General features: G+C 38.4%; 2 protein-coding genes and 1 long non-coding RNA gene across 3 annotated transcripts; 1 reads left to right on the top strand and 2 right to left on the bottom strand.

Annotated features, from left to right (window-relative positions):
* Window positions 1-14,642: 14,642 nt before the first annotated feature.
* LOC110543711 (cytochrome P450 7B1) lies at window positions 14,643-213,249 on the top strand. Its single transcript, XM_060385739.1, has 6 exons — window positions 14,643-14,911; window positions 164,782-164,918; window positions 176,112-176,702; window positions 177,164-177,370; window positions 193,284-193,459; window positions 201,613-213,249. The coding sequence occupies exons 1-6, from the start codon at window positions 14,796-14,798 to the stop codon at window positions 201,907-201,909; spliced, it is 1,524 nt and encodes a 507-aa protein (XP_060241722.1). The 5' UTR covers window positions 14,643-14,795; the 3' UTR covers window positions 201,910-213,249.
* On the bottom strand, window positions 28,348-31,719 carry LOC132654731 (uncharacterized). The gene is made up of 3 exons (XR_009592428.1): window positions 31,289-31,719; window positions 29,688-29,826; window positions 28,348-28,410 (listed from the first exon to the last, which is right to left on the bottom strand). It is a non-coding gene; the product is annotated as an uncharacterized LOC132654731 (long non-coding RNA).
* A 3,027-nt stretch (window positions 213,250-216,276) lies between the features above and the next one.
* Window positions 216,277-219,983, bottom strand: Bhlhe22 (basic helix-loop-helix family member e22). The gene has a single exon (XM_021628397.2). The coding sequence runs from the start codon at window positions 219,027-219,029 to the stop codon at window positions 217,959-217,961; it is 1,071 nt and encodes a 356-aa protein (XP_021484072.1). The 5' UTR covers window positions 219,030-219,983; the 3' UTR covers window positions 216,277-217,958.
* Window positions 219,984-254,506: the final 34,523 nt, after the last annotated feature.

The following is a 254,506-nucleotide window of genomic DNA, read 5'->3' as shown; positions in this document are numbered from 1 at the left end:
GCTCTTGAGGCAGTGGATCCTGGGAGAACAGAGCCAGTAAATGAGGTGGCCTAAAGTCTGATGCAATAGCCAACTTTATTCTGAGAAGCAAACAATTTATACTCTGAGGATGAAGAGCAGTCACCTGAGTAAAGTGTACAATTACAAGGACAAGCCTCAAACTGCAGAAACATGTTCTTCCATAAAGTCAGATGAACAAAACAATATCCAGATGTAAAGAATAGCCTGATGTAAACTCACTCTTATGTGCTGTACCTGGGAGAGGCACAAGAGTGTAATCCAAGAACAATTCCATTCTCTGAAGAAACCGAGTTCACAAGATTCTGGCCTTGGTTTCTTGGAGTTTTCTCACAAGCGCACAGAATTCTCGTATACCTCCACCCCTGAAACATGTTCTAATATTTTCCTTCAGTTACCCAAGCATTTTCTGGGCTGTGTTTCTCTCTTAAGCCACAGTAACTTTCGAGCCTCTTTAGGTCACCGATGCTGAAGTGAGGTTATCATGCTGCTTAAATTCCTTTCAAACAATGAGAGTTAGGGAATTTGTATATGTATCCCTTCCAAAACTTACATGAAGATTTAACTGCCATTAAATCTCCCCTGTAGCAAACCAACTCGTGTCTTTTAAAGGAGGCTTTATCCTTTGTCATACGAGGTGCAGATCCCTCCACTTTGGAGAACACAGCATTTAAGGTGACTTCTAAAGACTAAAGGCTAGCCTCTACCTGGACACCATGACTTCTGCTACTGGCTTTGGAATTTTCCAACTTCCAGAACTGCAAAAAACACATTTCTATTCTTCATAAAGTAGGCAATATTTGTCACTCTATTATAACAACACAGAAAGACTAAGACAGGGAAAGAGTTCGGCTTCCCAGGAAACTATTCACAGTGTACTCCCTCCCCTAGGACCCACAGTGTACTCTGTGTGCTTCTGGTATTCAGAGAACTTAGGCTTGTGATTTATGTGGCATGGTGAGATGTTATTTTCTAGAAAGGTTCGCGTGTTGTTATACCACAGCCCATGAAAACACAATGATGGATTTTTCACCGGTTTTGATGATTTTTTGAATTGTCTGACTTAAATATCAACTACATAATACAAACAATTACACAAATTATAATGAACACATTAAGGAGGCATAATCTTTAATATTTCACATATTTATATGTATAAATTAAATTGTTCAATGGATGAGTAGAGGTTCTTGATGTTCATTGGTTTTTCTGATAATGGTTTATTTCCAAATTGCTTCACCCACAATCATAGAAAACTATACTAAAAAACACAAGTTCAAACACTAAAAACTTCTGTGCTATGGCATAAAAAGCCTAAAAACCAAAAGCGAGGATTCAGAACCCAAAGGTTTCCTCAAAAGCATGACCTCTAGAGTAATGTGGAGACAGGCCTGGTCTGACACTGTGCCTCATGAGAAAGGGTGACACCAAGGACTGGGCATGTTCTCAATCAGCTGGAAGGACCCTGGCCAGATGACAGTGTGACTGCAAATTATGGCAGACAGGCACAGAAGGTAAAGTGTCAACATGAGGTAACTTTGACTATAAATCAGAAATGACATGCCATGCATCATAAAATGCCAAGGAGAGAGGAAAAAAGCATGTTTTCAAAAGTGAGCTTTGAACCTAGGAATGCGATGTCTAAAACTTATTGGTAAACATGAAAAGTACAAAATGAGCATGTAGCTTGCATTTAAAGTCAATTTCTACATTCTCAGAATAACTGACACGGTCACGGAGAGGAGCCCTTGCTTTATTCCACCAAAAATAATAGATAAAACATGAAAACTAAACATCTAACAAAAGATATTAAAATATAAATCACCAAATACCCATAGGGCATGGTAAAAGAATGGTTCTCACCAATTACTTGTACATTGTCCTCCTTTTAAACATCTGCAGTTACTCTAGACCATTTCATTCACCTTAGATACTTTGACACAATGAGAGATGCTACATGTTGCAGGACGTGATAAATAATTGGATGCTTTCCTATGTAATGTACATCACAGTGAGAATATCACATAGATGTGTGCCAGACAGTAAATAATACCTCTTTAGACGTAGATGTGAAAAATAAGATTTTTCAAAGAAAACTGGACAATATGAAAGAGAAACAAAAGGAAAGGGGGAAACTAAAGCAAAGCAACACTGTATGAGTTAAGCCAAAGTTAAGAAATTTAGACTAAGAAAAGCAAAGTCATGTTTTCACAACAAGATGAATCAGACTCAGATGCCAATTCATAGTAGAAGCCTGTCCTTGACATTGTAACCTTCAATGCACTCCACTCTTTCTCAGAGAAGGAGAACCTCTTTTGCTTAATAAACTAACATTATTACTCATGCTTATGTCAGAGAAACTTATAACAGCAACATACAAAATCCCAGAGACAAATGAGCCAAACTTCTTAAATAATAGTATCTACTTTCAAAGTAATTTTGAGCAAAGACTAGATCATCAAGTGGACATGGTGATACAACTATGTGGGTGAATTAAATATACCAATTCCTAAAAATTCATCTTGCCATTTAGTTTTAAAATTTTCCATAATTTTTTTTTTTATTTTTCTGATTGGATCTGAAGGTTGCTTCACAGGAGGGAATCCATACTAAGTAATGTACATCTTGTCAAGAGTTAGTTGTTTGGAAGCCAATAGGCTCTAGAGGGAAAACTGCTACTACTGTTTTATACACGAATATTCTGGCAGAAAGGAGGTGAGAGCAGAGGATGTGGAAGAGTGCAATACTGTATTTTGGACATGATGTGGCTTTTACACCTCATAGGAGATATGGCTACCTGCACAAGATCAAGCCAAGATTTACCAAAAGTCCAGCAGGAAGCAACAATTGGATTCCAACTGAGAAGACATTAAGGTGGGAGGAGACATGCTGAGGAGAAGACTAAGGGGAAGGGAGGAGGGATTTGGGACTGGATATGATCAATTTATAAATGTATAGGATTTGTCCAACAATAAAAGATAAAAAGTAATTTATATCTTTAATCTATGTAAGAAAGATGATTTCATTAATATAGCAAGGATAAAATATTAGATTTCACAAGTAAAACACTAAAACAGAAATTTTAAAAAAATGACATGTATTTTTTTATTTGCTTTTCTTTTTTAATTTACTTTACATCCCAAGGGTGCTCCTTCCCTCCTTTCCTTCCCCTCATCCTACTTTCTCCCTTTCCCTTCTCCCTTTCCCCCCAGAAAAGGGGAGGACCCCTCCCTGTATCCACCTTCTCCAGCACACCAAGTCACATCAGGACTGAGCACATCTACATCTCCTGAGACCAAGAAGACAGCCCTGCAGAGGAAGTGATCAAAAAGCAGGCAGTAAAGTCCATGTTAGAAACAGACCCTCTCTCCTCCAGCACGCACTTCATATGTCCCATATGAAGACCAAGCCTCCTATCAGTTACATTTGTGCAGGGGCCTTGGTCCAGATCATGCATGCTCCTTAGTTGATGTCTCAGTCACTGAAAGCCCCCATGGGACTGGGTTAATTGTCTCTGTTAGTCTTCATGTGAGGTTCCTGCCCTCTCCACGTCCTTCCATCTTTCCCCCAACACTTCACAGGAACCCTGGAGCTCCACCCTGTGTTTGGCTGCAAGTCCAAGCATTTGTCTAGATCCATTGCTAGCTGGAGCCTCCCAGAGGTCAGTCAAGTCAGGCTCCTCTCTGCAACCACAGCAGAGCATCGCTATTAGTGTCAAGGACTGGCTCTCCACCTGGGGGTGGGTATCAGGATGGGCCAGTCATTGTTTGGACTTTCCTCAATATTTGTTTTCTCTTTATCCCTGCACTTCTGTAGGCAGGGTAAATTTTGGATCACAGGTTTTGTCGGTGGGTTGTTTTCCCCTCCTTCGACTAGTCCTGAATGGCTAGGAGGTGGTCACTTCAGTCTTCATATCCCCCCCCACCCCCACGTTAGAGTCTTAACTAGAGTCACACGTATGTCCTTCCAGGAGCCTGCCTTGAATCAGACCTCCAGCTTGACAGAAATGTTCCCCCTCAGTTTCCCTTCTTGTCCTGATCTCAGCGGTTCCTGGGGATTGGTGCAGGTAGGGGAACTGGAGTGTGGGGCATGCAGAGGAAGTGGAGCACAGAGGGCCCTGGGGAGACCGGGCCACTGCCCTGTATTTTCTAATGTATGTTTTTTTTTTCTATCTTACCAATGTAAATCACTCATTTGCATTAATAAAGGAGATTTTAAAATATTTCATCTCTCTCCTTTACCCCTCAATCACTTCCTTTTTGCATAATTTAGTCTGTTTGTAGACACAAAGAAGTAGGAAAACGAGCCTAACAGCAAGAGCAGAAGCACAAACATGGTGAGAAGGCATTTGCATTATTTGCCCTGTACAGAGTGTGAGATTCCACTGACAAGCTGGTTGTAAGACTGGGGTTATGGAGATGCTGAAGAGGGGAAGTTGGGTACATAGAGATGTAACTGATCAAATGAAAATATATTGATGAGAGAATCCATTTCTTCACTGTCCGAGAAGTATGACACACATAAGCACTCATGCATATGTATAAATATTGTTAAAACCTGCATTTATAATTGAACTTAACTCTTGAGGTTTACTTACAAATCTCTAATATACATTTTCATTTCATTGCTCATTTATATATTGATTATAATTATAAAAAAACCTTTAACCAGATAAAATGACAATAAGTCATATGGTAACAGAATATAAAAAATTAATTTTATTATATACAAAATATTATTACAGAAAGATATAAAATGTTATCATTGAAATCTTTGAAGCATAAAACTATATTGTGTTAGAATAAAATGTTGTGGGAGAAATAGAATTGAAATATGAGTTCAAGAAGAAAATGGAGCAATGTAAAATTTCTATTGTTAAGAGATTACTTCTTTATTTTTAAAATTAATGATAGTGGGCATTAATTTTGGGGGAAGCTGTAGGTCAGTTGACCAACAGAAAAGAAAAGCTAGATATGAAAGCTGGTGTGATAGCTAGTTTTATGTCAATGTGATACTATGTTGAGAAAGCCGTAAGGAGTACGTTGTATGAATACATGAAAAAAATAATAATATAATTTTACTATAAACTGTAAATATCTAAAATATCAGTTATCACATCTTTTGAACCTATTTTATAATTATGGATTTCCATCATCAGTTAGAAATAGGTAAGAGTGTAGATTTTTTTTTTTTTTTAAATGAGAGTACGCAAAAAATCCCTAAAGCGTTAGTTTTCTATTGCTGTGATAAACACAATGGCAAAAATCTTCCTTGGAAGAAAGTAAGATTTATACAGTTTGTAGTCTATCATTCAGAAAAGGCAGGATAGGAACTCAAGGCAAGAACCTGTAGGCAGCAATTGGAGCTGAGGCAAAAAAGGAGTGCTGCTTCCTGTCTTGCTCCTTACGGCTTTCTCAACCTGCTCTCTTAAAGTGTCACCCAGGACAACCAGCTCAGGAGAGGCACCACCCACAGAGATCTGGGACCTCCCATATTAATCATCAATCAAGAAAAACACCACTGTCTTGGCCAGAGAACAATCTAGTGGGTGCAATCTCAACTGAATTTTCTTCTCAACAAAATATCAAACTGAGATCACACTAGTCATCACACACCAGTTTTCATGTCTAGCATGTCTTTCTGTTGGTCAGCTGACCTTCAGCGTCCTCAAACTTCCACTTTTTACTTAACCTCAAATGTACAGATTTGGGCCTCATGTAACTCTCCCCAGTTTGCCTCTTCACAGTCCAGCTTAGTGATTGGATATGCCCAGCTTCATGATTTCTCTGTGGGCCACTACAACATGCCTTCCAGCTGTGAAGTGTCAGAGGTCTGTTAACATTTCTTTCTTCACTTTTTCAGATTTCCCTTCCAGTGTTCACTTCCACACTACAATTCCTACAGTAAATCTCTTATTCTGCTTCCTAGTGAATTCAATCACTGTTACCTAAAGCAATTCCATAGTAACATAATCTTAGTTCTGGTGTAGACTGCCTAATGACTTGTGCTGCGAGTAGTAAATGGTGCATGAGTAGTTCATTGCATCTAAGCGAAGGCTAGAGGGCTAGTGTTTTCTGGGACTGTCAGTGAGAAGCTGGACATGGAGCCAATTTCTAGATGTTTCAAAATCAAATAAAATAGTAACAAAGTAGAGAGAAAAACATTTTAAGGTCCCAGATCACTTAGAAGGAGGAAAGAAGACACTCTGATAGGCCTCAGTTGAGAGGCTGGGAAGATAGCCAGCAATAGGAAGGGCACAATCAGGAAAAGACACATCAAGCCCAGAATATAACTCTTGATAACTGCAGGAAGGACAACTGACATCTGTCATCCTTGGATTCTCCTATTAACCAGTCGCTGTGAGGACAGCATCTTTCCATTCTTCTTCATTTTCCTAGAATTTATTTATTATGAAAGGGAAAATGATTGGTGTTGTTCCTCTAAAATAAAAAAAAAAATGTTGCTTATATGATTACAGGTTCTATGATGATATTTTGAAAATATTGCATGACAATTATTCAGAGGAAATTATTGATAACTACTTATCATAAGACATGTCAGTTGCTCGGTAAAAAAAGATATGAGTTGAATTGTTCTTCATTTTAAAACCAAGAGAAATACGATGTTTGAAGAGAAAAAATCCAGAAGAAGAGAACCAGAGAGGCTAAACTGTCCTAGGGACAAACAATCCTAGATTAATATGTTCCAAGGGGAGGACTAAGTGTATAAAATGTTGAGGATTCTTTGAGTAGTATCTGTGAAAATTGTCAGAATTAAGATGAGGCCATTTTTTGCTAAATCCTAAATAAAATTATGCATATGGTGTGCTTGCTACATTTATGTCAACTTGACAGAAGCTAGACTCATTTTGGAAGAGGGGATTTAATTGAAAAAGATCACCCCAATATGTGGGACAAGCATGTGGGCAAGCCTATGGTGCTTTTTCATGATTGATGATTAATATGGGAGGGACCAAGTCACTGTGGGCAGTGCCACTCCTGAGGTGCTGGTCCTGAGTACTATAAGAAAGCAGGCTGAGAAAGCCATGTAGAGCAAGCCAGTAAGAAGCCTTCTCTATATCCTCTGCAACAGCTCCTGCCTCCGGGTTCATGCCCTACCTTGAGTTCTGCACTGATTTCCCTCAGTGATGGACTGAAACATGGAAGTAGAAGTAAAATCACACCCCCTCCCAACTTGTTTTTTGTCCTGGTGTTTTATCTCAAGAATAGAAATCCAAACTAAAATACAAACTTAGGGAATTCTACAGAATTCTAACATACACACCAGTAGTTGTGTGAGCTTTATGAAGTTCTTTGGAGCATGGTTGCTTCATAACCAGAACATCTCACAAAAATCTCTAACTCTCAGAAACACGCACACACGCACATGCGCATGCACACACACACTCAATGAGAAAATGGCTACACAATTGTGCAATCTTGACAAGACATCTCCTTTGTTATCAATCATTGCAGCTTAAGATTATTGTTTACAGCACTTTTAAAAATTCTGACCGGTGGACTCATCTTGAAATGCTCTGATACTCTCCAATAAACTTAATTACCTTTACAGAGCCTTTGTACATTACTCAAGTTAATTAACATTTTTCAGAGAATTAGCTCAGTCCAGTCAAAAAAATATATATATTTGCAACCTACCAAATGTTCCATTAGTGAATAGAGGTATCCAGGGAGCAGGATGAACAGGAGTGGTTCTCATTGAAAGAAGTGTGTCCTAAGACCCTCACACCTTTTCTTCTCAGAAATCCAAGTTCAGAGACTAATTGGGACACGAAATGTTGCAAAAGCCAGTGTAAGCCAGGGACAAAGAACATGAATCTCAGGACTTAGCATGGCAAGTTCGGTCACGTCATGAGAATGAACTGGACTTCTGGGATTATGAAATTATAAATTCAAACCTCAAGTGTGTACAGCCAATGCCAAACTATTAAACAAGAAACAAAAGCTCTCCAACCCTTCCCTTCCTTTGGAGATAATCAGAACCATCTGTTCCATTTTAAAAGCTGTTTCAAAATAATATATTCAGCTCTTACCTAAAATTGTATTTATTTTGAAAAAAAAAGGACTTTAAATTGAACCACACTCTCTATTGTTGTGTCACTTGGTTTATCCATCAGTCTTTTACTTGTTGTGTCATTAACTTATGTAAAGACAAGAATTCAATTTGTCCCCCAGGCTTGTCTTGAACTCCCCATCCTTCAGTGTCTGCCTCCCAAGGCCTAGTATATATGCCACAGCCAGCCAACACTGTATTTAATGAAGGTTCTGGCATGTTCAGAGTACATGTGCACTGCACTAAGCTGAATATTCAGTTTATAAAGTCTTGCTTTATTGGAAAAAAGGAAACAAAACAAAAAGAAATAAAAAATATTACCTCAGTTATAAGTGACAGAATAAACAGCGGCACTGTAATTTAAGATATTTTAGTCAAGTTTGGTTTATGTATTCACAATGTCTCACCATTTGCTATGCAATACATTCAGGCTTAGTAGCTGTGGTATGCATGTTTGTGTCTATCTCTGCTGCGATTAGGACCTGAATAGCCACCTTCAGGAAAGAAGAAAGCAACAGAATTTACATTTCGTGGGACTAAAGTAATAAGTCAGAATACCAACACTTCTGCTGGGTTGGATACATCTGAAGAATTCGTTTCTACCCTTGACCAGTGTGACAGAATGTGCTTGACATTGAAAACAGGAGGCTTCCAGCATTTCCAGGGTTACAGATTAATTTTCATATACCTACAGGAAGGGTAGCTTCACAACATTTGTTTTGTTTTGTTTTTAGAATGCAAAGAGTAAAGACTAGCCTCACAGCTTCCTAAAGACCAAGGAAGGCCACCAGGAAAGCAGAAGCTCAGATTCCCCGCAGGCAGTGTTAGTTATTGGCAACACAGGTAAAAACTAGACCCATAACACACAGAGGTAAGAATGGTTAATTTAGTGAAATGTGTGAGGGAAGGTTGGGATAGCCAACGACAGGCAGCTGCACATTCAGAAACTCCAGGCGAATATGCATGGGTATCCTGAAACTTTCAGAGCCTTCATTTTCTTTTGTGTAAAGAGAATTTACTTTAGTTATCTCTAATATGAAATTTTGAAAACTGTAAATTTTGAACACTCATGGATGCACAATGTAAAATTTTACTCTTGTACTCATGTAAGAAGTCACAACGAAAATGTAGGTTCTTTGGAGATCAAGTATTAACACCAGGCTCAAAAACAAAACAAAGTAAACTATTATATAATACAATATAAAATTAATAAAGAAAGAAGTAAAGGTAAATGTGCTAAAAATAGTGTAATGTCTTGTCAAGTTACCCTTTGGATATGAATATATATGTATATCTATGTGTATATGTATACATATATGTTTGTGTGTGTGTGAACCCTAAAGTAACCCCACAAGATGGCTTACTACGTAATGTAAATATTACAAAATAACAACAGAACACATCTTGTCTCAACCAATCACTTCAGATAAGAAATATCAGTCTGTAATAATAACAATTAAATCAGACATTTGTTTGAGAAGTACGTGAAACAGTGTATGTGAAGTAAGCGACTCTTCTTTTCTTCTTTTTCCCTTTTTCACAACTTGTCCAGTGATGATATTGAGTCTATCAAAAAACAGGAAATTAAAGTTATTGTAGGAAGAAGAAAAAAGAAGAGGAGGATGCTCACAGACAGTCATACTCCAGAGGAATAGGATATTGAGGTTTGATAGAATGTATAACTCAGTCCATACTTTATGTCAAAACTTGACAGACTTTTTCAAGTTTGAGTGTTCAAACTTCATTTTTAGATGCTTTATTATATTAGGAAAAGAATGGGTTGAATTCCACTTTGACCTTTCCCACAGTGGTGCCTTTAAGTCTTCCTTTCTTCCTTCCTTCCTTCCCTCCTTTCTTTCCTTTTTTCTTTTTCCTTCATTCATTCATTTTCTTTCCTTCTTTCTTTCTTTCTTTCTTTCTTTCTTTCTTTCTTTCTTTCTTTCTTTCTTTCCCTCTTAGAGTCTTTTTCTTTTTTCTTATCCCATGTATGACATCTGGCTTGCAGTTTCTCCTCCACTCCTCCCAGTTGCTCTTCTCTCCCTACTCCCCCAGATCTGCTCTTTCTTCATTTATTTTTTTCAGAAAAGAGCAGACCTTCCAGGGTGATGGATCAAACAAGTTAGAATAAGAACTACACTCAAACCCTCATATAAAGGCTAGACAAGGCAACCCAGTAAGAGGAAAAGGGTATCAAGAGCAGGCAAGGTAACAGACATTCCCCACTCTCACTGTTAGAAGTCCTAACAAGAGCATCAAGCTTACTATCATATCATATCATATCATATCATATCATATCATATCATATCATATCATATCTATCTATAAATCTATCTATCTATCCATCTATCTCTATCTAGACATCTATATCTATCTATTGAGACACACACACACACACACAGAGAGAGAGAGAGAGAGAGAGAGAGAGAGAGAGAGAGAGAGAGAGAGAGAGAATCTAGCTCAGACCCATATAGGCTGAGTGGTTGCTGCTTCAGTCTCTATAAGCCTTGCTTTCTTGATTCTGCAGGCCATGTTCTCCTCGTATTCTTTTTTTTTTAATTCTTTATTAATTACAGTTTATTCACTTTGTATCCCCCCGTGGTACCCTCTTTCCTCCCCCAACAATCCCTCCCTTCCTCCACCCTCTGCATCATGCAGGCCCCTCCCCAAGTCCACTGATAGGAGAGGTCTTTGTTTCTTTCCTTCTGATCCTAGTCAATTAGGTCTCCTCAGGTGTGGCTGCATTGTCTCCTTCTGTGGCCTGGTAATGCTGCTTCCCCCTCAGGGGGAGGTAATTAAAGAGCAGGCCAATCAGTTCATGTCAGAGACAGTCCCGTTCCTATTACAATGGAACCCACTTGGATACTGAACTGCCATGGGCTACATCTGTGCAGGGGTCTTAAGCTATCTCCATGCGTAGTCCTTGGTTGGAGTATCAGTCTCAGGAAAAACCCCTGTGCTCAGATTTTTTGGTTCTGTTGCTCTCCTTGTGGAGTTCTTGTCCTCTCCAGATCTTACTGTTTCCCACTTCTTTCATAAGATTCCCTGCATTCTGCCCAAAGGTTGGCCATAAGTCTCAGCATTTGCATTGATAGTTTGCAGGGCAGAGCCTTTCAGAGGTTCTTCTGGTATTCTTTACCCCTCTGGCTCCTATAATCTGTCTCCTTTTCTTTTGTGGGGATCCCTGAACTCTCTGCCTAATGTTTGACTGTGGGTCTCTGAATTTGCTCCCATCAGTTGCTGGAGGAAGCCTTTCTGGTGATGATTTGACTAGACACTGATCTGTGGGTATAGCAAATATCATTAGAATTTTTTATTTTATTTTTATATTTTGTCAATAGTGTTTGGCTCTATCCTAGGTCTCTGGGCTACTCAGCTTCTGGTTCCTGGCCATCCAGTCAGTATGGGGCATGGGTTCCCTCTTGTGGTGTGTGCCTCACGTGGGAAGAGTTATTGGTTGGCCACTCCCACAAGTTCTGTGCCACCATTTCCCCATCTTGCAGGCAGTATAGGTTTGTGTAGAAGGATTTGTGGCTGGGTGGCTGTCCTAGTCCCACCACTGGATGCCTTATCTGGTTACAGAAGATGGCTAGTTCAGGTTCCACTACTATGAGTCTTTGCTAGGGTCACCCTCACAGATTCCTGAGAATTTCCACTGCACTAGGTTTCCACACAGACTCTGAAGCTGTCATGTACCAGATTCCTATCATATCACTTGCTTTGGGGAAACTCAAAAGATTGAAACCATATGGGTGCATGCTATTAAATTCTGTCATTGTTGCTCTACAGTCACACATTTACTAGTTTCTTTCTTACTTTTATCTACTAGTAATTTCTTTTAACTTCTCATTTTCTTTGAAAGAAGACATTGCATTTATTTTTTACAGATCCAACAAACCAAATGTAGCTCATGGATCTGGCTTACACTTAAGCAGTTACCTACACAGGTAGACTTAGAATGTCCAGTGTCATAGAATCTCATAGTCTGAACAAGAGAATTAAAAACACCACATTAAAAAGGTAGGAGGAAATATCCATTATTCAGATTTTTGCAGATATCAATCAGGTTCCTGAGAATCAAAAAAGAAGTTCTGAAGAAAAGGAGGGTCAGAATTCCACCAAGGATGGCTTCAGTAATTGGACTCTGGTCCAATTAGAGTGTCAAAATACACAAGATATTAATGCAGAAAATAATTGTGGCTGACTTCTGAAGGGGACTGGTAGACATCCACAAGCACACAGTTCTCATAACCCTTTGCAGTGTAAACCCACATTGGAATTAAGATAAGTTTTCTAAACTTAACAAACACAATACATAGGCTTCCCAGTTAAAATGTGAATTGTGAATAGGCAGCAAATAACATTAGAAGCAATAGTTGTTATGCCTTTAGTTGTGCTCAAGTGACTATTTTGCTTCAGGCATGATATCCACTGATTATAGAAGGAGAAACAGACTTAGAAATAGTAGATGGAATGGAAAATGAATGTGACAAGGTAAAAGTGCAACAGTGTACCAGAAGCTATGGGTAGGAAAGAGTAACAGCAAAAGTAAGTTTGGGATAATTTTATGAGGAGAGAGGAGTTTAAAGAGGCCAGACATGTATAAACCCAGCACTCAGAAAGCAGAGACAGGAGGATCACCACTAGTTTGAGGCTCGCTTGGTCTATGTAGGGCGTTCCAAGCCATCTTGGGTTACATAAGACACAGTCTCAAAAAGTGAAATAAAACCCCCTAAACAGTAGAAATAAAGCAGGACTTTGACAGGTGGGGATAATGTGGGCATTGAGAAGAGACAGTACAGTTTCTTCTCAGGCAGAAAGTATTCCTGACATAGGATTATGTGGGTAGGATGTATAAGATAAAATGGCACAGGAACTGTCATCATTAGGTAACTTGTGTCAAGTAGACAAATTGCGGAAGGCCTCTCATGAACCAGCCTGCTTGAAAGCCATCTTATAGTAAAGACAAACTGGGTTCATTCCTGTTTATGATTTAATCTCTGTTTCTTTTTTTTAAATTTTTTATTTAACTTTTATTAATTACACTTTATTCATTTTGTATCCCCCATAAGCTCCTCCCTCCTCCCCTCCCGGTCCCACCCTCCCCCCTTTCTGCATGCATGCCCCTCCCCAAGTCCACTGATAGGTGAAGTCCTTTCTGTTTCTTAAGGTTTGAATTATACACAACCTTTAACCTTAACTACAAATGGGTCGGTTTCCTTTTCCAGGAAAGGAAAAGCAATCATGCCTTTTTTTCAAAAAGTTATACAGCCACCTGTTGTCATGACTACTGTATGACCACCTTGCAATCATGTCTTTTTTTTTTTTTTTTTAAGTTGCAAAGACTATCTTACAACCCTGTCTTTGTTTCAAAAAGTTGCTCTGACTACCTCCTTAACAGTACCTTGTTATGAGTCCCTATGTTCTGCTTCTCTAACCCTGCCTATTTTAACCACCAAATCCCCCATTTGGAAACCTTTACCCCAGAGCTATAAAAACCTTGTCTTCTCATGTTCAATGCTGAGCTGCTGAACACCACCTTAGGGGGAGGGAGCCTGCAAACAGAAATAGAAAAAGCTTGCTTTAATCAATTGCTTGCTTTAATTAATTTTGCAATGTTAATTTGGGTTGGTGGTATTTTTCTCGAATCTTTGGGATTAATACTTCTCATTTCACATGGAGTATATATCAGTTTCTGAATTTGGGACAGGGTAAAAATGGGTCTGTGTAAAATGGTGAGAGACATGGAGACCGATTTTGAAGCTGTTAGTAGCAATTGCTCAGGGACAGGGTGAGGATGGAAGCTGCCAGTGGAAAAGATAAGGGTGAATACTCATCAACTAAGTCCACAGGACAATTTGAATGTGTTCTATGAAATACTGCTAAAACTTAGTCACAGTTTTGGGAATAACATGTAAAGCATCTGCGGGGTAGTCATGAATTATGGAAAAAGGCGGCGGGGGTGGGGGTTTACTCTCATTGTGAAATTAACAGCACGTCTCCTCTTCAGCCAGTTTCACTTTTTCTATCAAGGCAGGGTTTGACTCCTGTTCTCAGGCTTCAGCATCAAGCCGGTATCTACCTCAGCGTCAAGAAGAGGACACTTTTCAAAGGTCTTGTTCTCTGCCTGTGGAATGTGCTGTACACCACGGCTTGTGGGCTTTCTTATTTTTACCTGTGGCTTCTTTCTGTGTGCACTCCAGCGTCCTCTGAACGATGGCCTGCCTCCTTACCCCTTTTCTGGTGTGAACCTTTGCACATATTCAATAGATGCTGGTGATGAAGGGGGAAGCTGGCCTTGGTACATCCTGCACGGTATCTGCCAGCAGTTTTGGATGACCTATGCTAAAACAGGGTGGGGAGAGGCGTCAGGCAGGGTCCCTCTTGTGGTCTCACTGCTCACCCAGAAACAACACCCCCTCTCCCCTAAGCTTCCTGTCTTCACCTGGGAAAATCCTAATACTTTCCCTCTTCCTTGGCAAGTTCCTGCCACAGGAGCCGGGGGCGGTGCTAGGCGGTGCACTAGGGTCAGGGGGAGGCGATGGGGGGCGGGAGAGGAGGAGGGGACTCCACTAACTTTGTAGTTCAGCTTTGGGAACCGCTCTGACATTCTGCTCTGCGCCGCGGGCAGTGCCGAGCCTCTAGTCGAGAAGAAGGGCTCTGTGCTGAAGCAAAAGCGGTCGCCCCAGCAGAGCTGCCTAGTCCAGATGGAGGGAGCCTCGACCCTAGACGCCAGCTTGCCAGGGCCTCTGGCCCTCCCAGGTCTGCTCTTTGCAGCCACCCTGCTCCTCCTGGCCCTGTTCCTCTCCACCAGGCGCACCAGGTAAGCGCCAAGGCTGGCCACGCATGCGTGGGATCGCGGTCACAGAACCTCTTGGGCACCCGCGTTCAGTCGTGATGGCGGGTGCAGACAGATCTTGCTGCTGGCCACTGGCGTCCCGGGAGCCGGTGGGTATCCCGACAAAGGCTTCATCCACCCCCTCCACACACTCACACATAAATTACAGTTGTTAGGCCCAATCCGACTTTTTTGATGCGCCATGCAGGATTCATGGCTTTCCCGGGGGCCTATGTTTTGTGGCTCAGAATTCCCTGCATTTTAGGAAGAAAAAATTCTTGAATTTCATTTAGCTCGAAGAGAAAAGTTTTAAGAAAATGCTGGTCTGCGATTTGAGTGCTGCTCCTGCCTCAGTTTACCTGATTATACCTCACTTGAAAAAAATAGAAGCAACAGTATTTACTTATCATGAGATGCTGAGAAGAGCAAATGTGTTAATAGTAATTACTCCACTCTGTTAGTTTTTTCAGGACAACAACAGCGAAACTCAAGTGTGCAACTATCTTGCTTGAAACAGGAAAGTAAAGCAATGCAAATAAAATGATTTCATTTCTAATTTATTTTCTTTTTCCATTGGTGTCTCATCTTTTCCAGGCAAAATTTTCATGGTTTTTGAAAACCAAGCAGATTTATTTGAGGAGAATAATAATGACTATTTAATTATTTATCAATATGCCAGAATATCAGTGTCTGTGACCTATTTTCTCTGTGGTTTCTGGGACAATGACACAATTGTATTGCATACAAGTAGGTGGACATTTCTGAAATGTCAGTGGAATATTCAGAGGGCTTTCTAGATCTTTCCCTTCCTTCTTACATAGTCTTCAGAGCCGTAGGTGATTGTGTCTTTTACTTCAAGCTCATGTGATTCTGCCCAGGCTCTAACTTTGGGCTAAGTCTGTTAAGTCACACTTGTAAGTTTTGTAGACAGGAAGACTGTTCTAGTCTTCATTTGCATGCAGGACAGGAACCTCAAAGCTAACTAGTTCATTCTAGACCTTTGAGGATAATTAGGTGAGAATGTGGAACTAAGGAGGACCACAGGAAGGTAAAAAGGGAAGACAGGCTTTCCACATGTCATTCTGTGAATAGGGCAGTTCTTCTCTGGTTTGATAAATATCGTTTACTGAAATGTTCATGCCATGATTTGCCAATTCCTTCACACCGGAAGACTTTGATGCAGGTCTGTGGGGAACTGCATTCTAGAGCAGCGCATAGAGTGTAGTCAAGTATGGGAAGATACAAGCATGTTCGAATTCAGAGAGACCCATGTGCCTAATGGCTTCTGCTTTCTGTGTTTGCACAATTTACTCTCTCACTGCAGGAAAGTTCTTCTGATGTGATTTGTAGAAGAGAAAATATGGCTAACATGGCTAGAACAAGACAGTCTCAATCTTTTGTGTGTAATAAAATGTCCAAATGACTATTAATACAAATGCATAAATTAGAGGAAAGCACACTCTATTGCAACTTGCTTTTTCCCACTTTACAGTATGTTTTAGATGCCACTGATGATGAACACAGAGAATAAAACACACACACGTGCACAAACATATGGACACACACACACTTACCACACACACCCGTGGACTATTGTGGATAGTGGGGTTGTAATAGATGGTAAACTTCCCTCAGCCACAATTTTTGTTACTCTTAATGATCTATTAAGTCCCTGTCCTCTTATATGCTGCTGCCATTACTATTACAATGCATTTTGATTGTGGTAGTCTGATAAAATAAAACTTCACATTTTTTAATTCTCCTGCTCTGTCTCCGAGTCTCTGTGAATCCCTGACGCCCCCCCCTTCAATCTTTGTGTGTGTGGGGTGAGAGGGGTTCCTGAGGGTCAAACCCAGGTCTTTACCACTGAACTACCTCCACAACAAAAGCTTCATTTATAAAGCAAAAATTGCAATTTCTATTTACTTTTGATGGCATTAGCTCTGAAAGCTTCTTTAATAACTTGTTTTCTTTTTAGTTATTTCTTTTGATCCCCAAGAGTTGGAATTAACCCCAGTACCCTGTTTGTGCTGGTCAAACACACTACCACTGGGACATACCCTTAGCCCTTTCTTATAACTTTGATAGAACTTCACAGTCTTCCATATCTGCTACAATTACTTTACTAGCTTACTTTGAAATTAATAGTTTCTGGCTAGGTGGTAACTGGCACATGCCTTTAAGAGCATTACTTGGGAGTGAGAGGCAGGCAGATCTCTGAGTTCGAGGTTGGCATGGTCTACAGAGCTAGTTTCAGAACAGTAAAGGCTACACAGAGAAACCCTGTAAAAACCAAAGAGAAACTTTCCGTGCATATCTCCATATGTATAAATAATTTTTACATGGTAGAAATATCCAACAGTGCTGTCCCTCATTACCAATTAATACTTTAAGCAGATGGTGTATACACAGTGGTTACTTTTAGTTTTTATCCTTTGGACAGTTTTGTCTGGAATGCTTGTACAGTGTTTTATAGGAATGCTGTATGTTCCAGAGTCAATTTTTGGTGTTATGTATAAAATTACTAAAATTAGGGGAAAACAAGCCTGTTTATTGCCCTTGCCTGTTTACCAGTGTCTTTCATTTTCCCTCATCCCCTGCCGCACCCCAATAGGTTTACTTCCTTTTCCCTACTGGGAAGATGATTGAGTAAGATTGTCAACCACAGATACTATCATAGTATTCCAGGGGAAAGAGTGTTTAATAGTGGTTTTTACTCAAGGAAGGATGGGAAATGCTTAGAGTCAGCATATGTTTTGGACAATAGTTAACAGGATTTTCTAATGGCAGACGAGGGAGAAAGGAATCAACAATGAAGTCTATATTTTCCCCTTATTTTTTCTCTGTAGTTCAATGTACTTTTTAACCTTTCCAGCACTAATATATTATTCTACTTGTTCAGGAGCATCAGGAAAACATAAGAAAGCCTGTAGAAAATAGCACCTACAGATCAGAAAGCAGAACCCTCACTAGACTCTGAACCTGCCAGTGCCTTGGTCTTGCCAGAAAAATGAGAGAGAAATTTAATTTTCTTATAAGCCACAGGGCCTGTGGTATGCTGTTACAGTAACCCCTATGCACTAAAGTAGATGAGATTCAACCCCAAATGCCCTCTAAATAAGGAGCTGTTGAACTTTGCTCAGCCTGTAACTCCAGCATTTTTGCTGCAGCTGCACACTTAAAGAGTTGGTCAAGAATCCAAGGGCTATTTAGATGTAGATAATTTTAAAGAGGCCCATTTTTCCTTATTTAATTTTTTTTCCTTGATTTTCAGTTACTCCAGTAGCCTCAAACTGGGAACCCAGCTTTTTTGGGTGATGGTGGTGGAAACATTCTATCCTTGGTCTTCTTTTCCCTGGATATGCTCTTTAAAAGTTCTTAGTCTCTCAATCATCTGCTTTGGGGTCCTGTTCTTCAGTAAATGCTTCAGTAAATTTCATACTTAGTCATCCACGGTAAGATCAGTGTCCAAGCGACTTCACATTTCTAGAACCCAAATTCTGTGTATTCAGATATTCAGATAATCAGTTATAGTTTTAACTAGGTGGTATGGAATGTGTGTGCGCCTGTGGGTACATATGTTTTGTTTCTTTCTTATGTACTCGGGTATTTTTATTTCTAAGAATTAATTTTATTTTATGTGTATGAGTGTATTGCCCGCATGTATTTTTTCAGGTTTCAAATCTTAGGTTAAGATTTGATTCACTTGGATTTCATTTTTATCCAGGTAGAAGGAAGGGTTTATTTTTATACATATGGATAGCCAGTTTAAAAATCACTTTTTAAGCTCATGGTTATTGATTAAACTTAAACTCTCTAACCTCTGGATATCTTTGATCTTTTTCTTGTCTTCCTAATTTTGATTTTCCCAGCATCTTTGTGATTGTTTATTTCTTTATCAACCATTAATATTCCTTTATATGAATGTGCACAGCATGTTCTTCTACCTAATAAAGAACATCTTAATGACTTCTAATTTTGAACGTCTGTGAAGAAGGTTGCTAAATATTCATGTGAAGAATTTAGTGTAGGCTGTTTTCAATTTATTTTGGTAAATATCAATAGCATATTCAAATTATATTTAATGTCTTTACCAAAACGCCAACCTGTCTTCCAAAGTGGCTCTGACATTGTTCATCTCTATCAGTCACGAATGAGTGCTCTCAGTCTCTACACCCTTGTCATCACGTGATGTTTTCAGCATTTAGTTCTTAGCACTCTAATAGGTGAGTTATTATTTTTTTATTATTTTGAGTTTTGATTCACTGATGGCTTTTTCATACACTTATTTACTGTCCATATACTTTCATTGGTCAGCTGACCAGGTTTTTTGTTGATTTTCTGAAAAGAAGCAGTTGTTTGTTTGTTTGTTTGTTTGTTTTTTCACAACTGCATGCAGCTAGCATTCCTGAGTTGAATCTAAGTTCCCTCTCTTACCTACTCTGAGATCTTCAATGAATATATTTCATATTGTTGAACAGCAATATATCATATGCCTACCGATGTGCCATGTGTATACTGAGTACTTGTCTTACTGGGAACCTGAGATATTCAGAGAAATTCATGAAAAAAATGCTACCCGGTGGTCACTGGGGCTTTAGTCAACAGTTAATGTAGATACCTAATGGCAAGAAAGTAAACTAAAAATATTTTTTCTTTATTCTTATTTTATGTAAATGTGTGTTTTACCTACATGTATGTCTATACACCATGTGCATGCAACACCTGCAGATGCCAGAGAAGGACATTAGATTTCCCTGGAACAGGAGTCACAGAAGGTTATGAGCTGCCATGTATGTATTGTTAACCTAAGCTGGATCCTCTGGAGGAGAAACTAGTGTTCATAATGGCTGAGCTGTTTCTCCAACCCCTTGAACATATTTTCTGTCAGTGGCCAGCTTCTGGAAGTGCTCTTGTTGGGTACATTACCCGACTGTATACATCAAAGATTTTTAAGGAACTGGTCAATTATTTGTGCCCTTTCAATTTTTGGCTCTACTTGTTTTCTTCTGACTCCTGCTGTGCTACCTGCCTATATTATTATCCATTTGCTTGTCATAATTTAACTGTACTATTAGCTAGTAGTAAATAATTTTTACCAACCAATGCCTTTGAGGTGCATGTGTTCTCCTTGTGAGCAGTTTTCTATTGCACTACTTCTCAGTCAGCTTTAACAAAGAGCTGCTTTTTCATTTATATTTGCATCTGTTAAAAACAGATTACTTGGAAAATTGTCATAGAATAATTTAAATGACATTTAAATCCAAGGTAATGTCTCATTAATATTAGATTCAGTACAGATGAGATGGTTCTTTCAGAGGGGTCTAAACATTATGAGATTCTGACATTCAGAGTTTGTCATTATTTCTTTGCAGATGAGAGCTAAGAAAAATCTGTGGTGACAAACTTCCAAAAATTATAATCTGAGCTATACACACACACAGAGAGAGAGAGAGAGAGAATGAGAGAGAGAGAGAGAGAGAGAGAGAGAGAGAGAGAGAGAGAGGAAGAGGAAGAGAGAAAGAGAGTAACCTTTACAAGAAATGTTTGGCTGATATTACTGTCCCAAACAGGGAAGTTGTTTCTCTTTTTAATGACAGTTGTCCTTTGGTATCTAAAGGGCATTCTTTACAGAGGGTCATTTGAATACCAAAATCTGTTGTGCTCAAGTACTTTCCACAAAATAATGTAAACTTTAACTGTCTCTGGGTTACTTTTACTGTGCTGTAAGGATCATGACAAGAGATAAAGTTCACTCAGTATAGTTTCTGTTCCTTTCTGGATATACTCAATTTGTTGAATATACAGGTAAGAAATCAGACACGATCTGTATTCATCCACTGATACTACTGCCCAGTAAATGAAAAAAACCTATGCTACCATCAACAGCTGCTGTTTCTCTTTAATTTCTCCCACTTTTCACAAAAATAGGAAAAGGATGTGGGTCATTGAGAGAAAAGTCATGTTCCACCAGAGAGTGCACCAAGGCTCACAGGCAGAATGTTATGTTTCATGATATGTGAGAGGAGTCAGGGAGCTCTCTAGACATGTCAGAGGCTCTTGCTTAAACAGCTGAGCAGTAAGTATGTTGTGCTGTAGTTCCTCTTAAGCCCAGACTTTGGATGACACTCACTACAGTTCAAAACAAATTTGGGGTTAGGAAGATGGCTATTGGGTAAAGTACTTTTAGTAGCAGCTTGAGGACTGAAGTTTGAATGTAAAAGTTTTACCCATGTAAAAGTCAGACAAGCCTGGTGGTCTGCCTGTAATTTCAGCCTTGGTAGGAAGAGGTGAGAAATTCCTGGTACAAGCTGGTGAGCTAGACCAAGAGCCCGGAGTTTAGTTAGAGAGCCTGTCTAAGTATAATAAAATGGACAGTATGGTGATTTGAATGAGAATGGCCCCCAGAGGCTCATATGTATCAATGGTTGATCGCCATTTAGAGGAACTGTTTAAGAAAGTTTGGCCTTGTTGGAAGAGGTGGGCTTTCCTGTTTCAAAAGACCACACCAGGCCCAATCTCCCTCTCTCTCTCTTTCTCTTTCTTTCTCTCCTTCCTCCCCCCCCCACCTGCAACTTGCAGATTAGATGGGAGCTCTCAGATATTGCTTTTCTACTATGTCTGCTTGCCTGCCAACATGCTCCCCACCATGATAATCAAGACTACCCTATGAGAAAGACCGCGAATAAATGCTTTTCTCTTTAAGTTGCCTTGGTCATAGTGTTTTGCTATGACTATAAAACGTTAACTAAGACAAAGAGTGATGGAGAAAGACACCCAATCTCTAGCCTCTGCACTCACACACATACATGAGTATGCCCGCCGGCACATTCGTCCCCAAAGTCCACACGTATGTGACCATATATATGTGGTTATTATGCATGCTTCTATACCATATTCATGTAGGCACATACTGGAGAAGGAAGGCAAAAACAAAAGAGTGGTGAATGGGATGGGTTGTAAGAAGTACAACTTGACTGTTGCTGCCTTGTCTTTATTTGTTTGTTTGTTTGTTTATTATTTTGAGAAGTTAGATATGTTTGAAGTTTGGACCCAGGACCTCTGCTGGCTTTGCAGATGGATGGAGGCAGAAGGAATCCATGATCAGAGAATATAGACAGCCCTCACTAGCTGGAATAGGCAAGGAAACATTTTTCTTGGAGGCTGCTGAAGGTGACTTAGACTTATATGCCCAGTCAACACCACAATGATACCTACTGAGATTCGTACTGGTCTTCTGGACTCAAAATCTGTCAGATAATGAATTTGTAGCAATTTTCTCTAGCATTCATGGGAAAAATAGTTTATTTCCTGTGCTTCCTTCATTGAATCATAATACCTCTTCAAAGAAGGATCTGAAGAAAGAGCAGGTTGGCTTGTGGCTGACTCTGCTGGTTGTCCTTGAGAAGCAGCATTAGATACTAATAAATTGTATTCATTTTTCACAGAGATAACATTGTAGTTTAAAAAGTCTTCATCTTAGGCTTAACAGGTGGTGATGATTGGTCTCTTCTTTATCCAGTGCTTCACAGTAAGTTCTGACTGTTTGTTATGTATCTAGCATCTCAACACATCTTCCAAATACCTGAAAATGGGACACAGGCTATCAGCATTGGGCCTCAGGTGTGATTTAGTCTGGAAGTTTCTAACATGACTGAATGTTGAAGGGATGAGGGACTGGCAATTACATTGCACTGCCTCTCCAAAACCAAGAGTGGAACAGGCTGCAGGATTTGCAGGAAGGATTGAGAGCTTCTTGCAGTTGAGTGGCTCTGTACTTCATCCAAAGAAAATCCCATTGAAACTGTTCCAGGTTACTGTTCTGTGAAAGACAAAGGACAAACTGTGATGCTACCATGCTGAATAAGAGAAGGGGACATCAATTACATCCTGCATTTTTATAGCTGAAGTATTCATTTTACGGCTCGGCTTTTTTTTTTTTTTAAGCACAGAAGTATGCAGAATAGATACTTTTGGCCATAGAAAAGTAGAAAAGATTAATTAATTCTGTAATTGCTGAATATAAAAATTAATAGAATTTTTAACAAAAGTATGACTATAATATGATTTAAATTCATTGTCATTTCTTCTTGTAACTTTATCCTAAATAGTTAATGAAGAAAAATTTACAAGTTTTACTGGATAAAGCACCTAGTTTCATGTGGGGCACTGAGCATCAATAAAGAGTGAGTGGATAAATGAACTGTTTGGCGCAGTCATAGTTATTTTTTTCCTGTATGAATATCTCAACATCAGAATATACAAAATATATACACATTGATACTCAATCCCATGCATGTCATTTCTTATTTAAAAAGTAAAGGTGTCTTAAACAAGCTTCTACCTATCAGGAATATTTGTCAAAGAGAATATATTAGGGCAGTGATTATTCTTCAGCATAAACCTATTTGAAAGTACAGTCATTAGAATGCGACCAACAACTAAAATTTCTGCTTCTTAGAATTTACAGTTTTAAAAATGTCTAGTTCATTGTAAGTTTTAAGTACTAGATTTTCAGATCAATTCCCCTCCCATATAGGTGGGCAAATAATTTATTTAACAAAATAAAACATCTCTGTGAAAAGGTTAAGTCCTTTTTTGGCATCCATACCCAATCATTCATAAAAGTTTAGCTCTAAGTTCATTTAAAAACATAGCAGGATGAATGGTCATAGAATGTTAAAGAGACCCAGTCTTATAATTGAAAATCAAAGTTGTTTAAGTGAGAGCAATACTTTGTATTGACTGTAACTTAGGACTTCAACCATTTTATTCCTAAAAAACAAGTAGTTTATTGTTTGGTAACATTCAAGGACAAAGTGCTGTTGAATTGTATTTTGGTAATACTAGTCTTTGGAGATAAGATATGAAGGAATAAACAAGTAGTTTTTTCAAAAGTAGGATGCTAGACATCACTCTTAGAGTTGCTATATTGTATAACTGTTTCTTAAATAGAATGATGTCAGCAAAAATGTTTTTTTTTCCATCAAATATAAGGTAATATTTTGTATTCCTTATTACATTGCATTTTATGAAATTTTCTAAGAACATTCTTTATCTTATACAGGCATAAAATATGTCTCATTTGAACAGTGCTTCCAACATATAGCTTCATATATTCATAGATATGATGTTAATGTACAAGATTCTACATCACATTGAGTAGCTGGAGAGATAGCTCAGTTAATAAGAAGTCCAAAGCCCCACATGTACCTGAAACTCAGGCACAGCTTTAATCATAGCACTCAGGAGGCAGAGGAAGATTGATCTCTGAGTTTGAGGCCAGCCTCATCTACATAGCGTGTGCCAGGACAGCCAGGGCTACACAAAGAAACTTTGTCTCAACAAGCAAGCAAGCAAACAAACAAACAATCAGGCATAGATAGCATCATGAGCCTGCAACTCCTGCACTCTTAGAATAGGAGGGGTGGGTGAAAAGAGATCCATGAAGCTCAGTGGCCACATACGTAAATTCCACATACATGCATTTAGTACACACCCACACTAACATATACCACATACATGGCACATAACAGCACATAAACATACATACTCACACAAATTATTAATGAAACAAACTATAAAAGACTTAGTGTTTTCATTAAGCTCATCCTTTAATGCCATTATATCCTTTTCATTACTCTTGTGTCTCTGACGTAGGCACTTCCTTTCATTAAAAAATGAACACATTAAGACCCAATACAACTTACAAGCCTTTCTAGTAGAAACTTAACTAACATATGCATGTATGAATTTGAAACTTTAAAACGAAGATTACATTGTTTAAAAAAGAAAGTAGACGCAAGTGGCCTGCCATTGCTCGTTTGCACTAGACTGTGTGGCTAGGAGAGGGGATGGGTAAGATGGGAGATGGGGGTCTCTCCTTCCTGGCTCAGAAGTGTGTTTGGGGTATCCATGTGTCCAGGCTGCTCCATATTCAGATGCAGTGGAGAACAGGACACGTGGCAATAGAATCTATTCCACGGGGTACTATACAAGCTAAGAATCCCGATTTTACCTTCTGAAAACTTGTGGGAATTTGCTTCAAGACCACTGGTTTCCAGTGAAAATGTACCTTGAAGAAACCTGGAACGAAAGGAGAAAGACATTTTCATTCTTTGGAAACTCATCAAAGACATTTGAGTCTTTTCTCTTCTACCCATCCTCTAAAGTGAGCTGCGCAAGCAGCTGTAGGCAACATTGCTTTAATTCTTCTTTTGCTTAAAACTTAGCATTACACACTGAATGAAAAAGTGTTAGAGTGTTCGCATATTACTTGATGTGGCAGAGCATAATAGTTAATGTGCAAGCTATTGAATGCCCTGATGTGAATAGTGGACTTTTAATCTTGTTTCAGATTCTGACATTTTACGCATAGGCAAAGATTCACAGAGCTATATGGTCTAGAAAATTCATAATGTTATTTATGTATCTTTGTATTCATGCATGCTACATCTTTTACCACATATGTAATATATATCCATATGTATGCATGTATGCATTTGTGCACACACACATATGAGTGTATAAATATATGTATGTGTGTGTGTGTATCACACTACTTCTATCCTTTTTGCTTGTCAGTGTGTTGTACCATATGCTGTAGAGCATTGTGCCAAAAGATAAAAATATTCCCAGAATATATGAAATCATCAGAAAGCTGAAGAAGGGTAATGACGTTTCACCAAGGCATTTGTGACTTATATCCACCTAGGTGATAATACATGGCTTTAATACCCATAGTTCTAAAGACATATTATAAACTTAGAATGGCTATTGCTTTCTAAGAGAGAAAATCCAAACATGAGGTCCTTGTATTTTTCTAGAGAAATTGAGTAATGTTGTTATTTTTTTCTGAGTCAAAACCTTCAGTAGACACATGTGGAACTGGCCTCTTTTCTTTTGTTCTCTAGAGATAACTTACACTTCCTTCTGGTTTCAGAAGCAGAGACCTTACAGCTGAAATTCTGAATAGTTAATAACTGCAGATTTTCCAACTTATTCCAGGGTTAAGATGTTTCTGCTAAGAAATAAGAGTTCAAAAGTTCAATGTACAATATGAATGTGCATGGAAATGTTTTTATGTAATGTAATCCCATGTATAATGACTGTACATGATGAAATTTAAGTTACAAAGAGAGAATGGTATAAGTTCCTGGGGCCGTCTGCTGGAGTTCTGTTCACAAATTATTCTGGGCATTTTAGGTAGGGTCCTCTCTCTTGCTTAGTTTCTTTAGATACACAGGTTTTAGTGGGTTTGTCCTATGTTGTATGTCTATATGAGTGAGTATATACCATGTGTGTCTTTTTGCTTCTGGGACAACTCACTCAGGATGATCCTTTCCAGATCCCACCATTTACCTGCAAATTTCATGATTTCCTTATTTTTCATTGTTGAGTAATATTCCATTGTGTAGATGTACCACAATTTCTGCATCCATTCTTCAGTTGAGGGGCATCTGGGTTGTTTCCAGCTTCTGGCTATTACAAATAAAGCTGCTACAAACATGGTTGAGCAAATGTCCTTTTTGTGTACTTGAGCCTCTTTTGGATATATGCCCAGGAGTGGTATGGCTGGATCTTGAGGAAGCGCTATTCCTAATTGTCTGAGAAAGCGCCAGATTAAACCTGTGTATCTAAAGAAACTAAGCAAGAGAGGACCCTAACTAAAATGTCCAATCCCCATCCGGAAAGGCAAAGAGGATGGACATCAGAAGAAGAAGAAAACAGGAAACAACCTAGGAACCTCCCACAGAGGGCCTCTGAAAGCCTCTGCCCTACAGATTATCAATGCAGATGCTGAGCCTGATGGGCAACTGTTGGGCAGAGTGAAGGGAATTTTATGTAAGAACTGGGAAATAGTAAGAGCTGGAGAGGACAGGGTCTCCACAAGGAGAGCAACAGAACCAGAAAATTTGAACACAGGGAACTTCCCAAATACTCATACTCCAACCAAGGACTATTCATAGAGATAACCCAGAACCCCTGCACAGATGTAGCCCAGGGCAGTTCAGAGTCCAATTGGGTTACATAGTAATGTGAAGAGGGACTGCCTCTGACATAATCTGATTGGCCTGCTCTTTGATCACCTCCCCCTGGAGGGGAGCAGCCTTACCAGGCCATAGTAGAGGACAATGCAGCCACTTTTGATGTGAACTGATAGACTAAGATCAGAAAGGAGAGGAGAACCTCCCCTATCAGTGGACTTGGGGAGTGGCATGCATGCAGAGGGAGGAGGGAGGGTGGGATTGGGAGGGGAGGAGGGAGGAGTTTATGGGGGGATGCAGAATGAATAAAGTGTAATTGATGAAAAATAAAAAAAAACAGAGAGAAATAGAAATAAAAATAGGTACAACTTAAAAACAAACAAACAAAACCAAATTATTCTGGGTTTGATCTAAGGTACCGAGCACATCACCTTCATGTCTGTGCTATTTCCAGTGGGGTTTCTGTTACTAAAGACTGAAAGAATTATGCTGATTAGGGAGGATTAAAAAGAAAACTATAGGCTATAAGCAACATGACAAAAGTTTCAGTCTCTAAAGAAAAGACTCTCAGGTCTTGAAATGTTTCAAAGTTATTATTAAAGCATATCTAAACACTACATATATCCAGTATGGAGACTGTCACTCAGTTTGTAGAGAATATTTTTACTTTGAAAACTTCAGTGGAGTTGAGAAGGGCAAAACTCTCAACTAAAATTATTAACCCTTCTCAAACTACTTAGAAGCTCTGACCAGTGAAAATTTAGATTATCACAACATGCTACTGAGGGAAGCAAGAGTTGCTCACCTTTTCCCAGGGTATCTTTGTAGCCTCAGTGCCCATCCTCCACAGACTGTGAAGAGACAGGAATACAAGCTATGGGTTCATTCACTCTGGAAGGTTTTGAACACCAGAGGCATAGCTGCCAGCTTGGAGGGATGTGGGACTTTTATTTGTGTTATTGTTTGTTAATATTTATTGTGGTAGGTATGTTGGTTTTCAGTTTATGGTTCAATAGTTATATTCTTTATAGTAGATGAACATTTTATTGCAAATTAAGGTTTCTACAATAATAAGTGTATAAAGTACGACACTTTTAATAGGGATTTATAGTATGGCAGCAGACTAATAGATAGAGCTTTACTCCATGTTTCAAAGTCATTCGGTCCTTTCTTATATTTCCTAAGTCTGATATTGAAAGTCAGTTCCTCGCTGTCTTTATGCCTTGGCTATCCAGTGAAGAGACTGGAGTGTGTGTGGGGGGGGCGTTGTGGTGGTGGGGGACAGGCTTGTATTGAAGTTCTAAGATCCACTACAATTCTCAAACTCTGTAACTTCAACAGCAGGTTTTTTTTTTTTTCAAAAGTATTTTTCAGAATTGTCAGGTTTAAAAAAAATTATTACACCATTGTTCTTACCTATGGTTTAGGTGTTAGGCCTTGTTATGGAATACTTCATGGTGACAAATGGGAACATTTATAGATTTGATGTTCTTTTAGCTGAAAAGGAGAGAGAGAGGAAGGGGGAGGGAGAGAGAGAGAGGAGAGAGAAAATATGTGTCAAGAATTAATTAATTGAGGATCCTGGAGAAAAATGAGGCAAAAAAGAATGGTGAGAATACTGGCACTTGTCAGCTATACTGCTGGCTGAATTTGCTGGAGAGCTTAAGGGAGGCAGTGTTTCCAGTGTCTTCAGAGTGAGCCTTCTGGGAACGGAGGATGTTCCAGCAAGTTTATGCTTAGCTGGAGGTAGGGAGTGAAGGTGGAAGCAGGCAGAAGTGTGGGAATAGGAAAGTGAAGATTATATTTGAGGAAGAAAAATGTGGAAAAAATTTCATAAGCCAGATATTAGAAATACATCAGAAAACGTTTTTACTAAACAACTGCTCTTTCAAAACATATAATACCTTATTACGTGACCTTCTTTATTTAACTGTTGTGCCTATCTGCCTAACACTAAAGAAATGTCTAAAGAACAAATAGTATTCATCAATAATTATAACAAAAAAAGATGATGTTTGGAGAGCAGAAATATTACAGGATCTTTGGGATAAATTGATGCATAAAACAGTCATCTTAAAGGTGACTGGACAAAGTTGGATGTTCATATATAGAACTATGAGAAATGGTTTCTCTAAAAATATGATAGGAAATACTATAATATCTGCAGCACTGGGCTATAGAAAACCCTGGTGCCTTCATGAGTTAATTAATAAACTGCATGGAAACTTGCTGAAGTGACTTATTTTCTTACCCAGGTATACTTTGTTATCTAAGTAGCAATGATTCACTCTTTGTTTGTTTGTTTGTTTGCATTGTAATTGTTATCAGAAATTCTAGAAATCTAGAATTCTAGAATCAGGGGAGGGATGGCAATTGTTTGCTTATCATAGGTAAAATTGATCACTAAACCGATAACTAGAGAAAAGCCACATCAGAAAAGAAATTCAGTACAGGGTTTCATTATCAGGTAGCCTTATTCTTATGCCACACAAAATTTGTATATAGCCCAATAATAATTTGTATATAGCCCAACTCCCATTTAGAAATAGGAGCTTAGTAAGTTATCTTAGATCAGATAAAATTGCAATTACGATATTGTTGCTGATATGTTAAAATGTCAAGTACAAAACAAACCACAATTGTGTGTTTCAGAGTCCCAATTAGGATAGCTGCCATCCTGGATAACTTTGCATAAGCTAGTTTTAGCAAACTAAAGATGTTTTTCACACTTGAAAACTCGAAGAGCAGCTTAGAATCTCAACTTTGGAACATACCTTTCTTATTTCCTGTTTCTTTTTTTCATATATCCTACATCACCCAGCATAGTGGATGAGCAGTCTGCAGACAGCACTGGATAGTTCACACAAGGTCTTGGTAAGAAAATGGGACTTACACCTTCAACCATATGGAAAGCTGAAATTTGGGGGAACAAACCAAAATGTTAATCTGAAATCTTATTTAGGAAACAAAACTTGCGTTGCTAGAAATAGACCAGGTTCTAAATATATCCAGGTATGTGTGTGCTCTGGTGCATAACAAATGTCACTAAGAAAGGGATCAGCAGAGCATGGAATGTCTTTCCAGAGTATGTGTCCTCCATTCAGGGAAAATATTAGACTTTTTATAGTTTAAAATCTTCAAAAATTGAGTCACAGGTCTATCTATACTTTCAATCCTTTGAGGAAATAAGTGTTAAGCCTAAGATAGTCCTCATTCGTTTATGATATTTTTATTTAGATCTCAAGTATTTTAATAAGCTGAACTTCACTTGCCAGTCATCTTCTAAAATTTCGGTGAAAATTCATTAGAACATAATAAGTTAACATGCTTAATAGAAAGTAATTTTATACTAATATGGAATTTCATGATGACACAGACGGTAAATAATAATGTGATGAGTAGAGTGGCAATAGAGTATTACAGTTGGCATGAAAGGAAACCAGTATCTTTGATATGCAGATTATAATAAAAAACACAATATCACTAACAGATCTAAGATATTAGCATATGCCTGAGTCAACTAATCCAAAAGAGTAGTGGTTTCCATTTTTCTTTTCCTTTTTTTTTTTCTCAGTTTATTTACTTTAAATGTCAAGGGTGCCTCTTTCCTCCTCTCTTCCCAGTCCCCCTTTCTCCTCCTTTCACCTTCCCCTCTTCCTTTTCCCCCAAAAGGAGAACCCTTCCATTCCCTGTTCCCCCGGTATCAACCTTCCCAGCATATCAAGTCATATTAAGATTAAGCTCATACTAAGATTAAGCTCCTCATTCCCTGAGGCCAGGCAAAGCAGTGCTGTCAGGGGGAAGTGATCCAAAAGCAGGCAATACAGTACAAGTTAGAAACAGCCCTCTCACTGGGTGGGGAGGACAGAAGCTCCACAAGGAGACCAACAGAACCAAATATCTGGGCCCAGGGGTCCTGCAGAGACTGATGCTCCAACCAAGGATCATTCATGGAGAGGACCTAGACTCCCTGCTCAGATGCAGACCATAGGCAGCTCAGTCTCCAAGTGGGTTTCTAGTAAGGGGAGAAGTGAATGACATGGAAGCAGTGGCCTTCTCTTTGATCACTTCCAAGGAAGAGGATGCAGCCAGTCCTGATGTGACCTGATAGGCGAGGGTTAGAGAGTAGGGAAGGAAGACCTCCCCTATCAATAGACTAGGGTAGAGGATAGAGGGAGAAGAGGGAGGGAAAGTGGGGCTAGGAGAGGATGAGGAAGGGAGCTACAGCCAGAATACAAAGTGAATAAATTGTAATAAAAAAATAAAATAAAATAAAGGTGTCATTTAAAAGGTTTTTAAAAAAGGAAAAAGAAAGAAACAGCCATCTCCCTCCACTTGCCAGGTGCCCTGTATGAAGACCAAACCATCCACTCACCACATTATGTGTAGGGGGTTAGGTCCAGAGCATGCATGTTTCTTAGTTGATGTCTCAGTCTCTGAAAGCCCCCATGGGATTGGGTTAGTTGTCTCTCTTCGTCTTCTTATGAGGTTCCTGCCCCTCCAGGTCCTTCCATCTTTCCCCCAATACTTCAACAGGGCCTCCGGAGCTCCATCTCATGCTTGGCTACATGTCCCAGCATCTGTCTAGTTCCACTGTTGGCTAGAGCTTCACAGACTATAGTTAAGTTAGGCTCCTGTCTGCAAGCATAGCAGAGCATCATTAATAGTGTCAGGGTCTGGCTCTCTCGTGTGGTGTCTCAGGTTGGACCAGGTACTGGCTGGACATTCCCTCAATCTTTGTTCCCTCTTTATCCCTGCACTTATTATATGCTGGCTAATTTTTGGATCAAAAGTTTTGTTGGTGAGTTGTTATTCCACTCCTTTCACTAGTCTTGCCTGGCTAGGAGGTGGTCACTTCAGTCTTCATGTCCCACCAACCCTGTTGTTAGAGTCACACCCATATCCTCCCAGGAGCCTACCCTGTAGCAGGTCTCCAGCTTGACAAAAAGATGTCCCCCACAGTTTCCCTTCTTGTTCCCAGCCCTCTCACCTCCAGCATCTGTTCTCCCCACATCTGATCCCCACTCTTGTTTCCCTCCCCATTTGTCCATTTCCCTCTCTTCATCCACTTCTGCTGTCTATTCTGTTTCCTCTTCTAAATGACTTTCTGGCTCCCTCTCTTGGGCCCTCCTTGTTTCTTAGCTTCTTTGAGTGTGTGGATTGTAGTATGGTTATCTTGTACTATAGATCTAAATAATATACGCTTATAAGTGAGTATATACCATGTGTGTCTTTCTGGGTCTGGGTTACCTCACTCAGTATGATCTTTTCTAGTTCCAGCCACTTGCCTGCACATTTCATGATTTCCTTGTCTTTAATGGCTGAGTAGTATTCTATTGTGTAATGTACCCCAATTTCTGTATCCATTCTTCAGTTGAGAGACATCTAGGTTATTTCCAGTTTCTGGCTATTACGAACAATGCTGCTATGAATGTGGTTGTGCAAATGTACTATGTTTAAGCATCTTTCAGTGTTAGACATTTATTCTGAGGTAATGTCTATCATTATTGCTGAGGTGTGTTTCCTGTATGCAACAGAATGATAGATTCTGTTTCCACATCCATTCTGTTAGCCTGTGCCTTTTTTTGGCGAATTGAGGCCATTGGTAGTGAGAGATAATAATGACCAGTTGTTATTACTTCCTGTTTCTTTGATGTTGGTGGTGGTAGTATGTGTGTGCAGACTTTCTTTCTTTTGGTTTTGTGGCTGTGTGGTTATTTGTTTCTTGTGCTTTCCTGGGTGTAGTGAGCCTCCTTGGGTTGGAATTTCCTTCTAGTACCTTTTGCAAGGATGAGGTTGTATATATGTACTATTTAAACTTGGTTTTGTCATGGAATATCTTTTTTTCTCCATCTATGGTGCCTGAAAGTTTTTTGGGTGTGGTAGTCTGGGTTGACATCTCTTAGTGTCTGCATGACATCTGACCAGGCCCTTCTGTCTTTCATAATCCTGCTGAGAAGTCATGTGTAATGTTGATAGGTTTGCATTTATGTGTGACTTGGCCCTTTTTCCCTTGTGGCTTTTAATATTCATTCTTTGTTCTGTACATTTTGTGTTTTGATTATTATGTGATGAGAGAATTTTCTTTTCTGATGTAATCTATTTGGTGTTCTGTAGGCTTCAATTTCTTTAGGTTGGGGAAGTTTTCTGCTCTAATACTGTTGAAAATATTTTCTTGGCCTTGGAGTTTGGAGTGGAGTCTTCTTCTTCTATTCCTTTTATTCTTAGGTTTGGTCTTTTCACATTGTTCCAGATTTCTTGGATGTTTTGTGCCAGTACCTTTTTAAACGTAATGTTTTCTTTCACTTATGTATCGATTTCTTCAATCCTGTCTTCTACACCTGAGATTTTCTCTTCCATCTCTGAATTCTGTTATTGATGCTTGTGTCTGTAGTTTCTATTTTCTTACCTTGATTTTCCATCTCCAGGATTGCCTTGGAGTACGTTTTCTTTATTACTTCTATTTCTATTTTTAGGTCCCACACAGTTTTATTCATTTTCTTCACCTGTTTGATTGTATTTTCTTGTATTTCATTAAGGGATTCACTCAATTCCTTCACCTGTTTGGTTGTATTTTCTTGTAGGTCTTTAAGGGATTCATTTATTTTTCTTTTAATGCCTCTATCATTTTCATAACATCAGATTTAAAATCATTTTCGTGTGCTTCCAGTGTGATAGTATCCTAAAGACTTGCTGTGGTAGGATAGCTCGGTTTTGGTGATGTCATATGGCCCTGGGTTTTGTTGCTGGTGTTCTTGAGCTGACTTCTACCTTTTTGGTTGACTCTGTTATTAGCAGGTCTGGTGGTCTCTGATGGTAATAGTTCCCTGGGGTTCTAGGTAGAGTTCATGGCTCCCAATGTCCTCAGTCCTCTTGTTTTTCTGCTGCTCCATGATCCATGCTGGTCTTTGTGGCTGGAGATCCAGGTAGGTCCAGGAAAATGGCCTCATTTATGATTAATAAATAAATCTGGTTGGGCAGTTATAATTGCTTAATGCTCATAGAGAGCACCCGGGTTTTGTTCTAAACATGATCATGCCAGATATTTTTATCCAGTATTTTTGTTTATGTTTCCTTTTATATTTAAAATTCTTAAAAACTTAAATTCTTTTTCTTAAAATTCTTTTTCGAGCTGGAAAGATAGATCATTGATTAATAGTACTTTCTGTTCTTTCAGAAATCACTTTCTGGATTTAGTTCCAAACACTTACGGCAGCCCATAACCTTCTAAAACTTCAGTTCCATGTCATTCTATGTCCTCTTCTGGGCTGTGGAAATGGATATGCCTGTGGTGCACTTGCATTCATGCAGACACTCTTATATATGTAAAATAAAGGTAAACAGATAAATCTATTTATTTGATGTAACGCAATAATGCTCTTTCACATGGTTGGGGAGAGCCAAACTCAGGTCCGGAAGCTTGTGCAAGTCCTTTGCTGAATGAAGAAGAGCCACCTACTCATCTCCATTAAAAGGTTGCATTTGTAAATTATGAAACTATGGGAGTCTAAGTACACTGAACATTAACAGTCCCTTTTTATTAGGTATCAACTATGTGTCAGCCTATGTACCAGGTCACACTATTAACTGCAATCACTCCAAGAAGTTGGTTTCATTTCGTTGTCCTCAATTTAAATGGATGTTGTCTACTGAGCCAGTCTGTGGTGTGTGAGGCCACTCCCACTGAGCAGCTGAGCTGAGATCCAATGTCTGTAACATATTCCCACACCCATATTCTTTTCATTTCTCAGGCTGCTTGACTGGTAAAGACAGGATCACTTGGCTTTTGTTGGGGCAATGCTTCAGTGCTCAGCCTGGAACTCTATAACGTGCTCACTTCTGAGACTCAGATTTGTCAGCATCCGGGAAGTGAATGAGCTGGAGCTCTGGCAGGTCTCCACAGAAAGTTCTGGAAATCCCCATGGCACTTCTGACTCAGCTGCATTTCTGAACCCATGATTTTTTTTCAGGACAACGGCAGCAAAACCGATTCTGAAAGTTCTTAGAAACTGTGCTGTCCTCCATCTCAGGAAGTCCCGGAAAGCCAGGTTTTTTCTAGTGCCCAGAAATAAAGATAAACAGCATCTTCAAAGGAAAAAAAAAAAAGAGTGTCGAAATCTCTGTCTTAGCGTTTATACTTATGAAGTGTGCATGTGAATTTTGTGGTCTTTGCAGCACTTTCCCAGCTGTGTTTTATTATGTAGAGTGGGTTATGAGAAGCCAGTGGTAAGGGTGGACTTTCCACATTTTTGTTTCTGCAGCACTGAGCAGGCTCTGCTTACCACATGACGATGGAAGATAGCAACCACAGCATTTTTCCTGAATTGCTTTCCTCATCTCCTTCATAGATTTTTTTTTTACCTACACCACCACCCAGACATTCTGCTTATAAAACAAATCCCGTTCTTAAACTATGGCTGAATGTTTGTTCTAAGTTTTGGATGAAGGACCCTAGGTCAGAATATTTTTTTTCCTTAGCTATATTTATATGTTGTAATTTCTACCTGATTGTGAAATTTAAAGATGTACCCCACTAATGACAATTTAACAAGTGTTTTGTCACGGTACTTCACTCTATTTGGACACTGTGTTTATTGTATAGATTCTATAATTGGTTCTATATAATCAGGAGAAAGTTCTCAAATGGTTCTAAGGAAGATGAGGATAGATCCAATTATTAGAAAAATATATTGAGAAGTCTGGTATACAATGTTGAGATTATAATATACATAGAATTGGCCATATTTCACACACAAACTCCATCATAACATCATAACTATATGAATGTGAAGAACATCATCAGCTTTATTTTATTTTATTGAGTTACTAGTTGACAATTTAATACAGGTATATAATGAATTCTGATAAGTCTTTGTCCCCACCCTCTCTTATCTCTCTCTTACCTCTACCAACTTCCCCTTCCCTATCAGTCCCTTTCCAAAGCTCATAACTTTGGGGGTTTGTTTTCCCATCCATTTAGTTTAAGCGGGGTTGTCTATTATGACCCTTGGACTTGGAGTATCAGCTAGAACCTGGTGGGGTCACTATTGCCTACACAATTGAAAATGTCCGCACTCTTTAGGAATCCCGGGGCCCTTCTTTCATCACTGTCTGGCTGTTTGTGGACCTGTTTTTCTGGAGACCCAGCAAAATTATTGCCGTGTTCTGCCTTATTTTTAAAGTACATGGAATGTCTCACACTTTAAATTCACTTAGTTGGGACATAATACTGAATTTACCTACACTTAACTAAGAAAGAGAGCTTTCCATTTAGGTTAAAAATTAAATTTGAAAATTTGGACATCTAGAGAAATACAACTCACTAGTGAGATACTATGGAAGCCAGACAGTTTTTCCCACTTGCCTGCTTTGAAGCCACCAGATATCAAATATATAGAGTGACAGGATGGTGTAGTTGTGTAGAAGTGGAGTCATTGTAGGGAAAGAGGGTCATGGGAGCCAGGTTATGTTTAGACACTGATATGCATATCCAAGAGGAGTCAGCTAAAACATGGCTGACAGGACATCTAGGAAACCATGAATCAATTAATGATGACTGATATTAGATATACAGGAAATTCTAAACAGTCATACTATCCATTGTATAACTACTTCTGGGACCTAGTGTGGGTTTTGTATAGCCTTAGCTCACAGATATTTTTCTTTGTCAGTCTGCCTGTTGGCCATTGTGCCAGTATGTGTGTGTGCTTATAATCTGCTTTATGCAGGCTTTTTGTGTCAATATGTTCCTTAGTGCCTACAGGAGACTGCCTGCCTATTAGCCTTTGCCCTGATAATTAAAGTATGTCTTGTCTGCCTATGGCCCCTCAAATATTTTTCAACTTCACAACCTCTCCTGACCTTCTTTGAATGGCTTCAGTGTTTGGACTTCACAGTCAACAGCTCAGCCCATCTTCTGTGCCTCATTTGGTTCAGTGTGCAGTATAGGAATGTTTCCTTTCCCACATGTAAATATTTTCTACTAATTTGATAACTGAGCTCTGTAAACTACCAGTGAAATAATCCACTGAAAGAATTCCATTTTTTCTTAAGGATTTTCTTATTATCTTATGTATATGGGTCTTTTGCCTGATGTATGCATGTGCTCCAACTGTGTGCATGGAATTCATGGAGGGCAGAAGAGGTTGTCATATTCCCTTGACCTGTAGATACAGACATTGCTGAGAACTAAACCTGAGTCCTCTGTAAGAACAGCCAGGACCCTTAACCTTGAAGCCATCTCTCCAGCCCCAGAATGTCATTCTTTTAATCTCATTCATTTCACATGTATTAATTAAGCCTGCATTAGAGAATATAGCATTTTCCTCAATTATTATACTATAAATGTTATCAGTGACAGATATGTGGAGATTCCATTCCTGAATATATATATTTCAACTCACTGTGATCACTTTTGTTTCTTGGCTTACAAACCAAGAAATGTACAGTATCCAAATGTTTGCCAGACCCTATTTAAGAGGAAAGTCTACCAGACAGTAGGAGGAATTATATAAATAGGACAGGGTAAAAGGGAGCTAAGGAAGCATGGTGTGTTCTTACTGGTAAGTGAAAGAAACAGAATGTTCTTTCACTAGCTGTGTGAAAAGAATCCTTCAGAATTAGCCATTTTGCCTGTACTCCAGCAGAGTTGTCATTTCTGTTCAAACAGAGTAAAAAGTTATCACATGTGTTAAAACATGGCAAATACATGCACATAGATAGACAGGCACACAACACAAGCATACATGCTGGCAGCTGGGCTGTTATGATGGAAACATACCTGAGTCCAAATTCTATTTTCTAGACTTGCTGGGGAAATAGCTCATCTAGAAAGCTAGTGAGTTCCATTCCTCAATCTCCTAGGAACTCCACAGCTTCCCATGTGCCTCTCACGGTCCTTCCTAATTTCACCTTTGTTTTAGTATTTTCAGCAGAAAAAAAATAAGCCTTACCAAGGCTCATTTCTTGGCTCTCTTGTTTTCTTTTTTGTTTGTTTTTTCCTTAACTTCCTCTGGAAAATTTACTTCTAGAATCTGTTAGATAACTGTGTACATACTGCATCAATAATGACCACCACTCACTTTTCGTGCCACTTTCTGTCTGTGGTGTCACTGGATTCACATCCTCCAGTTCTTCAGGACTGACCAAACTCCTTACATGTTAGCCAGTTTATCTTAAGCATTTAAACATGCTTGTAGATTTAACTGCTTCTCTTTTTCAACAGTTCACACTACTGTTGGGCAAACAATTCCAGTATTAAAACATTCCCAAACTCTGAGAGCAACTGAGGATATTAAAAACCCAATTTTGATGTAGTTAATCATGTCTGTACAGCTATTACAATTTGAAAAACATAGTCATGACACCCACACTTTTGGACAGGCTATATGTAGGTAATTCAGTATACCACCCCAAACTGTACATGTTCATGGCTTCCTGTTGCTCTTTTTCTTTTTTAATATATTTTTTTAATTTGTTACAATTTATTCCCATTGTATCCCAGCTGTAGCCCTACCCTCTCTCCCTTCTTTTCCTGCCCTCCCTCTCTCCCTCATCCCCTCCTACCTATGAACCTTCCCCTGTCCCATGATACTGAAGGACCTCCTCCCCTTCCATCTGACCTTAGCCTATCAGGTCTCATCAGAACTATATTTCAGAGTCCTCCTCTGTGGCCTAGTCAGGCTGCTCCCCCCTCAGGGGTAAGTGATCAAAGAGCCAGCCACTTTGAGTTAATATCAGCAACAGCCCTTGCTCCCCTTATTAGGGAGCCCATTTGGAGACTGAGCTGCCATGGGTTACCTCTGTGCAGGGGGTCCGGGTTATATCCATGAATGGTCCTTGGTTGGAGTATCAGTCTCAAACTGAATTGGTTCTATTGTTCTCTTTATGGAGCTCCAGACCCTTCAGGTCTTTCTATCTCCCCCTTCTTTCATAAGATGCCCTGCACTCTGCCCAAAGTTTGGCTATGAGTCTCAGCATCAGCTTTAATACCATGCTGGGTAGACTCTTTCAGAGGCCCTCTGTGGTAGGCTCCTGTCTTATTCCTTATTTTCACCTTCTTTCAATGTCTATCCTATTTGCCTTTCTGAATGAAGATTGAGTATCTTACCCAGGGTCCTACTTCTTGCTTAGCTTCCTTAAGTGCACAGATTTTAGTATCATTATCCTATATTATGTCTAATATCCACTTATAAGTGAGTATATACCATGTGTGTCTTTCTGCTACTATGATAGCTCACTTAGGATGATCTTTTTTCTAGTTCCCACCATTTGCTTGAAAATTTCATGATTTCCTTGTTTTTAATTGCTGAGTAATATTCCATTGTGTAAATGTAGCAAAATTTCTGTATCCATTTTTCAAATGAGGGACATCTGTGTTGTTTCCAGATTCTGGCCATTACAAATAAAGCTGCTACGAACATAGTTGATCAAATGTCCTGGTTGTATACTTGAGCATCTTTTGGATATATGACTAGAAATGGTATAACTGGATCTTGAGATAGCACTATTCCTAATTATCTGAGAAAGGACCAAATTGATTTTTGAAGTGGTTTTACAAGTTTACATTCCCACCAGCAATGGAAGAAAGTTCCCCTTTCTCCACATCCTCTCCAGCATGTGTTGTCATTTGAGTTCTTGATCTTACCCAATCTGATTGGAGTAAGTTGAAATCTCGGGGTCGTTTGATTTGCATTTCCCTGATGACTAATTATGTCAAGCTTTTCTTTAAATGTTTCTCTGCCTTTTGATATTCCTCTATAGAGAATTATCTGTTTAGCTTTGTATCCCATTTTTTAATTGGATAACTTGATTTGTTGCTATTTAGATATAGGGTGTTGTCAGATACAGGGTTGGTGAAGATCCTTTCCCAATCTGTAGACTATCATTTTGTTCTGATGATAGTGTCCTTTGCTTTACAGAAAATTTTCAGTATCATGAGTTCCTAATTATTGATTGAAGGAAGTCAAAGTATCACTATTTGCAGATAATATGATAGTATGCATATGAGTGACCCCAAAAATCCTACCAGGGAACTCATACAGCAGAAATTGCAAAATCCTACACACACATGGAAACTGAACAACTCACTACTCAATGATAGCTGTGTCAGGGAAGAAATAAAGAAAGAAATTAAATTCTTCCTAGAATTCAATGAAAATGAAGGCACAACATACCCAAACTTATGTGATACAATGAATGCAGTGCTAAAAGGAAAGTTCATAGCACTAAGTGCCTTCAAGAAGAAATTGGAAACATCTCATTCAAGCAACTTAATAGCTCACCTAAAAGCCCTAGGGGGGAGAAAAAAAGAAGCAGACACACCAATAAGGAGTAGATGTCTGGAAATAATCAAATTCAGGGCTGAAATTATTAATTAGAAACAAATAAAACAATTCCAAAGATCAATGAAACCAACAGCTGGTTCTTTGAGAAGATCAACAAGATAGAAAAACCTTTAGCCAAACCAACTAAAAGGAAGAGAGACACTATCCAAATCAACGAAATCAGAAATGAAAAGGGGGACATAACAGACACTGAGGAAATCCAAACAATCATCAGGTCTTAGTTCAAAAGACCTAATTGCCACAAAATTTAAAAATTTAAATGAAACGAATGATTTTCCTCATCAATTCCACTTGCCAAAGCTAAATCAAGACCAGGTAAGTCAATTAGTCCTATATCCCCTAAGGAAATAGAAGCGGTCATCAAAAGTCTCCCATGCCAAAAAAGCCTGTGCCAGATGGCTTCATCATAGAATTCTACCAGACCTTAAAAGAAGAACTAACACCAATACTCCTCAAACTATTCCACAAAATAGAAACAGAAGGATCACTACCAAACTCATTCTATGAAGTCACTGTCACCTTGGTACCTAAACCTCACGAAGACCCAACAAGGAAAGAGAATTTCAGGCCAATCTCCCTTATGTACATTGATGCAAAAATACTGGCAAACCGAATACAAGGACACATCAAAGAAATCATCCACCATAACCAAGTAGGCTTTATTACAGGCATGCAGGGATGGTTCAACATATGGAAAACCAGCAATGTGATCCACCATATAAACAAACTGAAGGAAAAAAAAAACCACATGATCATCTCCTTAGATGCTGAAAAAGCATTTGACAAAATCCAACATCCATTCATTTTTAAAGTATTGGAGAGATCATGGATACAAGGCACATATGTAAACATAGTAAAGACAATATACAGCAAGCCTATAGCCAACATCAAACTGAACTGAGAGAAACTTAAATCAATCCCACTGAAATCAGGGACAAGGCAAGGCTGCCTGCTCTCTCCATATCTCTTCAACATAGTTTTTGAGGTCCTTGCTAGAGTAATAAGACAAAGGAGATCAAGGGGATACAAACTGGAAAGGAAGAAGTCAAATTATCACTATTTGCAGTTATGATAGTATACATGAGTGACCCCAAAAATTCTACCAGAAAAATTCTATAGATGATAAACACCTTCAGCAAAGTGGCTGGATACAAAATTATCTCAAAAAAAAAAAAAATCAGTAGCCCTTCTGTATACAAAAGAAAAAAGGGCTGAGAAATAAATTTGGGAAACAACACCCTTCACAATAGCCACAAAGGATATAAAGACCTTTGGTTTGACCCTAACCAAGCAAGTCAAAGACTTGTATGAAAAAATTTCCAGTCTCTGAAGAAAGAATTAGAAGAAGATATCAGAAGATGGAAAGATCTCCCATGCTCATGGCTTGGCAGGATTAACATAGTAAAAATGGCCATCTTACCAAAAGCAATCTACAGATTCAATGCAATTCCTATTAAGTTACCAACACAATTCTTTACAGACCTTGAAAGAAAAATTCTCAGCTGTGTATGAAATAAGAAGAAACCCAGAATCGCTAAAATAATCCTCTACAATAAAAGATCTGTGAAGGTATCTCCATCCCTGATCTCAAGCTGTACTATAGAGTAACAGTAATAAAAACTGCATGGTACTGGCATAGAAACAGGCCGGTTGATCAACAGAATCGAATAGAAGACCCAGAAATACATCCACACACTTATGGACACCTGATCTTTGACAAAGATACAAAAATCATGCAATGGAAAAAAGATAGCATCTTCAACAAATGCTGGATGTCTACATGTAGAAAATGCAAATAGATCCATACTTACCATCCTGCACAAAACTAAAGTCCAAGTGGATCAAAGATCTCAACTTAAAACCAGACACACTAAACGTATTAGAAGAATAAGTGGGGAAGAGCCTTGAATTCATTGGTACAGGAGACAACTTCCTGAATAGAACACCAACAGCACAGGCTCTTCCTCTTCCTGTTGCTCTTAGAAGAGAGTCCTCACCCTAGATTTCAACACAGGTGCTTTCAGAAGCCTCAGATCTTCATTTTCCCTGTCCTTGCATAGGACTCTGGCTATGACCTCTTTATTCCCTGGATGTACTTAGTCGATCTTGTGACTCACCTGTGACTCGCTTTTGGTTTCCACTTTCTCAAGAAAAGTTCACACATGGAATCCAGAGAGAAATTTAGTTGTCACCATGATTATTCATTATCTTTTCTCAAATTCTCTCCTCTCTTTGTCTCCAAAATGAACCCATCTCATTTTTCTCTAGAATTTAGCTTTCTGGAATTGTTGTTTTTGTGCTGTCTCTTTTCTACTTATAGTGACTATATAGTAATATTAAAGGCTGGAGTATTAATTTTAATATTTTCATGGCCTAAGACATACAGATATTATTCATTCATTTTGAACAAATGAGCAAATGTTTCCATGAAGGGTCTAATTTATTTTATGCAGGGAAAGCCTCACTTTCCCTCTAAATGAAGATCTTATGCATATGTGGGTTTCAGAGAAATCTCATGTCAGTTTATTTAATAGAGAAGCCATTTTTTTGATTGCAAACGACAGGAGCTGATATGATCTAAGTATTACTCATGTAGTGTTTCAGACTGAAGCAAATAAATACTCTGTGCCATCAATAAATTATAAAATTAACAAATCTCTCAGCGATAATTGAGACATTTTCCTCTTAAATAACTCCTGGCGGAAACTCCTACCCGGCTTTCTAAATTAAGACTAAGTCTTCCTTTTTAAAGGGTGTTAAACATTTTTGACCAATGAACTGCGATATATTTTCAATAAAATTCTTTGTTTAAATTTCGTCCAAATTTTATATTTCTAATGCTTGAAGACCTTACTAATATTTGAACTTCAACTTATGTACTTTCCTTTAAATTGAAGACTGTTAATTGCATGTGTACTTCATTCACTTATTAATTCATTATAGATAGGTTCTCTAGCCTAGTCTTGCCACAGATTCCCTGTGTAGTCAAGGATGACTTGAACTTCTGACCTGATTGTCTTCACTTTTTGATTAATATTACAAGTGTGTGTTACCATTCTAGGTTTATACAATTCTAGGAAGTAAACCTAGGGCTTTCTGAATACTAGCAAAGTACTTTAACAACTGAGCTAGAGTCATTCTTTCATCTATCCCTTCAATTCTCTCTCTTCATTTCTTTCTTTCTCTGTCTCTGTGTCTCTCTCTGTCTCTCTCTCTTTGTGTGTGTAGGCCAGAAATCAATGCCATATATCTTCCTCAACTGTTCACCACATTATTGTTTTTTTTTTTTTTTTTTCAGAAATCATCTTCTCTCATTCTACCTAAACCTAAAGGATCTCACTGGTCAACAGGCTCAGTGATTTTCCTGTCTCCACTTCCCCAGTCTTGGTATTGCAGGCTTGTGTCATTTCACTTAGCTTTTACCCTGGTGTTTGTGTTCAAACTTAGGTCCTTCCGCTTGTATATAATTTGCTAGCTGAGCCATCTTCCCACCCTTACATCTCCTTAATATGTAACATATATACATATATACATAAACTATATACACAATATTGTAAATTATCAAAATTTCTATAAGTCACGAGCAGAAAACCGACATCAAAGTATGGAGTAAAAAGCTATTGCGGAAGACCTCTAACATACAGAAGGTTCCTGACTGCAGTTTAATGTATGTTTCTTTGTGTATTCTAAGAGACATGATTCAAACACACACAAACACACACACAGATATGTGCACATTTTTCCATAAGGTCAATGTTTCAGATATATACATATATTTAAATATATAGAAAAAAAGGTATAAGGTTTTGCAATTTCAAATAATGTAGCATATAAATTCACACAGAGAACATAAGAAAAATAACAATTTCTTGAGTCTCATTCTGCATCTTGTATCACCTACACCATATTCCATGTGTGTTCTTTCATTACAAGCATATCGTAAAGTCATTAGAACTCAGTGGGTGGCAGGGCTACATTGGAGAGCAACTTTAATTAATATAAACCTCTTGGGAAAACTTTAACTTGATTCAGACACACACTTTATTTTAACAGAAATTGGACAAGTCATTTAATTATATGAAAGCATATTCCAAAGTACGCAGCCACAGTGATAATTCCTCTTTGTAACTATTATATAATTTCAAGTGTCTTCTGCTAATGATCCAAATAGTACACTGATTTTTCTCAAAGTATCTGGAAACTTAAGACTTAAGTTCCCTTTTCTTCTGTCTGATATACATCATGGATCAGGTAGTGGCATCTGCTGGCAATGAGTGATATTGCCTTCTTATTCTATAGGCGCCCTGGCTTTTCATCACAATTCACCCTAGGGTAGCAGATTCTTTTCCCCTAAACAAATGTTCACATAAAATAAATAACAATATTGGTGGAAATGATGTATGGTATGCCACATGAGGAAAGGAGAAAATGAAGTTGAAATGGTAAGCATCTGTGTTGCTTTGTTTTTTTGTTTGCTTGTTTGTTTTGTTCTGTTTTTCATATATAATCAGTAGTGAAAACAAATCATGGAGGTTCACACCCATGCAAAGATCCCCTTACCAGTGTAGGTGAGGTTCAGGGTAAATCACAATATTAGAAACTACTCAGGATGACTTTATGTTTGAAACAGAGAAACTATTTACAAAGGAATTTAATGAATACTTTTATATACTGCTACTTATATATACCTTCAATGTTTGTGAAGAATAACTTTTCTATATTCATCAAAAGTCTTAAGAAAGTTGAGTGTGGCTAACAAAGACTAATGATCCTAGAACTCATGAGACTCAGGCTGGAGTATCATGAGGTTAAAACCAGTCTGGGTCATGTGAGGCTGCTTTCAAAGCATCAAGATCAGCAAAAAAAATAAAACAAAATAAAACAAACTCAACTTAAAACATGCATGCTATTTGACTAAGTGGTGGCAATGTTAGTAACTTGTCTTTGGAAAATAATCATGGATACACTTAAAGATGTATTAAACTATAGTAATTTCATCTCTGCATATGTATATGATAACTATTATATTACTTATTAGATAGTGAAAACAAGTTATCACATATAACAATTAATAATGAGAGAAATTATATTTGCCCATTTAAAATTCAGCAACATTTCATAGTAAAGATTATTTTACATTATTAAGGAAAAGATGAATTAACAATACTGTATGATGACTTTGTGGGGTTAACACCAATACACTCATATGTGAATACTCTGGGTTTATGCAGAACATGTGCCTACATGATTATCTCACAGCAATTTTTTCCACATCTCTATTTTTATAAATTTTCTACAGTAAAAACATAGTGCCATTAAATTTTAAACTGATTTATTTATTTTATAGATTTGGATTTTTTATGTATGTGAATGTCTGTGCATTATGTGAATGCCTGAGGCCAGCAGTCAGCACTGAATCCACTGGAACTGAAGTTACAAATGGCTGTGAGCTGACATATGGGTATTGGAAAACTGAACTCAACAAGTGCTATTAATTGTTGAATCATCTTTCTAGCCCCCAAACTAATGTATATTTTAAGGAAAAAAATATAAGATAGTGAAGCAATCACCACCAGAAATTCTAAATAAAAAGAACGTTGCAGAAGAAAATAAAACGAACTGTAGGGAACAACAAGACGTAGCCATTGATATAAGGGACTCATGCTGGCATGCTGCATAGGGATGGTCCAGGCATGTGGATGGACACACTGTGTCAGACATGTCTGAATGAAGGACTCACCCATGCTTTCTAGACAACAGCACCAGGATTTAAATTGCCTTTCCACTCAGGAAGCCGCAAGAGAGCACAGAACAGAAACCTGGAAGAGAGAAGATCAGGTTCCGTCAGTAGTATGTCACGGAGCCTCTGGACTCCCGTGTCCCTTTGATAACATACCAGTGTTCATTCTCTCACCTGCCATTGCACTGAAAAGTTAGAGAACCATTTGTCTAATAATCGAAGCACAGAATCTCTGGTCTATTAAGCTTTGCTTAAGGCTACTCATGTACTTGGAACAAGATCGAGAACAAACAGAAGTAAACCAACAGATGGAGCCAAGATCTTATTTACCTGATTTTCCTTTAGGAAGCAAAAGACTGTTGAGGGGAACAGAAGGCCGTACAGGCCACTTTATGTTTAGACAGTGTGGCACTGATCAGGATCTTCGGTATGAATCAACTAAAACATGGCAGACGCTGGACAGCTGGGGAACCTGGGGCAATCTGTTATATAACTATTTCTGGCAGAATGCTACTTTTTGAGGGTTTTTATTTTTATCAATATGGCCTTTGCCTTTGTCAGCATTCCTATGTGTGTCTATTTGTTGGCCTGGTATGCCTACCTCTGTGTGGCCTTTTTGACTGTCTGTGTCTGTCTCTATGCCTCTCTATGTACTGCAAGTGTGTGCCAATGTGTGCCTCAGTTCCTGGTAGTGTCCTATATCCTAAAGTATTCATTATCTGTGCACAGCTTCAATTAAAGTTTTCATCTGCCAAGCCTGTCAAGACCCTTTTCCTCCCCTAGTTTTAGAGCTTTGGCTTCATTTCTATGGCTTCAAACATCTTAAATGGAGATTATTTGCAACATATAATGTGTTTTTAAACCTTGGGAAAACTTTGAGGTTGTAAAGCTTAACAAGAAAAGACCAGTGGATTAGAGTCAGTCAATTCTCTAACATACTGGTATCTTGGATCTTGGTGTCACTGTCTACAGAGTGAAATAAAGATAGGATATCCTATCAGGCTTGAAATTACATATCTCTCCAGACTTGGAGTTTGCACTTAGTTTAAAGAGTATGTATTTTCTTGTATCTGCCTGCCCATCTCTAAATAAGGAGCTCTGGATGGGAACAGAACATACAAAGGCCTGACTGAGGGATGACCTGGCTCTTTTCTCTTTTCCCTAAGCATGTGCACAGATTGTATGCTTAAAAGCCTAGGGAGAACTTTAACAATTTTTTTAGTTATCCAATTCATTCAAGAACTGTTAAATATGTGGTTTTGTTCTTGACACTTTGTCAAGACTCAGGTAAATAAAATTTAAAATTCCCTTCAGTCAGAAACCTTTTTAGTGTTCGTTATTTTATATTCCTGTAGACTGCATTTATTCATTTGTCTTCTTTCACTTTGCTTTTATAGAAAACTTTGATGGAAATTGGTTATGTATATGCATATATGTATGTATCATATATATGTATGTGCACATGTATATGTGTATTTAGTATATGTATATGATGCGTGTTTATGTATATGCAAATATACATACACATGTATGATATAATGATATATATGATATAAAAATACTGGAAACCACTGAATTGGTGTGAGAGATAGAATTGTGCCTGGGTGGCAGAAACAAACTGTCAATTTCTTTGTATTGCCATTGCCTTCACTTTAATACAGCTTGCCAAAATCATTTACATGGATTACTGTAACACATTTGTTAATTTCCTCCTTGTGGTTTTGGCACCAAAAATATTTAAAATACAAGTTTGAGAATAGCTTTTGTTTACATTTATATACCTAAAGTCTCACAAAATTAGGTTAGATCTGTCTTCTCCATCCTTCCAAATTCATGTAACTCAGTATTGTAATTGTCTGTGTAATCATCCTCCCTTCTGATTTTATTGGAGTCTATATTTTACTCATCAGTAATCAAGTAAGATCAGCAGTAGTGCTTTGGTGAGTGGGTTTTCAACAGCATTTGTTGGAAAGATGAAGGTCATCAGTTTGGAGATCATATCAGCAAAATTTAGACATAGTAGATGCTCTGTGAGTAACTTATTGAGTGAGTGGATAAAAAGCATGTAAGGATAACAGGCATAAACAATACAGCCCCAGTGACAGTTGGCATTTTACTTGTTGATAGGTGAAATAAAGCTGTATGTCTAGGTAGGAAAGCCAGGAGAGAATGTGGGCTAGGAGGTACCTTGAGAAGAGTATCTCAGTGAACTTTTCCTTGGATACCCAGGACCCAGTAACTAGGTGGTAAGAATTGGGGCATGGTTGGCCGTCAGCAGATTCAAATTCTTTAGCAAAGTCAAATATCCAAGGCACCGAAAAGCATTAGTTGGATTCAGCAGGTTAGGCATCCTGGCAATGAACTGAATGTCAGTTTTAGTGGGAAGTTTTGTACAGTAAGGGAAGAGACCAGGAATATAGACACTTCTCAGAAGAAAAATGAAGGAGAAGGATAGACGAGATTGAAATGTAGAGGAAGGCTTGTTTGTATCTGAAGTGAGAGTTATATGAAGATCTATTCAGTCCTGGATGAATACTCTACCTCTTGGTTTACTGCCCATTTGCATTGAAATCCTCAGCAAATGCTTTGGTCCTGGGCAAGATGAATGAATTTGGTAAAGTCCAAGTCCTGTAAAAGCAGTCCTTTGTAGCACAAGGACTTGAGGAGATGGAGAAGAAAACTATGCCAACATTAGCCTCACTAATACAACAGGCATCTCTTCGTCCCCAGAAAAAAAAGAAAAAAACGTTTAGCTGAGAATAGCAGGCATGGATCCCACATGGAAAGCACGTGGTGTAAGGGCTGCTTGCAAAGGCTAGGTCATGACCTCCTCTCATCCTCTAGCAGGATTTTTGCTTAACTCTTTGGGTGGCTTCACATGCCCTTCTGTTCTGTATTTTCTTCATATTTCTCTTGTACTTGATAAAGATAGAGTTATGTTCTTAAGTGACTTTGTAAACAATACCTAGTTCATTTCATAACAACTTAATGAAACAAAATTTGTATTCACATTTTACAGGTCAGACATGTTATTGTGTTATATATACCATAAACAGCATATGCTTGTAATAAATCATATATCACATAATGTAATGTATAAACATTTGTTATATAATTTTTATAGAAATGTTTGTTGTAAATAATATACAGTTGTATTAATACAACAGCACAATAGGATCTTCATGAACTTACTAGAAAATCAAAGATTTTAATATAGATTCATTCATAAGCACAGATTGGGGTTAAAGGCACACCGAAGGAAATAGCTAACATAAGTTTGTAAGCTCGCCCATTTACTCTCCTCTGTGTCCCTAGAGAGTTGCTGCAAACACAAGGAGAATTTAGAGAAATAAATAACATTGGTTATTTGGAGGGTCTATTTTTAAATTCTTATGTTTTAAAATTCTCATTAAATAATATTAATGAAATAAATAATCATAACTTGTTTACTCTCTTGTTCCTAAGAATTTGTTTTTGAAATACAAACATTTCTTCTGGTTCACAAGTAAGAAGTTCTTACTCTTAACACTGACTATGAAAAAATGCAGTTTAAGTGGAATGAAAACTCAGATATAACTTGTTACTGTTTGCTTTAAATTATTAAATACAAATACACTTAGTATCAGCACTTGAGTGTTCACAGTCATTACAAGCAAGTTATTGTAAAACATATTTAATATGTTCTATAAAGGAGTGATGGTATAGTATGAGGAACTGCCAGTGCCCCTTGCCTTATTCGCAGTCCAACTCTCTGGACTGATTTTTCTTGTCACTAAAGAAAACTAGGAGAAAAATGCTCTTCTATTACTCTGGAGACCAACATTCAGAGACCTCAACTATACTGTCAGTTCTGCTTTTGTTTCGCAGGAATGCTGCACGTATCATAAGAGGTCTACACTGGAGATTTAACAGAACCCCTAACTATACATGCTTATTAAAGACATTTTATTCTCACATCCAAATCTAAATACATTTTGACTTTTTAGTGGAGAGAAGTATCCTTTAATATCAAATAGATTAAAAAACACGCATTGAATAGTTGACTCAGGGGCTTTCACTGAACTGGCCATGAATGCTGAAACCATCTGTTTTTCTGGACGTTGTCAGGGTGAGTGTGGCGGAGGCAGCTGTTTGCAAAGGGACGCTTTGGATGATGAACCAGCCCATTGTTTCTCAGCAATTCGCTTGCATTCAGAGACTCTACCCAAGCGTACTAGAGAGCAATCAAAATCAAACTATTGTTTGTACCAATCATATTGATCTGAAAAGAACGTGGTGGGATGACCCCATTGTAGATGCAAATAGTTGTTCTGAGCAGCTGTATGCTAGCCAATATGCACCTCAGTAGGAAACAGGCTTGGAAGCTAGAGGGCTCTCTGCACCCTACTGGGGGAGGAAAAAAGATTAGACCAGATTGAACTGCAGTTTAAGGGGACTGGAGGGAATGAAGTCACAGGTCTGTTGGTATTAGTGGTAATTTTCTTTCACACACAGAAAAAATGTCAATGTTTACTCTATGATGGCAAAGCTTTTTTTTTTAATAGAAAAGCTTTCTGCAAAATATCATTACAGACTTCCTATAAAATTAATGACCTAAAACTGTCACAAAATAGTGATTTGCTTTAGTTTCAAATGTCAAGTCCCGACTAAATTTTCAAGTTAGAAAATGCACAATCTTAGTTTAGCTTAAGTTTTACAATATATGCACAACTCTGAAAACTAGGCACAATCTTGATATTACAATATTTGTGTGCATATTAAAAAAGACATTTTTGCCTATGCAGAGAGCAAATGAAAGCAGACAAAATGAAAATTATACAACTTCCTTTCTTAAATAATCAGAACACAGTGTTCCATCCATTAACATTTCAGACTTTTGGTTGTCCTTGTCACTTCGTTGTGTGCATGCTAATGTCTTCTCATATAAAATTTAATCTGTTGAACTAAATGAAGGACTTAGTATCTGAAAGACATCTTTCATTAAGCAATTAATGAATATCTCCAACAAATCTACAAAAGCATATGTGTTTATGTTTAACAATTACATGTATGATCAACCTGTTATGCATACATTTTGTTTCAATGTATTGCTTACACTGTAGCACACTAATGAAAATGTGTTTAAGACTGTTTCTTTGCTAAAAATGCAGCCATCTATCATTTATAGGATTTCCAAGTCCTCAATGGTTCAGTTTAGAAAATGAAAAATCCCTCAAGTATTTGGCTGTGGTTCAAATTTTGTTTTGCATTACAGTGAAATTCAGATAGCTGAGTGGAGGTGAGAGAATTCATAGGCTTGGGTTGTATCCACAGGAAAAAGCTGATTGCAGACATGAGGAGACCTACTGCTTCTGTCAAGTGTTTAGGGAACATGATAAAATTTTAATTTGTGTGCTTTTAAAGAAGATATCTAGTTTAGCTTATTTCCATGGCTTCAGTAATTATTACTGAGCCACAGTTTAATTAGCCGTCTGCATCTCTTTGTTTGAATACACAGTTTCCTCAGTGCCACTGTGATCACAGTGTGGGGCAGTGCCTGTGGTAGAGAGCATTATAGTTTGGATTGGATTGTAAAAACCTGTATTTAAAAACAGAAAGTAAGGAGAAAAAAGCCAGCTAACAGAGAAAGGCAGCAAATAACTTTGTTAAATGAGGTTAATACTACATATTAATGGCTCAACTTTGATAACTTTTTTCTCCGTTAATTTATTGGGAAAAACCAATTGTGTTGATATTTTAGCATAGTCATTTGTTCATACTTCTCTAAATGTAAATAGAGAGATTTTAAAATTCTAAAAAAAAAAACCACAGACTATTAAATTTATTTAAATTAATGTTTTTATTTTGATAATCTTATGTTTAGTGTACTAAATATATTAATAGGGAAGGCTAACCTATTTGTATAGAAAGAAATGACTTATTACTCTAAATTAATAAAATGAAATATGTATATGTGCTTAAAAGCTATGTTGTTCACTCATACATACATGCATACATAAATACACACACACACACACACATACATATATATATATATATATATATATATATATATATATATATGTTATCATGCTTAGCTGTTAGGAGTCAAAGTTGGAAACAATAACTATGGCATTGGTGATGTCAGGGATTTCATAGAGGAGCAAACCTGTTTCCACTAAGGCACCTCAGTGGCAAAGAAAGGTCTTGGATCTCAATATAACCTTTGCCTCCAAGAAGCCAACTTCCTCTAACTAAGCCCACTTCTCGATGTTTCCATTCTCTCATCAAAGCATACACTAATCTGGGAACTCTATACAAAGAACTATAGGCAACTAAGGAAAGCTGGAACATGAAGAGGTATTCTTCCCCAGATAAGAACACCACAATTGGTTGCCTAGTGCAAAATAATCATCCCTGGAAATATACATACAAATAACATTATATAGACTGAGCAGGCTATATTTAGGAATATATATATATATATGCATGCAATAACAAATGATAAAATAACAAATGATAAAAAACAAATGATAAAAAAGAGGAAATAAATTTGAAGAATAGCAGGGGAGGTTATATGGGAGAGCTTAGAGGGAATAAAGGAGAAAAGGAAAGAGAAAATATAGTATAATCTCAGAAATAAAAAAGTAAAGTACTACAAAATGTGTGAAACACTTTAAATAAAAAATTAAAAATTTATGTCAGCATGAGCATATAGCTATTTTTAAAGACTAGTAAAGTTTGTAAATGACACAATATGCCATTGTACAAGGGCAAATATTTAGTGCCTCAAAATAACAAGTGCACAAATGTTTAGAATTTTAACTTCAAATTGATGGATGTTTTCCTTAATGAGTATGTACTGTTATTCCCCAATTCTGCTCATTAGTTTTGACTTGGATTCTATTTGATCAAATAATAAAATATTTACACATATTTACTTCTTGATTCCATTTTCTTGAAACACCTTTTACCATTCTTTTACATGAAGGTTTTATCTGTCTTTAACAGTGAGATATGTTTCTTGAAGGCAGTAGAAATATGGCTCCTGTTTTCCTCTGCCTTCCTTCCTTCCTTCCTTCCTTCCTTCCTTCCTTCCTTCCTTCCTTTCTTCCTTCTTTCCTTCCTTCTTTTTTTTGAGATGTCTCTCTATTATGCAGCTCTGGCTCTCATGAAGCTCACTATGTAGATCAGCCTTGAATTCTCAGAAACCTACCTGCCTCTGTCTCCAGAGTGTTGGGATTAAAATCATGAGCCACCAAGCCCATCTGGGTCCTGTTTCCTAGTACAGTCTGTTGACCTGTGCCATTTTGTTGGGGAAAGTTATAATTCAATTATTTGAGCACATAATTTTCTATTTTTTATAATCGTAGCTCTTCAGTAATATTAATGGTAATGTATCTGATCAGGAAATTTGTGTAAGATTGGAATGATTATGTCAGGGACTGCCTCTGACATAATCTGATTGGCCTGCTCTTTGATCACCTCCCTCTGGGGGGGAGCAGCCTTACCAGGCCATAGTAGCAGACAATACAGCCACTTTTGATGTGAACTGACAGACTAAGATCAGAAAGGAGAGGAGAACCTCCCCTATTAGTGGACTTGGGGAGTGGCATGCAAGCAGAGGGAGGAGGGAGGGTGGGATTGGGAGGGGAGGAGGGAGGGGCTTATGGGGGGATGCAGAATGAATAAAGTGTAATTGATGAAAAATTTAAAAAAAAAGATTGGAATGATTCTGTTAATTAGGGTCTTTGTTAAAACACTGGGGTTTGGTTAGGGATGTTCGTAGGATTGTGGAGGACTGACCTCTTTTTTAATTTTAATTTTAAATTTTTATATTAATTATAGTTTATTGATTTTGTATCTCAGCTGTAACCCCCTCCCTCATTACCTCCCAATCTCACCCTCCCTCCTTCTCCGTCCATGATGACCCTCTCCAATTGCACTTCCTTCTCCTCCTCCATCTGACCCTAGCCTATCAGGTCTCATCAGGTCTGGCTGCATTTTCTTCCTCTGTGGTCTGGTAAGGCTGCTTCCCACTCAGGGGGAGGTAATCAAAGAGCCAGCCACTGAGTTCATGTTAGAGACAGTCCCTGTTCCCCTTACTAGGGTACCCACATGGAGACTGAGCTTGCCATGGGCTATATCTCTGCAGGGGTTCTAGGTTATCTCCATGCATGGTCCTCAGTTGGAATATCAGTATCAGAAAAGACCCCTGGGTCCAGATTTCTTGGTTCTGTTGCTCTCCTTGTGGAGCTCCTATCCCCTCCAGGTCTTTCTCTTCCCATTCTTTCATAAGATTCCCTGCACTCTGTCCAAAGTTTAGCTATGAGTCTCAGCATCTACTTTGATATCTGCTGGGTAGAGTCTTTTAGAAGCCCTCTGGAGTAGGCTCCTGTCCTGTTTTCTGTTTTCTCCCTCTTCCGATGTCCATCCCATTTGCCTTCCTGAGTGAGGATTGTTCATTTTATCCAGAGTCCTCCTTCTTGCTTCTTTAGGTGTACAGATTTTAGTATGCTTATCCTATATTTATGTCCCCTGAGGGTTGACCTCTTGACATTATTGAGTCTTTCTGCCCATGAACATGAAATATATCTCTTTAGTTATTGCAAATAGGTTCTGTGCATTTTTTTAGGTTTATCAAGTGTCCTGTTTTGTATACCACTTTGTTTTGTGTACCACTTTATTATGATTTTCAATTAAAATTCCGATTTTCATTTGTTTCTTATAATTTAATTGACTTTTACATATTAATACTATAGCCAATAGTTGATTACATGCTTCAGGAGTTTTGTGTTCAATTTTCTAGAATTTCTCTATATCCATAACCTCTTCAAAGTTGCCCATAAGTCTTAATATCCTGAGGTTTAATCATTATGGATATTGGGTTTTGTCAAAATTTTTTTACATGAACTGGTGTTATAATATGATTTGGGGAGTGAACTGTACTTTTTATTAATAAAATTTGTTCATTGACAATTTTTCAAGTACATAAAGCACTCTAATACTCTCATTCCTTTTATCTTTTATCTTCCCCATGTCCCAATGATCTCTCCTCCTAAAAAATCCTTTCCCCACATTCATGTCTTGTTTTATTTTATGAAACACTGAGTTTAACCACAGCCTTCAGTATGACTATGAGTTTAGAAATATCCATTAGAGAGTGTCGGGCTCATCAATGAATTCTAAATGATTCCTGCACTCCCAGATTCTATCAGTAGTCAGTAGTTCAGAAAGGTGTATAGTGTCCCATGCATCCATCCCGAGACATGGTAGTAGTCTTGTGCAGGTTCAGTACAGGCAACTAGAGTTCCTTTGAGCTCATTATTGTAGTAGTTGTGTCACTCTCAGGAGCTTCCTCCCTATTATTCAGCTCACACACTCCTTATATTATATGTTCCACCAAATTCTCCAAACCATAGGGAACATGGTTTAAATTTCCTGTGTAGGGCTGAGCACCCAGCTCTCACTAATTCTCAGCTCGTGCCTTAGCCATGAGTCTCTAAGTTCATTGCTCTTAACTACAGAGAAACACTTCCATGTTAAAGTAGAGAATAGCATTTGTCTATGGGTATAATTATAGATATGTAGAAGACAATTTGCTTCTATGTCAATTTATCTAAACAATAAAACTAAGTTCCCCCACTAAGGCCTTTGATAACCCCAGCCATATTTTTTTTCTTTTTTTAAACTTTTAAAACATATTTTAAAAATTGACCTTTTTTCTCATTTATTTATTTTATTCACTTTATATTCTTGTAGCCTGATTTCGTCCTCCTCTCCCAGTCCCACCCTTTCCTCTTCTACCTCCTCTTCTACCTCTTCTCCCCTCCACTTTTTCTCAGAAAATGTGAGCTCCTTTTTCCATCTAGCCCAGCTCATCAACTTGCATCAGGACTGAGCATGTCCTTTTCCCTTGTGGCCTGTCAAGGCATTCCAGCCAGTGGAAAGTGATCTAAAAGCTAACAAGTGAGTCCGTGTCCAATATAGTCCCTACTTCCCTTATTAGTGTACCCACTTGAAGCCTACTCTGCCCATCTGCTACATCTTTGTAGTGAGCCTAGGTCCAGTTCATCCCTGGATGGTGGTTGATGCTTCAGTCTCAGAAAACATGTCTGAGCCCTGGTTAGTTGGCTCTGTTGTTTTCCTTATAGAGCTCCTGTCACTTCTGGGTCCTATTTTCTTTCCTCCCAATATTCCCAGAGACTCCATAGGCATTGAACAATATTTGACTGTGAGTCTCAGCATCTGTTTTGAGGTGCTGCTGAGTAGAGCCTCTCAGAGGACAACTCTAATAGGCTCCTGTCTGCAAGAGTATCTGGCACAACCTAGATGTGCCTCAATCGAAGAATGTGTAAAGAAACTGTGGCATATTTACACAATGGAATACCACTCAGCTACTAAAAACAAATAAATCTTGAGATTTACAAGAAAATGGATGGAACTAGAAAAGATCATCCTGAGTGAGACCCAGAAAGATGCACATGGTATATACTCACTTATAAGTGGACTTTAGCCATATAATACAAGATAAGTATACTACTAGGCACAGACCCAAAGAAGATGAGTAAAAAGGAGGACCCAAGTGAGGACATATAAATCTAACTTGAAAGGTGAGATAGAATAGACAGAGGTAATAGGGAACAAGGTTGGAGAGAGAGAGCAAACAGTTAAGAAGATGGAGAACAGACCAAAGGAGAACAAGGTGAGAGAACAGAAGGCCTGTAGAGAAAAGAGAAATTGAGGGTGGGGATATCTCTGTGACAAGCCTACGTCAGGATAGGCTTCTGGGAGGATATGAGGTGGATTCAAGCAGAGATTCCTAGTAACAGAGACCATAAAGACTGAAGACTAGACTAGACTGGTCTTTAGTAAAGGATGGGGAACACAAACCTACCCACAAAAACTTCAACCACAAATTTACCTTGCCTATGACATGTGCAGGGATAAAGATAGAGCAGATAGAGAAGAGATTGAGGGAATGTCCAGCAGATTTCTGGCCCAGCCAAAGACCTACCCTATTGGAGAATGCCAACCCCTGACACAATGAACAATACTTTGCCCAAATTTATAGAAGTAGGAATGAATGATTTCCTGTAGAGTAGGCCTTGACTCCAAGTGGTTGAGTGAACCCAAATAGTCACTGCCATTATTGTACAAGTGGGTAAATAGTTTATAGTTCTGAGGCAAGATTGCTAATGCTTTTCCCCCCTTACTGCCTTCACGACATCTTTCATCACTATGGAAAACAGCTAGCTAGTGTATATGCATACATGTATATGGCTGTGCACATCCATCTGAGCACGGAGGCAAGAGCAGAACAATAGTGGTCCTGCTTGCTCTAACACTCTTGGCCTTACTAAACCTGGAGCAAGGCTAACAACCAGGAAGTACCAGTGAACCTCTTGTTTCTACCCACAGCCTCATTGGGCTTACCAGCATGTATGTAGCCACAAACAGGATTTCAGATAGATACTCTGTATTTGAATTCCTCATGCTTTCATAGCAAATATGAAATATGAGATATGTCCCAATCATATTTTTTAAGTTTTTTATTGATCAAATTTCATGTAAATTATCAAATTTGTGGGAATGTGGGTTCCAGCAGAGTGATTTGGTAGGTAAAAATGCATGTTGCTCAACCTGATGACATGAGTTCAATCCCAGTAAAACCTATAAAGGTGGAAGAGGAGAAATAACTCCACAAAGTTGTTCTCTGATCTCCAAATTAGTTCTAGGGTGTGTGAAACAACATAGACACATCATACATATTTATGCACAATAATTGTCAGAACACAGTCCAAAAATGGAGCTGTGCAAGAGGAAATCTGAATGAATTTTGGAGTTAGAAAACTCAAAAAAAAAAAAAAAAAAGAAACAAAATACAAAACCAAAGAAGACATGAGTCTTAGACATGACATCCATTTCTTCAAAAAGATGAAAATATTCTTGGAATGTGCCTTTATGTCCCTACCAGATGTAGTGGATTAGAGTGAGTTTACTTTAGATTATTCAACTGGCTATTGCTATTTGCTTATATTACTTTATGGAAAAACATGTTTTTGTCCATGTGGCTTATCCTTGTAATGGTACACTTTACTCATGTGACACTTCTTGTTTATAATTCACAGTATGAATTGTGTGATGCTCTGAATCAAGCTGGCTATTGCATGAGACTTCAGTCTCCCTCATTTTTAGTCTCCATTCTCTCATATTTCTATAACATTTTTCACAGAATTTGTTGTTCATAGGTGCTATATCAATAAATATATAGATAAATTGCCTAACATAGGAAATATTTAATTCTACCTCATGTTCTTATGTTGGATAAGGGCATATCATTTCATTGGTGTTTCCAACATAACAGCATACCAGCTTTTTTATCTTATTGTTTTTATTGTCATTCAATTTTTATTTTATTTTATCTTTATTTCCTTTATTTATTTTATTATAATTTATTCACTTTGTATCCTAGTTGTAGCCCCCCTCTCATCCCCTCCCAGTCCCATTCTACCTCCCTCTTCTCTTCCTATACCCCTCCCCTAGTCCACTGATAGGGGAGGTCCCCTTCTATCTGACCCTAGTTTATCAGGTCTCATCAGGACTGACTGCATTGTCTTCCTCTGTAGCCTAGAAAGGCAGCACCTTCCCACCCTCCCCCTAGAGGAGGGGTGATCAAAGAGGCAGCCACTGAGTTCATGTCAGAGACAGCCCCTGCTACCTTTATTAGGGAACCCACTTGGAGAATGAGCTGCCATGGGCTACATCCGTGCAGGGTTTCTAGGTTATCTCCATGCACTCTCCTTGATTGGAGTATCAGGCTCTGAAAACCCCCTGGGACCAGATTTCTTGGTTTTCTTGCTCTCCTTATGGAGCTCCTGTCCTCTCCAGGTTTATCTATCTCCTTCTTTCAGAAGATTCCTTGCACTATGCACAAAGTTTGGCTATGAGTCTAAGCATCTGCGAAGATACCCTGCTAGGTGGAGTCTTTCACAGGCCCTCTGTGGTAGGGTCCTGTCCTTTTCCCTGTTTTCTCCCTATTCCAATGTCTATCTTATTTGCCTTTCTGAATGAGGATTGAGCAACTTCCCTAGGGTCCTCCTTCTTGCTTAGCTTCTTTAGATGTACACATTTTAGAATGTTTTTCATAGATTACATGTCTAATATCCACTTATAAGTGAGTATAGACCATTTATGTTTTTCTGCTTCTGAGTTACCTCACTCAGAATGATCTTATGTAGTTCCCACCATTTGCCTGCAAATTTCATGATTTCCTTGATTTTAATTGCTGAGTAGTACTCTATTGTGTAAATGTACCATATTTTCTGTATCCAGTTCTCAGTTGAGGGGCATATGGGTTATTTCCAGATTCGGGCTATTAAAAATAAAGCTGTTACAAACATGATCATGCAAATGTCCTTGTTGTAAACTTGAGCTTATTTTGGATATATGCCTAGGAGTGTTAAAATAACTGGGTCTTGAGGTAGTACTATACCTACTTGTCTGAGAAAGCGCCAGATTGATTTCCAAAGTGGTTGTACAAATTTATATTCCCACCAGCAGTGGAGTAGGGTTCCCCTTTTCCCACATCCTCTCCAGCATGTGTTGTCACTTGAGTTTTTGATCTTAGCCATATTGATGGGTGTAAGGTGAAATCTCAGGGTCATTTTGATTTGCATCTCCCTGATGACTAAGGATGTTGAGCATTTCGGTAGTGTGGTTTTGTGCTTGTTTTCGTTTTCTTTTAGTTTTTTTTTTTTTTTTTTTTTTTTTGTGAAGTCATGTACATCCCGTGTTTTCTTGGGTGTAGTTGATTTTTATTGGATTGGAGTTTTCCTTGGAGTTTCTTCTGTAGGGCTGGGTTGCTGTGTAGATATTGTTTAAGTTTAGTTTTGTCATGGAATATTTCGTTTCCTCCATCTATGTTGACTGAAAGCTTTGCTGAGTATAGTAGTCTTGGTTGGCTTGGTTGCATGACATTTGCCCAGACCCTTCTGACTTTCCTAGTTTCTGTTGAGAAATCTGGTGTGATTATGATCGATCTATCTTTGTATGTTACTTGGCCTTTTTCCCTTGCTGATTTAAATATTTTTTTTCTTTTTTCTGTAGATTTAGTGTTTTAAGTATAATATGATGTGAGGAGTTTCTGTTATGGTCTAGTCTATTTGGTGTTCTGTAAGCCTCTTGTATGTTTTCAGAAATCTCTTTCTTTAAGTTGGGAAATTTTTCTTTTATGATTTTCTTGAAAATATTTTCTCGACCTTGGAGCCTGGGATCTTCTTTTTCATGTATTAGTTTTAGGTATTGTCTTTTCATGGTGTTCTTGAGTTCTTGGATATTTTGTGTCAGGACCTTTTCTGATTTTATGTCTTTTAAGAGATGTATTTATTTCTTCAATTGTGTCTTCAGGTCCTGAGATTCTCTCCTCCATATCTTGAATTCTGTTGGTGATGTTTACCTCTGTGGTTTATGATCTCTTCGCTAGGTTTTCCATTTCTAGGAGTTTCTCTGGGTGTGTTTTCTTTATTGATTCTCTTCTGTTTTCATGTCTTGCACCATTTCCTTCATCTGTTTGTATTTGGATTCCTTTCTGTTCATGATGGCCTCTATTTTTTTGTTCGTTTCCTCTATATGTGCTGTATTTGCTTGCATTTCTTTGAGAGCTTTGTTCTTTACTCTTTTTTTATATTTTACTTTTTAATTGAATTATTTTTTATATTAATTACAGTTTATTCACTTTGTATCCCAGCTGCAGCTCCGTCCCTCCTCCCCTCCTAATCTCACCATCCCTCCCTCATTTCCTCCTATGCCCCTTTCTAAGACCCCTGCTCATTTGTAGCCCATGGGTTCCCTTGTAAGGAGAACAGGAACTGTCTCTGTTCTGAACTCAGTGGCTAGGTCTTTGACCGCCTCCCCTGGATGGGGGAACAGTCTTGCTAAGCCACAGAGGAGGACAATGCAGCCAGTTCAGATGAAACTGGTAAGCTAGGTTTGGTTACTCTTTATGTGCCTCTAATAACTGGATAAGCATAGATCTGAGAATATTCCCTGTTTCCAAAGAACTAACATATCTATTGAGTTTGGAGGTTTCTGGTGAAGCCATGATGTCCTGATTTTTTGTTTACATTTTTGTTGGATGTGTCCTTAAGCTGGCCTCTATCCATCTGATGATCCATAGCTTTGTTGATTGTTCCTGGAGCCTGTGCTGCCGACTGGGTCTGTCTGTCTCTGGAATCTGGAGTATTCTTCAGGAAGATGAGAGAGGTCCACCGGTTTGAGAGCAGGTGCAGAGGCGCATGTACACAAGCAGGAGTGTGCGTGGAAGTGTTCCTTGAAGGACAGGGTGCTAGTGCATGTAGATGCCTGGAATTGTGGACCATAAGAGCAGGTGGAGTGCTGGCAGAGTGGGTGGGTGCAGTGCACATGGGCAGGTGCCCTGAATGGCTCAGTGCCGTACTGTCTTGAAGGGACTGAGATCTGTTCGGGCTGTTTGGCTCCAGGAATCGTTTGCCTGGACTCCACTGGGATACCCACAGAACTGGGGCTTCAATGTTGAGAAAGCTGTCCCAGGGATCCCTGTTGCCCACAGTGGGGTGTGGCTGGCTGCGATCCATTGTCTGGCTGCTAGTATAGAGGAACCCAGGGCTCTATGTGCACTCACGCACAGGCATATGTGGAAGGCATGGGGCAGGGTGGCCCTTGATTCTCTCCTCTCAGATTTGGCCCTGCTGCTGCTGAGGTAAGGGAAAGTGCCGGAGGTTGAAAGTTCGCCACTCTCAGACCCTGGAGACATCCAAGGGTGACCTGGACCAATCTGTCCCAGCTCATGGGTTGTCCCCTCTAACCCAGGAAGCCTCAGTGTCATTGATTTGGCTTCAACCCCCCACCCACACACACTCAGCAGTTTAGGGAGTTTCTGATCCTCTGCCCCTCAGATATGATTCAGGCTGGTCGCTGGTGGTTGCCATCTTGGAGACCCACTGTTATTCCATTTTTAATTTAATTAATTGCTGCTAGAAGTTATTTCTTCTGCTTGTTGTGTATAAACATTCTTTAACTCTTCTAACTCCCTGGCATTTTAAAACTTTTGTTTACAAGTTTTCATTGTGGTATATGCTTTTGTTTGTTTGCTTGATAGTCTTGTTTGCTTTTTAGGGGGTTTTATTTTTGTTATTGTTGTTTTGCGACAAGGGTCTCTTTATATAGCCTTAGCTATCTTAGTACTCTATGTAGACTAAGGAGGCTTTGAACTTGCCTGTACTTCCCAAGTTCTTACATTAAAGGCATGTGCCAGAACACACGGCTTGGGATATATGCTTTTATTGTTACATTTTCCTATTAATTACTTAATTACATTAAAATGCAATTAAATAATTAATTACATTTTCCTATTAATTAATTAATCCCCCAAATTTTGATGCACTATATTCTTATTTCTTTCAGTTTAATATGTTTTTAATATTTAAGGACTTCCTCCTTGGGCAATGTACTATTTAAGACTAATTAATTTTCAAATGATTGTGGAATTTTCTGGCTTTCTTTCTGTTATTCATCTTTGTTAATTGGATTGTATCTTGGTAGTACAGTCTATATGAGTATTTTCTTTAACGTATATTTTATGGGTCAGTGTGTGATACATCTTGGTATGTTTACCTTGTGTCCTAGAAAATAAGTATTTTACCTTTTCTTCTTTAAAACGTTTATTTTTTATTTTTATAGTTAGATTTTATTAACTCTATATCCCAGCTATATCCCACTCCTTCATTCCCTCCCAACCCCACTCTCCCTCCCTCATCTCCTCCCTACCCCTTTCCAAGTCCACTGTTTGGGGAGGACCTCCTCCCCTTTCATCTGACCCTGTTCTATCAGATATTTTTGGGACTGGCTGCAAAGTCCTCCTCTGTGGCCTAGTAGGACTGCTCTCCCCAAGTCAAAGAGCCTCCAATTGAGTTCCTGTCAGAAATAGTCCCTGTTCCTCTTACCATGGGAAACCAATTGGTTACTGAGCTACCACAGACTACATCTGAGCAGGAGTTCTAGGTTATATTCATCACACTAAAGTTTACAAGAAACTGAGAATCTGAGGTTACTACCATTTTATTATGAATAACTTTGTAATTAAGAAGAAGCTCCTTGAAGACTTCTTCTAGACTTATAGTCAACAATTTTGAATGGTATGCGGTCTTTTTGTTTTTGGACACAGTCCAAAGTCCCTTTTGTAGAACACTAGTGAGTTGGGCAATCTCTCATGTCTCCATTTCACATGAGTGTTTTCTGAATGTTAGTTGAAAATTTGGATAAAGAATTATTATCATTCTTCGCAGGAATTCCTTCTGGAGTCAAGAAGTCTATCTGTTTAGAAATTTTGCCCTTTTGGTGGTTAAGTGTGGGAGTAAACTGAGTGCAGTGTAGGCTTTGAATGTTAATAGCTTAAGAGCTCAATTGATTGCAAGGATACAAAACAAAAATGCTCACAGATTGCAGCCTTCACTTGGTTTGTCACAATAGCCATGAATAGCATAAAGTACCTTGGTGTGACTCTACCCAAGCAAGTGAAAAACCTGTTTGAAAAAAACTTCAAGTCTCTGAAGAAAGAAATTGAAGAAGATATCAGAAGATGAAAAGATCTCATGGATCAGTAGGATTAACATAGTGAAAATGGCCATCCTACCAAAACCAATCTCAAGTCAATGGAATTCCCATCAAAATACCAATACAATTCTTTACAGACCTTGAAAAAACAATTCTCAACTTCATATGGAAAAACAAAAAACCCATGATTACCAAAACAATCCTATAAAATAACAGATTGTCTGGAGGTATCTTCATTCCTGATCTCAAGCTATACTACAGAGCAATAGTAATAAAAACTGCATAGTACTGGTATAGAAACAGAATGGTATATCAATGGAATCAAATAGAAGACACAGAAATAAACCCACACACCTATGGATGCTTGATTTTTGATAAAGAAGCCAAAACATGCAATGGAAAAAAAACAGTATCTTCACAAAATGGTGCTGGTCTAACTGGATGTCTACATGTACAAAAATGCAAATAGATCCATAGTTATAACCCTGCATAAAACTAAAGTCCAAGTGAATCAAAGACCTCAACATAAAGCCAGACACACTAAATCTGTTAGAAGAAAAAGTGGGAAAGAGCCTTGAACACATTGGCAAAGGAGAAAATTTCCTGAACAGAACACCAACAGCACAGGCTCTAAGATCAACAATCAATAAATGGGAATTGGTGAAACTGAAAAGCTTCAGTAAAGCAAAGGATACTGTCATCAGAACAAAATGACAGCCTACAGGTTGGAAAGGACCAACCCTATATCTGACAAAGAATTAATATCTGGACTATATAAAGAACTCAAGAAGCAACAAATCATGTAAACCAATTAAAAATGAGGTACAGAGCTAAGCAGAGAATTCTCAGTAGAGGAATATTGAATGCCAGAGAAACACTTAAATGTTCAACGGATAGTCATTGGGGAAATGCAAATCAAAACAATCTTGAGATTTCACCTCATACTCATCAGAATGGCTAAGATCAAAAATTCAAGTGACAACACTTGCTGGAAAGGATGTGGAGAAAGTGAAATTGTTAGTTGGAATGTAAACTTGTATGTACAACTACTTTGGAAATCAATGTGGCAGTTTCTCAGACAATTAGGAATAGTGTTTTCTCAAGATACAGCTATACCTCTCCTGGGCATATATTCAAAATATGCTGAAGTATACAACAAGGATATTTGCTCAACCATGTTCATAGCAGCTTTATTCGTAATAGCCAGAACCTGGAAACAACCGAGATACTCCTCAACTGAGGATTGGATACAGAAATTGTGGTACATTTACACAGTGGAATAGTACTCATTAAAAACAACCATTAAAAATAAGGAAATCATGAAATTTGGAGGCAAATAGTGGGATCTAGAAAAGATCATCCTGGGTGAGGTATTCTAGAAGCAGAAAGACACTCATGGTATATACTCATTTATAAGCGGATATTAGACTTATAATATACTATAATCATACTAAAATCTGTACACTTAAAGAAGCCAAGCAAGAAGGAGGACCCTGGGAAAGATGATCATCCTCACTCAGAAAGGTAAATGGGATGGACACCGGAAGAAAGAGAAAACAGGAAACAAGACAGGACCCTACCACAGAGGGCCTCTGAAAGATACTTCCCAGAAGAGTATCAAAGCAGATGCTAAATCTCATAGGCAAACTTTGGGCAGAGTGCAAGAAATTTTATGAAAGAACGGGGAGATAGAAAGACCTGGAGGGGACTGGAGCTCCACAAAGAGACCAACAGAATAAAAAATTCTGGGCCCAGGCATCTTTTCTGATTCTGATACTCCAAACAAGGACCATGAGGGAGATAACCTAGAACCCCTGCACAGATATAGCCCATAGCAGCTCATTCTCCAAGTGGTTCCCTAGTAAGGGGAACAGGGACTGTCTCTGATATGAACTCAGTGGCTGGCTCTTTGATCACCAACCCCTGAAGGGGGGAGCAAGCTTAGTAGGCCACAGAGGAAGACAATACAGCCAGTTCTGATGAGACCTGATATGCTATGGTCAGATAGAAAGGGAGGAGGACCTCCCCTCTTAGTGGACTTGGAGATGGGCATGGAGGAGGTGAGGGAGGGAGGATAGGATTTGGAGGGAATGAAGGAGGAGGCTAAAGCTGGGATACAAAGTGAATAAACTCTAATTAATGTAAAATAAAAATTAGAATAAAAAAGAATTCATTTCCCACCATTCCTGTCCAGTGCTCATAACTATCTGTAGCTCCTGCTGCAAGGGATCCCACACCATCTTCAGCAACTGTAGGGACTTACAATAGTGTACACATACTCATACACTATCCCACACACATACACATACATAAAAACAAAAATAAATCTTTTGATCATGTGAGAAGAGAAGGTCTGAAACCAGGGTGTGAGCAGTCTGCAGCCCAGCTGGTTGTTGTTTATTTATCTCTACAGTAGAGAGTGAACCATGACCCTTAACATTTATTCATTATATTTCAATTCTGTCTTTGACAGGCATACTGTAGCCTTAAGAGAGGAAAATCATTAGTGATGACTCTGTACATGTACACGTAATTGTATACGTGTTTCTTGCTTTACATGGTTACAAAGCATATAAACTTCAACAACCAGAATTTAGTTAGATAACTTCAGTACAGCACAGTCCAAAAGGTACTTAATAGAGCATGGTATCTGGGTAATTGTATAAAGTTGGTGGTGGATCTCAGCTCACACATTTGGTAAATAACAGATGTTCCTTATATCAGTGACTAGTATTTTGCTTCCAAAGTTTCTGTGATGGGATATTTTGTTTGTGTATAGAAAAAAAAAAAAGCCTCGTTGTGACCCTTCATTTCATAGATTAAAAAAATGTATAGTGTGTTTCTTTCTTATATCCTGGAGGGAAAAAATTATGTGTTATTTTCACCAAAATTAAAGATCAAAAGAGGGAGTTGAATAACAAATTAAAGCCATGGCTGTGGCTCCGTGCTGTGAATTGCCATAGGTTTGATGGCAACACCAAAAGAAGGTTGAGGAGGGGGACAGGGAAGGAGAGGTGAGGTGAGAAAGATGAAGAAGAAGGAGAGGCAGTGAAGAAGGAAAGAGAAGAGGCGGAAGAGAAGCATATCATGTTGCAAATCTGTAGAAAACATAGCTGGTGTTCACTACCACATTCGAATTATTTTAGATTTTCTGCTAAAGGAGCTAGTGAAGGTGAATGTTTTAACAAAACTAGTGAGATATATTTATTTTAAAAGGACCACATTCTCCCTACTACAGTAAGAACACCAACAAAATTTTGGATGAAAGAAACTAAGAGCTATTGACAGCATTGAAAGCACAAAGGACAAAATATTTGAATCTGATTGCAATTTAGAAGATAATGTGGTGGTTCATTGAAACATAGAAATGATGTGTACTTTACACTGGAAGTCCTTTTAAAATTGTGAGTTTTTTTATTTTTTAGAATTTCATATATATATGTAGACAATAAAACATGATCATATTCAGCCCTCATTCCCCCTCAATTTCATGTCTTCTTATCTTGTTTCATTAACCCACTAAGTCTAATTAGTTCTGACCATATAAAAATAGGTGTGGGGCCATCCACAAAGGAGAAATTAATTCAAGTTACCTTTGATTAAATATTTTAAGAAGGGAAAACTTCAGGAAATGTGCTGTGTACCAAGTAAATATTTGCTTTCATTCAATTTTAATTCCCCCCTACACTGATTACTGGAATAAAGGAATTTCAACATTGGTTATATGACTTTTTATTGAAACAATCTTCATACAATATATTTGGATCATGGTTTTCTCTTCTCAAACTTCTCCCAGATCTGTTCCACCTCCTAGCCCACCCACCACCATTTTCTTTCTTTCTCTTTATTTTTAGAAAGCAAACAAATGAGCAAACGTAAATCAAACAAACCAGAATTTTAAAAAAGTAAAAATCACAAGAAACACACACAGGTAATAAACCCGTCACCATAGTTCTCATTATTTGCATGGTTTCAGCTTAAGTCTGAAATGTCTGTGTAAAAGACTGTGGGTGTGTGAACATGAGAGTATGTGGTATGTGTGTGTGCATGTGACAATGAGTGTTTCTATGTGAGTGTTTCTTTGTGTCCTCAAGTCAAGTAGTGATGACGGTAGGTCCTGGATGAATGCTTTGATTGTAACAAGTTACAAGGCTAGCTGAGCGCACATCACATCTGCAGTTCTTTTTCAGCTTCTTTGTCTTTAAATTTTTATTTTGTGTCAAACTTTGGTTTTCTCATCCTCTCACCATTATTGAGCAGCATTTCCTTTTGTGAAATGTCCTCAACAACATAATTACATCACAGAAAATGTAAGAAGTGAGGGATTCCTCAAACATTTTCAAATTCAGTTATAGTTATCTCCCTGAATGTTTTCAGAGAGGTAAGATGATTCTTGGGAGCTTTTCACAAAGGTAATGATAATTACAGCTATCAGAGCAGCTAACATTTACTGCATATTTAGTCCATGCTGACTCCTTCATGGGGCATTCCATTTATACTTTTCTTCTGCTCAACAAATATAATAACTTAAACTTTGAGTTTATCCAGGAAAAACGTTTTGCACATTATTTCGCATAGCTATAATTTATAGATTATTCCAATTGGGGCAAAGGTTAGAGCACAGGGGAGGATCCAGTCATGGCCTATCTCTATTGTTCATTCTCTGCCACCAAGTGAACCCTGACATGTTCTCCATGCAAGCCGAACACTGACATCTCCAAAGGGAACAGCCAGGTGCATTTTTTTCTTATATTTACTAACGATGTACCTGGCAGATTGGTTGTGTGATATAAACTTCAGCATAAAAATGAACCAACCTAGTTCCTGAAGATACCAACAGTGGATGATAATTAAACTCTTCAAACAGTCCCATAGAACACTCAATGGGCTGTGTTTACTTCTTTCTGGCATTATAAAAATTATATATCCTTTTATGTGCAGAATGAGTACTGTGAGGGATTAAGACTTGTGTGTGCTCATTAACAGAGGAATATGTACAGAACAGGTGCTGTATGCTAAACCCAAGAGTTAGCACACTGGAGCAGTATCAAGTACCACTTCTTTGTGCTGAACTATGACAAACTAGGGAGGAGGATGAAATGGGTGGATGAAAATGTTCCTGCTCCAGCTTGTGGCTAAGTATGCATATTGTTTCAAATTAACCATGCTTCCTCATAGACTAGAATCATCGTGTAGGTGAAGCATTATCTTTTCTGCTTAGCTCCTTCCTTTACAGTGGGAGATATCTTTGGAATTCTGCCAGAACTGGATAAACCCATTGCCCTAGCTACAAACTTAAGTACTAGTTTTAAATTTTTGAACCTAACTCTATTATTCTTATTGGTTTTTCGAGTTTGACTTCCAATACGTGTAATCTTTGCTTAAAGATTTCCACCTAGTCATCTGTAAACCTTTTCAGTTTAGAAGAGGTAGATATAGCCACTTGGTAACTAAAATTTCAGTATAATTACTCTTTGCAGAAACTTAGAGTCTCTGTGTTACTACTTTGACAACTGTATATATGAATATCTTATGAGAATTATCAGAAAAAATGTTTTTTGCTATATATAAATGAAAAGATTATTATTATTAATTTTGAGACAGGGTCTCTTTGTGTAGCCTTGGCTGTCCTGTAAGTCACTCTGTAGACCAGGCTGGTCTGTAACTCAGAGACCTGTCTACCTCTGCATCCTAAGTACTGAGGGTAAAGGTGTGTGCCATCACAGCCCTTTTAGATTTAAAGAATGTCACATGAGTAGGAAATAATTAGTTCCAAAGAAATAACAATGAAAGCAATAGATGCTCATAATTATATTGTTTGAAATATAGCAAAAAATTTAGTAAATTATTATATTACACAGAATAGGAGATAAGAAGTATTCGTTGCTGTTCACAAATGATGGCCTCAATAAAGAAAGATATTATTACTATTATCTGCATAACTATAGAGCTCAGGTGCTTTAACTTATTTCTATATAATGATTTCCTAAAATAAAACTGCTTTAAATATTTGTCTTTGTGGCTACAGCAGTAGTGATAACTGCCTGTTGGCCTCACACAGTTCCCACTGTGTTCTTGTATTCATTCTCCCATTTAATCTCCACCATAATATGTGATATGTAATAATCATCCTTAAAGATCAGGGAGCTAGTGTTAAGAATATGACTTGCCTAGAGAGGACAGAAGCTCCACAAGGAGAGCAACAGATCCAAAAAGTCTGGGTACAGAGGTCTTTTCTGAGACTGATACTCCAGCCAAGGACCACTCATGGAGATGGCCTGGAACCCCTGCACAGAGGTAGCATATGGCAGTTCAGTGTCCAAGTGGGTTCCATAGTAATGGGGACAGGGACTGTCTCTGACAGGAACTGATTGGCCTGCTCTTTATCACCTCCCCCTAAGGGGGGATCAGCATTACCAGGCCACAGAGGAAGACAGTGCAGCCACTCCTGATGAGACCTGATATGCTATGGTCAGAGGGAAGGGTAGGAGGACTTCCCTTATCAGTGGATTGGGGAAGGGGTACCGGTGGGGAAGAGAGAAGTAAGGTGGAATTGGGAAGGGAGGAGGGAGGGAAGTACAAGGGGATATAAAGTAAATAAGCTGTAATTAATAAAAATAAAAAATAGTTAATAAAAATTGCATTCTCAGCAAAAAAAAATATATATGACTTGGTAAAAAATATAAAGACCAAAATTCAGAAGTCCTAGACTGGGAGTAAAGCTCAGCAGGAAGAATTTTTACCTCACATACATGAAGCCCTGGGTGTGATTCCCCAGTACCATATAGTTTGATTACATGCCTGTAATCTTGTACTCATGAGGTGGAAGCAGGAGGATCAAAAGTTTAAGGTCATCCTGGAATATATAGAAATTAATACAACTCTTGGGCATATGAAACTTGGTCTTGAAAGAAAATATTCACAGTATGTTTTAGAACTTATATCAGTACCAGTTACGCTTACAGTAAGTTTTGTTTTCTGTGGTTTTGATCAAGTCTGGTCTAAAAAAATAATTGGAAAATTCCAGAAAGAATTTTAAAGTTTAGATTATACTAGTCTGGGTAGTGCCATTCTGGGCTCTCTACTGTCACAGTTAGTGTTAGAATTGTTTTTTTTTTTATTATTAGCAGTTGTCCATCTCCTACTGTTCCTAATTTAAAAACTAAGCCTTCACTTCTGGATATATGCATAGGAAAAGCATCCTTTTGACATGTATATGTGTTTGGTATTCCCTGAAGTCCCAGGTATCCACTGTGGGACTAGCTTTCATACTTTGTAATATGACTTCTAGTATATTAAATTAAGGTGAAGGGCTTTCTGATTCTACGCAAGGTTCATATTTAGACTTGAGTTTCTCAGATACATGTAACTTCGTGACCTGTAGCCTGCAGGTCATTTAAAGTCACCCCTGAAACCACTTTCTCAATACAAAGATGAAATGCTCCATAAAAGGAGCATATTTTCTGTTAGTTTTACCTCAAGAAGACAACACCTTCATTAAACTCCAGTGGTCCAGTTTAATTAAAATGTGTCACTCAAATACCCACAAAGTATCTGTGGGAACCTGATACCAACAAAGCATGCCGTCTGCTTCTTCTCTCATTACTTAGGTGTCTCAGACCCTGCTCATACCAGAGCTGGGTCTAGTGGCTGTAGGCCATGCACATACTCTGAAGGAAGTACCTGCTGAAGGAAACATAGACTTCCTCTGGATTAACAGTGGAGGTGGGATTTTGGGTAGATGATTAGACTCCAGGTTTTGAGTCAGCATAAACTTTCTATTCTAACACTATATTCATCAAAGTACTTCCGTCATTTCTGTTGGTCTCATAACCAAGAAGATGTTGAAGACCTGTTTTATGCTTTCTCCCTTTCACTTCCTTTCCTTTGTTCATGTCCCTCTTTTTCTTTGACTTACCTGAAGTTTTATGTACATCTGAAAACCCTCTGGTAGCTACTTCATGGAGGATGCAAGCAAAGACATGAGACAGGGAGATGGTTAAGAATCTCTTAATGTTTTGAGGGTTCATTTTTCTTACTCTGTCCTCTGGCTCTCTAAATACATGATTTTATTTTATGCCCAGAGGCTAAGCGAAACTCAGATATATCTTGGAGAGCATAAAAGAAACAAAAAGAGAAGCTGAGAATTGACCTGCTAAGCAACACATGGCCAGGAAAGCTTCTGAGCAGACTCACTTTTCAGCTGTTTTGTCTTTTTAAAACTTTATTTATATATTCAGTTTATCTTCCTATCGTAGCCCCCTCCATAATCTTCTTCCTGTCCCTGCTTCTAAGCTCTTCCTTCTTTCTATCTCTCTACCCCTCCTACTCAGAAAAATGGAGCCCCTACCACCAACAACCAACCCCAGCACATCAAGTTGCATCAGGACTGAGCTTATCTGCTACCCCAGGCCTGCCAAAAGGAAGTGATCGAAAGCAGTCAGTAGAGTCTATGTTATAAACAGCACCTGCTCAACTCACTAAGGAACCCACAGGAAGAGTAAACTGCTCATCAGTTTAATCTACATGTGTAGTGGTCCCAGGCCCACTCCTCCATTTCATGGTCTTTAGGTGATGCTTCCATCTCCAGTAGCACCCATGGGTCTAGGTTGGTCTTCTTGTGGCATCCCTGGCCCCTCCAAGTCCTTCCATTATTCCCACCCCCCTACTCTTCCAAAGGACTCCCTGAACTCTACCTAATGCTTGACTGTGAGTGTCAGCATCTGATTATCTGATTTCATCAGCTGCAGGGTAGAGTCTCTCAGAGGATGGTTATGCTTGGCTCCTGTCTGTAAACATAGCAGAATACTCTTTTTTTATGTTATTTTATTCTTATTAATAACAGTTTATTCACTTTGTATCCCAGTTATAGCCCCTCCCTTATTCCCTCCCAATCCCACCCAACCTTCTTCTTCTTCTCCTATGCCCCTCCCTTATTCCAATGATAGGGGAGGTCCTCCTCCCTTTCCATCTGACCCTAGTCTATCAGGTCTCATCAGGACTTGCTTCATTGTCTTCCTCTGTGGACTGGTAAGGCTGCTTCATCCTCAGGTGGAGGTGATCAAAGAGCGAGCCCCTGAGTTCATGTTAGACAGCCCCTGTTCCCATTATTCAGGAACCCTCTTGGACACTGAGCTGCCATGGGTGACATCTCTGAAGGGGTTCTAGGTTATCTCCATGAATGGTTCTTGTTTGGAGTATCAGTCTCAGAAAAGACCCCTGTACCCAGAGTTTTTGGTTCTGTTACTCTCCTTGTGGAGCTCCTGTCCCCTCTTGATCTTAATATCTCCCCATTCTTTCATAAGATTCCCTGCACTCTGCCCAAAGTTTGGCTTTGAGTCTCAGCATATGTTTTGAAGCCCTGCCGGGTAGAGTCTTTCAGAGGCCCTCTGTGGTAGGCTCCTGGGTAAGATGCTTAATCTTCATTCAGAAAGGCAAACAGGACAAACATTGGAAAAGGGAGAAAACAGGGAGCAGAGTATTCTTAATTGTGTCAAGGGAGTGGGGAGGGGAGGTAAGAGGGCTCGGTGAAAAAATGGACACCGAGGGCTGGGGCATCTCTAAGACAAGCTGGAGACCTGCCATAGGGTAGGCTACAGGGAGCATATGGGGATGTCTTTAGCTGAAGCTCCTTGCAGCAGAGGACGTGGAAAGATGGAGGCCACCTTCTAGGCTGGAAGGATTTATAGCAGATGGGAACACCAATCTACCTACAAACCTTCAACCCAAATTTACCCTGCCTGCAATATGTGCAAAGATAAAGATAGAGTAGTGACTTATGGAATGCCCATCCAAAGCCTGGCCCTTCCTAGGACTATCTTGTCCTTCTTATTTATGAAATTAGCTTGACAGTTTTAGACACTTTCTTTGAATATGAAATGTCTTTTGGAAATTAAAAGATAACATAATTATTATTCTTTGATCAAAGGCCTTTGGGTGAGAAAATGTCTTTATTATCAGCCCGTGTTCCTCCCTCACCAACTGCCTCCCTGCCATCTCCCTTCATTGCTCAATATTAACACCTTGTTGTGTGACATTGTACATCCTGAGTACATGATGACAGTAAGCCTGTTGGTCTGCACACATGCATATAAGTGTTTGCTAGTTTTCATTTGTGAAAACTGTCTTGCCTAGCACTTTTCCAAAATTTCCCAGTTAACTGGTATTATGTAAGCTTCCATAATTTTAATGGTCTACATTTTGTTTCCCAGCCTTTTTTTTTCAGAGATTTACTATTATTTTTTATTATTTATACAATATTCTGTCTGCATGTATGCCTACATACACCAGAGAAGGGCACCAGATCTCACTATAGATGGTTGTGAGCAACCGTGTGGTTGCTGGGAATTAAACTCTGGAAGAGCAGACAGTGCTCTTAACCTCTGAGCCATCTCTCCAGCCCCTTTCCCAGGTTTTGTAATTTAAATTTATTTTTTAATGATAGCCCCCTAACTATCTTCTCGAACGAAGTCCAACCCTCTCTCCCTTTTCCCCCTCTCTCCTTCCTTAGTCCTCAGAAAGGGGGAGTTCTACTTCCTAACCAACTGATCACACAGACTATCAAGTCTCTTCAGGACTGCCCGCAACCTCTTCCTCTGTGGCCTGGCAAGGCCTTTTGCCCAAGAAAATTGATCAAGAAGCATGCACCAGAGTTCCTGTCAGAGACAGGCCCTGGTCCTAGTACTAGGGAACCCACATGGTGACTAGGCTGCCTGTTAGCTACATCTGAACCGGGTGTGTGTGTGTGTGTGTGTCCTAGGTTGTCTTTATGCATGGTGTTTGGTTGATGTATCTGTCTCTGTAGCCACACACCACCCCCATGCCCTGGGCCCAGATTTGTTGGCTCTGTTAGTCTTCTTGAGAAATACCCATCCCCTCCAGGTCCTTATATGCCCATACTCTTCTATAATACTTCCTGTGCTCTGCCCAAAGTTTGGCTAGAAGTCCCAGCACCTGCTTTGATCCCCTGCTGGGTGGAGATTTTTCAGAAGACATCTATGGTAGGTTCCCATCCTGTTCCCTCTCTTTAACCACTTCTAGTGTCTATTCTATTTACCTTTCTGGATGAGAATTAGGCATCTTCTCTAGGGTCCTCCTTGTTGCTTAGTTTGCTTGAATCTGTAGGTTGTATTATAATTGTTCTGTATTATATGGTTAATATCCACTTATGAGTAAGATATACCATGCATGTCTTTTTGGGTCTGGGTTACTTGACTCAGGATGATCTTTTCCAGATCTATCCATTTGCCTGCAAATTTCATGATGTCCTTGTTTTTAATAGCCAAGTAGTATTCCATTGTGTAGATGTACCACAGTTTCTTTATCCATTCTTCAGCTGAGGGACATCTGTGTTGTTTCCAGTTTCTGGCTACTATGAATAAAGTTACTATGAACATCAAAAAGAAAATGTCCTTGTGTAGTGGGACAACTTTTCATATATGCCTAGGAGTGGTATAACTGGGTCTTGAGGTAGGCCTGTTCCCAGTTTTATGAGAAAGAAGCAAATTGATTTATACAAGTTTGCAGTCCCATCAGCAATGGAGTATTGTTCTCTGTTTTCCGAATCCTCACCAGCACATACTGTCAATTGAGTTTTTGATCTTAGCCATTCTGACAGGTGTAAAATGGAATCTCAGAGTCATTTTGATTTTTTTTCTCTTATGTTAAGGAAATTGAGCATTTCCTTAAGTGCTCTTTGCCATTCAGTATTCCCCTGTTGAGAATACTCTTTTTAGCTCTGTACGCCATTTTAAATTGGATTATTTGTTTTGTCCGTGTTTAATTTCTTGAGTTCTTTATATATTTCGGATATTAGCTGTCTGTTGGGTGGAGGGCTGGTGAAGATCTTTTCCTAGTCTGTAGTCTGTAGTTTTTTTTTTTTTCTATTGACAGTGTTCTTTGCTTTACAGAAGATTTTCAATTTCAAGAGGTCCCACTTATTAACTGTTGATCTTACAGCCTGAGCTATGAGGAAGTTGTCTTCTGTGCAAATGAGTTCAATGCTCTTCCCCATTTTTCTTCTAACATATTTAGTGTGTCTGTTTTTATGTTGAGGTCTTTGATCCACTTGGACTTTAGTTTAGTACAGGGTGCTAAATATGTATAAGTATTTGCATTTTTCTATAAGTAGACCTCCATTTAGACTAGCACCATCTGTTGAAGATGGTTACTTTTTTTCATTGTATGGTTTTTGTTACTTTGTCTAAAATCAAGTGTCCATAGGTGTTTTTTTTTTTTTTTTTTTTTTCTGGGTCTTCAGTTTAACACTTCAATTTGATTCGAGTCTGTTTCTAAGCCAGTACCATGCAGCAGTTATTATTATTATTATTATTATTATTATTATTATTATTATTATTACTGTTGTTCTATAGGAGTACTTTAGTTCAGGGATGGAGATACCTCCAGAAAACTGTTTACTGTAGAGTATTGTTTTAGCTACCTTGGGATTTTTGTTTTTCATTATGAAATTGATAATTTTTCTTTCAAGTCCTGTAATGAGTTATGTTGGTATTTTGATGGGAATTATATTGAATTTGTAGATTGCTTTTAGTAAGATGTCCATTTTTACTACATTAATCCTACCATTCCATGACCATAGGAGATCATTCCATCTTCTGATATGGTCTTCAATTTCTTTCTTCTGAGACTTGAAGCTTTTTCATACAAGTCTTTCCCTTGTTACACCAAGATACTTTGGTTTTTTGTGGTTATAGTGAAGAATGTTGTTTTCTTAATTTCTTTCTTGCCTATTTATAGCTGGTATACATGAGGAATACTGATATTTTCAGTTAATTTTGTATCCAGCCACTTTGCTGAAAGTGTTTATCAGCTGCAGCAGTACTCTGGTAAAATTTTTGGAGTCACTTATATATACTATCATATCATCCATGAATAATGATACTTTGATGTCTTCCTTTCCAATTTGTATCCCCTTGATATTCTTTAGTTGTCTTGTTCCTCTAGCAAGGACTTTAAGTACTATGTTGAAGAAATACAGAGTGGCCAGCCTTGCTTTGTTCCTTGTTTTTTATCTTCTGTTTTCTCATTTTGTTATGTATTTTTCTTTCACAGATCCATGAAAAAAAATTAATCTTGTCTTTAGTTCTGTATTATTTTATATTGTTGTTTTTCACTGTGAAAGATTAGTGAAATTAGGGGTTAAAGAATGTTCATATTTTTGTTTTAATAAATATTTGTAGATTGCCTAAAGAACGTGTGCAATTTTGCCAATATCAAAAGTTGCTCTTAGTCAATTGTTCTCTCAAGGCTGTGACAAAATGCTTGGGAAATATTTGTTTCGGCTCATGGTTTGTTAGAGTTCACAACCACTTGGCTAGAGCCTGTACTGGAAAGGTACATGGTAGAGGAAAGAAGATTGTTATAGCAGACAAAAGGGAGGGAAGGAAACACAAACATAGACACACACAAGGATCCGAGAACCTAACATCCCATTCAAGGCACATCCCTAGTTACCTAAAATCTATCCAGGAGGCCTCACCTCCTAACAGTTCGACCACCTTCCAATAGCTTCACAAGATGGGGATCAAGCCTTCAGTAAGTAGCCAGCATCAGAGGTCATTAAATATCCAAATTGGCCAGGCTTAGTGATGCCCTTCTAACCTCAGTACTAGAAGACTGCTCACAGAGCACACTTGTCTTCACTTCAAGACCAGCACGGGTTATGAAATGAAAGAAACAAACAACAGCAAAAAGAAAAAACAATCAACTAGCTAACCAGTCACAAATCAAACTGGAGTTGTAAGCATAAAACAAATACACAGAGATGGAAAGACTGGTCCCCCATCAAAATCTAAGCTTTACAAATCTTACTTTTGGTCAAAAACCTTTTCATAGCCATTTAAAACCTGGATAGATACAAACTAAAATGTACAGAATTGGAAAGAAAGTAAATTAGCAAAGATATTATTAGTAGGCTTATTTGTGTATATGCCCACTAAAATTCTGGACTGTTTAAAATTTACTAAAGTTTCTAAACATTTATCCATAAGACATTTGAGGACACTACTTAAATTTTCTAGCATGGTCCTTCCTTTATAGAAAGTGTGATGTGTGTCATTGTTCAAATTAAATTTGATTTCCACTGGCTGATCCTGATTCTCTCCAGATCATGGCTCCTCCCTACACTGTATAGAGAACCATAAATTCTCAAGAATTTCATTGCATCATTATGTTGTTGGGTTGAGTTCCTGAGGTATGCTGTAAAGGTGTTTAGTGTGGCGCTATGTTTCGAAGTCATTTTCACAACATTCATATTTTTAAAAAAGGGAAAATTATTTAAGTTTAAAGATCACTGATTCAGGGTTAATGGTTGTATAGTTTATTAATCAAATGTGTTTAGAAGGGAAAAAAGCCAGCTACAATTCACTTACAATTGAGATTTTACTCCATTTTAACGTTATTTTAATGAGCTACAGATTTGAATGTGGGCTTTGTTCATCTGTTGCTTCCGCTCAATTGCAGTTTCACCCAAAGAAGACACAAGACAGATTGATCAGGCTTCTAGTCATTGTGAGGCTTAAATGAAGTGAACAGGGCCGTATGTTTCTAAATCAAATGAGAGGATTAAGGCAAAAAGGCAAAAAGGCAAAAAAAAAAAAGTCCAAGAAATCACACCCCACAAAAAAACAACCCCAACTATTCTACACTACAAGCTATTTAAGTCTGATGCTGACGCTGATCATTACTATAGGATTCCAGTCTTCCTGGGAGAATAACCTGGGAGACAGTCATGCAAGCCAAAAGCACAGGTTTCTCACAAGTCTGAACATGTCACATCACGGACAGGGAAATGCTCTATTTTATCACATTTTGTGACTATAGTAATTTCAATGCAAAAGTAATAGTATAATTATGTTATTTTTTTATTAGAAGGTACTATTTTACCTAAATATTTTGGAAAATATTTAACACCTAAAGCTTTGTTAAAAAATTAGTACACATTGGATGTTATGGTAAAAACAAAGTTTATTTGAACGACTTTTGTGATTAATATTCACATCTACACTGGTGTCTGGAAAAAGTTCTCCAGTGGGAAACAGAGGCTAGTCAAGTTTTGGCTGTTCTTGTTCCCATCATGAAAATGTGGCTTAGAAAGGCCGTGGCTTCTACCATGCTGTTTTCACTGTAACTATGCACTTACCAGGCTGCTTACCATGAAGAGGGCCTACAGCTGCAGGAACAAAACCAACACTGGTCATCTTACACCAGTGGATTCTATACAGCAACTTTAGTTAACCTTAGTAAGTGATAACTAAATTATGGTTTCTGAATTTCTGTGGCTTAGTCTTGTGACGACAAGAGAATCACTTGTGGCATCATTATGTTGTGTTCTAATGTCCTTAATGGTTTGCAATTAACTTGACATTTCTAAGTTGACATTTTAAAAATGTAAAATCTTCTATGTACAATGATTGTATTTTTATGAATAAATATTCTCAGTGGAATAGGATCTGTGGAGTTGTTTTAATGAAATAGCAATGAAAATATTTGTAGTTGATAGTGCTGACTATGTATGTATATGTATGTGTATATATATACATATATGTACATATAAACATTCACGCCATTTTAAATTATGATATGTATAACATTTCAGATACTTTAATATTTTTTAAATCTGAAAATGAATGTGTTTTCATTTGTATAGAATATTATTTTTATGTTAGATATTACCTGGTACAGTTATAAATAAGTAAACCTTTTAAAAACTGTACATTTCAGTAGGAGAGTGACTCATTGCCTCAGAAGTCCTTTGTTGGTGTTATGGATTAGGATGTTTTGCTGGTGTGTGATTGTTTCTTTGTTTGAATCAGGCTCCCAAACTATAGTGCAGGTGGACCTGGAATTTCTACATGATTCAAGCTGGCATGGCATTCAGGACAGACTTCTGGCTCTTGCTCTTGGGTGCCGAGTTTCCTGGTGTAAGAACAAGCTAGGCACTGTAGCACATATTTTAATCTCTTCATTGTTCCTAACCTACTTTATATGTTGATTTTACTTAAAATGAGATAGAACTATTTTAATTTTTCCTGAAAGGTTCTTAATTTTCCTATTAATATGCTTGGATCTCTTAAGTAATCAGTGTGCCAAGACCAAACCAATAGCAAGAAGATATAGAAATTAAGGCTTAGGGAAAAGAAATGGGAAAGTTCTAAGAGTTCACTGAGCCCTGCCAGTCAGGGAGAGCTGGTTGTGGGCTGTGGTGGGTAACTTGATGAGTGGCAAGATGGTCTTCTTCAAGGATGGTAGATTTTTATTATTACATTGCTTCTGGGTTTGTGTCAACTTCCAAATGTATGTCATATTAAAAATTTGACAAAATCCCCTAAAGAATGAGAGAAAAATAAGGGAGAAAGTTGAGTTTGATTTTATTGATAACAGTTGGGGAAGCATCAAGAGTTCCTATTGCTTGTCGTTTGTAATTATGTTTAATTTTGTAATAATTTTAGATTTTGTCCTTCAGTTTTGTTTTTGAATAATAGATTTTTACTGCAAAAAGACATTATTTATGTATTTAGTTTTTGATAGATTTTTGCATAAAGAAAAATAACCCTAGGAAGCAATCTACAAATAGATTAAATTCAAAACATAATTGAGAAGCTTTTGGTAAATCTGCTGAATTTTTATATGGTGCTTTCATTATAGAGACCATTATGCTACCTATTAATATGATAAAATATAAAATGAATCCGCATACACTTTTATAATTACATATTTTAAAGAAAGATTTTAACATATTTGTATTTATTTCACTAATTTCTTTAAAAATCTACCCATGATTTACATGTACATCTTAGACATACACAAACACACACACACACACACACTTATACATGATGTATCCATCTTAAAGAACTGAACTCCCTTTTGATGGCATGTGTACACAGCCATTACAAGAATGTTTTTGTCTTGCTTTGAATAGTAACATTTTTTCTGAATATTCTATGGTCTAAGTAGCCATAATTGTGGTTCATTTCACTTAATGGTCATTCATATAAAATTAAAGCCTAAGATATTATTATTTGCTTCAGCTAATGCCATTTATTACTCTTTTATAGGTTGGCTGATATTTTCACAGAGCACAGATTTTTCCCAGTCTCCTGACTTTTTTGTTTTAATGAGTTTTTTTCTTCCACTGATATTGTCCTCCCAATAGGTTCAAGGGGAAATTTGGGGGCTCAAAGCTGTAAGTCAATTTTCATGTAAACAACTGGCAATTACCATTTTTTTACATCATTGTTTTCATAGCCAGTCTTGCATTCTCTTATGTAAATGACCATACCTCTGTGTTTTTAAAAATCACTATTTCTAATGGGCACATTAAAAAATCCTTAGCTATTCAGTGGTTTTCCTCAAACAAATGTAAAGTGGGCTAAATCAGTAAAGAAGACAAAAGGGACACCATTGCAAATTAAACCATAAAAGTTTGAAGTATTATTAAGAGGTTCACAGATACTATGTCCCAATCAGGTTCAATAGGGGCTGAATTTCTATTGTGTTTCTAAAGCCCTCGAAAAGACATGGGAAGGCACCAGAGCTAAAGTCCTCAAAGCAAAAGAAGCGAGGCCAAGAGCACATGAATGTATGGCTGGGTAATGGGCCTTTCATGTTTGAAATAAAAACAGTGTGGTTCAATTGGAACTGTAGTTTCCCCTTTGAGAAAGTTTATTTTAATGAGTTTCCATTTTATGCATGGGTTGCTCTTTAATCGAGGCTGTTCCATTGAAGTCTTACCCGACGAAGATGCAAGACAGATTGTCCAAGCTTGCGGCTATTGTCAGGGGTTGATGAAGTGTGTGGGCCCTTATGCTTGATAACAGAAGTAGATGGTCAAAGCCAATAAATAAAACTTTAACTCTGATTGTTGGGTGCTTCATGCTGAAAAGTTTCCATTAGCATGGATCTTTGGTTTTGAAGGACTTGTGAACCCAAAGGCAGCATGTAGCTCTGTCACATAAACTAAGTCACTCAGACAGTTAACAGTCTGTCTCACTGGATAAGTTAAGAGTAGTTTATATAATTCTGGAATTGTATTTTTTAATTAGAAAATTAACACTGTAAATATCTTTACAGGCAATTAATAATATGTGAATCTGCTACACTTTTTATTGATTTAACACAAAAGGTGTCTTCAGGAGGAAGTGATTTGTATTTTGCATTTTGGGGTTCTTTAATGGTACCCATTTTAGAAATAACTGTTTGATGTGTCTTAAGTAGTCAGTATGTGAGTGTGTGGAAAGGAGGAAGAAATTTTATGAACAGTTTAGGCCATAGGACTACCTAAGGTTTTATAAGTGAAGTTTCTATAAACAAGTGAATTTCACATACTTTCTGATAAGCTTTTATTTTTTCATATTTCATTTAACTTAATTTAGGGAGAGTGAATATTGTCACTTGTGTAGTGATACTTATCCTAAAATATATCAGAACTGCTTGTCATAAGCTGAGATTTCTTAAAAATGGATTCCAGTGACATTCTCATTATACTGTAAGAGTTTAAAAGCTGCTATATCACATGACAGTTTAAATCATGGTTGTCCCAGCACACTCTGTCCAACTTTGATAGAAGATTTTGAAGAGGTAAACTTATCCCCATAATCACCTTACCACTGAAACATTCCCTCTACGTCATACTCACTTTTCCAGTTACCCTGCTGAAAATATTCTTTGATCACTGTGGACACAGATGCAAATGCAGCTATTTGCCAGGCGACAATTCCATTTTCTATGGTAATGAGTCTTTCTACCTCCAGTGTTGTAGGAGGTTATTAATATTTACTATTGGTTTATCTTCTAGTAAAACTTGTTGTTAACTTTAAACAGCTGTATAACCAAATCACCACACAGAGACTAGGTTTTTAGTTAACCTAGAACACAATGCTGGGCAATATTTACTTCCTCCTAAACCTCCAAGCCCTCAGTTTCCTAACATTTAGATTTTCCACATTATACTTGCTTTTTGTGAAATCTTAGGTCTGGTTCATGCTCCATGTCTTCCAAGATCTCTTCTCCAGCTCTGCTTTCCTAGCTCTCCCTCCCTCCCCTTCCCTTACTTCTCCTCCCACTCCTCTCCCGCCTTCTGGCTCCTCCCCTCTTTCCTGTCCTCTGGCTCCTCCCTGCTCAACATTGTGTCTAGTTGCTTTATTTTGTCCCTGTTTACACAAGAGTTGAGACAGGATGAATAGAATGAATCACAATGCAATATCCGGATTGAAACCAGAGAGTTGGGGGTGGGGTGGGGGAGAAATCAGTATTTAAATGAACAAGGGTAAGGTGTACACATTAAAAAAATAACATTATACTAACACTCCAGGAAGTTTTGTTTTGTTTTGTTTGTTTCCTGACTTTCATCCTAATAATGACTATTGGGTAGCCTCAGATGTGCAGGGGAACATGACTGATTTCCATGAGTGAACCTTGCAAGCTGAACATAAGAAGACCCGCATTTGTCCCAGAAGTGGGCTCTTTATAGTTGAGGCAGCGAATGCTGATATGTGAACACCTAAGCCTTGAACATTAAGGGGGCCGTGTATCCTCCAGCTCTGAACTTTGTCCTAAGAGTATGTGTAGATTATTACTTAGGACAGAGGCCTATGCATTTAGCCCTTAAGAGAACTCTTGAATAACTCTGAAACATCGTTAACAACCTTACACTTTGACCCATGATGAGTAGTCAGACAGTTAATAACTCTCACTTTGAATTTACAGCAGTGCAAATTAATGTTTCTTATTCTGCTGTGGTGTAAGAGGTTTTTTTTTTGCATATATGAAGCCATGTTTACGTATGGATAAAGCAACATAAAAACTTAGGTCAATGACATACTTTATCTATGCCTTTGAAATTGTATATTCTAAAATACTGACATTTACCATATAAATGGCCAGAGTTATGTCTTTAATGCTCTTACAGAGCCATGGCAGAAAATATGTGAATGTTTTGTCTGTATAGTAATTTACACTAATAGCTATTAATGTTAGTTGTTTCCTACCTCTATAGTACTATTACAATGATTTGATTGGTTTTATGCCATTGTGTAACAGCATTATAGTGATTTGCTGGAACACTCTAAGTTCTTTATTCTAAAGAGTAAGACGCTTCAGAGATGTGAGTCAAGATGGATGCAATAGACTGGTAAGGCACCAATATGTTATTTATAATTGCAGACTTAATAATAGAAGAAATAAATATGAGTTGAGAGGCTATTTAGTTTTGCTCCATTACATAAGTGCATCTTAGGGTTGTTCACAAATAAAGAGGTAGCAAGTTGAGCAGTTTGCACAACATTGTAAACTATTCAGTTAATATAGTTGCAGAATTATACACACTGCTTATAGAGTTCCTCAACATTATGCTCCCTATCCCATTCTGAACAACATAAGAATTTATCCTTTCCTCAGAGAGATTAAAGTTATTTTATCGTCTCTTAATATACGTCAGACAACTTTTAAAATGACCAAATACTGAGGATAGAGCGATGAGTCAGTGTGTAAGAGATGGTTCTGCTCTTTCAGAGAATACAAGTGCAGTTCCCAGAACTCATGTCCAGTTGCTCACAAGCCCCTGTATCTCCAGCTCCACAATATGATGCCTAATGCTTTCTAGGGTAACTGTTCTCATATGCACATATGTACTCACACACGCACACACACACATATACACATACACACTCACCACTTGACATAAATCTTAAAATCTAAATTTTAGAATAGTTAATTGTGTGTGTGTGCCACATGTGTAGAGGCACCCCCAGAATAAGGAAGAAGGTACAGGCCCCATAAAGATGGAGTTGTAGTCACATGTGAGTTACTTTATATAGGGGCAGGGAACAAAACTTGGATCTTCTGGAAGAGCTGCAAACATACTTAACTTCTAAGCCATCTCTCCAGCTTCCAGAATAAAAATTTAAACATAATAGATTAAAAAACGTGACAACAAATGCTGACAAAACTATGGAGAAACGTGACCCTTAATCCACTATTGGTAGGAGTACAAGTCAGTTGAGGTGCTGTAGAAATCAGTGTAGAGACAGCTCAAACAATGAAAAGCAGATCCACCAAAGGATCCAGCAGTACTACTCCTGAACACATGCCCAAAGAATTCTGTGTGCTACTATACATTGCTTGTCTGTGTTCAGTGATGCTCTGTTTTCAATAACAAATAAATGAAATCAACTCAAGTGTGCTGATGATACATATCCACAATGCTGGGATACATATACACAAGGAAATTTTATTCAGTTGTGGGGGAAAATGGAATGATGACTTACGTGAAAATGGGTAAAACTAGATAATACTGTGTTAAGGGAGGTAGCACAGGCCCAGAAAGACAAGTATGCCCGTTCTTTCTCACATTCAAACCCTCACTTCTTTTTTAATTAAATTGTTATTTTTTGTATTAATTATAGTTTATTCACTTTGTATCACAGCTGTAGCCCTCTCCCTCATTCCCTCCCAATCCACCCTCCCTCCCTCATCTCCTCTCATTCCCCTCTCCAAGTCCACTGTTAGGGAAGGTCCTCCTTCTCTTCCATCTGACCCTAGCTTATCAGGTCTCATGAGGACTGGCTAAACTGTCCTCCTCTGAGGCCTGGCAAATGGCAGGCTCTTTGACCTCCCACCCTGAGGGGGAAGCAGCCTTGACGGGCACCAAGGAGGACAATGCAAACCTTCACTTCTAAAGGTGTGAAAACAAGAATGGGAAATTAGTATAAACAAGTATAAAGCTAGGAAATTAGAAAGGGGCTCCCAATATCGAAGAAATGGGGCTTTAAGGAAAGGGCTGGGCAATCGAATGCATGAAATATGAAGAATCACTGGGGAGGGGAGGATACAGCAGTAAAGGGGGAGGGAGCAGTGGTAGAACTGTGTCTGTATTGAATGTTCAAGTTTCTCGTCACTGTTTCCTCAAGCTGGTGTTTATATAGTACTTATATTGTACTAGATATTACAAGTTTTAAAATTACAATTTAAAATAGAGAGTCTAGTAATATAGTTCAGGAATAAAATGCTTACCTGATATTTGCAAAGTCCTGGGTTCAACCTCCAATGTTGAAAAAAAAACGTAATCCATAAAGAAAATAAAAATGAAAATAAATACAAAAATCGCTCATTAGGTCCTCCATGAATTCTGAAGCTATAAGTAGTACTGAGTTTTGTATATACTATGTTTTATCTTCTATATGCAGATTTACAATAAAGTTTAATTCATAAAAATTAAAGTTTAATTCAATAAGAAATTAAAATAACAATAGCAAAATAAGATCACTGGGACAATATATGATTATGAAGGTTATGTAATCGTGGTCTGTCTCTTTCATAAGATATGACTGTAACCCTCACCCTTCTGGAGATGATGAAATGTGGTGATTCATGTAGCCATTGTGTTGTGTTAAGTTACCAAAGAAGGGTCACTTGAGCACAAGCACTCTGCTCTCACAGTTGATCTAAGAACTGAAGCAATTAGTAGGTAGGTGGTAGGGTATTTACAATAAAGTAATGTAAGTGTAACATAAATCATACACAGGACAAAGGGATGATCCCTGAGCCAGGTACAACTACATGCAGGGTGCCATAGTATGAGATTACATTGAGTTTCTCAGAAAAGTATATACTTTAAATTTTGTGAATTATTCCTGTAATTTTCCATTCAACTTTGACCACAGTTGAGGACAGGTGGCTGAAACAATGGAAAGTATGAAGCTGGAGGAGATCTGATGAATGTAAGAAGAAAACCAGTATGTCTTTAGAATGTAACATAAATCATAACTTCTAATATATTTCAAAAATATGCTTCTGGATTTCAGCCTTTAAATCATTGGCTTGAAGTCTTCTGAGCATCAGAGCCTCAGCCATTTAACAAAAATGCCCTCTTTCTCTATTTTGGATTCAGTGGTATAATGGTCAACTAAAAGTGATACAGTTTATTCTTAACATAATGAGATGGGATGCTACATCATAGTGCAGCAACCATTCTCTCTGCAACACTAGTCTAAACAATGGTTTAAAATGGTTAAGCACCGAGTTTATCCTACTGATTTGCTTTTTACATTTAGAAACTGACATCATTATTGTGCAGCCATCCATCCCGAGAGCAGGGTGATAGGGACATCAGTTCTCATACGGTATGTGACACAGAATCAGAAATGGGACACAGTTGTGTCCAGACCAGTCTGTCACTGAGCGATGACCTAAGACTTCCTGATCAATTCTGACAAGTCAATGGCAGTTTGCAGGGAAAGCACATATGTGACAAAGGACAAGCAGGGTTTCATGTGTCAGCAAGAACCCTCCAGTACCAAGTAGGAGTCAGATTGCTGACAGTTTGGGTTTGTGGGTGCACTTGATTTTTATTTGATATAAAACTTCAGAAAAATCCCATGTGTACATTCCTCCACAGATGCAATTTTCCTACTGATTTAGTCAGTCCATGGCTCCATGGCAGATCATGTTGATTTGAATACCAGCATGTTCTTCATCATTCTTGCCAATACAGTTATGAATTTTTCCTACATTTATTCAGATCATCATGGACCCTGAATGATGAGAAATCAGTGATATTATTTATTATGTGTGTAGCTGTATGTGCACATGGATGTTTATGAACATGTGTGCAGTGACCAGAGGTAAACCTTGGTGTCATTCCTCAGAACTGCCCCACCTTGCTTTTAGAAACAGAAGGTCTCTCACTTTTGCTGATCTCACTGGGATCCAGGCTTCCTGATTATGCTAGGATGCCTGGTCTGTGAACTCCAGGGTTCGTTGCTTTCTCAGCTCACATGCTAACATGAGTAGCTTTTTACGCAGAGGCTGTGAATCAAAGCAATGTCCCTAAACTTGTGTGGCAAGCACTGGACTGGCAACAATTGCTCCAACCGCTTAATTAACATTCTTTACATTATCACAATAAATTGCTTTATATTTAAACATCACAGCATAAAAGAGGCATTTCTGGCTCCTATCTGGGTTTTGAGCATTGATACCTAGTGCATTGCATAAATGGTAAAGTGGCTGTGTGGCATGGTTGTTAAAGTGTGAACTCTGAAGCCAGACCATATAGATTTGATTTTGGGAGCTGAGCTGAGCACAGCACCACCTAATGTCTCTGGAAATAAGTGTCCTTATATGTAAAATGTTGTTAAGGAGAGCTCCTATCTCTTTTTGTGCTATGCTTATATGATTAGGATATTAAATGTTGAATCCAGTAGGCATTTCCACAGCAGTTGTGTGGAAGGATGGGAGAACACATTGCAGGCAATGGTTTTCTTCATGCACCTTGTGGGTCTTGGGGAAGCAATGCAGGTCATCAGGCTTGTGGCAGGAGCTTTTACCTGCTGTACCATCCTGCTGGTCCCTGATGTTTTGTACAACTTTCATGGGATAGTATAATGCACAAAAAGAGAATATATGAACTTATAACTCTAATCATGTCTGAAAAACCTTGGGCTATTATTCCCTAAAATGTCCCCTCCACTCTTTTCCTTTAGGTTTTCAGTTATTTGTATTGCTTAGATTGTTCAGTTATTCTAAGTGGATGCTGTGACTCTTATTCTTTTTTAAGTTTTTAAAAATTATTTTCTTCTTTTTGGTAATTTCTATTACTAACTCATCAAGTTCATTCATTTTCTGCAGCATCTGGTCTAATCTGTTCTTAGTCTCTCCAGTACTCATCCTGCAGTTACTTCACCTTTCATTTTTTAAAAATTCTACTTTTTTGTATATACCGTTTTTGGAATAAATGGAAAGCATTTAAACAAATGTTGTATAAACATCTCAATCTACTAATTTTATACTTGTTCATTTGGAATTATGTTTTATTAACTACCTCCTTGAGTGGTTGTTAATTTTTAATTGCATGTTGGATGCTAAGAATATTAGGTTTGGCCATGTTGTAGTTCATCATATACTTCTTAACAGTATTAGACTTTGTTTTAGCAGCCAGTTAAAATTTCTTGGTATTAATGTGGCTCATTTGAATTTTATGTTTAAACTCTGGAAGGCTGAATCTGGCCATGGATAATTTGACAGATATCAAATTCTACCTTGGCAATTTTTCCAGAAGTGCCACTTCTTAACTCAGTACCTATCCACTATTTAATGGGTATGATATTTTACTTCTTGGGTCTGACCAAATGAAAATGAATAAAATCCTCAAGGATGGTGCAGTTTAGAAAGCTCAATGAGCACAATCAGGAGATGTTATCAAGAGTAATATGTAGCAATAGAATAATAGACAAAGTGCTATGGATTGTTAGTATCCTACTTTCCCGTGTATATATGTCAAATAAACTCATCAAATTTTACTTTCTGTTTAATATTCTCCTTTAGGCCTACAGTCTGGAAAAAAAATTTTCATTCATTTTTTAGATTTGTAAGATTATACATAGACACACAGAATGATATATAATATAACTAAACCTGTGTATGTGTAAGAAATTTATGTAGATTAATTATGTATATGGAGAAATTTATGAAGATAAGTATACACATATGTAGCTACATATGAACAAAGGAGAACAGAATATCTACTTTTGTAAGCATTCAAAAACTCATTCAACAAATATATATGATAGGCTGTTATGTGCCCATTCTGGAAGTGAAGCCTCAGTCATGAGCAAAACAAAGGCCTTCCAAGATGAATATTCAAAACTGGAAAATGAAATGGCAATAACATGAAACATTATCAAAGAAGACTCGTTTATCTTCCAGCAAGTGATGTGACGACACTAGATTCGTGCTAATGGTAGAAAACTTGCCCCAAGCAGGGCAGCTTGTTTGTGTTCTGAAATCCAGATTTTAAGTGCTAATATTGCAAGTTCCAAATAAGTGTTTTCTTCTAAAAAGAACTACTGATGTATTGATATTTTTGTCTTTTTGGCACTATTTCCGTAGAAACAAAGTGATGTCCTATTTTTGGAGTTTTAGGGTTTGAATTTGAAGAAGATTCTAAATTGCAAAACAGGATCCAAGTTTGAGTGACTGACACGTCCTGCTACTATCCTCTGATGCCTCTGGTTGCTGCTTCCGGCTATGATTTCTTTAGTTGTCACCACATGCTTGTGCTGTGCTACAGGCTCGGTTTAACTTCTTCATCTCCCTACAGTGATGTGGAAGACAATAACAGTGCAGAAGAGAAAATTAAGGACTGGCCATGAAATAATTTTTTAAGTATTTATGAAAATGAAACATTTTCTGTCTCCAAGACAGAAATAATTCTTTTTTTTTAATTTTTCATCAATTACACTTTATTCATTCTGCATCCCTCCATAAGCCCCTCCCTCCTCCCCTCCCAATCCCACCCTCCCTCTTCCCTCTGCATGCATGCCACTCCCCAAGTCCACTGATAGGGGAGGTTTTCCTCTCCTTTCTGATATTAGTCCATCAGTTCACATCAAAAGTGGCTGCATTGTCCTCTACTATGGCCTGGTAAGGCTGCTCCCCCCAGGGGGAGGTGATCAAAGAGCAGGCCAATCAGATTATGTCAGAGGCAGTCCCTCTTCACATTACTATGTAACCCAATTGGACTCTGAACTGCCCTGTGCAGGGGTTCTGGGTTATCTCTATGAATAGGCCTTGGTTGGAGTATGAGTCTCTGGGAAGTTCCCTGTGTTCAAATTTTCTTGTTCTGTTGCTCTCCTTGTGGAGACCCTGTCCTCTCCAGCTCTTACTATTTCCCAGTTCTTACCTAAAATTCCATTCACTCTGCCCAACAGTTGTCCATCAGGCTCAGCATCTGCTTTGATAGTCTGTAGGGCAGAGGCTTTCAGAGGCCCTCTGTGGTAGGTTCCTAGGTTGTTTCCTGTTTTCTTCTTCTTCTGATGTCCATCCTCTTTGCCTTTCCGGATGGGGATTGGACATTTTAGTTAGGGTCCTCTCTCTTGCTTAGTTTCTTTAGATGCACAGGTTTTCGGCTATATTGAAAGTGTTATAAGGCAATTAGAGCATGCTGCATTGCACATTTTAAATTACAATTAGCATTGTTGATTTGATGACTGTGTAGATGGCCTTCTGAGAAAGTCATGTATTGAAAATTTAGATAAAATTCTACATTGTTTTCTAAAAGAAAAGCATATCATAAGTATATTTAGAACTTAGAAGGATGCTCTCAAGAACATCTCTTCATTCTCTGTCTTATTGTCTTATTGAAACCCAATGAGGAATTCAAGCTGAGATAGGCTAGACCAGAACAAAAGGTGCTGTGAAGAACCTCGGTTTCTGATGAACTTTTTGCAAGGCTGAGTAACCTTCAGAAGTTCAGCACTATCAGAGCGGCAACATTGCAGTTCTAGAGTCCAGTTACAATTTAGCTTGGACTATCTTCAGCCCTGCTAATACACATTTTTTTGTTCATCTTTGCATTGGACCTAACATCTTTTTTATGAACTGGTGTATTCTTCTGGAATACACGAATTTAATAGACCACTAATGTCCACCAACCAAAAATCTTAGAATTTATTCAAATATTATCTTTGGCCTGTAAAAGAGACATTCCCAGTTTGTTGTAAGCCATCTTCCTGATGCCATCTCCAACATATTTGAAAAATGCCTTGATTTGTGACTGTCATTGTTCAGTTACTGCAAAATCTTCATAAAACCATTACCACATTAGAACATGTGATAGTAAGTAATTTGAGTCTGTGTGACTGGGCATGTGACTCATATTGGCTCCTAAGTAAACTGTTTTGTATCTCCTTTGAGTTGAGAGATGTATCTTGCACTGACAGTTCTTTGGTAATTTAAATAATTTTAAATATAAAAGTCAGAGTTCATCACTTCATAGTGGCCTTCATGTATCATATATTAGAAATATAAATTTAATGTACATTTATATAAATTAAAACATTTTGAAAGCTTCACCTACACTTCTTTTTTTAATTTTTATTTTTATTAATTACAATTTATTCACTTTGTATCCCCTCCCAATCCCACCCTTCCTTCCCCTTCTTCACCCATGCCCCTCCCCAAGTCCACTGATAGGGGAGGTCTTTTTACCCTTCCTTCTGATCCTAGTATATTAATCCCTTCAGGAGTGGCTGCATTCTCTTCCTCTATGTCCTGGTAAGGCTGCTCTCCCCTCAGGGAGAGGTGATCAAAGAGCAGGCCAATCAGTTCATGTCAGAGACAGTCCCTGTTCCCATTACTATGGAACTCACTTAGACACTGAACTGCCATGGGCTACAGCTGTGCAGGGGTTCTAGGTTATCTCCATACATGGTCCTTGGTTGGAGTATCAGTCTCAGAAAAGACCCCTGTGTCCAGATTTTTTGGTTCTGTTGCTCTCCTTGTGGAGCTCCTGTCCTCTCCAGGTCTTACTATTTCCCACTTCTTTCATAAGTTTCCCTGCACTCTGCCCAAATGTTGGTCATAAGTCTCAGCATGTGCTTTGATACTTTGCAGGGTAGAGCCTTTCAGAGGCCCTCTGTGGTAGGCTCTTGTCCTGTTCACTGTTTTTTCCTTCTTCTGATGACCATCCTCTTTGCTTTTCCGGATGGGGATTGAGCATTTTAGCCAAAGTCCTCCTTCTTGATTAATTTCTTTAGGTGTACAAATTTTAGTAGGTTTATCCTATATTATATGTCTAATATCCTCTTATGAGTGAGTATATATACTGTGTGTCACCTACATTTCTTAAAATACTTGTCTTACCATGTTAATCTTTTATCCAATATTGTTTTAGGCATTGATAAAACTTACTGAGTTACTGCTGTGGTTATTCACAGTAAGTCCACAGTACTATATGCAGTAGGTTTCTAGAACAAAAGCAGTATTTGTCCTAACAAATATAAATGACTATCAGAATCGAGGAAAAGAAAGATTGCTTCTGGTGTGGGAGAAACTGAGAATGTGAAGAGAGTTTAGGACAGAAAGACAAGCTGAAACCTAGGAACTTCCCTGGCAGTATCTCCTCCATGATTGTGAAATGATGAGATTTTGGCAAGATGAATACGTTGGAAATGACTCCAAACCAAAGGCAACTGAGTGAGCAAAAGTTTAGAGAAGACAAGATGAGAAGAGAGTTTACGGGATTATGAACAGTTAATTGCAATTTGACTTTGAGTATGAGTGTTGGCCTTCCAAAGCTGGAGTTTTGCATTCAAGAATCCAAACTGGAAAATATTTCTAAAGAAAAAAAATCTGTATGAAAATAATAAAATTAAATCTATCTTGGACAACTCACATAGGCTAATTATTTTTAAAGTGCATTTCACTAAATAATATAAAATTTCCTCCTCAGCATTTTCCCAAATATTATAGTATAACCGTTTTTTGCATTGCATTAAGCATTATAACTGATCTAGGGACTTTTTAATTTCCATTAATAGATGGGCCTAGGTTATATGCAAATAGTATGCAATTATACTAGTGATTTGGGTATCCAAGGGTTTGGGTATTTGTGCTGCAGTCTTTAATAAAATGCCAATCCTGAGGTGCAGGATCTCAGGCTCCACTCTAAAGAATTTGAATTTATTTACAGGATGGTTAATCACTAAGAGTTTCTGACTTGGCCAAGGCTTTGCTGACACTGACTTTGCTGGGAGAATTGGTAGAAGGAAATGATGAGATTCCAAAATCACAAGGGCTGATTCTGAAAACAGAGCAATCCAGTAGGTGGAATCCATGTGGGTGTCCCCTGCTCCAGTGTCACACTCAGCAAAATGAACTGGGTGCCTTTGTTGTCTGACAGAACTGAGCTTGATGCTTCCTACAAAAAAATGTCCACTGACTGCTGTGGCATGACACAGCCAGCTATGATTGCAAACACACAAATGGCTCAAATAGTGAAATATGCGATGAAACTGTGCTTGAGAAAAAAAATAAACATAGTGAAAATAACTCAGGAGTGAATTCATGGTTACTACTATTTGATTTTTAACCAATCTCAAGGGCTTCTGGGAGAGAACTAAGTTGGTGTTTGCTTTTTCTGATTCCCTCTTTGAAAGGCTATACATTATTCATAACATGTATGTCTTTTCTTAAGCTTGTTACATGAATTATGGTTGCATCCAGATTAGCTCTAAGGAACCTCACTTTTAATGTTTAAGAGTTGTTTAAATCTTTATATGAGGATAATAATTATAGAAAATAATGTTTTATAAATATACTTATATTAATATAAATAATATTTCACATTAACATATTTAAATATAATATTGTCTATAAAATTATAAAGAATATTCCATATTTTGATTATAAAAATCTTTGACATTCTAGATGTCTAAGTGTCAAATTTTTATCATATATTTATATACAGTCTGAATAAAAATGTAGATCTTACTTGACTGAATATTTGCAACATATTCAATTCTACATTTTTCACACATTTCCATACAATAAGTTTTTTGAGTTTCTTTTCTTCTCTCTCTAATCCACATAATGGAATAACTAATAAATAAAACAAAAAGTAGAAACATGAGAATATAAATATCAAATACAATGTTGCCCGAACTGGTTATGAAAATGAGTCCAGGCATTTTCAGATGAAAGGGCTTATAGAATGTTCATTATTTTGGGCTCTTTCTCACCAGACATGCAAGTGATGACTCACACAAGCCAAATCCTTGAAGCACACAGAAGGAATCCCCACTGCTTTTACTCTCTAGAGATTAGCTTTACCCATTGAAATGACATGTCTCTCAAAGGAGGAATAGATAGAGAAATTGTGGTAGGGTTACACAATGGAATAGTACTCAACAATTAAAAACAAGGAAATCCTGAAATTTGCAGGCAAATAGTGGGATCTAGAAAAGATCATCCTGAGTGAGGTATCCCAGAAGCAGAAAGATACACATGGTATATACTCACTTATAAGTGGATATTAGAGATAAATATAGGATAATCATACTAGAATATGTACACCTAAAGAAACTAATCAAGAAGGAGGACCCTGGGTAAGATGATAAATCCTCACTCAGAAAGGCATCTAGATGGACATCAGAAGAAGAGAAAAACAAGCAACAGGCAGGAGCCTACCACAGAGGGCTCCTGAAACACTCTACCCTGCGGAGTACCAAAGCAGATGCTGAGCCTCATAGCCAAACTTTGGGCAGAGTGCAGGGAATTTTATGAAAGAACAGGGAGGTAGAAAGACCTGGAGGGGAAAGGAACTCCACAAAGAGAGTAACAGAACCAAACAATCTGGATGCAGGGGTCTTTTCTGAGACTGATACTCCAACCAAGGACCATGAATGGAGATAACCTAGAACCTCTGCACAGATGTAGCCCATGGCAGCTCAGTGTCAAGTGGGTGCCCTAGTAATGGGAACACGGATTGTCTCTGACATGAACTCAGTGGCTGGTTCTTTGTTCACCTCCCCCTGAGTAGGGGGAAGCCTTGCCAGGCCACAGGGGAAGACAATGCAGCCAGTCCTGATGAGACCTGATAGGCTAGAGTCAGAGGGAAGTGGAGGAGGATCTCCCCTATCAGTGGATTTGGGGAGGAACATTGGAGGAGATGAGGGAGGGAGAGGGCTACAGCTGGATTCAAAGTAAATAAACTGTAATTAATAAAAAACACAAAAATGAAAAAAGAAATGACATGTTGCATCACTCTGGTTCAGGATTATATGAGCTCCTATTCCTTCTGAGGAGAGAAGCAAGGAAAGTGGTGAGGAGTAGACAGAGGAGAAAGAGACCAATGTCAGATGTATGTCTCCAGGCCTCATTGAAGAATAAAATAATTTTACTATCATTTCAGTGCATACAATTGAGACTATTACTAGCAATGTCTGTGTTTTAACATTGAATATAGTCTAAATGTATGTAGTATGTGAATTTACTGGGGAATCTCTGTTGTAGTCTCATGTGTTTGAACAGGTTCTAGACGGGTCATGACATTTGAGCAGGCTGAGTCTTTAGGAGATGTAATCTTCCTAAAGGATGTGGGGCACTAGAGGAAGGATCTGACAGTTAAGACCATACCCAAATTCTAGTTCACTCTCTCTACTTTGTGTTTAAGAATGTAACCTTTTAGTTTTAACCACCTGCTGTCTTGTTTCCCTTTCCTTGTGGACTCTCTTCTTAAACTGAAAGACAAATAAACTCTTACATAAGTTGTTTTGGTTTGGATCACAATGTCTTATTACAGCAACAGAAAGCAAACTAGGATATTATGTACACATGTACTTTCAATAATAAGAATATTTTAATATTTCAAAAATATTATTAATATCTAATATGATAATAATTCATTAAGTAATGCTTAATTTAAACATCATAATTAAATTTCTTATAGCCACACACAAGAAAGAAAGGATCCTTATTACAAAATTAAATGTGAACTAGTAGGATTGCTTCAGAAACTTTAGCTAAATTTGTAATTATCAGTATAAAGGCATCATTTCAATGGTGTACAATAACCACCAAATAATTTGGCCCTTTTGACTTTGTTTACATATATTTTGTTCTTTTTGTCTTTCATAGGAGCTTTGCAATTGAATCATTATTTTATTATGCTTTAGCTCTCCGGAGACTTACTATAAGGCAATCAGTACACACTTTTGCGTGGTTAGCTGAGAGGACCTTATAGGCCATAAAGTCAGATGACCAGGAATTCTGATACCAACATTTTATTTATTAAATATTTCACTACTATCTTGGTGAATTTCCAACAGAGATTTCTTTCCTTAAGACTTTCACATACAAACAAAAGTGTTTTTGCTTTTATAGAGTAGCAAAAGAAAGTGGTAAGATACTGTCTAGATTTGAGTGTAACAACAGTATTGTGTTGGGTGGTGTTGACCGGTATATACAATGAAAACAAAGGAGGGGGAAGAAATTGATGTAGTTTTCTTCTCTTTAAATTTAATTATCGATTTGAAACTCTAGACCTCCTGTTCAGCTGTAGCCTATAGGCAACACAGTCTCCATGTGGGTTTCCAAGGAAGGGGAGCAGGGGGTGCCTCTGTCATGAACTCTGTTGCCTGCTCTTTGGTCACTTCCCCCTGGTGATGCAGCCTTACCAGGCCACAGAGGAAGAGGATCCAAGCAATTCTGATGAGACTTGATAAGCTAGGGGCAGATGGCAATGGTGGAGAACTCCCCCTTTCAGTGGACTGGTGGAAGGGGATAGGAGGAAAGGGAGAAGGAGGGTAGGGCCAGAAGGAGTTGAAGGAGGGGGCTGCAATTGGTATATAAAATGAGTAAGTTGTAAAAAATAAAAAAAAAAATATTGTTGAAGAAGCAAATTAAAAAAAGAACAAGACGTGGAACATTTTAAATGTGATTTAAAATAAATCCCAACATAATATAATTGTTGAAATAAATGTTTTAGAAATACCACCATTTACAACAAATTATTAAAAATTGAAACAATTCCTTAAAAAGAAAACAGAACAACATTAAACAACTGAGTTAATAAAGTATTGGGTGACTAGCCAATAAAGCTTGCCATGTTTGTCATTTGCGAATATTTGAGCTGACAGCTATTTTCCGTGTGAGCTTTAGATTTTGTTATGTTTGCAGCTGAGTATATTAAGTTTGAGAGTGGCAATAATAAAGTATACAAAATCGTTGTTTACTCAAAAGAAAAGACCATAGGCCAGCTAGCCTGATGACTTGAGTTTGATACTCTGGACATACGTACACACACACACACACACACACACACACACACACATACATACACACTTTAATATTTCAGAAAACGGGAGAGGGTGAAGGAAGAAGAAAGGAGAGAGGAAATACCAGCACTGTTTAATGTCTTCAGTGCACAGTAAGTCTTTTAGGCAAGTTTGGCCTGTGCTTTTAAATGATAAAGAACCTGAAGATGTCCTGTACAATCAGAAAGCTGATTGATTTCTGGCTATCAGACTGTGGACACCAGTCAAGTAAACATACTGGGACAGACACTGGACTCTGGAATATGGGAAATAACTTCGGTTCCCATATTTATTTTGTTTAATTCTCTAGCAACCATCAAAATAAAATGAAAATGAACTTTACTAAGTTCATTTGTGCCCCTTCCAGACTTTTTTCTCTCTGGAGAGTTTGTTAGCTGTAGAGATATGTTGTGCAGTATCTGCACTTTGAATTCTTTAGCTTTAGATATTAAACTCACACTAATGTTGTCTTACCAAAATAACATGATCAGGACAACTCATAAAGAAAGCGTTTAGTTTACTGTTCAAAGTTCTAGAGGGTGAGTCCGTCACCATCCTAGTGAGGAGCATGGTAGCAGACAAGCAGCCATAGCTCTGGAGCAGTAACGAGAGCCCATGTTTTTATCCACAAGAAGGAAGGGGAGACACAGTGGGAATGATGCTGGTCTTTTGAAACCTCAAAGCTCACCCCCAGTGACACACTCCCTCTAAAAAGGCCATGCCTCCCAAATCTTCCCAAACAGTTCCACCAACTGGGGACCAAATATTCAAACATATGCACCTGTAGGGAAATTTTTCATTGAAGGCACCACAAATGTGTTATTGTTTAAAGCTGAGCTATTCAAGTTTTCCATTACAGATTTTAGTTCTGTAAGCTAAGAGAAAGCATCAGTAATTCAATTGCAATCCCAACATCATAGTCCAGTTTCTGCTTTTTAATATCCATCTAAATTTCCTCTGTGTGATTTTTTTTCCCATTAACAGTGATTTTGTTTCCTTTTCTCTATGTGCCAGTAGGAGCAGTTGTTATATTACCTAACAAGTGAAATCCAGAGGAGAGCCATGACCCAGTGTGAAAAGCTTCAGAAACTAGACTGGGGCATTCCTGTTTGTGCTGGCGATGCAGGACAGACTCTTTATTAAAACAACCACTTTGTTGTTACTGTTTTGGTATTCTAATGGTGATGTAATAGACCTTATTAGTTGCAACTGATAGCAATATGAAGACCTTGTTTGTTTCTACAGTCTTGAAGGAGCCACAATTTTGTGCTCCAGCTTTCATATCAGAAACCAGACAAGAATTTTGAAAGTTAATTCTATTCCATTACAACTGGGGATGTGATTTCCAAGGTTCAAAATATGAAAGAGTATATGCTTAAATTTTAAATAACTTCTCAAATACTCTGTAGGGGGAAAAAAAGGGTGCTTTGAAATATAACTTCCAAGATTAGGTATATGGAAAGCTCCTAACCTTTTTTTTTTTTTTTTTCATTATAATTCACAGTCAGCACATTTCATTCAAGGTATTTATTTACTGTTAGCATGAACCTTAACCTCAACCTCACTCCTACACCTCAAAATTTTCCTTAATTAAGCTGAATGTTGCAGCTTAACATGATCTGTTTTTGCTGTCAATAAAGAATATTTTTTTTTTACAGAATCTTTGTTTAGAAAGAACTCTGCCGCCTGAAAATGATCACAGAGGGAGCTTCCAAAGAATATCTATTTGGGGATGGCTGAGTACTGCTGCATGTGCTGGAGACGGTCACATAGGATAGATCACAATAATTCATGGCTACAAAGATCAATCAATAAAAGAGGTGGTGGCTGTTCAGGATTCAGCAAATGGGTGTGGGCCGCTGTTCTTGCTGTAGAACTTAGTGTGAGGCTAGGATGGCCTGTGCACACGTGCTTGTGATTTTGTCAGAGAACACTGTTAGCTCTCAGCATGCAAGCATTCATGGTACAGCATTTCCTTAGTTGCTTTTCAGGGTGTTGCTTGTTTTGTTTGATTGTTGGTTTTGTTTTTTGTTTTGCTTCATTTTGGTTTTTTTTATTTTTGTTTTTTTTTTTTTTTGGTTTGTTTTTTTGGTTAGGGTTGATGTTTAATTCTGGTAAATTTCATAAATGATGTAGATTAAAATTTAATAGTCTTTAATTAGAGGGGTTACTAATGCTATTTTTCACGTTTTTCAGCAAATAATCTAAATAATCTTAGTAAGTGCCTAATAAAAGTGATTCTTAAGTAAATAAAAATGTCAGCTTAGTACAGACCTTCTTGGTTATAGTAAGCTGTTGTTAAATGAGAGAGTTTATCTGCCTACCTCAGTGTTAAGTACTCAAAATATTAAAATGCCATGTTCCTGACTTTGACAGTGCTGGCTGAATTGCTGTATTATCTTGATACTTTCTAGCATTTCCTGTGAAATTATTAAAACAGTTACGACGGCTCTAAAATGATGTAATTGGAATAGAAAGATGGCCTGCACTGGATGAAATTCTTAATTAATCTTTCACTGTTAAATTGTTGCAAATTAATCAAGTATATTGCCTAAACCAAAGGCAACTATGCTTTACATATCTCACTTTTATCTTCACCAAGCCATATATTAAAAGTTAATTTCTAATTTAAAAGTGTATTTAACTGTAAAACTATCAATTCTAAAAAAAGTGTATTAACTCTTTCCCCAAAATATTTTATAAGATTCATGTTAAAGAGAGCCATGTGGGTTTAACCTTTTGAGACTCTTTTTTGCATGGACTTTGAAACATCAAATTAATTTACATAGTATACATACACACACACACACTATAGATAGATAGATAGATAGATAGATAGATATTTCTTTGGAGAATACTATTCTTTTACCTACTGGTTGATTCCATTTCCCATACATATTTATTGAAAAAAAGTGATATTTTAGGTGCTGAAAATGAATTAGAACAAAATCACAGTAGCAATATTCTGGTATGTGAGAAAGTAGTCAAAAAGGTGCATTCTAATCCTATTATATGTACATTTTCTTGTAACATTTGAAAAATCAAAGAAGGTAATAATTTCCCAACTTTTTGAATAGGGAGTTACACTCTCCCCTTCTTCTTACTATCTTTACCACCATCACACACCAAAGCAATGGCACTCAGTCCCCCAACACATTCATCTGTAGTGCTTCTCAGCTGGAGGATGGTCCCTTGATCCTCTGCAGGAGCTTAACATGAGTTAGTGCCTCCATGCTTTCTTTCCAAAATCTAGGTGTGGGCACCAACCCATTTGATATTTAATTACCGATTATGGCCTGGAGATAAATGTTGAAGTTAGTGCAACACAAGGTGCTCAAATGGTCCTAATACAGTCATTAGGGCCTCATGAGCTATACCTGTGTAGCTCATCACACACACACACACACACACACACACACACACACACACACAGTCAACTAATTGTTGATTCAATTGTTTAACTAGAGGTTTTATTGCATACATACATAACCTAGATGTTAACATAAAATGAATATGTTACTTGTTTGGATATTTTGTTAAGATGTAGTCACTATAGTATGGAACACTTGAAGATAAACATGTAACTGATCTTCCTCACACCTACAGGAGTGAAATACTGTATTCTTGAGTGGAAGAGCTGAATAAGATACTTTGATGATACAATGCTGGGATCCTTCTGGTTTTACTACTTGGAATCCTGAGAATATAAAAAGCTTTGTCAAAAAGATTAAGGTGTATAAAATATCCTGGACTTCTTAGAATCGATGAAATAATGTTATGTCTCTCCCTGAAAATTCCCTGTGTTCTGGGAAGTACTGTATTCTTAAATAGTCATGTAAAGATGTAAATTATTCAGACAAATAGTATTATGTGGATCAAATAGAATCCATTGAGATAAGTGAGATGGATTTCTGTAGTTTGTAGATACTATTGCTTTACCAGTTTTAATCAATATGCTGAAATGCTGGCTTTGGTTGAACAATTTACAACTTGGCTAAAATCATTTCCAGAGCAGGCTGGCAATACAATCAAGGTGGCTATGGCACAGTCAAGTAGATATGCTGTTTAACATCATGATGTGACAAACTTAAATATGTTTTATTTCTTAATGTTGAAGGTAACCTCTGGCTTTCTTCCAAATAGAGGTGTGTCTTTGAGATATAACATATCACTGCCTTAAGCAACTTATCGTGGGTTATTTCCTACTTTTTCTTCTGACCAGAAATTTAGAAAGAAAAGACTCTAAAACGCAAAGGAGAACACCACAAAAACATGAGCCCTGTGTTTGGTTTGGCAGATCTCTAGGGACACTTATTGCTTGCAATGTTAACTCAAAAAAACTGCTTTGAGAAATCAGCAAACACAAGACCAAAAAGGTCCTTCTATCATCAAGATCATTTACTTCTGCATTTTTTGACAAGTGATGATGTTCGGTCAATAAAATCTCCTTTTTTTTTTTCTCTCTGAGAAAAGAGACTTTGCAATAATTATTCATGTTTACTTAAAGTTCCCAAAATATGTTATTTTCTATAAAAAGAAGAACTGGTTCAATTGAAGTAATGTCCTGTGCTACTTAGATTTGTTCTCTGAGTATTTCTCAGTCTTCTTCTATGTTTGGATGTAGCTGGTCATCTAGCAGCAGCTGCTGTGTATAGTTTGGAATGCTGTGTTTCTAAGTATTCAGCCTCTACCTGGCAGGCTGAAATATTCATTCTTGAGAGAGGTGCCAGTTGAGATGGCCTCTTGCCTACCTGTGTATTGTGGATTCCTTTTACATGGTCTTAAACATAAGATTTCACAGGAGAATAAAGCAACCAGACACACATGAGCTGGACAGCTTTATCAGAGCAGAGTGGGTGCCTGTACGGATGTCTGTGCTTCTGTGATGCTGTTATGGGACCCAAGTAAATAAAGATATTTTATCTTAGAAACTGGATTGTTTTTCTCATTTTCAATAGAAGCTATTTTGTTCGAAATGAATTCTAACCTTCTGTTTCAAAACAGAATGGGAGTTTTAAAAGATGGATGTTTTGTTTTTGTTGAAAAAATGGGAGGTAAAGCTGCTGACCCTTGCCTAGGCCTCCTCCACCCTATTTCTAGACACAGTGACATTGGCACAGACAGGGTTTGTCACCCAGAAATTTATAGCTTATTCCTGTCTCTTCATAAATTGACTAAAATTTTCGAAAGAAAAAATATATGGATATATAAAATAGCCAGTTACAGGGCGTGTTCTATTTAGCCCTTGATTGAAACGTATTGCTCCTTAGTATCTTTTAGCAATGAAAATTATAATATGGAAGAGAGATTAGAATGAAATTATCATGGCTAGGAGGCATTTACTCAGTGGTGGCAGCCACATAAACCTGGGTCCTGAGAATGATGATAATGCATTAGGTTCTGCATGCCCGATATTATTGCCACACATTATGTATGTTTCATTTATACTATTTCGCACACACCAGCAATGCTGACAGATAGGTAATTACTCTCTGCGCCAATGAGCAGTTATCAGTACCACCGCTGTTTATTGCTGGAATGAAGTGAGCTTGTCAGTCAAGGTCACTTGTTTGTATGTCCTCCTAAATAGTTCCTTCACAGTTGTTGAACTTCACACACGGTTCTTACTGCAGGGCTCCTAGAGGTTACTTTACTGTCTTTCGGCTGTAAGCAGATTCCCTTATGTTTATCACCTTCATTGATAAACAACTAACTTGTAGAAAGCAGAACCACAGATGTGAAAAAAGCATGTTTGGCTAGTCACCTAATCAGTGACCTAAAGGAGATGCCTTCAGGGTCAGCCCTGTTAGGGTGTCACCTGCCAACAGTTTAAGGAAAAATGTCTAGTCATATTTCATTTTATAACATTAACCTTAATTTCAGCCACTGATGGGCACAGATACTATTTCATAACTGTGGCCAAATAAACATTTGTTCCCTTAGAGGTGCTGCTATTTATTCATTCCTTGTGGTTTACACAGGCTATTTTCATTCTTTGTACTTATGCAAGGAACAAAATCCATTTGGCTTGACTTTCAGACACTCATGTTTATTTTTTAGATATGTGCCATTAGCCTTTCCCTTACTATAAAAATACTATTAGTTTAATGCTGGCCCTCCTCTTTGTGTTAAAGCACTAGCCTTCTTCAAAAATGAACATTGCACAGTGCATTTTTGAGACTTGAAATAAATTCAATGTCATTGTGTTGATCCCATGCAGCCTGTAATTTCATCTGTTACAAAAATAAAGAGAATGGTTGGTCTTTTTATTTTTGTTTGTTAGCTACAGCGCTTTATTAGAAACTGGAATAACCTTTTTAGGGTATAATAATTTATCCAGTCAAGATAACTGGAGCTATTTCCTTAAGCCTGTGATCAGCTTGAGTTTGTGTGTTGGGAGATTTATACTGCCGTTGCTTATTACCAAAGAAACAGTTAAAAGGGATTTATGGCCGTGCATGTTATATATGTGTCTGGAATTTTTGTGTGTTTAACTTCTCTCCTTTCCTATCTGTGTTTTTTTCCCTCTCTTAACATTATTGTCAAATAGATACTACCTATACCTACAATTAAATGCAAATTTTATTCAGGCATTTAAATAAAAATCACATTCATTCATTAAACAAAATGATTTCTTTATTTGAAAAAAATGTATCCGCACATGGCAATAGGACACCCCACTTACAAAGGACTCCAGCTCTCTGTCAGTGCAGAAGTTTACTATTTCAATATTAAAAGATTAAACTATTGCAAAAGGTGCCTGGTGACTGTGAATGCTTTAGTTAATTTGATTATGCTCGTTAAAAAAATAATAATTCTATAGCAGCCACCGAATCTTATGCCTGGCCGAGTAGTTGCAATGTATTACAGGTCTGCTCTTGTCCTGGGAGAGACTGGAATTGGCATTTGGGTGAGGCTTGGAGGAAAAGATGAACCATTCAATTCAGCAGTGAACTCAGGTTAACAACATGCCACAACGTTTATAAAAAAAATGCTTCCTTTTCTTAGTTCTTAGTTACCAGAATGTTACAAAGAAAGGGTTTTGATCTCATGTAGATAGCATAGCATTAATTACCCTGACACTAATTAAACTGCATCAAACAAATACCACCGTGTTCCTCAGGGGGACAACAGAAGGCAGTTTAAAATAATTACTGGAGCTCCATGCATGTGTGAAGTTTTCATTACTCTTAGGACAGACGCAAAAGAGATTTGATATCATTAGAATAACCACCCTTTAGTGATTGCAACACAACCAGCAAAAACAGCGACTAAAATTTCCTTGGAGCATATTGATGTCTAAATAGGAGTGGCTTCACTTCTTGTGAGTGGTAACTTTTTCTTAAGGACTGGAAGTCTGTGAAGCAAGAACAGGTGTTGCAGTCACATTCTGGTATGATTATGTATTAGCTTATGCTTGTCAGACCATTTCATTAACCACCCACTGCTATCACATATACATATACTTTGTTCTTTCTGAACCATGAAATGAAATGCGTATATCTTCACTAATGCTGGCTATCAATGTAAATGAGGAAAAAAAGCTTATCACCAATCACTGTGGCCATGAGGCTCACACCTCTGTGCACTTACAGGTAATAAACATCTTTTCATAAGCAGGAAAGAAAATGCATTGAGTTTTCCCTCCAGGAAGGCATGGCGATCCTGCCCTAATTTCATAATCCTAGATGGCACCTCCCCCACACTGTAGATGCGCTGCAGTGGGACCATTGTCAAACAAGTTTCTTCTCTGAAAGCCAGATGTGGTCGTTATCTTTTCAATACTTTGCCCTTCTGGAGGTAAGCAATGTGTTCTGGTCACAGAACATTTTGAGCCAGCTGGCTTCTGTGAGATTGTGACTAAAAGGGCTTATGTCACAATTGTTCAGCCCTGGCTATAGGAAAGGCCAATGGGACATTACAAAGTGACACTGTCACTCTATCAGGGTCAGTTGTATCGATTGCAGAAACTGTCACTGCATGCATACGTGTGTATGCCTGTAGGCGTGCGTGTACACCTGTGTGATATACATATTCTCTTGACGTCCATTCCCTTCTGTGAAGCTAAGTGTAACCCCAGACTTGTCCTCACATGGTCATACGTCCTGTTTATCTATTGACAGGAGTCAGGTTACCCAGGTGTTAGGGATTAGAACCGGATAAAGGTCACTCCCAGACTTCTGTAGTAAGTATTTCATCCAGCAAATGACTTTTCTGAGCATGCTGCCCTGCAGGTTGTAAGCCATTTATTATTTTTTTACTTCCTTCTGAAAGTCATAATTTAAGAAAATGATGCATCATAAGGGATTTTCATTGCTTTTTAAAATTTAAATAATTCCAAATATTTTAGGAAACTAAAACTGAATTTATGTTTTATAGTTGCCACACTAAGCAAATGGGAAAAAAACAAAGCTGCATGTAACAGAATAAGAAGTAATGAATCCAGTTGTAGGATTTGATGTGTGAAAAAAAAAAAAAAAAACTTTTGTTCTGTAATAGCCAGATGGTTTGTCCTATTTTGTGGTTTGTCCTATTTTGGGCAGATAGTATCTTCATAATTATTTCCTGAATGCCAGTGATTTTAACTGACAGAAACTAATGACTATTAGAATTTTCCTTCTTTCTGGATAATCTAAAGTATACTTTTGAACATTTGGATAATCATACTATATAACAAGAGAGATTTGTTCATTACACTTAGCTCATATTCAAAAGTGTTTATATAATTTTTTTAAAAACCTCTAAAAATGAACAGTTCTTTTGACATGATGTTGACAGAAGTCACTTTGATCTCGTTTAGAGTCATGAATTTTCTATCTGTTCTATTTTTCCTGGGGCTCCATCAACTCAGACATCCTGATCTGTCATTTTGAAACTCTCTGTGAAAGCCTTGACAGATAGAGGTTTTGACAGGTGCTGGACATTGGCAGCACTTCCGAATAATCCGTGCATGTTTCTCCAGGTGAAGTGACAAAATGTCTCAAAGCGTCAGAGGAGCTGAGCAGGCTTCGGTCACATCTAATATTCTAAAGCAAGCCTTTGTTTCCGTTCTGTGTTTCAGAATTGTGGGCTGGCTAAGATGGAAAATTCTGTCAGAACTTGATAGGAGAGAGCTTTTGCCTAATTTACGAGTGGCCACAATACTGAGAACATTAGAGATGATGGAAAAGCCCTTTAAATTTTTATCCAACGACTAGTAGCAATGATCATGCAGTACATTATGAGGCCTGAAAATTGTAACATACCATTTTGTGTTCTCTCTTTGAGAAATTCCACTTCGTACAAAACTACTCTCTCATGCTCGCTTTTGAGTCCATGACTCAGAGTTCCTATAAGAGAGACTTTGTTGGTTCTAATTTCACCTGCTGAGAAGCCCTTCATTTTTCAGACAGAACACTGCTTGTTTGCCTTTGTTTAACCTATTAAGGGCCCAGGAACACATATGAACATTGTTTGCATCTAGAATTTGTTCTTCTTTTCATGTAATTATTTGAGGTTTGCATTCACTCAAGAAACAGCTGTTGAAAGTTGAGTGGGATATGAAATGGCACAGTCTGGAGATGCTCCTGTTCACTCAGTCAACTCCCTTCTGATGTGATTCCTGCCGGCAGGGCTGGATGGTGAATTCAGCTTCTTTGGCAGCTATCAGCACTACTGACCAGTGGTTTGGGTTTTTGTGGAGGGAAGGGTGGGAAAGAATTCCATTAGTTCAGGGTTTTTCCCCTGCTGCTGGAGCAAAGCTTCTGCCAACAGCCGTTGAAATCAACACCATGCCCCTGTGCTCTGCTGACCGAGGTCACCCCAACATCTGGCTCCACTATCTGCTACTTTCAGTCTCCTTGCTGGGCAGTGTTTGATGTGAGTTCTTTCTCAACATCTTTTTAATTTGTCTTTGCCTGACGGTAAAAATGAAGGTTCTTTTATTCCATGTGTGTTAGAATTTTTTAAAATATTTTTTCAAAAGAGGACATGAACTAGTAGGGTTTTTTTCCTTCCTTCCTTCCTTCCTTCCTTCCTTCCTTCCTTCCTTCCTTCCTTCCTTCCTTCCTTCCTTCCTTCCTTCCCGATTTCTGTTTTAATATTTTAAGTGGAACATTCTATTATATTTGGAACAGACATATGGGCTGAAGTGGATCCTCTACACACAGAGAGAGATACACAGACATACATACACACACACACACACACACACACATACACACACACCACACCACACCACACCACACCACACCACACCATGGAGTCCATGAATGTAAAAGCATCTAGCCCAGAAGGCCTAGATCTGCCTTTCTTGGCCAAATTTTAAAGAATTAAGAATGAAATGCTAACTGTTCTTGGGTTTTTGCTGCTTTATGTTCACTTGAGAGTCCTTTTTGCCTCTTATTCTGACATACAAGCAATGGCCAGGAATTTCAGCCAGCTTGGAAAATACAGGCAGTTTGGGAATGTTATGTAATTTTAGGATACATGTTGAAGAATATAATAAACCAATTTTACCTAGTTGTAACCCTGAATGCATTCAGGAGTCAGGCAGCCTATCTTCATGAAATGACAAAGTATCTCTAGATATTTTTAGCTCAGATCCTCTGTGGCTTTTCTGCCCTATATTCACCAAGGGGCATTCAGATTCAACAAACAGGAATTCTTCTTCTGCTCCTGGCACCATCCTACAGAATGGGCAGAAATGGACAAGGACTCATCTGAGAGTTCCATATCTGGATTGATAAGAAAAGATTTAAATGCCTGCAATCCCATCATCACTCAGGGAGGCAGAGGCAGGCAGATCTCTGTGAGTTCAAGGCCAGCCTCATCTACCAATGTGAGTCCAGGCTAGCCAAGGCTACACAGAGGAGCTTGAAAAAAATTCAAGTTTTAAAACCTAACCATGTTTGGCATCCTCTAGGTGTTGACAATCCACATATAGAACATATATGTCTATGTACAAATATATATGTATGTACATACATAAGTACTCACATAGAGTAGTTATTTGTGTTGTTAACCTCAGTAACTCATAAGTACTATAACAATATTTTTAACTGTCCTGCAAACCAAATGCCAAGACTTTGGGGGAAGATGTTAGACCACATTCTCCAGCACCTACCTCAGAACCTGCCGTATAGTACCTGTTGCTGCAGGGAAGCTGTGATTGTCTACCTTATCCATTATTCTACAAAGCAATTGGCAATTTCCTCTTATTTCCTTCATTTGCAATGAAATACAACAGTTTATTCAATAATAAATACAATAATTTATCTCTGACTAACTAAAACAGAGATTTATGTTATAGCATTTAACACAATTTTCAAAGCATTTTTTATTCACTTGTTCATTTATAATAAACCTAATAAGTATATAATAAACAGCAATTTGCTGAACTCTCAACTCCACAGTAACTAGGAAAACCTTAGGGCCAGAAATCTGCAGTATTTAGTTAATTGCTAGTTTTAATCTCCCATTTTCATGTTGTAAAACAATTCCCTGGGAGATAGGTCAACTATCTAACAAATGCTTCTCTGCGTGTTTAAATAATCAAAAGAATGCTAAAGGATGTAAATCTGAAAAGAATGAGAAGCTTTGAATTCAGAATCTAGACAGTCACAGATCATGCTTCACAACAATAAATAGGAAGAAGGTGACAAAAGTGAAGTCAATTTCCTGAACAGCTTAAACGAATCAGGGTACTGGATTTTCCTGGTCTTCTTGAAAGCTAATGCTCTTTGTTTGGACCAAGTCATTTGAGTCCTATGGTTCTCGTCATTTTGTTGTTCCACTGAAAAAGATTGAAAATTTAGACGGTAAAAATAATCATTCATATATAGTTGCCACTTCTTTTCTTTGCAGGATACAATTTCACACATTATCACTTTTAACCAGGCTGAATGTTTATTGTGTTGAATACAACTTTCCTTGCAGGCATCAGACTGTAGATACTGTAGAAGGACCCCATACCTACTTTAAAAACCATGGATTTGTATAAACAGCCACTAATCATGACCCTATTAATGAATTAGATACTGTATCTTCTTTTTCTGAATACTTACCATTGTTTTATCATCTCATACTAAGAAAATAACTTCAAGTTTAATAAATAATTAGGATTATATTTATAATTTACTATATAATTTTTCATAAGTTAAGAATATAATCTAAATATTGCATTTTTAACATTTATAATTGTCTTATTTGCACGTGCTTTAAAAATAAGTACTCGAAAAGTCTTTTTTTTTTTTTAACACCGTTTTTTGTTAACGGAGAATTTACATATTATTTCTTTGACCACTAGAGGGAGGCTACATTACCAGGAAAGACAGAAACCCAAGACTTCGGGCTGTTTGAGAGCTTCAGTGATATATCCATTGTCTCTCCACGACAACATGCGCATACAGGGAACCATGGTAATGATACTTAATTTCATTAGGCACATTGTTTTTAAAAATAAATTTAGAGACATGTTTTTGTTGTTGTTCTCTTGGAAAAAAAATGTACACTTTTCAAAGGATGACACAAACTTAAAAAAAACGTTAAAATCAGGACTCCTCAAGAAGACAGGCTGAAAGGGGAAAATTAGCACTACCTGAACTTTCCGTTTTAGGGCTGGCTTGTCATCTGGAAACGGAAATCTCCCCGCACCCTGCGGAGTAGGTAGCAGCTGTGCATCCTGCAGCCTGACCTGCTGTGGCATCACCCGCAACCCTCAGGGACTTCCAGGGTGAGAGGGTAATAGTGTCTCGTGTCTGGTCAGTCCTCAGTCCCTCTTCTGAGACTGCCAAACAAGTGGCTTTGTGTGCATATGATCTCGGAGCCCGTATTTTAAATGAGGAGCCCGACTGAAAACACCTGCTCACCTCTGCTTTAAGGAAGCAGGGAGGGTAGGGGCTGCCATTCCTGCCTCAAGGTGCCTGGCTCCGGCCTGTAGTTAACAGGAACAGCTCACATGTTAGATTTCGGGGTTGCCTGTAACATCTTGTCTTACTAATCATTACATTAGATTTCATCCACTTCTGGACTGTTTTGTATTGACCTTGAGCTTGGAAATCAGCCAGAGCTCCTTGAAATGGTGAGTGATTAAAACTCACATTGGCAAATTACAGATACATTTAGTTTTTACACTTGTGTTTAGATGCTGGTGCCTTTGAAAACACTAGAAGGCTATTCTGTTATTCCAAACAAAACTTCACTCAGTAGGGCCTGCCTTGGTCAGCTAGTACAGTGCTTCCCAAACTGCCCTTGGCAATGAACCATTTTATTTCTTTACCAGTTTATTGTAGATTTAAGTTTCCTTAAATTACAATAAAATCGAATGACTAGAAAAGTGAAATAAAAGCACTTGGAATACTCTCTAATCTATGGGATTAACAGCATAAAACTATTCTTGAGTTGCTGACAGAGCTCCCATGCACATTTGCCCCTCCCTCGTCACCACGGAGCAGCCCATGAGCATGAGCGGCACAGTTACGGTTTTGAACTGTCCTTGTCTGGCAGCAGGCTTTTTCCCCACTACAGTGACACTGAGGTGATGCAGGGTGAGCTTCCACAATCTGAAAATCCACAGGTTTAAGTCCTCTCAGATCTCAGACTTCTCATGTGTTGAAGACACCGCAGGTACAGAGTGCCATAGCTGGCCTCATGTGACTGAAGTGATGGACACGACATTCACTGTTTAAATGTGCTTTAAGACTCTGAATACAAAGTGCACGCAAAACATGAGGGAACCTCGTGTTAGTATCTGAAAGGAATACCAAACCTTTCTGCTTCATACATTTTTGAAAAAGAATCAGTAACTCGTTTTGCTTTTCAAAATAATACAACTTTAACAGAACGCCCTCCATAGAGTTCATGCCAGAGTCCATTTAATGAAAATAAGGTTCCAAGTGTTTGACCCTGAGCACATAATTGTGTTTTTTTTTTTCCTTCTGTAGGTGATATTTTTATCCACCTTAAATTACAAAATAGTAAGTTTTACATTATTTTTGAAATGAATTTGGGGCAGGAATAAAGGAATGAAGGAGGTTCTTCATACACATGAGATATTGAATAGGAAAGACTCGAGAGAGCTTACTAAAATTATATACTGAGCGCGTTGTTTCTTTTTCTTTTCTTTTCTTTTCTTTTCTTTTTTTTCTTTCTCTTTTTCAGTTGTTGCTTTGAAATAGAGCTGATGGTAATTTGGTCTCCCAACACCCCAATTAAACCTTTTGACAGTGGTCTGAAAGCCAGGAAGCCAGGTGATCAGGACGCCTGGCCTACTTATCAGCCGTATGTCTCAGTGAGTCCTACAGACCTCAGTTTGCTTCAGTCAAGGACACATTGATCTCACTGCCTTCACCGAAGGCTTAGCCAATGGTAACATGAAACTACTCAGTAGAGACCACAGGCATGTGATGCTCCCTCACACATATTTGTATGTGTGCGTGGCTCTGTGGACATGTAATGATTCTGTGTTTCTTTAAGAGTCCCATTTATTAAATTCTCTTGAAGTACGTGTTCTAAGCTCATTATTAGCCCATTATGTATACCCATAACATGGACTAGGGGAAAGAGGATGTAAAGGAAAATGGGCTAGCACTCTGTCTACATGTAAAACCAGCTGTCTTTTAGTTCGCCACCGGCTCAGACCAAAGAGAGTCTTGAGAACAACCTTGGGTGATGAACAGAATAGGAGAGAGAATTAGAGCTAGAGTCAGAAAACTCTCATTGCTTCTTTCACAATGTTGAAACCAGATGGAGCTCTTTCCTAACTATATAGAGTGGCATTGACATGATAAACACTAAAAGCTCTTAGTTGTTCACATGGTTTGTACAAAGGAAAACTGAAGTATTTTTTTAACTTTTTTTAAAAAAATATTTATATTTTTATAAATTACAGTTTATTCACTTTGTATCCCAACTGTAGCTCCCTCCCTCACCCCCTCCTAATCCCACTCTCCTTTCCTCATCTCCTCCCATTCCTCTCCCCAAGTCCTCCTCCCCTTTCATCTGAACCTAGTTTATCAAGTCTCATCGAGACTGGCTGCATTGTCTTCTTCTGTGGCCTGGTAAGGCTGCTCCCCCATGAGGGGGAGATGGTCAAAGAGCCAACCATTGAGTTCATGTCAGAGGCAGTCCCTGTTCCCATTACTAGAGAACCCACTTGGAGACTGAGCTTCCATGGGCTACATCTATGCAGGGGTTCTAGGTTATCTCCATGCATGGTCCTTGGTTGGAGTATCAGTCTCAGAAAAGACCCCTATGCCCAGAATTTTTTGATCTGTTGCTCTCTTTGTGGAGCTCCTGCCCCCTCCAAGTCTTTCATCTCCCCCTCCTTTCATAAGATTTCCTGCACTCTGCCCAAAGTTTGGCTATGAGTCTCAGCATCTCCTTCGCTACCTTGCTGGGTAAAGTCTTTCAAAGAAGCCCTCTGTGGTGGGCTTCTTTCTTGTTGCCTGTTTTCTCCCTCTTCTAAAGTCTATCCCCTTTGCCTTTCCACATGAGGATTGATAATCTTATACTCAAGGTCCTTCTCTTTGCTTAGCTTCTTTAGGTGTACAGATTTTAGTATGTTTATCCTATATTATGTGTCTAATATCCATTTATAAATGAGTATAAACTGTGTGTGTCTTTCTGATGGCTCAGCAGTTGAAGTCTAGGCTCACAACCATAAAAATAAGAAAACTTAATTTTTGAGGGTCTCTTATATACCATGTGCTTTGAAATGTTTTGTTGCAAGATTTTAAAATTTTTCAAATGAGTAAAAAATAAAGAATCACCAAGTGTAAACTTTAGTCTTTTAATTGTATAATCTACAATTTAAGCACACACCATTTGATGATAAGTTACTTCTCAAGAAATGTGGCACTAGTGATTGTATCATTGTGCCATTTTTATAGTGTGTACTTACATAACCATGAGGGCTATTTCTTTATTACATGAGACCATTGACATATGTAAAATAGTATTGACTGAAATGTAGCTACACAGCTCATGCCAGCATCATATTCTTTACATTTCTTAAAGGGGAGAGGGTAACCTGACTAACATGAGAGACAGAAAGAACCATTAACAGGTAATGCACCTAAATGGCAGGAGAGGCACAAGTACAGAGTTTGATGCCAGGATCCCCTGTGAAACATAGGAAGGAAAGGATGACTTTTAAAAGCAACTATCCATTCTCACAAGCTTAACACTTAAATATTGCTTTAGAATTTAATTTCAATCTAAAACTCTGGGAAAGTAAAAGCATGCAAGAAGATCACCTGTGCCTTTCCAGTAAGATGTATGCACTTTACCTGATTTATTGTCACCATTTTACCACCTGTTTGTGCTTGTCAAAGGGCACATGTAGTGGTTTCCTGTCAATTTTCAGGCACTTCAGACTTTTTTTTTTATACACACATAAAACCAAACCTGGTACTTTGGGTCAAATGGGTCTGATTGTATATATTCATTTAAGGTAAGACAAAAATCTCAAAGAAATGTGTATGGTAGAGGTCATCATGTTGTGCTCTCGAAAGAAAGCTGGGGACAAGGCTGCTCAGGGATGCAAAGGCAGAAAGAAACTTGCTGGAAAAAGAAGGACTCGTTGGGGAGGAAGACTGGCAGTTAGGTGGGCTGAAAGAGCATAAGCAGCAAGGCAGGGAGGCAAAGGAGGCATGGTCAGGTTGTAACACTCTGGTGTGGGACTCTTGCAGCAGCTCCTAGAAGAGTTCAGGGAAGCAGGTCACAAAAGAGCCTGGGGTGAAAGTTTAGTATTCCTACTAGACTCATTTCAGTGAAAGGTCAAGGTAAAGAGCTGTGTTCCTCACTAAGTAAAAGTTATCAAGTCACCAAGTAAAACATTTTAAAAACTAAATTATAAATTAGAAAGCAAGTGAAGTGTTGGAAAACATGGTAATTTCTAATTTTAAAAGCATACACATATAGTGGTACAGGTCTTTCATCTTCATCAGGGACAAGCTGCTGATACAGGAGGATCAGAGATCAAGTCTATGTAGACCGTGTCTCAAAAACCTAAGCCCAGACAAGTGTGTGGATTCACTGAGGTGGGCTCTTTTCTCTAAAAATGTTGTTTAGCTCAAAGCAATAAAAACTACATCTGGGGCATCAACCCGCATGCAATCAGACATGCTCTTCTCTGGGTCGAAAGCGGCTGACCCTGAGTGCAGTGCTTAGCCTCGCATCCTGAGCGTATCATTTTAGCTTTTTATGGTATCCAACCATGCTTGGGGAGAATGTCCTGCTTCAATGGCTGTAAAGGCCTGAATGATCATGGCTGCATCACACTGTTGTGAGACTCTAATCTTGCATATATACCACAGGCAAACCAAGGAGACCAACACCAGAAGGCCTGCTAACACTCCCATGCCCGCCCATTCCTTCAGATGATTCATGGCTGCAGCAATCCATGTTGATAATCCTGTGGCTAGTCCTGCGTCCACTCCGGTAGAATTTACTGTGACAATGGCCACTCTCAGCTGCTCCATCGTAGTATCGAATTCTCCAGTCCAATTACCTAAAATATAGCTCGACAATTGTTTAGACAGATTTGCAGCACAGGAAAAATTCTAATGTTGTATGCTAGTGACACAAAGTCCAGCATACTTTCATTGACAGCCCCGCCTCTGAGAAAAAGGTATCGGACGGGTCTGATGCTCTTTGGGTGGATGACACCTAAATGAACATCTGTACAAAGTCCCAATTTATTTCTAATATCAGAGATCAGACCTCTACTCTTGCCTGATGCGTCTAAAACAAAAAGGGGGAACTGTAGAGAGCTGCGGAATGCTATGCCTTAAAGATGGAGCTGGTTTCCGCCTTCCACCTTCCCGATGGTGAGTGCTCTCTGTCATGAACAATTCCACATTTGGCTAAGGCTGAGGATCTGGCTTGCTTCCATGTATGTGGACCTATCTGCATTGCCCCCGTGGCACGCCTGGGTTGGCTACCCAGAGGCTATTTAAGCTGTGGGCTGGCTTTCCCCGGGGTCCGAGGATTGTTCAATGTTTCTGAATAAACTGCATTAAAAAAAAAAAAAAAAAACAACAACAACAACAAAAAACAAAACAAAAAAAAAACTACATCTGAAGCAAGATACTGTTTTTGTTTTGTTTGTTTTTTAAGGTTTTCTCCACCTACCTATGTAGTAAAAACCCGAAGCAAGGATTTATGTTCAGCTCACATGGCTTCAGTAACTGCTCAAGTTTAAAATTGGTTAACTTGAGTTTTTGATCTTAGCCATTCTGATGGGTGTAAGGTGAAATCTCACGGTTGTTTTGATTTGCATTTCCCAAAGGACTAAGAATGTTGAACATTTCTTTAAGTGTTTCTCTCCCATTCCAGATTCCTCTGTTGAGAATTCTCTGTTAAGACCTGTACACCATTTTTTAATTGGATTACTTGATTTGTTGGTGTTTAACTTCTTCAGTTCTTTATATATTCTGAATATTAGCCCTCTGTCAGATGTAGGTTTGGTGAAGGTCTTTTCCCAGTCTGTAGGCTGTTGTTTCATTTTGAGGACAGTGTCCTCTGCTTTACAGAAGCTTTATAGTTTCCTGAGGTCCCATTTATTAATTGTAGATCCTAGAGCCTGTACTGTTGGTGTTCTGTTCAGGAAGTTGTCTTCTGTGCCAATGAGTTCAAGTCTCTCCCCCCACTTTTTCTTTTAACAGATTTAGTGTGTCTGGTTTTATGTTGAGGAGGGATGATGCATGCTGAAGAGGATGTGGATAAAAGGGAACCCTCCTCCATTGCTAGTGGGAATGTAACCTTGTACAACCACTTTGAAAATCAATCTGGCGCTTTCTCAGAAAATTAGAAATACTGCTACCTAAAGATCCAGCTATACCACTCCTAGGTATATATTCAGAATAAGCACAACTATCCAACAAGGACGTTTGCTCAACCATCTTCATAGCAGCTTTATTTGTAATAGCCAGAATTTGGAAAACAAAACAAAACAAAACAGATGTCCCAAAACTAATGAATGGACACAGAAATTACAGTATATTTACACAGTGAAATACTACTTAGCTATAAAAAAACACAGAAATCATGAAATTTGCAGACAAATGGTGGGAACTAGAAAAGATCTGAGGTAACCCAGAAGCTGAAAGACATATATGATATATATTCAAATATAACTGGACATTAGCCATATAATATAGTATAAACATACTAAAATCTATAGTCCTAAAGAAGCTAAACAACAAGGAGGACCCTAGGGAAGATGCTTAATTCTTATTGAGAAGGAAAAACAGGGTAGATATCAGAAGTAGAAGAAGACAAGTAACAAGACAGGAGCCTTCCACAGAGGACCTCTGAAAGACTCTACCCATCAGGGTATCAAAGGAGATACTGAGACTCATAGCCAGACTTTGGCCAGAGTGCCAGAATCTTTATGGTAGAAGAGAGATATAGAAAAACCTGGAAGGGACAAGAACTCCACAAGGAAAACAACAGAGGCCATATATCTGGGTGCAGGGGAGCCTGCAGAGACAGATACTCCAACCAAGAACCTTGTATGCAGAAGAACTAGATCCCCTGTTCAAAGGAAGCCCATTGGCTGCTCAGTTTCCAAGTGGGTTCCCTAGTAAGAGGTACAGGAGCTGTCTCTGACATAGACTCAATGGCTGGCTCTTTGATCACCTCCCCCTGAGTGGGGCAGGGAGGCTTAAGAGGCCACAGAGGAAGATGATGCAGCCATCCTTGATGAGACATGATAGGCTAGTGTCAGATAGACCAGGAGAAGGTCCTCTCATATCAAGGGACTAGGGAAAGGGCTTAGAGGGAGAAGAGGAATGGTGGGTGGGACTGGAGGAGATGAGGGAGGGGGCCGCAGCAGGGATACAAAGTGAATAAATTGTAGTAAGTAAATAGAGATAAAATTAAATAAAAAATATAATTGGTTGCTAAATGTTCAACATACTATGCACCCATCATCTTCTTATACAGGCCTCCTTTCTGTGCTATTTATCAGAGCCTGACCCATCTAAGTCTTACTATGGTGTTTTGGAGAGGTGGTTCAGCAGGCCAGTGTGATTCTTACACGGGCACGAGAATATGAATTTGAGTCCACAGCACCTGCAGAAAAGGCTGGATAAGGCCATGCACCTATAGTTCCAGTACTGTTTGGGGTCAAAGATGGGAGGTTCATTCTCTGGCTTCTTTGTCTAAGTACAGGTATGCTCACACATTCACACATATGTATATCTCACACATACACACACACACACACAGAAAGAGAGAGAGAGACACACACACAGTTAATGGAAATTAACTTCTGTAAGTAAGAGGAATGAGTAGAGACTGAGGTCAACTCAATCTCTCAAATTGACTGTTGGATAAATGGGCGAATGAGTGAATAAATGGATGAATGAATGAATATGTGATGTGGAAAATATTGTGACTATTAAACTAGTATGCTGTTTCATTCTCTTAAAAAATTAAATTTCAACAGCAAGACAGTTTTTTATATCAATGAATCACAAAATGTACCTTCCATATTTGCTAGACATTCAGAACATACAAGGAATGGACATGTATATGCAAACATGTATGTGTTTCTTTAGTTTCCTTAAATTCTGTAAGGACTGTTCTTTTGGAATAAGAGAGGCCTGTGCACTCTCCAGTATACTGGATGGCTTTTCTGCGGCATGGCCTGCCTATGCCCACAGATGTGCTTGTCATGTCTACCTGAAACAGGTATTTTCTTATATTTTCCTGTGTATGGATTGAGTTTCTCTAGTAACAGCTTCATGACCATACAGCAAAAATACTTTTGCTCTTTCAAAGTATGCTATCAAAAAGGCTCACCTTCGCTTAGCATGGTCCCTGTGCTCTCCTGGATTCCTGAGCGGATATCAACAGACTAATTTTCTTGCACATGTTTTGAGATGTTGTTTTACCTAGTCTGAAATGTGCTCTTCTGGAGGAAGGTTCATGACGTCTAAGTCTAAGAAACTCACAAGAAACTTATAGGACTCGAGACAGAGTTTGTATAAGAAGTAACTGTAGCCATGGGAGAAGGCAAACTCTTCCATGATCCTTGCAAGTTGTACAAGCATCACAGGGATGCAGCTTTCCTCCAATGATGGGGAGTGCTTGGCAGTGGTGCAGTAGGACCCCAAACATCAACTCATCTGTCTGCTAGTGCGGACTTGGATTGACTTGTTCTTTTGGTGTGCCTTTGTCCTCTCTATCAGGGTGGATTTTAGAACCCCCACCCTCATGAAAAGTACCAAAGGAATGTCATCTCTCAGGATTTAGAAGAGTACTTTTAATAACCCTGAGTTATTAAATGACATCTTGACAGATGAGTCAGCATCCTACTGGTAATTAATAAGTTCATTTTGTTGTCATAGAAGGCAGGTTTTGACCTGTACAGGTGCTTTCTTTTGTTTTCATGACTTTTTGGGTTTTAAGAGCTGGATATGCAGTTCCATGGTATAGTGTTATCTTCACATGCACAAAGCCATGGTTGACGCTTCCTATGGTAAGAAGGAAAACGTTTCAGTGCTAAATTACTTGCCAACCTAGTGACCATGATAACTCCACGTGCCTTTCTAAATAGAAGGTCAATGTCTAACTTTCTCATTGGCTGAGGGCCTGAGTAGACTCGATCTTAAAATATAGGATAATCATACTAAAATCTGTACACCTAAAGAAGCTAAGCAAGAAGGAGGACTGTGGGTAAGATGTTCAATCTTCATTCAGAAAGGCAAATGGGATAGACATCAGAAGAAAGTGAAAATAAGGAACAAGACAGGAGCCTACCACAGAAGGCATCTGAAAGACTCTACCCAGCAGGGTATTAAAGCTGATGATGAGACTCATAACTAAACTTTGGGCAGAGTGCAGGGAATATTATAAAAGAAGAGGGAGATAGAAAGACTTGAAAGGGTCTGGAGTTCCACAAGGAGAAAAACAGAAACAAAATAAATCTGGGCCTAGGGTTCTTTTCTGAGACAAATACTCCAACCAAGGACCATTCATGGAAATTACCTGGATCCCCTGCACAGAGGTAACCTGTGGGAGCTTAATCTTCAAATGGGCTCCCTAATAAGGGGAGCAGTGACTGTCTCTGACATGAACTCAGTGGCTAGCTCTTTGATCACTTCCCCCTGAGGGAAGCAGCCTGACCAGGCCATAGAGGAAGACTATGAAATACAGTCCTGATGAGACCTGATAGGCTAGGATCAGACAGAAGGGGAGGAAGACCTCACCTGTCAGTGAACTGGGGGCGGGGCATGGCAGAAGATGAGGGATATCCAGAGGGAGGGATTGAGAGGGAATGAGGGTGGGGCTACAGCTGGGATACAAAGTGAATAAATTGCAATAAATAAAAAATTATAATAAAAATATTGACACTTAAAAAATATACAGTCAGCCAGCAGGCATGTCAAAGGTAGAGGTTACCCAAACTTTGATTTTCACCAAGTAGAAATGTAAGCACAGCTTCAGTCTACATGGTAAGATTCAATCATATTTTCCGATATTGAGGAAGTACAAACTACAAATGAGATTATTCTTGGCAGAGATAGAATTCAGATCTAAGGTAAGGTCTAGAAATATAAAATTAGAGCAAAATATATCTCCAAACAATGGCAGAAACAAATATTATTAAAATTATGATTATTACAAAGCTGATGGAGATATGGTTCAAGAGTTAAGAGCATTGTCTGTTCTTCCAGGAAACCTAAATTTGGTTTCCTCCAGCTGGCATACAAGAGCTCCCCGCTACACAGTATACTGTTACATATATATGTAAATAATAAAATTATGGCTCAGCTATAGAACCCCTCCTATTATCTTTGGGAAGTGACCATGAAAAACAATGAGATTCTGTCCTTGTAATAATAATAGTAATAATAATAATAATAATAATAATAATAATTACAACTACTAATAGCTTCAAAAGCCAGACAGTGTGCTAACTGCTTTAAAACAGTGATCTCATTTGGAAGACCAGATTATGTATTTGGTTTATATTAGCATGTAGATCGTGAGCTATATATTTACATTAAAAGAAATGAAAGAACAATCCATTCTTCCTTCCTTTCTTCCTTTGCTCAAAAATAACCTTTGGAGGATATTTTTATGAATCTTTAATTTTCTGATATGCAATGATTTTAGATTAGATTTTTTAATATGATGGTGATACAGCTTTTATGACCTGTCTTCCTCGGTTGTTTGAGAATGTTCTGGTGAGTTGAAAGTTAGTATTTAGGTCTAATTGTCATTGGCCTGGGAAATGGCTAATATAATTAACAGAACATCAGTCCCCCCTCTTCTTAATATATTCTATTTACCTCACTGAGTAAAAAAAATTCTAGTTCATATTGAGCTGTTATTCAAATATTATTAGAACGTTAATGACAACTTATACCCTACCACTGCATGGCCCTCAGCTTTTTAAATTTAGGCTTCTCTTTCCCTTAGCAGTTTTGATTGTCTAACAAGTATCTAAGACTACTTTGCTCTGAATATAAAGGGCACTTAGGGTAGGATGTTCTACTCTTTGTTCTACATGCATGTCATGAGGTATATATATATTTTTTCTTGTAACCCGCAATATACATGCCCATTAGGTTAATAACTTGCCTAATTCTAAATATGTGTAAATATATTTTTCTAGTGAGCTTTTCTGGTACTGAGTTTTTTGTTTTAGCATCATAATGTGTTGCTTCTACATTGGAACAAAAGCCCCCACATGTCAGTTCATCAACTGACAATACCAGTTTTGTCTCTTAATTAGAAAAGAGAGTAAAGCTGTTTAGGGGTGTCAATAAAATGACAGATGCATCATTAGCAGGCGGCTATGGTGGATCAGTTCTGTGCAAATACTTGGAATGGAATTAATAGGAATTTAGCTAACACAATTAAATTAGAAGCTTGGGGGAAGAAAGCTTTAATGCAGCGAAATAGTCAGAAGAAACGGCAACAGACGACCATGAACTGAATTAAGACCGCAAGAGAATCAGGCTGAAACAGAATATATATTACTGAGATTTTTATATTCTATTAACATATAACAAATGAGTCATGGGTATTCTATGACTAATCAATTTAATAAATATTTATTGAGGGGCTACTATGTACCAAGTCATAATTAAGAGAATGTTTAAGTCCAGACACAACGTATTTGTCCCATATTTTCAGTAGAATGAAATTTAAATTCATCCATGAGCATTTAAGGATCCTTCAGAAGTTTTGTATTAGGTGGTCTGAAACCCAGGTCATGCAGGGCCATCCAAAGGAGAACCCCACAGAGCTTACATTTTTAGAGTGGTTGCCTAGCTACCAAGTACAGACAGGTATATGCAGGTACCATACACCTGAGTTGCCAAGTCTTGAAACACCAGGAAGTGCTTGCTCAAGAGATTGAAGCTCTTTGTCCACTCCCTGATTATAACCTCAGTCCATAAAACTGTGCCTCTAGACAGAGTCCACAGGAGTTGAAAACAAGTGACAGACTGATAGACCACTTAGAAGAAAGTTACTTGTGGGCACAAATAGACAGCTGAAGTTTCCTCTGAAATCTGATTGTTTATTGGTTCTGTCTCTGTTCTGCGTATTTTAGCTGGAGGGAATATAGAACAGTGAGATGTGACAGCCTGTACTCTCCAAGAGCTTTGAGCTTAGCTCTCCTGAACCTAGTGATTCCAACCAGAGGTCTATGCAGAAAAGTACCCAGCAGCCCCAGTATCTAAGGTTGGCCTTGGCATGTGCACAGAGGACTTTCTTTAAAATCTCTTTCTGCAAAGTATATTATCCTTGCTCAGGACCTGATTGTCTAATGCTGTGTTTAATCCTACGATGATGCCTGGAAAGTGCAAGTGCATGCTATGAGGCATTGCCTGGCTAGCTCTGCTCTTCCCTGACTGTGCCCAGTGTCATTACTCATGAACCTAACAGTAAGAGAGGTTTGTAGTCCTCCTCTGTATGGTAAAATCAGCTGATTGATTGCTATGTAACAATCACTAGTAATGATTTTGTATTTTAGTTTTTAAAATGGACATTTCAGTACTATAGATAATATACATGATTAACTAAATTTGTTATGCACGAACAAAAATCCAGGTTTACCATGCAAAAATAATTTATACTTGAGTTTTCATTGTTTCATCATTTTGAGTTTAAATGTAAACAAAATTTGTAGATTTAATGGGATGGCGGTATAGAAACACAGGGTTTGTTTCCTCACATCGTAGTCCTGCTATAATTAGACTTATCTATCAACTGCTTACACAAGTTCTAGGAAAACTGATGGGTTAGGAAAAATGAATTTCAATCAATATAAGTATACCAAATTGCTTTTTAACTTAACATTTTAAGTTTTCATTTATAGCAATAAGGTTCATTATGGCACTTTATACACGTGTCATTATATCTTGTCCTCATTCATTCCCTTCTGCTATTACCCTCTTTTCCAGTTTACCCTACTCATCTCTCTCTGGTCCTTCTTCTCCCTATTCCTGTACCCTGTTCCTTAAGATCTCCTCTCCTTTAGTGCCTCCCTTCATGTTTCCCTTTCTACTTTCATCATACACACACACACATACACACACACACATACATACACAAACACACACACACACACATACACAGGCACACAACACTATCTCATTTTCAAACAGCTAAAGATTCACCCTTGAACTCTATGAAAACTCCCCCTCACAGCAGCCATGGTGTCCCACTTGTGGGTTTGGGTGGGCTCAGGGGCCAGATTAGCCAGACCATGGGTATTCACAGCAAGCATGGAACAGATGTGTGAGGAGACGTAAGAGAAAGGTGGATGTTGGGGTGTGGCTGAACCAGCCTTCCCATCATCCTCTCTGTCTAGTCAACATTCAGTGGCTTAGAATAAGCTTTCCTTGACTTTTCCAATCTTTCCTCAAGTTCGTATATTTTCACATTTGTGGCAGGAATTATTATTATTATTATTACTATTGTTGTTGTTATTATTATTATATTTTTAAATGAGGCCTCTCAATTTGTAGCCCTGACTGGCCTGGAATTCACTTTGTAGATCCAGCTGACATCAAACTCACAAAGAACTGTCTTCCTCTGCCCCACTGCGTACTATAATTAAAGAAATCGCCCACGGTGACCAGCTTTTAGCTTGTTTTTGAGATAGCAGAATGCCTCCTCTCCCATTCTTATCTTAACCGGGTCCTAGCACTATACTTTATTTTGACTCCTCTTGAACTTTTGTTTATCTCACTGCCCCCTTTTCATCAGTTAAAACATTGTTTACTCTGCAATACATCATTGTCCCAATAAGCTACCTCCATTCCTCTGCAACCAAATCAGAGTTTCCTTACTCCTGTGCTCCACACACTATGGTAAACTTTGTGGGCTTTTTTCCTGAGAGAAGATTTTTCCTGGAATAGGGATGAAGTTGTTCTAAGTGACCCCCAGTGCCAAATTGGGACTGATAATATTGTTTTATCTCCTGTAATAACTGACTATCCATGAAGGTGACTTCTGGTTATTAACAATTATTTTAATAGTTATCACTGTGCAATAAAATCATACCAGTCAAGTCTTTTGATAAAATTTATAAATATTGCTATGCAGCAGAATATTTTGTGAGAGATACAGCTATACAAAGCTGACTCATACAAAATTTGACATTTTTCTATGATCCAAAACAAAGCTATTGCCTTGTTTTGAATTAATAGAACTACTAGTTTCAGGTGGACATGAATTTCAATTAACACTGGGTTTCTCAAAGCCAAGCCCCACTGGAAAATGTGTTTATGGGCTTCAAGATATTGAAAACATCCTCTTGCTTGATTTTTGCAAGGGAGAAAATGTCCTATTCTCTTTGTCTTTTCCTTTAATCCTCCCTTTCTCCCTTCCCTTCCTTCCCCCTTCTTTCCCCTCCTTCTTCCCCCTTTCCTACCCTTTTTTCTCTTTTTCATGAAATAAGTACAAGGAGAGAGGAAAATTAGCTGTAACATCAGAATCATGACCCACCACCATCAGTTATTGCAAAGTACTCCTATTTGCTCTTTCATTCTCTCATTCCTTCAAAAAATATGTATAAAACGTGTGTGTCAGACACCTTCTAGGCCCCAGGCCATCGAAATATAGCAGACACAGCAATCAGCAATCTTCCTGTGAACTGCTGCATGGCCAGCAGCAGGGAAAGGTATGCACACACTCGGCCTTGGGAACGTAGGTGGTCTTGAAAATAGAAACAACAAAGCAACAAAAGCAAAATGGAAATGAACTGAAAATATGTGTCTCCTTGTGCATTGTAGATACAGTCAGTACTCAGCTGTTAAATCCAGCAAAACTTCCATTGCTTTAATTAATTTCTTTGTGCTGATTCTTTCTGGTAAGCCTTAATTTTAACAAAGTTAATTAGGTTGAAGATTAAAAATCCCATTAGTGTCGATCATTCACTTCTTGGCTCTGTCAACAAGGTACGAAACCCTGCTCTGTTCCAGAGGGGCAAGCTGAGGAAAGAAGGAAAAGGAGCAGTCAGTGTGCTGCTTGGCATTCTTCAGAACAAGGGTCTGTCTACTTCAAGGCTTTCAGTTGATATCAGCTATCAGCATCAGTTTAAAACATATTTTGTTCTTTTATAGACATCACTTATCTAGCTCAGACCTGTGGCTGTTTATTTTCTCAGTGGTCTGTGGCAGTGGTTACACTCAGAATCTCTTCCCATCTACTCTGATTATCTAATTTGCAGCTTTGCAGGGCATAGATTTTTAATCAAGGAGCTGTTTCTACCGTCACACCATCCAACTGTTTATTATGCCTAAGGACACAATAGTGGCTAATATCTCACTCAGAACAAGAAAGAATAAACAATTAATAGAATCGTGAATTACTCGCAGGTCATAATTCTGTTTTAAAGTGATGGTGTGTTTGAATTATGCTTTCTGCCTTGGCTCCCACACCAGATTTACAATACAAAAAACTGCTGAAAGTTACAGTCTTGTTAAAGCATTGTCCCAGGCAGTGGCTATGGTCCATGCAGTAGCCATACAGAGAGAGAAGGGAACCATGACTAGAGTAAAGGAACCCAACCGGCATTCTTGACACATTAGCACTTAACACAGAAAGTCCATAATGGGGAAGAAACCAAGAACAAGGGTAGATGATGGGGAGCCATCTGCAGTCAAGTCCAAAGCATGCTACTTTTTGAGTATGGGGCCAGGGGAAATTAGGCCAATGTTTAACATTGGATTAAAAAAAAAGTATGTGTTGTAAGAACATGTGCACCTTAGCAAATTCATCTCATAACAACCCCATAAAACTTGCCCAAGATTCCAGCATTTTCAAATGGTGGAAATTTTCAAGAAACTGGAACTAATGAGGAGGCTAGTCAGGGAAGTTGAACCTTCAAAGGGGGTGTATGTGTTGGGCAGAGAAAAGACACAAAGCTTTATATATAATATTCTGCAGACATTAAGTCATCAAAGAGTTGGCTTTATAAAGGAACCCTCTGATATGTTGTCTAAAGTATATTTTCTTCAACCTCTAAATCCCTACCACAATTCTTAGCATATTTTTATCTGTTTATAAATGTTTTGATTGCTCTTGGTAATGTTATAGTAGTAGGTACAGCCCAAGGCAGTGTGTGATTATTGAGAGCACAGCAGGCTGACAAACACAATGTGAAAAAACAAAACAAAACATGATTCCTGCAGATTTTTACAATAATACTCTAGCATAGGACAAACTCTGAAGAAACAACTTTCTCTTAATAATTTATTGATCAGCCTAAGTAGCTTCTACTTGAGGAATGCCTGCTTCTGGTATAAAAAGGTGAGTATTCTTCAGGGAAAAAAAAATGTCCTTAAGATCATCATTGCAATAATGAAGGAAAGGAAGCAAAATTATCTATGTGGTCCAATTTCATTCAGAAATACACTAAAGTATTTTCTCAGCTGTGCTTAATACATCCTTCCCCCTACCTTTCCATGAAACAAAACAACAACAAAACCCAAGATTATTGCTCAAGAACCCTCTCCAATATATAGCTCTTCTATAATGGAAATTCTGTTGAAGCTTGTTGGGCAAATCGTTCTGTTTCCCCAAGCAAAGGCATTATTTTAGTTTTCAGCATTGCCTCCTAGTTCTCTGAACAATCCCAGTCTGGTCAGCCTCTACTGCCTTTATGATTTTGCCTAGAAAGTCTGCAGACAGCCTCATTAGATTAAAGGTCTCTGTTCCTGCTTCTTGTGTCACAAATAAGGCAAGAAGAGGAGTGTCTCCAAGGCACAGCCTGCCAATGAAGGCCTTGAGGCTTCAACTCTCTCAGCAATGGTTGTCTTTAGACTTGGTATCTTGACTGCAAACGCTTTTAATCTTATGGCATTCCCATCAATGCCAGTGCTCCCACAATAAAATGGTTACACATGTTTCCCAATATAAACAGTGAAAATTTCACATGATGGGAAGCAAGAATGATTCGTCTATAGATGTGACAAGAAGGAACTCTGAGTCTGCCCTTCCTATGTGGACTTCCACAGTCAGTGCAGTTTTACCTCATTTGTTGATTTCCTTTTTCATATTATCGAATGTAAACTTTCTCCTCACACATGGCACAAAACCTAGCTCATAGGAATAAGTAATTTTGTCAGCAAAATTAACTATCTTCTTACTTTTAATTGGTTGAAGGCCTGGAGAAATTAGATGGTTTTTATTTCTTTCTCAGAAATGTGCAATCCAAGAGATCTTTCACCTACAGTTAGCCTTTAGTTATAGATGTACCATATACTCACATACAAAAGTTAGTCTAGAATCAAACTGCAGGTTGGCTTTGTTGGAGAGGTATGTCTCAAGCTTGCAATGCCTTCTGAAATACTTAACCTAGCCCATTGTAAGAACTGCAGCTCTTTTGTAATAGGGTCTTCTCCAAGCCTCTCTTATACAAGTACATGCACACAGACACACATACTAGCAATTGAGTCAGTGGGTTGACTGATCACATAGTAGAAGTTATAAACAAGCATAGGACATGCATAATCAAGTTTTTTCTCCTTGAGTAAGTAACCATCCAGTCTGCTAAGTTTCTGGTGGAAGTTTTGTTCATGCTTTGAAAGAAAAGCAGATAAACAAAAGATAAGATAGGGCCTCAAAGGAGCATTTGTTCTGCTTTGTACATTGTTCATCATGGTGTTTTGGCTTCTCTGTTTTCTAATTAGTACAGGTTAAAGCAATTGCACACTTAAAATGACTTAATCAGTGTCCTTTGTTCATTAATCAAGTTAGAAACAAGATCCTCCAGCTCTGGGTCGGTGTAATTTCAGCTTGGAGGAAAGAGTCTTCTTATTAAGGTACCACAGTTAGCTTATTTCTTAGTTACCTGAAATTGGAATAGCCAGTTTCCCTTAAGATCACATTATTAATATATTCATTATTTATTCCAAATAATTTATTATGCTCATACTATGTAAATTTATTTATAAAAGATCTATGGAAGAAAGAAAACAGTAATGAGAATGTCACTCCTGTTTCTGTTTGAATGTCACTGCTTTGAAGGGGCCTTCCATGACCACCAAGTCTATGTAGCTCACTGACCACAGGCAATCAGACTTGGCACACTGTTTTCTGTACAGCCTGGTCACCATGTTTCTCTGGGGTAGTGATTTACTTAAGAAGTTTTCATTTTTCCCTAAGAGAATATCAGTTTCATGATGCCACAAGCATCCTCTTCTTCTGTTTTATTGATAGGGTTTCATTGGGAATCATAGTTAGGAGATATATACACATGTGTTCTCTGAGTGTGCATATATTTTATATTGTGTAGTTTTGACTTATCATAGGAGTTAGCTTCAGAGACTGCAGCTTGTCAAGTCCAAGTTCCATAGGCTGGCAGACTGAGAGAAGTTGATAGGAAGCCTTGAAGCAGAATTTTACTTTTTCAGGAAAACCCAACTTTGCTCTTTTAATTTTCTTTTTAATTGTCACATTAAAATGATTTTACATTTTCATGTGATGTTTTGATATAATATGTATGTATTGCATAATATTTATATTGAGGTATACCTATAGTTTCAAGTATTTATCACTTCTTTAGGGTGAAAACTTTTAAAAGCTTTTCTTTCTAAACATACAGCATATTACCAACATCTCTCATCACCCCATGACGCACCATAACTTCTTCCTCCTGCTTAGCAGTATGTATATTGTCATCATTCCCCATCACCTACTGCACACTAAAACTTCTCCCTCCTGCATACCTGTATCTTAATATGCATTCAACAATTAGTTTTACTGTGTGTGTGTATTATGTTCATGTGCTGTTTAGATGCATGTATGTATGTGTATGTAAAGGTAAAAAGGGAAAAAAGGAAAACCTATGGTGGCTCTCCAGGTGTCATGGCCAGCCTGCCTGTCTCTACCTCCCCATTGCTAGAATCCAAATATGTGCCACCATGCACAGCATTTTATACATGGGTCCTGGGGATCCACCTCAAGTCATCTTGCTTGTATTTTACCAAATGATCTCTCTTTCAAGCTCAAATACATTTGGTGCTAAGGACTGGTTTATTAGATATGGTACACCCATATCTTCAAGATTGATCTGTTTTACTTAAGTGAACTGACTGTAGCAGTTCACCACAGCTACAAAACACTTTCACAGAAACGTGTATTTGTGTTAGGCTAACTGACTTACACGCTAACTAACATCACACATCTCCCTCTGTTATTTAGAAGAGATTGCATGGTACAACAAGAGTAATGCTGTCAGCTCCCTACTAGACAAGTTACTATGTAGTCAGTACAAATGCCCCACATAGTAAAACTGACATTCTTATGCTTGTGTTCTGGGGGAAGATACATCCTCCACAAGAAATTATTAAGACCCACAACTGAGCAGTTATGATTCAGAGCTGAAATAAGCAGAATAACACTAAGTTTTAAAACAACACGAATTCAGAGAAGGGAAAACTTTTGTGGGTTCAGTGAATAGGGAGAGCCCCTTTGTATGTGTGTCCAGGCATGTCTGTCAATGTATGTTGCATTTCACAGCAGCTCTTTACTGGGTGACAGTCACAACCCGGCAAGGCACCTTCTCTTTGCCTTCTCGGAGTCTATAACTTCTTAGTTCATCAGTGCTGGTGAGACTGGCCACAAACTTCTCCTCGGGGAATGTTTGGTCCCTGCTGCACCCAAGTTCTTGCACATGGTTGGTAAGTGCCTCCATTGAGTCACCATCCTGAGCTACCAATTGGGTAGGGAGATGACTTATTTGAGCTGAATTGTATTCAGGGACCACTGACTGTAATAAGTTTCCGAGAATTTGCTACCTTCTTTGTGTTTTCTGTATTTACTCAGGTCATCAACTATAAAAGTTACCCTTGAGGAACCAGGGGACTTTAAGTGATTGCACACACTCACCCACATGTACACACACTTATGACATTAAATAGAACAACCAAAAATGCAGGAAGAAATAGATAGGAAATATGTTCTCATGGTTTTGTCGTAACTGCTGGCTAGTCTTGGCCTTCAAGGGAAAGGATATGCATGTACAATGAAGGTTTCTGAATTTGGAGGGAGGCAACGTGCTACAGGTTCTTTTCTCTCAGCAAAAGGAATGTTGTCATTACAAGGATAAATTTAAAATTTGAAGTGGAGCTGGACTAGCCTTTAAGCATTTTTGATCCTTAAAACATTGCTCACACAAAATTTTATGTTTAATACTAATGTGTGCCAATAGAGAAGGGTAAAACTAGAAGAAAGCAGAGACTTGTGTGCACATGCACTCCTACAGCTACATGTCTGAAGCTTGTAGCTTGTGTTTCCATTATCCTTCTCCAGGAGGCCTCTGGAAACTCAGATGAGTCTACAGACAATAGTCTCAGGGCAATGGAGTGAGTGATACCTTCAGCTGCCCTCAAATTTATACGAAATTTGAGGTAGTTCATCCACAGGTTTTCATAAGTCTGTGTTTTCTTTCAAATGGTAATTGAAGAAGAAGCATGGGATAAGACGCACTGGATAAGCATGGGATATAGTTTGATGAACCCAAGGATATATGGATTAGAGAGTGCAAGGGCTCTCACTTTCATCAGCTTCCCCCATCCCTCACACCACACAGATGGACTGAAAGAGTTCTTCATTTTTGCTCTGTGTATGTGGAAGATAGAGAGTTTTCCATAAACTAGACCATATTTGAGTGCCATTCTGTAGCCCCTGCTCTCAGTTAACTGTATCTTTCCTTTTTGGTATGAAATTCCTAATCCTTTCAGAGCTGGACAATGTGAATAGTGTATGAGAATTCTTATTGCTAGTGTTTAGTCTTGAAAATGACCAGTCTTTGAGATGCTGCTTATTTGCTTATTGGCAAAGTAAGTAGTAGGTGGTCTATTTGTTCATGTATCAGTTTAGTTGAGTCACTGACATAATGCTTTGTGTGTCTGGTAAGAAATTTTATAATTTATAGAGAACTTTTCTGGTAATCAAATGTATTTTCATGGACTCATATTTATGTGGTCTTGGATAAGAAATATCTTACTTATTAGTGGAAGCTTTTCATTCTCATGATGAAGTGTAAATAGAATTTTATTGCATAAATGCAATAATTATTATTCTCACCTGAATTTAAACTGCCAGGTCCAGAGCTTTAATGCCACAAAATTCTATTTTTAACATCTGCTTTTAATTTACATATTATTTTAGTAGGGATTATTTTCCTATGCAAGTCAAACAAAGCAAAGCTGAGTATCAAGATCTTCCAGCTTCTTCTTTTACACAATGTTTTGTAAAGTAAGTTATCAAACCAATCCATCATAAGGAGGTAAGAAACTCCTAAACAAATGCCAGTAAAAAAGAAATAGACTTAGTAAGATTAATAATCATTTTAATTTATAGTACTCTTCCAGAGACACTTGCGAAGCTTTACAAACATTTGAGCTTAAATGCAGTTTAAACTACTGGGAGACAGATATGTAAAGTTGCCAAAAAAATAAAATATGAGCCTCATATAGTGGCCCTTCATATTCAGAGATGACACATTCATATTATATAGTTATCAGCTCAACAAGTTTTTACTGCGTTTTATTTGTTCTCCCCAAAGCCTTATTTTTGATAGATGTTGCCCAAGATATACAGGGAGCTTCCTTCCAATATCCCGTGAGTGATGAAAGGCAAAACAAAACAATTTATCAAATCACACTGCATACATCCCTATAAATTTGGAGAGTGATGAATCTGTAGGCTCACGAAGTGTGGCATGCCATGTATTCATCAAAGGTAAAGCCCCAAAACATCTCAAATGCTTCAGTTGACAGGAGAGCTGCTCTTGCTTGAAAAAAAAAAAAAAAAAAAAAAAGGAAAGAAAAGGAAAGGAACTACCCTCCAAAGCTGTTCTTAAACTTTGAGAGTTCTGACGAAGATTGACTACTTATCTGAACCCATCAAGCTCAGACAAGTAGAGAATTTGATTGTGACTTGTTTAAGAAAAATCTTATTTAAGAAAGTTAATAAGGTTTTGAAACCATGTACTATATGCTATGCTGCTTAGTGTTTATAGATGATAATGAAGATGCAATAAAAATAATCTTTTAAATTTTAAAAAAAGAGGCAGACATGCATTTCTCCATCACTCTCAACTAACCAAAAGTGAGTGGATCCTTCTATCACTGAGATTTGACAGTATTTGGATAAGAAAAGCGCTTCATATTCATTCTATAGTGATAAGACACCCACTTGATGTACACTTAATGGTGGTCTCTTTTCCTCTGTCACTTGGTTAATAGAATAATACATTAGTGCAGTGTATTGCATAAGTAATCTTTTTAAAAGCTTAAAGGCTGGAATATTTTTAAAGATTGCTTTGTCATCAAGTCCTGGGAGCTGTATAGGATAATAGTATCTTTTTAAGGGTCTTCTGTAATGAAAATAGGAGACATTTCATCTTTTCTTGCTTGTTTGGCTTCTTGCACCAATGTGTAATATATTAGTACATTTTTCTTCTGCTCTAAGGGATTAGCAGGGTAGTTATAAGACACTGTATGATACTGCTCAGTTTCAGATTATATATTAGGAAGGCATTAATAATTTTGAAACTCACCTTTTTGTTATCCAATTCTACAATTCCATTCACACAATTTGGTATATAGTGGTAGAGGTTGTTTTCTGTCTTCCTGTTTGTTTGTTTTTTTTCCCCTCTAGCTATTTATTTAAAAAGGTACTCTTTTAGAATAACTAGCTATCAGTAAGGAAAGAAAATATCTTCCAGATTGTCTTTGGGTTTTCTATTGCTACAGTGAAACACCTGACCAAAAAACAAGTTGGAGAGTAAAGTATTTATTTGTCTTACACTTCCGTGTCGCTGTTCTTCATGGAAGGAAGTCAGAACAGAAACTCAAACAGGGAAGGATCTTGGAGGCAGGAGCTGATGCAGAGGCTGTGGAGGCATGCTTAATGGCTCGCTTCCCCATGTCTTGCTCAGTCTGCTTTCCTGCAGAACTGAGGGCCACTAGACCAGGTGTGGTACCAACCACTATGGATTGGGCCCTCCTCCATCAATCACTACTTTTAAAAATGCCTTAGAGCTGGAATTTTTTTAAAAACTTTTTATTGATTCTTTGTGAAATTTACACTGTACACGCTAATCGCATCTCCCCATCCTTTCATACCTGCTCTCTGCACTTGCAACCTCATCCTCAAAAGAAAATATGAAACACATATAAAAAATAAACAAAACAAAACAAAACATAGAAAACATCCCGTTTTGGAAGTTGTAGTGTTATCACGTGTCCCATGGTATACCCTTCTGACCACAAATCTTCACTTGCAAATGAGACATTGACCTGATTCGAGCTCTCTGGCTTCTGTCACACCATCAATTCTGGATCCTCACCGGAACTCTTCTCTGGTTATCCTGTTGTTCCCCTGTGTCATGGAGATCCTAAAACTTTGGATCTTCAGGACTGGCCTTTTCATACACTCCAGCAGTTCATAAATGAGGTCGATTTTGTGGTAGGCCAACTTAATGCCCTGGATTGAGTCCAGAGTGGTCAGCCACCAGCTCTCCCACACCCTCACCACCAGGGCGAGATCTCCAGCACTGCTCACTCACTAAACATTGCAGTAGGCAAGAGGCAGGGTCAATTCTCCTGCCCTCACACCATGGGGACTGGCTCTCCTATGCCTTTGTCATCAGAGCATGCTCTCTGCAGCCTGTGAAAGGTATGGCTCTCTCACCTTCCCTCTCTCAAGCCTGGGCATGGCTCTCTCAACTACTGTAGTAGTTGAGGGGTAGGAAGGGGGAGGGCATGTGCATCACACCCCACCCTTGCATCCACACCACCTCACAGCAGATGAGATAGTCTTGTTTTATTCTCTGCAAGGGCCAGTCACTTATATCTTTACCACTCCAGTCATCCATGTCTTTACCACCAGGACAAGTTCTACTGTGTTACTCAGGTGAGGGACCTAGCTCATTCTCCCAAGTGCTGCAGCAGATGAGATGTGGGCCCAGCTCTCCAGAGTGCCATAGAAAGTGAAGGGTGGCCAGCTTTTGGATATCTATGTACATGGGAATGCAGCAGCCCAGACCAAGGGCCTCATGGTCTATAGTCGTCATATGAGCCATGGACATCGACACAAACGTTCACTGATGCATGGCCATGTATCCAGACATGGTGCTGAGCAGCAGCATGGTCTGGGACTTCATCATGGCCTCAGGTGGCAGGGCAGGTTACTCATAACAGCCTACTTCTTTTCACCCTCATGGCTCCAGTTCCACCTCCCCACACAATGCTCAAACTGTTTTGCTTCTCTTCCCTCCCATTTGTCCACCACATACTCACACATTGTAGTGGCTGCTTCTGTGAGCAGACCACGTGGCTAATGGGTCTCAGGGTATTCTCCTTGGCCCGTGCTGCCTAAGACACATAACATGGGAACAGGTGAGCCCCTGGGCTCCTTTCCCTGCTCACACTGTATGGCGTGGTGACAGGTGGGGCTTTGGATGTTGTCCTCCAATTATGCTGCATTTTGTTAATAGCCCAATGAAGGCTTTTTCTCAATTGAGATTCCTTCCTTTCAGATAACTCTAGTTTGTGTGTCAAGTTGACATAAGACTAGCCAGCACACACCTCATCTAGAAATTTCACGTTGGTGAGAAACCCGATTACGTTGAAAAGATGACTTCTTTCTAGAAGACGCTGGTAATTTCCAAGCAAAGGAAGAAGCCTATGACAATAAAGGAATTAGAACCCACTCTCTTATAAAGCCTTAAGTTAATAGATGGAATAAATTCACTTGCTAGGATGCATAAATATTATTTAAATTTTCAAGACTAGAATTGAATGCTCCCTCTACACAACATAAGGGGTGTGGGGGAGAGGAGCTAACAACATTCGCTGTTCAGTGCTGTGCTCATCATTTCTATAGCAAACCCAACTAAGCATATTGTGAGTAACAGTGATGCTCAGCACCTTTGAAGGGGAGGATCCAAACACATAACTGAATGTTAAGCTGCTTCGCTTCAGCTTTAAGCTCTGGCAGCTCTATTCATTCACCATCATTACATCAGCTGTATGGTGGTGTCCTCAAAGCATAACCACGCAACAGAATTCAAATTCATCCTCCTGTGGGGTCCCATCTGACCCTTCTGCTGTTTGCATCTCCCCAGACAGACAGAACCCTGGAGTTACATTCTTTCTAAAATGCATTGTCTTAGCATAAAAAAATAGGTTCAAATACAACAGAACCCATCTGTTTATCTTGAGTCAATTAAATTTAGTGTTGCAGTCCTAAAACATTTTTTAATGAGAAAGGAGGTACTTGTGTATGTGTGTTTGGATGTATATTTTATTTAATTTAGTCATATGTTTTTTTATGGAACTCTTATATTTAAAATTATATACACACATAAAAACATATATATATATATATATATATATATATATATATATAAAACCAAATACATGCTACTGTTTTTTTTTAACTCCAAATATATATAAAAGAAAGGGATTTTCAAGTGTTTATTTTAGGCTTGACAGAACATTGTAGCTATTATTATTTGGAATGATGAATAGATAGAAGATAGATAATAGATAGATAGATAGATAGATAGATAGATAGATAGATAGATCATAGATAGAAGGGAGATATATGAGAGATAGGTATATACAGAGGACCACTTAGGGGTGTGAATTCTAGTCTCCAAAATAAGAGTACATTATGAATTCTATTAACTGAATCTTTCCTGTTAGTCATCTCTTTCAGATATCACCCCATTCTTGAAAATAATTCCTAGAAACAGAAACAGTCATCGCTTTTAATCTCAGGGATACTACACAGTAGCTTGTTCTGTACACCCAGTAGTCAGTAACCAGTGAGTGTCTGCTGTAGTAACTTAATAATTATTAATATGTGTCCTATAGCTAGCCATGGATGAGCATCATTTTCGTATGTTAAACAACAAAACATTTCTAGACTCCAATTCATTGTAGCTGAGGTCTGAATGCTTTTGTCGTGAAACTGTTAATGTGAGTAGGAGAGACAAATTCTAGTTGCCATTGGTTTGTATTACCACGGACAAATTAATAATTTCATTGTTCCGTCAATATTTCTGTCAGTCTGTCTCAATGTTTCTCATGCTTCAGTACCCTTACGACAGACAAGAATAATAAACAAAGCCCAGGTACCAATCTCAAGGAATAAGGCTGAGCTCAAAGCCTACCCTGTCATGGGTTTCTCAGAGGTTTATAGGTGCATCCCTAATACTCTGTGCTTATTAATGGAAAGTCAATGACACCTGATCAAAAGGGCGTAACACAAAGTTGTTACTTTGGGTGAGACTTCAGTGCCTGTCAACTGAGCATGCAGACCTGGGAGCCAAACACCACCTTGCTGTGGAAACACAAATTCCAGCTTCCCTGATGCTGAGATGCTCCAGTCTCTCTCTGCCTTTCTAGCTCATCTCTCTCTCTTCTCTCTCTCTCTCTCTCTCTGTGTGTGTGTGTGTGTCTAAAAGAGGATAATGTTAAAATCTGCTAGTGAAGGTGACTATAAAGATTAAATTAGGTAATCCATTCAAAGCACTTAACACAATGTCTGACATAAATGAGTTCTATAAATAATGGCTAGCATTATTAAAACTGATCTAGATATAAGAGCAGCATGTTTGTGTGTGTATGTGAGAGAAAGACAGGGATGAAAGATAATGGATGGAAGGAAGGATGGATGGACAGACAGACAGGCAGACAGAAAAGAGACGGACAGATAATATGTACAGTATGGAATAAAAAAACCAAGCCTATTCAAACTGCAAAAAAATATATTTATCTAATCTTAAATGCTACCTTGGCCTCATAACACACACATGCAGGGGTGTGCACACATATGCCTGAACCCTCAGCTGACCTCAGGCTGTGTGTGTTGTGAGAAACTGCAAGTGCAATTTCTTTCTTTGCCCGAGAAGGATCTGAAATATCCCAGCTTCCATTCTTTTTCCTAGTGCTGCCAAGAGGAATGTGGGGTTCTAAAAAGAGGCACTATTCCTGACAGCATAAGAGTTTGTAATGCATGAGATAGGTAACAGGCATGCGTGGCCAAATGGTGTGCCAGGATCTTAGAGACAAAATGAAGAGAGCAGCCACCTCTCTCTGTCTCTTCTGTGTGGTGTGAGTAGTTTCATTTGGATTGGTACAAGATAATGGGTGTGGGGGGGCGAGTGGAAGAAGGAGAAAAGGAGAAAAGAAAGGAGGGAAAGATATGTAGGGAGTGGGAGGAAGGGAGGAAGGAAAGAGGGAGACAGAGAGAGAAGGAGACAGCGAGAGAGAAAGTGGAGACTGAGGCATAGACATAGAGGAGTGTGAAAACAGGATCTGGAGAGTCCTTTGTTGGAAAACCTAACAAATATCTTTGAATTTTCAACTTGGAAGAGTCAGAGGGCACATTGTTTATTTACTACGCTGTTTGAAGTGTTGTTCAGATCAAATGTGCCCTCCCAATAAATGACAAAAAAAAAATAGTCATGTTTGAATCCATTTCAGGAGCTTCTGATTCAGAAATGACTAGTTTGATCCAGCACTTTCTGTTCCTCAGGGAAGTCTCCAATTGCTTAGTCGTTTATTCACACAGCCAATTTTTGAGCATTTAAGTATGCTGAGAGCTGGACAAATGAGATTAATGTAAGGGCCATCCATATTCATTCAGTGAAGGTTATTGATGAACAAACTGAATCAATTTATTATTGTTTCACTATTATAAATAAACTTTGGTGACAAAGGAATGGCCTCCTTACATGTAATTACAAAAATATCAGAGAAGAGTACAGCATTCTCATCTTCTGACAAGGAACTTAAAGGGAGCAGAAGGAAGAGCCAGGGGGTCATATGCAATCCAGTAGTGCAAACCCATTTTTGCCTGTCAGTAGGAGCTACTGACCTTGACATTCCCTCTGGGATTCCGCTTCCTCATCCACTATAATAAAAAGTAAGTATGTCTTGTAGGGTTATGGTCGGAGTTTGTAGCCAAACCCTGGAGACTCAGAGACTCACTTAAACTAAGTGTTTAACTACAATCATTACCATTTAAGCAATGTGCTAAGAAATTACTGCTGTATGGTGCCTGTGCTTAGGAGCTAATACTGGTTTTTCTTGACAAAGTGACCCTCTATGCATTCATTTTCTGATTGGATGTTGTAATCATCTATTTCTGTTGCTATGGCAAAATTTTTGAAGCTGTGTATTTTATTAAGAAAATATGTTTTGTTTTGTTTTTTATTTATAATTTGAAAGTCCAGGATGAGCCACTGCATTGCCTCTTTCCCTGTGAAGTTTCACAGTAGATGGCTTCATCACAATGTTAAATGGTAGGACCGTTTGCAGAAGAAAACACACAGTAAGACCTGAAGTCACAGTGATATAGCAACCTGATTCTTTTTTTTTATGATTCACTATTGCAAAGGTAAGCCAGCTGAGTCAAAAAGCCCTACATTAATCTTCTCTGGTGGTGGAGTCCGCAGTGACCTACTTCATTTGGACCCGCCTCTTAAATTTTTAACAACCTCAATACTGCCACACTTGGGTCTGTGCTTCCATATTGAGAGCATTTGGGATACACATTCAAACCAGATATCAACCATAGCACATGAAACAAGTATAACTGACTTCTGATTCATGCAAATTTTTTAAATTATCTGAGTAATAGTTTGCATCTCTGTAAAATGGAACTTAACTTTCTTGTATCATAAAAGTGTTAGATAGTATAGTTGAAAGTTGATTAACACTTTGCCTAACCTAATAAGAATCTGTCAACATATCTTAATCATTATTTTTAACTTTTTTATAGGAATGGGACTGAAAAAAAGGAGACAAAGCTATTCATGATATAGTAGAAAAGTAAATTAGGACGATATCTGTGGCATTGGCTAAAGAGCACTGAATTTGGCATTTAAGAAGGAAAATCAATGCCAGGCACTTTGATTTGTGCAAGTTGTCCTCCCTAAGAAAAAGGCTGAGGCAGGGAGATCATTTGAACACAGGGATTACAGGAGGTTGGCAGCACAGCAGTTAAGGCCTTGTTCTAAAACAAACAAAAATTCATGCATAAGGTAGTGTGGAAGAGAATCTTGTTGAGACTCTATCCTTCATAGCATACCATTTTCTCATCCAGTTTTAGACTAGAGTTAAATATAATGTTCTGATGTAAGCATGTCAAGTAAAGGTTTCCACTTCCAGGACATTGGGGCCCACATTCTGAGTGAGTATACAGTTTGGTGACACGGCTTAAAGATAAGGTTGCTGTGAGACTGAGAGAACTAGAATGGGTGGGAGAAATCAGAGTTCCTATAACAGGCGAGCAGAAGTCTTGAGGGAGCTGTGGCTTCCAGTCAGTACCAGGCCTCTCCCTAAGGCCTGTCCCTCTGAACCCTCCATACAATTGTAAATACTTTTAAAGATTTGTTAACAGTGTAAAGCACTTGAGCAGAAATAAGCCTACATAGGGCTAGCAGGGACTCTGCCTTTTCTGCAGCAATCGTCCTCAAAAAGAAATGGATTGGCCCTGCTCCCCTTCCATCTGACCTTAGCTTATCAGGTCTCATCAGGACTGTCTGCATTGTCCTCCTCTATGGCCTGGCAAGGGTGTTTGCCCCATAGGGGGAGTTGATCAAAGAGCCAGCTACTGAGTTCATGTTAGAGACAGTTCCTGTTCCCCTTGCTAGGGAACCCACTTGGATACTAAGCTGCCATGGGCTACATCTGAGCAGGGGTTTTAGGTTACATAGGTTATATCCATTAATGGTCCTTGGTTGTAACTCCACTATCAGTGGACTTGGAGAGTAGCATGGAAGGAGATGGGAAGGGAGGGTAGAATTGGGAGAGAATGAGGGAGGGAGCTATAGCTCAGATACAAAGTGAATAAACTGTAATTAATATAAAAATAAAATTTTAATCTAAAATAAATAAATAAAAAGAAATGGAAGGGAAGTGAAAACTGGCTTATTACAGGCAAATGATAGCAAATGATTCCAGAGTTCTTGAGCTGATGACAGCAACTTTCTGAGAGACTAAATCATTCGTATAGAGAAGACATGGCTACCCTTTTCCAAATGTTTACAAAAACTTGTTAATTATTTTTTCAGCATTTTGACGTAGAAAGCAATAAGTGACACTCTGCCTAACCCTTGTGGTTAGGAAAGAAACTACCATACCTCACTTGAGCTGAAGCTGGGTGACCGACTGCTGTTTCACAGCTTGGGACTTTATGTTTAATGTTCTCTGAGAACTGCAAGGTGCTGTTCAAAGTTATAGATATTTTGGAGTTAAAGAGCTAATAGCAAGCTCTCAGTCATTATCTTTTTTTCTCATTCAGGCTTCTATGACTTTCAACTCAACTTTTGGAAAGATCCAAGGTGTTTTTCTTCCTTCTATTAATTAGTGCTGTGGGTTTCCCATATTAATGTTTCCTCAGAGTAGAAGCAAGTTGAAACCACATTCAGATTCCACAATGTTGCTCAGTGCTGTGCAGTGCCCACACCTGATTCCTGAGTTGCTCTCTTTAGTCTTGACAAGGCAGCCCAGCCCAGGGAAAGTGATCCAAAGGCAGGCAACAGAGTCAATTGTTAGGGGACCCACATGAAGGCAAAACTACACATCTGCAATGTATATGCAGAGGGCCTAGGACCAGTCCATTTATGCTCTTTTGTTGGTGGTTCAGTCTCTGTGAGCCCCCATGGGTCCAGGTTAGTTTACTCTATAGGTCTTGTAGACTCCTTGACCCTTCCAGCTCCCTCAGTCATCCCCCAATTCTTCCATATGACTCCCTGAGCTCTATCTAAAGTTTGGCTACATATCTCTGCATCTGCTTCCATCAGCTGTTGGATGAAGCCTCTCAGAGGAGTTGTGCTACACTCCTGTCTACAATTAAAGCAGAGTAACATTGTTAGTGTCAGTGATTGGTTATCTCCAATGGGATGGGTTTCAAGTAGGGCCAGTCTTTGATTGGCTATTCCCTCAATCTTTCCTACAACTTTGTTCCTTTATAGGCAGGACAGTTTTTGAGTCAATGGATTTATGGGCGGGTTAGTGTCCTTAACACTTCACTGGAAGTCTTACCTGGCTACAAGAGGTGGCCACTTTAGGCTCCATATCCCCAATACTAGGAGTCTCAGCTCTAGGGTTCCTCATAAAATTCCAGGGGCATCCCCTATCCCAGGTCTCTGCCACATAACCCAGAGATACCTCCACCTCCAACTTCCTTCTTCTCACCAAGCCCTCTATTCCAGCTCTCCTCCTAATCTCCAACATCTTGTTAATTAACTTCTTTGGTCTGTGATTGTAGCACGGTAATCCTGTAATTTATGGCTAATATCTACTTATAAGTGAGCATGTACTGTGTCTTTCTGTGTCTGGGTTATCTCAGTCAGGGTGATCTTTTCTGCCTCCATCAATTGCCTGCGACTTGAATGACATCTTTGGTTTTAATAACTGAGTTGTATTCCATTGTGTAAATGTACATTTCTTTTTTAAAATTTTTTTATTAATTACACTTTATTCATTTTGTATCCCCCCATAAGCCCCCCTCCCCTCCTGATCCCACCCTCCCTCCCCTTTCTGCATGCATGCCACTCCCCAAGTCCACTGATAGGGGAGGTTCTCCTCTCCTTTCTGATCTTAGTCTATCAGTTCACATCAAAAGTGGCTGCATTGTCCTCTACTGTGGCCTGGGTAAGGCTGCTCCCCCCTCAGGGGGAGGTGATCAAAGAGCAGGCCAATCAGATTGTGTCAGAGGCAGTCCCTCCTCCCATTACTATGTACATTTCTTAATCAATTCTTGTGTTGAAGGACATCTAAGTTGTCTCCTGTTGTGGCTATTATGAGTAAAGCTGCTATGAACATAGTTGAGCAAGTGTCCTTGAAGTATGGTGGAGCATATTTTGGGTATATACCCAGGAGTAGTAGAGCTGGGCCTTTATCTGAGAAGCTTCCAGATTGATTTCCACAATGGTTATACAGTTTGGATTCCCATCATCAATGGAGGAGTGTTCAGCTTGCTCCACATCCTTGCCAGCATGTGCTGTCCCTTGAGGTTTTTATCTTAGCAATTCTAATGGGTATAAGATGGAATCTCAGAGTCTATTTGACATGCATTTCCCTGATGACTAAGAAATGGTGAACATTTCTTTAAAATCACTGCTTGGCCGTTAGAGGTTCCTCTGTTGAGAATTCTCTGTTTAGCTCTGTACCCCATTTTTTAAATTGGATTATTTGGTTTGTTGGTGTCTACTTACTTGAGTTCATTATATGTTTTGGATATTAGGCCTCTGTCAGACATAGGTTTGGTAAAGATCATTTCTCATTCTGTTGGCTGTCATGTTTTCTGATTGACTGTCCTTTGCCAAAAAGAAGCTTTTCAGTTTCAGGCAGTCTCATTTATTAATTTTTCATCTTAGTGCCTGAGCTGAGGGTGTTCTTTTCAGGAAGTTGTCTCCTGTGCCAGTAAGTTCAAGAGTTCAATGAATTGAAGTTCACTTTCTCTTTTATTAGATTTAGTGTGTCTAGTTTTATGTTGAGGTCTTTGATCCACTTGGACTTGAGTTTTGTGTAGGTTGATAAATGTAGATCTATTTTCATTCTTCTACATGGAGATATACAATTAGACCAGCATCATTTTTTGATGATGCTTTCTTTTGTCCACTGTATGGTTTGAGCTTTCTGACAAAAATCAGGTGTCTTGGTTTATTTTTGATATCCTATTCTATTCTATTGCTCATGATGCCTGATTTTTTATGCCAATAACATGCAGTTTTTATTTCTATTGCTCCCTAGGACAGCTTGAAATCAGGGATGCTTATACCTTCAGAAGTTCTTTTTTGTACAAGATTATTTTAGTTATTCTATTTTTGTTTAATTTTCCATATGAAGTTAATTGTGTTGATATTTTGATGGAAACCGCATTAAACCTGTAGGAAGTTTTGGTATTACTTCTTCTTTGAAAGTCTGGTAGAATTCTATCCTGAAACCATCTGGCCCAGGGTTTTCTTTTTTGGAGGGAGGGAGGCTTCTTCTATGTCCTTGGGGGTTTTACAACCGCCTAAAGAAATATTTAAAGAAATATTTAAATTGTTTACCTGACTTTGATTTAACTTTGGTAAGTGGAATCTATCAGGAAATTTATCCACTTCATTTAGATTTTTCAACTTTGTGGAGTACAGTCTTTTTTTATTTTATTTTATTAATTACACTTTATTCATTTTGTATCTCCCCATAAGCCCTTCCCTCCTCCCCTCCCGATCTCATCCTCCCTCCCCTTTCTGCAGTAACACCTAATGGTTGTTTCATTTTTCTCAATGTCTGTTGTTATGGCTCCCTTTTTCTTTCTGATTTTGTTGATTTGGATATTGTTTCTATGCCCTTTAGATAGTTTACCTAAGGGTTTGTTTATCGTGTTGATTTTCTCAAAGACCTAGATCTTGGTTTTGTTGATTCTTTTTATTGTTATCCTTGTTTCTAATTTATCTATTTCAGTCCTGAGTTCAGTCATTTCCTGCCATCTACTCTTCTTAGTGTGTTAGCTTCCTTTTGTTCTACAGTTTTCAGGTGTATTGTTATTAGTATGAGATTACTCCAATTTCTTTATGAAGGTACTTAATGCTATGAATTTTCCTCTTAGCACTGCTTTCATTGTGTCCCATACATTTGGATATGTAGTAGTGCCTTCATTTTCATTGAATTCTAGGCATTTAATTTTTTTTCTTTATTTCTACCCAGACCCAGTGGGACAGACCATGTTCACTCTAATCCAAATTCAGTCTCTATGAGTTTGTAGGCTCTATAAGATTCGGGGAGGGGGAATTCTAATTTTCTTGTATCTGTTGAAGATTGCTTTGTGATCAAATATATGGTCAATTTTGGAGAAAGTTTGGTAAGGTACTTAGAAGAAGGTATTTGTGTGTGTGTGTGTGTGTGTGTGTGTGTGTGTGTGTGTGTTTATGTGAAAAGTTTGATAGATATCTGTTAGGTCCATTTGATTCATGGCATCTGTTAGTTTCATTATTTCTTTGTTTAGTTTCTGTCTCAGCGACCTGCCAATTGGTGAATCTGGGCATTACAGTCTCCCACTATTATTATTTGGGGTTCTATATGTGTTAAAACTTTAGTAGCATTTCTTTTACAAATATAGGTGCCCTTGTATTTGGGGTATAGATGCTCAGAATTGAGATGTCAGTGTGGTGGTTTTTCTTTTTTTTTTTTTTCTTTGATGAATATGGAGTGTCCTTCCCTATCTCTTTTGATCAATTTTGGTTGGAAGTCTAGTTTATAGATATTAGAATGGCTACTCTAACTTTCTCCTTGCATCCATTTGCTTAGAAAACTTTTTCCAGCCTGTATTTTGACGTAATATCTATCTTTGTTGCTGAGGTGTGTTTTTTACATACAGCAGAATGACAGATACTGCTTCAGCATCCATTCTGTTAACTTGTGTCCTTTTATTGGGGATTTCAGTCCACTGATGTTGAGAGATATTAATGGCCCATGGTTGTTAAATCATGTTTTTGATGGTGGTGGTGGTACTGTGTGTGTGTGTGTGCACACATACACACTTCTTTTCTTTTGGTTTTGTTGCAATGGAGTTATTTATTTCCTGTGTTGTCTTTAGTGTAATTAACCTCCTTGGATTGGCGTTTTTCTTCTAATATCTTTTGTTGAACTGGATTTGTGCATAGGTATTGTTTAGATTTGGTTTTGTTATGGAATGCCTTGTCTTCTCCTTCTGTGGTGATTGAAAGTTTTACAGGGTATAGTAGAATGGGATGAAATCTGTGGTATTTTAGGTGAAAGACATCTTTAGATGAAAGACATCTGTCTAGGCCCTTATGCCTTTTAGTGTGTCTGTTGAGAAGTCAAGTACAATTCTGATAAATCTGTCTTTATATGTCACTTGGCCTTTTTCTGTTAAAGCTTTTTAATACTCTTTCTTTGTTCTGTACCTTTACTTTTTTGACTGTTATGTTCTGGGAGGATTTTCTCTGCTAGTCTAGTCTATTTGTTGTTCTGTAAGCCTCTTGCACACTGGGGCTGGTGGTGAGTAACAGACTTCCCATTGTAATGGAAGCCTTCCCTCTGTATTTCTCTCCTCCTTTCTGGCGAAGCCATTTCCAGAAGACAGCATTGCACAGGTAACTTTTCCTGATGCCTGATGAGCCTTTTGTGGTCAGGAAGTAATTGGGCATATGCCACTAATGTGAATCAACTTGTGGAAGAGTCAGCCCCCTCAGTTTGCCTTCAACAAGCACCCAGTAAGTTAAGGACTCACTCTTTTTAAATAATTTTATTTTAATTTTTATTAATTACACTTTATTCATTTTGTATCTCCCCTGTAGCTCCCTCCCTTTTCCCCTCCCAACTGCATCATTCCTCCCTCTTCTCCACGAATGCCCCTCCCCAAGTCCACTGATATGGGAGGTTTTCCTGTCCTTCTTTCTGATTCTAGTCTATCAGATCTCATCAGGAGTGGCTGCATTGTCTTCCTAGGTGGCCTAGTAAGGTTGCTTCCCCCTGAGGGGGGGAGGTGATCAAAGAGCAGGCCAATAAGGTCATGTCAGAAACAGTCCCTGTTTCCATTACTATGGAACCGACTTGGACACTGAACTGTCATGGGCTACATCTGTGCAGAGGTTCTAGGTTATCTGCATGAATGCTACTTGGTTGGAGTATCAGTCTCAGAAAAGACCCCTGTCCCCTGATTTTTTGGTCATGTAGCTCTTGTGGAGCTCCTGTCCTCTCCGAGTCTTACTATTTCCAACTTCTTTCATAAGATTCCATGCATTCTGCCCAAATGTTGGCCATAAGTCTCAGCATCTGCTTTAATACCCAGCAGGGTAGAGCCTTTCAGAGGCCCTCTGTGGTAGGCTCTTGTCCTGTTCCCTGTTATTTCCTTCTTCTGATGACCATCCTCTTTGCCTTTCTGAACAGGGAGTGAGCATTTTAGCCAGAGTCCTCCTTCTTGATTAGTTTCTATAGGTGTACAGATTTTAGTAGGTTTATCCTATATTATTATATGTCTAATATCCATTTATGAGTGAGTATATATCCTGTGTGTCTTTCTAGTTCTGGGATACCTCACTCAGGATGACCTTTTCCAGTTCTCACCATTACCTGTAAATTTCATGATTTACTTGGTTTTTATTGCTCAGTAATGGTCCATTGTGTAGATATACCACAATTTCTGTATCCATTCCTCAGTTGAGGGGCATCTGGGTTGTTTCCAGGTTCTGGCTATTACAAATAAAGCTGCAACAAACATGGTTGAGCAAATGTCCTTATTGTGTACTTGAGCATATTTTGGATATATGCCTAGGAGTGGTATTTCTGGATCTTGAGGAAGCGCTATTCCTAATTGTCTGAGAAAGCACCAGATTGACTTCCAAAGCAGTTGTACAAGTTTACATTCCCACCAGCAGTGGAGGAGGGTTCCCCTTTCTCCACAACCTCTCCAGCTTGTGTTATCACTTGAGTTTTTTATCTTAGCCATTTTGGTGGGTGTAAGGTCTTTTGATTTGCATTTCCCTGATGACTAAGGACGTTGAACATTTCTTTAACTGTTTTTCGGCCATTCTATATTCCTCTATCAAGAATTCTCTGTTTAGCTCTATGCCCCATTTTTTAATTGGATTACTTGATTTGTTGCTTTTTAACTTCTTGAGTTCTTTATATATACTGGATATTAGCTGTCTGTTAGATATAGGGTTGGTGAAGATCCGTTCCTAATCCGTAGGCAGTCAGTTTGTTCTGACAACAATGTTCTTTGCTTTACAGAAGCTTTTCCGTTTCATGAGGTCCCTTTTATTGATTGTTGCTCTTAGAGCCTATGCTGTTGAAGTTCTGTTCAGGAAGTTGTCTCCTGTGCCAAAGAGTTCAAGGCTCTTCCTCATTTTTTCTTCTAACAGGTTTATTGTGTCTGGTTTTATATTGAGGTCTTTGATCCACTTGGACTTAAGTTTTGTGCAGGGTGATAAATATTGATCTATTTGCATTTTTCTACATGTAAGCATCCAGTTAGACCAGCACCATTTGCTGAAGATGCCATCTTTTTTCCATTGAATGATTTTGGCACCTTTGTTAAAAATCAGTTGTCTATAAGTGTGTGGATTTATTTCAGGGACTTTGAATTGTTTGGTTAGGTTCACACTAAGGTGCTTTATGTCCTTTGTGGCTATTGTGAAGGGTGTTGTTTCCATAATTTCTTTCTTGGCCCTATGAGGTAGAGTCATTTGAGGATGTCCATAAATAGGTGAATAGATAAAGAAAATACTGGCATATATGTACAAAAAATATTATGTAACCTAAAAAAATATTCTTCAATATCATGTTTTACCCAGTGGTTTGGAAGAATTGGAAAACACTGGTACTCAAAGTGAGATATATAAAAGAACAGAACTTAAACACAACTCTATCTGTGGCTTTTAAGAAACTCAGCAGCTATTGTTGAGTTTCTTATTCAGTCTCTGTGTTCACTACAAGTAATTATGTTCATCCCACATTCTTGATTTAAGGAAAACCTTCCACAAAGGACAATCTTGATTTGAGAAAACAACACAAGCATTGTCGTGCTTTTACTATGTCATGTCATCATTTCTCACCGTGCATGCCTTGGTCAAGGAAAAATCATGTGACTAAGTCTGGCATCTGTGAGTTCCTTCAGGCAGGATATTTGATGAATGTCAAGTTTTCATCTTTGTTATTTGCAGACTTAACAGAGAAGATAGTAAGATGTAGTTTGTGTGAATCATTTGTGTAAACATTGCTGTTTCTAATCTTGAGCAACTTTGATGCCACAAATCCTCCAAGCTCTTCTTCATTTTGCTACAACGAATAAACTTGGATCTCTGAGTGATAGTGAAGATTTTAAAACTTTTTGGCTAAGATGTCCTCCTCATTTTTTTCTCTAAATCCCTTATCTTTGTGTTATTTTTTTTTCATTGTCCACAGATGGCTTAAAACGGGTATTTAACTAGATCAAGATGTAAATAAAGATGTGTTTAGAGATGCCTCTCTCTGAGAGTAGCAAAGGAAGAAAAGTATTGATGGGCTATTGGTGTGGAAGTCCTTCAGCTACCACATTCTGGTTGGTATAAAGTGGATCATTTTGATTCCAGAGAATTAATGCTGTTTCCAAAAATTAGCTCTCATATGGCTCATTCAGGTAACCTGTGTGGAATATGGAAATTAGAATCTTGTTCATACAATTTTATTACATTATGGTTTATGAATCACAGTGGCTATGTGCCAGACTCTCTTTCAAGCTAAGCGGCCTCTTAGCTGTGCTATTCCAGCTGAGTCTTTATTTGAAGTGTCTCTTCATCTTGGCTCATTTACACACACACAGAAGTTGCCCTATGGGAGATAACATCTTATGTTTATTTACTTTATAGAGTAATCACTTCTGGGCTTATTGCAAGTGCAAAACATATCAGGAATAAAAAAAAATCAGATTTCAGAATGACAAGATGCCTGCAACGATGACAAGTGCCTCTCTCTCCTTGTGGCAGAGAAAGCAAATCCTTGGATTTAGGAGGTCTGGCCATGCTTTTCTTTGCTGGTTTGTGCCAGCAAACTAGGTAACTTGTGGGAGTTCTTTTCAGTTGCAGGACCCTCTTCTGCTTATGGGGTTTTGTGGAAGTCATAAGTTTGTTAGCAAAAGTCATTCGAGAGTTTTATTTGCAAAATAAGAAAATTAAAATGTTTCTTCATATGCAGAAATGGTACAGAATTGTCAACACTCTCTCAAGCATTTTTACCAAAACTACCTAAATGTATACAACTATATAATAATCAGCTTTTACTGCAAATAGTAATAGAAAATTAAATGTAAATTCTGAGAGGTATATACTTTGACAGTTGAAAAATAAAATTGATAATAGATTGTTGCTCATTTTTTCCATAGTTTCATTGAGGTGTGGTTTGCAGATCACGAGGTTCTAATTGTACAGTTAGATGCATCTTAGCTGATATAGTTTTATAAGCATCAGCATGCCTTTAAAGCACTTCTATCACCTCTCAGAGTTTTCTTATGCTGTTTTGTGGTTAATCTCCAATTTTATTTAAAATACCAATGCAATACCAATCTGTCTTTGGCCTCTAGTTTATCTTTCCTAGAAGTTTCATATAAATAGAAACATGAATCAGGTTCTGAATTATTGTGTTATTTCCTAACAGTAAGTCTTTGAGGGATTAAGCATTTTTGTTTTTGTTTTTCTTTTTTTTTTTAACTTTCAGACTTACATTTTTAATTGGGTTTTGAGTACTAAAACAAGTCTTTTACAGACATTTCCAGTAAATTGTGTGCCATGGATTCAGGAAAAACAAAGCATGCTTTTTGAGAATGGATAAATGAAGGATTCATTGCTAGACTATCTCTGTAAATTCTGAATAGTTCTAGAATGAAATATTTCTAAATAAAATAATTACTATTATGAAAATATATCAAAATGGCTCTCTGATTTTTTTTAGGATATTTTTTTTTATTGATTACACTTTACTCACTTTGTATTACCCCTGTGGTTCCCTTCCTCCTCCTGTCCCAATCCCTCCCTTCCTCCACCCTCTGCCTGCAAAACCCTCCCCAAGTGTTTTTCTTACCCAAAGGTGTCTTAGAGTGGAATTAATAGTCCCTATACTCTGTGTATGCAGAATGTTACAGGAGAGTGCAATACTTTTTGCAAACAGACTGTAGCAATCTACATTCAATGTACAAGAACTCCATCTCCTCCTTGTCAGAATTTTGCACACTTATTCTTTTCTTGTTTTAGTCATTTTCCCTGCCAAGTAGGCAGCAGTATCTCATTTTAGCTATTAATGTTTGCTTCCTCCACGGACTACGGACAATGAATACTTTATGCGATTATTAGCCATCTGTGTACCTTATTTAGTGAGATACTTGTTCATGTGATAACCATTTTTATTATTTCCTTTTTTGTATGTGCTTGTGTGTGCGCACGTCCATGTGTCCTGTGTGGTTACATGTGTGTACATATAGAGGCCAGGGGTCACTCTCAGGTGTCAGTCCATGTGAGCTATCTACCTTGGTTTTTACACCGGATCTTTTGCAGGAACATAATACCTGCCATGTGAATAGAGTGTCTAGCCCGAGATCACCAGGGATCTGGGGAGCAAAGCTATCACCTCCTCAGCATTGGGATTGCATCTGCAAACCAGAACACTGGCTTTCCTCATGCGTGCTGGGGATCAAACTCAGGACCACATATGGCATGGCAACACCAGCTCCTCTGTCTTTCCCTTAATTTTTTTAAAATTATGAGTTCCTTGTTTTTAATTGCTGTGTAGTATTCCATTGTGTAAATGTACCACAATTTCTATATCCATTCCTAAACTGAGGTACACTTGGGCTGTTTCCACATTCTGGGTATTACCAATAAAGCTGCTATGAACATGGTTGAGAAAATGTTCTTGTTGTATACTTGAGCATCTTTTGGATATATTCCCAGGAGTAGTTACCAGGATTTGGAGGTAGCAGTATTGCTAATTTTCTGAGAAAGTGCTGGATTGATTTTCAAAGAAGTTGTACAAGTTTATGTGACCATCAGCAATGGAGGAGGGTTCTCCTTTTTCCACCTCCTCTCCAGCATATATTGTAACTTGAGTTTTCAATCTTAGTCATTATGAAATTTGCAGGCAAATGGTGGGAACTAGAAAAGATCATCCTGAGTGAGGTATCCCAGAAGCAGAAAGACACACATAGTATATACTCATTCTAAGTGGATATTAGACATATAATACAGGATAATCATACTAAAATCTGTACACCTAAAGAAGCTAAGTAGGAAGGAAGACCATGGGTAAGATAGATGCTCAATCCTCATTCAAAAAAGGCAAACAGGATGGACATTGCAAAAGGGAGAAAACAAGGAACAGGACCAAGGCCTACCACAGAGGGCCTCTGAAAGGCTCTACCCAGCAGGGAATTAAAGCAGATGCTGAGATTCATAGCCAAATTTTGGGCAGAGTACAGGGAATTTTATGAAAGAAGGGGGAGAAAAAAAGACCTGGAAAGGGCAGTAGCTCCACAAGGACAACAATAGAACCAAAAAAATCTGGGCCCAGGGGTCTTTTCTGAGACTGATACTCCAACCAAGACCATGTATAGAGATAACCTAGAACCCCTGAGCAGATGTAGCCCATGGCAGCTCTGTGTCCAAGTGGGTTCTCTAGTAATGGGATCAGGGACTGTCTCTGACATGAACTCAGTAGCTGGGTCTTTGATCACCTCCCCCTGAGGTTGGGGGTGAAGGCAGCCTTACCAGGCCAAGAGAAAGACAATATAGCCACTCCTTAGGAGACTTGATAGGCTAGGATCAGATGAAAGGGAAAGAGTACCTCCTCTAGCAGTGGACTGGGGAAGGGGCATGGAAGGAGGAAAGGTAGGGAGGGAATGATTGAGAGGGAACAAGGGAGGGGACTACAGTGGGATAAAAAGTGAATAAATGGTAATTAATAAAAAAAATTTATAAGAGACTTTAAAAATCAGTGTTTGATTTTTCAATTTCTTTTTCAGTATGCAATATTAATCTGCACAATAAAAAGCAGAAGCTGCAATCTATTATATAAAAATAATTTTAAATTAAATAAAATTTTAAAAATAAAAAATTAAATTAGCACACAAAGTAATAGGTTCTGTTAACACATTTTCACATAGAGTTCATTTTTGCTGATTCTCTCTGCCCTCTCTCTGACCTTTCTACCCCCATATTCCCATATATACATATACATATATTAAAAGCTAGGATCTTCATATAAGGAAAAAAATGTGGTATTTGTCTCTCTGAGTCTAGGTCACTTTGCTTAACGTAATCATTTCCAGATCTATCTATTTTCCTACAGATTTCATTTTTGGTTACAGCTGAATAAACTTCCATTGCACAAATGTACCAGACTTTCATTATCAACTCATCGGTTGAAGGACGTCCAAGCCCATTCCGTTTCCTTGCTATTGTAAATATAACACATTGTTTGTCTTACTAATAGAGAATAATAAGGATTCTCTGTATAGCCCCTCCCTAAAGTTTCCAAGTCATCTCCTGCAACCAGCATTTCTATGCATTTCAATGTAAATATACTGTTTGTTTGTTTCCCATTTATTATTTAAAATGAACATTTTAATTTTGAGAAAGAAGGAGATGTTCCCTGGTCCTGTTATTGGGGAACCCTCTCGGATGCTGAGCTGCCTTGGGCTACTTCTGTGCAGGGGTTCTAAGTTATCTCCATGCATTGTCCTCGTTTGGAGAATAAATTTTGAAAGGTACATTAATCACCATGAAGTGCCTTTGAAAACTTACCAGGTAGTTTTTACAGTGGTGGAATGGTACTTTACACTACCAAGAAGGGTTTAATTTGTGCCTTATTTTCTATTAATGCATGGGCCTGTTGAAATCCAGCTATTTTTGAGGAGTGAGGAGAAAGTATATGACACTAGAATCCTCACATATTTAATGCTTTCTGTCTACTTGGACCTAAGATATCTGTTTTCTGGGGGTAGGCTCTGAAGAAAAATTAATAAAGTATTGACTTTGGTAACATTTAAATTTTTAAATAGAAAAAATAAGTATGCCTTTACTTTATTTTCATATTTTTGAGATAATAGCCTATTATTCAGCACAGGCTAGCCTTAGCTTCCCACGTGCTACAATTACAAGCCTGAACACTATGCCTGCCAGCCTATTTCTTACACTAGTTCTTACTTCTTGCTTTTACATTTCAGGGTTGTTAATTTTGAGAATAACATCAGAGAAAACTAATATCCTTAACATACTTACACTTTGTATACCATAATTTATTCTCCAAGTCCCCATACAAAATTAAAATGAAAAAAATACAGCCTGACACATGAAACTAGTAAAGAATTATCACCAAAATGATATCTTCTTCCAAACACTATGTGTTTAAGTCAGCTGGCCCCACCAACACATACCCAACCTTTCTTCCCCAGTGAGAGAAAACCAAGTGTCATGGAGACATGAAGGAAGTTTCTATCACAAAAGAGAGAAAATTCAACAACAGTAACAACAAAACAAACATAAAAATGTTCCCAGAAGATATACAGTTCTTAAAACATAACAAAACATTCCAAATAATTACCTTTAACAGTCACAGAAAGATAATTTGCATTCATAAAAAAAACACAATACAATTCTGTATTATACACTCAGATCACAAAGGACTATTAAAAATTAGAGATATAGATGTACTATAATTTACAAAATGGATAAGGTATAGAAAATGTCTTAGTAATAGGAATACAAGATAGAATGATGAAAGATAGAAGTTATATGAAATGTGTCTGGCCACACTGAAAACTAGAATGAGCTAAAAGAGTAGAATGAGTAATCAATTTTTGTAAAACTAGGCAAAATGAGAGCCTATGAGTTGAATAATATTTAAGTAATTATAATGACATAAATGATGAAAACTTATATTACCAAATAAGAACTGGAAGATCACAGATAAAATAGAAGAATATTAACAAAAAAAAATTAAAAATCCTACAAGAATTGTATTTAAAATAAGTCAGGGTTCATCTCAAATAGGATTTTACAATTTGTAGTTCCTTCTTAGAGATCACTACATGTGAATATGGTTTCTTGTTTTCTGTGTCCCATGGTCCAGTGGTCATGAGAGGAAGTTCTCTGGGTTAGTCATAGTCTCCTGTGCAATAACTAAAATCTATAGCCACAACTATGCATTGGAAAATTCCCTCTAGACTATGGCAGGCTCAAACTTTGCCTTTCCATGTTGTGTGCTGTATGATTAATGTAAGGACACTCACTTTTTCAACAACTCTATAATCCAACATTAAAGCATGTTTTGGGTTATGGTATCATTCAGGAGATGTAAAGCATGGTGTGATGGTTGACCTTGATTGTCAACTATGTTGATTTATAATCATCATAAAAATATATATTTCCAAAATGTATGAGGAAGAGTGAAGACTCCCCTAAGTATAAGGAGATTCATCCATGGTATGGAATCTTAACCTTAATAAAAAATGAAAGAACAGGCTGTGGGCCCACATTTATCTGTTTCTGCTTCCTGAATGTGGACAGGATATCAGCCACCTTATACTGCTGCCATGATGCCTTTCTGGCCACAGTGCACAATATTACCCTCCAACTAAATGGCAAAATAAATTAATTCCTCTTTATTAATTGCTTCTTGTAAATCCAAAATGATCACAATGAGAAAAGTAACCAAAGTATGTGGTCATCAAGCTTTTTTTAGTTGCCCACCATAGCAAATCAGGGAACCCGTGATTCTGTATTTGATGATTTTGGTGTTGGCTTACAGCAAGCGATTTCATATCTTAATTGATATGGGTCAGTAGAATGTCATTGATTACTTGAATCTGCATTTGTACAGCACTTTTTGTTGTGTTAAAAATATTCAATTAATCTCTTTGTTGTCATTGCCCAGGCTTTCTAAACTAGTCTTGTTATAATTTAGGTTTCACAAAATTATGATTTCTAGTTTTCTATTAAATCTGTTTTAATCAAATGTAAGAAATGATGAGTTGATAGAATTCAGATCTTTTCCATGGAGTTCAATTGAATCCCATCTGTAAAATAAATTAGCAATTAGTCATCTCAGAAATTACAAAGTCAGTTGCATAGTTTTCTATTTTTATTAAAGAGTTGAAAAAAAAATCTTTCAATTATGAACAACTCCCTCACTCTCTCTGTATTGGCCAATGACTGAATATTTTTGGTTAACATTATTCTGAGATCTAGTGTTATTTTGAGCCACTTCTTTCAGGTTATAATGTTAATGTTATTTTTATATAACTTTTTTCTCAGTTTCTCTGTTTACCTGGTCATTTTAACAAGCTTCACAGTACATTAACTGAGCAGTTAATACTCTATCCTAAACCCTCCAAACTAATTTGGCTTCCTCCCAGTGTTCATCTCAGAGATACTCATAATTTGTAGCTCCCTTGCTTTAGCTCCTGTACCTCTCCTTGTGGCTCAGTCCCCTACTTCCTCTTCTAAATCCTCCTCCACTGACTGGCAGGACTTCCCGCCTTATTCTATCCCCTGCTCAACTAGCATATTAGGGAACAATTGGGGAGCAGTGTTTGCACAACATTGAAACAGGAGATTCCCAGAATAAGGACTGCAACCAGACATGGGGGGTACAGAATTCAGCATTTAAATTATACAATAACCTTATTCCTACAGTATAAAGTTATTGCCGAAAAAATACAAAAAATTACACATTACACCTTCCTTCAGAGGAGCAAGTCATTCTGTGCGTTATCCTCTGACCAGCCAATCATAAGTGGGGTCTATAAACCAAAATCTTAATTAGGCAAAAGAAGATGCATTCATGCAAATGAGGGGAAAAGATCTTGGAAACAAGTAGTGTGTTATCAACATTTAGGATAAAGTCAGAATAGAGATGAGATACCATGTTCTTATGAAGACAGTGTTGATGCAAAACAGCTAACATTCTGATTTGCATGGTGTTCTCATCATTGTCTTATATTCTTTATATCCAGCAGCTTATTTGATCCTTACATAAAGTACAGCAGTAGATCTATTTCAAGACTAAGAGACAGAAGCAAACATTAGGCAGTCAGTAACTGAACTTTTAGAAAGAGCCAGAGAACTAAGACATAAAATGGCCTAAGTTAGTGTGGTGAATAATATGGAGGCTCCTGGAAAAGCATGAAAGCTTGAACTATGCACCAATAACCAAAATCACAAAGAGGTAGATTGCAAGGCAGGCCCAATGACATTCAGAGGCAGAGGAAAGAGAACCTTCTGTTCAAGGACAGCTAAGGTTATATAGCATGACCTTGTGTCTAATAACTAAAATAAAAAAGATACATACAAGTCGTGTGCTTATTCATTGACTCGTGGCTTAAGGGTCAATTTTTAAGAGATATTGTATTTATTTGTATAGTACCAAATATGTAAAGAGATGAGAAGGAGGGAGGAAGACAGATCTCCAAATGGTGCCAACTTTGCAAGGCATGTACAATACAGAGTGTTATTTGGATCACAGGGTTGATCACACGGTTGCATACTGTTTTACTTTGGGTCTTATTATTATATAAAAAAAAAAACACTGTGAGCAAGGCATCACTTATATAGAAAACCATTTAATTGGGACTTGCTTACATTTTCAGAGGTTTAGTCCATTTATCATCATGGCAAGAAACATGAAGCATGCAGGCAGATATGGTCCTGGAAGAGCCTAGAATTCTATGTCTTGATCAGAAGGCAGCCAGGAGGAGATTGGAGTTCCACACTGGGTAGAACTTCAGCATAGCAGACCTCAAAGCCTGCCCCCAAAGTAAAAATCTTTCTTCAAGGCCACGCCTACTTTAAGGACACACCTCCTAGTAGTGTCATTTCCTGTCCAAGCACTCAAACACATAAATCTATGGGGGCCAAAACTCTTCAAACTTCCACACATACAGACTTATGGCTGAGGGTTCAAACTGGTGCATAGCTTGAAAGCTGCCTTCTGGGGTGTGTTAGCCATGTTTCATTGGACTTGCTCAGACTGCATGCCAATAATGAAAGTGTCTGACCACTCATCATTGCTTACTTTACACTTCTCTCGCAGAGTGCTCTTTATCAGAAACACTTAAATTGTGGCCATCTTTGCTGCTAGGAGATTAAGTCTAGTTTTAAGTGATTTGCCACTTATATATCACCCAAACCTTTCAGTAGTGTTTTTCATCATTACAGATCTTTTAGAAGAGCATGAAAATATCACCAAAGAAACACAGTCCGATCCTTTAGACCTAGGTAGTGGCATTTTTATGTAGGCGTTCTCATACATTTGCTTTGAAGCAGAGGTTATGTGAACACCAGATGCTAATCACATAACACCAGAGGATTTGTGAGATTATGGGACTGTGCAGGGGAGATGAAAGTTAAGCATAAGGCACAATAGAGATTACTTATGATAATGAATTGTGTAATTTTTCTAGACAGCTGAATTAATGTTCATTGTGAAAGAGGATTATAGATCATACCCTTGGAGTAAACAGATATTTTGCAGTTTACTCGTGTTTATATCAGTCAAGAGTCCCTAAAGAATATCTGTTGCATATCGAAGGGTGAAATCACCTGTTCCCTAACTGTATAGGTGAGATGCCTTAGGGTTTAGAAAGGAATGGAGGCTGGGTGTCCTGTATCAGAGGTTTCTTCCTCTGAGTAAAGCCTTAAAGAGCCAGGCTGAAGTAATGCCTTTTCCCCTGACTGTCATTGAAAAAGTGACATTGCCTGATGCTTTAATTCACTGGTAAAATGTATTTATTTTTGTCTACATGTTTTACAATGATTTCACTTTAAACTCTAAACTATCATGTACATGTTACAGAAAATAACAATGAAAAGGAAGTAACAGTTCTGTATGATTCTTTTCTAAATATTGTAACTCAATGTAATGAGGAAATTATCAGAACAGCCTAGCTGATGGTCCTTCTGTGAAGTAATAAATACTCTTTGGAAGCACTGTGACCTTGTTGGCTGAAGATTTAGAAGATGCCAATGAATATGTCTCTTAACATCACCACCTAAAATGTAAGACTACCAGACTTTTTGTTAGTATGTATGTTTTTAGGAAAATAATTTGTGCTTTCTGTAGCTAGTGTTCTAGTTTCCTTACTTAAAAGTAGATTGTGGGGCTAGCTTGCTGGTTAGGAGCATTTGTTCTTGCAGAAGACCCAGGTTTGATTCCAGGTTCCCACATATTTCAAGTGGTTCCCACAACCTTTTACAACCACTGCAGGCACCAGACATACACTTGGGACACATACATACACATGCAGATAAAACACTTGCACATGTAAGAATATTGACTTTAGTGTCTGATCTGTGGATGTGGACCAGGGTGGACAAGCACCATGGAGACTACATGATATATACCTTCTCCAAACTCTCCAAAACACTAGCATTTATGGACACCATTGACGATCATGGTTACGAAGTCAACATGTGGCGCCAGTAAGACATTATAGACTCATCTGTAGGAGCATATAATCTCTGTGATTTGCTTTCAAATGCCATTTGTGATGGGTTGAATATGAGTAATTTCTAGAATAGGGTTTTTTTGTTTGTTTTCTTCCATAAAACTATTTTTTTTAATTCTTTATTAATTACACTTTATTCACTTCATATCCCCCCATAAAACCCTCCCTCTTCCCCTCCCTATCCCACCCTCTCTCCCCCTTCTTCACTCATGCCCCTCACCAAATCTGCTGATAAGGGAGGTCTTCCTCTCCTTCCTTCTGATCCTAGTCTATCAGATCTCATCAGGAGTGGCTGCATTGCCATCTTCTGTGGCCTGGTAAGGATGCTTCCCCCTCAGGGGGATGAAATCAAGGAGCAAGCCAATCAGTTCATGTCACAGGCAGTCCCCATTCCCATTACTATGGAACCCACTTGAAGAATGAACTGCCATGGGCTACATCTGTGCAGGGGTTCTAGGTTATCTCCATGCATGGTACTCAGAGTATGAGTCTCTGGAAAAACCCCTGTGTTCAATTTTTTTGGTTCTGTTGCTCTCCTTGTGGAGCTCCTGTCCTCTCCAGATCTTACTATTTCCCAATTCTTTCATAAGATTCCTTGTACTCTGCCCAACAGTTGGCCATAATTCTCAGCATCTGCTTTGATAGTCTGTAGGACAGAGCCTTTCAGATGCCCTCTGTGGCAGGTTCCTAACTTGTTTTCTGTTTTCTTCTTCTTCTGATGTCCATCCTTTTTGCCTTTCCAGATGGGGATTGAGCATTTTAGCCAGAGTCCTCCCTCTTTGATTTTAGTAGGTTTATCCTATATTATATGTCTATATGAGTGAGTATATACCATGTGTGTCTTTCTGCTTCTGGGACAGCTCACTCAGGATGATCCTTTCCACTTCCCACCATATACCTGCAAATTTCATGATTTTCTTGTTTTTCATTTTACATTTATTAATATTCCATTGTGTAGATGTACCACAATTTCTGTATCCATTCTTCAGTTTCGGGTCATTGGAAAAAAGATAGCATCTTCAACAAATGATGCTGGTCTAACTGGATATCTACATGTAGAAAAATGAAAATAGATCCATACTTATCACCCTGCACAAAACTAAAGTTCAAGTGGATTAAAGAACTCAACATAAAACCAGATACAGTAAATCAGTTAGAAGAAAAAATAGGGAAGACCCTAGAACTCATTGGTACAGGAGACAACTTCTGAACAGAATACCAACAGCACAGGCTCTAAGAGCAACAAACAATAAATGGGTCCTCATAAAACTGAAAAGCTTCTGTAAATTGAAAAGCTCTTTGTGGAGCTCTTGTCCTCTCCATGTCTTACTATCTCCCCCTTCTTTCATAAAACTCCCCTCACCCTGATATGTTTTGTCCTTGTGGAATTCCTGTCTTCTACCGGGCATATTAACTCCCCTTTTTATCATATGATTCCCTGCACTCTACCAAAGGTTTGGTTATGATTCTCAGCATCTGCTTTGTTACACTGCTAGGTAATCTTTCAGAGGCCCTCTGTGGTAGGCTTCTGTCCTATTTCTTGTTTTCTCCTACTTCCCATGTCCATCCCATTTGTCTTTTGTGAGAATTGATCACCTTACCCTGGGTCCTCTTTCTTGTTTATCTTCTTTAGTTGCTCATATTTTACTATATTTATCATATCTTATAGGACTATATAAGTGAGTATATACGATGTGTATATTTCTTCTCCTGGGAAAACTCACTCAGGATAATCTTTTCTAGACCCCACCATTTGCCTGCAAATTTCATGATTTCCTTGTTTTTAATTGTTGAGTAGTATTCCATTGTGTAAAAAAAAAATACCACAATTTCTGTATCCATTCCTCTGTTGAGGGACATCTGGGTTGTTTCCAGGTTCTGGCTATTATGAATAAAGCTGCTACAAACATGTTTGAGCAAATGTCCTTGTTGTGTACTTGAGCATCTTTTGGATATATGCCTAGGAGTGATATAGCCAGGCATGGGGGTTCTCTATGAGACTGTTCCTCCATGAGAAGGTTTCTCCAACCATATCTATGGATATAACCTAGAAGCCCTGCTTGGATGTAGCCCATGGTAGCTCTGTATCCAAGTGAGTTTCCCTAGTAAAGGGAACAAGAACTATTTCTGACATGAACTCAAGGACTGGCTCCTTTACCTTTCCCCACCCCCGAGGGAGGAACAGCCTTCTTAGGCCACAGAGGAGGACATTGCAGCCAGTACTGAAGATAACTGATAAGCTAGGGTCCGATGGAAAAGAAGGAGGACATCTCCTAGCAGTGGACTTGAAAGGGGACAGGGATGAGGGAGGGAGGGTAGGATTGAGAGGGAATGAGGAAGGGGGCTACGACTGGGATACAAAGTAAATAACCTGTGATTAATATTTAAAAAATAAAAATTTAAAAATACTCCCTGTACTTTGCCCAAAGTTTGGTTATGAGTCTCATATGCTGTGTTTTTATTTTTCTCTAATATTTACTTTCAGATAATTTTATTTTTATTTTTTTTAATAATTTTTTTATTTTTTTTATCAGTTACATTTTATTAACTCTGTATCCCAGCCGTGTCCCGATCCCTCATTCCCTCCCAGTCCCTCCCTCCCTCCCTCATCTCCACCGTGCCCCTTTCCAAGTCCACTGATGGGGGGACCTCCTCCCCATTCATCTGATCCTGTTTTATCAGGTATCTTCAGGACTGGCTGCAAAGCCCTCCTCTGTGGCCTAACAGGACTGCTCCTCCCTTCGGGGGTGGGGAGACCAAAGAGCCAGTCATTGAGTTCCTGTTAGAAATAGTCCCTGTTCCCCTCACTTTGGGAAACCAATTGGTTACTGAGCTACCACAGACTACATCTGAGTGGAGGTTCTAGGTTATATCCATACATGGTCCTTGGTTGAATGTCAGTCTCAGAAAAGACCCTGTGCCCAGATATATTTGGTCCTTGTGGAGCTCCTATCCTTTCCCCTTCTTTCTTATGATTCCCTGTACTCTGCCAAAGGTTTGGTCATGAGTCTTTGCTTTGAAAACACTGCTAGTTAGAGTCTTTCAGATACGCTCAGTAGACTCCTGTCATACGTTCAATGCACATCCCATCTGTCTTTCTAAATGAGGATTGATCATCTTAACCCATGTCCGCTCAATCGATTATCTTTTTTAGGTGTATATATTTCATTATGTTTATCATATCTTATAAGGTCTATATAAGTGAGTATATCCCAATGGGGAACAGAGCTAACCAGAGAATTCTCGACAGAGGAATATCGAATGGCAGAAAAACACTTAAAGAAATGCTCATCCTCATTAGCCATCAGGGAAATGCAAATCAAAACGACCCTGAGATATCACCTTACACCCATCAGAATGGCCAAGATGAAAAACTGAAGCGATAACACATGCTGGAGATGTTGTGTAGAAAGGGGAACCCTCCTCCACTGCTGGTGGGAATGTAAACTGGTACAACCACTCTGGAAAGCTATCTGGCGCTTCCTAAGACAAATAGGAATAGTGCTTCCTGCAGACCCAGCTATACCACTGCTAGGTATATACCCAAAGTTTGTTCAAGTACACAAAAAGGACACTTGCTCAACCATGTTTATAGCAGCTCTATTTGTAATAGCCAGAACCTGGAAACAACCCAGATGTCCATCAATGGTGGAATGGGTACAGAAATTGTGGTATTTTTATACAATGGAATACTACTCAGCAATCAAAAAGGAGGAAATCATGAAATTTGCAGGCAAATGGTGGGATCTAGAAAAGATCATTCTGAGTGAAATATCCCAGAAGGAGAAAGACAAACATGAGATATACTCAGATAATTTTAGACTTGACATTTTTTGTATAGATCTTAAGATATGACCAAGGACATATAAAAGAAAAATCTCAAGTGCTGATGAAATTGTCTATGCAAAGAACTTTGCTGACACTTAAAAATATCAAATGAATATTATTAGCATGCATTTTAATAAAATATTGATTTGAAATTATATGTACTGTTAAAGTGAGATCAAGAGAAAGTGTGAACAATAAGCTTTTAAATTACGTATCGAAAACCCTAAATCCAGGCTCCTTCCAGCTTTAGGATTTTTTTAGCCACAAGTGGCACTGAGTATCCTCTGTCCCCATTGAGCAGAGAGCAATGAATAGTTCATTTTTAAAGTCATGGAGCATGAGTATAAAAAATAGCACTAGTTGCCTTGTTTTATGTGTCAATAGGCCTTTCTCAACCTCTATAGTGATATGTTTCCTTTACACATAATTTTTATAAATATACCAATAAAGATAGATAATGTTATCTGCCTTGAATAGGATGTCTATATTTTTTCCATAACTGTACACAGTTGTGAAATGGTGCTTAGTAGTCTTAAGCTTGCTGCCAAAATAAATACAGATGTAAGAAGTGATGTCCCTGCAATGTCTGTAACAATAAAATGGCATCCTAATATGGTTCCCTAATTCTGAGCACTACCCAGATTGCCTTTGATTTCTGCATCCCATCCTCTTGCCCGTGGAATCCCTATGAAGAATACAGCTTTTGGCTGAATGATAGCATAGAAGATGAAATGAGTTGTACTCAATTAGAATATGGCAAAAGGCCTTACTAAACTGTTTTCATAATGCAACATTAAGCCAGACACAGTAAGAGTAGATCAAGGAAATGAGTTATTATTTTGAAAGTAAGTGCTGTGAACTAGAATGCTTAAGAACTTCAAAGGATCTTGGGCCAGAAGTGTAACAAGTTCCAAACTGAGTTCCTGCTCTCTATTCATGTGTGTGGTCTCTTCTTGTTTAATAGTTTGGTAGAAAATGGCTAGAGAGATGCTTCAGTGGACAAAGTGTCTACCAAATGATCATGAGACCTGAATTTGGAACCCCAGAACTGCTGTAAAAGTTCAGAATTGTTGCTTGTATCTGTAACCCCAACACTGAGTGGAGAATGTGTGAGGATGAGTCAGATGGCCCCCAAGAAGTTACTAACAAGCTACTTTAGACAATCAGACATTCTTGACAAGCTAGTCTAGCCAATCAGTAATCTCTGGACTTAGAGATAGACCTTAACTCAAAATGATATGTCGAGGGGTAAAAGGGAAGACATTCAACATTGACTTCTGAAAGACTGTGTGCATGTGCATACACAGGCCAATGAACACACACACGCACACACACACACACACACACACACACACGATATAAAGTCAATGGTTACAGTGTTTTATTAATCTTGCATTTAAAAAAATTTAACTGGATCTTGAGAAAGCACTATTCCTAATTGTCTGAGAAAGAGCCGGATTGATTTCCAAAGTGGTTGTATAAGTTTACATTTCCACCAGCAGTGAAAAAGGGCTCCCTTTTTTCCACAACCTCTCCAGCATGTGTTGTCACCTGAGTTATTCATCTTAGTCATTCTGATGGGTGTAGAGTGAAATCTGAGGGTCTTTTGATTTACTTTTCCCTGAAGACTCAGTATGTTGAAATTTTCTTTAAACTGTTTCTGGCCATTCTATATTCCTCTATTGAGAATTCTCTGTTTAGCTCTATACCCATTTTTAATTGGATTACTTGATTTGTTGTTTTTTAACTTCTTGAGTTCTTTATATATACTAGATATTAGCCCTCTGTCAGGCAGTTGTTTTGTTTTGATGACAGTATCCTTTGCTTTACAGAAGCTTTTCAGTTTCATGAGGTCCCATTTATTGATTGTTGCTCACAGAGCCTGTGCTGTTGGTGTTCTGTTCATGAAGTTGTATACAGGAGGGCTACTGATTTTTTTTGAGTTAATTTTGTATCCGGCCACTTTGCTGAAGTGTTTATCAGCTGAAGGCATTCTCTGCTTGAATTTTGAAGGTCACTCATGTGTGTTATCATATCATCTGCAAATAGTGATATTTTGACTTCTTCCTTTCCAATTTTATTCCCTTGATCTCCTTTAGTTGTCTTATTGTTCTATCTAGGACTTCAAATACTATGATGAAAAGATATGGAGAGAATGGGAAGCCTTGCCTTGTCCCTGATTTCAGTGAGATTGATTTAAGTTTCTCACAATTCAGTTTGATGTTGACTATAGGCTGGGTGTATATTGTCTTTACTATGTTTAGGTATATGTGTTGTATCCCTGATCTCTCTAAAACTTTAAACATGAATGGGTATATGATTTTGTCACATGCTTTTTCAGCATCTAAGGAGATGATAATGTGGTTTTTCTCCTTCAGTTTTTTTATATGGTGGATTACATTGATGGATTTCTGTATATTGAACCACCCCTGAATGCCTGAAGCAGAGATTCCTCTGTTTGTGTGGGGTGTGTGTGTGTGTGTGTGTGTGTGTGTTTCTCTCTCTCCTTCCCTCTCTCCTTCCTTCCCTTCTTCCCTTTCTGCTTCCCTCCCTCATCTTTCTGGTTAGTGCTTTAATTTAGCTAACTAAGTTGGGGGGGAAGAGTCCTGGAGAAAGCTCAGAGATTAAGAACACATGTGCTCTTTCAAAAGACCCTAATTTGGTTCCCAGCACCCACATGGTTGCCAACAATTGCCTGTAACTCTACTTTCAGGATATATAATGCCATCTTTTGACCTCCTCGGTCACTTGGTACACAAATATGTGTGCAGCCAAAACATCTATATACATGCAATAAAAGTTATATAAGTAAAATAATCATGTTTTGTTCTTACTAGATTTAGTAGATAACATTTATAGAATGACTTATAAAAAATCAGAAATTATTTTACAAAATTGTCAGTTTGTTACCATGCTAAGATTTTTTAAGCAATTGCCTGATTTGATTACCTTCTGGTCCTGCCACAGACACTTCAGGTGTACAGTGATATGATGATGGAAAACTGGACATAGGATAAGTATATCAGACTGTGGTTTACCTCTTAAGGAGCTGTTGAATTCTTAGAGGGGAAAAAGTATCAAAAGGTGCTCAACAAAAGCAGGGAATTAAACTACATACACCATATCCACACAAACTGAAAAAGCTTCATAAACACGTCTAGGATAGCATAAGAATCCATAAAGAGGTGAACTATCAGGAGCTGTGCAATTCATGCATTGATTTAGAATGGATAAATAACCCACATGTGTTAAAGTAAGAATAGTTTTATTCTTTACTGATTTTTTTTTCTTTTCATAGGTGCCCTGGTGAACCTCCCTTGATAAAAGGTTGGCTTCCTTATCTTGGCATGAGCCTGAAATTTCAAAAGGATCCTTTAACATTCATGAAAACTCTTCAAAGGAAATATGGTGACATTTTCACTGTTTTGCTTGGAGGTAAAAAGCTTTGCTCTGAGTTCTTTGCTTGTGTCATAATCTCTTGCTTGTTCTTTAATGTCTTCACATTTGCTCATAGGTGAAGTGTGGAACATTCATCTAACATTGTAAAGCAAATCTGAAATAATGGCATGTGTTGGTGCAGCAATAATCATACATAAAACCTGGTTACAGAATCCTCTGACACTTTGTAAAGAAGCCACTCTCTTGTTTTTATTTGGCAATTTGTTTTGAGTTAGTTTAGTTTATTTGAGAAGAGTTTAAAGAAAAGAGTTAGACTGTGGTTTTTGGTTTTTGTGTTTGTGTGTGTGTATGTGTGTGTGTGAGATTTCCTTACACAGCAGTTTTAGGAGTGTAAGGTAGTTTGGCTCACAGCTTAGAGTTCTCATGTCCACATTCTCCCCTTCACAGGAAAACAGTGAATATGTCACAGCTAATTGCATCTCATCTCACTATAGCAATTCATTCCAACTGGTGTGCTTATGAGGATGCATGCTTCAAAGACCCTTGTTTGCTTTCCACTCTACTTTTTCTATTATTCTTTGGCTGTTCATAGACACATGGTGTCATTTACACACCATTCCTGTACCATGAAGAAAGGTTTCACAGCTCTGAAAGTCTGAATTCTTTACATGATCATTTCTCTTTCCTGACTTTGCAAACACTAGTTTCAAGTATATTTCTGCAATTAAATTGCTCGTTGTAGTTCCAATTTTGTAAAATGCTTTAAAAAATGAAACATGTACCTGTTTGCATGACTCTTGTTGCATCACAAGTTCTTCATCTAATTCTTATATTTCTTCCTTTTGGGATCTTTGTCCTTAGCTTAAAGCCACATTAACTGTCTCCTGCTTTCATCTTGTTATTTTCAGCATTTTTTCCCTCTTTCCTTGCTTGCTTGCTTCCTTCCTTCCTTCCTTTATTCCCTATTCCATTCCCTCCCTCTCTCTTTTTTCCTTTCTTCCCAGCTGCTCTTCTTCCACCAGCCACTCCCTGCCCTTTCCCCTCTCTCCCTTCTTCCATTTCTCTATCTATGTTTCTATATCTATCTCCATCTCTATCTTGTAGGTATTTTCAGAAGGTAACTTACATTTGCTCTCTCTTATATTCTGGAGTACCCCTAATGGTAACCAGCTTTTTAATCTCATTCATGGTCAATATCAGCCTAACTAGCACTTTCTTCTTGGTGCCTTGTTTATTTCTCCTTTTTTCCTAAAATATCCAGTTGCTCCCAACTCTCTTGAAACTTCCCCTTCATATTCCTCTACTGACTCTGAGTATCCTTACTGGAGTGTACGTGTGCTTGTCTTTCTATGAAAGTATATCTTTCTCTATAGCTTCTTTATTCTGCTCCTGTAGAACTAGGGCAGTCTTCTGCTTGCAATTACTATTCCAAAGATCAGAGGCAACTTTCTGTACCTAGTGACTTTTATCATAAAAGTGTGCCATTGGCATACTAAAAAGATGGGGACCCAACCTGATTGACTCATAGATATGGTTAGTTTTAATTCACCCATGAACAGGATTTACAACTTACTCCTTCCCCTGACAGCTGACAAATCTCTTCCAATGATAACTGCATGAACTGCAAGTTCAGATAAATGGAAATGAAAACAATCATACATCTTACAAAGAAGTATAACATTTAATATGATCTTTTCAAGACCCCCATAAAGTCTACTCCCATACCTCATGCTACCTGCCTTGAGTTTATAATCTCATTAATATGCCTCATTGCTAGAAAGTTCCTCCACACTTACCATGCCATTATGCCTTTATCCTTCCTCTTGCCCTTCTTTCTGCCAGAACTCCTCTCTCACCTGACTTTTGAAAGGATATTGTACATCACTTGTATATCACTTCCTCTTCAGATTTTTTTCTTGGACATAGCATACAACCTTTGGAAACTCTTCACTGGAGCCCAGTAATCCACAGTACTTCTACTACTGCAATTCATGCATTTAAAGTTTACTCAACCCTCTATCTTAGTCCTCTTATGTTAGTGACTCTAACAATTTAGTCCAGAGTTCAGCACTGATTGATTCACAATAGATGTTCAATGGGAAAAAAACCTCAACATCTTAGAGCTGATAAAATACTATTAGACAGGTAAAGGATGCATATAGCACTTTTTTTTTCTATCTGTGTGTGTGGCTAAACTAAAACCACAAAGAAAAAAATAGCTTTCTTAAAACAAATTTAAAATGTAGTTTCAAATTTCCAGGGAGCAGTAAAAATTATTAAAATTTTCAGCTTTTTCAAAGGTCTTATACAAAAGTTGACTAAGATTATTCAACAGAAAAACTGTAGTTTTAGTCACTTTTCAAAAGAAAAAAAAAAAACTAGGATTACCAAGATCATGGCTGATATTGGATCATCTCCACCCTCCTTGCCTGGATACAAAAGCCCCAATTCATAGGGCCTAGGTGCCAAGCATAGACCAGGACTTGCTGCACCCTCATGGTGCTTTCTGCCTACTGGAACACAGGGCCCCCAAGGTCCAGAGGCACTTTGTTCCATCAACCAGACCTCGGATCACTTCTGGTTCCCCAAGGTCAGTGTCTAGACAAGAGGCAGCACCTCAACCCCAATACATGGATATTCTGGTCCCTGTGTGAGGGCCAGCTGGACAATACAAATATATAGGGTCCTAGGCCCAGGATGGCAGAGTCAAGCAGAATCTGAGTGCCAGGAGCTCAGTGCCTGCTAGGCTAGCAAGCTGCTGAGCGGTTGAATCTCAATCTATAATGTCAATGCCTGCTTTTAATATTCCTAATCTGCCTGACCCACCCCGGGCACAGACAGCAGAGAAGTCCTCCAGCCCATGGAGTCCTGAGTTGGGCAGAGCAACATTCAGCTTAAAGCCCACTCCCTGATCTACCGGAACCACCTGGGACAAGGAGGGTGGAGAAAAGCTGTACTCAGGCTCTGACCTACATCATTTATTTGTCTGTCATCCCGAGGAGGCCAGTGTGGGGCTCCTAGCAACATTTAACTTAGCGCTCTCTCTACCTAGTACCAAACTCTCCGACCATCAGAGATTACCAGACCTGCTACTACCAGAGATATCAAGATGGCTAGAGGTCAGTGTAAGAACACAAGCAACAAATCCCAGGGCTATTTGACATCACCAGAAACCAGCAGTCTTACCAAAGCAAGCCATATATATATATATATATATATATATATATATATTATCACACCTAAAAGGCAAGAAAAAGATTTTAAATCTTAGGTATTTAGTGTCCTTAAAGGAGGAAAATAAATCCCTAAAAGTAGCCCAGGAAAATACAGACAGGTTAAAGAACTGAACAAATACCCTAAAGAAAGTAAATACAAGACACTACAATCAAACAGGAGAAGGAAATGAATAAAAGTGTTCAAGACCTTAAAATGGAACTAGAAGAAATAAAGAAAACACAATCTGATGCAATCTTGGAGATGGAAAACCAAGAGAAGAGGACAGGTACTGTAGATACAAGCATCATCAACAAAATACAAGACGTGGAAGAATATCAGGGGTAAAAGATACAATTAAAGAAATCAATACATTAGTCCAAGAAAATGTTAAATTTAAAAAGCTCTTGACACGCAACTTAAAAAAAGGCAAACACGGTATATACTCACTCATATAAACATACAACATAGAATAAACCCACTAAAATCTGTACATCTAAACATACTAAGCAAAAGAGAGGACCCTAACTAAAATGTTCAATCCCCATCCTGAAAGGCAAAGAGGATGGACATCAGAAGAAGAAGAAAACAGGAAACAACCTAGGAACCTGCTACAGAGGGCCTCTGAAAGCCAGAAGAAGAAAACAGGAAACAACCTTAGAACCTGCCACAGAGGGCCTCTGAAAGCCTCTGCCATGCAGACTGTGAAAGCAGATGCTGAGCCTGATGGCCAATTGTTGGGCAGAGTGAATGGAATTTTATGTAAGAAGTGGGAAATAGCAAGAGCTGGAGAGGACAGGAACTCCACAAGGAGAGTAACAGAACAAGAAAATTTGAATGCAGGGAACTTCCCAGAGACTCATACTCCAACCAAGGACTATTCATGGAGATAACCTAGAACCCTGACAATGCAGCCACTTCTGATGAGAACTGATAGACTAAGATCAGAAAGAAGGAGAGGAGGACCTCCCCTATCAGTGGACTTGGGGAGGGGCATGCATGCAGAAAGGGGGGAGGTGGGACCAGGAGGGGAGGAGGGAGGGGCTTATGGGAGGATACAAAATTAATAAAGTTTAATTAATAAAAGTTAAATTAAAAAAATTTAAAAAAATAAAAGAAATCTGGGACACTCTGAAAACACCAAACCTAAGAATAATAGGAATCAAAGAAGGAAAAGAATCTCAGCTCCAAGGCCCAGAAAATATGTCCAGTAAAATCATAGAAGAAGGAAAGAGGTGCCAAAAACATACAAGAAGCTTACAGAACACCAAATAAATTGGACCAGAAAAGAAAATCATCCTGCCACATACTAATGAAAACACTAAGTGCACAGGATATGAGGGTGATTCAACCACAGACTCCTAGTAGCAGAGGCCATAGAGACAGAAGAGGATACCCTCTAACTTGACTAAAATCCTACTAGAGGGAGGGGAACACTAACCAACCCACAAAAACTTTGTCCCCAAATTTACCCAGCCTACAAGGTGTGCAGTAATAAACATAAAGCAGGGAGTGCATAGATTGAGGCCCAATGAATGCCTGGCCCAGCTAAAGACCACCCTATGGGAAGGAAGCTTTGTAGGATGCTCTACTAAGCTTCCAGACAGAAGCCTGTCAGAGTCATCCTCTGAGTGGTGCTACCCAGCAGTGCCTCAAAATAGATGCTGAGACTCACAGCTAAACAGTGGTTGATGCATAAGGGGGCTTAAGAAAAATTGGGAGGAAAGAGCAATGGACTTGGAAGAGACAGGAGCTCCACAAGAAGACTAACAGAGTCAAATAATTGGGGCCCAGAAAGCTTGCTGAGACTGAAGCATCAACCAAGACTCATGCATGAACTGGACCTAGGCCCCCTGTGAAGATGTAGCAGAGGAGCAGCTTAGGCTTCATGTAGGTCCTCTAGTAAGTGAAGTGGGGACTGCATTGGACAGAGACTCCCTTGCCAATGTTTGATCACTTCCCCCTGATGGGACTGCCTTGCCAGGCCACAGAAGAAGAGGACAAGCTTAGTGCTGATGGGAGTTGATGAGGTAGGGTAGATGGGAAAGGAAGCTTCCCTTTTCTGAGGAAAAGGCAAGGATGAATTAAGAGTCGTACCAGGAGGGGAGGAGAGATGGGGCTACAACCAGGATGTAAAGTAAATAAAAAGAACAAAAAACCAAAAGCAAATGAAATATATGTATGTATGTATATGTATATGTAACACTTGGAAGATTTAAGCAAGAGGGTCTTGAGTTTGAGGCCAGACATCAAAATGAAGATCCTGTAAGTACATAACAAACAAGCAACAATAACAAGGAAGACACTGTATTTTATAAAAGAGGAAGCCTAGAAAAATAGGTCATGTAGCAAGATGCTTGCTACATGATGCCATGTACTTATACTCCCAGCACTGGGGAGGAAGAGACAGAAAGATCTATGGGGATCTCTGTCCAGTTAGTTGACTCCACTAAGTTAACTATAGGTCCGAGTGAGAGTCCATTTTTCAAAAGACAGGGTGGGTAGTACCTGAGGAACAACACTGAGGTTAACCTTTATCCTTTACAAGAACACATGCATTTATGTATGTAAGCATAAACACATGCACATATACAAACCAAACCCAAGCAAACAAAAGCAATCAACACTTGTTCAAATATGTTGCCTTAATCTTTAATTCTAGCACTGATTGCCTAACTAATCTAATCATCAGGATGTTTTTTAACTTGGTGGTAAACAGCCACCAGAGAGTAGGCTCTGATGCCTCCCCCCCTTTTTGTCTTACATTCATTTGAATACATTCCTATTGAGAAGTCCTATGGACACAAAGTTTTGATGTTCAATTCTTGATATAGCTTAAAAAAAAAATGAAGGTCAAAGTTGTCCACCCTGTCCTTATCGTGTGACATTGCTGAGTGCATGGTTTTGCAGAGTAAGAAAATGTTTGTCATCTCCAAAAGTCTTAAGGGACAAAATTGTCACCTTAATAAAGAAACTGAAAGGTTTGGCTCTCCATGAGAAACCACACAAATTTTTGACCTGCTGCAGAAAATAGTTCTCTAATTGTTTGTGTGTGTGTGTGTGTGTGTGTGTGTTAGTGCAACGAAATCATTTTCCATAAATGTAACCACAGAGAAGCTCCATTGTACATCATTTTCAACTGCTAGTGAAATCTCTCTAATACACAGGAGTATGTACACAATGGTGGTCATTCTTAACAAATAAATAGCTGGTAACCAGTCTAGCTGCCCAAGTAATGCTTATAAGTTGACATTCAACCCAAAATCTGCTGGAGAACTACTTGCAGAAAGAGATTAAGGTCTTAATCTTTAAAATCTTTCTAAAATAATTTTAGAAAATTTATTTAAAATCAACCTTTTCATTGACTGGTGAAGCAAATCACTTGAATTCCTATTCCCATGTCTACTTAGTACCAAAATCCACATGAAAATTGCAAAACTCTCATATACACATTGTATATAGGACCAAGCACAATTATCAAACTATTTTGTATTTTATAACATTGCTTCCTAAGAAAATAGAACTTAAAAAAAATAGTGTTGTGTTACTAAAGCATTTATGGATTATATAAGAAAGCTGGCATTAGCAGTCCCAGTCTTTTCCATAAAAGGGAAGAAAAATGAAATAATTGGCAAGAAACATATTAAAGTTATTGGTACCATTGCAAATTTAATGGGCAGAAAAATTATTTCATACTGTATCTTTTCAGACATGAGCCTCATTTTGACATTTACATTTTAGACAAATGCAAACTCTGCAATTTTTGAAATCAATATTTTATATCCACTTCTGACAGCATTCTCCTCTCTTTTGAAAACATGGCAAGAGATATTGTTTCTACACTGGGATCTCTGTAAACTAGGCAGCATGCCTGTTGACACTTGGCATTCATTTACATAAAAATCACACTTAAAAAAGTTAAATTCTCACTGAGCATTCATAGCCTTCAAGATACCTTTACAGAAAAATCTTTGTTTAGAAGTTTAAAGTCATTTTATAAATGTATATGTATTTTTCTAAATGTCTGATTACAGAACACAAAGAAACTATGGTTTTGAATCTCACATTAGCAGATGGTGGACAGATGGTTTAAATTAATATTAATTTTGGAAAACTTAGCTTAAATTGTTTATACTGAAGATTAAAAGTTGGAAAGCCAGCTAAAATCTCTGGGGTTATTGGTATTTCCAAACTATCTTGAAAAGTAAAATCCATAAAACCAAACTGGTTCTATAGTGATCCACATCTTCTTCAGAAGAATTGAAATTTGAAGGCAAGAAGGTAATCTTCTCTTAGGGAAGACAGCTAAATTTGGAACGAGGAAGAAAACATGTAGATCCTAGAGTGAAATGTTACTTTGAACTTCTTAGTGATGGTCCCTTAAAAGATTGTATCAGCGGCTTGGGGCATGGTCAACTGGTACTATGCCAGATACTGACATAAGGATCTGATTTTGAAGTCTCTGCTCCAATGTAAAAGCCAGGTGTAGAAGGGTGTGTCTGTAACTGTATGGCGACAAGTGGATTTCCTGGAGCTCATTGGCCAGCCAGCCTAGTTGAATTGATGAGCCCTAGGTTGAATGAGAGATCTTGTCTCACAAAAAAAAAAAAAAAAAGATGGGGTGTGATTGATGACAACAGCTGGTATTTATTTCTGTTCTCAATGTGTATGTGTACTTGCACATATACAGGCACACACCTACCTAACATGTACCTAACATACACAGACAAACATACACACACAATGGGAGGCAATAGAAAGAAAGAAAGAAAAAAGAAAAAAGGAAAGGCAAGGAAAGAAAAAAAAAAAGAAAAAAAAAGAGAGAAGACAACTTCCTGGAAGGTCACCAGCCAATCAACCTGGGGTACATAGCAAAATGGCAGAAGCAATAAGGTGAAAGATAAGAACCACTGTGGCACAGGCACATCACCTGTGCACCACATAGCAAACAACCAACCACCCAACCAACCAGCCAACCAATATTTTACATATGTTTGCTGACGTGAAACAATTATTTCACATCCATCATTCATGTTTGTTTGTTTGTTTGTTTGTTTGTTTGTTTGTTTTGTTCTGTTTTTCGAGACTGACTTTCTCTGTGTAGCCTTGGCTGTCCTGTATTCGATTTGTAGACCTGGCTGGTCTCAAACTCACAGAGCTCCGCCTGACTCTTGTCTCTCTGAGTGCTGGAATTACAGGCATGTGCAACAGTGTCCGGCTCACCATTTATAATTTTATTTGAAATGAGCCTGATATTTTCTTTTCATAGGGGGAAGGTAAAGAGGGAGGGAGGAAAAAAAGGAGAGAGTATGTGAAGAAAGAAAGAAAATGCTAAGAATGTATTTCTAATACATTCCAGCTCCTACTTCAAAAGGCCAGTTGTAATAGCTAATATTATCTGGGCTGGAGACACTTTTTAATTTCTCTTTAGATGTAGGTTTAGATAAATGTAGAAAATGGATGAAAAATTGAAAATATTTTCCAAAGATTATTATTTACAAAGTGAACCTTCTGTATACTCTTAAAATTTTAGATAAGAATTGTTTTTAAAAATTGCTTTTAAAATGCTGTTAATATTAAAACCCATTCATTTGAGAAGAAAATGCGTGAATCATCACCTGTGAAAATACTCAGCTTTGCCTAAAATTATGTCTTTTGAAAAATGAGAAAATTGACTCCCTCACTCCAATTATTTGTCAAACAGATGCTGACAATTTTAATTAAGGTATAGTGGTAAATGAAATGATTTAAAATGCCTGAATCTAATGTGGTCCTTTTTGCTGTCCCTGAGACAAAACAAAGAATGAATGAAAAGAAAACTCTCACTTGCAGAAAGCAGTTTTAGTATTCAAATAGAAGTAGCAATTCCAGAGTTGCCCTTAGTTCTCTGTTGCCTTGCCCTGTTAAATGAATCAAGAAAAAATGAAGTGGGTAAAATTCACTTTAAGAAAAATATGAATCATGGCATTTATATTCACATATATATGTATGTATTTCTAAATTTGTATTTAAGCTGTATTTTAAATACTTAAGCTATATTTTTAAAATTGACAAAAAAAACACATTAATCCTGTCTTTATGATTTGGTTGGTAATGATTTCAGATCTTTATCTAAAATATCTTGTACCAAATTTATTAATGTTTTCAATGCATTTGGAATTACCATAAATCACAAGTTTTTTATCGAAGCTACAAGCGTGCACACACACATACAGATAGAGAGACAGACAGAGACAGAGACTGGAGTACAGACAGTAATAGCTAAACATAAACACTACAGAATTATGCAAATGTAATGTTTGTAATATGTGGTTTAGAACTGGAAGGCTTATTGGTTTCCCTTATTGTTTCCTGCCAGTATAACATTTCTATTTTCTTTTAAGATTTACTTGTCTGCAAATTTCATGATTTCCTTTTTTAAAATTCTGAGTAGTATTCCATTGTGTAAATGTACCACAATTTATCCATTCCTCAGTTAACGGACATCTAGGTTTTTTCCAGATTCTGGCTATTACGAAAAAAGCTGCTATGTAACCCAGAAGCAGAAAGACACTCATTGTATACACTTACTTGTAAGTGGATAATTAGCCATATAATATAGCATAAACATACTAAAATCTATAGTCCTAAAGAAGCTAAACAACAAGGAGGATCCTAGGGAAGAGGCTGAAACCTCATTCAGAAGAACAAACAAGATAGACATCGGAAGTAGGAGAAGACAGGAAACAGTGCAGGAGCCTTCCACAGAGGGCCTCTGAAAGACTCTACACAATAAGGGAATCAAAGCAGATGCTGAGACTCATAGACAAACTTTGGGCATAGTGCAGGAATCTTATGGAAGAAGGGGGAGACAGAAAGACTAGGAGGGGACAGGAGCTCAACAAGGAGACCAACAGAACCTAAAAACCTGGGCCCAGGGGGTCCTGCAGAGAACAACATATGTGCGAACCAAGATCCATCCAGGGAGAGAACTTAGACCCCTTGCACATAAGCTGCTCATTTTCCAAGTGGGTTCCTTAGTAATGGGATCAGGGGCTGTCTTTGACATGAACTCAGTGGCTGGCTCTTTGATCACCTCTCTCTGGAGAGGGCTGCCTTGCCAGGCCACAGAGGAAGATGAGCCTTGATGAGATCTGATAGGCTAGGGTCAGATAGACAGGGAGGAGGACCTCCCCTATCAGTGGACAAGGGGAGGGGCATAGGGGGAGACTAGGGAAGCTGGGTGGGACTGGGAGGAGATGATGGGGAAGGGCTGCAGCAGGGATACAAAGTGAATAGATTGTAATAAATAATAATAAAGGCAACAAATAAAAATTTAAAAGATTTGTTTATGTATTTTATGTATATGAGTGCTTTGCCTTCATGTACACCATAAGAGAGCATCAGATCACATTATAAATGATTATGAGCTGCCATATGGTTGCTGGGAGTTGAACTTACGACCTCTGGAAGAGCAGCCAGTACTCTTACTAGCTGAGCCATCTTTCCAGTCTGCAATATGATATTTTTAATCAGATAAAGTCTTAAAACAGTACGGCAGTAATAATAATAAATAAAATAAAATAAAATAAAATAAAATAAAATAAAATAAAATAAAATAAAATAAAATAAAATAAACAGCGTTGAGTGAGGACAAGCAAGGAGCCAGGGAACTAACTCTTTGTCCAGGCTTTGTGTCCCGGCTGTCTCAGTGCTCCCAGCTGATGGATGCGAGGGTTCAGTTAGGAACTCTGAAGTTTTTGCCAGTTTTGAGAGATAGGCCACAGTGAGCAGTGAGGTTTAGAACTTCAAGAAATTTACCTTCACGCTTCCAAGGATTTTTCACATCATCCTTTATTTTTAAAGGGGACAGAGTAAGCTTTTGAGTGGAATGGTTTTTTTGTTAAATTTGCTTAATAGAACTGTTAACATCTTAAAGTATCTGTAATTCGGATTTAAATATTTTCAGACTTTAGGTATGTGTTCTGTTTTGTTTTGCTATCAAGTAACTATACTATTTTTTTTTTCTGTTTTTAGGGAAGTATGTAACTTTTGTTCTGAACCCCTTTCAGTACCAGTTCATAATTAAAAACCCCAAACAACTAAGTTTTGGGAAGTTTAGCAGACGATTATCAGCTAAAGCCTTTTCTGTCAAGAGGCTGCTAACTGACGATGACCTTAATGACGACATTCACAAAGGCTATCTGCTTTTACAAGGCAAATCTCTGGACAGTCTTCTGGAAAGCATGATCCAAGAAATAAAGGAAATATTCGAGCCCCTACTGCTGAAAACCACAGATTGGAATACAGCAAGAATATTTCCTTTCTGTAGCTCACTGGTATTTGAAATCACATTTACAACTCTATATGGAAAAATTCCTGCTGATAACAGGAAACAAATTATCAGTGAGCTAAGAGATGACTTTTTAAAATATGATAATATGTTCCTAAACTTAATATCTGACATACCCATTCAGTTTCTAAGAAATGAGGAATCTATGCAGAAGAAAATTATAAGATGTCTTACATCAGAAAAACTAGCCCAGATGCAAGGATGGTCTGAAATTGTTCAGAAGAGGCAAGATATGCTGGAAAAATACTATAGGCGTGAAGACTTTGAAATAGGAGGTAAGAAAGTTCTGAATAATCACTCACTAAAATAAAATAATTTACAGAAGACCTTTGAGATAAAAAGATAAAATGACGACCTTGAAAATTTTTATGCTTTTTCTAATTGGCTAATGATAAAATTTTTACTCTGAAACAACCTTCTGTGATAATTGATTTTTTTTTTTTTTTGCTGAGGTGGCAAAACAAGATATTTAATGATGATAATGAGAAAGAGTATAACTAAGTGGCATTTACTCCTTTTATCTCATCCCCCACCTTCCTGCCCACCCCCCAACATGCATTACATTTTAAACTATTCTCATTAAGTAGAAAATTAGACTTCAGAAGCCTATTGGTTCTCATTAGCATGCACTGATCCTTGGCTGGGTCCGTGTCCTAACATCTTTTAATTAGCACACTGCAAATCTAATCAGTGTAATAAATGCTATTAATCTTCCTTTTCACTTATTTTCTCCCAGCACATCATCTTGGCTTTCTCTGGGCCTCTACGGCAAACACCATTCCAGCTATGTTCTGGGCAATGTATTATATTCTTCAGCAACCAGAAACTATGGAAGCACTGCGTGATGAAATTGACAGCTTTCTGCAGTCAACAGGTCAAAAGAAAGGGCCTGGACTTTCCCTCCACTTCACCAGAGAACAATTGGACAGCTTGGTCTGCCTGGGTAATTTATTTTTATCTGTTATTAAGAGAAGAAGGTAGCTCTCTGCAAACTCAGTTTATCACTCATCGCTGTTTACCAAGAGGTGGAGGACACAGCTGCCTAATTGACATAATAACACCCATTTACATCAATTATAAATTATGTAGTTTATAGCTGTAGATACTCTCACTGCATGTAAACATTAAGGCCTAGCTAATTAACTATGCAAGGTATGCAAAGAGATAAACCAAAGCTTTTGCAATTATTTGAGGGGAAAAGTATGTATGCCTATTAAGTCATTTGATTTTGAGCATCTGTTAGCCTGCTGATGCCTCCCAAACACTGCTGTCCCATCTTGACAAGGAAAGGATTTGATAACTGAACAGGCAAGTGTTTCAGAGAGGCAACGTGCATGCGAAAAGTCCTTACTCTTTCTTAAAACGGTGCATGCATTTCAAGCACAGATCAAAGTGTTTTATGTATACATATAAAGGTTATATGTATATATATATATTTATTTTTATATATGTATAGTTTGTGGTATATAGTTCATATGACTGTAATTAAAATAATTTTTATTACAGGTTAATGATTTAAACACTCTAAAAGGAGCAAAGCCAAGAAAAAAAGAAAAGATTGGAAAGAGGAATAGAGGGAGGGGTGTGAGGAACCAGGGAAATAGGAGAAAACAAAATAGCTACAATCTGTTTCTTTTAAGCATTGATAGTTTTAAAAATGTTCACTGATTTAAGAAATAAAAGTGAACTCAATGTCAAGAATATTTATGGCCTAAACTAGTTGGTTAGTTTTGCTTATCATCTCTTTTTCCTTTTGTTCTTAACTTGTCAGCCTTACACCTGGCATGAACCTTTCCTTTATTTCCACTTACTGGGGTTGTGCAGGCTGTTTGCTACCATTATGTAAGGGACTTATACCCTTAAAGTTAAAATCTGTACCAATACCTGTCAATTCCCTCTGAATTCATGTCTCATCCTATGGTATGTTTGAAGATATACTTCCATTTTCTTTCAATAAATGAATTTTTATATGTTTTGCTTTTTCTCAGCTATTTGACTTAATAAGAATAATATATTAGCCTGTGTTAGACTCAAGTTTTTATTCATTAAACATAGTCCCCCTCTCTCAGCAGATTCTGAGATAGTAGGTCCTAAATATCTTGATCATAGTTGACTGCTTCTTGGCATTAAGAAGATTGTCTCAAGTGTTGTAGAGGTGGCTCCCGCTGGCCAGGCCGAGACCTACCACAGAAGCAACAGCAGCCACTGTGATTTATGTGTAGTCAGTTATGAAAAGTGTATCACCTATAGTGTGTGCTATCAAAACAATTACATGTTTGGAGAAAGAAAATACTTCAGACATTATGTAAATGCTAATATTCTTGCTTTTTGGCAGAACGCTTAGGAAACTAATACACAAAATTTACGTAAAATACGGGTAGTTGCCTGTACTTTCAGTAAGTAGTAGCTTCTGAGTTGATTTAGTTTCTAAGGAGATCTAGGTCTCATTTTTCATATATGCAGGTAATTAACCCTTTCATTTTAAGAGTGAGATGATCAATAAATAATGCAAATGAACTCCAAAAGAGTATGTTTGTATTCTGTACATAATTATTACTCTTAAAAATTTGCTTGAAATTCATCACCTCTCTGTTTATAGCTAGCAGCTGTTTGTCATTGAAATAAAAGATATTTTTAGAGTGCAGTGTTAAGAAAGAAATGTTGAGATTTATTTGACCAGAAGAGATGAGAAGTTCTGAAGTTGTAATTTAGGTCCGTGTAAGTCCACAGCTAGACTTACGGACACTTATCCTTGGAACCCTCATAAATTTGCAGCTTTCCCATGCTCACCCAATGAAGGGAAACAACAAATCTTTATTTTATTCTACTATACTACATTGCATTCCCTTCCTCTACTCCTCACAGTTCCCCTTAACCTTCCCTCTTCCCCAGATCCACTCTTTCTCTATTTCCCTTTAAAAAAAAAAAAAAAAGCAGACATCCCAGGGGTATGAACCAAACATGGTGTAACAAGGCACGAAACAAGGCACAAACCCTCATATCAAGGCTGCATGAGACAACCCACTAGTAGGAAAATAGCCCCACAGGCAGGCACAAGAGTCTGAGATACCCCGACTTCTACTGTTAGGAGTCACACAAAACCACCAAGCTATACAACCACAGTGTGAGCCTTACTTAGCTGATTCCGTGGGCAGTGTTTTCCTAGTGTCCTTTATTCCTCTGGTTCCTAAAATTCTTCTTTCCTCTCTTCCGTGGGGGTTCCCTGAGTTCCAAAGACAGAGACCTAATAGAGATCTCCAATTTGGGCTCTCTCTCTCTCTCTGCCTAATGTCAGAAACAACAAAATCCTAACCTGTGCCAAAGCCATGCCTTCGATAGCCATGAGGTTCCCTGAAGCCCAGGTGACCAGAAATGGTCAGTGTCATTTTTTGCAAGAACTTATGCTAGTGGTCATTACTTTTTGGAAAAGGGTGTTGTTGTTTTTTTTTTTTCTCAAGAGATAAAGGTATATTGGAGCAAACTTTGATGGGTCAATGACATACAAAGTAACCTTTCCATTTATAGTTCAAACCAGAGTCTCCCTATGTCAGAAAAACATAAGGTGGATTGACAAGGCAAGACACACATGGCTAAGTTCCTCCATTTATGGTATGAAATGAATGTGTTCCTTCCCTTTTGTGTTCTTAAAGAAAGAGTTCTCTGTGTTTTGAACACAGTTATTTTTTTTTTTAATTTTTCATCAATTACACTTTATTCATTCTGGATCCCCCCATGAGCCCCTCCCTTCTTCCCTCCCAATCCCACCCTCCCTCCTCCCTCTGCTTGCATGCCATTCCCCAAGTCCACTGATAGGGGAGGTTCTCCTCTCCTTTCTGATCTTAGTCTATCAGTTCACATCAAAAGAGGCTGCATTGTCCTCTACTATGGCCTGGTAAGGCTGCTCCCCCCCAGGGGTGGTGATCAAAGAGCAGGCCAATCAGATTATGTCAGAGGCAGTCCCTCTTCACATTACTATGTAACCCAATTGGACTCTGAACTGCCCTGGGCTATATCTGTGCAGGGGTTCTGGGTTATCTCCATGAATAGTCCTTGGTTGGAGTATGAGTCTCTGGGAAGTTCCCTGTGTTCAAATTTTCTTGTTCTGTTGCTCTCCTTGTGGAGACCCTGTCCTCTCCAGCTCTTACTATTTCCCAGTTAATTTTTAAATTGTATTTTGAATTTTTATCACTACTAGAAAAAAAATGAAAAGGTGTTTTTTTTTTTTGTTTTTGTTTTTTTTGTTTTTTTTTTTTTGTTTTTTTTTTTTTTTTTTTTTTTGTTTTTTTTTGGCCTAAGAAGGATAGCTTGATACTAGTGCAGAAAAAGGTATTCTTTTTATGCAGAGGCTTTGCTTATGAGCGTACCAATTAAAAAGCCGTGCGAAGAAGGGATGCTAGGAAGGCAAGGGAAGATGTTATGGGCAACCTGCTTCAAGACATTGTAAAAGATTTGAGAGTTTTTTTTTTAAACCATTTAACTTGTCTTTTACACAATTAAAATACAATATATTTTGAATATTCATATATCGTTAAAGATTCTGCTTATTATAAACTCACTAAAACTATTTAGTGACTATTCATTTACTAGATATTTAATAAACATCTCTACATGTAAGTTGAATAAAAATTTATAAATATGACATAGGATTATTAAGAAAAATATCAATGCAAAGAAAGATAAGAGCTCACTACTGAAAGTTTGACAAACTGATAGAAAATTATCTTAATAAAAACTACATACAATTTACATAAATAAAGAACATGAATATGTTAATACAGAAGACTCAATAAGTGTTATCTAGTGATGTCTTCAAAATATTTGACCTGCATGGTATCCCTACAAACTTTATGTTGTTTTCTTCCTTGTCTAATATGAATCAATCAACCTGGCATCATATTAAAATCTGACTTGCTCCTTGAGGATCCTTATTCTATGCATTACCACCCAAAAAAAGTAAACATAACTCCCATTTAAAACATAAGACAAATGTAACTCCAAACAGCTCAGGAAAACTGCATGTTTTCAATGGCATATCCTGATGTTGTTCAATGGCATATCCTGAAAACGAGCAAGTGCTGGACATTTTGAGAGAGAGTAGAGAATAAAACAAAGTGCTATGAAGCTGAAGTTAGATAAATCCTGCCATGTTTTTTTTTTTTTTTTTTTTTTTTTAAGAGCTCATAGTGCTTACCCACTGAAATTATTAAGCCTATTTCTTTTGTTCTCAATTTCCAGTCAGTTTATATGGTCCCTGAAATACCTGTAGATAGGCACAAATTTAAAAAATAATTTAGATAGCTACATGTTCTTTTTTGTTAGAATAGGATGTTTTTATAATAGCTAAAAACAAATTAAAAATTAATTTTAATTAATTAAAAATTAATTAAATTTAATTAAAAATTAAAAATACGTCTTGTGTTTCTCAAATGCTTGGAGGGTTCTATAAACTTTAAAATATTCTTGGATGTATAAATTCCCCACCTGGGATACAGTAGTAACTTGTTTACTGCTAGTTGTTTATTTACCTTCAAGATTATTAATATTCGTTTATTTTTGCCTTTTCTTTCTTTCCTTTTATTGAAAATAGTTATTTCCTCACATAATATATCCTGATTACTGTTTCTCCTCCCTCTGTTCCTCCCAGTTCCCACCCAACCTTCCCTCCCACGTAGATACAATCTCTTTGTGTCTATCATTAGAAAACAAAGAGGCTTCTAAGGAATAATGATAAAATAAAATAATCAAATAAGATAAAGCAAAGACTAACACAGAGAACAAAACAAACACCCTCCCCCCAAAAAAAGAAAAGCAGAAGAACTCAAGAGAAGACACAAGAAAAAGAGACCCACGTGTTCATTGCTTAAGAATCCCATTAAAAACACCCTAATAGATTGAAAGCCGTAATATACATGCAAGGACATGGTAGAGCCCATGCAGAGCCTGGCATCCTGCCTCAGTCTCTGTGACATCAAGTCTTTGTCGACCCTACTGATTTAGAAGCCCTAGATTTCTTGGTGTCCTCTATTTCCTCTGCCTCCTATATTCTTCTTCTGCTTCCTCTTCTCCAGGGTTCCTTGATCTCTACCTAGAGGGATTTGATAGAGCCCTGCTATTTAGTACTGTTTTAAGGTCTCTCTTTCTCTGAGTAATACCAGGCAGTGAATCTTGTTCCCTTTTGCTTACAGGAGAAAATTTCCCTGATGATGGCTGAGCAAGGCACTTATCTATAAGAATAGCAAAATGTCACTAAGAGTCAGTCCATTGTTACATTTGTTGTTATTGTTGTTTACTTTTTTGTTTTTGCTTTTTTTTTTTTTTCAAGACAGGGTTTCTTACTTTATAGACCAGGCTAGCCTCGAACTCACAGAGATCCATCTGCCTCTGCCTCCCTGAGTGCGGCGGTTACAGCTGGCTGTTCTTTACTTTACTATTTTCTCAAACAATACAGCTTCCTCTCTTTCTCCTCCTCCCAATCCACGCAGCTGTTTCCCCTCTTCCTGAGATCCACTCCTCTATTTTCCTTCAGAAAAGAGCAGGCCTCCAGGAATATCAACCAAACACAGCAGAACAGATGCAATAGGACTAGGCACAAACCCTCACATTAAGGCTGACTGTGGCAACACAGTAGGAGGAAAAGGGTTTCAAGAGCTGGAAGAGGAATTAGAGATGCCCCACTCCCACAAAAACACCAAGCTACACAGCCGTATTCCGAGGCCCTACCACAAACCCACATAGGCTTCCTGATTGCCAGTTCAGTCTCTATGAGCCCCAGGATCCCTGCTTGGTTGATTCAGTGGGCTGTTTTGCTGGTATTCTCTATACATCTGCTTCTCTCCTCTTCCAACAGTGTTTTCTTAGTGTTTGATTGTAGGTCTCTGTACGGCTCCCATCAGCTACTGGAGGAAGCCTCTTTGACGACAACTGAGTTAGGTACTGATCTATAAGTATAGTAGAATGTCATTAATACTTTTCATCGGTTGTGTTTGGTCACTAAGTTCTGTTTGGTCACCCTAGGTCACTGAGCCATCCAGCTTTCAGATCCTGGTCATTCAGGCAGGGTTGGGCATGGGCTCCCGCTTTTGCCTTCGGCTTCAAGTTAGACTGTGGCCACTCCCACAGCCATTGGTTGGCCACTCCCACAATCTGCACCATTGCCCCAGCACATCTTGCAGGCAGGATTGTTTGTGGGTCAAAGGTTTTGGGGCTACGTTGGTGTCCCAGTCCCATTATTAGAAGCTTTGCCTGGTTACAGAAGAAAGCTGATCTGGGATGCATATCATGCATTATTATAAGTCCTCACTAGGATCACCCTCATATTTTCCAATAAATTTACACTAGGTTTAAATTTGCACTAGGTTTCTACATAATAACCCCCTAACTGCCCACCTATTTCATTCACTTTTTTCTCATACTCTTTCCCCCCATCCATCCCTCCCCAACTTGATCCTTCCTGTTTGCATGCCCAACTTCCCAAAGTCCACCACAAAATCTATTTTCCATTCCATGTGCACCCTCTACCCAGAACCCTCCTTGTTATTTAGCCTCTCTGGGGCTGTGGATTATAATGTGATTATCCTTTACTTAACAGCTAATATCCACTTATAAGTGAGTACGTGCCATGTTTGTCTTTCTCGGTCTTGGTTATCTCAGGCTAATTTTTTTTCAAGTTTCATCTATTTGCTGGCAAATTTCTTAATGGCATTTTTTTCTGACATTGTGTAAATACACCACATTTTCTTTATCCCTTCTTTGGCTGAGAATCCTCTAGGTTGTTTCTGATTTTTTGCCATTATGAATAAAACCACTGTGAACATAGTTGAGCAAGTCTTCTTGGCATAGAATATATGCTCAAAAGTAACACAAATGGAACTTGGGGTAGATTAATTTCTAATTTTTAAGGAAATGCCATATGGATTTCCATAGTACCCATGAGTTACATAGCTGCTTCTTGAAGTAAAGCTATTTCCAGTTTGCTGAGACTGATTTCCAAAGTGGTTGTACAAGTTTGCACTCCCACCAGAAATAGAGGAAGGTTCCCCTTTCTCCACACCCTCTCCAGCATGTGTTGTCACTTTAGATTTTTTTTATCTTAGCCATTCTGACCAGTGTGAGATGAAATTTCAGAGTTGTTTTGATTTTCATTTCCCTGATGACTAAGGAGGTCAAGCTTTTTTTGTGTGTGTTTTCTGTAGTGTTGTTAACCTCTTTCAGTTGGAGTTTTTCTTCCAGCGTCTTCTGTAGGGCTGTGTTTGTAGATAGATATTGTTTAATTTTGATTTTATCATGGCATGTCACATTTTCTCTACATATCGTGACTGAAAGTTTTCCTGGGTATAGTAGTCTGGGCTCATATCTGTGATCAAATAGAATCTGCAATACATCTGTCCAGGCCTGTCTGGCTTTTAGAATCTTCATCTAGAAGTCATGTGTAATTCTAATAGGTCTGCCTTTGTATGCTACTCTTTCTCATAAGGTTTTTTTTAGTCTTTCTTTGTTCTGTAGGTTTAGTGATTTGATTCTAACATACTAAGAGAACTTTTGTCCAGACTATTTGGTGTTTTGTGTGTTTCTTGTAGCTTTTTAAATGTTGCAGATTTTTTTAATTTTAATTTTAATTTTGGCCAGGAGAGTTATTTAGATTTAATGTTTCCTTTTTCTAAAGTATCCATTTATTATCTTGTATTTTCTATGCCTGGGATTCTCTCTTTCAGGTCTTGTATTATGTTGTGAGGCTTACCACTGAGCTTTCTCTTCCAATTTGTAAACTTTTCATTACTAGATTTCCTTCAATTTGAGTTTTTGTTATTGATTCGATTTCGACTTTCAAGTCTATTTTACTCATTTCCTTCCACTGTTTATTAGTTTCTTTAAGAATTTTATTCATTTCCTCTTTACGGCCTCTATCATATTCATTAAGGCTATTTTAAGATCTTTTTCATGTCCTTTAGCTATGTTGTAATAATCAGAGCGTGCTGTGCAAGTGTTGGTGAACTCAAGTGAAGACATATTATTCTGGCTGTTACTGATTGTGTTTTTACACTGGTAACTAAGCATCTGGAATTGGGAAGATTTTCATTCTTTGCTGGGTGGTTGCTTATTTCTTTGGATTCTGTTTTCCTGTCTGATTCATAGGAGAGTGTGGTGACTGTTTTGCCTGGTAGAAAATTCTTTGGAAATTTTGATAAGTAGAGTGAGTTCCAGGTAAAATGTGTTTCTGCATAGTCTGTGGTTACACTTAGGAATGAGTCTACAAGAGGGAGCAAAATGGGGGTGTTCCTTAGGATCTGCTTAGCCCTGGGGAATGGGGGCTGAGAATGAAGAGAAGCCACAGAAGGTCTGCTATAGAGCTGGCAATGAGACTGGAGGACTGGAGTTGGAGGAATGGAAGGTCAGGTAAAGGTCTCTCAATGTCCTACCAGCTTTACTGTTTGAGGTGGTCTGTGGGTTTACAGACAACGTCTGTTGGAGGTGATGGCTGGATTAAAAATAAATGAGTAGTAGAAAGGAAAGTTGGAGGGGTAGATCTGTGTGCTCCACAAAACAGAAGGATTAGTTGGAATACTAATGTCCTGTAACAAAAAAAATAATCATAAGTCTATCTATGCTAAACATATTAGTTGTTTAAATATTTCAAAGTAGTTTTTTAGTTGCTTCAAGTGGTCTTCACGAAAGTACTCTGAGGAAATGTGGCTACTGTTACATCTTGTCAGTCTTTTAACAAATTAGAATATTGTCAGAATGAGAGAGACAGAATTTTCACTTGGATTTTTATCACCATAACTATATCTTTCTCCTGAGATAGATCTAATCCCAGGTTCTTTTCATTGCCTCCACTGAGAAGAGAGTTTTTTCTATCTAGATTATTCTAAGCCATCTACCGCAATCTGTATGTTAACAATACTGGGAAAGGTAAGCCAAGTCATGACACTGACAAATGTTTTAACTTTGGAATAGGGACCGTAGAGAGTTCTTCCAAAGGTCCTGAGTTCAATTTCCAGCAATCACATGGTGGCTCACAACCATCTAAAATGAGATATGGTGCCCTCTTCTGGTGTGTGGGGATGCATGCAGGCAGAGTACTACATAAATAATAAATAAAGAAATCTAAAAATCATGCTAGGATAATTTTGTTGTAATGATGCAAGTGATTAATCCAGTGCCGAGTAAGAATTCTATCCACCAAGCTATATTCTTACCCTAAAACGATTAGCAACTATTTCATCAAATTCCAGTCATTGTGTTAACCCTTCATTTCTTAGCTTATGTATTATTTTCATTTGATCACTGAATGGAAAGGTCCAGAAGTAGACTGTACAGCTAAACAGTATAACCTCAGAGACAGGCTATTGACTTTAATGCCTGATGGTAACCTCTGTCACTTCAGGCAAAAGTTGTTCAAGAAAACACCACTATTTTTTATACAATATGTACCACTGATTCTCAAATGTTGCCTTCAGTATTATAAAATAATCGTGGGATCTGGAGAGATGGCTCAGAGGTTAAGAGCACTGGCTGTTCTTCCAGAGGTCCTAAGAGTTCAATTCCCAGCAACCACATGGTGGCTCACAACCATCTGAAATGAAATCTGGTGCCCTCTCTGGTATGCAGACACATGCAAACACACATTGTATACATAATAAATAAACAAATCTTAAAAAAAATATCGTGCGGTTAAAAAACTAGAAATTTCAATAACTAAGGCAACCGTAAAGATTACCAAAATACTCTCGCGAGGAAACACAGAAGGTAAGAATTTCAATTCCTGTTAGTAACATTTTTTTTTCTTTTACCATATTGGGGGTTAAACCCAGGGCTTCTGCATATGTTAGGCAAATGCTTTCTGACTACACTATATCCCTAGTATCCTGTGAGGAAGTCCTAACTGGAGGAAGAGGTACTCCCGAAACAGAGAGCAAACAATAGTATGTGTTACATAGGGAAGCATCAATGAGAAATACTGACTTCACTCTATCAGCTTGGCATTTTAATACAAGGCTAAGCAATTAAGGAAGGGAATGTGTGGTGTGATTATAATCTGACTAAAAGGTAACTTTAATGTAAAGTAAATTCATCCCGTGAGTGTTAAAAATAAGTCAGTACAGAATGGATTGAGGTTCCTTGGCAAATCCCAGTTTCAAACCACAACTCTCAACCTGATTGTTCATTGAAATCATCTGGAAAGCTTTAAAAACAATCAGTCTTGATACTGTCCCCAGAGAGTCTAATTTTATTATTCTTGAGTGAGGGTTTGATGGCTTTAAAAGCTCCCCGGGTGATTCTATTATGTAGCCAAGGTTCAGCACCCCTCATTTCAAGGTTTTAGGTAATGTGGTTCTGATTTCATTGATCTGAGATGGAGACATTATCAAATACCAGGTGATTCTAACAAGTAGTCAAAGTAGCTGGTAATTTCTGTGATGTCAAAAATCTTCAAAGGAGTAAATGACTAAATTATTTCAAAAATCTCCCTCCTCATCTGCTTCCACAAGAGAAACATAAATAGAAGTATGGTGTCTGGGGCATAAAATCTGAAAGTGCCTCTCTTTTCCAACTCAAACAGTGCTTGTGGCAGATTGTAGATGTTATCTGAACCTACCAAGCATGTCAAAAGGCTGATGTCATCTCTCACACAGGTGTACAAGATGGTTAATACAGGCTGGGTTATAGCTAAGTGTTAGAATGCTTGCCTAGCATTCACAGAAGCACCACCCCTACACAAAAAGAAAATGATAAAATATCTGTACGTATTTTAGGGGTTATAAGTGGATTGAAGAAGGATTAGATTTATCTGCCTGAATGTTCTATATGGGTTGAAAATTAAAGGGAAGAAAACTTGATTTCAGTATGAAAAATAGCTTTCTTCTAAAAATAACTTTCCTCTGAGTTGTAACTCTGAAACTGCATATCATTCAAGTGGTCTATAATGGTCTATATGGTCTATAATTCCAGAGCTTGAGAGGGAAGGCAAGAGGATCATGTGTTCAAGGCCCTCTTAGGCTAGAAAGCCAGACCTTGAAAAATAAACGGAAGGAAGGAAGGAAGGAAGGAAGGAAGGAAGGAAGGAAGGAAGGAAGGAAGGAAGGAAAAAATGACAGGTTATAGCTTTGTGCTATAGAAGTTACGCAGCATGTGCATATGCAAGGCCTTGCTCTCAATATTCACAAAATATTACTTTCCATTGATTCATGCAAACCTTAGTCTGAGCTCTGGCTATAGCTCAGGGTTTGAGCACTTGCCTAGCATGTGCAAGGCCCTGAGTCCTGCCCCCTATACCTCAAAAAAAGTACACCAAGGAAAATATAAAATCAAGAGTCTAGGAGAAACATTACTTTCCTAACAAATGACAGATAAGTAATGCATGAGCTGATTAAACTGATAGAGCTGTTCCACAAAGCATAGATGTTGCCAGAAAAATCAAAGTTCACAGTCTGTGTCAATTTAAGTTGTACAGTCTGCAATGTGCAAAGTAGTCTCTTTTGGACTAGTGAGTGGGCTCAGCAGACCTGTCATCAACCCTAACAACCTGAGTTCCATTAGGTTTGCTCTAAGCTTATGCACATTGGGTCAACTGTGCATAACACACACACACACACACACACACACAAACTGATAATTAAAGAAACATTTTAAAGTACTGCCTTAGAAGCCTCTTGTTTATATGTATTTTCTAGATTGTTTCATTGAGTGCTGGTCAAGTGTACAAGTTGCATTTTTTTTTCCTCCAGCCACTCTGTCCCAGTGCTTTGAGCAGAGTAAGACCTTAACAAAATTTTATTGAGCATATGAATGTTAACTTACATGTGTATAAATATACCACAGAAACCATAAATAGCAGGAACCAAAGCCTGTTTCTGCAATGCAGTGTGAAGGTAGGCATTTGTACTCATTCAGTTTTATTTTTAACTTTATTCAAATACACAATTGTTGATCCAAAAATCTATGATTCTCCTTCAAATTATATATTAATTATCACAATTTCTTTTTACTTTCTCATCTGTCTAGAAATATATCTATATACATATGCTTGTTTATCCTAAGCTGAGCTGCATTTCATCCCACCTTCTAGAGAACACAATTTTCATGTCCATTCCCTTCCCTTTTCCTAGCCATTTTCTTTTTAAGACCATCCATGTGTTCAGCCCCAGTGACCATACCAGAGCTGGCTGCTCATTTCATTCCTGCCTTTGCTGCTACCCACTGATCACCATGACTAATCAAATGGCACACCAGCCTGCACCAATCATTAAGATGACCCAAATTAACAGCCCAGCCATGTCACAGTACATTCATTCCACATATACAGACATGGCCTAAGTATGAGGCAGAAACCTGCATGTGCTTATCCATGTTTGCATTGTGGCAGGCTTTATTGGTTATCATGATCTGCTTTGGTATTTAAAATCTATACATGGGAATTATCTACAAATTATTTCAAAGACAAAGCAGATGTGCCTTTTTTTCTAACAATATTTTCTTTCATTTGTCATTTTCCTATAGTTGGACTATAAAACATCACAGCGTAACACACGCCCTGCTCTTTACTTGGAAATGACTTTTAATCATATTAGTTTTCCATATTAACAAAGAAGTTCATATTTTTCTGGCTTAAAAAAAGAAAGTAGTGCATGCTCAGAATTGTGAGATTCCCATCAACATTTTGTGACCCAATTGTCTTGTAGGTAGTAGTCAGTAAACGTTGGTTTCTAAAGTGTATCAGCAGCCTTATCTTAACCACAGCTATGATTGTTGGCACCTTGCAATGCCTGGTGTAAATTTATCCCCCAAATATTTGCATTCTCTATAGTCATTTTTTCTACACTACAGTCTAATAATTAGAGGGTCCCATTACCTGCTAAATGCTCGCATAAATTATCAATCCATTATGCACAATAAGTTTTATAAAACATTTACAGATAGAGATCATGTTTAATTAAAATTAACTTCCATATGTAATCCAAGTGTGCACTAATAATTCACAGTGACCTTTTATTACCTATAGTCCCTTGTTTTGGATGAATGATTGACAGCTTGCTGTTTGGCTACCATGTTGAATTTTAGCTGACAAGACTTTTCATTTTAACTCAATTTGCCCGCCTATCACAAGCTGGTGGCAGGCCAGACCCCAGTCACCCAGCTTTGCCTCGGCAGCTTGCTCTAGTTCTCATTAGTACGCATTTATTCAGTGGGAATTGGAAGACAAATGCTTGAAGGCATGTGAACTAAGTATAGCAAATTAGGTTTAAAGACTGAATATTTATAAGTGTATGGAAAGAATTTTTTTTTAATTCTAGAGCGAATTGAGAACCAAGTGCTAGCTTTAGTATAAAAGAAATGAAGATAGAAGGGGGACAATGCTAAGAATAAAAATACTATAAGCTTTTTCACTCCATTTTGGAAATATGTAAAACCCTCTGACAACACTTTATCAAATAAAAACCTGGCATCTCTTTCATGGAATGCTTGTACAATGAAGTTTAGCACCTCACGTGTGAGAAAAGAGAAAAAAAAAAAATGAGGGTCATGCTCATTTGTTGCTTGGTTATCCCTTGGTATGTTTTAAACTGCCTTGTTTGTTCGGCACTAGCCCAGAAACAGATGTTGCTCTACCGTGCAGGATAATTTACTGTACCTCCCGGTGTAGCGTGGAAGCCCTCCCAGGGCCCAGCTGGTCTGTCAGTGGGGCTGGCTGGTGTCTGCTCAACTATGACAGCTACAAGGAGAGGCTGCAGCTTTTTCATTGTGCTATTGTCATTCTTCTCAACATATAGTTCTGCCCATATTCACTGTGGGGCTGGTGGAAATGCTGCTGGCTTTTGTGTCTGTATGCTGTACTCAGACCCCAATAGGCTCTCCTCTCCATTGGTGATAATAACACAACTCATTACTTTTGTCGCCTAATGATTATCGGCATGATCGCTCAGAGCAAGAGCCAACCTCGTCTTGCACACATAGCTGGTACTGGAAGTTAAAACAGATTTGTCACTTACGATCTGACTGCTGAGCCACACTTTCAGCTCCATTATTGTGATTAACTTCTGCATAAGATATGCTTGCCCAATTGTCATTTGTGATACTGCAGTTGGCATGAGCTGCCATGCTTCCCAAGAGCACACCAGCCAATTGGATATGACCGTGTTATCCGGACTGTTAAAAGCCTACCCTGTCACAGCAGCCACCCCAAGCATTATTTTGCTTTTATATTTCTTCTTCCCACACCCCTACTGGACTTGTTGTGTGAACAAAACTACTACATATGTCAGCCACTATTTCATACCACATGCTAAAATGATGCTAAAATGCTAAAATGGTCCAACGGGGCCAGCAGCAGGACATGGGAAGCCTACCCTTGATTTTCACCATAGAAATGTTGGTTCTTGGTGTCTAGCCAGCTGAAATCTGTCGTGTCAGGTGCCTTGTGGCTATCTGCAGTAGAGTCCATGTTCCAAAACCAAAGTTCTTATCTAGCCTCATCACCAGCAAACCGATTTGACTCTGCCTGATTATAATAACGAAGGCAGTCTAAGAGAATATGCACAACCTCACTATACGTCACATTGAATCACCACACTGCCTACACAGAGCTGACCGAAGCCTCATTTCTTTAGACAAATGCATGCTCAAAAAACAAAAACCTCCTGTGAGAAGGCACCCAAAGCTACTTCAGCTACTTCATGCCCCTGTGCAAGGGCTCATAGGTTTAAATCTTACTAAAATAATATTTATTTTTGTGTTCCCACCAATGGGTCTGCCTTTAATAGTATAATTACTGGGGACTGTCCATGCCAGAATTGTGCTCGGCACCACGAAACTAGACTCTGAACATGTGTGCATGTGTGTGTGTGTGCATGTGTGTGTGTGTGTGTGTTTGTGTGTGTGTGTGTGTGTGTGTGTGAGGTTTCTAAATTGTAAGTTATGAACACAATCATTTATTATCATGTGAAACGAGGGCGGGGGGGACTCCATTTGGAACTCTTTCACGTTGCTGATTATAAAGAATCAAGCTTTATATTCCAGAACCCATTCACACTGGTGGAAACATAGTCAGTTTTGATTATGAAGAGAGAGATGCAGCCCCAGACAGGAACTACAAACTGATAATGCATGCTATCAGAATGATTTATGCAAATTATGCATATTATTCCCAAAGGAATTCCTCCTCAAACTGCCAGGATAAATCGCCGGAAATTAGCCATAAAATCTGCCATGCTGGGAGCAAAAGGTGAAGGCCACTGGGAAAGCAAGGACATTCGGTTTCTGGAATCTTCCAGAATATGATGGTGAATGTTATTACACCCTGGACACTGAGAAAAACGTGGTTTTCTCTTGAACCATATAAAAATGTATTCCTCTGAAATTTTTCTAGCAAATGCTGACTCATTTTATTTACAGCTACCAGAAGAGAAATTAAATGTGGCGCTGTCTCCAAATGCACCCACTACAATTACTTTACTGTTAACTGCCTACTTGCTCTTAAATAGTGAAGCCTCCCTTTAAAGGCATCACTGCAACAGACCAGTGAAGTAACACTCCTGTAGTGTGCTATGAGAGGAATATAGTTTCACTTTACTATGTTTGTGCCCCTAACACAGTCCTCTCCTGGAGACCATTCCTTCTTTCCTCTGTCCACAGACAGTATGGCTACCTCCTGCTTGTAAATCCCCAAACAATGTTGTGGCAAAGCCACCAGGTTCTTTGCCCTCAGAATCCACAGCCTCATTGGCTCTCTCTTTGTTCTCAATGGATGTGAATAAATTATTTCCCTACCAAGCAAGGCTGTTGGTAATGAGTTCTAACAGCCAACCCAGAAAGCTTCTCAAAGCACTTGCTTATGATTCAGGAGCTGTTGTTTCTTTCAGAAAGCACCATTCTTGAGGTCCTGCGGCTGTGCTCATACTCCAGCATCTTCCGTGAAGTTGAAGAGGACATGGATTTCAGCTTAGAGACTACAAGTTACTGTCTGAGGAAGGGAGACTTCGTAGCTGTCTTTCCTCCAATCATACACAGTGACCCAGAAGTCTTTGAAGCTCCGGAGGTAAATAAGCATCATGTTGGTGCTGATGAATAAGCTCACTCCTACTCATCCCTTGATTTATTCTCACTGGAGATATGAGGCAGCTTGGTGATGACTTACGTTTTCCCTCTGATAGGAAGGCTTTTGCCTTTACAGACTTTTTTTCCCTAAGAATCTGACTTTGACAGGTTATACGATCTGTGAACAAAAATTCAGATAAGTCTAAATGCTGATTAATTCAAGTAAAATGTACATTTTACCTTGGTCACTATTACCTTTAGCCACTGAATTAGATTCTTTTGACAAGGAATTACTAAAACCCATAGAGGGTTAGGGGCTAGCTATTGATGTGTGGCATAAAAATTAAATAATGATAGCTACATTGCTAAGAACTTCCAAAGTGAAGCTGACTTCAAAAGTCAAATATCATCGTACCTAAGGTAGGACCAACTAGTAGTTGAGCCTCTTTTAGCTGATGTTATGTGTCCTGCTTGATCAATTAGCATGGCACTATGAATTTCAAATTGTAAAGCTGCAGCTCTCTGGTGAAGCTCTGAGGGTAATTGTGTCATCTCCTTGTATTTTTTTCTGAAGCTGGAGTTAATGAATATCAAAGACTGGAAATTAATCCACCCTGGTTCATCCCTTAACACTGTTACAGAAAGTCACCCCCTGCATGCAAACTGAGTGCAGTTATATTCTGCCTGTGCTTGGCATGGAGTGATGCTGCCGACTTGTAACATGCACTGATCACCTTTTGAAAAGGAAACTTCTGTAGTCCTTTAAATACCTCATAGATAGGACACATTTAAACATAGCTTTTAAGATAGATGTTTGGAGCCAACCTGAATTATAATACTGTTGAACATAAGAAATTAATAAGAGGACAGACTTCAAAAACGATGGCATAAGTTGTATGTATTTAACCAGCAAAGCCAGTGTTTTACTGTATAGGAGGAAAATGTGCATGGTTTCTTAGGAGAAGCGTTATGTGACAGTGACAAGAAAGAAGATATATAGTTTCAGCCCATGAGTAAGCATTCTCCAGAAAACAAACTTCATCTCTCAATATGGGAATAACAAAAATTCCAGTTATTAGTGTATATTCAAAAATAAAACAACTGAAATTAATATCTGAAAAATATCTGTAAAAGTTTAGATAACAGCAATTCTCCCTTTAGTTTTTTACTTTTTCTTAGAATTTTCTTTGTGATTATTCATTTAGTAGCAGAGTTTATTAATCATTTTATGAGACTTAAATCAGAATTATTATTGTTACCAAATAAGAAATGATCACCAGATTGCCACCATCTTTATAGGCACCTTTCTTTGGGCTTTTATCACCTCCCACTCTTTCTGCCACATTTTAAAAAATCTGATTGATAATGTTAAGAATTTAAAAACCAAAATTATGCATTGTAAGAGTTAGGATCAAGCCTGGTGGTCCAAAGACCAGCCAATCTCTGTAGGTTTGAAGCCAGCCTGGGCTCACAACATGTTCCAAGCCTCCCAGAGGTACATAGTGAGTTTCTCTCTCTCTCTCTCTCTCTCTCTCTCTCTCTCTCTCTCTCTCTCTCTCAAACACACACACACACACACACACACACAGAGAGAGAGAGAGAGAGAGAGAGAGAGAGAGAGAAACACCAAAAGAAAAGTTAAAGATAAAAAAGTATAAGCATTGATTAAGGAATAGTGGTGCATATCCGTAATACAGATATTTGGAAGATTGGGATAGGAAGTTAGCAGGTTCAACCCCAGCTTTACCTAAATAGCAAAACTGAGGAAGAGGGAAAAAACTGGAGGGAGAGGGAGGGTTAAGGAAAAGGACTGAGTTTTAATTTGTATATATTTTACTCTGTTAAATGCTGGCATTACCAAAATTTAACAGTAAACAAAAGGTGTAACTTATACTAAATCAGTGGGAAAATAAAAAGTTAATATTATAAGCAGTGATTTAAAATCATTAAAATAGCTCTAACAAGCGATCATGACTCTATCATTTAGTGGGTTTTAACATTATTCTGTGTTACACCTGACTTGTGTTAGAATTAGACAATTTTCATTACATTATTATTTTGTGAAATCAGTTATGGAATCACGATTATTCTTTGTACAAAAATAAAGAAATGATTTGGAACCATTTTTATATGATTTTGTCAGCTATTATATTCATTCTATAAACATTTGCTAAGTACTACCACTGTCAGGTATTACATAAACATACTTTCTTTGGTTCATAACATCTTAAGATGTCAATAAGAATCCACATTAGAAAGTCATGTGGCAGATGCCCTTGCCCGACCACCATCTACTAGCAGTGATAAAGAGGCTAGACATCCTATCATTGGCCACTTGTCCCTGAAAACACTGTCTCCGAGTCAAGAGAATCCTACTCTTCACTGTAGGTTTTATATCCTACAGACTAAGACTTACATGTGTAGAAAAGACACAATAATTGGGCCAAAACTATGAGGGTGACTAGCTCAAAATGCAAGTTTAGTAGCTCTTGAAAAACATAAAAGCCCAGGATTTATCCCAACATGGTTCTTAGCACAGTAAAGTGTGTTTTCAAAATGTGTGAATCTCACTTCCCAGCACATATCCTGCTTCTCCTTCACACGTTCATGGCTTTGGTAGCTCCGAAAATGCCCTTTATTTATTACCCCTTTGTTCCTGAAAACCAACTACTTACCTGCCTACCCAGCAAATTTCAAATGACTCCATAATAACTATCTTTGTCATCTCTTCTTTGAAAATGTACAATTTCCACCAAATTTGTGAGAATGTGTATTGTCCATTTGTCACTTTTTGCTTTTGCTATAATATATGCCAACGGGGCATTACTATCTTGCAAATTTCAAGTATTTTGCAGTTACTTACTCAAGTGTAGTCAAACCAACAGGATACTATCCATGTAAAGTAAGTAAGGAGATACAAAGATAGAGGAATGCAATGAAAATGAAACTATACATCAGTTAAGACAGAGAAGTAAACCTGAAATATGTATTTGGTGTAACAAGTAGCTTGAGCATAAATATAATCATCAAGAACATGAATATTGCTTCAAATACAGACATTACTATAATTTGCTCATTAGTCCAACAAGAAAATAAGGATCCTTCTATGGGAATGTCATGGAATTTGAGGCTATGAAAATGCAGAGGTAGACTAAGAAGGGCAAATTCCCAGGGTTCTTAATCCTTGACATCTTCTGTGAGTTCCTTCTCATTTCTGTGTGGCTTTGTCACCTTTGCATGATTTGGTCCAGGGAAAAACTGACCACAAACCAATGCTTTCTGTTCTGCTTTCTATTCAAGCAAAGACTTCTCCTGAGGTCCCCACAGATATTTTTTATTTCTCTGTGCCACTGACCAGATTGCTTCAAATTCCAATCCCCAACTCAGACATCTGTTATTATGGAATTCAATGAATATGACCAACTCCAGGAAATTCCAATAGTAGAACACCTAGTGAGCAGTAGGCAGGTTTGATGTCTTTCACACCCAGTCCTATTTCCAACACCCTAAGGTATCTCACAGGATTTAAATAATTTGTGATCAATACTGAGTTTAAGTGGCTTCTGGGTTACCTCACTCAGGATGATCTTTTCTGCTTCACATAATTTGCCTGCAAATTTCATGATTTCTGTGTTTTTAATACCTGGATAGTATTCCTTTGTGTAAGTGTACCACAATTTCTGTATCCATTCCTCAGTTTGGGGGCATCTCGTTTGTTTCCAGATTCTGGCTATTATGAATAAAGCTGCTACAAACATGGTTGAGCAAATGTCGTTGTATAGTTGAACTTGTATTGGATATATGTCTAGGAGTAGTATAGCTGGATCTTGAGGTAGCACTATTCCTAATTGTCTAAGAAAGTACCAGATTGATTTCCAAAGTGTTTGTGCAAGTGTACATTGCCACTAGCAATGGAGGAGGGTTCCTCTTTCTCCACAACCTCTCCAGCATGTGTTGTCACTTGAGCTTTTGTCACCCATTCTTACAGTGTAAGGTGAAATCTCAGGGTCATTTTGCTTTGCATCTCCCTGATGACTAAGGACGTTGAGCATTTCTTTAAGTGTTTCTCTGCCATTCGATATTACTCTATTGAGAATTCTCTGTTTAGCTCTGTACCCCTTTCTTTTTTTAAATTGGATTACTTGGTTTGTTGCTGTTTTACTTCTTGATATATATATATATATATATATATATATATATATATATATATATATATATAATGGATAGTAGCCCTCTGTTAGATATAGGAGTGGTGAAGACCCTTTCCCAGTCTGTAGGTTGTCCTTTTGTTTTGATGACGGTGTTCTTTGCTTTAGAGAAGCTTTTCAGTTTCATAAGGTCCCATTTATTGATTGTTGATCTTAGAGCCTGTTCTGTTCAGGAAGTTGTCTCTTCTGCCAATGAGTTCAAGCCTCTTCTCCACTATTTCTTCTAACATGTTTAGTGTGTCTGGTTTTATGTTGGTTCACTTGGACTTTAGTTTTGTGCAGAGTGATAAATATGGATCTATTTGCATTTTTCTGCATGTAGACATCCAGTTAGACCAGCACCATTTGTTGATGATGTTATCTTTTCCCCATTGTATGGTTTTGGCTTCTTTGTCAAAAATCAAGTATTTATAGGTGTGTAGGTTTATTTCTGGGTCTTTTATTCAATTCCATTGATCCATCATTCTGTTTCTTTACCAGTACCATGCAGTTTTTTTTTTTATCGCTGCTGTTCCATAGTACAACTTGAGATCAGGAATGGAGATACCTCCAGATGATCTGTTATTATATAGAATTGTTTTCGCAATTCTAGATGTTTGGTTTTTATATATGAAATTGAGAATTGTTCTTTGAAGTTCTGAAACAGGACAAGAATCTACCTCTGAAGGCCTCTGAAATGCTCTGCCCAGCACAGTATGGAAACAGATGCTAAGACTCAAAGCCAAACTTTGGGCAGAGTACAGAGAATCTTTAAAAAAAAAAGGGGGAGATGGAAAGACCTGGAAGGGACAGGAGTTCCACAAGGAGAGCAACAGAACCAAGTATTCTGGGCCTAAGTGTCTTTACAGAGACTGATACTCTAACCAAGGCTCATACATGGAGATAACCTAGAACCCCTGCTCAGATGTAGCCTTCAGCACCTAAGTGTCCAAGTGGGCTCCCTATTAAGGGGAGCAGAGGCTGTCTCTGATATACTAAACTCAGTGACTGGCTCTTCGATCACCTCCCCCTGGGTAATACAAGCCTTGCCAGACCACAAAAGAAGACAGCCCCAATGAGGCCTTATAGGCTAGGGTCAGATAGAAGGGGAGGAAGACCTCTTTTATCAGTGGACTGAGGAAGGGGCATAGGAGTAGAAGAGGGAGGGATGGTGGGACTGGGAGGAGATGAGGAAAGTGGCTATAGCTGGGATACAAAGTATAATAAACTGTAATAGATAGACTAATATATAAAAAGAAAAAATAAAATTTACTTAAGCTATTTGTCCTTAGCAGAAAGCTGTAACAAAGTGCACTAATCTGCTTTAATTGGTGAATGGGAAGAAGAGTGTGTTAATTCTAAGTTCTGGAAGGTAGGCTTGGGCCCCAGGGATGGAAGATGTTCGCAAGGAGAGGGTTCCATACTGTACTAGAAACACTGTATGTCCACAAAGAATATCATGCTGCTTACTGAAGAGATGAAAAGATATTTTCGGGTGTGCTTTGGTTAGGTATGTTTGGATACATCCCATAACAGTGCCAAAATATGCTTCTATTCTAATATGTTTAAAGTTTCACTTGTTAGGAAATAACTATCAAATGCTAAATAATTTTGCCAACATCATTGTGCTGATTTGCAAAATGGCAGGGAGTAGAAACCGTGCAATTTTTTTTTTTCAAAGCTCAAATACTTAACAAGTTAAGCATTCTGGATAAACTAAGGTAAACCAAATACAGATAAAGGAAATGATTGTTCCAACCTTACTAAACTTGCCATTAAAATAGTCCAAACCTTTGTGATACATTCATAATTTACTCACATTATAGGGTTTCACCATAACCAGAAATGTGGTGGATCTGACCTACTTCTTTAAATTTGACTTCATATAGTTTATGGAAAAGGAGTGGTTGAGTATATCTAATGAGCTCCAACTATTAGAAATAATTGGCCATTTTAATTCAACTCATGTGCATTAATTTATTTGAAAGTTTAATTCACAATGGACTAAAATATGGTTTCTCAGTAGTCTTAAACATTGAAGTGAGAGTTGAACTGGGCCATTTTGGCAGCATGGCAAAATGAAGACTGGCTATCCTAAATAAACCTGTTTGGCAAATTTCTGTAACAAGCATTATAACTTATTTATGGAAATATGTCAGAAATGCCTTATACCTAGAATTTACCCAAGCAGAGAAATATCATAGAAAAAGTTTGCATTAACATAATAAAAAGCAAAATCTATTTTATAGCTTAGGTTTTTTTCTTGGGTTTTTAAAATATCTTATTATTTTGTCTTTACTTAATCCAATCATAAATCCTGAATCCTAAATTCATGGTACTCATCCACCAGTAGCTAGTTCGGAGGAAAAATTAATAGCAAACTGGCTGCTAAGATTCATAGTAGCTATGACAGCAGTATAGGAGACCCTTTCTATCCATAATTGACATATCAACAGTATATGTATATATACTCAAGAGAGTACAGAAATGAACATAGATGAGCTTGGAAAACTCAGTGCAATCACATTAACTTGACCATTGTGTGTCCTCTCCAAAACTCATCCCTTTATCTGAATGCAATTTTGTTGTTGATGGGAGATGAGAATTTAACAGGAGGTTGGGTTGCTATGAGTAAGGCCTTTGCCATGTTAGTTATCACTTTCTTGAAACTACACTGGACACCAGAAAAGTTCATTATTATAGCAAGAGACTGACTCTCCGGTTTTTCATTTTCCAAGTGCATCAACTTGCCATGTGGTTTCCCATTGAGGAACATCAGAAGGCCCATCAACACCAGGTTCTTAGAATGTTTGAACTCAAGAATCATGAACCAAAAGAAAATTCTTTTCTCTATTAATTTCCCAGCCTTCAATATTTAGTGACATCACCGAATACTAAGTAAGAAAAGACAAGAGAAATGTCAACAGAGATGAGAAGTGGTATAGGTATTTGGATATAGGTGTTACTTGTAATATTTGAATTTTTTTCAAAGTTTGCTCATGACTTTTGTGAATTCAAGTTTTACTCCTTCATGTATATTCTCAGACAAAAAGCAATCCAATGGACTTAACTCAAAGTAGTTCATGTAAACTTTAATTTTTCCAAGTCCACTGATAGGGGAGGTCCTCCTCCCCTTTCATCTGACCCTGGTTTATCAGGTATCTTCAAGACTGGCAGCAAAATCCTCCTCTGTAGCCTTGCAGGGCTGCTCCTCCTTCGGGGGAGGGGTGAAGGTCAAAGAGCCCACCATTGAGTTCATGTCAGAAATAGTCCCTCTTCCCCTTACTAGGGTACCCACTTAGATACTGAGCTATCATGGGCTACATCCAAGCAGAGGTTTTAGGTTATATCCATACATGGTCCGTGGTTGGAGATACAGTCCCATAAAAGACCCCTGTGCCCAGATATATTTGGTCCTTGTAGAGCTCTTGTCCTCTCCAGGTCATATTACCTCCCCCTTCTTTCTTATGATTCCCTGCACTATGCCAAAGGTTTGGTTATGAGTCTTAGTATCTGCTTTGATACACTGCTAGGAAGAGCCTTTCAGAGGCCCTCTGTGGTAGGCTCCTGTCCTGTTACTTGTTTTCCCCTACATCCAATGTCCATCCCATTTGTCTTTCTAAGTGATGATTGATCATCTTACCCAGGGTCCTCTTCTTGTTTATCTTCTCTAGGTGTATAGATTTCATTATGTTTATCCTATCTTATAGGTCTATATAAGTGAGTTTATACCATATGTGTCTTTCTGCTTTTGGGATACCTCACTCAGGATGATCTTTTCTAGGCCTCACCATTTGCCTGCAAATGAAGGAGCAGAATACAACTGGGATACAAAGTTAATAAACTGTAACTAATATTAAAAAAATTAAAAAACTAAAAAATTTTGAAAAAACAAGAAAAGTATTCTGTGCAGATAATGAATACTAATTTTTTTTTAATTTTTAACAATGTCTATTATTCTTCATAGGAATTTCGGTTTAATCGTTTCCTGGAAGATGGTAAGAAGAAAACGACCTTTTTCAAAGGAGGGAAAAAGCTGAAGTATTACATTATGCCATTTGGATTTGGAACCAGCAAATGTCCGGGCCGATATTTTGCAGTTTATGAAATGAAGCTATTATTGGTTATATTTTTAACTTATTTTGATTTAGAAATAATTGACAAGACACCCATAGGACTAAAGTACAGCCGTTTGTTGTTCGGTGTTCAGCATCCTGACTCTGATGTTTCATTTAGGTACAAGGCAAAATCTTGGAGAAATTGAAAGGGTGGCAAGAAACAGAGTGAGGCTGTGTGTGCTGACCTCTGTTGCTTGTTTCTTTCACATTAATATGACTATTGTGTTTGTATGTTTGAAAATGGCAAATTTATATTTGGTTTTAGATCTATCCAGTTTGTCCTTGGTCACAAAACCTGTCATAAAATAAAGTAGGGCGGTGGCATAAAAAATGACTATGACAATCATTTCAGGATAAGTTAAAAATAATGTTTTAAACTTTGTACCTACTGTGATTTTTATCATTTTCAGTGATTGTAGTTTTCCAGTAATAAATTTGGCCCAGGGTATTTTTTTAATTACTGAAATACTCTAATATGGCTTTATGTACTGCCAAAAAGTGTGCCATCGATGGACAGTCTGAAGTTTTCCAAATTTCCAGAGAAGAGAAATTAAATCCCATAAGTTTCACTGTGTGAAAATGTTCCCTTCAAGTATAATATCAATAATGTCTATATCACCAGGTTACCTTTGCATTAAATGAGTTTGCAATAGATTAAATGTTCCGATTTTCCTTCAATATCTAGTCATCCGATAAATACTCTTTATAACTTTGTATTCTACAGTTCAACAGGACAAAATTTCCTGTTATGTAAGACCTCTCATGCTCAAGTTAGATATTGTTAAAATTTAATGTGTAAGAAAACACAGAGCCTATTATATATTCAGCACTTGCTCTAGACATTAGTATTAGGTTTAGTATGCAGGGAAATGTTGAAGTCATTACAGCATTGATGGTAGTGTTGGTCTTTAGTATAAACTGTGTTATCTAATGCTGCAATGAACCCTTTACTAAATGTTTCCATTTCTATAAAATGAGAAGTTAGGTAGTATTATTTATTTACAACTTTCTGGACTTGAAGGTTAGTTGTATTATTTTAAACTATCAAATTAAAGTATTCAAAATAATTTTATGTGACACAATATAACCTATACCAATGATTAAAAGATTTCTATTATCAAATTTCCCAGTGATTAACATTTGACATAAATGGTGATAGAAAAATACAAACTCACAGGGCAAATAATTAAGCCAGATTAATTCATGCTGCATTAATTAGAAATTCTAATGCTTTGGAAATTTTCTATTATTGTTATAAAGGAAATTATTTAAAATAGCACTCTGAAATGTTATTACACACGGTAAATACATAGTGGCATTTCTTTTCTCCTTCCTCGAGCATAGGCTCTTTGAATGCTGCTTGCTGCTTGTATACTCTTATGAATTCTGTTTCTGTTTGATTGAGATGGTTTTTACTCTCAGTCTTATTGCCTTTTTCAAAATCTGCAAAATGAGCTCTGGAGAGACGGTTCAATGGTTAAGAGCACTGGCTGCTCTTCTATTAGACTGGGGTTCATTTCCGAGCACCCACATGGCAGCTCACAACTATCTGTAACCTGTTCCAGGGGGTCTGCCACCCTCATACAGCCATAGACAGTCAAAACACATAAAACAAAAATAAAACAAATTATAAAAATGCAGAGTGACCTTTTATGGTTATACAAATTCACAGAAAACAAAGTGAGGTTATGACTTATGAAAAGGATGTGGAATGATTAAACCAACTCAAATTATTGAATTAACTCACTTTTGTTGTAAGAGCATTTTAGATATATTCTCTTAGCAACTTTAACTGTACTGTGCTTAGTTATTAAATATTTTCATGAAGCAATGTACTGGAACCCTTCCCAAATCCCCAAAAAAAGAACATATTCATCCTGGATAAGATTTTGTACTTTTTGGTCATTTCTCCTACACTTTCCTCAGCCTCTGCAATCACCATTCACCCTGTGCTTTGATAAGTTTGGTTATTTTGTATTTCATATATATTCTAGATTGCTTCTCTGTTGCTATGACAAAAATATTGTGACCAACAGTAACTTAAGGAGAAAACAGTTTATTGAGGGACATCTTTCCAAATCACAGTCTGTCATTGAGGAAATCAGGGCCAGAACTCAAGGTAGAAACCTGATACATAAACAACAGAGAGATGCGGCACAGTGGCTTACCCACTCACTAGTTTTCTTATACAGCCCAGGTCCATGAGCCCAGAAAATGGCACTGTCCTCAGGAGATGGACTCTGCCACATTAATCATCAATTAAGGCAATCACTCATAGACATGGCCACAGGCATGTAATGAAGGCTATCGTTCCTTTGAGGTTCCCCCTTCCCAGACACTCTAGGTTGTACCAAGTTAAGGCTCTGCCCTGTAGACTATCAAAGCAGATGCTGAGACTTATGGTCAACTGCATGGAATCTTATGTAAAAAGTGGGAAATAGTAAGATCTGGAGAGGACAGGAACCCCACAAGGAGAGCAACAGAACCAGATAATTGGAACACAGGGGTCTTCCCAGAGACTCATACTCCAACCAAGTACCAGGCATGAGGATAACCTAGAACCCCTGCACAGATGTAGCCCATGGCAGTTTAGTGTCCAAGTGGGTTACATAGTAATGAGAAGAGGGACTGCCTCTGATATAATCTGATTGGCCTGCTCTTTGATCACCTCCACTTGAGTGGGGAGCAACCTTACCAGGCCACAGAAAATGACAATGCAGCCACTCCTGATGAGATTTGATAGACTAAGAACAGAAGGAAGGAGAGGAGGACCTCCCCTATCAGTGGACTTTGGAGGGGCATGCATGAAGAAAGGGGAGGGAGGGTGGGACCTGGAGGGGAGAAAGGAGCGGCTAAGGGGGGACACAAAGTGAATAAAGTGTAATTAATAAAATAAAATTTAATTTAAAAGAAAAGGTTAAAAAATAAAAAAATAAAAAATAATACATAAGGTAGAATATGTAGTAACGGACTATTTATGCTAGGTTTTACTTCACTAAATCTATGTTCTCTAAATCTGTGTTGTTACAAATTACAAGATTTATTTGAGACTAACAATATTTCATCATATGTATATTCCACATTGTCTTTATTCAAATGCTGTCTCTAACCACCTCTACCTCCTCCTCCATACAATTCCGTGACAGTTTTCATTCTCTCAAAATTAAAGCCTATGTGTTATGTTTCATGATCAGACCCACTGACCCTCTTCCTTTTGAGAGTCTCTGTGGCCGATTTTGAGCCTCTAACATCTCAGCGTTTAAGTCTTCTACCTCATGGAATTTCTGAGTTTAGTGATTGCATTTTTCAGTTTGACAATTCATTGTTCTTCATTTCTACCTGACCAAATTTTGTAATATCTTGTTCCTTTAATCTACTTTCACTATTCCTCTACATTCCTTTAGCCATATTAAGCATGGTTTTATTCTGCACCTGCCATCTTTAGCCCTCTGGTGTTTTATGGCTGTTACGCTATAGTCCCCTTTCCCTTCAGTTCTTCTGAGACAACATCCCTTGGAATTTTACCTTTGAAAAATGTTTCTGATACGAATTTAATGCTCATTCTTCCAAGTATAATTTGCCTTTGATTTTGTTTCTGTTTAGTTCTGATTACTGGGAGTGATCAGTTGGAGTATTTGAGAGGGGACATGATACATTGCTTAGGAACTGTGAATTCCAGCCTTAAATAAAACCCTGCAGATAAGGGTGTTTTGTTAAGGGGTATTTGTTGTTTTGTTGCACGTTTGCTCTTTTACTTGTTTTGTTGTGAGACAGGGCCTTATTATATAGCTTCAAATGTCTAGGAACTCAATACATGTTCATGGCTGGCCTTGAGCACACAAAGATATGCCTAGTAGGTGCTGAGATCAAAGGAGGTACTTAAAAACTATGATCAGGAATTATTGGTTTTGTCTATTTGTTAGTTGTTTGTTTGAACCAGAAACAAATTAAGTCATACAAATATGTCTAATCCTGCTCTTGTAGAGAAAGGTTTCTAATCCATCCAGCAAGTATGTTGACTCTGAAAATTACTGACTTTGTGCAGGGGTCTTGGATTTGATACCCCCCCATACACACACATTTTCACACATATGTACATGTACACACATGCATGATTATGCCATGGTGAGCTCTAGACTTTGTCTTTTGCCCGCCATAAAACACAGTTTTGTTTCCATCCAAGTTGTATTTCAATATTGGTCTGCTTTAAAGTCTAGATGGAGAACCTTTCTATGTTGTAAAATTCAACAAGCAGTGTACTTTCATGAGGTTGCCAAAGAGAAAAACCACAAGAAGCTGTTGTACTCTAATTTCTCCTTACTACAAAGGTGTATATGCAGTCTTTAAATAAATAAAATGGTTGAAGAAAGATTTTATGAAACAGAGAGAAGCAAGGCACATACCTGCTACTCCAGCCTTTGGGAGGCTTAAGTAGGAGGAGCCTAAGTTCTTGGACTACCTTGTGAAACCTCATTTCTCATAAAACAAAGGTCATGGGTTCTAGCTGGTTATGTGTTGTTATCACCAACACATGTGAAACTTATATTGAAAACAAAATTGCAAAGTTTAACAGAGATACTTCAGCAACTTTTTGTCTTTTAAAAATTTCTTTGTGGGCAAGAGAGTTGGCTCAGCAGGGAAGAGCATGTGGTGCACCCAAAGAACTGAGTTTGGGTCTTAGCACCCACAGTAGGCAGCTTATAAGTCCATCTCTAGGGGATCCAATACCCTTTTCTGGCCTCTATGAACACCCACACACACGTGGCATTCATATAAGCAGGCACAAGCACATACACTTAAACAAAAATGAAACTTAGTTCTTTGAAATTTTTGTGCAGTTGTTTTGATTGTATTCATCCCCTTCCCCCAACTCCTCCCAGATGCATTCCCCTTCCCTTCCTGCCCAACTTTGTTTCTTTTTCTTTTTTTTTTTTCCTCCCATCAGTTACAATTTGTACTGCCCTTATACTCTTGGATGTGTGGTTGCACTGGAACCTGTTTGATCCGCTAAGGGCCACATACTTAAAGAGAACTCACTTCTCTTTTCCCAGCAGATATGAATTTCCAGTTGCTCCTTAGGTAGGGGTGGAAATTTATTACCATCTCCCATAGGCTGTGTACATTCTGACAGGCCCCTGTGGTTCCTATCTTCAACTACACTGCTATGCCCAGTAAACACTGTTTTCTCGTAGTCCTGGACTACTTCTGGATCTCACAATCTTTCTGTCTGTTCTTCTGCAATCATCCTTGAGATGAAGTCTTGGGAGGAGGGGATGTAATATAGATGTTTCTTTTTTTTTATTTTATTTTTTTATTTTTATCAGTTACATTTTATTAACTCTATATCCCAGCCGTGTCCCAATCCCTCATTCCCTCCCAGTCCCTCCCTCCCTCCCTCATCTCCACCGTGCCCCTTTCCAAGTCCACTGATAGGGGGGACCTCCTCCCCATTCATCTGATCCTGTTTTATCAGGTATCTTCAGGACTGGCTGCAAAGCCCTCCTCTGTGGCCTAACAGGACTGCTCCTCCCTTTGGGGGTGGGGAGACCAAAGAGCCAGTCATTGAGTTCCTGTTAGAAATAGTCCTTGTTCCCCTCACTTTGGGAAACCAATTGGTTACTGCTGAGCAGACATGGGGTAAGATGATCAATCCTCATTTAGAAAGACAGATGGGATGTGCATTGAACGTATGACAGGAGTCTACTGAGCGCATCTGAAAGACTCTAACTAGCAGTGTTTTCAAAGCAAAGACTCATGACCAAACCTTTGGCAGAGTACAGGGAATCATAAGAAAGAAGGGGAGTTAGTCTGATGGGGAAAGGATAGGAGCTCCACAAGGACCAAATATATCTGGGCACAGGGTCTTTTCTGAGACTGACGTTCAACCAAGGACCATGTATGGATATAACCTAGAACCTCCACTTAGATGTTTCTTCAGGTCAGTCATGCTACAATCTGCTATTCTCTGAACCTTGACAAGGTGGGGTTTCTGTGACAATCACAATTTACTGGAAAAAATAAGTTTCCTTGGTGAGGGTTGAGAAATGCATTTATATATGGGTAGAACTTCACAAGTGGGCCTCAAATGTAATCATAACATTGGTTAGTGCCATAATGTTTGTGCCACTATTGTAACCATGAGCATATCTTATCAGACCATTCATTATTGTAGCTCATAGGGTTCACAGCTGGATAAGTCGATGAGCAGATTTTTCTGTGGTAACATTCATAGCATCTTCCAACACTATGAAAGCTATCAAGTAGGGATGAAGTTTCCAGGTCAGTACCAGCTTGGTTTCCCCATGCCCTTGTACTCAATTATACAATGTCTTTAGAAATAAAATCTTACTGTCATATTTTCTATGGTAGCCAAGAACATTGGCAATAATCCGTAATGTTTGTAGTCTATGTGACCTCAATGACTAGCAACTCCAAAGAGGTAACTTACTCCTGGCACTGAGTGAAGCATGTTATTCCTCTTTCCATGGTGTACCGTGGGCTTGTTGTTGAATCATTATAGGATAACACTATCAAACAATATTTTATATGTATGTGTGCTTATGTTTTAGAAAGGTTCTACAATAGTAGGTCATATGTTTAATACAGGGATATTTTATAGTTATTGTTTTCTCATTCATCTATTTGATTGGATATTTACTGAGGATTTTCACTGGTTAGTTATGATACCATTCAATATATTAACCTTCTCCTTTATGATTACCCACTTTATTGGAGAAAACAACATACAAATAACTTATCTGTTGTTGGTTTGCTTGTAAATAATAAAGTTTTCTTTTTAAATTTATTTTGATATTTGATTGGCTAGCAGAGGTTAAATGCTCTGTGGAGATCCTTCGAGCTAACTTTTACTAAATAAGGCATGCTGACAAGCAAGCTTTACTGACATTTTCATCTCCTTAGCTGGCTTTCCTGTGACTGCTGCTGTACCAGCTGCAGTTTGTCATCAGATCTTGGGTCACTATCCAGGTGATACTCATAATTCAAATATCCACTGTTTATTTGTGCTTATTTTAATCATAAAAAGTGATCTGGATAATACTTCCTTTAAACAGCTTCTCATTTAACAGTATAATCTTAGAATTTCTTAAAGACCACGGTACTCAGACTTTAATTTTAGAATTTAACAAGTCACTATGCTGTGTAAATCATAATTTCCAGCCTTTAAAAAAGTGCACTTTTAAAAATATTTTTTATTAATTACAGTTTATTCACTTTGTAACCTAACTATGTGCACTTTTAATATATTGTTTGCCAGTGTTGCAAACTGAGGTTTACTTGCATATTAGGTTTACTTCCATATTAGATATTCATACTCAAATTACTCAATTAGATAAAAGTTTAGTATGCAGGATTACTCTCTTTGCAGCACTGCTTTGCGTTATAGTGAGCAAAGTTATAAAACTGTATCATTTGCCTAAAGCAATCATTACTTACTCTTACAGTGTTAGATCAGTTACCAATGAGCTTTGCTTTTCAGCTTAAATGTATATTAAATTTCCTAGAATAGATTACGTTTAATTCATGAAAAATTAAATCACACACTTCTGAATAGGTAAAAATTTATCAACAGTTACGTTTCAAAATGTATTTAGACTGAAATGTTCTAAAATATTAACTATTGTCTATTCATTTGCTTACTATTTTGATTATTAAAAGATACATACAGATTTATAAAAAAGTAAATTATCTTAAATAAATGTTGTAGATTCAAATATTTTACAAATGAAATAGTTAATGTTATTTAAATTAAAGTAAAAAATCATCCTTTAAATCAAAGCTGAATGTTTATATCTCATTAGGAGTATATTCTATTAGGAGTAAATTGGTTATAAACATTTGGTTATAAAAAGCGGTTTTTTTTTTGAGAACTGCTTATGTTATGTGAATAATCCAAATTCATCCCTCACCTTCCTTATATATTTGTCCTGGTCTTCTGATGCTCTTCCAAAAACAAACAAACAAGGAAACAAACAAACAAACAAAAACATAGTGTTTGGATTATCTTTTGGTACTTTTTAATTTTGTGTGTATGTGGGATAAAAACAGATCCAGGAAAGGTCACTAAATCTGTAATGCTGGCCTGGCTGGGCTACCACTGTTAACACCTGCTAGTCTGTGGAAAAGGGGTGTATAAGAATGAGGAACGACAAGGAAATCTCAGTCTCCCTAGGCTTTGTCTTCTGCAGCTTTCTTAACTGCTAAACAGATAATAAAGGAAGCTGAGTAATATTTGGAGAGAATTCAAATTATTCATACATTAAAATGCAAATGCTAAACAAAGCCTATAACAGAATGGCATTGCTGAGAATGAAATGAGCCTCTTGTGGTAACTTGCTACAGTGTTGCACTGGAGCAACTGATATTTTTTTTAGGAACACTATGGTTGGAGGGATTCTGATAGAAGTATACTAGGAGATGTCCATGCTCCTTTTAGCAGGGAACAGAAGCCAGCTGTTGGAGAAGGTGCACCTGGTCCCTTGCAACTGGTTGGTCCAACACTCCTCATTCCACAAAAGGAAATTAAATGGACATTCTGTAAAAACTACCTTGACTTTTATTTGTACTCTATAGAACACTTACTAAACTACATTAAAATGTAAATAGCTTTCTGGAATTAGTAAGATCATATAAATAATAATGTTTATTTTCTATTCAGAGTAGGACTGGATAAAAAACATTTTATGGTTATGGCAGATTCTAAAGGGTAGTTGATATAAGAAAAAACTACATTGCAGACTACACAGGAAATGATTCCTTAGAGATAAAATCATTATCTATTTGTATCTATAACAGAAAGTTACAAATTAAGAATATATATATATATATATATATATATATATATATGTCAAGTAGAGAAAGGAAAAAACAGGTATTACTATCTCATGATTCATCATTGAAATTATTTTAAATAAAGTTATTTTGAAATAACTCTACTGAAAAGTTATAAAATTTATTTTCACCTTCAAGGAAGAAACTAGACTAAACAATTTTTCAAAAAGTTAAAACTAAGAAAGGACTTTTGGACTAGTGAACATTTTCATTAACCTTTGACCCTTGATAGTGACCATTCATAGCTCTTCTATAGGGCAAGAGGTCACAAACACTAACTGAGTCACAGATATAACTTGTTTGACACTTCATTGCCCACTATCTATATAATAGTTTGATTTTCATAAAAAGTAAATTTTAATTGCTCAAAGATCTCAGTTTGTTGACCAATTATAGATTTTTAAAATTCCCCTCCTTTGAGACACTTACACCTTAAATATATGTATACCTTCTGGTTCTGCATAAGAAAATTACAGTTGTATAGACTCAAATATCAGTGGACCCCACTTGCTGATGTAAACAGCATTCTGTAGATGAATGACCTTTTCTCTTTCAGGGCTCTTTGTGCTCTTGTGGAGGCCTGGTTAGGAAAGTCATTTCTTCTCATCGATGTCTGCAATGAAGGGCACAGGCTCTTCCTGGCCCCTGATTTTGAATGTAATACTGCAGAGAGACAATACATAGTAAATTTAGCTGCATTTACTGGAACAGACAATGCACGATTGATTTTGCATTTTAACTACTTAGGTACATAATCCACCACCACCTGAAGGAGTAGAATGTTTTCTCTTCAAAGAACACATAAGGATATTTAACAGAAAAATCCTTGTACTAAATTTATTGCCAGAGTTGAGTAAATGTATAAAATGAAATAGAATCATAAAGCACCTTTATGTTGAGATCTATACTCTTGTCCCTAAACACCTCTATTAGCTTGGCAGGTTTGAGTTGTAACTATTCTCCTAGTACAAATGAATCTTTAAGAGTGAGAAGCATTTATAAATAATAGATCCTACAAACATATCTGGATTTTATTCCAAAAGTTAAAAGGAGAAATAATAATTGCTTTATATAACCACTGATACCACTTTAACGTTTGATGAAGATGTTAATTTATGGTTGGTTAGCAGTTTATGGCTGTCATTAGTTTTTCAGTTTGATCCACATTAGAAATCTATTTTTCTTTTTTATTTTAATCTGAGATAATTATATAAAGATATGGTTATGTTTTATCTAAAATGTATCATTCTACTATAGCATTTCAAATTATTCACAGATCATAGTTCTTATATGTGCATATATGAATTTAAAAATACAGCAATAAAATGCTTGAAACAGATCATAAATTTGCTTCATTTTTTATTGCATCTGTGAATCAGGTTGAAAAGACAAGGACAGCTATGGTCTTTGAGAGAGAATTAACCCTTTCTCAAGCTCGGAAGGAGTTGATATCTTATTGAGCATAATTAAAGTCAAATTTCCATCAAAGCGTCCTGGTGACATATAAGGTGACATCCTTAGTAGGTTTGGGCTTGGAGTAGTGGTCAGTGTTTAAAATCATCTTTCTTTTTCCAGACCACAAATTTCCCTCCCAGTGCTGTCTAATCTGTATTTCTAAGTTGCTGAACAAGAGAGCATGCCAGGAAAGGGAGACAGTAAACTAGCTCTGGCCTCCTCCTTCCTTCTCCCTTTCCCCCCATCCCCCCTCTCATTTTGAGACAATCCAGAAAAATATTAAGACCAATACCACTAATTCAGAAAAGGTGACAGAACTGAATCCACATAAATCTCCAGAAAAGGGAAGGGAGAATAGTTTTCTCGTCCTAATAAGGAAGTAAATAAAACTTCCTCCAGGCTTACAGTTAGGGCACATTCTCAGAACTCCTAAGGCTGGCCAATTGCAGGAGGTGTGCCTTAAAAGGATGGCCCTGGATCTGGAGTGCAAGGTGCTGCGGGATCTAGCAACACCTGGGAGAAGAATTCTAGGCAAATTCCTTAAGTTTTCTTTGTGTCCCAGGAAACTAAAGTAGGGTCACAGTTGGTCTGCGGGATGGGCAGGAAATGCCAGGCTTTGGGAAGCTTGGGGGTAAAGTTCGCTCAGCAACAGAGCTCTCCACCCTTTTGGGAGGCTCAGAGTTAGAATGGCTCTTTTGGTGCTCCTACCACCGATGTGGTTCAGTTTCTACACCATCCTGCTCCGGAAAAGCCTACTCCTGTTTCTGGCTGAGGTTGTGACTTGCAGTAGGGCTTGCCTGGGACCTGGGTTGGACCAGACTCCTGCTTGTCCTGCGCAGTCTAGAGCCTGCAGAATACACACTAATTGGTCAGAAAAATCAGAGCTGTTTGAGAGAAAAGAACTCTGAAAGGTGTTTGTGCTTCAAAATTGACTTTACTACCTCTTAGTTTTATGTCTTTCCGTGCCCATGTTTGGCTTCAAGGCTGAGATTAAATCAGTCTGCAATTCACTGATTTCATTAATCCAGAGGCATAGGCAGGCATGGAGCACATTATTATTATTATCAATTATCATTATTATTATCATCATTATTATTATATTTGTACTCACAACAACAAAAACGTTAACTGTTATAAAATCTGCATTTTGGTTAAAATAAAGTGCTTTTATGTTTCTGGTGTTTAGGTTTTACTATTTGATTTTGTGTAGAGGCACTATTGAGTTCTTCAGTCTCCCTGTCACCCCTACATCCCCAGGCTGAATCTCATTTTCATTAAAGGTTGGAACAAGAAACTTGGAAACCTCCCTTACCAGGGTTCATTACCTCCCTCTTCACTGGAACAAGTATAACTTCAGATCTTCAGGGTCTCCACTGGCTCCCTTGCTCTGCCAGGCAGAGCCACCACAATGTGCTGCAAGCCTGGAAGTGAACTCTCATCATTATTTTTCAAAGTCTGGGAAGAGTATTATCTTTTTTCCTAGAGGTAATTAGTTACCACAGCATTTAATACGTAAATGTGCCCAGAGCACACCATTAACAGTTAAACGGAGGATTCAATTTAACACATGATTATATCTTTCATAAGTCATTACATTGCAACAGTCACTGCCACTCATGCTGGGTCGGGTCACTAGGCAGGTAGAAAGGTTTGGTTCCAGTGTCACATGCTAAAACTGGATCCAAAAGGAAATCTGGTAACCTGAGTTTTCTCTAGTGGGTTGTAGGCTAAGAGAAGGAAATGGGTGTGATTGCAAGAAAAATTTCCTGGACAACACAAGATCTTGGAAGGGTTGCTTAGTTGGAAAGTGCAAAGAAAGAACACTGCAGTCCCCTCCTACTCCCCCCCCCACGGTGTGTGTGTGTGTGTGTGTGTGTGTGTGTGTGCACGCACCTGTTTTATTCATACAGGTGCACACATCTACACATCTATGGGAGGAGAAAGTAGAGATGACTTTTCCATGATGTTCACTTGCAGGAACCTTAGTAATTGAACAGTTGAAGGGTTTGTCAGGACTCAGTGTCAGGCTAGTGCTAGAATTCAAGTAGATCTCACAAGACTAGAACAAACAAGGTAGAACTCTAAGTTTCATCTGTTTATCCTCAGTCTCCTGAGGATCTGCTGGTGGGATGCTCCTGATAAGGGCTCCTAAGGTCTGGTAGATACCCCAGCATGCACTTAGATGGGCAGCTATTGGCTGGCACATACCCACATTGTTAGGATTCCTGGCCAAGAGCACTCCGAAGGCCCTTGTGATGAGTCTTCAGTTCTGATGCAAGTTTCCCTCCTGGACAGAAATGTTGCAGCAGTGAAAGGGCTAATTCTCCAGAATAGTCAGAAAATAGGGCTCAGAAGAAAACTGGCCTGGAGTAGGGGTGTTGGTAGGTTCAAACTTTCTCTTGCCCTCCTTTTTCTTTAATCAGAAGCAGATCCTGGAGAACTTACGGAGAGGCTGGTGTTGAGGTAGAGAAGTAAACCTGAAGTTTCTTTACCTGTTCTTTCAGACATCCTATGGCTTTTCTAAAACCACATGCTAACCAGTCAGAAAAGAAAATTGACATGACTGAAAATATTAAAATGAAAGTGAATATCATTGCCTCGGATGCATTTTAGTTACGCCGGTTTCTTTGACATTTTCTGTCCTCAATATCTTTTTTCAACCTCTCTCCCTTTGCATTTGGGCTCTCTTCTGGACTAAGCAAAGAGGCTGAGTGCTTAAAGGCTGAGGGGAAAACCAGCATTTATTTTTCCTTAAGTTCAAGATCTGTTATTCTGCCCATTTTCTGACAATGGTTGAACAGTAAAAAGGTTGTAAAGGAATCATTTCAAGGATGTCTTCTTAATAATGCAAAATATTAAGCAGTAAATCTTGCAGGAAATGTGTCCCTTACAATGATAACATGCAAAAGAGGAAAAATCTGACTAGGAGTGTCTGTGGCTAAATCCTTATCAGAATGATGGACAGCAAGGCCAGAACAATACAAACTAATGGCTGTGTTGCTGATCACTTTACCCCTTGATTAAAGACACCCAATTATGGTGCAGAACAGTGTTGTAATTATGTTTCTTAATCACATCCAGGAGGTTTAATTGCCTTAACGATGTGTTTCATTAAATGAATTTAGGTATTGTAGTCGACAGTTTTCATACACAGTTGTTTTCAAATTAACATAATATTACACATCGTCATGGCAATTGTTTTAATAATCATAATTAGATGCACCAAGTCTTTGTCTGGTGAATGCTCAGAGACGGCCTTCTCCTGCCTGGGGGCTACCCTGGTCTTTTCCTCCTGTCTGCCCCCACTCCCTCACTTGAAGGGCATGAGTTTCAAGGCCTTATGCTCTTATGCTGTCTGAAAAGTTGCAGGTTCTGATTAATCTTCTTTGATGGCAAGTGGAGCAAAAAAACATTGTTTCTTAACCACCTCCCAATAAGTGTGATGACATTTAGGGATATCTTTATGAGCTGAGACTGCACAGACCACCCTCCTCCCAAAATGCATTTAGGTAAGTAGGCCCAGTGAAAGCTCTTCACCTTTCTACCTCCACATCAGCACTGCCATCTTTGTGATGCCCACCACATACAAATTATACCTTCTAATTTATTCTAATTGCTCTAATTTCAAGAGCAAAGGTCCAAATATAAACAAATATATCATACCTTAGTAGAGCCTATGCCTAACACAGTTCAAACACCAAACATCTCATCAACAAGCAATATAATAAATTTTTGGAGGCTCTATCGCATTACTTACACTTACATAATTCAATCAAGTTGACTCTTTTGTCACAGAAAAAAATGTGATGAGATCACCATAAAGCTGATGCTCAGAGAATCCAAATTCATCTTTTCCCTTGGTCTTCAAGCATTTGGAGGCAGAACTTCTGATTTTAAAAGTCTTTGAGAAAATCTACTGCTCCCTTTTCCGGCATGGTCTAGATTTTATACAAGTGGGAAAGATTTGTGAGGAGACGCTGATCTTGTAAGTTCATGCAAGTATCAGGAATTCTGGACCTGTTCCTTCCATGGCCATCCCCAGCTCTTCTTTAAGTAAACATGTAATCTAAGGCTACTCATACTTGTACAGTACTGCCAAAACTTTAGATCCACTTTTTATGAAACTCCTTTCCTTTTTTGTTACTTTTCAGGCAAGAATAACCAAGAAGAGAGTGGCTGCTCCTTCTACAAAGCACACCATAATAAAATGTTTGATCAAAATATTTTAATAAAGATTCTTTCTGACATAGATAGACATACAAATGGTCGTACATAGTTGTCATAGTCTGATCGACCTATTTGATATATAGATAGATAGATATCTCATTCTTTACACATCCAAAACCACCGATAGATCCATCACAACTCCGAAAAATTACCATCCAACCTGACAAACTGAATCTGTATTATCTGTAAGGAGTGGAAAATAGCAAGGCTCCATTTAAAAAGAGGTTTTCTGGATTTTCTTAGGAGGAAAGGCAGGCAGATAGCCATGCAAACTAAAACTAAAAGCTCACTTTGGGTAAATAGCTTCTTGCTCTTCCTTAGTTCTATTTCATTTCTTTTAAATTTTATATTTTTTTAAAAAAATAACAAAAGATTTCACACCATAAGCAAACCAAACCAGTCTTTTAACTTAACAAATCATCACAGTTAGAATAACTTATATATGTACATCTATATTAAAAACAATTAAATTAGGCTTTTAAAAATGCACAACACAACCTGGAAAATATATTTGCCTAGCATGTTCTTACTTATAAGATCTATTGCTATGATGTTTCTCCCTTTTGGAATGCAAATAGGTCCCCTTTTGAAAAAGAGATCAATTCATTCATCAATTAAGAATACACCTTTCCTGTAATTTTTGGACTGAAGCAATTTATTAAAGCTCAATTTAAATACAGGGATGATGCAACTGAAAATATCCAGGTGACCTTTCAAAAACCTAAGCAGCTCAGATACATCAACATTTCTCTTCATACTTGTTGGCAAATAAACCTTTAAACACTTGGCACACAGTGTAATTTAATATATAAAACAGAATTTTAGAGGCATTAAAAAATCTGCACATAAGACCCAAGACCATAACACATAATAAATAGTGTTGATGTGGATCACTGAAGAATAACAAATAAATACCATGAACTGTTAATCCATCATTGCAGAGTAGAAAGTAACAAGGTGCACATAAATATTTTAAATGCAATTCTTTCAGCCACAGCCTGCTTCTTATATCACTCTCACCAAAACTTTGAGCATTTTCACAGGATTTTAAGTTCAGAGACAAATAAAAAATACAAGTCTTTCATAGCAACACGTCTTTCTCTGTTTTCCCCTCCACTTAAATAAGTCTACATTTCAAGTTTTTCTCCTGGCTCAGAATCAAAATTTATTTTCGAGTGCCCTTTCTGATTTGTCTGAAAGAATATTCTGTCCCCAAGCCTCTCAGCCTGTACTCCTCTCCCCATTAGCCCTTAAGAAATTCTCAGCTATTAATAGGATTAGTATTTTGTCATTCAGTACTTTTCACGTCTAATAATCAAGCACTACTTTTCAACTTATTTTTCACCTTCAAAGAAGACCGTACTTTCTGAGGTCTAGGTTGCTCACAAAGTTGCCACTTTTCTGAGGGAAAAAAAGACAACCACACTCCATCCCAACTCAACCTCCCTCTTCCCTCCCTCCCCACCCCAAAGACCGAGATTCCGAGCACGCCAAGGCTGAAAGTCCGGTTTGTCTCTGATACTTCTCAGTTCCTGCCTCTGCTTTGTTTGCCCTGCAAGTGTTTCGCAACTAGGAGAGGACCAAAATAAAGGGGATGAGGAGAGCAGCTTCTGCTTTCCTGTAGCTTTGGGGTCGGTCTCGAGGTTTTCGAGGGAAGGGGTGTTTAAGGCTTCTCCGTGCACTGTTTGCAGAGGCTGGATGAGACGCTGTTGAAGAGAGCGCACTTCTCGGGGCAGGAAGCGGTCGGCGGCAGCCCGGCACTGAACGGGTAGCCGGCCGCCTGCTCGTAGGCTCCGAGAGCAGGGTGCAGGGCAGCGGCCGCGGCAGCAGCAGCAGCTGAGCTGGGCAGAGAGGCGGCCGAGATGGCCTGGCCTTGGTTGAGGTAGGCGACTAAGCGCCGCATCTCCTCCAGGGCCTGCGCCTGCATGAGGATGTAGTTCTTGGCAAGGAGCAGCGTGGCGATCTTGGAGAGCTTCCGCACCGAGGGGCTGTGCGCGTACGGGATGACCGCGCGCAGCTCGTCCAGCGCGTCGTTCAGGTCGTGCATCCTACGGCGCTCACGGGCGTTGATGTTGAGGCGCAGCGCCTTCTGCTCTTTGGATTTCTTGCTGCTGCTGCCGCCGCCGCCGCCGCCGCCGCTTCCCCCGCCGCCTCCCGTAGGGCCCCCCGAGGGGAGGCCGGAACTGCCGTGCAGGTGGGCGTTGGAACAGCCCTCGACCACCTTGGAGCCGCCACCCCCTGCTCCCGGGGATGCCCGCGGGTCGGGGGCCCCGGCTCGCAGCACTAGCTCGCAGCGGCCGTCGCTGTCGTCGTCGGGGCTCTGCTCGCCGCCGCTGCTCTCTGCCACGGAGCCGCGGCCAGCGCCCTCGCCGTACTTGAGGCACAGGGCAGCCCCCGCCGGCAAGCTGCCCAGGCTCGGGTCGCCCCCGACGCCCGCCGAGCCCACTAGCAGCCCGGGGACACTCACCCCACCACCGCCCGCGCCGCTTCCTCCTCCGGGCGGCGGCAGCAGGAGCCCGGCCCCTTCGGGGTCAGCGGGCTCGAAGCAGCCCAGGGGCGACGAAGATGGTGCTGGGCGTTCACGGGACGGGGGAGCCAGGGACAGGTCCATGCCTGGGGGCGTGGAGCGGAAAGCCGCCTCCAGGCGCTTGGCGGTCGAGGCGCCTAGGCTCTTGTGCAGGAAGAGGTCGTCTTCGCTCGCGGCCGCCGTGCCGAGGTGCAGCCCGCGCTCCATCGGCCCGGCCCGCCGCGAAGCCCCGGCCGGCCGCCGCTGGGCTCGGGAGTCAGGCGGCCGCACGGACGCGCGCCAGCCGGGCTCCGGAGCTGCTGCGCGCGTAGGTCCCCGCGCTGCCAGCAGCCCTGTCCCCTTCTTTCTTTTTCTTTTTCGCCTTCCCCCGCGCTCGCCGCCTCCTCTTCTTCTTTTTCTTCGTCTCCAGCCGACGGTGCTGGCTGCTGGGGCTCACCATGGGCCGCGGCCCCTCATGTTGGGAGGGTGGTTGCGGAGGGAGTGGAGCTGCTGCCGCTCTGAGTCCAGCCCGGCGCCTCCTCTCTGCACCGTTTATCTTGCTTGGATTCACCTTCAAGAGATTTCCGGACCCATCAACCAGTCGCCGCCACAGACGGGGGAGTCTTTTACATCATTATCTCTGAGTAGGTTATTATGAAGAAGACTCGCCTGTTGGGACAGCGCTTTCTACCCAATCAGGTTAACGTTTTAATTAATAGGATTAAAACGGTAACAAACAATCGCAGGCGCTATCTGGCCTCGAGTCTGAATAGTTTCATTTCCCAGGTCTGAAGACAGGCAGCAGCCAGAGCTTTATAAAAGGCGCCTGCTCCATTATTCTGCCTGCCATCTGTATACACAGCTTAGCGCATATGTTTGCAAGGCGCTGGGTCCTGTTAGTAACCCAACAACTGCCTTTAGCTTGACATGTGTGGCGACTTTCACTCATCAATGAGCACACTAAAAGCCCTACTTAGAGCCCAGGATGTTCTTTGCTCCTTCAGCAAATTGTAGATTGGCGGTAGAGGCTGGGAGTTCGGTGCAAAGCAGACTCCCCCACCCGCCCCCGACTGCACACCACCTCTCACTAGCCCTCACTCGCCACTGCTGTTTCAGCTTGCGCAGTTACCCTCACCGGAGATTATTACATTCCGCCCTGTTCAGAACGCGTCTGCATTTGGAGATGGGACCTGGGGTGGTTGGGGTGTGTGTGTGTGGGGGGGGGGATGGGTTAGATCGGTCCCTCCTGGCTTGCCTAGAATTTACCCTAGATCTTCAGCTAGTATGCAAAGCAAACCAAGAGCGAATCCAGATTTTTCTCCCACCATGACTTTCCCTCACACCACATCCTACACGGATGAGAAAAATTAAAAATTAAAAAAATTAAAGCACCCAGATGATAATCAAGTTGCATACATAGCCCGTTTGATTTAAAATTCGAAGGGAGGGGGGCGGAGAAGACGTTTGCAGAGTCCTCACACACTGTTAAAGTGGTGGTGACAGAACGCGCTGCTTCGTGGACAGAAGAAAAAAAAGAAGTAGTCTCAAACTTTCATCAAGATTTAAATCCAGTTACTTCGCAAGAGTGAGCGTCAAGAGTCAGTCGAATCCTCTCACACACCAAGTGGGGGCATTCCTGCATAATTATTTAGCTGCAAATGTATCGCCGCCACTCGGAAGCCATTTGGGGACATCTGGATCCATCTGGGCTGTTCCTGGAGGGTTAGTTCGAGGCAGAATTATGAACACAAGTGCTCTCCGAATGGAGACGGTGCTTCTGAGTTCGTGCTTCTGAGTTCGATCTTTCGAAGCACATGGTTTTTTAGCAACTAGTTTTCATCCTTATAAGTAAAAACAATATTCCCCAACATCTCCAGTAAGCCTTTCTTATGAGGCAGAATTACTGAGGGCTGTGCAGTCTGGGGTTTCTCTGGTTTCATTAAAAACCTTTTAATTGTGGCTTTCAGAGTTGGCCCCAGGTGTTGGACTCTTTTCATTATATTTTGCTCTAATGTGATGAAATTCTAATTCTCTCCTTACCATATGGTTAAATTTCCCCACTGAGAATTAGTTGAAAGGGGAGAAATAATCTATTAATCTCTGTAATAGATTCACAAATGAGGTTCACTGCAGAATCTGTTTTTGAATAGTAATATCAAAACAGTTGGGCACCTTATTTCATACAGGAAGCATGAGGGCAACAGGGAAATGTCAGCACTGTCACCTGGAAAGGATGGAAGCAAGCCTAGTTCTACTTTTCCAGAATGATTGCCTGAGTTGCAGCTGCTAAAGGAAAGAAACCCCGATCAGGTCTTCTGTTAGGGTGTTCCTTCAGCTGTATGGGAACCCAAACACTGAGAACCAGCGGACCAACTGAAGCTCTATTGCCTGAGATCCTGGCTGTGAGCAGAAGGCCTGCTCACGTATAGCTGTGAACCAAGGCAGCTTTGGTGCAGGGCGGTGCCTCCCTTGCGGCTCTGGCTTGCGGCTTCCTCTTTCCCTCTTCTGTTCCTAGCAGCTGTTAAAGTGTCCCTTTAGGAAGCTAAAGACGCACTAGTGTTATTGTTTGTCAATTACCAGTTTTGTTTTCAGAGGGATCATAAAGAACGGTCTCTATAAACTGGCTGATAATAGGATCTTATCAGGCTACTAACAAAAGGATGGAGGCTAGCACCGTGCTGGTTCTGGGCAGAGTGGCTAAAAGTCTTCCCTAAATCTAATTTCGTTCTCCGGTGTATTTTACTTGTTCTCTGGAACTTTCCTCGGGCTGCCCAGATTCCATCGGGTTCTTGAAAAGGTTTTTAAAGAGCATAGGATGTAGTGAGGACCAGCTTACAGTAGCTCTAACTCGGCTGTCCTGTATCTTTCAGAGTGGCATCCAAGACGGGCAGGGAGATTAAAACAAACAAACAAACAAACAAAAAACGCCGACAGTGGCAAATATGTCACCAGCTTTACACAGCAAGTCCCCCCAACCTGTTTTGTTTTTTTCATAGATATTGGCTATCGCATGATGAGTTTCCCCGTTCCCTTAGTCCCACCTCTGATGCCCTTCAGCCATTCAAAGCTCTACAAGAAAGTTTTGCTCAACTTTATTCCCCTACGAAGTAGCCACACACCTCTTCCGATGTTGGAGAAAATCTCCCCAGGCTCCCGGAAGGAGGTGGCTGTTTAATAGTGGCAGAAAAGTTGTGCTGGGGAAATGGCCAGAGAATTTATGGAAGCTCTAAACGCGGGCCTTATAACCACCGTCGGGGAATGGTCTTCCAGGTTTATGCACTCGTAAACTTTTGCTGATTGCTTCTGGGAAGTTGTCAGGCACTTAACACTGCATTTATCTTACAGGGCAATGAAAACACATCTGCCCGATGTCTTGTTACCCGGTGTAATCATCACCAACCCGAGGCACTGCCTTAACTTCCTTTGACTTTGTGTGGAATCAGGCAGCAGGGGTTCTGGCCCAGGGGAGGGTAAAGTCAGCAGCTCTCTCCAGGGCCTCTGACTGCGGAAACTCTAGAAATTTTAAAATTTGATCCTGTAGGAAGTGTTAGAGGAAAGGCCTGCGCTGTTAGAGCAACCGGCAATTTGCAAAATTGAAGAAGTCCAAAGCAGAGTTTTCATCTAAGGAGAGTTGGAGGAAGTTGGAGGATCAAGCAGGGCTTGATCCCCTGATCAAGGCATAACCACCTATCTTGAAGCATCTGTAGACACTCCCCCCCCCTCTGTTTTGCAGTTTATCCGAAGGGAGTTTTGAAAACCAGGGAACCAAGGGACAGGTTCTTTAGAGAGTGCAGGCAGCAGGGGGACAGCTGGGGCCACTCAGGGAAAACAGTTCCTGAGCATCCCTGAGTTTGGACTGGTTGGCTCAGAGAAGCTCCTTGGCCAACACATCAGAAAAGGGTGCATTTTTGGCAGTGTTGGATGCCAAATCTATACACATCAGAGCATTCTCATAAAGATAAACACATTTTATTATTGTTGGATGAAACACTCCGAAAGCCACCAAAGGAGGTTAAAATATTCAGCAGCAAGCATCACCGCATTGGAATTAGTGTGTGTGTGTGGGGGGGGGGGGGCAAGGGGAGTTGCGGATCCAAGTAATCTGTAAGTTAAACTTATATTTCTTAAATATCATTCTAATGTTTGTTTGGATTTGGAAATAGCTCAAGCAGAATCATAATGGAACTCACTCTACCTTTAAAGTGGGATGCTAGGAATTTCGCAGTGGTATTTCTGCATCTATGATAACTTTATGGCTTATATAAATTAAGCAGCCAGGAGAAGTCTGGCTGTGGCTGTCTGGGTGTTTCAATTTATCTATTTCAGAACACTTTGAAAAATAAAAAACAAAGTTGAGGGAAAAAAATCATAAACTTTAGGTTGGAACCACTCTGGGGGGTACAGCAAATTCTGTAAGACCTATGGGAACAATATGACAGACTGGGGGATGCCTCCAGCCCCACCCCCACCCCGCCCTTGAAAGTCCTGTCTATCAACAACCACTGAGCCCCCAGGGACCCTTTCTGACAAATTGTCCCTGTGCTGACGAGTCCAGTGATACGAAGTCAGCACCCCCATCCCTTTAGGCCAAGGCTCTCTTGGCAGTCCTCCAGCCCCAGGAAGAGACACCTTGACCTTGAAGTTGCCTTTGGTTTCTCTATCCTGCAGTGTTTGGCTCCGCTTTGTTCCTGGGTCTGCTCAAGGATCATGCCTCCCCCTGGTCTTTTGAGATCTCAGTGGCACAGAGTCAAGTTCATCCAGTCCTGGGGTAAAGTTTCTTGCATCCTTTTGCCCTCAGTATTTTCTCCGCCTCTTCCAAAGCTCTTAGAAAGACCGGCTCTGCAGGTGCATTGCACCATCCGGGTTGAAGGGAACCCGCCAGGAGGAAGCGGGGACCAGGACCTGAGCTGGCACATTTCTGGTAGCACTGGACCGGTCTCAACCTCCCAATTACACGTGGTTCCCAATTCCCGGGATTTTCGGATCCTTGGAAGAGTTGGGGTTTGCTACAAACTTCACCCACGGAGTTCTTCCTCTTAATCTAGTCTAGACAAAGGAGTTTGTTCCTCTCTAGTCTCTGGTGGTGCAGTTGTTTAAATATGAATAGATATCGGAGAGAAACCCCAAGCCTCCAAAAGTGGTATTTCCAGAACCCATACAAGCCAACTCAAGCCCCTTGTTGGGAGGTTCTCAATTCGGGGGACCTTCAACGTCAGGTAGTCTGCGTGACAAGATAGAAATATGCTGCGTGCCAAAACCCAGAGGACTATCTAAGCTACGTGGCTGAAACAAGCGGAAAGAGTTCACAAAGAATTCACGGTCCCCTTTCTTACTTTAGACAAAAAAAAAAAAAAAAAAAAGTGGATGTTTTCCTCAGGGACCGTAACGGACTTATTTGTCCTGTTATAGGAGTCTCTCCTCCGAAATCTTATCTTTATTATGGTGAAAAACATTAGGGAAAATGTTTAAAGTAATTCGAACAAAAATGGTGGATACTTTTAAGGTCTGACCAGAAATAGGGAAACTAAATGTTCAGCGGCGATTTGGGGTTGTTAGCTCTGAGATTTAAAACCCACAGCGCCATCTCCTGACAACCAAGGGAATATCATGGTGTATGATAATATTTGAAATAAAAAAAAAAAGAAAACAAAAAACAAATATCCAGATATCAGAGAAACATTTCATTTTATGCCTCAAAAATAACTTTAACAATAGTTTGGCTATGATAACAAGCATTACCTAGACATCTTTTGACATTAAACACCATCATGCATAGTTCCCAAAGCTAATTATTTGTAAAGAGAAGTTTGTATTCTAGTTTTACATGTATGTCAGTTTTGTACATTCAGATGTAGTTCTGGTGTGGATTTCTAATAAAATATAATTTAATTTATCGAACACATTTTTTTTCCATAAAAAGTAAAACATGAGTTAACTTCTAAGTCGGACTGAACTACTTTTATGTGAAGCTTAAGTACTGTCAAGAAGCACTCATCATGGCTTAGGTATTCAGTTACTTTATGGATGATTTATCACTATGTTGCAAAGTGTGAGTTCATTCAATAGAAGCAGCTCCCCCTTGCTTTGCTGGATGGTGCCTACCACCTATGGTGGAAAGAAGAACAGAAGCAGACACATTCTTACAGACACATTTGCCACCTCATAACATACATCAGCAAATAATCCAGCCCCATCATCTCAGGGACCTTCACTCTCTTTAGACAACAGTTCCATCATCATACAGTCCTACAGAATAGCCAATTTAAACTTTGATCCTGAAATGTCATCTAGGGTAAATATATTTCCAGAAAAGTTCAGCGCACATACTAGAATTGCACGTGTTTAAACCTTGGCACTTCTAAAGTGTGTTTTTAAGACACTTGCTTTCTCTTATTAATGAATCAAAACCTGACAAGATACATCAAGAGGGCTGGGGTAGATAGCTGATTGATTGACAAAGTGCTTACTTAGCATGACCAAAGTGCTGGATTTTATCTCAAACTTTGAAAAAAAATCAAATTATGATACCCCTATTTAAACATTTCTTGTTTATTAATTGTCGATCTTAGAGCCTGTGCTGTTGGTGTTCCTTTCGGGAAGTTGTCTCCTATGCCAATGAGTTCAAGGTTCTTCCCCTCTTTTTCTTCCAACAGATTTAGTGTGTCCAGTTTTATGTTGAGATCTTTGATCCATGACCTCCCCTATCAGTGGAATTGAGAAGGGGCATGGGAGGAGAAGAGAAAAGGAAGGCTGGATTGGGAGGGGATAAGGGAGGGGCTACAGCTGGGATACAAAGTGAGTAAATTGTAATAAAAAATTTTAAAAATTCTCATCTATGATTGCATACACAGGCCAGCTGCTTGAAACACAAATAAAAGTAGATATGCTTTTTGTAGTGTACAAAATATTATGAATACCTTTCAAAATAGCAGATCAAACAGACAAATTCAAATGCCATTTCAGTGAAAGATTAATTTTATTAATTACAGTGAAGATCTATTAAGCTAAATATTTGGACTCATCTACTCTGTCAATGTAAGATCTCCTGTTTGAAAGAAATTTGATTGTATATAGGAGGAACTAGATAAACAGATGGTTAGCTACAGAACTGTTCACAGTAAATTTTTATATTTTACATGGATTAGTTTGACACATTCTCAAATATATTTGATGAGGTCATTTGATGTCCTCTAGCAATTTGATAATTCTTGCCCATAATTATATTAAGGAAATCTTTAGCTTGTCTTTTTATTAATATATTTCACTGAAAAGTATAGATTGAGTCTGGTTAGAACACAGAAATAGTGGGAAACTAGGAAGAAGTGAGGACGGAAGAGAGAGATCACACTTGTGCTATATTTACAGTGTTAAGTTAGTATTATAAAATTATATATATAATATATATCTAGATAGAGAAATTCATAATATGTTAAGATATAACACTTTGTACAGTAGAGAAAGTATAACTACTTTTATTTGTGTATGGTAGCACAGTCCTGGAATTTAGACACCCAAGAGTCTGGGGAAGGAAAATGGTCAATTCTAAGCCAGCTGGGACTATGTTATAAGACCCTGTCTCAAGATAACAAAAACAAAATAGGAACTAAAAGTTGCAAACCATCATAACATGACTGTCAATACACAAACACCATCTTTTTACGAAAAAAAAAATACCTGCCAAATCTCTTATGGACAACACTTTACAATATCATAAGTTCATATGCCCATGGGGAGAATGACATTAGCATGCAGGTGATATTGAGACAATAATACATACTAACTTGAAGAGATGTTGGACCATAAATATGTCTCAAAACAAAACAAAAGCAAAACAATAACAACAACGACAACAAAAACCACTCTTGTCATGGATGAGTGCATATATTTCCAGAAAGATTGTTTGTAATTTTTCTACCTTGAGTTACTTCCCATAATTTCAAAAACAAAACTCACAAGAAAAAAATAAGAGAAAACAATTGTAAGAGAAGGAAATATATGTATTTGCATCTAAAGAATGCATATAGTGCATAGAACATATGGAAAGGACTGTCATAGAGACAGTCTGTTTCTTCTAAAAAGTTTGTGAATTATGATTCACACATCTGTTGGACCTGATTACACTGCTCTTTGAATTTCTTAATAAGGCAAGAATAGCATTAACAGAAATAAGGGATCTACGGCTCAGTAATATTTGTAATGTGTAATACTTGGTGATTTCCTTAAGCCTACTTAGGTTCGAGAGAAAAATGGGCTTATTCATCATGCTTTTTCTCTCTTCCTCATGGAATTAATCAGTGGAGACTAGGAGAGCAGTTTCTAAAGTGACACATGAATTTAACTTCAATACTATATTATATTTCTTTGTTCAACCTAAACCAGTCCTTTCACTTGATAGTTTATTCTTCATTTCTATCTTATTGACTTATTTTCTATGGCAACCTTCAAGTACTTGCAGGTTTCAACGAACATTTTACTAAATGAGTCATGGTTAACTCACTGGATACAGCACCTAGAAGGCAGAGATAGGCAGATCTCTGTGGGTTCCAGGAAAATCTGTTCTACATAGGAAAATGTGTCAAAAATGTTATGAGTCAGGTGGTTTTGAACATCAAAGTGTATCACTATAATCCCAACATGTGGGACACAAAATCGATAGGATTTGAAGGTCAAAGTTAGCTTTGGCTACATAGAAAGTTTGAGGCCAGCCATGGCTACAGGAAACGCTGTTTGAAAAAGCAAATAAAAGCAACCAAAAAGATCAAAGAATTTGGAGACAAAATTTGACTTTTTATTCTAAGTAACCTACCATAGTCTTTCTCTTCTGCCTTTAATAATAGCCCTATGTCCCCGTTATGGAGTGGTTGCTAAATTGAGTAAATTTGTTTCTAGTCTGTTACAAAGCCAATATATTGTTACACTAAGTTGCCAGTCTTAGTGTGAGGCTTGTACTTTTCTCCAAATGGCTGAATGGATTAAATGCTCCCACTATTTCCATTGCTTATGATCCATTCAACAGTGTTCAATTCAGTGAAAGTATTCACCTCAACGAAACCACCAAAAAATAACTTCTGATAAAATATTTATCAGACAATGAATAGAAAAGGGTATACATTCATTATACCTCTTGCTTTTGTCACCAGCTAATATGTTTATTTTTATTAAAAAAATATCTTGTCTGAATTATTTTTCTTTTTCAATCCTCAGTTATTTGTTGTGCCATGTTTTATTATTCTTCAAGATAAATTTTACTTATTTTTTTTCTAGAATTAAAATTATTCAATCTATAATCTTAGTTAAAGTTATGCTTTCTAAAATTGGAAAATACACATCATGTAAGTTAAGAGCATTATTCTATAACAGTGATTTTATAGACAGCATGCAAAGAAAGGCCTTTCTATACAAAGTTAAAACCAGGATTCACAAAAGAAAGAGTTGTCACTCTGAAAAACACCAAATTTCCTGTTCTGCAAATAAAACATCCACAAAGTCAAACATTGGTAGAAAACAAGTATGTCAAGCATACAAAGAACATCTACAAAACAAAAGTTATTTAACAGAAAAATGGGATAAAATAATTTAAGAATAATTTAACCTGGTAATTAACGTAAAAAGTAAAAATTTCCAAAATGTTATAAAAGGAGATTTAGGATTTTTAATAAAAATCAAAAGTGGTCAAATTTTAAAATAACTGTATTCAGAGTTATAACAAATGTTGTTGTAGTAAAAAATTGTTACAAACAAATGTTATAATCTAAGTAGTTATAAGTCCATGTAGAAAAATATCTGAGGATTTTCTTAAAGGGAAAAATATGCTTGCACATGATTAAATGCATTATAGTGCCTCCATACCACAAAGTAATATACTATTATAAAAAGTGATTGTGATGTTAGATGTGGTGAGATGTACCTAGAATTCCATCACTTGCAAGGACATTAAGACAGGGGCATTGAGAGTTTGAGGCAAACCAGGCCACATAGTAGAGACCATTTGTCGACACACACACACACACAAATTGAATGTGATAAGTTTTAGAAGCCATGGCCTGAGAAGAATGTTTTGGTACATAAACTGAAAAAGAAAGATGCAGAATATAACATATTTAGTACATTTAAAAGTGTGTAGGCTTCTTTTCACCATTCAAGGCAATAAACATAGGATGCATGAGTTTGCAAAATAAAATCCCAAATTTCTCTGGAACTTCCCAGTAGAACCATCATCATCTGGCTGGAGCCAGGACCCATATGTCACCTCTATGAAGTGGATCATGGGAAGCTGAACTCACTTCCCACTGTTGGAATGGGAGTCATGGTGCTTCACATTGGCAAGGAAGGCAAGCTAGAGTGCAGAAAGAAGGCTATGGTGTCTCAGTTATTACTGAGGCGGTGAAAGCAACATAAGTAAAAAGATGGCTCTTGAAGTTGTTAGAAGGAAAGAAGGCACCCATGACATACAATAAAAGCCTATTGGCATTGCTGCCCACCAGAGGACCAGCTACAAAATAATGCAACACCCATTGACAACCTACAAGCCTCAAGTGGTGGTTGACCACTGTAATTCCACACTCAGGAGTTTGAGGCAGGTGGGTTGCAACTGGTGGGAGGTTAGCCTTGGCTTTACACGGGGAGAAACTGCAGCTCTTTCATTTCCAGCTTGATAGAAACTTTATTCAATAGGTAATTTTCTTTCCCTCTTGGCAACTGAAATTGGGAGGTTGAGGGTGAGACTTTTTTTTTTTTCATAATATATATTTTTAAAAAAAACAGCTCTACAAAAAGTAGAACAATCACTAGCAGATGTTCAATTTCTGTAGGAATGAATAAGGAAGAAATTTCTGTATCTTCTATAAAGTCTCTATCAAAATCCATTCTCTTCTCCACTTAGAAATAGAATCATCGCTTTCTCTAATTTTAAAATAAACCTAAAATTATTCTGCTCTAGCTATCACCAGCTTAAACCAACTTTTTTCATTGTTGTCTTGGTCAACAATATGTTTTAAAGTAAAAATACTATTTATGAATATGTATTGCCTAACCAAACACATCTATTTTTCCTTACTGTTCACCTACACAGTTTAGGGGCATTTTCAACATTCAAAACACAGAATAATTAATTATATTGCCAAACTAGTGGCTTTACTGAACTTCAGTAAACAGAACTGGGATTTAAATTTTGAAAATTAAGTCAATTTATGCATACAGTTTTCTATGACCACAGCACTATTTTCTAAATACTAAAAGAGATAGAGATTTGTGGAGCAAGAATTCTTTTTTAAATTAATTACTTTTTTATTAATTATACTTTATTCACTTTGGATCCCAGCTATAGCTGCCCCCCATTTTTTCCCAATCTCACCTACCCTCCCTCTTCTCCTCCCATGCCCCTTCCCCAGTCCACTGATAGGGGAGGTCCTCCCACCTTCCCTCTAACCTGGTCTGTCAGGTCTCATCAGGACTGGCTGCATTGTCTTCCTCTGTGGCCTGGTAAGGTTGCTTCCCCTCAGGGGGAGGTGATCAAAGAGCCAGTCACTGAGTTCTTGTCAGAGACAGTCCCTGTTCCTTTTACTAGGGTACCCACTCGGACACTGAGCTGCCATGGCTACATCTGTGCAGGGGTCCTAAGTTATCTCCATGGTCCTTGGTTGTAGTATCAGTCTCAGAAAAGACCCCTGTGCCAAGAATTTTTGGTTCTCTTGCTCTCCTTATGGAGCTCCTGTCCTCTCCAGGTCTTTCTTTCTCCCCCTTCTTTCATAAGATTCCCTGCACTCTGCCCAAAGTTTGTCTAGGAGTCTCAGCATGTGTTTGATACCTTGCTGGGTAGAGTCTTTCAGAGGCCCTCTGTGGTAGGCTCCTGTCCTGTTCCATGTTTTCTTCCTCTTCCAATGTCCATCCCCTTTCTGAATGAAGATTGATCATCTTAGCCAGAGTCCTCTTGATTAGCTTCTTTAGGTGTACAGATTTTAGTATGTTTATCCTATATAATATGTCTAATATCCACTTATCAATGAGTATATACCATGTGTGTCTTTCTACTTCTAGGATACCTCACTCAGGATGATCTTTTCTAGTTCCCACCATTTACCTGCAAATGTCATGATTTCCTTGTTTCTAATTGCTGAGTAGTATTCCACTGTGTAAATGTACCACAATTTCTGTTTCCATTCCTCAACTAAGACACATCTGGATTGTTGGATTGTTTCCAGCTTCTGGCTATTACAAATAAAGCTACTACAAACATGGTTGAGCAAATGTCCTTGTTGTATACTTGAGCATCTTTTGGATATATGCTTAAGAGTGGTATAGCTGGATCTTGAGGTATCACTATTCCTAATTGTCTGAGAAAGCACCAGATTGATTTCCAAAGTGGTTGTACTAGTTTACATTTCTACCAGCAAATGGAGGAAGGTTCCCCTTTCTCCACATCCTTTCCAGCATGTGTTGTTACTTGAGTTTTTGATATTAGCCATTTTGATGGGTGTAAGGTGAAATCTCATTAACTTCTTTTTTTTAATATATATATGAAAGATGTTTATTAGGTGGAGATGAAGAGAGAGAGAGAAGGAGAGAGCAAGACATGATAGGGGGAAGAGAGAAGGTGCCCCAACAGAGAAAGGGGAGAGGTCATGAGACCAGAGGGCAAGAGAGAGACAAAGTGGTGGGTTGAATCTTTTAAGGAACAATCTAACCATGTCTGCCAGGTGTGGCTACCTGGCAGGTGAAACATGATGACATCATAGGTTGCTAGGCAACCCAGAAGCAGTCTGCCTAAATACTAACATTCCTCTCTTTTTCTATAATTAAAAAAATTAGGAGCTTGGACTGCTTCTCATGTTAGGCAAATTAAAGCACACAAATTTAGGTTCATTGCAAACAGCTCTTGGTTGCCATTCAAGGGGGTAAGAGAGACAGAGAAAGCATAATAGCAACAAAATGTCCAGATTACATGGTCAAGAGGAGGAGGGGAAGCCCCCTGCCCTGGAAAGTTCAGGGTAGAGGTTTGCCAGTAGAGTTGCCATCCACACGTTAACTTCTTTAAAAATTTTATTTGAGACTTTACTCTTTCCATCTATATACTTGTGTTTGTGTTGCAGTTCATCCATCGTAGTCCTGGTTGGAAGAACAAGGGTTTCTGTGTCTAGTTGCTAATGTCCTCACTTCAATCACTCAGGGATGGTTATTTCTGCATCACACTCAGATGTCTGATTGTCAGCTTTATGTCTCAGAAAGTGTTCCCTGCAATTCAGGCACAGTAAAGCATCTCCTTCCAGATAGCTTCCATGTACTATATAACTTTTATAGTCATTATAAAAAATAATTTATTGAAAAAACCTAAACCTTTTCAAACTCAAGTGACTTTTGATTTAAATGTCTGTGGTCATGCTTATGGTAATCAGTTATGGTAGAATTTTTTCGTCTGAATTAAGTTTGCTGTTTAGATTACAAAGTTTAGAAAATATGAAAAGCACTACCATCTCAAAAACTGAGAAAAATGGAGAGTCTGTGGTCCCCGTTTATCATTAGTTACTTTCGATTTGTATGTAATACAGGGCCCGGAGAAATTTCTTATTCTTTGTGTCATATTTCTCCTCTTCTCTATATTTTTTATTCTATTTGTATGGTTTTGTCGTAAAGTCCAAAGTGCAATAAGCCTTACTCTGCTATCATTATTTGAATCAGTTTGTTAGATAAAATTATAAGAAGGAATTTGAGGTATTAACAGTGCCATTAAATATTCAATGTAACAATGAGTTATTAAAGGAATTTTAGGAGGATATTTAAAGGTGATGGCACAAGCAACAAATCTCTGCAAATGCTTAGCTGTTAAGCCTATGAAGACGTAAACTCAATACACTGTGATCTGAATTTGAAGGTACTACCCTGACAGCGTTATTTCCTATGAACACGCTGATAAGATCAATGTGTCCCATACAACTCTTAGACATATCAAACAAAAATTGCACCTTTCCTACAAGACATACCATCTCCCATGTTGCTTTGTTATCTAGATTTTGGGCATTAAAATGAAATCATTCCTTGCTCAAATGCAAACAGCACTGTGCTATTTTTATATTTGCCAACTGAGCTATTCTGACTCGGACTGTGGTCAAAGCAATTAAGTCATCTTTCATCTGTGGGTAGTTTGATGTGCCAAGATCCACAAATATCATTTGTTATCGTGCTACCATTTAAAATAAAGCAATTTGCATACTACTTAAGCTCAAAACAGCTCTTCTCTGCTCTTTCACTTGGGATTTTCTGTGACCAAATCTCTGTATTTCCTTTAGCTACCAACGCTGATGCTATAACCTTTCTTTAAAACTGTAACCTAATATGTGAAAGCTATTCTGACACAAAAGCAGACATATTGAAAATAATCTCAGACTAGAGTAAAGGGACACACTTAAAAAATGAATACAGATTTGTCTTTTTTTTTTTGTGGAACTAGTGCCTATGTGAAGACATGGTTGTTAGTTATAACAATTTTAAAAATAAATCTTTTGTCTACTTCAAAGATGATAAAAAGCAAGATCACAGAACTTGTACAAAAAGAGACTTGAAGATATTTTAAAACTGTTAACTAAGTGAACAAAACCTTTTAAATTATGTGGGAAATAGTGCAGCTGATAAAACGCTTGCTCAAACAAAAGGAACTGGATTACATCTTCAGCACTCAGGTAGAAGCTGGGTGAAATGGTTCACATCTATAACCCCCTCACTGATTGAGATGGAGGAGGAAGACCCTGGAACTTGCTGATCAGGAAGCTAGATAAATTGCTGAGTTCCAGAGTCAGTGAGATGTCCTGTCTCAAAACGTTAGATGGGGAGTAAGCGAATAAGAAATTGACAAGGATGATGATGTATCTAAGAGATCATTGATTATTAATGAGTGTAACCCATAACAGAAGTGACAGCTTTGAGCCGTAGGTTGATTTGGAAGAAAAAGGTGGCAAAAGAATGCTTTCTTAAGACTTTCTTCAGTCTATTTTTGAAGATCAAAGGTCTTGGAAGGTGAAATTGCTTCAGAGCTCATTATGAAGATAAAATGTGATGCTTCATCTTCATGAGGGTAAGCCGTGAGTTTAAAACTCACTTGAAGGAGCAGCTAAGAAAGTTCCTGCCTCTGTAAAGCATGTCACAGGAATTTTATAACCTAAATTAAGCTAAGTGGTGACAAGACCTATTTAAACATCTCTGCACTCTCTGTGCTAATGGGCTCTGTTCGCTGCCATGCATTGGAACTCAGTTCCACAGGAAAACAACATAACAAATACTCAAGAATACCCCATGGGACTATCTTTAAAACTCAATATCTAAACTGTCAATCTGCCAATACAATTGCTTTTTAAGAACAAGAAGCCAATTCTGAATGAGATATGTAAATTTCCTAGAGGCCCTGGATGCTATGGAGGCAAGGTTCCCTGTAATTGAACTTAAAGTTTTTGCAAGTGCTAATATTTCCTAGATAATGCCTCTGCCACCTAGTGATAGTTCTGGGAAGCTGACCTCCCAGGTGGGCAAGTACTTGATGTAAAATACTGACAACTCAGGTTTTATCCTGGAAGCCCACACAAAAGAGAAACCTCGACATATGTATCATGGCAGTGCACCCATACACAATTAATAAGAAGAAAGATAAGAACAATAACAAGAATAAAAATAGAAAAATAATCCAAAGAAGACTCTCCCCCAGGCTGGAAGGATGTTCCAGAGCATCAGAGCACCCACATGGAGTTTTAAGCCCAGTCCCAGGGGATCAGATGCTGTGTCTTGTCCTCCCAAGGCAGAAGAAATTCCAAATCAGTTAAGAAGGTAATCTTATTGTGACACTGTGCTAATAATGAATGGTCTTGCGCTCCTTGTGCAGTGTTTCACTGTCCCAGTGTCACTCTCTTTACTGTCCTTCAGTTCAGGACCTAGACCTGTCCTGCTTATGTTTATTCTATGGCACCTCCATGTCAGTAAACAACATCAACTCAGAGGAGTCAAATAGCATGCACATGCCATCATTTTCAAACATGCAATCATGTTAATTTTTTTTTAATTTGGGCTGCTGCAGAAGAACGTAGTATCTTGGTAATAAAATGTATGAATTGAATTGGTACCGTCAATCCCTATGGCTATAGATCAATAGCATTCATGTGACAATCAAAGTACATCAGAAGAGAAGCTTGGAAGAATGTTTTTGTTTTGAAACTCTGGATTCAGGACATCTAATAATAACTTCAAAATGTAAGTAAGATGTTGGAGGCAAGACTAGTCAAAAAGTATAAATTTATATTATTATCAAAATTGGATATTTTGGTTTGAAAGTACTGTGTTATTAGTTTTATTACTTATAATTACCTAATGTCTGTTAATTGTATCTTGAGTTTCTCTTAAAAAAAAGAAAAAAACCTTGATTTCTTGTTTTAAGTTATAGACAACAATGATGCAAAGTGTAAAGCATTTTCTTCACCAAGATAATAGATATTTCTCTGATTGAAAATTCAACAAGTACTTAAAAAATAATAAAAACATAATTTTTGTTGTTGGTCTATAAATTCAGTAATATCCTATTGTGGGATATATTTTAACTTGTGTCCAAACTTATAAGTGTTTGGACACAATAAAACAGACACACATATTCACTTACTGAATTTTGTTTTGTTTTGTTTTGCTTGTATTTTGAGACGGGGTTTCTCTGTGCAGTTTTGGTTGTCCTGGATTTTCTTTTTAGATCAGGCTGGCCTCAAACTCACAAAGATCCACCTGCCTCTTCCTCCTTGAGTGCTGGGATTAAAGATGTGCTCCACCAAGCCCTGCCACTTATTGAAATATTTTAAAATGTTATTATTAATTTTATTTGTGTCTATATGTGTATATGTATGTATGTACACACTGTGGTCATGACCACATCCATTCACGCACATGTGGAGGTGTGAGGTCAACACCACTTGTCTGCCCTGTGGCAGGGTCACTCACTGGACTGGAAAGTGGAATTTGTACATGGGCTGCCTGGCCAGTAGCTTCCCAGCTATCATCCTGCCTGTGTACAACAGCCCTGAGTTATACAGGCGAGTGCCCGCATACCGGCTTTTACACCAGGGCTGGGATTTGAACTCAGGTCCTCACTTTTGCATGGTAGGCACTTCACCCACTGAGTGGTCTCCCCAGCCTGGGGATTCTATCCAGACTTATCTTTGCCTTCACACATGTCCTGAGTTTTATTGCTAAATTTATTTCTATGTGTTTTAGGACTTGATCTATTGAAAATGATGTATTTTGAAAATTATGTATTTCCCAACTTCTTATATTTTATGTATGAGAAACCCATTGATTGCTGCACATTACTTAAAACTGATTATGCTTCTGTGTATTTATCATTTTAATATTTTTCTGTTATTTTTTTCTGGGAACACAACCTTATTATCTATAAAAAAATTCAACAAATAAAGCAGAGAGGTAATTAAAATATTTCAAATTTAGTATGTCAGTTTCTTGAAATGCACTAAGAATTGAATTTACAGAGAAAATGTGCTTATTATGTTCCAGAGGAGATTAAGATCGAATGATGGAGGCTGGAGAAGCCTCTCGGTGGTAAGAGTGCATGCTGCTCTTCCAGATGACTCACATATGGGTCCCAGCAACTTATTTGACATGCCTCAACCACCTGAACATCCAGATTCAGGGAATTTGGTGCCCTCTTCTGGCCTCCAGTGTCAGCCCCAATTTACATTTATACGAATATGCGCACACACACACACACACACACACACACACACACGCACGCACGCACACACAGACATTAAAAAAATTCTTCAAGAAAAGAAAAACTAAAGATGGGGAAACTAGTTCAGTTGATAAAGTTTGGGTTTGCAATACCTGAGCTCAGTCTCCAAAATCCATGTAGAAACCTCAGTAAAAATGAACTCCAGTCTTGCTGGTGAGGCAGCCTAGTCTGCGTGGTGAATTCTAGGACATTGAGAGGCCCGGTCTAAAAATGCACACATGTACACCTATATATACTCTTACCCACATGCACACCTTAATACACAAAAGACACATGAGTAACTGCATACATCCCTATACACATGACACCTTCCTACACAAAGCACACCTATATACCTACATATACCCCTACACAGGTGGGCACTTGCATAGATCTTTTCACACATATACACCTCCCTACACAAAATGCACATGTATGGATGGATGCATTCACACACCCCTACAAACACGAATGACTGCATATATACAAATACAGTACATGTGTGTACACAACTAGACACGAACTCAAAAGAGTGAATAATCCTAACTTACATCTTAAGTTTCAATATTCACATACAAAATTATGATTGCTAGGTATGGTGGTGACTCATGCCCCTTACCCCAGCATGTGGGAAGCAGAGGCAGGAGGATTATTGCAAATTCAAGGCCAGTCTGCTCTTTACAGTGAGTTTCAGGGCACCTAGGATTATAGTGTTATACCCTGTCTCCAGAAAAACCAAATGACTAGACAAGTAAGGCATACCGGTGCATATCTTTTACTTTTTGTTTCAGAATTTGGGAGGCAGTGGCAAGGGGTCAGCCTGTTCTACGTGAAGCCCAGGCCGCCAGAGCTACATAGGGAGATTCTGACTCAAAAAAAAAAAAGCCCCCACCCTAGATCAATAGTCACACACACAGACACACACACTCACACTTGGTGCTGGGGCCCTAAGACAACTTCTGCAACAGAGTCACATTAAGCATTCCATTTGACTTTGACTGACACCGTTTTCTTTACTATTGTTTTGAGTTTTGGAGCTTTGTGGATTATTAGAAGCATCTTAACTATTTTATTATTTAAGGGAGCTTGAAAAACCTGGCACTATTCAAAAATCTGAGACATAATGCAAAGACAATTAAATATTATACCAGATGCACTCACACCATACATTTGGTTTGCAAATGCTGCTTATTTTGCGTTACGCATATTATAATTTCCTCTGGTACCTAAAACTGTGAACTTTCACTACAATATGCAATATTGTGATTCCAAACTCTTAACCCCATGTTGTTAAATTTGTATTTATTGGAGTGTGATATTTGAAAGGCAGGTGTTCTGAGTGTTACAAATGGAATTTGAAAGGGTTAACTCAACTTAAATTTTTTTTATTTATAGTGTGAACATGAAAATGAAGTTTTAAAATTCAGTGAAAGTTTTGGGAAAACAAAGTCATTTTTGGAATATTTGATAGGTGTTAACTGACAAATATACTGTTTAGATTTTTGGAGTACTCCCTTAAAATGTTAGCATCTGGTGAAAAGAAAGAATGTGCAATCCTAGTTTTGTGAAAACATCATGAGTCCCATTGTCAATAGAAAATGTCGATGCGATTGCCTTAATATTTCCTTCAATGACATTGCTTCATGGGAAGGATACAACCCACCCTTACTCCATGTCAGTGATTGCATGATTAACTTATGCTTTACTCTTTTGTTTGTATTTCTTTCTAATATTTTCATTTTGCCCTGCTGTGAATGTTGAGATTGCCTTGAGGAATGTCCATTTGCCTCCAAAGAAACAGCATTTTGAGGAATGATGAAAATATAAGTTAAGTCAAATGGACATGCCATCTTTATTTAGTATCTACTTGAGAAATGACTTGTGAAGAGAAGGCTTTCATGGAGACATCATGCTTAGTCAGTCCTTTACTCTCTGCACATTGACCCATTAATGCTCTCTGTGTTTGTTCCCATCTACTGCAACAAGAAGAAGCTCCTTTGCTGATGGCTTACGGAAAAACAGCTCTATTAAGATGTCATTAAGAGTCTTTTATTGTTATTGTTCCTTTAGTAGGATAATAGTGTAAGGTTTTTCCCCAAGGCATATAATCTATCCAATTTTAGTTCTTGACCATTTAAGCAGGGTCAGGTGTGAGTTCCATTTCATAGAGTTGGCCTTAAACCCAGTTAATAAGGGAATGGAATTTATGTAGAAGAAGAGACAGACATATTATAAGAGCCAGAGGTGGAAGATGACTCCAAGGAAACAGCATCTTCCAGACACAATAGGTCTGATAAACACTTATGAACTCAGAGACTCTGACAGCACATAGAAAACCTGCAGAGATTCAAAACAGATAAAATGCCATCACCAAGAAGGGGGTGTGAATACAAAGTCCCAGTCTTAACCAAGAAGCTACTTGCAATTAATTTCTTCTGGGAAAGGGAAAGGCAGTTTTCTCCAATGGAGTGTCACTGAGTCTATTAATCATACTTCAAGACAGAATGCAGGTACAGGAATAGTTGGCCAACTCAAGGTGGACTTGATACTTTTCTCTTATGTTTGTTTATTTTGGTTTTTGATTTCTATTTTATGGGTTTCATTTTGAATGAGAGAAAGAATATGAAGTTGGGTGGTAGGGAGATGGGAAGGAACTAGAAGGAGTCGAGAGTGGAAAGAGTATGGCTGAAATATATACTATATAAACATTTTAAAATAAAAACAAAAACATGAAATGATACCTTCTGAACTTTTGCTGTAGCTAGCTCTGATAATTGTAATAAAATGAGAGAGCATTTCTGAAACTAGCCCGCCTTCATGCACTTTGTATCTTTTCAATAACAATCCCCATGCTTCTGCCCTACTTAAAGTGTATTTGCAAGGTAAATGTCAAGTAGGTGCCAGTGGAAATGTGTCTATGGAAACAACCCCTCCTACCCTTTTTTCTTTTTAAACTGCACTTCAACCTATGTATTTTTACATTAGCATCTACATTTCTCCTTACCTCTGTAGTCTTAGGATTTTCAGCCTTGCTTGGCTTTTACTATTTTTACTCTAATTTGAATTTACTACCCCTTGACATTCTTACCAATTTTTTTCTTGTTTGGACTGAAACATGATGGCTTGTCTTTGCTGTTTTCTTTATAAGTGCCAGAGTGATAGCAGGCAGCCAGTCCACCCACTGGTGCCCTCCGTATTGGCTCAATTGTCCAAGGGCAAGAGATGTTTCCTTGCCATCCAAGGTCAGGCTCTCCCCTAAGACCTTCCATTTCTCAGGGGTCCTTCCACATCTCACATCACTCCATTTTTACTGTTTTGTTTTGTTTTTATTCTGGAGATCTAAGCATCCAGCAGCCACTCAAAACACCAAAGAAAAGTAAACAGAACTCCTGTCCTGTTCCTTGTTTATTTTTTTTCAATGCAGTTTATTCAGGAACCTTGAACAATCATCTGACCCTGGGGAAAGCCAGCCCACAGCTTAAATAGCCTCTGGGTAGCCAACCCCAGCGTGCCATGTGGGCAATGCAGATAGGTCCACATACATGGAAGCAAGCCAGATCCTCAGTCTTAGCCAAGTGTGGAGTTGTTCATGACAGAGAACACTTACCATCAGGAAGGTGGAAGGCGGAAACCAGCTCCATCTTTAAGGCTCGGCATTACGCAGCTCTCTACAGTTCCCCCTTTTTGTTTTAGACTCATCAGGCAAGAGTAGAGGTCTGATCTCTGATATTAGAAATAAACTGGGACTTTGTACCGATGTTCATTTAGGTGTCATCCACCCAAAGAGCATCAGACCCATCCGATACCTTTTTCTCAGAGGCGGGACCTGGGGCATCAACCCGCATGCAATCAGACATGCTCTTCTCTGGGTCCAAAGCGGCTGACCCTGAGTGCAGTGCTTAGCCTCGCATCCTGAGCGTAACATTTTAGCTTTTTATGGTAGCCAACCATGCTTGGGGAGACTGTCCTGCTTCAATGGCTGTAAAGGCCTGAATGGTCATGGCTGCATTACGCTGTTGTGAGACTCTAATCTTGCATATATACCACCTTGTTTTCTCCTTCTTCCGAATCTGCCTCGTTTGCCATTCTGAATGAAGATTGAACATCTTACCCAGGGTCCTCCTTCTTGATTAGCTTCCTTAAGTGTACAGATTTTAGTATGATTACCGTATATTATAAGTCTAATATCCATTTATAAGTGAGTATATACCATGTGTGTCTTTCTGCTTTGGGGATACCTCATTCAGGATGATGATCTTTTCTAGTTCCCACCATTTGCCTGCAAATTTTATGATTTTCTTGTTTTTAATTGCTGAGTAGTATTCCATTGTGTAAATGTACCACAATTTTTGTATTCATTCCAGAGGGCTTCTGAAAGACTCTATGGAGCAGTGTATCAAAACATATGCTGAGATTCATAGTCAATCTTTGGGCAGAGTGCAGGGAATCTTATGAAAGAAGGGGGAGATAGAAAGACCTGGAGGGGACAGGAGCTCCACAAGGAGAGCAACAGAGCCAAAAATCTGGGTACAGGGGTCTTTTGTGAGACTGATGCTCCTGACAAGGACCATGCATGGAGGTAACCTAGAACCCCTGCACAGATGTAGTCCATGGCAGCTCAGTGTCCAGAAGGGTTCCCTAGTAGAAGGAACAGGGACTGGCTCTGACATGAACTCATGGGATGGCTCTTTGATCACCTCCACCTGAGGTTGGAGCAGCCTTACCAGTCCACAGAGGAAGACAATGAAACCAGTCTTGATGAGATATGATAGACTAGGGTCAGATGGAAGGAGGAGAGGACCTCCCCTATCATTCTACTTGGGGAGGGGCATAGAAGAAGAAGAGGGAGGGAGGATGAGATTGGGAGGGGATGGGGGATGGGGCTACAGCTGGAGTACAAAGTGAATAAACTGTAATTAAAATGAAAAATAACATTTAAAAAAGTGAAAAAAAAATAAACAGAGCAAAGCACAACTGCCCTCACCCTTAGGGTGTACACTTTCTGTCTTCCTTTGGCTACCTTCACTTTGGAAAAAGCATTTAACTTTCCTTCTCTCTATTTTACTTCCTTTTTTAAAGTCTGTTCCTTTTTTAAATGCAATTCTTTATTTATTGCAATTTAGTCACGTTGAGTGCCATCTGTAGTACCCATCCTCGTCTCCACCCAATCTAGCCTTCCCTCACTCCCTCTCTCATCTCCTCCCATGCCACTTCCCTAGTCCCTTCAGCTGTATAGCCACTGCAGTTTCATTATTCCCACATTTGTTGAAAATCGATTTCACTAAAGTCAGTTATAGTGTCTTCATTTTAAAATCTAAGACAGTGAAGAAATGTTTGTTAGAGTTCTTATTTGAAAGCCTGTGCAAAGGTTCATTAGGTAAAGTTGTAGGACAAGCATGATGACATGAGTTCTATCCTCAGGACCCATATGGTGAAGAGTACTGACTCTCGAAAGTCGTCCTTTGATCTCAATAGAGGTGTGCACAAATGTCGACATGCATGCTCACATGTACACACACACATACACACAAAAACATAATAAATGTAAAAATATTAAACATTATTTGACCACTGCTCCATTTACAAATGGGTCTGTGCCAAATTTTAGCCGTCCAGCCCTCTTGGCACAGTCTACTTCATGTTCCAAGGTGCAGTGTGCATATATTCTACATAAGGCTCTGTTTTATCCTTCATCCTTTCATATTCTCTTATGATTGCTTTCTTTCCTTTTTTTGAATAAAAAAAAAAAACGTAGTTGCTCAAACAAGAAAAAGATAATTATAGAAATAAAGATCCAGGAATAGAGATGTGATGCTAGGAAAGACATGAGTAGCTCTGGCAGGTGAAGCAACTTTCATCATACGTGTCTGGCCCTGTGTAGGGGGCATTAGTTGGGCAGCTCTACTAACATTTTATTCCTTAGAGATTCTGGAGCCTGGATTCCTTCTACTGTTTTATTTTTAATTAAATTTTTATTTTTATATATTAATTATAGTTTATTCATTTTGTATCCCAGCTAAAGCTCCCTTCCCCCATCTTCTCCCAATCCTACCCTCCCTCCCTCTTCTACTCCTATGCCCCACCCCCAGTCCAATGATAGGGGAGCCCCTTCCATCTGACCATAGTCTATCAGGTCTCATCAGCACTGGCTTTTTTATCTTCCTGTGTGGACTGGTAAGGCTGCTCCCCTCTCCCGCCTCCTACTGTTTTGATGCCTTGATTTTTAAAAATAAATTTTTTACGGTTGACTGTGGAAGAAAATGTTTATAGTCAAGTTCAGATGCTTGCATACCTGCAGTCTGGACTGACCTATGTTGGTTTTCCAGCACTCCAGCAGCTGGACCAGCCGTCTACTTCACTTAGATGCAGGGTGGTTATGTCCTTGATTTTCAGGTACTCCCACAGCAACTTTAAGCCATGGAAGAGACACCAGTGTTGTGAGTTAGCCATCCACGACTTATTACATTTTCCAACTTTTATATGACTTCAGTAATCTTCAGTAATGATGGCATTTACAACCCCAAAGGGTAATTAAATGCTCTTTTGTGTCTCAACAATGATCATCATTAACATTCATGTTATTGCAGATGCTGATGCATTTAATGTTATAATTAGGTACCAGGGAATGCAGCAGATTGTCTAAGGATGGACCTTGTCAGTATCTTCTCTCAAGTCAAACAACTTTCTAATGTTTCTCTGTCTCATTTATTCTCCATCTTATTCCAAATTTCATCTTTTCTTTGAACTGTGCCTCTTAATTTATTTCCTCCTCTGCTCTTTATTATTTAACTCTGTATTGTTTAATTAAGTAAGATTACATGACTATATGTTGGTAAACTAATTGTATAATTTTATTTTCTGATAAGAAGCCCATCTAAGTGAAGGATAAAAGGAGGTTTGCTTCACAAACACATCTGTCTACATTCCTTCCCTTTGGGCAGTCCTAATAGAAGTTTATAATGATAGAAACACTAGCAATTATTTCTTGTGGTCCTTTTATGACACCATGGTAAACACCTTATGCGGGTTAGAACTGCAGTCTTCACAATATCTCAGGTAGGTATTACAAGGGATTTGTTGAATTTATAAATTCTCTTTGATTCCCAGTGCCTGGCATGTGGAGAAGGCTTAGAGAAAAGATCAATGCACCATTAATAGAAATTCACTCATGGATGTTCAGCCCTTACTCGGTTCTTGACCTAGAACATTAGCTAATCCAGAACGCACTAATTAGAATCTTCTGCAGAAGGATCATGTCAGTAGAGTTTAATCTAAATTGATAGTTTTTATTGTGGATAATAAATGGCTGGGCTTACAATTTGGGTAGCTAAAAATTTAAGCTATGAAATGACTAGTTTAAAACAGAATCATAGGATAATTAAGTGAATCATAGGATACTTGTATGTCTTAGATTATTTATTTTTATTATTATTATTTTATAATTTATTCACTTTGTATCTTGGTTGTAGCCTCCTCCCTTATCTCCAACCAGTCCCTCCTTCCCTCCCTTTTCCTCCCCTATTTCTTTTCCCTAGTCCACTGATAGGCGAAGCCCTCCTCCTCTACTGTCTGACCTTAACCTATCAGGTCCCATCAGGACTGTCTGGATACTCTTACTCTGTGGACTGGCTACTTAGCCCCACCAGGGAGAAGTAGTCAAGGAGAAGGCAACTGAGTTTTTTCAGAGACTGTCAGTTCTCCCCTTACAGTCTCACATGCAGACTGACTTTCATCTGAGTGGGGGTGGGGGGGTCTAGGTCTTCTCCACGCATGGTACTTGGTTGATGCATTAATCTCTGCAGTTTCCCCTGGGCAAAGCATTTTTGGCTTTGTTGGTCTCCGTGTGGAGCTCCTGTCCACTCCAGGTCTTTCTCTCCGTTCTTTCCTCTATCAGACTCCCTGCACTCTGACAAAAGTTCGGTTGTGAGTTTCTGCATCTGCTTAAATTCCCTGCTGGGAAGAGTGAGGACATATGTGATAGGCTCCTATCCTGTTCCCTCCTTTTAACTACTTCCAGTGTCTATCCTGTTTTCTCTTCTGAATTAAACATTATCACGGTCCTCCTTGTTGTTCAACTTCTTCAGGTCGATAGATTTTATTATGTTTATCCTATATTATATGGCTAAATTTCACTTATAAGTGAGTATATACCACGGTGTATTTCTACTTCTTGGTTACCTCACTCAGGATGATCTTTTCTAGTTCCATCCATTTGCCTGCAAATTTCATGATTTCCTTTGTTTTAATAGCTGAGTAGTATTCTGTTGTATAAATGTACAATTTCTGTATCCATTCTTTAGTTGAGGGACATCCAGGTTGTTTCCAGATCCTGGCTCTTATGAATAAAGGTGCTGTGAAGATAGTGAGCAAATGTCCTTGTACTGTTGAGCATCTTTTGGATATATGCACAGGAGTGGTATAGTTTGTTCTTGAAGTAGGACTATTCCCAGTTTTCTGAGAAAGTGCCTGATTGATTTCCAAAGTGGTTGTATAAGTTTATATTCCCACCATCATTGGAGGAGGGTTCCCCTTTCTCCACATCCTCTCCAGGATGTGTTGTCACTGAAGTTTTTGATCTTAGCCATTTTGATGGGTGTAAGGTGAAATCTCAGGATCATTTTGATTTGCATTTCCCTGAAGACTAAGGACATTGAGCATTTCTTTAAGTGTTTCTCTGCCATTTCATATTCTTCTGTTCATAAATCTCTATTTAGCTTTGTACCCCATCTAATTGGATTACTTGGTTAGTTGGTGTTTAATATCTTAAGTTCTTCATACATTCTGGATATTAGCCCTCTGTCAGATGTAGGGATGATGAAAATCTTTTCCCAGTCTCTAGGCTGTTGTTTTGTTCTGTTGAGAGTGTCCTTTGCCTTACAGAATATTTTCAGTTTCGTGAGGTACCATATATTGATTGTTGACCTCAGAGCCTGAGCTGTTGGTGCTCCGTAAAGGAAGTTGTCTCCTGTGCCAATGAGTTGAAGGCTCTCCCCCACTTTTTCTTCTAACAGATTTATTGTGTCTTGTTTTATGTTGAGGTCTTTGATCCACTTGGACTTTAGTTTTGTGTAGAGTGATAAATATGGATCCATTTGCATTTTTCTACTTGTAGACATCCAGTTAGACCAGTGGCATTTGTTGAAGATCCTTTCTTTTTTCCATTTTATGGTTTTAACTTCTTTTTCAAAAATCAAGTGTCTGTAGGAGTGTGGGTTTATTTCTGAGTCTTTGATTTGATTCCATTGATTCACCAATCTGTTTCTATGCGAGTACCATGACATTTGTATTACTGTTGTTTGAATTCCGGGATGGATATAACTCCAGAAGTTCTTTTGTTGTATAGGATTGTTTTAGCTATTCTGGATTTTTTTGTTTCTACATATAAATTGATAATTTACCTTTCAAGGTCTGTAGGGAATTGTGTTGATATTTTGATGGGAATTGCATTGAATCTGTAGATTGCTTTTGGCAGGATGGTCATTTTCACTATGTTAATCTTACCTGTTTATAAGCATCGGAGATCTTTCTATCTTTTGGTATCTTCTTCGATATTTTTTTTCAGAGAATTGAAGGTTTTCTTGGTCTTTTGTGTGTTTTGTTTTGTTTTTGTTTTTGTTTTCAAACAGGTCTTTCATTTGCTTGGGTAGAATCACACCAAGGTACTTAATGCTCTTAGGGGCTATTATGAAGGGTGTAGTTTCCTTAATTTCTTTTTCAGCCCTTTTGTATACAATAAGGCTTCTGATTTTTTTTAGTTGATTTTGTATCCAGCCACTTTGCTGAAGGTGTTTCTCAGCTGAAGGAATTCTCTGGTAGAATTTTTGGAGTCATTCATGTATACTATCATATCATCTGCACATAGTGATACTGTGACTTCTTCCTTTCCAATTTGCATCTGCTTGATCTCCTTTAGTTGTCTTTTTGCTCTAGCTAGGACATAAGTACTATGTTGAACATATATGGAGACAGTGGGCAGCCTTGCCTTGTCCCTGACTTCACTGGGATTGATTTAAGTTTCTCTCCATTCAGCTTGATGTTGCTTATAGGCTTGCTGTATATTGCCTTTACAATGTTTAAGTTTGTGCCTTGGATCCCTGATCTCTCCAAAACTTTAAGCATGAATGGGTGTTGGATTTTGTCAAGTGATTTTTCTACATCTAAGGAGATGAGCATGTGTTGGTTTTCTTTTTCCAGTTTGTTTATATGGTGGATTACACTGATGTATTTCCCTATATTGAACCACCCCTACATACCTGGAATGAAGCTTACTTTGTCATGGTGGATGATATATTTGATGTGTTTTTGGATTCAGTTTCTGAGTATTTCATTGAGTATTTTTTCATCAATGTTCATAAGGGAGATTGGTCTGAAGTTCTCTTTCTCTGTTGGGTCTTTGTGCCATTTAGGTAAAAAGGTGACTATGGCCTCATAGAATGAGTTTGGTAATGTTCCTTCTGTTTCTATTTTGTGGAATAGTTTAAAGAGTATTGGTATTAGCTCTTCTTTGAAGGTCTGGTAGAATTCTGCACTGCAACCATCTGGCCCTGGGTTTCTTTTGGATGGTAGGTTTTGATGACTGCTTCTATTTCCTTAGAGGATATAGGACTATTGAATTTATTTACCTGGTCTTAATTAAAATTCAGTAAATGGAATCTATCAAGAAAATTGTCCATTTCATTTAGATTTTCAATTTTTGTTGTGTATAGGCTTTTGAAGTAAGACCTAATGATTCTTTTGATTTTCTTGGTGTCTGGCATTATGTCTGCCTTTTCATTTCTGATTTTGTTGATTGGATACTATCCTTGTGCCTTTTAGTTAATTTGGCTAAGGGCTAGTCTATCTTGTTGATTTTTTTTCAAAGAACCAGCTCTTGGTTTCGTTGATTCTTTGAATTGTTCTCTTTGTTTCTAATAAATTGATTTCAATTCTGAGTTTGATTATTTCCAGTCATCCACTCCTCTTGGATGTGTCTGTTTCTTTCTTTTCTAGGGCTTTCAGGTATACCATTAATTTGTTTGTATGAGAAGTCTTGAATTTATTTATGAAAGCACTTAGTGCTATGAACTTTCCTTTTAGCACTGCTGATTGTGTCCCATAAGATTGGGTAAATTGTGCCTTTATTTTCATTGAATTCCAAGAAGTCTTTAATTTCCTTCTTTATTTTTTCCCTGATCCAAGTGTCATTGAGTAGAGAGTTGTTCATTTCCATGTGTGGGTTTGCTTTGTGCTCTTTCTGTTATTGTTTAGGTCTAGTTATAGACCATAGTGGACTGAAAAATAGAAAGGATTATTTCAATTTTCTTATATCTCTTGAGGCTTGCTTTGGGCTCAACTATATGGTCAATTTCAAAGAAGATTCCTTCTGTGAGGTGCTGAGAAGGTGTACTGTTTTGTGTTTGGGTGAAAAGTTCTATAGACACCTATTATGTCCATTTGATTTAAGACCCCTGTAAGTGTCATCATTTCTTCATCTTCTGTCTCAATGGTCTGTCCCTTGGTGATAGTGGGGCTTTGAAGTCTCCCACTATTAATGTGCTGGGATCAATGTGTGATTTAAGCTTTAAGAATATTTCTATTACAAATGCGGGAGCCCTTGTGTTTATTGCGTAAATCTTCAGGTTTGTGATGTCCTCTTGGTGGATTTTTCCTCTGATGAGAATGAAGTGTCCCCTCCCATATCTTTTGATTATTTTTTGTTGAAATTCCATTTTATTAGATATTAGATATTCAGTATTAGATATTAGACATTTATCTTGGTTCTTGGGTCCATTTGCTTGGAAAACCCTTTTCCAGCCCTTTACTCTGAGGTAGTGTCTATGTGTGTTTCAGATGTTCATTTCTTTTTTAAAATTTTTATTATTTTATTTTATTTTATTTTAAATTATACCTTATTTCCTTTGTATCTCCCCTATAGCTCCCTCTCTCCTCCCCTCCCAACACCTCTTTTCCTCCCCTGTCTCCACACATGCCCCTCCTCCCAAGTCCAAGGGGAGGGTTTCTTTTTCTTCCTTCTGATCCTAGTCTGTTAGGTCTCATCAGGAGTGGCTGCACTGTCTTCCTCTGTGGCCTAGTAAGGCTGCTCTCCCCTCAGGGGGAGGTGATCAAAGAGCAGGCCAATCAATTCATGTCAGAGGCAGTCCCTGTTCCCATTACTAGGGAACCTACTTGGACACTGAACCACCATGGGCTACATCTGTACAGGAGTTCTAGGTTATCTCCATGAATGGTCCTTGGTTAGAGCATCAGTCCAGACCCTTGTGTTCATTTTTTTTGGTTCTGTTGCTTTCCTTGTGGAGCTCCTGTCCTCTCCAGATCTTACTATTTCCCACTTCTTTCATAAGATTCCCTGCATTCTGCCCAAAGTTTGGCCATAAGTCTCAACATCTGCTTTGATAGTCTGCAGGGCAGAGCCTTCCAGAGGCCCTCTGTGGGAGACTCCTATAATGTTTCCTGTTTTCTTCTTCTTCTGATGTCCATCCTCTTTGCCTTTTACAATGGGGATTAAAATTTTTATTTCTTTTTTTTTTGTGTTGCTTCTTTTTTTAATACTTTTTTAATTCTTTATTAATTACACTTTATTCACTTTGTATCCCACCTCTAGTTCCCTCACTTCTCCCATCCAAATCTCTCATTTCCTCCACCCTCTGCATGCATGCCCCTCCTCAAGTCCACTGATAGGGGAGGTCTTTTTTTCCTTCCTTCATATCCTAGTCAATTAGGTCTCATCAGGAGTGGCTGCAGTGTCTTCTTCTGTAGTCTGGTAATGCTGATTCTCCCTCTGGGGGAAGTAATTAAAGAACAGGCCAATCAGTTCATGTCAGAGACAGTCCCTCTTCTTATTACAATGGAACCCACTTGGATACTGAGCTGCTATGGGCTACATCTGTGCAGAGGTCTTAGGTTATCTCCATGGACAGTCCTTGGTTGGAATATCAGTCTCAGGAAAGACCCGTGTGCTCAGATTTTTTGGTTCTGTTGCTCTCCTTGTGGAGTTCCTGTCTTCTCCAGATCTTACTGTTTCCCACTTCTTTCATAAGATTCCCTGCATTCTGCCCAAAGTTTGGCCATAAGTCTCAACGTCTACATTGATAGTCTGTAGGGCAGAGCCTTTCAGAGGTCCTCTGTGTCAGGCTCCTGTCTTGTTCCCTCTTTTCTCTTTCTGATGTCCATCCTCTTTGCCTTTCTGGATAGGAATTGAGCATTTTAGCCAGAGTCCTCCCTCTTGATTAGTTTCTTTAGGTGTACAGATTTTGGTAGGTTTAGCCTATATTATATGTCTATATGAGTGAGTATATACCGTGTACATCTTTCTGCTTCTAGGATAGCTCACTCAGTATGATCTTTTTCAGATCCCACCATTTACCTACAAATTTCATGATTTCCTTGTTTTTTATTGCTGAGTAATATTCCATTGTGTAGATATACCACAATTTGTGCATGCATTCCTCCACTGGGGGGGGGGCAACTGGGCTGTTTCCAGCTTCTGGCTATTACAAATAAAGCTGCTACAAACATGGTTGAACAAATGTCCTTATTGTGTACTTGAGACTCTTTTGGATATATGCCTAGGAGAGGTATAGCTGGATCTTGAGGAAGCACTATTCCTAGTTGTCTGAGAAAGCGCCAGATTGCTTTCCAGAGTGGTTGTACAAGTTTACATTCCCACCAGCAGTGGAGGAGGGTTCCCCTTTCTCCACAACCTCTCCAGCATGTGTTGTCTCTTGAGTTTTTGATCTTAGCCATTCCGATGGGTGTAAGGTGAAATCTTAGGTTCGTTTTAATTTGCATTTCCCTGATGGCTAATGACTTTGAGCATTTCTTTAAGTGTTTCTCTACCATTCGATTTTCCTCTATTGAGAATTCTCTGTTTAGCTCTGTACTCCATTTTTTAATTGGATTACTTGATTATTTTTATTTATACATTTATTTTTTGCTGTTTAACTTTTTTAGTTCTTTATATATACTGGATATTAGTCTTCTGTCAGATATAAGGTTGGTGAAGATCCTTTCCTAATCTGTAGGCAGTCATTTTGTTCTGACGACAGTGTCCTTTGCTTCACAGAAGCTTTTCAGTTTCATGAGGTCCCATTTATTGATTGTTGCTCTTAGAACCTGTGCTGTTGGTGTTCTATTCAGGAAGTTGTTTCCTGTGCCAATGAGTTCAAGGCTCTTCCCTACTTTTTCTTTTAAGCGGTTTAGTGTGTCTGGTTTTATATTGAGATCTTAGATCCACTTGGACTTTAGTTTTGTGCAGGGTGATAAATATGAATCTATTTGCATTTTTCTACATGTAGACATCCAGTTAGACCAGCACCTTTTGTTGAAGATGCTGTCTTTTTTCCATTTTATGGTTTTGGCATTTTTGTCAAAAACCAGGTGTTCATAAGTGTGTGGATTTATGTCAGGGTCTTCTATTTGATTCCATTGATCCACCAGTCGGTTTCTATTGCAGTACCATGCAGTTTTATTATTGTTGCTCTATAGTACAGCTTGAGATCAGGGATGGACATACCTCCTGAAGATCTTTTACTGTAGAGAATTGTTAGCAATTCTGGGTTTCTTGTTGTTCTGTATGAAGGTGAGAATTTTTCTTTCAAGGTCTGTAAAGAATTGTGTTGGTAATCTGATGGGAATTTCATTGAATCTGTAGATTGCTTCTGATAAGATGGCCATTTTTACTATATTAATCCTGCCAAGCCATGAGCACGGGAGATCTTTCCATCTTCTGATGTCTTCTTCTAATTCTTTCTTCAGAGATGGGAAATTTTTTTCATACAAGTCTTTGACTGGCTTGGTTAGGTTCACACCAAGGTAATTTATGTCCTTTGTGGCTATTGTGAAGGGTATAAGAGAAGAGTCTGACAGAATGAACTTACAATCTGTCCAGCCCCTAAACATTTCAGGGGCATCAATACAAACTAAGTCATCAGAACAGAAATCAATTGTAACATATCCTTCTATGAAAGTCCAAAAAACAAGAGTGAACTATAACTGATATATAAACTCTACAAAACACTAACTTGCACAGATTATCAAATCCGCTATAAAATAATCTCATAGCATTTACAGGGAACCTGTCAATAACTCCCTTATGTTTTTCAGGGATATTTACTTCTTTATATTGTGATATATTGATGCTATCTACAAATGTTTGGCCCTCAGTCAAAGCCAGACTAGGATGCATGCAGCCACTGGAATATAAGTTAGAGACCTGTTAAACTTCACAAATTGCTAAAAATACTTAATACTCTGTAAAGAGTTGCTAGTTTCATTACAAAGCTTAGGCTGTCCTAGAATCCATGGTTGTCTTGCCTCAACTTTCCAAGGACAGGGCTAGCAGGCATACACTAGCATTTCCGGAACAGCACTGTTTTTAGAGATTATTTTTTAATTTGTTAGTGTGAATGTGAGTATGATGTGAGTGAAGGCAGGATAGTACTGCACCATTGACGTAGAGCTCATAGGATAATGTTCAGGACCCAGTAACTTCTTTTCACTTTGTTGTTGAGGTGGGCTCTATTTTGTTGCTGTTGTACAGACTAGATGACCTACAGGCTACAGGGCAATTCTCCCATCTCCATGTTGCTGACATTACAGAGTACCATTTTATGAGGATTTTTATGTAGGTTCTGGGGATCAAACACAGGTTGTCAGAACTGCATGACTTTTACTTGCTAAATACTGGCCCCCCACTCAGTATTTAACTTAAAATAGAATATTTTTTTCATCTTTCATGACCGAAATTTTATATGCATTAAGTAGCATCTCCAAATTGTCCCGTATCCCCACTTTAGGAACTATTTTATTATTTTCTGTTTTGATAAGTTTGATGACTTTAGATATTTCCCTAAGTGGGTTTAATGAATGTTTAATGTCATTCTGTGAGCACTTCTTTTCATTTAGCATAATGTCTTCCATGCTACAGGGTTGTAGTTTATAGCACAGTCTTTATTGTGGTTGAAGAATATTCTACTGATATTTTACTTCCCTTTACCCTTTCACTGTGAAAAGGTATTAATGTTTCTCCACTTCTTAAAACAAAGTGACAAAATGAATATGTGAATTAACACATCTTTGAAATAATGATTTCAGTACTTTTAAATAAATACACTGCAGTGGAATTGCTGGGTAATGATAATGTTATTTTAAAAACTTTTATGTGGTTTGCTAATTTTCTTTCATTCCATGTGCTGTATTTTCACTCTTTTGTATCCTTTTATTTGCTGTGCAGAAACATTTTGGTTTGGTATAATACCACTTATCTGTGGTTTTAGAAATGTAAATACTTTTGACACTGAGAACAGAGAAAAACGAGATGTTCTTGATAGGTGTCTTAGTGTGTTCTCTCTTGCTGTGATAAAGCACTGTCCAACCAGCTTGGGGAGTAAAGGGTTTTTTTTTGGCTTTTGGTTTCTTCTATATCATTGGATGAAGCCAAGACAGTATCTCATGTTAGAAGGTTAAAGCACAAACCAAGGAGGACACTTATTACTGGCTTTTTCTGTCTTCTTTGTATAAACCAATGCAGATAATCTTATGGAACAAAGGGGACATAGAAAGATCTTGAGAGGACAGGAGCTCTACAAGACTAACAGAGCCAAAAAAGCTAGGTCCAGGGCCGCCTGTAGAGACTGATGAATCAACAAAGGGCCATGCACGAAAACGATCTTAAGCCCCTGCTCAGGTGTAGCTCAAGTGCAGTACAGTCTCCATGTGGGTTCCTTAGTAATGGGAGCAGGGGCAGTCATTGGCATGAACTTGGGTGTCTGTTCTTTGATGTCCCCCCCCCCCTTTTGGCAAGATGGCCTTACTAGGTGACAGAGAAAGAGGACACAGACAGTCCTGATGAGACCTGATAGGCTAGGGTCAGATAGTGGGGAGGAGGTCCTCCCCTATCAGTAGACTAAGAGAGGGACATGGGGAGAAAGAGTAAGAGAGGGTAGGATTGGGAGGAGACAAGGAAGGAGGATACAGCAGGAATATAATGTCAATAAATTTTAATAAATAATGATATTAATAACAATAATAATGGAAAATTCAAAATTTTTGTCTTCGATATTAAATCAAAGCTCTGAACAAGAAATTATAATTAATATTTTTCTTCACATATACATAGCAAATGAAAAATACACTTCAAATTTCTGATCTCTAAGAATAAGAACAAATTTACTGAAGGCAATGTCCCTACTTAAGTGTTAATTTGAATTTTGGCAATACATTTTGTAATGGTTAATCTTCACTGTCAAGTCAACTTGATTTATAATTTCCATGAGACCATACCTCCAAGATGTCTCTAGGAAGGTTTTTCTGAGGACAAATACCTACCTAGAAAATAAATATCACCATTGCAATAGAATGGGCTCTAGAACTAGATGAGAAGAAAAATTCTTCTCTCAGAAATTCCTGGCAAGGGCAGCATGCCTCATATTTCTGCTACCATACCTTCCCTTCCATAATTGACCATATCTCTTTAGACTGTAAGCCAAAATACGTTATTTCTTGTTATATAGCTGGCTACATTAATAAGAAAAGTAACCTACTTTTCTTCTTTTGTTATTTTGTTCTATTCCTTTGGCGCTTGTTTTCTCTTCTTTGTTTGTCCTGTATATGTAGTTGAGTGCCATCTGACCCCATCTGGTCATATTTGGAAAGTCTCAGAAAGATGCATGTATCTGTATTGAACACTGCTGTGAAAGCTTGAAGACCCCTCCACAACACCCTGAAAAAATGTTGCAGAAAATTTTGGAGAAATACAGAATTATGTGGTCACATGATATCACCCAAGCTATATGATTTGAATGTAGTGTTAACTGTGTCTGATCTTGGAAAGCTCTACTTTGAGGTCTCAAAGGGCATTTTATTTTCCTTACCAATGTGAGGCTAGCTTCATTCACCTGTCTCTTTTACTTAAAGTTAGCAAGGATAATTCACTTCATGTCGCTGAGGCCTGGACTGGCTC

This window comes from Meriones unguiculatus, chromosome 6, assembly GCF_030254825.1.
Source record: "Meriones unguiculatus strain TT.TT164.6M chromosome 6, Bangor_MerUng_6.1, whole genome shotgun sequence".
Lineage (NCBI taxonomy): Eukaryota > Metazoa > Chordata > Mammalia > Rodentia > Muridae > Meriones > Meriones unguiculatus.
The sequence above is the reverse complement of the archived record's forward strand: the minus strand, read 5'-3'. Positions and strand labels throughout refer to the sequence as shown.

Bases quoted from the DNA above. Each gene is read 5' to 3' on its own strand.
- LOC110543711 (XM_060385739.1), top strand. From the start codon at position 14,796: ATGGAGGGAGCCTCGACCCTAGACGCCAGCTTGCCAGGGCCTCTGGCC. The intron at 14,912-164,781 runs GTAAGCGCCAAG...TTCTTTTCATAG, and splicing joins CTCTCCACCAGGCGCACCAG to GTGCCCTGGTGAACCTCCCT. The intron at 177,371-193,283 runs GTAATTTATTTT...TGTTTCTTTCAG, and splicing joins GGACAGCTTGGTCTGCCTGG to AAAGCACCATTCTTGAGGTC.
- Bhlhe22 (XM_021628397.2), bottom strand. From the start codon at position 219,029: ATGGAGCGCGGGCTGCACCTCGGCACGGCGGCCGCGAGCGAAGACGAC.